Source organism: Xenopus tropicalis, chromosome 1, assembly GCF_000004195.4.
Source record: "Xenopus tropicalis strain Nigerian chromosome 1, UCB_Xtro_10.0, whole genome shotgun sequence".
Taxonomy (NCBI): Eukaryota; Metazoa; Chordata; class Amphibia; order Anura; family Pipidae; genus Xenopus; species Xenopus tropicalis.
Genome location: NC_030677.2, coordinates 142,847,612 through 143,135,969, shown reverse-complemented (window position 1 = coordinate 143,135,969; position 288,358 = coordinate 142,847,612). Strand labels below are relative to the sequence as shown.

At 38.8% G+C, this 288,358-nt stretch overlaps 19 protein-coding genes, 2 long non-coding RNA genes and 1 other non-coding gene across 48 annotated transcripts; 11 read left to right on the top strand and 11 right to left on the bottom strand.

The window, feature by feature from the left end:
* Positions 1-3,571: 3,571 nt before the first annotated feature.
* Positions 3,572-6,092, bottom strand: LOC100488505 (olfactory receptor 2G3-like). The gene is made up of 2 exons (XM_002934317.3): positions 6,082-6,092; positions 3,572-4,520 (listed from the first exon to the last, which is right to left on the bottom strand). The coding sequence occupies exons 1-2, from the start codon at positions 6,090-6,092 to the stop codon at positions 3,572-3,574; spliced, it is 960 nt and encodes a 319-aa protein (XP_002934363.3).
* A 16,867-nt stretch (positions 6,093-22,959) lies between these two features.
* On the top strand, positions 22,960-23,967 carry or11l1 (olfactory receptor family 11 subfamily L member 1). The gene has a single exon (XM_002934318.3). It carries the CDS (start codon positions 22,960-22,962, stop codon positions 23,965-23,967), a length of 1,008 nt encoding a protein of 335 aa, XP_002934364.3.
* A 9,192-nt stretch (positions 23,968-33,159) lies between these two features.
* LOC100488830 (olfactory receptor 6N1-like) lies at positions 33,160-34,101 on the top strand. Its single transcript, XM_002934319.2, has one exon. The coding sequence runs from the start codon at positions 33,160-33,162 to the stop codon at positions 34,099-34,101; it is 942 nt and encodes a 313-aa protein (XP_002934365.2).
* Positions 34,102-40,709: 6,608 nt separating this feature from the next.
* On the bottom strand, positions 40,710-41,669 carry LOC100488993 (olfactory receptor 6B1-like). The gene has a single exon (XM_002934320.5). The coding sequence runs from the start codon at positions 41,667-41,669 to the stop codon at positions 40,710-40,712; it is 960 nt and encodes a 319-aa protein (XP_002934366.4).
* Positions 41,670-51,019: 9,350 nt separating this feature from the next.
* Positions 51,020-51,967, bottom strand: LOC101732927 (olfactory receptor 6M1-like). Its single transcript, XM_004911380.2, has one exon. It carries the CDS (start codon positions 51,965-51,967, stop codon positions 51,020-51,022), a length of 948 nt encoding a protein of 315 aa, XP_004911437.2.
* Positions 51,968-87,204: 35,237 nt separating this feature from the next.
* slc12a3l (solute carrier family 12 member 3 like) lies at positions 87,205-101,679 on the top strand. Its single transcript, XM_002934280.5, has 28 exons — positions 87,205-87,559; positions 88,944-89,070; positions 89,233-89,713; positions 89,866-90,021; positions 90,168-90,243; positions 90,592-90,687; positions 90,977-91,116; positions 92,076-92,186; positions 92,283-92,394; positions 93,246-93,376; positions 93,571-93,655; positions 93,988-94,145; positions 94,660-94,767; positions 94,924-95,047; positions 95,593-95,694; positions 96,053-96,208; positions 96,297-96,396; positions 96,515-96,626; positions 97,234-97,356; positions 97,584-97,690; positions 97,775-97,857; positions 98,187-98,246; positions 98,921-99,025; positions 99,377-99,488; positions 99,673-99,759; positions 99,898-100,021; positions 100,258-100,325; positions 100,901-101,679. Exons 2-28 carry the CDS (start codon positions 88,982-88,984, stop codon positions 101,040-101,042), a joined length of 3,348 nt encoding a protein of 1,115 aa, XP_002934326.2. The 5' UTR covers positions 87,205-87,559; positions 88,944-88,981; the 3' UTR covers positions 101,043-101,679.
* Positions 101,680-102,510: 831 nt separating this feature from the next.
* apex1 (APEX nuclease (multifunctional DNA repair enzyme) 1) lies at positions 102,511-109,160 on the bottom strand. 5 transcript variants are annotated; one of them, XM_012958392.3, is made up of 5 exons: positions 109,052-109,160; positions 108,761-108,888; positions 108,298-108,479; positions 104,661-104,853; positions 102,704-104,127 (listed from the first exon to the last, which is right to left on the bottom strand). In XM_012958392.3, exons 1-5 carry the CDS (start codon positions 109,123-109,125, stop codon positions 103,613-103,615), a joined length of 1,092 nt encoding a protein of 363 aa, XP_012813846.2. In that variant the 5' UTR covers positions 109,126-109,160; the 3' UTR covers positions 102,704-103,612.
* Positions 109,154-130,268, top strand: osgep (O-sialoglycoprotein endopeptidase). Of its 3 annotated transcripts, none has more exons than XM_012961998.3 (12): positions 109,154-109,242; positions 110,508-110,643; positions 112,000-112,119; positions 112,403-112,578; positions 113,704-113,799; positions 116,341-116,390; positions 116,566-116,644; positions 126,962-127,027; positions 127,119-127,209; positions 129,115-129,190; positions 129,751-129,849; positions 129,972-130,268. In XM_012961998.3, exons 2-12 carry the CDS (start codon positions 110,529-110,531, stop codon positions 130,009-130,011), a joined length of 1,008 nt encoding a protein of 335 aa, XP_012817452.2. In that variant the 5' UTR covers positions 109,154-109,242; positions 110,508-110,528; the 3' UTR covers positions 130,012-130,268.
* LOC116406738 lies at positions 121,186-124,396 on the top strand. Its single transcript, XM_031891506.1, has 2 exons — positions 121,186-123,833; positions 123,885-124,396. The coding sequence occupies exons 1-2, from the start codon at positions 122,656-122,658 to the stop codon at positions 124,087-124,089; spliced, it is 1,383 nt and encodes a 460-aa protein (XP_031747366.1). The 5' UTR covers positions 121,186-122,655; the 3' UTR covers positions 124,090-124,396.
* pip4p1 (phosphatidylinositol-4,5-bisphosphate 4-phosphatase 1) lies at positions 130,269-139,033 on the bottom strand. The gene is made up of 7 exons (NM_001130375.1): positions 138,817-139,033; positions 136,670-136,860; positions 136,464-136,570; positions 136,127-136,232; positions 135,114-135,166; positions 134,939-135,029; positions 130,269-134,279 (listed from the first exon to the last, which is right to left on the bottom strand). Exons 1-7 carry the CDS (start codon positions 138,971-138,973, stop codon positions 134,136-134,138), a joined length of 849 nt encoding a protein of 282 aa, NP_001123847.1. The 5' UTR covers positions 138,974-139,033; the 3' UTR covers positions 130,269-134,135.
* Positions 139,034-139,340: 307 nt separating this feature from the next.
* LOC116406741 lies at positions 139,341-140,968 on the top strand. The gene is made up of 2 exons (XR_004219783.1): positions 139,341-140,595; positions 140,715-140,968. It is a non-coding gene; the product is annotated as an uncharacterized LOC116406741 (long non-coding RNA).
* A 4,834-nt stretch (positions 140,969-145,802) lies between these two features.
* On the top strand, positions 145,803-151,435 carry emc4 (ER membrane protein complex subunit 4). 3 transcript variants are annotated; one of them, XM_012958023.3, is made up of 7 exons: positions 145,803-146,052; positions 146,156-146,270; positions 147,185-147,273; positions 148,354-148,465; positions 149,790-149,943; positions 150,983-151,143; positions 151,310-151,435. In XM_012958023.3, the coding sequence occupies exons 3-7, from the start codon at positions 147,194-147,196 to the stop codon at positions 151,343-151,345; spliced, it is 543 nt and encodes a 180-aa protein (XP_012813477.1). In that variant the 5' UTR covers positions 145,803-146,052; positions 146,156-146,270; positions 147,185-147,193; the 3' UTR covers positions 151,346-151,435.
* Positions 151,436-151,480: 45 nt separating this feature from the next.
* Positions 151,481-184,165, bottom strand: slc12a6 (solute carrier family 12 member 6). Of its 14 annotated transcripts, none has more exons than XM_012965504.3 (28): positions 184,046-184,165; positions 182,956-183,064; positions 182,220-182,324; positions 181,450-181,930; positions 177,233-177,277; positions 177,050-177,138; positions 176,823-176,945; positions 169,292-169,438; positions 169,154-169,208; positions 166,186-166,316; positions 164,157-164,398; positions 163,233-163,447; positions 162,996-163,154; positions 162,693-162,791; positions 162,069-162,126; positions 160,470-160,644; positions 160,168-160,286; positions 159,801-159,899; positions 159,553-159,672; positions 159,374-159,478; positions 158,025-158,193; positions 157,733-157,928; positions 157,328-157,497; positions 157,013-157,144; positions 156,824-156,931; positions 156,383-156,567; positions 153,198-153,331; positions 152,413-152,804 (listed from the first exon to the last, which is right to left on the bottom strand). In XM_012965504.3, exons 4-28 carry the CDS (start codon positions 181,682-181,684, stop codon positions 152,713-152,715), a joined length of 3,402 nt encoding a protein of 1,133 aa, XP_012820958.1. In that variant the 5' UTR covers positions 181,685-181,930; positions 182,220-182,324; positions 182,956-183,064; positions 184,046-184,165; the 3' UTR covers positions 152,413-152,712. The 14 variants fall into 14 exon arrangements, with proteins under 14 accessions (NP_001072576.1, XP_031757649.1, XP_012820975.1 ...); XM_012965500.3 differs by having other exon boundaries at positions 182,309-182,324; NM_001079108.1 differs by lacking the exon at positions 184,046-184,165 and having other exon boundaries at positions 151,481-152,804; positions 182,309-182,324; positions 182,956-182,994.
* A 4,779-nt stretch (positions 184,166-188,944) lies between these two features.
* Positions 188,945-192,509, bottom strand: nop10 (NOP10 ribonucleoprotein). Its single transcript, NM_001016163.2, is given in 2 exon segments — positions 188,945-189,380; positions 192,414-192,509. Coding segments are annotated over 2 exon segments (195 nt in total). The 5' UTR covers positions 192,468-192,509; the 3' UTR covers positions 188,945-189,239.
* A 10,863-nt stretch (positions 192,510-203,372) lies between these two features.
* Positions 203,373-228,335, bottom strand: lpcat4 (lysophosphatidylcholine acyltransferase 4). Of its 2 annotated transcripts, NM_001044398.1 has the most exons (14): positions 228,166-228,298; positions 219,594-219,736; positions 219,237-219,454; positions 218,995-219,107; positions 218,799-218,859; positions 218,640-218,698; positions 215,968-216,002; positions 209,655-209,709; positions 209,435-209,517; positions 209,145-209,270; positions 207,083-207,224; positions 206,036-206,134; positions 205,677-205,830; positions 203,407-204,201 (listed from the first exon to the last, which is right to left on the bottom strand). In NM_001044398.1, exons 1-14 carry the CDS (start codon positions 228,283-228,285, stop codon positions 204,041-204,043), a joined length of 1,569 nt encoding a protein of 522 aa, NP_001037863.1. In that variant the 5' UTR covers positions 228,286-228,298; the 3' UTR covers positions 203,407-204,040. The 2 variants fall into 2 exon arrangements, with proteins under 2 accessions (XP_012816973.1, NP_001037863.1); XM_012961519.3 differs by lacking the exon at positions 219,237-219,454 and having other exon boundaries at positions 203,373-204,201; positions 228,166-228,335.
* Positions 228,336-232,737: 4,402 nt separating this feature from the next.
* On the top strand, positions 232,738-236,487 carry LOC100496462 (amphinase-4-like). The gene is made up of 3 exons (XM_031906010.1): positions 232,738-232,788; positions 232,893-233,015; positions 235,182-236,487. The coding sequence occupies exons 1-3, from the start codon at positions 232,738-232,740 to the stop codon at positions 235,689-235,691; spliced, it is 684 nt and encodes a 227-aa protein (XP_031761870.1). The 3' UTR covers positions 235,692-236,487.
* A 4,786-nt stretch (positions 236,488-241,273) lies between these two features.
* On the top strand, positions 241,274-244,675 carry LOC100496615 (sialic acid-binding lectin). The gene is made up of 3 exons (XM_002934282.5): positions 241,274-241,287; positions 242,683-242,794; positions 244,054-244,675. The coding sequence occupies exons 1-3, from the start codon at positions 241,274-241,276 to the stop codon at positions 244,564-244,566; spliced, it is 639 nt and encodes a 212-aa protein (XP_002934328.2). The 3' UTR covers positions 244,567-244,675.
* An 8,695-nt stretch (positions 244,676-253,370) lies between these two features.
* Positions 253,371-262,466, top strand: rnase4 (ribonuclease A family member 4). Its single transcript, XM_031905996.1, has 4 exons — positions 253,371-253,412; positions 253,622-253,886; positions 259,381-259,442; positions 261,939-262,466. Exons 1-4 carry the CDS (start codon positions 253,371-253,373, stop codon positions 262,464-262,466), a joined length of 897 nt encoding a protein of 298 aa, XP_031761856.1.
* Positions 262,467-263,469: 1,003 nt separating this feature from the next.
* ttc5 (tetratricopeptide repeat domain 5) lies at positions 263,470-272,172 on the bottom strand. Its single transcript, NM_001043347.1, is given in 10 exon segments — positions 263,470-264,064; positions 265,637-265,781; positions 267,064-267,251; positions 267,462-267,608; positions 267,791-267,847; positions 267,950-268,041; positions 268,502-268,652; positions 270,320-270,531; positions 270,773-270,905; positions 272,074-272,172. Coding segments are annotated over 10 exon segments (1,296 nt in total). The 5' UTR covers positions 272,125-272,172; the 3' UTR covers positions 263,470-263,944.
* Positions 272,173-272,632: 460 nt separating this feature from the next.
* ccnb1ip1 (cyclin B1 interacting protein 1, E3 ubiquitin protein ligase) lies at positions 272,633-277,202 on the top strand. Of its 2 annotated transcripts, none has more exons than XM_018089685.2 (4): positions 272,633-273,150; positions 275,171-275,486; positions 275,617-275,950; positions 276,958-277,202. In XM_018089685.2, exons 2-4 carry the CDS (start codon positions 275,190-275,192, stop codon positions 277,140-277,142), a joined length of 816 nt encoding a protein of 271 aa, XP_017945174.1. In that variant the 5' UTR covers positions 272,633-273,150; positions 275,171-275,189; the 3' UTR covers positions 277,143-277,202. The 2 variants fall into 2 exon arrangements, with proteins under 2 accessions (XP_017945174.1, XP_031747356.1); XM_031891496.1 differs by lacking the exon at positions 272,633-273,150 and adding an exon at positions 274,230-274,297.
* Positions 277,203-280,254: 3,052 nt separating this feature from the next.
* Positions 280,255-283,844, bottom strand: LOC100496939. Of its 4 annotated transcripts, none has more exons than XR_001923356.2 (5): positions 283,692-283,844; positions 283,013-283,044; positions 282,672-282,739; positions 281,445-281,526; positions 280,255-280,852 (listed from the first exon to the last, which is right to left on the bottom strand). It is a non-coding gene; the product is annotated as an uncharacterized LOC100496939 (long non-coding RNA). The 4 variants fall into 4 exon arrangements; XR_001923355.2 differs by lacking the exon at positions 283,692-283,844 and adding an exon at positions 283,154-283,685; XR_004219777.1 differs by lacking the exon at positions 283,692-283,844 and adding an exon at positions 283,355-283,685.
* On the bottom strand, positions 281,206-281,349 carry LOC116408513. Its single transcript, XR_004221016.1, has one exon. It is a non-coding gene; the product is annotated as a small nucleolar RNA SNORA79 (small nucleolar RNA).
* Positions 283,845-288,358: the final 4,514 nt, after the last annotated feature.

The window sequence follows — 288,358 nt, the reverse complement described above, 5'->3', positions numbered from 1 at the left end:
ATAATTTTTATATAATTTTATATAAATGTCTTTTAGACAAAAAGGTATACTTATAAAGAGGTTCATTTAAACAATATAGGAATCATACTAATTTTAGAGTTTCCTATATTGTTTACTATATACAATATGTAACACCAAATAAAGTTATATGTGTAGAATACATTCAAACATAACAAGATACATCATAATCAAAGTTCAAGCCTTGCGGCTGTCTAGTGTTGAGAAAGAAAATCCACTTTGTTTCTTTTTTTATAAGTGTATTAACAATATTACCTCCTCTGGGGTTTGGGAGGACCCTATCAATACCTATAGCAGAAAAATATTGTAAGGATCTATTAGAGCACTCGTGGAAGTGTCTTGCTACTGGTGTGTGAGATTTAATATCCGTAATGTTCAAAACATGTTCACGGATTCTTTCTTTAAATCTTCTACTCGTCTGTCCTACGTATTGTTTCCCGCGGTTTTTGCAAGTGAGAAGGTACATTTCTTGTGTTGCAATTTATAAAGTGTTTGATTACATAAGTCTTTTTTGTAGTTGTTGAAACAAATGTATCTGTTTTAGTCACAAATTTGCAAGTAATACATCTTTTTGCCCCACAGGTAAAGCATCCTTTTGTGGATAGCCACGTTTTTTCTGGTACGTTATCTTGAATCATGCTAGGTGACAGTCTATTTCCTATTGTTTCATTTCGCCTAGAGATAAATTTTATGCCATCGTTCAAAATAGACCTAAGAATCGGGTCTGTCTTTAATATGGCTAGATTCTTGTCCACAATATTTTTAATCATATTGTATTGTGGACTATATGTAAGTATACATGACAGAGTAGTGAAAGTGTCTTTAGGTTTAATTGAAGTAGATTGTGTAAAATTTACTGAAGGTTTATTACTACTATCAGTAAATTTATATCTATTAAAGAGATGGTTTCTGTTTTTAGAGGCTGCTCTTTTATATGCTGTATTGAGAATAGTAGGGGTATATCCTCTTTCTCTCAATCTTCTAAACAGATCTTTTGATTTTGCTACAAAATCTTCTTCATCCGAGCAAATTCTTTTTAATCTTAAAAATTGGCTATATGGAATATTCCTAATTAAGTGTTTAGGGTGATTAGATTTTGCATTCAAAATAGTGTTAGCTGAACACTGTTTTCGAAAAATAGTGGTAGTGATGTGTTTTTTATCCACAGATAGGTTTATATCTAAATAATTCAAAAAATCTTCATTAAATTCTGAAGTGAATTTCAAGTTATATGTCTTTGTGTTAATAAAGGTGAGAAAGTTCTCAAAGTGACCGATAGTGCCTGACCATATAATAACAATATCATCTATGAAACGTCCATAAAATTGGATGTATTCGTGATACATGTTGTTATTATAAATGTGTGTGTCCTCCCACCAACCTAAAAAAAGGTTCGCGTATGAGGGAGCAAATTTGGCTCCCATTGCCGTGCCTTGGTTCTGTAAATAATATTTCTTATTAAATAGGAAAAAATTGTGTGTCAACAAAAATGTAATAGCTTTTAGAATGAAGATTATTAAGTTTTCATCAAAAGTACTGTAATGAGTGAGTTGATATTTAACAGCCTCTAATCCCAGGGAGTGAGGAATACATGAGTATAATGATACCACATCTATGGAGGCCCATTTATAGATGCCTTGTTCCCATTTGAAATCTTTTAAGGTATGTATTAGATGACTACTATCTTTTAGATAGCTTGGTAGTCTTAAGACTAAAGGTTGTAAATATGAGTCAATATATTCACATAGATTTTCACCCAGGGAGCCTATACCTGCTATGATAGGCCTACCCGGTGGCGGTCTCTCCTTTTTATGTGTTTTTGGTAAGTAGTGAAAGATTGCCACTTGAGGTCTGTCTGGTTTCAAGAAGGAGAATAACTTTTCATCTATGATTTTATAGTGGAGAGCTTCTGAAAGGAGGACATCTAGTTCAATTTCATAATCATTTAAAGGATTTTTTTCTAAAGTGCTATAGGAATCCTTATCAGAAAGTTGTCTATAGGCTTCAATAATCATCTTTATTAAGGATGACTATGAGGCCTCCTTTATCAGCTCTCCTTATCACAATTGTATTGTCTCTCTCCAAATTCTTCAAAGCTTTTATCTCTTTAGATAAAAGATTATTTTTTGAATGTGGGAATGTGTTCTTTTCATTGTTTAAGCTATCATACAGTAAAGTGAGTTCACATTCTACATTCTTTTGAAAAAGATTTATAGTATTATCTCTCAAATGCACTGGGTAATAATTGGATTTAGATTTAAATTTATCTTTTATTTGAATGGGATCGATTCCTACTCTCCCAATCTTAGGATCATTTTCTTTAAGTAGTGATTCTAAATGAAGAACAGAGACCATATCCTTAAAGTTTGACATATGGGATTGTAGGGGAACAGATGTACTCTCAATCATCTCACTTTTCTGTCTATCTATGTCTATAAGATCATCAGAATAATAGTGTTTTTTTAGCAAAAGCTTACATACAAATCGGTTAATGTCCGTTATTGTGTCAAATAAGTCGAAGTTTTTCGTTGGGCAAAAAGTAAGTCCTTTTTCCAATACAGTCTTTTCTTCAGGGGTTAGAGTCCTATACGAGAGGTTCAAAATTTTCTCCTCTCCTTGTTCCTCAGTGGATATTTTGGTGTCCTGGGAGTGAATTCTTCCTCGCCTGACTCGCTTGATCGAAAGTTCTTTTTGTTCTTCCATTTTATTCTGCCATCTTGGTCGTTTTTTGTAGATGAAGAGATTTTCGGTCTGATATCTTCACTCAAGAGAGAATTCTTCGTTCTGAGATCTCTAGTATCCTGAGGAGAAAAAGGAGAGGAGGAGCAGGCACCCGTATCTGATTCGCTGTTGCTGTCTAAGCTGTCTAAATCTGTCCCTGAAAAACTGACTCTTTTTTCTTTAGTAGATTTAAGAATGGACCTATGTTTAACATTTCTATCTTTTCTGGAAAAGGATTTTGTCTGTTTATTGCGGTGTTGTGACCAGTTATATATTAAATTCATATCATAGTCTTTTTTATCTCGTTTAAATTTATTGGTTTTGTTATCCATGATATTTGTCTCAAAGTTCTCTATTTTTTTGTTTAATTTTTCTGACAATTTTATGTAGTCAGAAAGATCTACAAGATGAGTGTGAGTTTGCTTGAGTTCAAGAGTATCCGTCTTAACTTTTTCGTATAATTGTTGTTTTTTATTAATAAGTAGATTCATGAGTCTCAGGGAGCAATCCGACAGAATTCTGTTCCACTGCTCCATGAACTCATTATCATCTGTAAGCGAATTTGGATATTTCTTGATTCTCAAGCCTCTGGGAATCATGTCTAAAGATATGTATTTTTCAAAAGTGGCTATCTCCCACCATAAACGTAATTCTTTAAGTGATAATGTCTCAAGAGATGAGAAGAAATCACGTAAAGTGGAAGTAGATTCAGAACTATCTCGGGAGAAAATTTTTTCAAATTTTTGTTCTATATTGTATGTGGGCTCAGACTTTGCACCAGGGCCAGTAGGCTAGTTACACTAATGACACCTAGGTGTATCTAGAAATATTTCTACATTTGTAAAACTTTGACCACTGCCCTTTGAAACTCATGGTTTCGTAAACTATAAATAATTGGATTAAATAATGGTGTCAATACACTGTAAACTACAGATATCACTTGATTCTGATCAGATAAGGACTGTGAGTTGGGAAGTATGTAGATGAAGATCACAGTGCCAAAGAAAATGCTGACAACCACCAGATGGGAGGCACAGGTAGAGAATGCTTTATGTCTGCCTATTATGCTTGGGATCTTCAGCACTGCAGCAATAATACATGCATACGACACTAAGGTCAGTGTCAGAGAACCAACTGTCATGCTTCCTCCCATAAAAAATATCAGCATTTCGTTAACTTTGGTATCCTTACAGGAAAGTTTCAAAATAGAAGGAATTTCACAGAAATAATGTTTAATTTTACGATCATGACAGAAAGGCAACATGACTGTCAGTACAGTGTGGACAAGTGAATTCAGGAATCCAGTGCTCCAACATATCATTGCCAGACAGTAACAGGCTGATGGTTTCATAATTGTGGTATACCGTAAAGGGTGACATATGGCGACGTATCTGTCATAGGCCATGGTGCCGAGAAGAATGCACTCAGAACCCCCCAAACTAATGAAGATAAACATTTGAGTAAAGCAACCAGCAAATGATATTCTCTTGTTCTTATCTAATAACATCCTTAGTGTAAATGGGATAACTGTGGTGGTATATAAGATTTCCAGGACAGAAAGATTAACTAGAAAGAAGTACATAGGTGTTTGAAGGCGAAAATCCTGGCGGATTATGACAATTACCATAAAGTTGCCAAAAAGAGTCGCAATATAAGCAACAAAAAATAACACAAAAATCAGATTTTGCAGAGCTGGTCTTGCCCCTAGTCCTAAAAGCATAAATCCATCAACACTAGTGTCATTTTCATCAGCCTCAGCACTTTGTGTAAAATCTATGGATCTTGCAAAGAATAAAATGGGGGATAAGGTATAATTAGGAAAGTTTTAACAGTAGTGCACAAGCAGCATCTGGACATCCATGAAATAGTGGGTGTGTTCAAATTTAAGGCTGATGGTTCATGGAGCGAGTATGTTGCCTGCGGTTGCAGAGATCTATTGCGAGCAACTAACTCACTCTGTGGGCCATTAGCCTTGAATTTAAATCGCTCCTAAGTGCCTTTCCACCTGCAACAATAGGAGTCCCCAGTGCAAAGGCCTGCAGGAGGAAACTTAGTGCGACTTTGGAAATCTGAATCAATGCATTGGCTTTTCCCACCAGTGACTCCTGTTATTGCCGGTGGAAAGGCATTTTGAAGCGGTTAGTCGCCTGTGGTAGCAGGGATCTGTCGTGGGCAACTAACTTGCTCCATGGACCATCAGCCAAGCAGACCAGCTAAATATGTTAGTTTCAGTTATTTTACGTAAATTAAATAATAGTATGTGCTGATTCATAGATAGGCCTTAGATGGTCTTTTAAAGCTTGTGTTCCTACAAAATATTCTGCACATATTAACATTCAAATTCCAGAAGTGGTTACAGAAATCTCACAATTTATACCAATAAAACAGAATAAATCCACCAAACTGAATAATTTAACTTAACCTTTGCTCAACACTTTATCAAAGATCTGCAGCTTGTGACCAAAAAGCCATTGCATTGGATCCTTTGCCTCCAATATTTTCGGCAACAGAATACTAGGGATGCACCGAATCCCGAATTCGGCCGAATCCAGGCTTTTTTTTGAGAATGAGGTTTTGGCCGAACCGAATCCAAATCCTAATTAGCATAAATTAGAATATGCTAATTAGAACTCGGAAAGGGTTAAATGGTCGGGAGGGGGCATTTCACCGCACACAGCAATTTTTAACCCCTTACGATCCTAATTTACATATGCTAATTAGGATCCGGATTCGGTTCGGGATTCAACAGAATCCATCAGGGTGGGTTCAGGGGTTCGGCCAAATAAAAAAAAGTGGGTTCGGTGCATCCCTATAGAATACAGAGCATAAAACACCCAATTTTACATTTCTATTGTTGCTTTGCCAGTTAATTTTGCTGATTGTGCTTGAAATTGCATTGTGTTCACTGCACTTGCAGATATATACGAGTCCTTGAGCCTCAAACAGAAAGTTTAAGAAAGCAACTCTCCATGCTGCATTTGTTTTAGCCTGGCCCTACATGGTTACTGTAAATGAACTGTGCAGGTGAATTTATTAATGTGCTCCTATGAGGATATTGTGGGCTTCTCTTAATATTGTCCACATAAAATTATTCAAGATTTCCCTCAGTCATGCAGTGTGCATTGGAACTGATTGATCAATCACATAACATGTGCAAGTCATGTATTGCTAGTACTAAAACAATGAGGTAGCAACTTTGCCAATGTATATTGCAACACCCTCCAATATAGCATTTAAACAGGAACATATACTATGAAGAACTATGTTGAAATCTATTTACTACCTTATCTTTCATTTCTGAGCCAGAAGTGTGCAGGTTTTAAGAGGATAAATAAAACCTACCGGACTTCCATTCTTTTACATCAAAATGTGAGGCACTGCTGTGTTTAGCAATGTGCTTACAGCCCAAGTGTCTATACTGAAATGTCTCTCTATGGTGCCTTTATATGTTTACTAATGTTAAGCGAAGTCTCAGAGAAATCTACAGGGAACCAATCATTTCTAAAGCACTTAGGTTTATTTTTCTTATTTATTTGCTTTACTAATTTGCTTACACTTTTTCAATGTAATGTAGTGTCTGGAAACAATCACAGCCCAAGAAATATTATGTTTCAATTTTGGTGAAATAAGTCAATGATGGGTAAAAAACTGTTAGGACAATTAATATAAAATTGTTAAAAATTATATTTTAAAAAGCTTTGGGCACATTCACTTACCTATACTCAGTGTGCAATTGGGCAATTTGGCATGCAATCGCTCTTGTTTTTCTCTCACAGTGCATCATTTTCCCCACCAGTTCAGAAGAAAGCAAATTATTGGTCAGCCTAGTGTCTCTATTGATAACATGGTAAGGACAAAACTTTGTGAACTGAGGAAACCTCAAATTCCCATTCAATGAAGGTAGATTGTATTTTAGCCAGCATTATTGTGGTGCTTGTTGGATATCATGTTGGGTTAAACAAGTTATTATAAGGTTCTTTTAGGGTCTATAAAAGGAAACTATACTTCCAAACAATGTAGGTCTCTATGTAAAACCGTGCTTCATCTAAATAACCCAATTTCATACTTTTTAGTAGTATGTGCTGTTGGGTAATCCTAAATAGAAAATTGCCATTTTAAGAATTAGGGGCCGCCTCCTGGGATCATAGGATTCACAGTGCACACAATCAAGCCAAGGCACACAAACATGCTAGGCCACATCAGAAAATAAATGGGCAAATTTCTGTCTTTCAAAGTGCTGTTTTCCTGTTACAGTTAGAGCTGCATTATTTCTGGTCATGTGATCTCTGAGGGAGCACCCAGCCCAAGAAGGGAGGTTCCGTTTAAATATACGAAAAGGATTTTTTACTGTGAGAGCTGTGAAGTCGTGGAATTCCCTCCCCGAATCAGTCGTGCTGGCTGATACATTATATAGCTTTAAGAAGGGGCTGGAGGGCTTTTTAGCAAGTGAGGGAATACAGGGTTATGGGAGATAGCTCTTAGTACAAGTGAGGGAATACAGGGTTATGGGAGATAGCTCTCAGTACAAGTGAGGGAATTCAGGGTTATGGGAGATAGCTCTCAGTACAAGTGAGGGAATACAGGGTTATGGGAGATAGCTCTCAGTACAAGTGAGGGAATACAGGGTTATGGGAGATAGCTCTCAGTACAAGTGAGGGAATACAGGGTTATGGGAGATAGCTCTTAGTACAAGTGAGGGAATACAGGGTTAGGGGAGATAGCTCTTAGTACAAGTGAGGGAATACAGGGTTAGGGGAGATAGCTCTCAGTACAAGTGAGGGAATACAGGGTTATGGGAGATAGCTCTCAGTACAAGTGAGGGAATACAGGGTTATGGGAGATAACTCTCAGTACAAGTGAGGGAATACAGGGTTATGGGAGATAGCTCTTAGTACAAGTGAGGGAATACAGGGTTAGGGGAGATAGCTCTTAGTACAAGTGAGGGAATACAGGGTTAGGGGAGATAGCTCTCAGTACAAGTGAGGGAATACAGGGTTATGGGAGATAGCTCTCAGTACAAGTGAGGGAATACAGGGTTATGGGAGATAACTCTCAGTACAAGTGAGGGAATACAGGGTTATGGGAGATAGCTCTTAGTACAAGTGAGGGAATACAGGGTTATGGGAGATAGCTCTCAGTACAAGTGAGGGAATACAGGGTTATGGGAGATAGCTCTCAGTACAAGTGAGGGAATACAGGGTTATGGGAGATAGCTCTCAGTACAAGTGAGGGAATACAGGGTTATGGGAGATAGCTCTTAGTACAAGTTGATCCAGGGACTGGTCCGATTGCCATCTTGGAGTTAGGAAGGAATTTTTTCACCTCTGCGGCAAATTAGAGAGGCTTCAGATGGGGGTTTTTTGATTTCCTCTGGATCAACCAGAAGGTAGGCAAGTTATATATAGGCATTATGGTTGAACGTGATAGACGTACATCTTTTTCCAACCTAACTTACTATGTTACTAAATAGTGGGTCAAGGGAAAGGATGTAAAAGGGTAATATTTACTGATATACAGTATATATTCTAGTTTGAAGAGATTCACTTAACATAATATAAAATATCTGTTGGTTAAGTATTCATTCTGGGGATATAGTTTTCCTTTAACTTTGTTTCTGGATGTGATCCCCACTTGGGACTTGGTGTTCATGGAAAAGTTTTTTATTTGATTCTGTGGTGAATGGTTAATTAATTTATTAGTAAATAGGCTAAATATGATTTGCCTGGGTTTGGACAAACTCATGTGTAGCTCTTTACAAATTCATGACTTTGCTTTCCAAATGATTATATTTTCGTATCTTGCATATTCTAGATTCTTTAAAAGATATTTAAGCTATACTGAGGAAAATATTTACATTCATTAAGCACATTAATTCCTAAGATTCTCATTCCAAGTTATATGCACTTGAGAATTAGGAGGATTAGGAGTGCCAGATACTACTATCAAGCTGCTGCTCAATTAGCTCCTTTAATTCACTTTTATGCTCAACACCCTCAAAATGGGTTTCCATTGATGCATTCTATCCTGACCCCATTCTCTCACAAGCATTACTTTGGGCCTCAATAGTACACAGACCAAATGGTATTAATAATTAGTTAGCCCACTCTTTAGATATATGATATGTAATATCATATATATATATAATTTCACCTTGAACATGCAGTGCAGTTTTAGACTTCAGTCCTTAAAAAGAATATTAATGAGCTGGAGAAAGTATAGAGATGTGCAACTAAACTGGTAAAGGGGACGGAAGGTTTAAACTATGAGGTTAGACTGTCATGGTTTGGTGTTGTTTTCTCTGAAAAAAAAGGCGCTTGCGAGGGGACATGATTACTCTTTACATGTAAATTAGAGGGGATTATAAGCAAATAGGGAGTGTTCTTTATTCCCATAAAGGTCACCCCTTTAGATTAGAGGAAAGGAGCTTCCATTTGAAGCAGCGTAGGTGGTTTTTCACGGTGAGGGCAGTGAGGTTGGGGAATGCCCTTCCTAGTGATGTTGTAATGGCAGATTCTGTTAATGCCTATAAGAGTGGCCTGGATGAGTTCTTGAACAAGCATAGTATCCAAGGCTATTGTGATACTAATATCTACAGTTAGTATTGAGAGAAGTCCCCATTGCTCCGTACAGGAGCAAAATTTTGGTGCGGCGGGGCGGCATACCGTCCCTAAATTTGTGCTGCCCTAGGCCCAGCCCTTTGTGGCCTCGCCACAAATCCAGGCCTGCCTTTAAGAGGGGTTATTGTGATCTTAAGATGTAAAGTTAGTTAACATTGATATAGGTATATAGCTTATATATGAGTGTATAGATAGGCTGGTATGAGTGTGTGCATATGCGCACAGGGGTTCATTTGGAAGGTTTTAATTTGATATACTTTAGTATTTTTTTCAAACCCAACTTTGCAGTATTTCAACCCAACTTAACTATGTAACTATGGGGAGTATTTATTAACACTGGAGACAAACAGCGGTGATGTTGCGCATAGCAACAAATCAGCAATTAGATTTGACCTACAAACTGGAAAGCAAAAGCAAAGATCTCGTTGGTTGCTATGTTCATAAATAGGCCCCTGTGTGTACTCTAATGATGTATACATAATGAGTTCTGCAACTTTGTAAAATAAGTTGCAAGGTGACTTACTTACACACAAGTCTGCCTAACCTCACTCCACAAAAATATATCACAGTATATAATTTGCCTAATTTTTCTCCAAACCTTGTTTCACCAAGTGTGAATTACTAGTGACTGTCAGTAGGTAACCAGAATTGAACCAGAAGTGATTACTCCTTTTATGAATTTATTGTTTGCGCAGTATCTGTATATATGTGTTATGCCCACATAAATTGGAAATTAGATAAAAACCTTACCTCACTAAAGTTAGCAAATGCTGAAAATCATTTTGGGGGGTCAAGTGTTGAGAAAACTTAAAAAAAAACAAAAGTTCATTGTTGGAGCCCTGCAGTAATGGAAATGTCATTAATATAGTGCCATACATTGCAGAAGAAAGGAGTCATTTCTCCTCAACAAAAAAAATGCCGTATGATGGTGCAATGAGGCTCCCTGTCCACCTCTAACCTCAAGAAAAAAAACAATTTTCAAAAGTAAAAGAATTGTGCTTTGACACAAATCAAAATAGGCTGGCACAAAACTGGATTGTAAAACAAAAACGGTGCAGTTAAAACATATTAAGTTTTATTTTAAAAACAAAACACCTCAAACATGGACAGCCTGGCTCGTGAAAATTGTTGCCCATCACTAAGAGAATGAGATGCCCTCTTATGTTATCTTATTTAGCCAATAATAATATTATATTATTATAATAATATTATTTATAACTAATTAGCAGTATCTGCCCCAGTAGCATACAACAGCAAATAAAGCACCAGCTTTGTTCCGTCTGTGCATCTTTCCCACAGTATGTGCTGGGCTTCACAGGTGCAGGTGATTCTATGATTGTTCTGCATGATCCCAAACTAAAGTGGTTCTTTACTCTACACTCCAAATACTAAGTCTGTGTGGGAGATTCTGCAATCTACTTCCGACTGTTATTTATAACCACGGTAATAAGATACACAGTTTTACTTGACATAATTAATAGTAAAAAATAATAGATACCTTTACCTTCTAATCATTATGTCATAACTATTATTAGTTAGTAAAACCAAAAAACAACCCTAGTAAAATACATTTGTGAATGAACCTTGAGTACATACAATGACAATAATACCATTAACACATCCCTGTTTTCAGCTTTTCTATTATATAAATGAATATATAATATAATCTCAGTGGCTAGAAATGGAGAATATATTAAGAGATTCTCTCATCCATAATAATCTAAATGACCTTCATGCAATACTCTGTTCTGTTTTAAATCAGTAACCTTGTGTATGGACAGAATCTCTAACATGTAGGAACATTTTTCCCTCTGTAGCACCCAATTAGACCCCTAATGTGCAAATCTTGCTATATAGAGAAGAACCACTATAATAACTGCCACAGGCCTCCTCTCTGTCCTCTTATGAGCCTCTCTTACAATGAATACAAACGATTCACTTGTGATTAGTCGCCAATTGCTAAGAATGATGACAGACCTTACTGAACCATTGTAATCCTATTGTAGGAAGTAGCACTAAACAAAATATATTTATTGCCGCATTGCATAAGATTAGGTGTGTCTGTAATTCATGTGCCAGAGACACTCTCCTTTCTCTACTTCTCTAATGCAAAGAACTCACTCCCCCCCCCCTTAGGAATGTGTAATCTGAGCCAATCAGCAGTAAGCTGGCTCATAGGGGCCGATTCATTAAAACATGAGTTCGAATCCTGAATGGGAAAAATTCAGATTGGATACGATAATTTCTGAAGATCGCAAATATAACGAAAATGCTTACAAAAAAATCGTATTAGTCACAATAATATCGTATTCGCGATCCGAAATTCAATAAATTTCGTACCGAACAATTGTAAACAGCAGCAAAACGTTTCTGAATTCTTCGCGCAAGTGTATTAAAAGGTGGCACGGGCGTACGAAAAAGTTGCACAAGCGTGAAAAAAAACGGCGAAAATACGCTCGGAGCGTTCGTGTCTTAATAATAATATCTCCCCCATAGTCTTAAACACTGAGCATGTACACCGGCCTTGCTTTTGGTGCAGGAGTGAGGCATTATGGGAACTTTCTTTACACAGCTCAGCATTTTTTCTTCCTGTTTGGCTTCTGATCATCTGAACAGGAGAAATATGGGGAGATTTAAGGGCACTACTGAGACAACTGAAGGTATGTCTGCAGCTTGAGATTAACTCTTTATTAGCCTTTCCTTCTCCTTTAAGGGACCCATTTGCCAGTGGATAAAAGATTGAATACTTTATAGTTTTCATTAGTGTGGGTTAAAAACTGCTAACTGAAAAGGGTTTTATTTTTGAGCCATAAAAACATGTTACCTTTGCTGTTGCAGGTAGGAAAATCCTTTAGGGTATTGGCAGATCTGGTGTTTTCTTACCCCCCACAATATTGGTCTATTTCTATAAGGTGTTTGTTCTACACCGTTGTTCAAACAACTGTAATATGCCTAGCACTCCACCAATACACCAAACAAGATGCATGATGCATTGGTTTCACATAGGGCTAGGGACATTAGCCATACTGTCATGTAATTATAAACAATAAATCCTAAATGTTTTTTGTGTACGTGTAGGGGGTTTCATGAACAAGGTTCCTTAAGCCACATAGTGTGTAGGACATTGTATCACTCATCTTTTTATTATTAACATTTATTTTATTCATTATTAACATTTATTTATAAAGCACCAACATATTCCAAAGCGCTGTACAATAAGTGGGTTTCATACATTGGACATACAGAGTAACATATAAAGCAATAACCGATACAAGAGGTGAAGAGAGCCCTGCCTAAAGAGCTTACAATCTACAAGGAGAAAAGGTTGAGACACAAGGTGTGGGAATGGGCATGACAGAGTTGTGGGAGGTGTGGCACAGGGTATTGCTTTTAGCGGCACACTGAGGTTAACCCCAAGGCACCTGATCTGGGAAGATGGGGTGATGGTAGAATTGTTAACTGTGATAGATACCTCAGGAACAATGTTGGTGTTGGATGGGGGAAAGAGAACCAATTCAGTCTTAGAGAAGTTTAATTTAGGGTAACATTGGGACATCCAAGTAGAGAATAGTGGACAGGCAGGAAGAGACACAAGTTAGGAGCTCAGGGTTTAGATTAGGAGAGGAAAGATAGATCTGAGTATCATCAGCATAGAGGTGGTACTGAAAGCCAACAGAACTGATTAGTTTGCCAAGTGAGGAGGTATAGAGAGAAAACAGTAAGGGACAGAGCCTTGAGGAACACCGACGGAAAGAGGCAGGGGAGAAGACGATGCTCTATTGTAAGATTAATCTGAGAGAGAAGATGAAAACCAGGATAAGGCAGTGTCACGAAGGCTGAGAGAGTGGAGAGACTGGAGGAGAAGAGGGTGATCCACAGTGTCAAAAGCAGCTGTGATATTGAGAAGTATTAGAAGTGAGTAGTGGTTTTTGGCTAGGCGCTCGAGTAGTTTAGAGATAAATGGGAGCAGAGAGATAGGTCGAAGGTAACTAAGATTGGCGAGATTAAGAGAGGGTTTTTTTCAGAATGGGGTTACAAGTGCATGTTTCAGTTGGGAGGGAAAGATTCCAGTAGAGAGCGAGAGATTGAATAGATGAGTTAAGGCTCTGATAAGACAGGGGTTGGCATTGCATAGAAGTTTGGTGGGAATGGGATCAAGCGGGCAGGTAGTAAGGTGAGAGGAAGCCAAAAGTTTTGAGATTTCCTCTTCAGTCACTGGGGAGAAGGAGCCAAGAAGAGACTGGGTAACATGTAGGGAGGGAGGTGAATGGTTATGGGGATTAAATTGTGCAGTGTCACTTTTGATGGTGTCAATTTTGTTTTTAAAGTTGAGCAGTGACCAAAGCACATGGAGGGGGAGGAGAAGAGGACAGCAGAGAGTTAAAGGTAGAGAAGAGTTGTGCAAGTTTTTTAGAGAGGGAGTTAATGAGTGCAGTGGATTTGTTTAGCTTGGTGGAGGGTGGTATTATAGGAGAGTAGAGCAGATTTTTCTCAGCAGCAAGTAACAGGAAAGAGAGGAATGCAAGGTGAGAGCGGGATTTGTGTGTTCTTGTGTTAAGTGAGGAGAAAGAGTTAACTGGAGTTATGGAGCAAAGCACTTTAAAGACTTCATGTGCTGAGAGGGAAGGAGAGGAGAGTAGAGAGGCAGTGATTGCTATACCTTTCTGACTTGATGGAGGAAGTGGCAGGAGATGTTTTAGGAAACATGAAAGTGTGAAGAGGAGGAATGGAGGATAAAATATTTTTGAGGTCGGAAGTAACAAACTACCAGGAACAAACAAAGTTGTTTTCTTGTGATTCCATGTTGTTCAGTTTTGATTGGAGATAATTCAGAGCCTTGTCAATGCTTTGTCCAACTGCCTTGTTTAACTGCATTTTTCCTAGCACTTGTGAAATATTAGCACCAGTTCCTGACATCTAGTGCTATCCCCATGGCTGCGTCTGAATTTATATGCAGCTGATTGGAGAGAGCCAGAGCCTGATTGACTTATTAATCAGTTAATCAGAGATTAAAGTAAGCAGGCTGTGCAGGAAGGGGGAGAGTTTTAGAAGCACCAGAACCAAGTTTTGGGGCTTGTAAAAATATCTCTTGCTCACTGAGGAGTACACTGAGGAGACACAGATACACAAGTACTAAATCAGGGTAGGCCTAACAGAAAAAGTTATTGGCATAGCAGATACAGGCTGAATTACAACTACCATTAATAGGGAGGCTGCAATATAACGGCTTATATAGCAGTATACAGCAGAGGGTTATACAGATGAGAGAATTACCTGTAGAAGTGAGAAGAGATGTTAGTTAGTTCCATGAAACTGCCTTGTTTAACTGCCATTTTCCTAGCGTTTGTGAAACATTAGCCTGCCACCAGTTTTACAAGCACCAGAACCAGGTTTTGGGGCTGTAAAAATATCTGTTGCTCACTGAGGAGTGGACACAGATGTGAGTTTGATACAGCTATGAGTTTGACACAGCTATCACAACTACTAAATCAGGGTAGGCCTAGCAGAAAAAGTTATTGGCATAGCAGATACAGGCTGAATTACAACTACTATTAATAGGAAGGCTGCAATATAAGGGCTTATATAGCAGTAAACAGCAGAAGGTTACACAGATGAGAGAATTACCATTAATAGGAGGGAGGCTGCAATATTATGGCTTATATAGTAGTATACAGCAGAGGCTTATACAGATGAAAGAATTAACACTAATAGGAGGGAGGCTGCAATATAATGGCTTATATAGCAGTATACAGCAGAGGCTTATACAAATGAGAGAATTACCATTAATAGGGAGGCTGCAATATAATGGCTTATATAGCAGTATACGGCAGAAGGTTACACAAATAACAGAATTACCTGTAGAAATGAGAAGAGATGTGACTTAGTTCCATGGAACTGCCTTGTTTAACTGCCATTTTCCTAGCTCTGAAATATTAGCACTTAGGAAATGTTAGCACCAGTACCTGTCCCTGACACCCCTAGTGCCATAAGACAATAACACTAATAATGAATTTACCCCTTACACCAGGGATTCCCAACCTTTTTAACCTGTGAGCCACAATGAAATGTAAAAAAAGAGTTGGGGAGCGACACAAGCATGAACATTGTTTTTGGGTTGCCAAATAAGGGCTGTGATTGGCTATTTAGTAGCCACATATGTGGACTGGCAGCCAACAGGGGGCTCTGTTTGGCAGTACTCCTGGTTTTTATGCAGCCAAAATCTGACTCCGAGCCAGGGATTTAAAAATAAGCACCTCCTTTCAGGCTTCTGGGAGCAAGATTCAAGGGGTTGGTGAGCAACATGTTGCCCCCAAGCCACTGGTTGGGGATCACTGCCTTACACTGTGCTATGGCCACTGGCTTACAGGGATTTTGTCATGGGAAAACATTGATAAAACACATCAATTAATAGCACTGCTCCAGCAGAATTTTGCACTGAAATCCATTTTTCAAAGGAGCAAACAGATTTTTTAATATTTGAAATGTGATGTGAGCAAAGACATATTCTTAGTTTCCCAGGTGCCTTCAGCCATGATAAACTGATAAACTGATAAACTTTTACACTTTACTGCTGTGCTGCAATTTGGTGTGATATCATCCCCCCCCCCCCCAGCAGAACAATGGGAAAGTAGCAAAATAACAGCTCCCTGACACCTGTACTGCTAAAAATATTCCCATCCCATAGATATGAGAAGAGCACTCAATAGTAAAAATCCAAGTCCAGCTCACCTAATTCATGAATCCTCACGTTACATTGAATAGAAGAAACAATAGCTAATCTAAAATCATTTCTATTGTGTAGTGCTGGCTCTTTCTGAAAGCTCAGCGTCAGGCAGCTGGCTGCCTACACTCCAATATAACAACTATTTTTTTTTTGATCCAAGAATAACATTTCATATGGTCAAATGAATTATTTGTAATGTACTGTGTAATTTAGTAATAAAAAGTACATTATAAAAATCATGACATAATCCCTTAAAGTTCCTTCATTGATTCCAGCAGGATGGCTTTTATCTGCTGGTTTCTAAGTGTCCAAATAAAAGGGCTCATAACAGGGGTTATAAAAGTGGTCACAACACTCATCATTTTGTTGATTTCTAGTGACTTACTCTGTGTTGGGGTCACATATATAAATATACTACTTACATAATAAAGTGACATTATAAAAAAATGAGAAGAGCATGTTGAGAAAGCCTTTTTCCTTCCACTGGTGGTGGGAATACGTAACACAACTATTAATATACAAGTATACGTGTAGAAGACTAGAATTAGTGACCCAAGAATTACTAGGGAGAACAAGAAAAAATCAATCAGCTGAATGTGTGTTGTGTCAGCACAAGCTAGCTTCACTAGTGGCACAGCATCACAGAAATAATGGTTAATTATATTGGGGCCACAATATGGAAGCTGAAATTTTAATAATGCAGGCACAATGATGATAAGCAAGCCACCAAGCCAAGATGCTATTACTAAGCAGATGCTTCTTTTCCAGGTCATGATTGTGGAATAATGCAAGGGATTACAAATAGCAACATACCGGTCATATGACATAACAGAGAGGAGGATAAAATCTGAAGTCCCTATTAAGAAATAAAAAACGCTTTGTGTGAAACACCTTCCAAAAGAAATATTTTTTTTTGAAGAAAAAAAGTTTTTCAGTGATTCTGGAAAAACAACATTTGCCATTAATATTTCCATGAAGGAGAACACAGCAAGGAAAAGGTACATTGGCGCATGTAATTGCTTGTGTTTCCAAATTAGCAGAATTACAAGAAGGTTTCCAGATAGTATTAATGTGTAGATCAACAGAAATAGGATGAAAAGTGACATTGTCCCGATCCAATTTACTGAGAAACCGACAAGAATAAATTCAGATACATATGATTTATTTTTCATTTCCAAAAGAAGACGTGTCCTACTTTGTATAGCAAATATGTGCAGGCGATGTCCAAATTTGCTTCATGAGGTTTCAAAAACATTGTGTTCCATGAGTTACAGAATATTTTATTGGGGCCTTGAAACAAGTAATCCTCTGCAACTCCCATATATTTACTTTAATAACAATGCTATACCAGTTTATAGATGGTCTGCATACATACATACATACATACATGCATACTATTTACCCATTGTAAAAAGACATAGGCTGAAGGAGAAATTTTACAGGAGTAGTGGAAGCAGATTGTCTTTTTGGCACACACAAACAATTTAAAATGACAGTATTAGTAACTGAGTGAGAATTTGATTCTTGAAGCAAAACACAGAGCTTTGGCAGTAGTTATTTATGATGGTGTAATATATATCATGAAAAGTATTCCTCTAGGTAAAAACTAATAGGGACTTTTCCTTGTGGGATAAGCTCTAATTTACAGTTAGCAATTAAAAAATTGTCATTCTATTAAATATTACACAGGTATAATTTTCACGTGCTTAAAGGGGACCTGTCCCATAATTTAAATAAAACCTCCAGAAATGTAAACCATATGTGTAAACAATATAAGTAAGACCTTTCGCTACCTCTCTATGTAGTTCCCTTAGTACCCAAACTGCCACTGTATTTTTTGGAGAAGATAAGCATCATAGTGTTCCTCCATCTAAGTTTGCCTAGGAGCAGTAACCCATAGCAACCAATCAGCAGAAAGAACTTACTGATCACCTGTTTAGAAGCAAACATCTTATTGGTTGTTATGGATTACTGCTACTGGGCAAACTTAGTTCCTTCTATCACATATGGGGTATAGACCCCATATGTAATTCTATATAAATTCCACATCTAAACTATGTTTACTCACAGAGACAGTTCTTATATTATAGTACAAAATATGTGTTCAAAAATAAGATAAAGCATTTTTTCTACTTAATACTATAATACTAATACAATTACAATATTTACTTATGTTATTTTCATTTATATAATTATAATTATTAAATATATATATTTACCAATTCTGCATGTATATTATTATTTTTAATTGATAATACAAAATAGCTTTAAAATTAAATTCACAAATCCAAAATAATAAGTCAAAATATTTTTCACTACACAAATGCATGTGTTTGTGCATGTCTATAGATACCTACATACACTGGCATATGCTAGAGGGGCTGCTCTAAGATTACATAGACAGTAACTATTTATTGGGCCTGTGGGTGGGTGGGTGGCTTTTTGGGTCACTTTGTACTTAAAAGACCAGGGCTTGTTTTAAATCCCTGTCCAGACCTGCACACACAAAAACCATCAACTAATAAGTATCCCTGTCTCTTTTCATAACCACATTGAAGTCTTAATAAATAAATTAATTGCATTTAATAGTTTCTTGTTTTTCTTTGGTAACTCACATGACCATTCTAACTAAAAAATACATTTATTTTATGAACTTTTGTTGGTACACCCCATAACATAGTAGGCCAAAATGTTCATATCAATATTTATGTAAAACTTCAGTGAACAAGGAATTGATAGCAAAAAACTTTTGTTGGGGTATAATTATTATGTTTTAAAAGTTCATATCTGACATTCACACTATTGATATACTGGCAATCTGTGGATTCCAGCAAATGCCAGAGGGGCTGCTGTAAGATGCCATAGACAGTCACTATTTATTGGGCTGGTGGGGGCTTCTGTGTACTTGAAATGCCAGGGCCTATTTTGGATCCCAGTTTGGACCTACTTTCCCCTTCTCATTAAAACAGCCCCATGTCACTGGAGTGTATGGTTAACTAAACATGGTAGTACATTTTCAAAAATATGAACCTGTATTTAACAACCTGACACTACGTACAAACTCGACTAAACAAAACAAACAGTAAAGACTTATTACATTGTGACCCAACTACTGGCTTCTATTATATTATTATTAAGATGCATACCTGTACTTTTGTATATAGCTTGCAATTTGAGAATTGTATAAAGTAATTACGCAAGCAATATACCTTGTGATGCTGCTAAGAGATAATCTGTGATAAGATATATAACAGAATGTTTTTCCTTTTTCTGTTTAAAATCAATAAAAACCATTTATATAAAAAAAAAACAGCCCCATGTCAAGTTCTTTCAGTATTTTAATGATGTGCTCTATGCTAGCATTACAACCCAATTCATTCATTCATTTTGAATATCTTGTTAAGACAAAGTTTTTATAAACAAGGTCCCTGAATCCCATAGTGTTTTGGATGTTTTATCACCCAGTTTGTTATAAGAAAATTACACTAACAAGAAAATTTACCCTTTAAACTACGGTGGCCACTGGCTTAAAATTCTTCATTGATTCCAGCAGGACTCCTGTGACCTTCTGGTTTCTAAGGGGCACATTTACTAACTCACGAATGGGCCGAATGCGTCCGATTTTTTGCGTTTTTTTTGTAATGATCGGTAATTTTGCGATTTTTTCGGGGGCTTTTAGGTTTTTTGCGTAAAAACGCGAGTTTTTCGGCGTCTTTACGATTTTTGCGTAAAAACGCGAGTTTTTCGTAGCCATTACGAAAGTTGCACAAAGTCGCGATTTTTTCGTAGCGTTAAAACTTGCGCGAAACGTCGCGCCTTTTAAGTTTTAACGCTACGAAAAAGGCGCGACTTTGCGCGCAAGTGTTAACGCTACAAAAAAATCGCGACTTTGCGCAACTTTCGGAATGGCTACGAAAAACTCGCGTTTTTACGCAAAAATCGTAAAGACACCGAAAAACTCGCGTTTTTACGCAAAAATCGCAAAGACGCCGAAAAAATCGCAAAAAATACGAAAAAGTCGCAAAATGTTCGTTTCCAATCGGAATTTTTCCAATTCGGATTGAAATCGTGTCTTAGTAAATCAGCCCCTAAGTGTCCAAATAAAAGGACTACTTTTATAATCCCTGTTATAACACTCATCATTTTGTTGATTTCTAGTGACTTACTCTGTGTTGGGGTTGCATATATAAATATACTATTTAAATAAGAAAGTGACATTATAAAAAAAAATGAGAAGAGCATGTTGAGAAAGCCTTTTTCCTTCCACTGGTGGTGGGAATATGTTATACAACTATTAATATACAAGTATACGTGTAGAAGACTAGAATTAATGACACAAGAACCACTAGGGAAGACAAGAAAAAATCAAAAGCCAAAACTTTGAAAATGCAGCCACACTGATGAAAAGCCACCAAGCCAAGATGCTATCACTAAGCAGATGCTTCTTTTCCAGGTCATGATAGTGTGATAATGCAAGGTATTGCATATGGGAATTGTGTGTAAATGTGTAAAAATATACCAGGTGTATTCATTATAATTAACTAATATATTTTGTATTTAACCCTTTGGGAATATGGTTATCCAGAGTAAAAATCCAGAATGCTTCACAGACATTAAGTGGGAGTGTCAATTTTTCTTTTCTAAGTGGAGTCTGAACCTGTTCAATTGATTTTACGCTAAGGTCTCCTATACCTTTTTGGAACATGAACTGAAATATCTACCTATAATTATATATTAAATACTTGCTATATCTTTACAAATTTGCACACAATTGCTGTATTTAAGTATTTTGTTTTTTATTGTGAATGAGATAATATTATTTATGTTGTAATTTTCAACATATCCTATGGAGGTCACTGCTCTAATGTTTCGGATTCATCAGAATGTGTACTTTCCAAAAATATATGGTTTTCTGGGGGTCTTTGTACAGTTAGGGGGTCTTACAACACATAATAAACAGTCAGGGGGCTCTATTTGCAGAACCTGAGTTGGCAGGTGAAAAAATGTATCTACATTGTTTTTATTTGGGGTAGTACAAACCACATACTTTAGTATATCTATGAATATTGGGCATCAAACTGTTCAGTAGACTTCCAGCATTCATATTTATGGTGATTTGCCTTTGTATGTTAGAAATTGTGCAAGATTAAATGTGGCAAATTGTAACATTTTCAGGTGATTTTCATAAATGCCACCAAACCACTAAGTATAGGAAAGCTTTGCTGTTTGGTAATTTGAAATAGTAAGAAATATGGACCCATTTTAGATTCATAAGAATTTCTCCTTTACAAAAATATATGTTTTCAGAGGTCCCTGTACTTTTTGCAGATTTTACTGTGCATAAAATGATTATGAATTAGTAAATTTAAGCCATGAAATTAGTATCCACAAGGTATATTTTGGGGTCTCTACATGCTGTTCAGTAGACCCCTGTCATTCATATTGAGGATGTTTTATCTTGGTAGTGGAAATGTGTTGCTTTTGCAGTAGAGGAAATGATAACAATGATAGATCATATGGGGGTATTTTCATAATGGGGCTCCTACATGCCACATACTTAGGTAAACCTGTGCACATTGGGCATCAAACTGTTTACCAGACAATGACCTGCAGAAGATAAGATTCTGTTGACTAGAAGCTTTGAGGTCAATTTTTTTTTTTTAAATCACAATTTTTATAAAAACCGGTAACTTTAGAAAACGATTGCAACCCAGTAGTTTTGAGTAGAAAGGCATATTTACCTATTTTGGATTAGTCAGAATATGTTCTTTCCAAAAACAGTAGAGTTTTCTAGGGTAAATCTACTGCTAATTTGAAGTATGCAGTGAGTTGGAAATTTAGTAGTGTCAGAGTAAGAGTTCACTGTATTGCCAAAGGCAGGTCACACTGTCATTTTGTAGTCTAGAAAAATTTTTTGCACTCATGAAATTAAATTTTTTTTTTTACCATTCTCTGATTTAACTATAAGGTAGGAACAAATTCTTTGTGCAATTGCTTTAGATTGATAGATTTTTCAAGATTAGTTAGTAGGTACCTATGTAATAACTGTATGATTAAGCATTCATATTATATCATGTCTCAGATGTGCAACATCATTAATCAATTCAAAGAATTTCACCCAGTATCATTTGGGACTAGAGAAGGTTAGCGTCTAGGGAATTTTAAAAGGGTATAAATAATTCTTCCACTACAACAAGAAGTGTTTATTTGTCACAGCATACTCCAGTGTCTCCAGGTGATGTTTTATCAGTTACAAGGTGAGAAACAATAAATCCCCAACACACACACATGCTGTATAGGCAAACTAGCAATAAAAGTCACATTTCTTTAGATTTACATTTTCTGTTAGTGCTCTCTTTTACCTTCGTTGGCATTCATTTCAAATGAATTGTAAAAATGAAGAAGTAACTGTGGTAGAATTTCCTGTTTCAGAAACATAACTAGGGGTTATGGAGTAGAGAAGTCAGCTGTAAGCTAATAGGGATAAATTGTTTTTCGAAATAGGTAAAGAATTGTGGGAATTAAGGATTTTAAACCTTTTAGTTTGGCCTTTCTGAAATAAAAAGCTGTCCAACACTATTATACACAATTACTTGGCAACAGTTATATCTGAACAAATCCCAAAGCCTCCTTATAAATCACAGTACATACCTTTGTATAAATAAAATATAACACCTGAATTTTGTATGGCCATATCTATCTACTGTTACTATCTATCTATCTAGTTATCCTTTTTTGGGTTACAAAAGCTTACTGTTGCAATGTATTCAGTCTCAATACAAACAATAGTCACTGAAATTATTTTAATTCTCTCTTCATTTTTCATTCTTAATGCAGATATATTTTGGATGGATAAAGTATTACATTTGCGATAAAACCATGTTATTCACCAATGGAACCCATGCCAATTATTTTATTATTCTGGGACTATTAAATACCACTGAAATGAACATGCCTCTCTTCATTGTATTTTTGTGTATTTTTCTAGTCACCCTTATGGGAAACATCATAATTATAACAGTAGTTTGTCTTGACCGTGCTCTTCAAAACCCAATGTACTTTTTTCTCACCAACCTGTCTTTTCTGGAAATTTGGTACACAGTTACAATTGTCCCCAAATTGTTAGTCAACCTCTTAGTAAAATGCATTTATATTTCCTTTGTTGGCTGTATGACTCAGCTGTTTTTCTTTGTAACATTTGGAGCATGTGAGTGCTACCTGCTATTAGTTATGGCTTATGATCGCTATTTGGCTATTTGTAAACCTCTATATTATTCAACTCTGATGAACACCAAGACATGTTTATATCTCGTTTCTGGTTCCTGGATTATTTCTGTTTTCACAGGCTTGATACCAGTTACTCTTATTTCTCAGCTGGAATTTTGTGGGCCCCGGGAGATCAATCATTTCTTTTGTGACATCCCACCCCTGCTACAGTTATCCTGTGGGGAGATATACAACACGGAAATATCCATTTTTATACTTTCCCTTGTTGTTCTCTTCTTCTCCTTACTTTTGACCCTGGTATCCTATCTTTTTATTGTGGTCTCCGTACTGAGCATCCCATCCTCTAATGGCAGGAGTAGGACTTTCTCCACATGTGGTGCTCACCTCACAGTGGTGCTCATCTATTATGGCACAATGATCTTTATGTATGTCAGGCCTCACTCTGGACACGTCTCAGAAATGACCAAATTTGTGTCTGTCTTTTACACTGTAGTCACTCCAGGCCTGAATCCCATAATTTACAGTCTAAGAAACAAAGAAGTAAAAACGTCAATTAAAAAAATCACTCTTAGATTATTTTCTCCATGCAGATCTTGTTTATTGACCTTAAAAATGCAAAAATGTATCTCATTACATATGGAACCTTTTCATCTTTTTTAGAGCTTTATTTACCCTTGAAAAAGAAACACCTTTGGAAGAATAAAAATAAACCTTGAAATAAGCTGCTAATTTACTAATTAAATAAGCTGTATATCATTGTAAACTTTTTGCAAAATCTTTGCTCCTTAAAAAATGCCACTTAATGTTGTGTAATAAAATGTACCATTTTGTATATTACCTTTTTGGCTTGTTATAAATGTGTATAAATGCTCAGTAACCAAAAACTACAAGCACCCCACTTTAAGCAAAGGTTACACAAAACCATAACATTGGAAAAAGCTGAACACAGCTGGAAGTAACGCACTTTGCACTGTTTTCACTTTTTATTTGTTCACAAATACAAATAAAACTATAATAAAACTGTGTGTGTATAAATAAATCACTCTTTTGCCCAACTTTCATGCTTCTGTAAATGGCTAAAAATCAGTTTTTCTTCTCTAACTCTAACATGCCGCAATAGATCAAACTCAGTATGCAATAATAGCTTTATTTACAGTAAAGTACAACTTTGGTTTAAAATATGTTATTATAATTAAGGTTTTCAGTTTTTTCAGCTGAGAAAAGTTTCCATGTTAAAATTTTTCCATGTTGCAGCATTTGGTGAGGAAAAAGTTAAAAAAGTTGGAGTCGCTTAAAAATATCCTTTGGTAGCCACATTCCGTGCATTTGTCTTTTGCGAAACAGGACAGATTCGCTCATCACTATTGATGAAGGGTTGAAGCCTATTTATTTGACCTCCTAGTTATACCTGGAAGATCATGCATCATTCACATCAATTCCTGCACCAATGGAGCTTAATATCTAAGAAGCATATCATATTAACACACCAGGAGCCAATTAACCTACCTGTTTGTGTGAAGTGTGGTAGGAAACCCAAGTACCCTAAAGAAACCAATTTACGCACAGGGAGAACAGCAGATTTCTTGCAGATATTGGCCTGTCTGTCCCCAGCGCTGCAGGGTTGCAATGCAAACCATCATAGATGTAGTGAATCATGTATGTCTTATAGTAAAATATAAGGATATTATACGTCACTGAGGAGTTCCATGACCATATAAAAGCCCAAGGCAGAAGGCTGAGTATCTTTTTACAGGTCATGAAACTCAGGGTGAACTTTTAATATCCCCATATTTTATAACAGGTGGCACATTTTTTATTATAATACGAGCTTCATTTAGTCGCAGGCAGAAATTATATAACCAAGCACCAATTATAAGTGCTGAGAACACTAAACACCATTTATAAGGAATTCATTTACAGGATATATACAGTATTTATACCTTACATTGATACTGTATGCCTTCTGCACACTTCTTCATTACTTCGAACTGGGTGCTGGTTTGATATGCACCACACACAAGGCTTCAAACTTCCATTCCTTTATTAATAAACATTAAAACATTGTGCACTCCTCATTAATTAAGTCTGGTTCTAGTTTTTTAAGGGGCGGTTCACCTTTCAGTTAAGTTTTAGTATGTTGTAGAATTCTATTCTATTGAATTCTAAGCAACTTTTCAATTGGTCTTCTTTTTTAATTTTTTGAATAATTTGCCTTCCTACTCAGACATTTTCCAATTTTAAATGGGGGTCACTGACCCCAGTAACCAAAAAACTATTGCTCCATGAGACTACAATTTTATTGTTACTTCTTCTAACCTATTTTTCTATTCAGGTCCTCATATAAACATGCCAGTCTCTTATTCAAACTACTGCCTAGTTGCTAAGGTAATTTGAAGCCTAGCAACCAGATAACTGCTGAAATTCCAAGCTGTAGAGTTGCTAAATAATAAAAAACACACAAATAACAAAATGAAGACCAGATGCAAATTGTCTTAAACTATTACTCTTTCCATCATACTAAAACTTGACTCAAAGGTGAACATGGTCCTAGAACAACGCTAAATCATTGATAAGTGCATGGTGTATTAAATGACTGGATGTTTGAAACCTGGTGTGTACTGCATACGAAAGTGGTATATACTGTATATATATATATATATATATATATATATATATATATATATATATATATATATACAGGCTGGACGGCACTCCAGCCTGTATACTTATTTTTTACACAGGCACCCAGGTATCAACACTACCTCATGGTGTGCAGCTCTTCCAGCATTTTTGTATATATATATATATATATATAAAATGCAATGGAACAAGGACAGCCCTCCTAGGATTTAAAGAATTGTGGGCAAAATGTAAATGCAAATATAGAAAGGTTTATTACTCAATAAGTAAGTAAAATGAGTAATAAACCTTTCTATTTTTGCATTTACATTTTGCTCACAATTCTTTAAATCCTAGGAGTGCCATCCTTGTTCCAGTATATATATATTAGCATGATTACTGAGAAGATCATAGAAGGAAGGTATATTCCTCCCAGAATCTTTATGATGAACATGAAAATGAAGATTCTGCTCAGCGTGAGCTTGAAAAGGTAAAATAGTATCTGATCTAAGAGCATGCGCTCTGCCATTTTTTGCTTCCAGACAAAGGTGAGTTCTAGAACGCAGCTCCAGTTACTGTGTTCTGGAACACTGCATGTAACAGAAAACGATTGTTTTTGTTGGACAATTAGTTGCGTTTTTGATAGTAGCTAGCCCATGTTACCAAGGAATTCTGCCTTTTTATGAAGACATTTCCTCAAAAACCACTTCTATCTGAAATCCAGTGTACCTGCCTCTAATCTGTGTAAAAGGGGCTGCAGTTACTACCTTTAGAGTGTCCCCCACAATATATACATAAATAAATGGGAGAAGAGTTTTTGTAGTTTTACTTATGGAGGGATTGAGCATTAGGCCTATGGTACACAGGGTTTATCCAATGCTGTGCAAAGTTCTTGGGCTGGTGCAGTTTAATGGAATCTGTTTGTCACTAGTGGTGTTTACTTTGTGCCATCATATTCTACAGTCAGTGTTTTGCAGAGGTCACCCCTAGGGTTGTCACCTTTCTTTATGTTTAATACCAACCTTCAGGTTTGGGGGGGCAGTAACATCACTTGGGGGCAATGATGTAAGAAAGGGGGTAAATGGGCAGGCTAGGTGGGGAATGGGTGGATGATTCAGAGAAATAGACAGGCTGGGTGGGGGATTGTCCAAGGCAGAGGCAGGCCTCTACTTAAAAGGGGGATAAAAGGGGGCCACAGAGAGTTACAGGGAAGGCATTTATAGATAGGGTTGCCACCCTTGCAAATTTATCAGCAAATATATTAACAGTAAATTTGTAATACTGCCACTGGCCATAGCTGGCTTGACAATCTGTTACACAATTTTTCTGTTCTTCTACTCACAAAATTAAAACCATTATCCAAAATTTGTCTTAAGATGGAATCAGTTTTTAAAATGGTTACAATTTTCTTTATTTCAATGTACTGTGGACTGAAGGTAAGAATCCATGATAAACCTGCAGAGCCATCCTTATTTTCTTTTTCATGACAAGGGCTAACTTTATTTTCTTTTTCTTTTCATCATAAGAAAAAAAGGCTGTATTGACGCTTTCGGTTCTATATTTTTTGAAAAGATTTGACCTTTTTGTGGCTGCTGCTCTTTGAAAAGCTTCATTTAGAACTTTTTCAGCATAACACCTATCTCTAAGTCTATTAAATAGATCTTTTGATTTCTGTAAGAGGATGTTGAGGATCTCATGATTTTTCATTTAGCAATGTGTTGGCAGAACAATCCTTGCACAAAACTGTAGTAGTAATATTTCCATTCTCTGTGGATAATGTGATGTCCAAATAACTAATAAAACTTGCATTAATCTCAAAAGTTAATTTCAAATTGTAATTGTTGATGCTTAAAGCTGTGATAAAATCATTAAACTGGTCAAATGTGCCTGACCATATTAAAATGATATTGTCTATGAAACAACCATAGTCTCGTGCTTCCTGCTCCAAATTTTGTGTAGTTGCACCTATTAACAAGGGAACCCTGGAGCTACCACCACCTCTGAACCAAGTGGGTGAACCAGGGTTCTTTGCTGCAGTTTTTTGTGTGTAAATGTAATCAGACCATGTTATTAAAAAACATACATGATATTTCTATACTAAATGGATTAGGACCTTTTGCTGATATGGTATTATTACGCATAAAGTGTGGGTTAAATACCCATCTAACCTAATCCAATTGTGGTCATAAATGACCCCTTATGCCTCAAAAGCTTCCCCATTGTTGTGAATCCAAACACTGGGTAAGATTCATATCTAACCCACAATTCTGATTAGGACTTTTATGCAGGCAGTTCACAGCACCCTTTAGATGCAGATGGATGAGTTGCAGGCAGCCATTTGGGGAAAACAAAAAGTAAAATACACTGTACTCCACTGAAAATGATCTGGGCAACAGGTGGCCTGGACCACAGGAGTCTGCTGTTTTGTAGTCCCCCCTCCCTGGCCTCTCTTCTAACTTTAACATAGCAGTCTGGGAGGTGCGTTGCAAGTGGGCCAGGAGGGGGGGTTGGGGAGGTAGAACTGTTCAGACCCCCTCAGATTTTTTTTTGCAGGGAGTACTGGTGCACCCAAGTTATTCTAGTGGTAGGAGTTTCCTACAATACCACAATACCTATATCTACCCATAACCCTCAGTCACTGCTCCAATGTTGACGATATTAATATTTGAAGAGAACTACAGACTTTTATAAGAGATGTGACAATCAAGTAATGTGAGCTACCATGCAGATAGGATGTACAAAAAAATCCATTCAGTGTAGAAACCTTATGTATGTCTTTTGCACCAACATGGTCTGATGACATTTACACATACACAAAACTTGGGTATTAAAGCGATTTGATGTCAGAAGCAATTGCTAATAATATCTGAAGAAATGCTTACTGGAAAAGGATTTGTTTTGTTGCTGTTTAACATGGTGTATTGGGTTTGGTTCATAATTTGATAGGACCCTTTGGGGGCTTGGAACATGTTGTGGGACCAGTAAGTTTAATGTAACAAATTCCACTGGTTTGTGGATAAAATCCATTTACTGCATTTTTTTACAGCATGTGATATACGAGATCATCATTATCCCTCCATAAAGGATAGTTAATTGCACTGAGAAAAGAAATCACTGAGAAGTCTCTTGACAATATGTTACATCTAAGGATGTGGAATCCCTGTAGGGTTTGAATTTCTATAAATCCCATTTATTAAAGCAGCAGATCCTGTAACAGCGATACGTCCTTTAAATATAGCTGGATGGAAAAAAATAACTTGGGCACATTATCATGTAGAGGTGAGATTTAAGCAGCCCTCTCCTTTTGTGCATATCAGTCTTAATAATGCAGCAAATTTATGAAGGGTCTCTGTATTTTACAAAACTACTAAAACGTGTAGAATGTCATACAAAAGGTATTTTAGTGATTTGGGGGTTTTCTTTCTTCTGCCGCCTTTAACCCTATTTTTTTTTGCCTCTGCCCCATTGGGGCCAGTCATGCTGCTAAGTGCACATGTATAATTTACATAGCACTGTTGAGCCTTACAGTGTGTGTGTGTGTGTCTCTGGTTTAGTATTGAGGCTGAATCAGTGTGTGTCTGTGTGTATAAGAGAGACTTAGGGGCATATTTACTAATCCACGAACGCTCTTGAATGCTCGATTTTTCAATGCCCGCACGACTTTTTCGTATGCTTGCGCGACTTTTTCGTAGAAAAAAGAAACCTGAAAACAGGTTGTAAATGTATGCAAAAGGTCTGGCTTATACTAACTGCCATTCCTTTTAAAAGGAAAGAATAAAATCTGCACACAAAGAAGTTGCTCTTTAACATCTATTTCTGACTGCTTGTCTACTGACAGTGTGGCTGGGATGTGTGGAGCATTAAACTATGGCCTCATTACTCAGACATATGGTCTTATTTTTGTTTTTTTATCTTGTTTTTCTAAAAAAAAAATGAATGTTTGATTATTTATTAATATGGAAAACTTGTTGGAATAAAAAAAAACTTGAATACCTCGAATCTGCGAGTTTACAAATTCACAAAACTCAAAAATCTCGAATTGAAAATATGGCTTGACTTTGCCTAGGGCAACTCCGACTGACTTTTACAGAAACTCGCAAGCTTTTAGATGCTGAAGTTTTACATCAAAGTTTTCTATTTTTTTGCACTTAATAGATACAGACATTCAAACTTGCATCATGCCCAGAAATGCAGGATTTGATTTAAGGACTACGTCAGCTCACAGCACTCTTTTCTAACACTTCAAAAGCACCAAGCAAATTTCAGAAAGTGATCGGTTGTCAATTTTCACCCTTGTACCTGGCGTTCCTGTGATTCCTGAGCTTCCTGCTTTAGACTTGTGACTGACTTTTGACTTGAACCTTTACTGCCTGTCCTGTCTGAATCCGTTTGACCATTCTTCTGCCTAATCCCCATATTTCGTAACCCAGGTCTCTGGCCTCTCTCCATTGCTGTGCTTCCTGTTCCAAACTCCAGGCAAGCCTCCAGCTAGTGTGAGGTGCTTGTGGGTCTCAACTCATCAGACTTCTGGCTTGACACCTTCCCTATTCCACCCCTTGTGAATACATAACAAATATAGGATGCACTGCAGGGTTGCAGATCTCTGTGTTTCAAAACAGAGCACAGAGACCTGCAGCTATTCAACTTGAGTGGAAGACAATGTGCAAAGTGCAAAAAAATGTCAAATTGAACTTGTTTTGTTGCACTTTGCACTGTGCCTTTTAACCCAAATGTTTGACATCTAATATGGAATAATCCAAAAAAGCTGGAGACCTCCACACTAGATCTTCATTTTAGTGACCAATTAACTATTCATTAAAGCATAACCAGTCATTTTAAGGCATAGAACTGTCTTGCATATACACTTAATACCGAATGCATTATAATGCTACATTTTGTTGTTATAGCACCAATACAATTCATTATTGACTAACTGGGTATAATGTAACTGTCTTGATAAAGCCTAGCCTAGGACTGAGTGCAGGCAGAACTCACTTTTGGAATACTCTGCTATTTATTCAGGGCTGAATGGAAGCAGAGAGGATGAGATTATTCAACACTATTTATGTGAGGTGCTTTCAGCATGTTGTTGTGTCCTTTTCATTCTACTAAACAGGAAGGGGAATGGAACGCTCACTACAATACCTCTGTCCGCATGTTTTGGTGGTGTAACAATACATGTGTTTTGACGATGGAGGTCAAGTCGCCTATTTACTATTTGCACATGTTTATGCTGGCATTTATTTTCATAGGCATGCTGAAACCTTCTTAAAGGATGGTGGCTTAAATGCCAGTTAAATCTACACTGGGTTGCTACCATCCCTTCAGTTCCAGCTGTCAACACAGAGCTCTGACATTCAAGAGATTTGTCATCTGGCTGTTCATACTGGCTAGTTTCTAAAAGCATCATTGAAGACAAGGTACCTAGAACAGTAATTAGTGTGAGTAACTTAATACACTTTGGTTTGTAAAGTATTACCTCGGTAGAATAATGCTAAATCTCTGCATGTAGGCTTTTGAAAAACAAGGTTGTTAACACACAGAGTACTGCACAGGTTGACATAGTCAAACAGTGAGCTGTACCAGTTCCACGGGCTGGACAGTCAGTAACATACCTCCAAGTATATGAAGTTTGACAAGAGGGAAACAATAAACACTTGCATGCTCTTCTGTGCCTACATTTAGATTTTAAGACTGTATAAAGATGACCCTTCATATATTGACTCATTATGTGGCATTGTACAACCCCAGTTGGGTCAGCCATGTTTGAAAATTGAATCTGTCTATGCACCATATCTAACAGTTTGTGTTGCATTGGCAACTCTTTTTTACTTTCTGCGGTTCTGGTAGTTCAAGCAATGTGCTATCTGCCCAAATGATTGGATGAAAAGAAAGGCATTCATGCCACGTATGGCCTTCATACAGTATCTGTCCGCTCTGCCTGCAGTCGTTTGGTCGGATGCCTTTGAGTATCACCTATGCCCCCAGATTACACCTATATCTGCTTCAGTACATTCACCTCCTTCTTGCTAAAGCAGAACACTTGACAGGCAATTACGTTTTGGATGAGGTGGGGCTAACTAATTTAAGAATGTCATTGGTGGGCTGATATAGCTTGCCGCAGGAAGGATTGGGCTTCCTTTGCCTGTGCCAGAATTTAGGATATTTAAAAACATATTCCAGGACTGCAGGAACATCCCCCAAATTCTGGACTGTTCTGCTAGAAGAAGGAAAGAGAAGGCAAGGCAACTATTCCAAAAAGTTACATTGATGGAACACACACATGTTTCTCAATTTTTTACTAGCTCTAGGATTCACTCTAAGAGTATTGTGTGAAAGGGGCAAATTGGAGTAAGCATAGGGGAATCATTGATAATCAGATATTCTAATTTCTCACAGCAAAGTGTTTGCTTTAGGAAGAAGGTGGAATTAAACTGTCAGGGGCAACAACGCAACATCTGGCTATAAACTCTGTGCTGTATGACTGTAATAATCAGCAGGAATGCCACAATGTGCATTGGTATCTCATATGAATGCATCTAAAATAGCCAGCCATCAGCCTTATTGCAATTGGATATTTTATATGTGAAGGGAAGAGAAAGCAACCATGAATATATAGAAGGGGTTTGTCCTCTTATAGCTCTTAGCAAAGTACAAGTACAGTCTTTGTACTGCAGTAAACTTGGAAAGAGAAGGAATGACAATTTGCTTGTCAAAGTGCATTTCTGAAAAAAGCAATGACTGAAAAGCAAAAACTATATCTTTGTTACAGCTGATCTACATATGTATATTTTGCAGTGTGAATATTTTATATACCAGTGATGGTTATAGAAATGCCTGTGGAATACATCTGCTATCTGTCTAACTGGATGGCTTAGGATGCTGGAAAAACCACTATAAAAGAAAAAAAATATATATCCAATCATCTTTTATAAGAAGCTAGACATGTGCTACAAACAGTAGGCAATCAACTTTACCAGACTATTGTGCTGCACAGGTATTGCATATCTCCCCAGAAGAGGACTGTCTCTATAAGAAAGTGTAAGGTTTTCTCTCATATTTTTGCACCACAAGGTATTGGTACAAGCATCAGTATTAGCAAATCTACCTCACGTCTTTCATATTACTACTGATTAAAGAAATTGAAACAACAGTTTTTATCAGAAAGATAAAAAGAAGAGTTTGTATTGGGTAATATATACTCAATTCTATTACCATTTATAGTAGCAAAAAATGAACCATACAAATAACACAGTGGTAAATGAATTCATCCTGTTGGGTTTTCCAAGCCTACAGAAATTCTACCCTGTCCTTTTCTTGGTTTTTCTACTGATATACCTTTTCACAGTCACAGGTAATATCCTAATCTTTTTGACGATAATTCTGAATTGTAATTTGCAGATTCCAATGTTTTTATTTATAAACCATCTCTCTGCAATGGAAATTTTGTACACTTCAGTAATAATTCCCAAAATGCTCTCAACCTTTGTGACATCCAGTAACCGTATTCCGTTCAACAGCTGCATGATTCAGCTTTACCTTTTCAGCTCGCTTGGAGCATCAGAGTGTTACCTTCTCACAGTCATGGCCTACGATCGGTTTCTTGCCATCTGTAAACCATTACATTACTCTGCACTAATGACAAACTTGAAATCTTTCCAGCTGGCCTCTGGGTCTTGGGTGGGTGGCTTCCTTTCTCCAGTCCTGCCTGTAACCTTGATATCTAAGTTGGTATTCTGTGGACCAAATTCAATCAACTACTTCTATTGTGATGCTCAACCTCTTCTCCGACTGTCCTGCAGTAGAACTTATTTGACAGAAGCCACAATAACTATTTTAGCATCTGGCCTAATCTTTAGCTCCTTTCTTCTTACAGTTATTTCATATATATTCATTATTTTGACAATTTTGAGAATACCCACATCCAGTGGGAGAAAAAAGACCTTTTCTACCTGTGCTTCACATCTGATTGTTGTTATTATGTATTATGGAACAATTACTTGTATTTATATGCAGCCCATGTCTAGTTTCCCTTTAGAGATCAACAAAGTTCTTTCTCTGTTATACACAGTAGTGACCCCAATGTTAAATCCCATAATTTACAGCTTAAGAAACAAGGAGATAAAGAAAGCTTTATGGAGGACTCTACAAAGGGTTAAATGTCATACAAGCTGACAGCTACAGTACCTAAATTTCCAACACTCATAGAAAACAACCTCGAAATACAATTACAAAGTAAAACATATTATAACTACCCACTTATTGTACATCGCTTCGGAATATGTTGGCGCTTTATAAATAAATGTTAATAATAATAATAATAATAATAATAACACACAATGGGGGTCATTTATAAAGTTTGCGCAGCACATATTTTTTCACAATAAAAGCTTCAGTTTTGCACTGCTGTGTCTGTTTTTCCTTTTTTTGCACATCGCAGTGAAATTCGAATTGCGCAAATGATATTGCCATCCTCATGAGTATGTGTTTAAAGAAATGACTTGTGAAACGACTTACAGTAGCCACGTCTCAGTTTCTGGTTGGTATACAGATTCCATGTGAAACTATGTACTAACCTTTAACTTTTAGTGTGATGTAGAGAGTAATATTCCAAGACAATTTGCAATTGGTCTTCATTTTTTGTTTGTGTTTTTTTTAATTATTTCACATTTTGTTCAGCTTCTCTTTATAGTTGGCAATTTCAGCAGTTATTTGGTTGCTTGGGTTCAAATTACCTTAGCAACTGGGGAGTGGTTTGAACAAGAGACTGGTATATGACTAGAACAAGGCCTGAATGGAAAAATAAGTAAGAAATAGTAACTGTAACAATAAAATTGTTATAGCGATTAAAGTCACTTGGGGGTGCCTAACATTTTGGCACCCCCAAGTGACTTAGGCTTTCCTTCTGCTTTAAATGAAAGTCTTTTTTATTTCTTAAAGGACATCTTTCATGTGTGGATCTGAATGGTGTGTGGAAATCAATTTTTATGGGATCACAAGGAGTTCATAGATTTGGAATGCAAACTTTTCCATGTTGAGGGGCTTATAACTAATCATTGCAGTCTGTGAACTCCAATAAATATTGCATTAGAAAAAAGGAGAATGAAAATATGGGGGTAAGACATGAGGTCACTGATAAATGTAAAGCACGATTTACCCAAATTATTTTGGCCACAGAGAGTTCAAATGTGCAATAACGTGTCCGGCAGTCACGCCACCCTTTGTCAGATGGGTAAGCCTTGGGACTCATTAACAACACATGCTACAGGGATGAATTTGTATGATTGCTGTCTCACTTGGCGCAAGTATCACTTTTTAAAGAAATTATCTAGTTTCAATGTCACAGATAGTAGAATTAACAATCTATGAATATAGGGAGATTATGAAGAAAGTGTAGTTTCTAGAATTCGCAGAATTAGTCACAGAGTTCTAGTAAAATTCAACCAAGTATGGACAGGAATTTTAGCCCATAAAGCATCACAAGCTATGAGAACTAATGAGGCAATTTATAAATTGGTTACTAGGTGGCACTACACACCAGTCAAACTACATAGAATGTATCCTTATAGCTCTGCCATTTGCTGGCGATGTAATGAAGCTGAAGGTACACACACACACTTTTGGTTTAAATGTCCAGAACTACAAGACTTCTGCAAAAGAGAACTGGAGACAATAAATAAAGTATCCCAGCTTTCCATTCAGATAGAAAATGCTCCCATTATACTATTATATGCTATACTGAAAAAAACAATACTTTGGCAGATTCACTCACCTTACACCACTTGCAGGCCACAAAATCGCTGATTCCTCAGAAGTGGATCGACTCCCCCAATATATAAGGAGTGGTTAACAAAAGTAGAGGAAATAAGAAAACTTGAGGAGATATCCTATTGAATATATAACAAAAGTCAGCTCTATCGACATATCTGGACACCGTGGATAGAGTGTCCGGAAAATGTAGGGCAATAATGTTATAAGATGATTGGTCACCAGCCCAGTAAATACATTAGGACACCCCTTTATACAGACATGAATGTATGCAAGCATGATGTGCCAATACCTATTTATAAGGCTGTAAATGAACAAGACGATGTAATTGAATTCTAATTGAATATGTAATATTTTAAAGTAGCAATAACTTGTTGTCAGCTTATGCACAGATGATTATGATAGTAAAATATACCTGTAACCTCACCCCCCTCTTTCTTTTTGTACCCCTTTTCTCCCCCTACTGTTAAATGCAAAAATAAAGGAGAACAGGTATTCAATAAATGGAACGTATATTTATTTAATTGTGTTAGTTTGTCCATTTGTCTAATATCTTATATGTTTGCCAACCATTCAATATATGTTGGAGCGGAAGTAGACTTCCATTTCCATGGGATCAGTGATTTCGCACACTGAAGGAGGTGGAGAGTAATAGTAATATTTTTTCCTAAAAGGGCATTTAACAAAATTTATACATGGTTGTAAATGTTTATATTGCACTGTGTACCTTTATTTATAGCATCGATTACTTCAGGCCAAAATTGCTTGAGAGCTGGACATGTAATTCAAATGTGAACATGAGTTCCTTCAGAAGTGTTACATCTCCTACATCTGTTGAAACAGTTCGGGTATATCATATTAAGCTTAGCTGGTGTGTAGTGCCACCTTGTGGTCAATTTGTATGTGGCTTCATTTGTCCTGGAGGCTCTAGATGTTACATACATCATTTTAAAAACTCTACTCCACAAGTCTTTAGGTATATTTTTATTCAGTTCTCTTTCCCATGCTTTGCAGAAAGGTTTGACAGGCACAGGTATTACATTCAACAATAGTTTATAAGCTAAAGACAGAGGGTTTTTTTTATATCTGGTAAGTAAGAAATGAAATACTCCTAATGGGAAAGTGGTCTATTCCATTTAATAGATTTTTTAGATTGTATAAAATAGTGAAGCTGATTGTATCGCCATATATCTCGTGTGTGGTATACCCAACATTTTTAAACTTCAGACAATGTGATGATTTTATTATCTTTAATAAAATCGCTAATTCTAGTCCATCTAATATCAGAAATATCCCATCTCATAAAGGAGCCTTTTTCCATACCAGGTGGGAAATTGGGGTTATACATCAAAGGCTGGAGTAAATAGGGAGGACTAGTTAACTTATATAATTCTTTATTTTTATGCCAAACTTTTAAATGGCATTAATCAATGGATGGCTAGAAGCCTCCTTAGGCACAATACCATATTCAGACTACAATGCGTTTTCTAGGGGGAATGAGAGAAATTGTTGTTCTAGCATACACCAATCTTTCTTTTCTTTTGCAGTTACCCATCTCAAAACCCGAACCAAATGAGACGAAATATAATAAAGGTAAGTATCTGGTAGACCACGGCCTCCTACTGCTGGTGCTAATTTATTCTTCTGCTCCTGTTTACTTGTGTCCTGGCATTTAGATCCACCCAGCTCCCATCATCTTGGAGTGCACAACAGCCAACTAATGCTCCAATGGCCCTTCTGCCCAATGTTGGATTACCATAAGGGCAACCCTGGTAGCCTAGGGAGATAAGAGGTCATTCTATCTAAATGCCCCTGGGCACAAGTGCAAGATCACTAAGGGGCACAGGAACGCTGCCCTTAATCCTCATTGTAAGAGTATTTGCACCTAGGGGTGTGCTGCTCTTTGCACAGTGTTCTGGTTTAAAGAGCAACACGAAGATGAAGATGCACCCCAGCCCTGCCCTTTTGGCCTGTCCTAGATGTTCCTACTTGGTTGCACTTGCAGTGTTTTTGATTTCCATTAAAAAAAGAACAGAGGTAATTCCTAAATGCTAGGAGAAATGTGTACCTGTGATCAAAAAAGAAATTCAGCCTAATTTTTATAAAGTAGTTTCAAGCATGCAAACTAATGTATAAGGTCCAGGAGTTACGGCCAAATTATTTTTTTTTTTGCACTAATAAAGGATTTTTTGTTTTTCTTCTAATCCCTGTGAATGCTGTGTCCTTTCGTTGTTTACTGGTCCAACCACAGATACGTTTTCTTCAAAACTACTAACTTTTTTTGGTCCATAGGAACCAACAAGAACTTTGCAGTAGTGTCAAATGCTAATAACATCTTTACTTTGGTAGTATTGTATATATTAAATGTCAGTCTGCCAGTGCCACTGTAGAGATACTTTCTTCTTCCTAATGTTGCAGACAAGCTGTTAGACAGCACTTTTGCCCATTTTTGACTGACTGCTAAAGATGTAGAATATCAAGAAGCTTTCAGAGACAGTGGTGGCGGTGATGCCACTCATGCTTATAAGAAACAAACAAGGATATGCCCGATATAAAAAACCATATGCTTCACTTTAAAAGAGAACATTGTCTTTGCATGCTATTTATTATTTTGCCTTAAAAGTATTTGCCCAATGCTTTTACTTTACCTATCTGATCCCCCATGTTCCTCTGTGAGGGGGCGGCCATATTTGTGCCTTAGAAGCTATAGCTGACAGGTTGAGAAGGGACAGTCAGATTTAGGAACTTCAATTACAAAAGCAGTCCTATCAGTGAAAATGATCAGCGTGACCTATAAGTACATTTTTTATCCATTATTATTTTGAAGAGTAGTTTTTTTTCAGAACAATGGAAGGCCCGAGAGGGCTCAGCCCCTGATAAGAAGGGAAGAAAAGGCAGCCCCTTTACAAACTCTCCATCTCGTTAGTATTAATAAATAAGTGGAACAATGTGGGAGGATTAATCAGCTGCGCAGAAAGCTATATGTTTGCAAGTGCAGAGACACTAAGGGGCTGATTTACTAACCCACGAATCCGAATTGGAAAAATTCTGGTTGGAAACGAATATTTTGCGACTTTTTCGTATTTTTTGCGATTTTTTTAGTAGCCGTTACGACTTTTTTGTGAATTGTTGCAACTTTTTTGTAACCATTACGACTTGCGCGAATTGTCGCGACTTTTTTGTAGCCGTTAAGATTTGCTCGTATCTTGTCGCAACTTTTTCGTATTGAGCGCTCGTAAACTGCGGGCAAAACTTTCAGACTTAGCATGATTTTGGAAGCCTCCCATAGGACTTAATGGCACTCTGCAGCTCCAACCTGGCCCAAGAAAAGTCACGATACCGAAGCTTGAATGAATCCGAAACTTTCGTACTCGGCGTGAAGGCTACGAAAAAGTTGCGACAATTCGCGCAAGTCGTAATGCTACGAAAAAGTCGCAACATTTTGCGAAAAAGTCGTAACGGCTACGAAAAAGTCGCAACAATTTCCGAAAAAATGGCAAAATACCGATCATTACGAAAAAAACACATTCGGACGCTTTTCGGACATTCGTGGATTAGTAAATGTGCCCCTTATTCTTTTGCCTTTTAAGAAAGCTATTTAAGCGAAACATGCGTCAAGGCACCGTGGAGCAGGTTTTTTAACATTTGATGGCCTTTTGATTTTAATATATGAATATTTTTTACTACTGGAATGCCAAATTGATACTAAGGGGTATATTTATCATGCTGTGTAAAAAGTGGAGTAAAGGATTGCCCAGGGCAACCAATCGGCAACTAGATTTCAACAGTTAGAAAACCAAAGCAAAGCATCTGATTGGCTGCTATGAGCAACATCACCGGTGATGTTTTGCTCTCTTTTAAATGGCTGCCCCCATGGCTACACAGCAGCTTCATTTACTGAACTATAGTAATGTTTCTAAAGCAAATACACCAGTTGCACCAGTGCATGGCAACAGTACATTATACTGTAGTTCCTTTTATACACTTTGATTTTTTGCTGTTACTGTTCCTTTAAATATAATTGGGATATCTCCACACCTCCTGAATCTTCCTTTTCTCTCTATATAAACCTAATAAGGTGAATTATCAATCCAATAATTTGTCTGATAGTTTGTTAATTCATTAATTCAATAGTCATTTATTCATTTTTGATCTTTTAATAAGAAAACTATATATATATGGTGATATTTGAATTTGTGGCACTAGCACTTTTCTAATTAATGGTTTTGAAGGAATAGCACATGCATTTGATTGGATGATTTCTAAAGGTCTTTTTTAAGTGAGATTATAAAAAATTGGCACTTTAAATAACTGGCACATTTTTACCTAATTTATTCAGTCACCAATTGATGGTTTTAAAGAGAAACTGTAAGAATGCAAAACTATAGCACATGCACCTTGTTGAATTGAAGTGTTTTTTTAGAAAAAGTGTTTTTAAGTGACAGTATTGAAAAAGCTAGCAATTCTAATAATTGCACTTTTTTTATTTATTTAGCGCAAATCACTTTATTGAATCAGTTAATGAACTCCTGATTGGTATTTTGAGTTGAATCAAACAGTGGGAAGCTATTGGTAAAAGTGTTTTCTAATTACGGGGGTTCTCTTTTTCTTCTTTATTTTATATTTCATAGTCTATTTGGGTAAAACCATAGAATGTAAATATGAATGAAGCATAATTTTAAAAAAAATGTAAACATTTGAGGGCCGTGGTGGACGGGGAGATTAGGTGAACACAACAAACCTCCCTTGTTGCGGGCAACTAATCTTCCCGATATGCCATCCCACCGACTTGAATGTAAATCACCGGTGGGATGGCATATGCGGCGCTGTGATTTCCTGAAATTGTGGAAGTTGCTTTGAGAGGAAACTTCCGCAATTTTGGGAAATTGCAGCGCCGCTTATGCCATCCCACTGCCGATTTACATTCAAGCCGGTGGGATGGCATATCAGGAAGATTAGTCGCCCGAAACAAGGTTGATTTGTCACGGGCAACTAGTCCCCCATCTACCACAGCCCTAAGAGCCAGGAAAAAATTGCCCATGGGCCATATTCTTTGGCTGAAACAACTTAAATATTGCATGTTTTACATCCTTATTTCTCAGACAGTAGATAATAGGATTAAGAAAAGGTGTTATGACTGTATAAATGACAGATACAAACTTGGTATAGTTTAAGGCTTGTGCCCTACTGGGCCTTGCATACATAAAGAGTGTGGCTGTATAAAATATGATAACCACTGTTAGATGTGATGCACATGTAGAAAAGGCCTTATAGCGCCCACTTGAAGTCGGCATTTGTATGATGGTAATCAGAATGCAAACATAGGAAATAACAGTAAGTAATAATGGGAGAAGGAGGATGATTAGGGCTAGAATAAAATCCACAAGCTCAGTGACCTTTATGTCGGTGCAGGACATGTTCAGTAAAGGAGAAATATCACAAAAGAAGTGATTTATGACTCCTGAATGGCAAAATTTAAGACGAGCGATGTAATAAACCTTAATGAAAGATATAAGGAAGCCCGTAAGCCAGGATCCGGAAACCAAAATGAAACAGAGGCGCCACCTCATTATAGTGATGTAATGCATTGGCTTGCATATTGCCACAAAACGGTCAAAAGCCATTACAGCCAACAGGACACATTCTGTGCATACCAGGGAAATAAAGAAGAAAAGTTGTGACATGCAAGCAGGTAATGAAATTTGCCCACTTTCTACCAGGAGAACAGACAGCAGTTTGGGAATAGTCACTGTAGTATACCACAACTCCAGGAAAGACAAATGTCCCAGAAAAAAGTACATTGGTTTATGGAGTCTGGAATTAGTCCAAAGGATGACAATGACGAAAAGGTGTTCCATAATAGTCAAAATATAGGCTAAAAAGAAGATGAAAAAAAGCAGTATTTGTAATGGCCTACAGGAAGGGAATCCTAATAAAATAAAAGTGCCTCTGGTCATATTCCCAGTTTCTTCCATAATCAGCTTCAAATCCTGCTTTGGGGATGAAAATGTTTTAGTATTAAATGAGCCTTTATAAAGCCATAGGAATATATCAGCATTGCTAGAAAAGAACCTTCAGTACATTTTTCCCTAGAACAGTTCCCCCTAAGCCCCCGAGTCCTAGCGGTACCGTGAAGATCAAGACAGGAGTCAGCAAGTGCTCTCCTTTTAGTCACGTGGAGCTGAGTGTGGGTAACCCTGCCATAGGCTGGAGTACAAATGAAAGAAGTACTGTAGCCAACTGAGGGACTGCAGAGCCTCTAGCCCATAGTTTTTGGCGCAGCCATCTCCCTGCTACTGTGAACAATAATTAGTGTCACTTGCAGTAAGTATCTCTAGGCTGGGAGCAATTTAAGGGTATATTTAAAAAATTAAAATAAAATAAAAATCACTCTTTACTTTAAGTAATATTGCAGCACTCCTATAGCTTTTCACAGGAATGTGTGATTATTGCATTAAGTTTAAAATATGCTAAATGTTTAGCCTAAACTCGACCCCAGTGAGAATATTGACTTTGCTCAAGGAAACCATGTTATAATAAACAAAATGCAATGCCACTCATGCACTAGGAGAATCATACACATGACAGCAGATATAAATATATATAGTTATATGTATATATTTATATGTTGTATTAAATGTTTGTATTAAGGTCTAACATTCCATTGCTTGATTAATTTCCTTATTTTTTGAGAATCTTTCCTTGGGTACTTTTGTCTGTTGCTTATGTTCAGTGATTTTATATCCTGTGTCAAACACACTTGTGCTGAAAGAATAGGGTGCAGATGTTACGCACGTGACAAACACCAGAAATTATGTGATAGAATGATTTGTGACTAAGCGTACACACAGTTGCATCCATTTTGACAAATCCGGCACAGATGTGGTAGATGCAGCACTATTGCATTATTGCACTATTGTTTGTGTTCAGGGTCAGACAGGAGGGTGCAAGGCCCACGGGGGCTCCCCCCCTGCAGGTGCCCCCGCCGGCCACGTCCCCTAACCCCCGGCAGGGGCCCCCGCCTGGCGCCCTCCCCTGAGCCCGTGTAAATTTAACGCATCAGGGGAGGAACGGTCGGGGAGGGGAAGTGCAGCAAGGGTCGGATCTAACCCTGTGTGTGTCTGCAATAGCACAGGAATTGTTGGGAGAAAATGGTGCATTGTGGAAAAAAACATGGCCATTGCACTTTGCTCACTGTGTCTCGGTAAGTGAATGGAGGGCAGGAGGGCAGCAGGTATAAGTGAGACATATAAGTCATCACTTGCAATACTGTAAATATTTTTGTAATGTAAAAAGTATTAATATATAGATAAATAATCCAGTATAAATGCCAGCATACCACAAATCATGGACATATTAATATGGGTAGCACTGCTGCCTTTCAGCCCTGGTGTCCAAGGTTTGATTCCAGCCAGGTCACAATTTGCAAGGAATTTGTTTGTTCTGCCAGTGTCTTTCTTCCTTTTTTCTCTTTTTTATTTTTGTTTGCTCTTGCATTTCAAAAGCATACAGGCAGGTTAACTGATAAACTGACTAGAGTGAGTGTGAATGCAGAAGGGGCCATGAATTGTAAGCTCCACTGGGGAAGGGGCTGATATGAATGATGTATAAAGGCTTATTTTAAAATCGGACACCATAATTGCACCAATATACACTATTCATTAATGCTGCTTGTGTCCAAAAAGTGGGTTTTTAACTTTAACATAGTTGCATTCAGCGCTGCTGTGTCTGTTCTGCCTTCTATCTTGAATTGTGTACCCAGTAGAAGCCTGGTGCTACTGTCACCTTAAAACATGCCTGTTGATACTATAGAACCCTGAAGCTACTGCCACCTTTGTGGGGCATATTTTCACCAAAAGAATAGTGTGCAGATCAAATTTTTACACTACAACAAGTATTGCGAATGATGCAATCTCAAAACCCAAAAAAAAATTGAGGGGAATTGCATCCAATTTATGACTAATCACAAGTGCAATTATGCATTTGACAAAATTGCACAAAGCTCAATGCTCCTTGCAGCTGCCATTAGACTGCAAATGTAGGGAAAATTCTACCTTTTGGATGCAAAAGTATTGTGGTTTGCATCCAGAACTGCACATGTAAATTAGTCCTATAATCTCTGTAAAAGGGCATAATATTTTGGCTCTAAATATCTAAAAATGGATAAATGACATTTGCCCTGTACTAGCTCATAAAGATATTAACAAAATTAACAAGATGCTGTCATTTACAAATTATTTTTAAAAAAATTTTTGCAAAGCTTTTTGGACAAATTGCAGAACATTTGAATGTTAGACTTCAGCTAGCATACTGAGCTCTAATTACTAAGAATTACATCTGGCTGCTCAAATCAAACAATTCAGATTTAATTACCAGACACATCAGTCTGCTTTGATAAAAGTGTCAGTTTCCTAAATGTCAGGAAAATGTGAAAACAGTGAAAACATTTTACTTCAGGATTCCTAATTTTTAAAACTGAGGAATTCCCTTGCCCCTAAGTCTCAGGATTCTTAAAACCGGACATGTTTAATTCAAATGCATATTTTAAAGTATTGGTAAAGGTTTTTCTTTACTACAACATTTAGAAATTACCCATAAGGGGCTGCTGGAAACAGATACTGAACCAGATTCCTGATAGTACAAGAAAGGCCAGGTCAGAGAAGCCATGGCTAATTAAATGAGTAGAACCCCTGGTCAGATGGCTCGTGCAGAAATAGAGAGAGGGCTGGAAACATGGTGTAGACTAGACCACACCAACCAGTTGCATAACTAATCTTCACTAGGCACCCCCACTGAAAAATCTTCAGTGGGGCCTGGTGCACAGGGACTCCTACTCAGCCCCAGGCTGCAGGTTCTTGATGGATTACTGGATCACATTCATAGCAGCAACAAGCAATGACAGCCAGCAGTAGTAAAGACCAGCAAGATAATATCCTATATTGAAAAGCTGGTATAATTTCAAGGAGGAGGAGAAGTCAATTCTTCCACTTTACACTACATTGGCAGAACACCATTTATCAAGAGCAGATTTGGTCTCCAGTTCTTTAAGGGCACACTACTGAGAAAAAAGGCTGGGTAACCTGGTGTGCTTAAGGGAGAAAATTACCACTTTGTTATACAATATATATGATGCCTTATTCACTGGTAGATCTTTCAAGGACATGGGGCATCTCTTACATTTAGAACATGAAGTTAAATGTCGGCTATCTTGGTGACCAATCTCCTCGAAATACCAGCAATAAAGTGAATGGCTGGTGGGAAGGCATACGCTGCAATTTGTTTTCCGAACTTGTCTGAAGTTTCCTGCACAGAAAACTTCGGGTTACATTGGTAAATAAAGCGTTGCGTGTTTTTTGCCACTGCCGATTCACTTTATCACTGGAGGCAAAGAAATAGAATTCTCTCCCTGAAGCAAATGTTATAACAGATAAAAAAGATAGCAGGGCCACCGCTTCCTATAAGCAGAGTACTCAGTCTGCATAGGGCACCAACTCCCAGGGGGGCACCATCCCAGCTGCTCAAAAAAAAAACATTTTTATATATTATAACATACCCCCCAACACTGTCCTGCCGGTTTTTATAGTGCATCCCGCTGTCCCGGATAGTTCAATCAATCTATGGGGGCAATTTGGGGCACTTACTATGGGGGCATTGTCTATGGGGGATATTGGGGGTACTGTATTATTTTATTTTTACTTCCGTAATATTTGGGGGAGGGGGCACAAAAGTAAATTTCTGCTTAGGGCACCCATTTGGCCAGCAGCGGCCCTGAAAGATAGTGTCAAGAGTTAAAAAAAAGGTTGGATGTCTTTTAGCAGATGAAACAATACAAGGCTAATTATATTAATACATATTTAGTGACAAGTCTAATTGTTCTTTTAATTATCTGTATTTACTTACCTTGGAGATGCTATTTTGTATGCTCTGTTCTAAAAAAAAATACCTGTCAAAATAAAATCTCACATTCGTAACTGAAGAACACATATTCACATCATTTTTTAAACATATTTTAACATTAATGGGGTTTCAAAGAAGAAAGTCAGTTTGCCATATATATTGGTTATAAGTACATTTTTTAAAGAAATACAAATGAAACAGTGAACAGTTTGAAACAAAATTGTGCCATCAGGAATTATACTAATTACACATATAGTCGTACAAACTGTGGTCAGGTAAGTAAAGTATGGCTTTTGCAACTATCTTGGAGGCACTATTTATCCTCCTATAATAACACTGATGAGAATAACTGTCACTCCCACAGGAGCACCCAGTGGAAAGATACTGAAGAATTAAAAATCCAACCCCACTGCTACACCAAAACAACAAATATGTCCAGAAATTGAAACACAAATGCAAATATGCTGAGTACCTTGTCAGAGTATACAGACTCTTAAAGAATTGCCTCATTTATTAAATAACAGTATAACAAAATAATATTTCAAAGTGCTGGAACCCAAACCTCATAATTGATGTGTTATTGGTTTAGGGTAAAAAATAAAAAATGTTTTTATTTAATGTCCACTTAGTAATGAGGACAAAAGTTCATCTTCAGCTGAATGATGATCCATAGCGACACTGGAGCATCTCAAGAACAAAAAGGCAAAAGTTCTACAATGGACCAATCAAAGTCCATATGTCAATCCACTTAGGAATTTACAGCAATATTTGAAAAATGAACTGTACAAGCATCATCCAGTGTCATTGACTGTAAATAACCTGAGCAAGATTTCTTATTCAGCAAAATAAGAGAATTGGTTAAAGGAGCAGTTCAGTGTAAAAATGAAAATGGGCAAAATAGACTGCGTAAAATAAAAAATGTTTTCAATATAGTTAGTTAGGCAAAAATGTAATCTATAAAGGCTGGGGTGAGCAGATGTCTAACACTACTGTTAGTAACCAATCAGTGACTTGAGGAGGGGGGCACATGGGACATAACTGTTCAGTTAGTTTGCAATTTGAATCTGACCTGCTTGCTCACAAACTAACTGAACAGTTATGTCCCATGTGCCCCTCCCCCCAAAAGTCACTGGCCATTATGTTAGACATCTGCCCACTTCAGCCTTTATAGATTACAATTTTTTATTTTGCGCAGTCTATCCATTTTACCCAGTTTTATTTATACACTGAACTGTTCCTTTAAGGATCTGAATACTAAATATGACTATATAGAGGCCAATAAATATTCTCTTTGTTACTTTTTTTGGCAAGATTTGATGTAATCATTTATTTGGACTATTAATCAATGTTTGAAAAAATGGGTAGATATATTCCATATCTATATATATAGATACATAACAAAAATGTCAGGGTAACACTTTTATATCAGCTAGCCATAGCCATCTATTGGTTCTAATTCTCTAATGGAAGGCAGAAAAGAAACGAATAAGTGACCTGATGTTTGGTCGACAAAAACAGCCATGCCTACTGGTATAAAACACACATATACTGTAACTGAGGATCCCTGTGAAAGGAGAGCACATACAGGGGCTCATTTAATAAACACTGGGTACATTTACACATAAGCAGTAACTCAAAACAACCAGCCAGTAACTCAAAACAACCAGCCAGTAACTCAAAACAACCAGCCAGTAACTCAAAACAACCAGCCAGTAACTCAAAACAACCAGCCAGTAACTCAAAACAACCAGCCAGTAACTCAAAACAACCAGTAACTCAAACCAATCAGCGATTGGCTTTTTTAGGCATCTGCAGTTTGAAGAATGAAAACAAAAATTTGACTGGTTTACATGAGTTACTGTCCAGGGGCCAATCTGGCCAGTGTTTAAAAATGCACCCTAGATTGTCCAAGTCCCTTGTTCGCACCCTCTGTTTTATCATATTCCTATTAATGAGTTTGACCCATACACCAATGTTTCTTGTCCTTCCAGAGCATTAAGGATTAAAGAAGCACTGTTTAAAGACTGTTTAAATCCAGACATTTCTTTTGTTTATAGATTATTATTCAGACAATAAGAGCTGTTTAAACATGGGCTGCACAGCTGGGCCTACATGTTCATTGGGGTGACCATGTCCTCTGTCTTTAGCTGTGGAGACAATGTAGTCAGCATTGTGGTGCTTTACCTCTTCCTATGAGGATTTCCCTCTCCTTCATCCTCCCACACTGGGAGAAATACAACACCAGTTTACTCTTTAATAATATAATATAACTACTGATGCATGGGTATACAAAGGTCCAGGACCAGATGGTAGGTATCCCAGGCAGCGGCGATCCGATGCCACCCCCTCTCTCCCGCTTACAATTTTAACATGGGAGTTGGTCTGGCGGGGCACATTGCCAGCACTCTCTGCACTAGCAGAGCTGAATTTTCATTGAAAAAAATTTAAATTTGGCTTTTAAAGTTACCAGAGGCGGCTTTTTGCCACCCCTAGTAACTGCCTGCTGCCTGAGGCAAGGTTATATTAATTTAAATTACATTCTTTAAACTTTAGCTACTTACATGATGATGCCATTTTGCAGAGTAATTTGACTAAATTAATAAACTGAGCAACAAACTGGAAAATGATGTTCAGTGTTGAAAAGGGCCTGTTTTTTCTCTTGGTAACATAAATGCAACCTATACACTAAATCAGGGATCCCCAACCTTTTTTACCCGTGAGCCACATTCAAATGTAAAAAGCCTTGGGGAGCAACACAAGCATAAAATATGTTCCTTGGGGTGCCAAATAAGGACTGTTATTGGCTATGTGGTAGCCTCTATGTGGACCTGCAGCATACAGGAGACTCTGTTTAGCAGTACATCTGGTTGTACGCAACCAAAATTTAAAGCTAAGAATTTAAAAATAAGCACCTGCTTTGAGGCCACTGGGAGCAACATTAAAGGGGTTGGAGAGAAACATGTTGCTCACGAGCCACTGGTTGGGGATCACTGCACTAAATAATAATTTTGGGGTTATCCTAATTTGAACAAAAATCTGGAGATTTTTATGGATAACAAGATGTGCAACTTTTTAGGCAGTGTCATTTAATGGCACTAAAGCAAATAAAGTGCTGTCTTGCATAAAAAGCGCAATAACGCAAGAGATGTAAACACAGTTTTGCCCCTTTATAGGTCCCTGGTAAGGCCTCACCTTGAGTATGCGGTGCAGTTTTGGGCTCCAGTCCAGATATTAATGAGCTGGAGAGTCATGTAGAGAAACTGGTAAAAGGATAGAGAATTTATATTATGAGGGGTTGGGTTGTTTTCAGTGCAGAAAAGGTGCTCAAGATGGGGAGATGAGGGCTAGACAGATAAAGGGGATCTTTTTCAAATACAAAAGATCAGTTCAACAGAGGCTACCCCTTTAGACTAGAGATACAAAACATTCCTTAAAGAAATGTAGATGGTTCTTCATGGTGAGAACAATAAGGATGTGGAATGCCCTGCCAAGTGATGTTGTAATGGCAGATTCAATTAATGCTTGGCTTGGATGATTTCTTAAACAAACATAATAACCAAGGCTATTGTATATATATATTTCAGTATCTAGTTATCTAGTATAGATATTGGTATATATAGTTTATATACAGTATGTGAATGTATAGATAGGTCAGTTTGAATGTGTGTACATATGTGCACTGGGGTACATTTAGAGGGGTTGAACTTGATGGTCTTTTTTCAACCCAATTTAAGTCAAGTTACCCATGTAACTATGTATAGTAGTCCAACCTTTATAGTACTTTTCCAACAAGCCTTTTAACCACACACACCCTCTAGCACCACCTCCTATCTAGCTCTGTCCCTTCAGACCACACTCATGCTTGTGCTCTTCCAACACCTTGCTCCTTGCATGAGCTGAGGATCCCAGCTTTGATGATGAGTATTAGATAAGGGAAGACTTGATCTCAACACCCAGTGCACTTGCATTGGCTTTGGCTAAAGCATTCAGTATCCGACCAATCACCAGACATAAATGACAGATTGTATGCAATAAGGCATGTGCAAGGCCCCATTCCATTGTTGTTGAACATGCAGTCATAATTGTAGGAATTGAAGTGAAGCTAAGGCTATTGAACCAGTTGAAAAAAGTTTTTCAGACAGGTCCATTAATAATGTACAAAACATTAATAAAAGGGTGAACAACCCCTTTAATCCTCCAGCTGGTGAAGAACTAATAACCCTCACCATGTGTGCCTGTTTTTTAACATTTGCTGAAAAACACCAAAAAAAAGTTGGCTTCATTGTTTTCTTCCTTTTGATCTGTGTTTTACCTCTTTCAAAACTCTATTTTACATCCTGAACAACATTTGAGCCTTTGTATGGCATCCCTCAAAAGCATCAGAAAATCATGGCAGAAATTATTATAATATGTTGAGATCTTCCTTCATATACTGCCCACTGACATAGTAATCACAACTGAATTGCATACAGAAATATTTACTGCTACTACTACTACTTTCTATATCTAGAAGCTCAATATCCAGAAAGCTCTAAAAGCCATCTCCCATGGATTCCATTGTAAGCAAATAATTATAATTTTTCAAAATAATTTCCTTTTAATGGATCTCTTATCTGGAATACCAAGATCCCAAACATTCTGGATAACAGATCCCATACCTTTACACCTACACCTTTTTTTCTAGCACCAAAAACGATTTACCCAGTCAAACCTGCATATTGAAAATTAAGTATTTTGCATTTTATATGATTCCTTTGATGCCTCTTTATGCCTGAGGCAAACAATGTCCATAACATAAGATTTCCATCAGGCATGCCGTAGTGAATTTTTCCCTGGCAAAGGATATATACAATTAATGTTTTGAGAAAGTAATTGTTTTGCATGTGAAAGATAATTTTTATACTGCAAGGAGCTGATTATTATGAATAATAAATTATTATATTATTTTAGCCACAATTCAAATTTTTATGCTCCCAAATTTGGAATAGGGTTTCCAAAACTTGAATGTTCAATGTTTATTAAGGGGAAACTCGATTCTAAAACATCTAAAAGCTTGTGGGTTTATAGACCAATTAAAATTGTTGGGTAGACTGTGAATTTGATGCGTTCATGTCTCTGTTTTTTTTTACCATTTTATTTGATCAATTTCTAAACTTTTGAGTTCATTTGAATTGAAAAAACGCTAAGATTCACACATTTGAATTTTGGCTAATAAGTGTCATGAATAGGGTTATGTAGTTTTGTGTTATTCTATTTCAGCCTTTAGAAGATAAGTCTGACATGCTCAAAGGGGATTATGCATTCTTCCAGTCTTTTTAATTATGCAGTATTTAAAGAAAAACCAGTGATCAACCTGTTTCATTGAAGTACGTAATAAAATCTGTGAAAAGCAGAAAGATTCATTGTGTTTTATTCATCTAGCCAATCCTTATCTAAAATTGCATATCTTGGTGGTTCCCAACTTCTTTTTCATTACTTTCCTTAGAGCCATTTTAACTTCTTTATTTCTCAGACAATAAATGACAGGGTTAAGCAGGGGTGTCACCACAGTGTTGAAAATACCCAGAACCTTGTTGACATCCACTGAATTTGAAACATTTGGCCTTACATAGATAAAAATGACTGTCCCATACAAAATGGAGACAACACTGAAATGGGAAGCACAAGTGGAAAAGGCCTTTTTCCGCCCTTTGTTGGAGGGAATTTTATAGATGGTAGAAATGATGAGAATGTAGGATACAACTGTAAGAAACAGGGAGGTAAGGATAATACTACAAGCAAAAAAGAAAACCATAATATCCTCCAAAAAGGTTTCCGTGCAAGACAGTCTAAGAAGAGGTGGAATATCACAGAAGAAATGGTTAATGATGGTGGGCTGGCAGAAATTTAGCTGCGATATTAAAAACACCAAGAAAAAGACAGAGAAAAAGGCGAGTAACCAGCAAGAGGAAGCTGCAATTATACACACCTGACCATTCATGATAGATGTATAGCGCAAAGGGTTGCATATAGCCAGGTAACGATCTATAGCCATCACGGCCAGCAGAAAAAATTCTGTGGAACCCAATGAGAAGTAGAAATAAGTTTGACTCAGGCAACCAGACAAAGATATATATTTCCAGCCTGCCAAATTGGTCAAGAGTTTAGGGACAATGGTTGATGTGTACCAGATCTCCAGGAAAGACAACTGGCCTAACAAGAAATACATAGGAGTGTGAAGCCTTGAGTCTGACCGGACCAAACTAATTATGGCAACATTGGCAGTCACAGTAAGGAGATAAACGGTAAGAAAAACCACAAATAGAAACAGCTGCAGTTCCACAGAAACAGAGAATCCAGCAAGGAAAAAATATGTCACACTGCTCTTATTTTCCATTTTATTCTTCCTACAGACATTATGGTACCAGTATGGGTGGAGTTCATGCCAGGTTTTTTTACTTTGTAAAAAAATTGTGTATAATGCACTAAAATGTTACGGATAAATGAGAGTAAAATGCAATTATGCTTCTCCCATTCAGATGTGTTTCTTTAAAACAATCCAAGCTTTTTCTTTTTACTGTAGTTCTTCTCTTCCATTCTATAATGCCATACCATTTTTCTGATATCAGAAGGGGTTTTCAGAATCCATCTATTAGAAAGATGTTTTAGCTGGGTCGGAATGCAGTCAGTATTACATGTGTTTCCCATAGCAGTAGTTACTAAATTACACTTTGCACATTAGAACTGCTTTTAGATAACCTATTGTTTCGCCTACTCAGTGTAACCGGAGGAATTATTGGGTGAGCCAAACTTGGATTTTTACTATTAAGTGGGAGTGTTTTTAGCAATAGAAATGTCAGGGAGCTGTAATCTTGCAAACAATAAAATTCATAACTTTCTTCCACTGTCGGAAGTGGTTGCTAAACCATTTCCATGTTTGCAAAGCCCATACTAAATTTACACAAAAGCAAATTTGATCACACAGAGGCATACATTTTTGCATTTCGAATAATTTCAGTGACAAACTTTTATTACATTCCCCCCTTAGGCTCCTTTTACAAACACAGCTTATAGCTCATAGCACAAAGTGCACTTTTTGGACACTGTTCAACATGTTTTTTTTTTGCCCACAATGCAGAATTAGAGTCCCCACATTGCTGTGGGTGCACACTAGGTTGCCCAACCTGTCAAAATTTTCGATGCAACTTTTGACAAATCAGTCACAATTTATGGTGAAAAATCAAGCATATCATTAATGACATGCACCATTTTTAATTACATTAGCATCCTATTCACTGTGCACATGCTATGGATACAACCCTCTAGTAAAACTATGTAATTATAGGCATGTTTAGGGTGGCAGTAATATCAGGATTTGCCAGTATCCATGTGCACCCACACAGGCTAGATGAATAACAAGGCACTAGTCAGTGCTGCAGTAGTCGGTGCATGGAACATGAATGCTTGGAAATACCTTTGTGAATGGCATCAATGCAAGCATAATTTGGGTCTTTTCTAGCAGTAGTCCACTTGTGCTTGTCTTTTTACATGAGCCTTATAGTAGTTAAGGATATAAAATGACATACATTATAAACCTCATGTTTAACATTTACCCAAGTAAATCCCGCCTAGCTTGAAATTTATACAGAAAAATGTTAAAAAAATATTTGAAGTACAGGTATGTCTCAGTCTGAGTCTTGTTAGTATAGGTAGCCTTGCCAATTCTCACTTGCTAGAAGGCATCCAACTCTTCCCTGCTATTTCTGCCAGTATAATCACTTCAGGAAGAAGCATGTCTTCTCAAATGTTAACGAACCCAACTTATATTTGAATGGAGTAATGTTGCTGTATAATTCCACTGGATAATTTTAAAGTTGACCAAAAACAAACTATGTACCAGGAATGAACACAAACCGTTCAGTATTGAAAACCAGCTACACCTGACCAATAAAATGGAAGTGCACAGTATATATTTACCATTATTTTTGTATCTAGTGCCCACCATGCATATAGATGTCCCTTCTGCTACTGACAGATCTCACCTTTCTTACATGATATGAAATAATATGTTTAACATTCCAGCAAAATGTTCCTGCAAGGGAAATCTGGCAGCCAAGTATAGAAGAATTTATAAGGTGAAGCTAACTCTAGGGGAATGGCATATAACAGTACTCTTGGGTTCATCTTGTATTTTCCTATCCTGTTTGTGCAAACAGGAATTAACCATATTCTTAACCCTAAACTGGATACCAATTCCATTTTTACATATACATTAACAACATAAGAAACCTACATGTGTACAATGTTATATGATATGAAAAAACCATAGGAATGTGCCCCTCTCTGTGACCTCTTAGGCTTACAGGTCATCTTAGGCTTATGGGAATCTTGTAGTTTTATACAGATGCAGTGACACCTCAATTTGCCATACCCTAATTTTTTTTTTTAAATTGCTTTTATTATTTTTTGTAACAATCGAATTCCACATTTGTAAAATAATGGCCATTGCAAAAGAAAACAGTATGACAAAGGTTTTGATATGTTTGATATAATAGTATGTAAAGATTGTCTCGTATCTAGTAGTCTTAATATTCAAGGCAGTTGTATTAATAAGCTTATTAATAAGTTAGCGGATGTATGGGCGATAGGGTAATTGACTGTCTCACACTTAGGTGTGCCATATTACCATGTGTGTCATGGTGGAAATCCGACCTATAATTTAATCAAAATAAAATAAAGAATATAATATAAAACTTTCAATGTAACCAGTATAAATTATTTACATTTGAGTTCACCAGTTCTGGACAAAGTTGTTTAAGAAAATACCTGTTTTCTGTTATATTATGGATCCTGGGAGGCAGCGGTGATTTGTTTCATCCTGAGGCCATTGTGGCATGTAGTAGGGGGTTGGTACCTCTGAGACTTGGTCATACCAAGTTGTATATTTAAATGTAGACATAGCCTAATTGTTTTTGTGATGCCACCAATATATAATGCGTAATGTGTTTCCCAGATTTTACACCAATTTTTATAGTCTCCTGATACAACTAAAATAAGGGTTCTACTGTAATAGAAAAACAGAAGGGGGTTCTAAAACAAGTGTTAAGGTTTATATACATAGAGTATAGCTAACCACAGAAGGAAAACTATATGAAAGTATTACACTGAAACAAAAATATACAAAAAGGGGGTTGTGGGAGAATTCCTGAGGCTGAGTTAAAGTATGTACAATAAGTACAACTGATCTGTCCAAATTATCTACAAAGATACAACAGAGGGGGGATTGATCAATGTACATTCCCTGGTCCAGTTTTATTAGTAATTTGTTATCTATGCAAGTGCATTTACATTTAAAAACAGGGTTTTTTAGATACAGTTATGATCATAAACATTCCTTTTTCAGACACCTCAAAACAGCCCACCATGGCCTCAATTTTTGAAGAAGGCAAACCACCTGAAAATTGTAGGATCTTTCTCCATAACTCAGATTTTTTTTACAAAATCCTGGCAAACCATTTTAAACTTGTAATAGAACACCTAGGGGGAGATTTACTAATCCAAGTACACTCCGAGCGTATTTTCCACAACTTTTTTGGCACTTTCACGACTTTTTCGTACTTTGGTCAAAATTTGTGCAACAAAATCGTGTTGTCGCGCCGAGTAAGAAAGTTTCGGATTCATTCAAGCTTCATTATCGTGACTTTCCTTGGGCCAGGTTGGAGCTGCAGAGTGCCATTGAGCCCTATGGGAGACTTTCCTTGGGCCAGGTTGGAGCTGCAGAGTGCCATTGAGCCCTATGGGAGACTTTCCTTGGGCCAGGTTGGAGCTGCAGAGTGCCATTGAGCCCTATGGGAGACTTTCCTTGGGCCGGGTTGGAGCTGCAGAGTGCCATTGAGCCCTATGGGAGACTTCCCTTGGGCCAGGTTGGAGCTGCAGAGTGCCATTGAGCCCTATGGGAGACTTTCCTTGGGCCAGGTTGGAGCTGCAGAGTGCCATTGAGCCCTATGGGAGACTTTCCTTGGGCCAGGTTGGAGCTGCAGAGTGCCATTGAGTCCTATGGGAGACTTCCCTTGGGCCGGGTTGGAGCTGCAGAGTGCCATTGAGTCCTATGGGAGACTTCCCTTGGGCCGGGTTGGAGCTGCAGAGTGCCATTGAGTCCTATGGGAGACTTTCCTTGGGCCGGGTTGGAGCTGCAGAGTGCCATTGAGCCCTATGGGAGACTTCCCTTGGGCCGGGTTGGAGCTGCAGAGTGCCATTGAGTCCTATGGGAGACTTTCCTTGGGCCATGTTGGAGCTGCAGAGTGCCATTGAGTCCTATGGCTGGCTTCCAAAATCATGCACAGAAGGATTAAAGTCGGAAAGGTTTTCCTGCATTTTACGATTGTTCGGTATGAAAATTTTGCCAATGCGATATTATCGTGACTAATACGATTTTTTCGTAAGCATATTCGTGATATTTGTGATCTTAAGAAATTATCGTATCCAATCCGAATTTATCCCATTTGGGATTCAAACTTGTGATTTCATGAATCGCCCACCTAGTGTGCTCGGACTGCACAGGTTTCATGCCCAACAAGGGAACAGACATCAATATCAGGTGCCTACATTTGAACATAACATCCAGACATCAGAATGTTAGGGAGAGAGTGGTAGTGTCCCTGGACACTAAAAAAGCCTTCAATACCATGGAATGGCCCTACAAATCTTAGCCTGCTTTGCTATAGGTAACAATTACATAACATGGGTCAGGGCCCTATATGACTCCCCCAGAACCAGAATACAGGTGAACTCAGGTCTGTCTCAGGAGTTTCCCATTGTGAGAGGGACCAGACATGGGTCTCCACTATCCCCCCCTCCTTTTTGCACTCACAATTAAGCCCTTCACCATAAATATTTGAGCAAATCCCAACACAAAGCACTGCAAATGCAGAGATAGGAGGAAAAAACTTTTGCTATATGTGGATGACATTTGTGCCTACCTAGTAGACCCAAGGGATTCCCTGTCTTTCCCATTAAGCCTGAAGCGCATGTGGATTGTGGCCCACTTCTACATTGGGTGGACTGTTTCAGGTACCTAGGTATTGTAAATCATAGAGACCTTTCAAAATACTTAGACCTTAGCGTCAACTCCAAACTGGACTAGTCTACCCCTGTCTCTACCATGCTGCACTAATATGGTGGAAATTATTTTCCTGCCCAAGTTTCTTTATGCTTTCCATAATTTACCAGTCATATACTGGGATTTGTTTGGGCAGGAATCAAGTGACAGACCCTTTAAGCCCTAGGATATAGAGGGGGCATGGCCTTACTTAACTTTCCATTGTATTTTCATGCCAGTCAACTGGGCTCCACCTGTTGATGTCTGAACCCTAATCCGCACACTCAAGAGGCGGTCCTCAAGGAGGGGGTATTCTCCTTGTTCGTGGCCCTGGCAAACCAGCTGCATAGGGGCCTCTCCTCCATATACCCACATACACCCTGAATGAAAACAGTAGTCATGGTCTTCCAAAGGGCCACAGGGTGAATTAGTGGGTCCTTACTGTAGAGCAATGATACTCTCCCTCACTTTTGGTCACTTCCTGACGCAGCCACTTGGGTCACGCAATTACAGGAAGACTTCGAGCTGCACAAACAAATGCTGTTTAGGTTCTTACAGCTGCCTTAAACACTATCTTCCCAATTCCCAGATGGGGTGCATGAATATAACAGAAACCTTGCTTGAAAGATAGCTGAGGCAACCTGACCTCTCTACATCACTGCAACGGTTTTACACCCTCTTCCTGCAGGATGCTTTTAATCTGCTCAAACACTTCTTCCAGAAGTGGCAAGTAGGTTATCCATCCAAAAAAAACTGTTTTTTTTGCATAATGAAAGAAATATATATTCCACACTATCCAATGTACATTAATTAAAGGTTTACAGTGGTCTTACAGGCATTGATAAATGTAATTGCTATTAAATGCAGTGTTTTTTTCTTTGACCTTAAAACAATGTAACAGGAGTCAGTTCTTTTCTAGGTATTTTAATCAGCTTTAATCGGCTGGCTTGCTACACTGATTTAGGAAACAGAGCCAGGAGGGCAGAGAATGTAAACTGTCAGATATTGCTTTTAGTTACAATTGCAGTTTTGAAAATAATTTAAAACTGTTATATCTGTAGTAATAAGTCAAATCAACTAGACTTGCTGTGTTATCTGACTTGTGTTATTTGGTTTACTCCATTCAGAAATTGAGAAGAAAGTCAAATGACTGGGGAAACTTCTTAAAGAAAACACAGCAAGTTCACTTGATTTATTACTACAGATATACCATGACCTGGATGAATGAGAACCTTTGCTCACATATTAGGGTGTGTTAATTAGATTGGAAATAAATATACCTGGTGATGTTGCCCATAGCAACCAATCAGCAATTTGATTTGAACAGTCACGTGCAAGTTAGAAATGAAAAAAAATCTGATTGGTTGCTATGGGCAACAACACCAGTGATGTTTATCTCCAGTCTAAGTAAACATGCACCCAAAACTCTAAACCAGTATAACTTTATTTTAAAGTAGATTACTTTAGTCCACTGTATTCTGGGCTTTCTAGGATAAAGCACCTCTACGCTAGCAGCCTAGTATTCTTCTGTACTCTATTTTAGTGTTGAACATGCTATAAAGTTGTCGTCAGTAATGGGCCCCTCTGGGCCCTTTATACTCCTGGGCCCTGCCAGCAGTTGCACAGTTGTTTATTCTATATGTGGACATAAACCCATATTGCATATTTAAAACACTATTGCTTAAAGTGATCTCCTGAGTACCGTTTAAATGAAAGGGGATGTAAACCAATATTCCATGTTTGTCTACTTTAAAAAATTGTAATTATAAGAAACTTTTAGTATATATTAATTACACATATTCTGTTGTTTTAATGTTTCGGGGTGCTGATCTGTAGCTGAGGAAGGGAGGCAGGAATGCCCCAAACCTTGCACATATCACACATTGTTTGCACAGTAAATATGTATTTACTAATGCCTACTGTAAATTTGTACGGAACATACATGGGAATGGAAAGCTAATTCTTTTATTAGACTAAATTTGACTTTTGGGTTTACTTTCCCTATCTACCTTTTTCTTTTATAATTTCTTGTGCAGCAGTTTCCACAGGGTTGGACACAGCACATCTTTAGGAGCTGTTATGCTGGTAGATCAGGGCCTTATTTGTAGATGCTGCTGTTTTTATGGGTTTTTATGAATTTAAGCTCCTTTTTAGGACTACAGCATTAGATTATACCCCCTTAAATTATATATAGATGCCCCTATAGAAAATACCACACTGTCTACGAGAGCAAATTAGCATTCTCACCAAACTTCATAACCTAACTGGCTTCAGTCTGCCCTCCCAGCCACTGCTCAACTATGAAAGCAAGCCCACAGTCCCAAAGTGATGAAAATATTTTTTTATGTAAAGCTGCTTTTCATATCATAAGTCTCATAGCTGAGGACAGTAGCAGTTGTGCTTTATTTAATAAGCTGGTCATATAACAAAGGCCTCCTCCTTCTGCCTACAAATCAAAACATATCTGTTTGTCCTTAAACACAGTCTACACTTGGTAACATTATTGTATGTTTCTCACTTGTGCGTTTGCATGCAACATTTATAAGTGGAATTAGTGACACCTAGTGGTGACCAGTATGCTTGCACATACAAAGGTATGTCTAATGTTGCAGACATGAGAAATGTAGAGGCAGAAGGGTGCAACACAAAATGAAAGTGAGATACGCTTGTCCTCTGAGCACAGGTCATGCAGAAGTCCAGGGAAGATGACAGAGGTATAGCAGATGGAAATGAAGGAAAATACACTGATGAATAAATACATTGGGCTATGGAGCGTTAAGTCATTAAAAACTGCAATTATAATGAGAAGGTTGCACACTAAGGGGCACATTTACTAATCCATGAATCCGAATCCCAAATGGGAAAAAATTGGATTGAAAACGAACATTTTGCAACTTCTTCGTATTTTTTGCGATTTTTTTTCGTCGCCGGCGCTACTTTTCCGCGAATTGTCGCGACTTTTTTGTATTGAGCGCTCGTAAACGGCGGGCAAACCTTTCCAACTTTGCATGATTTTGGAAGCCTCCCATAGGACTCTGGCACTCTGCAGCTCCAACCTGGCCCAAGGAAAGTCTCCCATAGGGCTCAATGGCACTCTGCAGCTCCAACCCGGCCCAAGGAAAGTCTCCCATAGGGCTCAATGGCACTCTGCAGCTCCAACCTGGCCCAAGGGAAGTCTCCCATAGGGCTCAATGGCACTCTGCAGCTCCAACCTGGCCCAAGGAAAGTCTCCCATAGGGCTCAATGGCACTCTGCAGCTCCAACCTGGCCCAAGGAAAGTCTCCCATAGGGCTCAATGGCACTCTGCAGCTCCAACCTGGCCCAAGGAAAGTCTCCCATAGGACTCAATGGCACTCTGCAGCTCCAACCTGGCCCAAGGAAAGTCTCCCATAGGGCTCAATGGCACTCTGCAGCTCCAACCTGGCCCAAGGAAAGTCTCCCATAGGGCTCAATGGCACTCTGCAGCTCCAACCTGGCCCAAGGAAAGTCTCCCATAGGGCTCAATGGCACTCTGCAGCTCCAACCCAGCCCAAGGAAAGTCTCCCATAGGGCTCAATGGCACTCTGCAGCTCCAACCCGGCCCAAGGAAAGTCTCCCATAGGGCTCAATGGCACTCTGCAGCTCCAACCTGGCCCAAGGAAAGTCACGATACTGAAGCTTAAATGAATCCGAAACTTTCGTACTCGGCGCGTCAGTAAGATTTTTTCACGACAATGACGAAAAATTTGCTACAATTCACGGAAAAGTCGTGACGGCGAGTAAAAAGTCACGACAATTTGCGAAAAAGTCGCGACGGCGACGGAAAAAAATCGAAAAAAAATACCGATCATTACGGAAAAAAACTTATTCGGACGCTTTTCGGATGTTCGGGGATTAGTAAATCTGCCCCAAGGGTGGTCTGTAAAAAGTGTGTTTCAGATTTGAAAGTTACACTAATAAAAAAAAATATATATATACATCAAAATAGTGTATACATGAAATATCTGTCGGTAATAGGTCAATTATGTGACAAGTTTGATGAAAACATATTTTGCTGTGGAGTTGTTTCTTTTGCCTTTCTATAGTTTATTGTTCTAATCACTGTGCTAATTTACCTGGTTTAACCCTTTAAGTGCCATGGGACGTAGATTCTACGTCCAAGGCACTAAAGGACCAAAGTGCCATGGGACGTAGAATCTACGTCCAATGGCACTGTCGGGTTTACAAGCGCTGTGCTCGCTTTTAAAGCAGCGCAGCGCTTGTAAACCCCTCAGATCCCCCTAGGCAACGAGCAGAGGAAGACATACTCACCGATCCGGTCCCCCAGCGCCGGCGATCGGGTCCTCCATCCAATGACAGCAGTGGGCACGCGTTGATGACGTGTCCACTGCTGTCCCTTTAAATATCGCCGCCTACTGTCGGCTCCCTCACTCCTGCTGCGCACGTTGGACTGGATGGAGCTCCCCTGCTGCCTTCCTGCTGGATTTATCGCCCCTGATCGCCTCTGATCGCCTGCCTGCCTTGGGTAAGCTGAACTACAACTCTCTACCACTGTTTATTTTGCTTATTTCTATCTCAACTGTCTAAAAAAAAATTATTTTTTTTTCCATTTTTTCTTCTATCTTTGTCATTATTTCACTTTTGTACACATACACACTTATTTACAACTTTCCCAAGCACACACAGACACTTACACACACACTTACACTTACACTTTTTTTTTTTTTTTTTTCTTTCTTTCTTTTCTTTTCTTTTCTTTTCTTTCTTTCTTTGCTTTCTCTGGCAGTCTTTTTTTTTTACTAAAACTTTATTTCTGATCTTGCTCTATAATTATCTGATTTATTTGGTTGCATTTTAGTGTTTTTTTGGCATTTTCATAATTGATTTCTGTTTTTGAATTATTCTATTGCACTGTAACTTTTTTATTGCTATTGGGTGCTGAATTTGCAGTGACGTTGGTGGATCCAGGGCTCTGACCACCGATTTCATTGCAATTATTGTTCTTCTGTTGGTTTAGGTGGTTTTATTGGATTTTACTGATTTTATGGTGTTTTATCTTTGCATTGTTCTTTGTGTGTTTAGTGCCCCCAAAAAGGTTGCTTTTGCAGTGACATTGGTGGATCCAGGGCTCTTACCGATTTCATTGCAACTATTGTTCTTTGATTGCTTTTAGTGGTTTTATTCCATTTTAACTTCATTTGATTTCAGTTGTTCTAGAAAGGTCCAGAGGTGCTAAGATTGTTCTGGTAGTTTCTATTGCCAAGGGTTAGGCTGATGCCACACATGGCGTAGGGCTGATTTTTTCAGCAAGTGGAAAAACGCTTGCCGAAAATTCAGCCCTACGCCTGCTACTTGTGCCTGCACCCGAATGAATGGGATACGCTCGGGTGCAGACACATGTAGCCGATATACGCATGAAAACGCGAGACTTTGCATTCTCACGCGTTTTCATGCGTATATCGGCTACATGTGCCTGCACCCGAGCGTATCCCATTCATTCGGGTGCAGGCAAAAAAAAAGGGGTGCATAGAGTGCAGGCCCAATATTATGCATTTTCAGGTTTGGTGGCCATGTACTTATGTGCAACCAGACATAGGTATCGTTTTATTCAGGGGAACTTGCAGATTGATGGTTAGTAAGTTTTTGGTAGTTGCCATGGAGATTTTGGGGAGAAATCTAGGTTTTTTTATCTGGTTTTTCCTTGATTTCTGACCAAAATCTAGGGTTGTATCTGGTTTTTCCTTGATTTCTGACCAAAGCGCTGACTTCTGCAAGGGACTGCGGCCACAATTTTCCATGTAGAAAGAGGAGAGTGGCGTCTCTGAATAGCTGAAGGTGTGCACTTTTCAGAAATATATAGTTTGCGGGGATTATTTCACAGGTATGGGGGTGTTTAGACTAAATAACTGCAGGTAGAGCACATAGAGCACAGCCCCCCCTTATGCATTGCCCCTGTTTGGGGGCATTTGGTGGCCACGTCTTTATGTGTACCCATACATATGGGGTATCGTTTTATTCAGGGGAACTTGCAGATTGAGGTTTAGTAAGTTTTTGGTAGTTGCCATGGAGATTTTGGGGAGAAATCTAGGTTTTTATCTGGTTTTTCCTTGATTTCTGACCAAAATCTAGGGTTGTATCTGGTTTTTCCTTGATTTCTGACCAAAGCGCTGACTTCTGCAAGGGACTGCGGCCACAATTTTCCATGTAGAAAGAGAAGAATGGTGTCTCTGAATAGCTGAAGGTGTGCACTTTTCGTAAATATATAGATTGTGGGGGTTATCTCACAGGTAGGGGGGTTAACACTGAAAAACTGCAGGTAGTGCACATAGAGCGCAGCCCCCAAAATTTTAACTGAAATTGCCCTTATGCATTGCCCCTGTTTTGGGGCATTTGGTGGCCACGTCTTTATGTGTACCCATACATATGGGGTATCATTTTATTCAGGGGAACTTGCAGATTGAGGTTTAGTAAGTTTTTGGTAGTTGCCATGGAGATTTTGGGGAGAAATCTAGGTTTGTATCTGGTTTTTCCTTGATTTCTGACCAAAGCGCTGACTTCTGCAAGGGACTGCGGCCACAATTTTCCATGTAGAAAGAGGAGAGTGGCGTCTCTGAATAGCTGAAGGTGTGCACTTTTCAGAAATATATAGTTTGTGGGGGTTATTTCACAGGTAGGGGGGGTTAACACTGAAAAACTGCAGGAAGTGCACATAGAGCGCAGCCCCCACATTTTTAGCTGTAATTGCCCTTGTGCATTGCCCCTGCTTTGGAGTGTTTGGTGCCCATGTCTTTATGTGCACCCATACATATGGGGCATCATTTTATTCAGGAGAAGTTTGTCTTTCAAATATGCCTTTGTTAGAAAATTTTTATGAGATTTTTTTTTGTCAAATCCACATTTGATCATGCGTCCAAGTTTACGTTTTAGAAAAAAAAAAATGTCATAAAAAGTTCCAAATTTCACAATGCACTGACAAAAGGTATTTGGCTTTTGAGTGAAAACTACATTGCACCTAGAAACCTGAAGGTCTGTAGTTTCTAAAGATACCAAACATGAGGGGATATTTTAGATTTACATATAAGTTATGCTGCATTAACTGTTACAAGCGCTTTTCTGCTTTGTTCTGGTGTGATATTGTACAAAGTATTGCTTTAGTTTGGGGGTTACTTCTGGACAGGAACTGTGGGGTACCACCACATATTTGGTATCGTTGGAATTGGGAGTATCAGGGCTTTTATAAACAATAAAAAAAGTGAGTAAAATTAACTTTTCTATGGAAAAAAACCTCAAAATATACAGAAATTTTTCATAATTTTATTTTTTTTTTTACATATTTCACCCAAAATACACATCATATCTCCAGAAAAGTTATAAAATTTGGTATGTATGTCGAAGCCCAATTAGTGACGAAAAAAACGATATATAATTTCCCTAGTTTCGTGGAGGTTTTCCTACCAAAAAACATTGTTAAAGTGAATGAGTACAAAATGCTTAAAAAACGTCTGGCACTGGGGGGAACCGAAATGACGAATTCGGCTGGCACTTAAAGGGTTAAGTAAACCATTTTACATAACTTCTCTACTCTACAAATACAAAGTATAACTCTGCATACATACATAGTCAGGTATATGCAGGCAGCATCCCTTAGCATCAAATGTATCTCTAAGGAATTCTGGGAAATAATATTTAAATGGAGTTGGAGGGTTCAAGCTAGGCATTCCTGTGACCTATATAAAAAGTTCTGTTTAGTCAGTTTTCCGCAATTACACCCCCTTGGGGCCAATTTAAGCAGCAGTATCTTCCCACAATACCATTGAGATCTTCAGTATCAGTGGGAATTGGTTTAACCCAGTCCAATTAAATTACTTGAGCTGAAAAATCGAAAACTACCATGCATGTGCCCAGGCTCAAACTTTTACTTTGGGATCTGAGCAAGGGTCTTACAGGCTACATTATTGAATCAGCTTTGGTCCCCCACAAGTGAAGCTAAAATGTACAAGGTAATAAAAAAGTCACTAAAATATTGAGAAAGGTAGCTTTTTTATTGGTAGGTCACCCTTCCAAAACAAATTGCTTTCCAATATTACACCTCAAATAAAGATTTTTTTTAAAAATTTGACACCCAAAATAATGCTTATTTTTCAGTAGCTTTCTTTTTTATGCTTTTTAAAATATATGTGATGAATACATTTTTACTTTTTTTATTTTACCTATTTCTCATGTTCCCCAGTAGGAGCTCGGTAGACCTGGTTGCCATCTAAAATGTTACAGTTTGATATATTAGTGTCATTTCTCAGCAGCAGGAAGGGAAAAAGGGAATAAATTAATATTTAAATGGAAATTTTAGAAAAACAGTAAAAAAAAAAATTTAAATTGAAAAGAGTTCAATTTGGTGCACAAACCAATGCATTTTATGAAGATTATCTACCCCCAGTGTTAATAAATATAGGGCATTAAAATAAACCTGATATATATTACAGAAACCATAATACATATAAGCAAAAATTACATTAAGAGTGAAAGAATTCAGATTTTGAGATAATGAAAATTTAATTTTATGCTAAAAAAAAAAAGTACAAAACTGGCATAAAATTAGTGCTATATTCATTAAATTACATATTCCGTATAAATTTTACTGTCAATTTCTACACATTTTTTACACTTAAACAGTGATTTTACTCAATGGCATACCATACCTGGGTCATTTTATAACTTTGCAACAAATGCAATGGCACTCAGAGCTGCAAAAGGGGCAAGCCCTTTAAAAAATCCGCAATAAAGATTTTTTTAAAGGGCTTGCCCCGTTTGCAGCTCTGAGTGCCATTGCATTTGTTGCTAGTTTGGATTTTGGGAGGGTGCCGATCCCTCCAGCAGTGTGCACCAGGTGCCTAATTATTTTGGAGAGCCAAGGGTGTGCGAGGAAGGCCTCTGGTTCATTTTAGAACTTTACCAGTTCTTACATGGCAAACATTAAGGGGCACATTTACTAACCCACGAACGGGCCGAATGCGTCCGATTGCGTTTTTTTCGTAATGATTGGTATTTTGCGATTTTTTTCGGAAAATTGTCGCGACTTTTTCGTTACCAATACGATTTGCGCGAAAAAACGCGAGTTTTTCGTAGCCATTCCGAAAGTTGCGCAAAATCGCGATTTTTTTGTAGCGTTAAAACTTGTGTGAAAAGTCGCGCCTTTTTCGTAGTGTTAAAACTTGCGCGAAAAGTCACGCCTTTTTTCATAGCGTTAACTTAAAAGGCGCAACGTTTCGCGCAAGTTTTAACGCTACAAAAAAATCGCCAGATTTTGTGCAACTTTCGGAATGGCTACGAAAAACTCGCGTTTTTTCGCGCAAATCGTATTGGTAACGAAAAAGTCGCGATAATTTCCGAAAAGTCGTAAAGTCGCCGAGAAAATCGCAAAAATGAAAAAGTCGCAAAATGTTCGTTTTCCAATCGGAATTTTTCCAATTCGGATTCGAATTCGTGTCTTAGTAAATCAGCCCCCAAAAGTAGTGCCAAAAGTACTACACATGACTAACACACCTTATGGATCAGATCTGTCTGTATTGACAATTACCACTGTTTTTTACTTTTGGGACAGGCAGCTTAAAAAGAAGAATATATAGTGGTAAAGCAGAATGTAGCTATAAAACATGCAATGTTTGGTGAGAAGCAAGAGCCATTTACTATTATGTGCTAAACAGTAAGAGAGTTTGCAGATAGCACTGATAGCACTTTTGATCTGATTCTCATGTTTTCCATTGAATGCAATGCTTGAAGTACAGATTCTGCCCACTCAAGGTTTCCCTCCTTTTTCTCGTCTCTATTACATGTTCATGTTGTAAACACAGGGACCAAATAAACTAAGGCTACTGTACACACTGAGACTCATTCTGACCATTGTTGTTAATAGGAGAAGGAACCCAATATATGAGATAAAACCAAAGGGTTAAAGAGAAATTAAAAAAAAGGGAAGTCAGAATGTTTAAACATTTAAAAATGGCAATTACCAATTATGGTATCTCTAGGATCTGCAAGCATAAATAGAAACATATTATTTATATTTTTATATTGGATATGATATCACTGTTCAGTTTCAGTTTATATATTATCGTCTACTTGTGGGTGCAGCACTGCTGTTTATGCATTGAGCATGTTAACTATGTCATGTGATCCTTTGTCTATATGAGGAGTAGTCATAAGGTGGGAGGGAGAGTTTTTTCTGTTTCTATTGCCAGGGTTGGACTGGCACACTGGGCTACCAGGAAAAACAGGGTGGGATCCTGTTATGCTCTGCCCCCACTAAAACGAAGGAATAAATGATAAAAAGTAAATAATGTTAAATGATAAATTAGTTAATTAAGACGCTCTAAGTAATGGGATAGATAGTTAAAGTTATTTGTACCAAGTACCGCATGGAGACCCAGGTGTATATACCCCGAGTCTATCTCCCAATAGGCATCAACCAGACCCCAAAACAGTCAATTCCGCTCTCATCATATAAAGATATGTGCAAAAACACGAAACGCGCCAGGCGTACTGATTTTAAATGGAGCAATAAAGTTTGAGCGAACCTCTTATGTCCAGTGCGTTTGGAGCCTCCTTGCATATATATGCTCTGCCCCCAGCCTTGCCGTGAAAACATAAAGATGGCCATGCTTTCCAAAGTGTAATGTAATTGGCCATCTTTATTTTTTCACAGTATGTAAGAGGGGGAGGCTGAAGCTCGTGGCATAGCAGGGAGAAGCAGTGGGCCCTTGAGTCAGGTACCCAGTGGTCCCTGGACATCCCAGTCCGATTCTGCCTGGTGCAAAAACCTTCATGTCACTGTCACCTAAAATGGAAAATGTTCAGCCTGTTGACCGCATTAGCATAGGTTAAAAGATTTTGATTGGGCGCCATAGAAGGCGCCTGAGCAAAATCTGCCGTCAGGGCTGAATCGGCAGAAGGAGGTAGAAATCCTATTGTTTCTACCTCCTTATCTGCTGTTTCAGCCCTGAAGGTTAGTGGCGGGTCTGACGATCTTTCATGCGACCGATGGTCACACGAAAGATCGCAAATCGCCACGTGTGTGCCCACCTTTAGCAAAGCAAGCATCTTAGGGAGTTACCAATAAGAGCTGTAATTGATTATTCGGTAGCCCAATGTGAACTGGCAGACATAAAAACTTGCCTCTAAGCCATAAATTGAAAAATGAACACTTGCTTTAAGGCAACATCAAAGGGGTTGATGAACAACATGTTTGCTCATGAGCCACTTGTTAGGGATCACTGCAATAGAGCTAAACAACTCAGTTGATGTAGGTTGGCCGAGCCAATTATATTGATCATTACCTTGTCACAGGCCAAGCTTGTAAGAACAGGTCCCTGTGGCAGCAAGTTACAGACAATTTAGTCTTATACATTTCCGACTGTTATCATATAAAATTGCTCAGTGGTGTAACTTAAGACACTTACTTACTTATATTAATACAAATTTAAAGCTATATTAGGGCTACTTCGTGCAGCTGAACATTTATAAAACATGAAGTTTTTTGTAGCTATACAATTATCAGCAGGCCTTCTGTCATCAAGAGTATACTTATAGTCTGTCATTTAGTATAACACAGTCTTTATTGTTGGTATTGAATCTTGTTCTTGGGGGACACATGTAACATAACTTGTATGCTACTGATAGGACCTTGCATTGATTATAACCTTGATTTGTCTCAAGTCCTGTTAAGGGAAAGAACTAAATCCCTCATTATATTTGCATAGAATTCAAGAAATACAACACAAATATTTAAATGTACTGTACATCATAGAAAGACATATGGAAATATATAAATAATGTTTCAGGACTGAATTCACTGATCTGCATTCATTTTTTATGAATTAAAATGACCCAAATATTTCATGATGCTTCCTTTTGCCACTTCACTAATTTGTATCCACCTCAAACGGGTGGAAAGACAGCAAAAGGGGAGAGATTATATTTTTCAGACTTCAAAGCTACTTCAGAGCTTCTAAGCAACTTTCCACTATAACTTATTTATGGTTATTTGTAAATATAATTGCTGTTGAAAGCATTATTGATCTGAACCCTTCTTTGCTTGGATTCATGGCAAAATTTCATGTTTTGCAAACTGGAGATTTTTTTCCAGAAACTGCTTGGAAAAATGTACAACAAAATTTGCACCACAAGAAATGTGAGAAAAAAAAGCTGCAGGGAAATAAAACACCCATTGCCTTGAATCCATTTGGAGCCAGAAGCTGAGAAGTTCCCAAGCTGTGGGGTGGCCCCATTATGCAGCAGACAACAAGGGGGTACGGCAGAATACTACTAAAAGGGGCGTACAGACCAGGGTTGTCCAACTTGCCAGCTGTATCTGCCCTGCACATCCTTACCATGTACAACTTTATTTTTGAGTGTCAAATTTTTTGCAGAATTTCTGACCATTTGTGCATTTATATCAGAGATGCAGAGCTGTGCCAGGACAGGATAAATACACAGCTGTTTTATTCCTCCTTTCTTGTATATTGTCCCTGAGCAGTTCTTCACTGCTCCTCTAAAATGTCACCCTTCTCCCCGTTGCTGGGGTCACTGACCCTATTAACTGATTATATTTAAGAATAAGTAATGAAGTACAGAAATAAGAAAAAAAAGAATGTTAATTTGCAGAATTTCTAGGATTTTTCTTGTCTATGGGTTTAGACAATTTGTCCATTCACATGTTGGCCACATTGTAAAAATATCTAATCCAAAATTCTGAGAGTTAACTCCCGTGCTAAGCATGAATGATTTGTCACCTGCTCTAAGGTGGTGATAGATTGTTTGTTTGTTCATTTTAAACTGAAATTTCATTGTATATTTTATATACCTTGTTCACTTGCTTGCTGTATGTCATGATTTGGCTGTTAGTTTCATTACTTACCAGATAGATATATACCAACCTGGGGTGGAATATAGGTGATCAGGCTTTTTCATTACTTAAAGTAATTAGAAACTCTACATTAAGAACATTACTCCCTCCAGTAAGGTTAATGCGGTCTAAATTTACTAAAGATTTACTGAAAAGTCAGAACTGAAAGTGAAGTACAAGCAGGAAGTACACACAGGAAAAAGTTGCAAAATTTTTTTACAAATTGTCGCACTGAAATCTTTAGAAATCTTTGGAAAGTTTTAGAAGGCGAGTTGTTGGATCTGTTAGCCATTTTGATTAATAAAAGTTGCAAAAAATTTTTGTGACATTTAGCACTAGAAAATATGAATCGAAAAAAAAACAAAAACAAAGTATTAGTAAATGGTCCCCTTAGTTGTAAAGGTATTCAAAGTAACTCACTGTTAGGTGCTCATCACTATTAAATGATGTGACCAAACTGAGTTAGAATATAAACATTAGTGATGAGCGAATCAAATCTGTCCTGGTTAGCTTCGCCGGAAAATTCGCAAAGCTGTGGAAAAAATTGTGAAACGATGAAAAATTTGCAAAATGCAGGTACCTTTTTGCCGGCACCTGAAACTGTTGTGTTGACCTGGGTGGAGGCACAGGCAAAGTAACATAAGAGTTCACATTTCAGAGCTAATATTTGCCATGTGTGCCTGCACCTGGGTTGACACAATGGTTCCTGGTGCAGGCAAGGCAGGAGGCTGATGCCAGCGGAGGGGCTTGGATCCTTGGACCTGTGTTTTTCTGCAAGCTGAGAATCAGCCCCGTGAGGCATAAGCCTTAAAATAGATGCAACTGGAAAACAATCAAATAGCAGATGAACACAATATAGAGGAACACAAACATGCATTGTGTATAGCCTATTAATTGGCACAGTTCTGCACCCACTTTTGCACAATTCTGCACTTATAAGCGGTATTGAACCCATTAAAAATTTGCAAGAATTATTAGTTAAAGGAGAAAAGGGCAAAAAATATTTTGCCTGTAACTTGACTTTTCCTCAATTGGAAAATTGAAGAAACGCCTTTAGCTTGAATTTGCACGTGAAAATGCTACTGAATATTAATGAACCAGACCTTTTATTCATTGCCCTTTTCATTCAGCATATAGATATATTCTCCATAGACACATAAACATATTTTATCATGGATTACATGGTGGACATCCAAAGTGGAGCAATATGGCTAGCTTTATTCAAATTTACTAATGAAGTTGAGAAAGAAGAATCTTTTTTAAAAGTATAAAAAGTACCCATAAATACTCATAAACAGGGGACACGTTTTATTTGTCAAGAAAAATAAAAATTAAAGTTCATACTCTTCCGATAGATTGGACTGCAGCCAAGTTGGTTGGATCATCTTGTGCAGTTTTATGTTGGCAAATGACCCAATATCAGCCCCGCAGTTTGAGAACCACTGGTTTGGTCTGTAGTTGCCTTAATTGTATATTAAATCTATGTACGTGTAATTTATGAATCATTATATCCATCTCATATTTGTTCTGATAAAATACAGGGACACGGTGTATACTTGTATTCTTCATATTAATAATGATCATCTACTGTTGCCATTGTCTCCCTTTATCTTGTTAAACATAATGGTACATAATATGAGATATTCATTGTTTACTCCCACCCCTTTTGCTTTATTTACCCCTATGTTTGCTAATACGAAATTACCTATAAAAAGTGTGTGTGTTTCAAACTTAAGGCATCCTAGAATAGATGTTTCCAATAAATGCGTTACTTTACTATGATCCAAATCCCATTATGGTTTTCCACTTTACTGATTAAAGGAGAACTAAAAGTGTTGGCTAGTGAAACTTCCAATATCTTAGTGACCATTAAAGACAAAACTAATACAAAGAGCACTTTGATTAACTGAAAACACGTCTTTCTAAATACTGCACAACGTTATCCAAACAAAGTCAGTTGTAAAGTAAAAGGAAATTGGTAAGCTCCGTGATTAGAGGCGGGAAGAACAATTTAAATGCTTTTAGCTTGTGTTTGGAAATCGGTATGCTGTTTAATTCAACTTCAGACAAACAAACTCCATTGGGTGTTCTCTCCAGCTCAGCAAACATTGCCCATTCCAGTGAAGGCATATCTAGTGGGGGCATCTAATCTGGGCTTTGAAGGTGATTTGTGAAGGCTGTAGTTTTGTTTACTAAGGTGTTTAAAGACAAAGAAACACCTTGTGAAGATTAGAAATTTGTTTACTTTTTCACAGCAAAAAAGTCAAAACTTCTACCACAAGCAAAGTCATAACTACTTATTGTTTAATTCATGTATAACTAGAAAAGTTAAACTGTCTGGAAGCTTCTCGTTTCCAACATGACTGTAAACTAAGGCGACCTGATCAGACCAAGATGTGTACCTTAAGGGCAATGACATACCAGGAGATCAGTTGCCTGTGCTAAATCTCCTCTACAGGTGGTGACTGATCTCCTTCAAATGCTTTTCCGCCACCTAAAATAAAAATCTCCCATAGGAAAACATACAATGCGCAGTTTTGAAAAGTAGCTGAGCCCCATATGCTTCCTTACTGGCAATTTGCATTTTAGCCGGTGAGAAGGAAACAAGGGATGTTTTGTCACCTGCGATATGAAAGATTTATTATGAGCAACAAAATGCCCCATGTGTTGTTGCCCTAAATTTAGGTTAAAGGTACACAAGCCACATTGCCCCATTAAGCAATTTTTTTTGCTTTCAACTTAAGTGAACAACCAGCATCAGTGTGTTTTAAGTGATATCCCTGTTGATATCCAGGCACAGACTGACAATCTGTAAATTCTGGCAAATGCCAGAGGGGCTGCTGTAAGATGCCATAGACAGTCACTATTTATTGTGCTGGGGGGGGGCTGTTTGGGCCTCTGTGCACTTAAAAAGCAGGGCCTATTTTGAATTTCAGTCAGTCCTAATGATATCCCAAGGGCTCCCTACCTGAAGATTAACACATGTTTGTTTCATTGAGTAATGGCAGAAGGCTCAAGGGTAGTGAAATATATTTTCAAGCTTAAATTTAATTTTATCCTTCATATACCTTGTTCACTTGCTTGCTGTATGTCATGATTTGGCTGGCAGTTTATTACTTACCAGATAGATATAAGCAGTCTAGGGTGGAATAACAGTGATTAGGCTCTTTCATTAAAGTAACTAGAACCTTAGGAACATTAAATTCTCCAATAATGTTAATGTGGCCTAAATAGAGTGAAACTATTTGTCTCTTTAAGTTCTGTAAGTTGTTAAGGTATGCACTTAATGTATAGACATGCAAAGTAACTCTCTGTTAGGTACCCATTATTATTAAATGATAAGGCCAAATTGAGTTAGAATATAAACCTTAAACATCATAAGTGTGAATGCCTTGTTTGGCATAAACAGTAAGTGTTAAGACTCACCAGAGAATTTATATGAGCAGTTGGGCTTTGTTTACCATGCACATATTAAATGGTTCAAGCATTATAGGAAAAATAAAGCTTAACTAAAGAAGCAGGCCCCCAAAGATGCCCCAGTAGCTCCCCATCTTCTTTCTGCTGATTCCCTGCACATGCTCTGTGCTGCTGTCACTTACTGAGCTTAGGGACCGATGCACAATATACAGCAGATTTACTAAAACTCATTTCCACAAATGTCTGATTTATGATTTACTAAGAAAATTCTGAACTGAAAAGGTATGTGTGGGAAAAAGTCACAGAAAACGAAACTTTTTCGAATGTTCACACAGTTTTAAAGAAAAAAAGGATCTTTCAGGGAAGGGAAGGTACATTTGTGGCTAACTACTACTTGATGTCAGCAAGTTTTAGCTGGCGAATTGTCCGATTTGTCGGATTTTTAGCTGTTTTTACATATAGTAAATCTCAAAAAATTTGCATTTTTTTTCTGTGACTTTGAACAGAAAAAAAAATTTAAATTTGAAAAAAAAAAAATCCAAGCTTTAGTAAATGGCCCCCTAAATGTCAAAATACAAGGCTGATTAGTAAATTCATTCAGATTCCCATTACATGGCAGCTCTGAAACAAGTGCAATTAGCATTAGAACTTAATAATCAGACCTGGAGTATCATCTTATATTACATACAACCTTTATTTTCTGCTTGATAATTTGCAACAACCCCTAAGCTTAGTTTTTCAACAGCTGCCCAGAGCCTACTGAGGATGTGCAGCGTCACTGACACTCTAAACAAAATCCAAAACAAAATCCTGTCACTTTAGGAAGGCTTGGATCATTGCTGTTATAGAGGAGCTGAAGCTTTAAACTGGTTCAGTAAATAAATGATGGCATTTTTAGTCATAATGATTTGTAGGGTGTAGTTCTTCTTTAAATATATTATCTCCAGAAAATGCATATTTTAAGAGAAACAAGTACCAAGAAATAAATAATACAACAGAATATATGCTTATTTCTAGTGGTGGCTAATGCAATGGTGCAAAATACAGTATAAGAAAGCCTAGGCTAGCGTATATATTTTGCTTCTAAGGTGCAGTGCATAAGGTATTCATTTTTCTCACTCCCATGTACAGGCTCCTGGAGCTGTGTAGGGGTGGCTTTGGAAGGAAGCAGAAATTAATACTATTTAACTTATTGTAACAGCCCAGAGCTCTCAAAGAGCTTTCAGGGCTGTTGCACTGGGGAGATTAGTCGCCCGCGACAAGGGAGATTTGTCGCGGGTGACTAATCTCCCCGTGTGCCACAGCCCTTAATCTCCCCGATATGACATCCCACCAGCGGGAATGTAAATCGCTGGTGGGATGGCATACGCGCCGACGCGACCGCGGAAGTTGCCTCTCAAGGCATCTTCGACGATTTCGGCAAATTGCCTGCGCCACATATGCCATCCCACCGGCGATTTACATTCCTGTCGGTGGGATGTCATATCGGGGAGATTAGTCGCACGCGACAAGGGACATTTGTCGCGGGCGACTAATCTCCCCGTGTGCCACAGCCCTTAGACATTTGGGAGAGTTTAATATCTCTAGGGAGTTGGCGCTTGGTTAATAAAGTGAACAAGTGTTAGGTGAATAATTAATCCATAGCTCAATAAAGTGATAGTGACTAGAATGTGAAAAATACACAAAAGCACTTATTTTAGAGAGTTTTTCTTTCACTTATTTGTCTCTTTTTTGTTTTAAGCGCGGATAAGTTTTACTATAACATTTGGGAGAGTTTAAGCAATAATAAGTAATCTGTCTTCACTGAGGAATTTAATGATTGGTAGAACCACATCTGTAGCAAGTAGACACATAAGCTGACAGGGAAGTATTCAATGACATGGAAGATTAAAAGAGGTACACTTCACTTTAACAATCCCCTGTGGTGAACTTCTATATGGTTCATATGATGATGAGAAGGAATCCCATTAGTGACAGTGATATAATTTGCAAAAAACAATAGTATATAATTTGGAAGGGAAGCTTCCTGCCAGGCCAATGCTACTGAAGCTATTCTTTGCATAAAAGGTCATTTAAGAGCATTTAAAGGAACCTTATAATTAGATGTACTCCAGGGTGTTAAAATCTCTGCTAATTAACCATATTAAGAACTCTGTATCCTGCAGTTATACAAGCAATTTGTATTTAGCTTCTCCGATCACTGTTGTCTGAATAGTCTGTAATGATGGCAAGTACAATTTCAGCCATAAAGCAAGACAAGACTTTGCCACTTTGTGAGTGAAAAAATGGAAACATATATATATATACAGTATATTTGACTACTTTTGATTATGCATTTACAAAATAGACAATTACATTTTTAAAATGTTACTATTTTCTCCAAAAAAAACTATTCTACTTTACCTATCATTATACAGTACATCAATTTAATTCACGCAAATTGTGTTTTAGATTATAGTATTCATTTAAATGTATATTCTATTAATATGGCAAATCTGTCAAATGTAATGCAAGTAGTCAGTAATGGGACAGTCACACGTTAAGATCTGACATCACTCTATAGGAGGGAAATTAATTAAAGGGGTACTTCACCTTTCAAATCATTTTAATGTGACATAGACAGTAATACTCTGAGACAATAATTGTGTTTTTTTTAAATTATTTAGCTTTTTGTTCAGCAGCTCTCCAGTTTGGAATTTTAGCAGTTATTTTGTTACTAAAGGTCCAATTTACCCTCTCAACCAGGTAGTATTTTGAATGAAACACTGGTAAATGAATAGGAGAGAAACTGAAAAATACAAAAAAATAATTAAAAGAAACAGTAACAATACAATTGAATCCTAACTCATACATTTATAAATCTGCTGCTTAGGGGAAGATGTATTAATCTACTTATTCATGATTTTACCACAATTCATTTTATGTTCCTGGTTATAACATTTCTGTTTTTGGTTATGGCTATGGATATAACCACAACACGTGTTACAGTTGTTTCCCATTGATTTGGGTTTTCACTGATGAGCATCAACAAAAATGGGGCAGTTTAAATCTTGTCTAGTAACCAATAGCAACCAATCAGGGGTCGTATTAACTGGGCAGCTGTATGAAAACAAACATCTCATTGATTGCTATGGCTTACTAGATATGGGCAAATTTCAAAGGATGGGTAAGAAGTAAGAATGAAGAAATTACTATACTATATGTTCTTTGCTGCAGACTGTGGGCCTGCATAGTCACCTGACACACATGTAACCCTAGTAATGGATTTTCTTAAGTATATACATCCTGCTTATGGGCCATAACAATATTTTCTCTGATTACTCTCAGTACCTACCTGCCCAACATCACACTCACCACCCCAGTAACTATCAAGCTCCAAAAACTCCATCCTTAGTGACACTGTCTCACTGATTTTCCTTTCTATTAGTTTAATACTATTTCTCATTGCTTGATTACTATTTGCCTTTCTTTGGCTTTTATCTATACTTTTTTTGTATTTGTAGGATCCCAGTAAAATATTGGAACTGGGTGAACCCTTTGACCAAGGAGGATTTGGCCAGGTTTTTAAGGTAAATTAGCTAAGAGAGAAATAGCCGTTAAATAATGTAAGGAGGCATTTTACTTTACCATTAGCTTTACCTGTGATGTAGACAGTTTTATTTTTTATATTGTTTTATTATTTGTTATTTATTTTTCATTATTATTGTTATTCAATAATTTAATAAGGCAGCTCTTCAGTTTAGAATTTCAACAGCTATCTAGTTGCTTCAGTCCAATTTACCCAGGCAACCAGATTTGTTTAAGATTATTACTGAAATCATGCAACCAGACAGTGGTTTAAATCATAGACTATAAGATGAATAAAAAAACTTCACAAAGCATGTTGTGGTTTGGTTGCCTGAGTCAGTGACCCCCCAACATCCAGATAGCCTTTGATAGTGATAGGAGAGAGTTAAAAATGGACGCAGATAGTGAAATCTAACATTTAAAAAACCCTATTTCCTTTTACAGGGTTGCCATCCTAAAACCCAAGATAAGGTGGCTATTAAAGTCATGGATACCCTAAACAAGGTAATGTTGTTTCTTTTTTAAATAAGTGACATAAATGCATTTGATTTTTTTCAAAGAACTGATACAATTTTCTAAAAATAAAAATAGCACTGGTATTTCTGTTTTCGTAGGGTAATGAAGGGAATATTTCCAAGGAGATTGCAATCCTTAAGGAGGCCTTGCAACATGACAATGTTGTGTCATTCTATGGAGCATTTCAACCACCTGACTCGATAGAGAAGCCTATATGGGTAAGAATATATCTCTATAACAGCAAAAAATTCAGTGAAAATAAAACCACATTTTAATGGCTCAAAGATTTTTTCAAAACATAATACAAATCAAATTCAAATATATACTATACCAAACAGTGACAAGGTGCATCCTAGTGCACCTTCCTAACGCGTTTCGCACAAAGTGCTTCATCACCTCCTCTGATGAAGCACTTTGTGCGAAACGCGTTAGGAGAGGCACTAGGATGCACCTTGTCACTGTTTGGTATAGTATATATTTGAATTTGTTTTGTATTATGTTTTGAAAAAATCTTTGAGCCATTAAAATTTGGTTTTATTTTCACTGAATTTTTTGCTGTTATTTGTATACTGGTTCAGGGCCTATCAGTGAAATATAAAATGTGATTTCCTTTCCTAATTTATATTGTTGTAAGTAAGAATATATCTCTTACAAAGACACTTAGAGCAGATGGAGGTTTACTTCTTTTGTCCTAGAATTCTACCTCAAGTTCAGCTAATAAATTGTCTCAAGTTGGATCAACTTATGAGGATGAGTTGTCCACAGCTGACAACACTGAAGAGTCTGAGGACTCTGGAGAAGAAGTGTGTACAGTCCATGTTCAAGGTTTGGCTCCAGAAATACATGATACAGTCAGTGCACACGAACTTGAGGCTGAAGAAGGTGCCTCAATTGATTTGGCCATTGCTGCACTTTTTTTGCAATTGGTTATTTTCCTTTTATTTGGTCTGGTGATTAATCCTCACAACTGGATACACTGGACCACTAGTCCTCACTGTTGGAACAATGTAGCATAGCTGCAGCTTTAATTTAGCATTTTATTTGATAACTGTTGATATTTTATTCCTATAGGCCTCACTGTTGCAACACTGTAGCCCATTTTGAAAATGTTCCATACACTGGTGAAGTAAGCATAATAGGAGGAAGGAGGCATATTTTACCAGCAGATAAATAAGCTAAAAAGCAGATTTTGCAAGGTGTAAAGTGAGGAGACTTTGAGCCCTATATATACCATTATTTGCAATAAGCTTCCAGAGAATACAGAAACAAGAGATCGTCTGCACTCATTATCCTATGCACCCATTATCAATATATACAGTATAGGACATTAAGACATTCTGTGCATTAATCTACCAAGAAATGCCCTCCCCTTTAAACAAAATAGGGATTGTTTGTCCATATATTGTAAAGTCATCCCCAGTCTGGCCAGTCCTACACTGACTTTCATCTGATTCATTAAGAATTCTACTGCTTCATAATACATTTTACAAAGGGACTAAATTTTACCTGCAACTTGCTTGTTTTCAAAGTTAAACCCTCAATTGGTTGCCCTTTTATTGCCCACTACTGGGATGACCTGACTGTAACTGGGAAGGATGGGAGCTAAAACATGGAGCTGGCCACTGCTTTTGTATAAACTATAGCAAACAAGGGAAAGTTGTTTCTCATCCCCTGAATTTTAAACCATTAGGCAGGTTGCATTGAGGCCATGACGACGAAATTCATATAAACAAAAAAAAAGAGGTCCTCTGCACTCACCTATTATCAATATATATAGGATCTTAAAGGGATACCATCATGATTTTTAAGGTATACTTTTATTTCTAAATTACAATGTTTACATAGCAAATAATTCACTCTACAATTTAAAATGTTATTCTTGAACCAGCAATGTATTTTTTTAGTTGTAATATTGGTGTGTAGGCAGCCATCTCAGTGCATTGTGCCTGAGTCTGAGCTTTCAGAAGGAGCCAGCATCCCATGTAAAATTGCAAAAATAAATTGAAAGAATAATTTAAAAAATCAGTTTTTTAAAAAAAAAAATGATTTACAGGAGAAGGTGTTTTGTTTTTTTTTTAAAAAAGTTTTCCCATGACAGTATTCCTTTAAGACTTTCTTTGCATTAAGCTATCAAGATCTACCCTTCCCTTTAAACAAAACAGGAATAGTTTGTCCATACATTGCAATATACTTGGTCAACTAAGTTAAAGTCATACCCAGTCTTTTACACATAATATTGTTTGTCACAAGGCACATGAATTTACACCCTTCCAGAACTGTAACTTGGTTGGTTTCCTGGTTACTTAATGAAGTCACAAACCCCTAGGACATTTTGTTTCTATTTATTAAAAGTTAAATGTTATTAATCATACCAATCAAATTTCTTATCACATTTTGTTTATTTATACTTATATTTCTATGTTGTGTTATTTATTCATACTGATCAAAGTTCTTATTGATGATTTTCAGGTTTGGTTACAAAGAAGCCACAAATTGCCAATGTACTTTATAATTGTCAGTTTTTAGTTTTTTTGTATTAACATGTATTTATAAAATGGAAAAATATGCCTTAACATTGCACAATAACTGTGTGCATACATTAGGCATGCAAAGAAGATTCAAGTAAGGGGAAGGTCTTTTTAGGTGATTTGCTGCCCACCATTAGTGCAGATTTTCAGCAGGAGACACATTTCCATCTTCGATTGCCCTTATTAGGACTGGTTATTTTTGGACCAAGGGGTTAAACTAAATGGCTCTTATTTGTACATTAGAAATGCAAAACAATTCTAAAACTAGGTGCAGTTTAGGTTAGAATAGGTACCTGCTCAAAGAGTCTACCTTGAACTTAATAACTATTTGCCCAAAAAGTGTTTAGTTTACTGTTTTGGTGCTCCTATCTGTGTGGGCCTTGTATTTATAGGGGGGGGGGGGGGCGAAAATGTTGTTGTGAGGGACTCTGATGGCAGTCCTGTTAGGAATGAGGAAGACTTCAACAGTAGATAAGATTCAGAAGACAAAAAACTGCAGCTTTAATTTTATCTTTTGTTTATCCTTTCCTATAGACCCACTGCTGGAACAGTGTATGATTTTACCAGCAGGTTGGTTTCATACACGTTTGTCGCTGGGCAGGGGGCGAGCTGTGACATCACTGGGCTGGGGAAAGGTTACGCCGCGGCCCCGCCTCTTTCTCGACACATCAAAGGTTTGGGGAACATGACATCACTGGGTGGAACTATGACACAGTGATATGTGATTGGCTGCTCACCGCGTCAATGTCAGTGAGTCCTCTCCAGTTTTCCTAATTTGGAAAACTGAGCAGGAGGTTTTTACCCGGACAGCCCAGTTTTCAAAACCGAACAGGTGACAACCCCATACACTGGTAAAGCAAGCACAAAAGGAAAAAAAAGGCAGAAATCGCTTGCAGATAGGATTCAGTAGATAGAAAGACTGCAGTTTTATCACTTTGTTTATTTAAAATGTTTGGATTTTTTTATCTGTTTATAGACCTTACTGCTGGAACAGTGTAGCCAAGTATAAATATTATCTGTGTACTGGCAAATAAAGCACAAGAATAGCACAGGAATCGTTTTTGGCTGCTGGGGTCAGTGACTTTGTTTGAAAGCTAGCAAGAGACAGTAGAAGAAAGGCAATAATAAAATAATTTAAAAACTTGAAAAGTTGCTAACATACTAATAGTTTCTTTCAATAGATCTTTTCAAATTACTATTATCTGTATACAATCTGAGGTATTACTTATTTCTCAGTTGCTTGTTTTCCTTAAATTATAGCTATATTTAAAAATAACCATTTTTACATACAAATATATTTAGCCAATGTTAAAAGGCTTATCCCTAACTGGGGCAAATTGTTTTTCAAGACCTATTGCCAAGCTTTTCAGCCTATGGCAGGCAGTAAGGACGGGGCTCGGCTGCAACTCCTGTCTCAAATATCCATTAGATTCTTCCCTGAACCCTCCACCTACCACTAATGAAGAAACAGAAACCTGTAAAGATTGTAGAGATAAGAAGAGCAAAGAGACCACTTGGGTTATTGTGTTGTAAAGGGGTTATATGCCCTTAGCTACTCCCTGTCTCACACATATAATTCACAGGGCACTTCAGCTGGCTGTGAACTATAGAATGATAATGATCACCCAAGTTGGGTAGATGCAGGACAAGACAGTAAACCATTCTATGGCATTTTACCTCTTTTTCACACAGGATGAATGAAAATCACTCCATCTTTTCCACTTTAGAAATGAATGGGCTAACCATTCTGTCTGGTGCCCACCTGTTGCACCAATGGTAGTTCCAAGCCTTTCAGTCTTGGAGATAGATCATTTTGAAAGCTTTTGGACACCTAAACAACTGCCAGAGAGTATTGCTTTTCATCAGCATAATGGCAAAGCTTGATAGATTTTGTCCTCAGTACACAGTTTACAGCTGCAGTTTGTTTTTACCCAGACAGACAATGTAAGAGTCTACCTGACCACTAATCCTTTGGGTATTTCTATGCTTCACTGCTCACCAGCTAAGAACGGAATGTTGTTCAAACAGCAAGTAATAAAGGTACAAAGTATGGTGGAGGAAGGGACTTTACCGTGGCCTTCTTACATTTCACCCATAACCGGTACATATATATATATACCGAATCAGACACAACCAGAACCAAGGGTCTTGTGGTTCAAATAAATTTTAGTGTATTATAATTGCATGTACAACCAACATTTCAGTCCCTTTTTTATATATATATATATATATATATATATATTTCTTATCTCAGTATACTAGAACCAGATTTTCATAATGTGCAACAGTCAATAGCACATAGCTAATCTAAAATAAATTACTTCTCAAATGATCACACACATAGCATATAAAAAATTTTCACCCAAATATGTATCGTGAATGTTACTTGTGGACACATCTGCACTAGGGTACTGCTGGCATTCAGTGGGTAGAAATCTGAGTTTTGTTGTAATAAACATAAAGAAAACTAAAGTGCAGTATTAACATATACATGTATGAGAAATGTTAACAAAATAAGACAAAACTAAACACAACAAAACAAAAGTGTGAAACATATACTAATATTAATAATGATCAACAAAGGAAAAGGTAATGCTAGGTATATACTGTAAATCAAGTGGCAAGTCAAATCATACCAAATAATTTAGGATACCCAGGTGTATAGACCCCAGGTCTATTGCTAAGTACCTGTAGATAGAGGGAGTAAAATAGAACCTGTAGATAGAGGGAGTAAAATATAAGACAAGAAGAAGCTTCATGCACACCAGAAGGAGAGAGCCAGAAGGATATCCATTTAAAACGCACACTTAATCATAGGCAAAAATAGGGTAGGCAAATTGAGTTTTAAATGGATATCCTCCGGTGTGCATGAAACTTCCTCTTATATGGGACCTGTTACCCAAAATGCTTGGACCTGGTGTTTCCTGTGTCCGGACAAGAGATTTCTCTGTTATTTGGATCCCAATACTTTAAGTCTACTAAAAAAATCATTTAAACATTAAATACCAAAGAAGATTGTTTTGCCTCCAGTAGGGATTGCGTATATATTAGTTGGGATCAATTACAAGATCCTGTTTTATTATTACAGAGAAAAGGGAAATACAATTGAAAAAATGTATTATTTGACTAAAATGGAGATAATCTTCCCATAATTTGGAGCTTTATGCGTAAGGGGGTCCCATACTTGTACTTTGTCTAAAAGCTTGCAAAGCATCTTGAGCCAAGTGAATTGCTATAGAATTAAAAAAATATTTTTAAAAATTTGCCTACTAGAATATTTGCTCATCACAAACTAGCTTGGCATATAAACACAAGAGATTCAATTAATGACAATGTTTTGTGATATTGTGTCCATAAAATGTGATACAGAAACAAATTGTGTTATGCTACCTAGCACTTAGTGCCAGGATAGTGCGCCTAGTGCAAGCTGTAGAGATAACTATAATAAATCTAGTACTGCACCAGCAACTGATCACCTATTAATGCAGAGTTTTCTTAGCATTCTTTGACTATATAAAAATAACTTTGTGTCCCATGATAGACTGGTAGTGATGGGCAAAGTGTTTAGCCAGGCATGGATTTGCGGCGAATTTCCACATTTCGCCATTGGCAGATTGTTTCGCGAAGCGGATGAAAAAATTCACTGCGTGTCCAAAAAAAGTCGTCCGCATCAAAAGAATAGTCGCACATCAAAAGAATAGTCGCGCATCAAAAGAATAGTCGCGCATCAAAAGAATAGTCGCGCATCAAAAGAATAGTCGCGCATCATTAGAATAGTCGCGCATCAAAAGAATAGCCGCACGACAAAAGAATAGCCGCGGACAACAAAAGAATAGCCGCAGTCGACGAAAGAAAAGCCGCAGGTGACAGTTTTTTTTTGACACGTGACATTTTCCCCATTTCGCAAATCTTTTGAAAGATTCGCAAATTTTCCGGTGAAACGGGACAGATTTGCTCACCACTATAGATTGGATTATGATTCTCAAAGTCCTGTGAGTGCTGGCTTTATTGAGTTTATATTTTGATTTTTCCCAAGCTTCAACCCCTATTGTGTGGTGTGCTATCCTTGCTGGAACTGTATATATATATATATATATAAAATTAGAAAGAATATGCCGCACACTCAGGTCTTAGATGCAAAAAACAAAAAAATTTTTATTTGGATCAAGGACTGACGTTTCGGCCACACAAGCAGCCTTTTCTTCTTGTGTGGCCGAAACGTCAGTCCTTGATCCAAATAAAAATTTTTTTGTTTTTTGCATCTAAGACCTGAGTGTGCGGCATATTCTTTCTAATTTTGTATGCTCACTTTATACTGCACCCAGGCAAATTATTACTTCATTATACGTGAGTGCCTGTTTTCACCTGTTCCTATATATATATATATATATATATATAAATATGCCCTGGCATTTCAAGTACACAGTGGCCCAAACAGTCCCTCACCAGTCCAATACATAGTGACTGCCTATGGCATCTTACAGCAGCCCCTCTGGCAGTCTGGGCCTGAGGGCAAGGTATGTGACTTTTATTTGACAATTCCAGATATGAGTCACGTTTTGTTTAACGTTGGGCTTTCCCCAGTTGTGACTTTAAGACCAGGTTTTTTTACTTCATGAAAGATAGCAAAGACCTGCATTTCTCAAATCTCACTGCCTACATTCTCCCGTATTGCATTGTGAGGAGCAGTCTGGGGGGGCATAATATGGCCATCTGTTTAAATACCCCCTAGTGTCCCTTCACCTTGATTAAAAATCCATGGTCCAGTTTGGGCTTTCCCAACTGCATTGATAACACTCTCTACCCCTGACACACAAACAAACACATTGTACCTTTTGTTCTAGAATTCCAATAAACATCAGCTGTAAGAAGTGAACTCTTTTTGTGAGGTGTCAGAATGAATACAGATTCCCTGAGGTGAATTACAGTTACCTTGGAGCTCCATCAAGAAATGAAATAAATGACATCAATACAGTTGAATGTTCTAGCTCTCCAGTTAGGTACCAAAACTGTATAACATATAAATCTGTAATCTGTCTTGTTTAGCATATAGGGTGTAAGATATCTGCTAAAAAGAATAATAGACAGATTAATCATCATGTGTCTCATTGAGACAAAAAAAAAGTGTTTTCTGATTGCTCAAAGCATATGGAGAATATCTGCTGAAATCAATGGAGGAAGCAAAGAAATACGTTCTTATTATTGAGCCAGATTGTTAATATTTTTTGAATCTGGAAAAGGTCAGGGAATTTTTGAGTGTTGAGGAAAATGTCAATATGCTGAGTACAGTTTTTTAGAACAAAAACTTCCCATGAATGTTAAAATTGCCTTAGTGCCTTATTTTGTTTCCTTATTTAAACCCACAATGCATTGTTTTCCCATAATTCTGGCATCATTGTGCACTCATCAAAATGTAACACTTGCCATTAAGTGAATAATGCATCATCTGGGTGTGGCATGTTCTGCATGTTATTAAGCTAGAGAAAAAGAATTTGTGGGCTTTGAAGACTGAACTTAATGGGTGATCACAGAGGTGTTAAACACATGTGTTTCTTACTGCACTGAGCTTTGTGCCTCTCTTAAAAGTAATGTCACACTGTTATTTCCTATAGTATTTTATACATACTATTGAACATACTTAGCTATTCAAAAAAAAAAATTCCATTCAAAAACAAAACTTTTCACAGTAAAAAGTACAGTCTGAAGTATCAAGCTTGTTTCATCTTTTCCCTATATTATTTATTATCATATATTATACTGTTTAGCATGCTTCACCTATGTATGAAAATATTTCCACTTCAAAAACAAGATTTTTATTCCATGTAATTGAGATTCATTTATTATTATTATTTAATCTAATTTATCACAAGATAAACATCCCCTATTCATTCATGCAATAGAATTTTAAAGACTTTTAACCACAAATTGTTCACCACCTAAAATTGGATAGAAACCATTTCTTTCTATCAATGCTTTCTAAATTTTAGCAGCAATACAATCTACTACCGGACATTTTACATATATAGGTATGGGATCCCTTACCCAGAGACCCATTATCCAAAAAGATCAAAATAACAGAAGAGCCATCTTCCATTGACTCCATTTTAAGCAAATAATTCTAATTTTTAAAAAGGAATGCCTATTTTTCTGTAATAATCAAACAGTACCTTGTACTTGATTCTGAGCTGCATGAATCCATTTTGGTGGCAAAAATATCCTATTGGTATATTTAATGTTTAAATTATTTATAAGTAACCTTAATATGTGGTGATCCAAATCTGTCACTTATCAAAGAAAAAACCCAGGTCCCAAAAATTCTGGATAATAGGTCCTATACCTATACTGTATTTCCAAACAATATTTTTCACTGAAATTTTGCTAAAATGTTTAAGTATGTTGGTTATTTTGCATCTAGATTACACTGGCAGTTTCATTAGTTGCAAAATGCCACACAATGAATTTAAAATGAATAGCATATTTAAAATATTTCATATTTTGCATAAGTGTTCTGGGTTTATTGAGCACAAATGTATCACCTTTTGCAGTTATTGTTCCTGTTTATCTTAATTTGATGCTTAAATTGATGCACCTTTATAATTTGTGTCCAATATCTTACATTTTACACAAACTCAACTACACTCTTGTAGTCATTTGGGATAGAGTAGTGCAAAAACCATCACTGTTCATAATTCTTTGTTTCTGCACATTATATCCATTAGAAAGGCACAGACAGTAACATGGGTATGATTTCTCAACATAACAATTGAGCGGTTGTGTTTCCATAGGAACAACCCCTGCTTCTCCACTTAGAGACTTAGGGCTCTGGCACACGGGGAGGTTAGTCGCCCACGACAAAACTCCCTGTTCGCGGGCAACTAATCTCCCCGGATTGCCATCCCACTGGCGAAAATGTAAATCGCCGGTGGGATGGCATACGCGGCGGCGCGATTTCACTGAAATCGCGCAAGTTTCCTCTCGAGATTTCACTGAAATCACGCCGCCACGTATGCCATCCCACCAGCGATTTACATGTGCCAGAGCCCTTATAAGGAAAAAATTGTGATATATTTCGTCCAGACTCTGTGGCAATAAAGTTGACTGCAGGACTGCCTTATAAGTAACTATATATTTAAAAAAAGCCCAAGATATTAGTCATGAAACTGAGATAAGCCTGTCTCTTAAACTCAGGTTAGCTGTGTAACTTGGTCCATGTATTTACATTTGCTATTTTGTAGCTCTAATAGTCTATAAAGCAAACTGTGATTAAGCTAACTGATAGGCAAGTAACAGTTATGCTTTATTCAGAAAATATTGTAATATTTATATGTGTATTGTATAGCTCTGTTTGTGGATTGTTATGTGGATGAAAGTAATTGTCCTTTAATGACTATCTTGTTTAATTAGCTATTGTATTGTTTTCGGGACTGAAACTTCCATTTTGCACCCCTGGAGTGTTAGCAAATTGTGCACCAGAAACTGAGCAATTTATTCCTTCCTTATTAGTGGCCAGGATGGAAACAATGAACAGGGACCTGTGGATTCAACTTTTAAAGGGACCTACCTTGGACAATCAGGTAGGCTGAACTAGATAATATTATTAAAGTGTACATTTTGAAAATGGGTGAACAGAGATGATGGCATCATTCCTAACCTCAGACAGAAGTGTGCTAAGGGGCTGGGCTATTCTAAATGCATTGTCTTGTCCTTGGATATAAGGAGCAGCAGGTTGCTGGAGACCCCAGTAGACCGTAGAGGGACACATGGTTAGAAGTGCATAGTACATATATGTTTCTTAACTAACTGAAGTAAATATAAAGCCTTAACTAAGCATTACTAGTTTGGCTTTTTGGACTAAAACATGGTGTGGAGAAAATGAAGAGGATTATTTCAAGCTGAACATCTGCATCTATAAAACACAATTATAGACTTCTCTTTGATAGTAATTTGAAGTTTTTTCAAGAAACCAAGGGACAACATCTAATCAAGGTAAATGCTATTTCAATTTATTTCTATTATCTACCCTTTACAATAGTAGTCCCTACGATTTGGAATGTTATCTTTTTCACAAACATTCAGTATGTAGTTAAGTTTATTCTTGTTTTAAAGCTTAAATGTAAGATCTTACATATAGGCTAATTGAGATAACACTATATTCAACACATCTTTCTGCTTCTTTTGTAAATTTAACGTTATAAATGTGTTAATATTATCTGATCATCTAAGTTTTTTACATATTTTGCCTAGATATCTAAATCCTAACAGTATAATCTATCATATTAGTCTAGCAGCATAATGGTACTGACTAATAGATAATAGTCTAATAGATTATTGAATCCTCTTTGCCTTCATACAGTACATGATAATTATTCCTACACTGCACATATACTGCTTTATAAAACTACCTAAGATTTAAAATGGCTATGAATCCTGCAACTCATAAAATTAATTTAAATACAAATGTAAGTTTCGAAAAATAGTTTTCTTGTAATCTAAGCAAAGAGCAAGGCAACAGGTGCCACTCTAGATATTGCATACTCCCAGTATTCCCTGAGAATTTAGCTGGAAGAGGGAGGCTAGCAGGTGTACTTTAAGAGTAAATGTAGTGTAACAGGTTACTGTAATTAATATGCATCTTGATATATGCATACAAAATCATATACAGATTGCACATGTACACTTAAAGTACTGTAGTTAACTAGGTGACAATATCATTGCAATGGAAATGCAATTATCTTACTATTTGTAAGATCTGATAACTGAAAAACATAGTATGTATGTATGTATGTATCCATGTACATATACTGGTATATACTGTATATATAAAAGAATCCGTAGTTAACACCTCTTTCCACTAAAGCTCACTCATAGCTGCCCTTGTGCATGAGAATATACTACTTAAAAAAATAAAACACAGCCAGCACCAAGGGTCTTGTGTCAGTAAATTATATCATATTTGTATGTACAACCAACATTTCAGGCCCCCATTGTACATACAAATGTGATATGATATAATATATTGACTTTGTGATGCACAAGGCCCTTGGTGGTGGTTGTGTTTTTTGTTTTTTTTAAATTATATTTATGGTACATGCCAAATCTAGTTGAGATAGTTGGGTTTAAATTAGTTCTAAAATGAATAATGCACACCAAAAATGCTCTCACAGGACACCAACATACACACACATATATAAATACTAAATATGATTCTTTTTATTCATTAGAATTGTATATTTGCTTGACGTGATCCTTTTTACCAGTAGTAATAATTTGTAAAATAGTTTTATATCTCACTAAGTAAAAAAAATGGAAGGGAATGCGTTTTGATAGGTGTATAGGCTACTATGCACTCTTCATTGTTTCCATTTTATAGATTTTCAGAGGGTATACAGACCCAGCAGACTGGAGCTAATGGATTGCCCAGAAAACCCAGCATTCTCCATTGGAAGATTCACTGTACAGCATGCTGACAGCTTTAGGTCTGATAAAACTCCTTATAGGTAAGTGAATTCTGCAGTAAACACATATTTTAGGGTAGATGGCGCTGAAAACCAATGTAGGCATAAAATAATAAGATAAGATAGTTGATAGGTTAATAAGATGTATGCTAATGGCCATGGGATTATTAATAAAAGCAAAATGTTTGCTTTTTTATCTTATAGGAATGATGGAGATTTAGAAGTCTCAGGAGATATTGAAGAAACACTTGCCAAGGCAGGCAAGTCTGAAAGCATGGAATCCCTTGAATGTTCATCTGGTAGTGATGTGGCTTCATCTGGTTATACTTCTACCACGGATGGACAAGTCTTGGAAATACCAGAAGAAAATGTACAAGAAGCATTGCAGCATCTAAATCAATCTATTGAGGCTTTTAGTCATGGGCTTCATATGTTTCCCTGCTCCACAGATAACAAAAAGCCAGAAGATTGCTTGGACAAAATTGAAGTAGAGTCTTCTCTGTCTTCTGGCATTGCCCTAAATCCTTCAGCCTTGCCCTATTGCCAAAACCTGATCACAAAGAGACAGTTGGCCTATAACACTCTGGATGCCACACCCAGGCATGAATTTTACATAAACTCTGTAGCACCTGGGAGACTGAAAAGGAGTCGTCCATCATTAGATATTCTTCGCAATGCTATATTGGTAAGGGTTAATTCTTACTGTTATACAAACACATCTATAATATGGCTCCACTGTTTTAACTTTCTGGTTTATGCTTTTTTTCATCAATAGGTGGTCATGTGCTTTGTTGCCCTATATTTCCGGTGTGTATATTAATGTTATATTTTATTCAGGATGAAAATGAAACAGTGCCTGTTTCCTTGGACCAAGATCTTGAGACCGGTAACAAAAATGAACCTGAGAACCCTGAAATGGTGAACACAAAAAACAATAAGAAAAAAAAGAAAGAAAGTGGACCTGTTCGTTTTGGATGGGTAAAAGGCGTAATGGTAAGAACCATTCCAAGTTGTACTTTACTTTGTACATTTGTCATTATACTATAAAAGACATGATACACAGTAGGATTATTCAGAAAAAAATCAATGTATAGCAAATACTTTCCAGTCATCTCCATCTCTTTCAATTTTTTCACCAGATCCGATGCATGTTAAACATCTGGGGGGTCATCTTATATCTGCGATTACCATGGATCACAGCGCAGGCTGGAATAGGTATGTTATTAATAAGGCTAGCAATATATTTATGTATTCTATAGTATTTCTAGTTTTACTTTTAAGCAAGCAGAAAAAAACGCTGCCTTACAACAGGGGATGAAATCACTATATCATATGACATTTTACATTTTATTTGCAACTACATTTTGTTTTTTTATTTTTATTTTGGTTTATCCTAGTTTCTTTGACAAAATGTTGTTCCAGTTATATCATTTTGATTATACTGCTCTAATCCTGATAGCAATAAACTCATTGCAGATGTGTGCATGTTCAATGACACCAAATTGCATTTTCAAAAAAAGTGCTTATTCACAATAACTAATTGATCTTCTTTTTATTACGTAGGTCTCACTTGGGTGATCATTCTTATGTCTGTGCTGGTGACTTCTATCACAGGCCTATCCATTTCTGCCATTTCCACCAATGGCAAAGTTAAATCAGGTAAGTTGGCTTGGAAGTGACTAAAAAGACTGCATAAACAGCACACTGCCAAACAACCTGATGTTAACAAAGAACTAAGTAACACTTTCTACCATCTTTATAGCTCCCTTTCCTTCAGATATTGTGAAAGAGTAAATGGAACTTTTGTTATACTGTTTGTCGTATGTCAACAATGTTTGGTATATAATCCCATATAATGGAATCTATCTGACAGAGAGGATAATTGATTGGGGGTGATCATATTTGCAGAAAATAAGAACTCTTCCTGAACTGTGCACTCCTCCTGCAGGTGGGACGTATTTTCTTATCTCTCGTAGCCTGGGACCTGAGCTTGGAGGTTCTATTGGACTCATCTTTGCTTTTGCCAATGCAGTTGCAGTCGCTATGCACACAGTAGGCTTTGCGGAAACTGTTCGTGATCTACTAATTGTAAGTTTTGTTTCTTTGAATGTCAAAAAATGATATTAATTTACTGGAACATTTAATAGATAATATATTTTACATCCAGACTAAATATTTGTCTTAAGGGATAAACTGAGTAATTGGCTAGGTACAATACAGTGCACAAAAATGCTGTGAACATTTTTGTATCATTAATATCTAAATGATACATAGAAAATTACATGAAAAATTCTTAAAATAAGTAAGCTGAAGATTTTGGACACCATTAAAGATTTGGGGACAGGTATATCAAAATGTGAATTTAGGGCTCACCACAGTAAAATTTCCCCACTCTCTATTCATTCCTATGGGAATTTTAGAGGCTTGTTCACCATTTAATAAATGCACCTCTAAAAATCCCGTAGGAATGAGCAGAAAGTGGGGGAATTTTATAGTGGTGATAAATCTGCCTCTTAGAATCAATGAGGCAGATTTATCAAAGTGTGAAATTAGCTCTCACCACAAAAAATTAAAATTAGCCTTTGCCACAGAATAATTCACCCACTGCCTATTGATTCCTATGGGAAGCTTCTAAAAATCCCATAGGAATGAATAGGCAGTGGGTGACTTTTTCTGTGGCAAGGGCTAATTTGAATTTTATGTGGTGAGCTCTTATTTCGCACTTTAAAAGATCTGCCCCAATAAACAGCATAGAAAAGTCAATAAAAATGGATACCAAAAAAAAAAATGTTGAAACGATACCATATGGTTCTTCTTTATGGCACTGTGCCTATTATACAACATATGCAGCCTATATAAGAATTGGCTCTCAAACATCCTCACAATATTTATTTATTCCCCATCCAAAAACAACAGTGAGGTTTTTTGGTTAAAATGAAAAATAGTGGTAAATGGTTTTCATTTTTTTTCCAGTACTCTTATCGGTATGCTGTGCCTTAAGCTATCTCTCTACTTAATATGCATATGCAATATTTCTTTCTTTATAGGAATACAACGCAGTAATTTCAGACCCAGTAAATGACATCAGAATCATTGGAGTGATTACCGTGACAGTTCTCCTTGGTGTCTCATTAGCAGGAATGGAGTGGGAAGCTAAGGTCTGCATTATATCATACTGGTATTAGATTTATTATCTTTATCAGTCTGTTTTTTTAGTGCAACTAATACTTCCTTTTTATTGAATTATCCTCCAGGCTCAGATTGTCTTCTTTTTTGTGATCATGGTGTCCTTTGCAAGTTATTTTGTGGGGACATTAATGCCACCCAGTGAGGAGAAACAAGCCAAGGGGTTCTTTAGCTACCAAGGTATGTAAGCCAAGAATACAGTGGGTTTGTCAATCAAAACCAATGATTGGTGTGGAACATTATAAAATGGCTTTGCCATAATAACAACAAAAATCTATTGATCTACTGAAAATGACTATTTAACTATTTAACTTTTTACTAGTAACACATAGGGGCTGATTTACTAAGACACGATTTCGAATCCGAATTGGAAAAATTCCGATTGGAAACGAACATTTTGCGACTTTTTCGTATTTTTTGCGAATTTTTCGGCGTCTTTACGATTTTTGCGTAAAAACGCGAGTTTTTCGGCGTCTTTACGATTTTTGCATAAAACCCGAGTTTTTCGGCGTCTTTACGATTTTTGCGCAAAGTCGCGATTTTTTCGTAGCGTTAAAACTTGCGCGAAACATCGCGCCTTTTAAGTTTTAACGCTATGAAAAAGCCGCGACTTTGCGCGCAAGTGTTAACGCTACGAAAAAATCGCGACTTTGCGCAACTTTTGTAATGGCTACGAAAAACTCGGGTTTTATGCAAAAATCGTAAATACGCCGAAAAACTCGCGTTTTTACGCAAAAATCGTAAAGACGCCGAAAAAAATCGCAAAATTACCGATCTTTACGAAAAAAACGCAATCGGACGCATTCGGCCCGTTCGTGGGTTAGTAAATGTGCCCCATAGAGTAAATCATAATGTCATACACTCTGGCGGGATTATATCATAATTTATAATTTGCCTTACCACTGACTGCTATAATCAATAATAAATAATAATAATCAATAATAAAAAAATAATATAATAAAGTGAATATTGAGGTGAGCTGTTATTACTTGATGTAGCAAACAACCAACTATAAAGTTCTTATATCTTAGGATCAATATTCGCGGAAAACATTGTTCCAGACTGGAGAGGTGAAACTAGTTCCTTCTTTGCCATGTTTTCCATATTTTTCCCATCTGCTACTGGTATCTTGGCAGGTGCTAACATCTCAGGAGATCTAAAGGTAATGGCATTTGTCTTCTTGTGTTTTAATAAACTCCCATTGTATGCGATGGCCTTGTTTTGTTATAATCAAATGATGGGCCATTTTGTCACTACCAGGGAAAAATCAAAGAAATCAAAAGAGCCCATTGCACAATACCCTATGCTGTAAACAAAAGCCTTCTTTGCTAACCTCGTGTTAAATTTCAATTTCAGGACCCAGCAGTGGCTATACCAAAGGGAACGCTTTTGTCTATATTCTGGACCACCATTTCATACTTGGCTATCTCTGCTACCATCGGTGAGTTAGTATCTGTTAGCTAACATAATCATTTTATGCTACAGGGCTGAATATTAAAATCTGATGTTAGCTGCATTAGTTTCAGAGCTGCCATGTAATAATTATATGTATAAATGACTAATCAGCCTTATATCATGACATTTATATTCTGTATATACAGTATATTGTGAGTCAGTCCCTAAGCTCAGTAATCAACAGCAGCACAGAGTATGTGCATTGGATTAGCAGAAAAGAAGATGGGGAGCTACTGGGGGCATATTTGGGGGCCATGCCATGCTTTTTGCACCATGCTTTCTCTGCTGGTCTCAGTCTATACCCTACTCTGCACTCAGGTTCCTGTGTTCTGCGTGATGCATCTGGCATTTTGAATGACACAATCCCTATAAATGAGACAACAGATTGTGAAGGACTAAGCTGTCAGTTTGGCTGGAATTTCACTTCATGCCGGGAAACAGAAAGTTGCTACTATGGACTAGCTAATCACTATCAGGTGAGATTATCCATTGTTAGATATAACAATGGTAATTTTGTAAGCGCACTTTGTGCAAAATATATATACAGCACTATACTATTTACTCTATTTTATATTATTTTTGCCAGAATGTGCTGTATATATTTCTTCCATTTGGTAAATATGTACACAAATAATAAACAAAAGTAGAGCACTCCGTCAAAATAATTATTTAGATTTCTGGGTGCCAGTAAAATACATCATAAAAATCCCACAAGTACTGCACTCGACAGGTCTTAAAGGAAAAATTTCCCTTGAGAAAGGTCACAGTGATTAAGCAAAACATTGGGTTTGCGAACTAAATAAAAATACTTTGATTTTTTATTGAAAGACCTGTCGATTGCAGTACCTTGTTGTACACACACACTGTGTGTGTGTGCCTTTTCTGTTGTCTTTGTAATTCTTTACAGGAACTGCTTTGAGTGAAGGCCAGTACATCACCATATACAGTGTATTTGTTTAAATGATTGAAATGTTTCTATTTCAATCCCAGGCAATGAGCATGGTATCAGCCTTTAGTCCTCTCATCACTGCCGGCATCTTTGCTGCAACACTTTCCTCTGCTCTGGCCTGTCTTGTTTCTGCTCCCAAGGTCTTCCAGGTAAGATAATTCTTCTGTTTGTTTATTTCTTTGCAATATCCATTTACAGAATTTATCTGTTTCTAATAACATTATTTTCATGATGATTTTCTAATTTTTCTTCTTATGTGAATTAATTGTAACCACATAACTCTCCCTTTCTTTGCCACCTAATAGTGCCTTTGCAAGGACAAACTTTACCCTTTCATTGGATTTTTTGGTAAAGGTTACGGAAAGAACAATGAGCCAATCCGTGGATACATTCTCTCCTTTGCAATTGCTATAGCATTCATACTTATTGGTGAGTGCTCATTAGTTCCAACGCTATTTCAACAAACCTTCTTTTTTTAAATGTAATTTTTATGTGCAAATTTTTTTATTCTCCGTGTTATTTAGCTCTTCAAAAGCAATATATTTCCATGGTTCTCTGAGGCCTTGCTATCGCAACATGCCAGAAATAATCTATGAATTGTGGCCTTGCAAACTGCAGCCTAGGAAAAGGAATTAATGTATCATGCTATTATATTGTTAGCTGCATAATATGTGTCAGATAAGCCTATCCTAAAAGTTTTGAAACCATTAGCTTTTGACCAGCATTTCTCTAATATAAAATCATATAACTATATTTAAGGTTTATGTATTTATTTGAGCCCCTTTTCTTAAAATAAAGGTTACAGTGTTTTTAATCAGATTACCAAATATAAATGACAGAGAAATTTTGATTGTGAGGAATACAATGACATGTAAAGCATGTGACTTTTTTGTTTTTAAGATACCAATATGTGCAGACATATAACAAACCAAATATTTCTTCATGTTTATATAATTTTAATTTCTTTTACACAGCTGAACTAAACACCATTGCTCCGATAATCTCCAACTTCTTCCTATGTTCATATGCTCTTATCAACTTCAGTTGCTTCCATGCCTCAATCACCAATTCTCCAGGTAAAAACAGTTCAAATAGTGGCATGGAATATAAATTTGAACAAATTAATAAATCATAGAAAAAAATCAGCACTGCAAAAAATCTTATTTAATTTCCTATGTCTTCTATGCCCACATGATATAACTCACTCAGGAGTCATGTCTCTCATTATATGTTCCTCCTTGCATTTCTACAATGTGCTACTTCTTTCAATGATTTGCATTTCCATACCTTCAGTCTACTAAACTTTATTTTAGCATTAATTAAACCCAATAGTAGTATTTTGCTTCCAATAAGGATTAATTATATCTTAGCTGGGATCTGAACCCCACTGGTTATAGTGAGCCTGTAATATATTTCTTCTCCTTGGCTCTCCAGGTTGGCGTCCCTCCTTCCGTTACTACAGCAAGTGGACTTCTCTTTTTGGAGCTGTTGTATCTGTGGTCATCATGTTTCTCCTTACATGGTGGGCAGCTATTATTGCTGTGGCCATAATCATAATACTACTGGGTTATGTAACCTACAAGAAGCCAGGTAAGGAAGCCATTCATTTATTTGTTACTTGCTCATCATATATAGAGTACAGCCTGTGTATCTGTGTATTTTTTCTATCCCTCTGCAGAAGTAAATTGGGGCTCTTCAGTGCAGGCTGGTGCATACAATATGGCACTCACATACAGTGTGAACCTAAGTGGAGTTCAGGAACATGTCAAGAACTACAGGTAGTGATTAGTCTGTTTTACTGTTTTATATGTTCTATCCATATTTTGTAAACATTGTATTGTATTCTATATGTATACTTGCTTATCCCTTGTTTTAACCTGTTTTTTCTCTCCTTAGACCTCAATGTCTGGTGCTCACTGGACCCCCTAACTTTCGTCCTGCCCTGGTGGATTTTGTTAGTTCAGTGACAAAGAATACGAGTTTGATGATCTGTGGCAATGTTGCTATTGTAAGTACCACTGGGTAATATTATAAGGGTCTTATCTTTTTTTTCTATAATTATAAGGGTCTCATCTTACCAGTTGATCCTCTAAATTATTTTACATGATCACGATCATGATCTGGAATATAGACACTATATACTTCTTGTACATCAGAACTGAATTCCCTCTATAGTCTTCAAGGCTGCATATATAATATACAGTACATAGTATATGCAATGAAGTTATTGACATTTAAGACCCATTTCCCTAATGGAAGGTACCACTAAGTGAACATGTTTCTATGGAGTGTCGAACTGGGCTTCCTAGGCCCATCAGGAATTGGGTCCATTCTCACTTAGACATATACAGTGAAACCTCCCTCATTTTAGACAGTTTTTTTTGTTTGTTTCCACCAATACATAATGCATTTCCCTGATGTTACATCATTTTTTCTGGTCCCTTGAAAAGCATAAAATGAGGGTTCTTCGGTATAGTGATAAATATTATAGGTGTTTTATAGGCCTCTGTGGAAAATAAGAAAGGGTTGATGGACATTGCCCTTCACTGGGACCCAACTGAGAGATTCTGTGGTACTCTGGAAGGCCAGTAAAACATTTCTCTGTGTTGTTTTAGGATAGTGACAAGATCACAGACTCAGAAGGACAACTGAGATGGCTGAACACAAGAAAAGTAATATCCTTCTATAGTATGATTTATGAAAAAACTTTGAGAGCTGGAGCAAAAAATCTCATGCAGGTACTAATAGAAAGTTGTCTAGAAAATGACTTGTAGTTCATTGTGTTATCATCATACATAAGATGATATATAATTATATGTGTTTGTATCAGGGACGTTCAGAGCATGACTGGAACTTATTTTTACTCTGCTCCATACCTGCAGTGTTGCTCTGAATCCCCTTTTACAAAAACCTTCCTATATCCCTCAAAATATCCAAAACAGTCAACCATTTTTTGCTTTTACAGGTCTCTGGGTTAGGGCGCCTCAAGCCTAATACTCTGGTCCTGGGGTATAAAAGTAACTGGCAGAGTGATTCAGTGCAGAACCTGGAGGAATATGTTGGGATTATACAGTGAGTGGTTACTGCATTTATCTCTCTAACGTCTTGGCTATTTTTTTTTGTTTGCTTTTTCTAATTTCTTTTGCTTTTCAACAGTGATGCATTTGACTGCCAGTTTGCAGTGTGCATTCTGCGTATAAATGATGGGCTTGATGTCTCACAGAAGGTTCAAGGTCAAGGTAAGTGACACAAAGCAAAGCATAGAAAGAGTTGTTCCTTAAAACATTTTATTCTGAAGTATTGACCAGTGTCAAGCTAATGACTATTTTAAGGTGTGACAAGATTAAAGTATTCGGTGCTTAGCTATATAGTTAAAAATGTGCAAACCATTTACTTCCTAAGTACAGTTTCTGAGAAATGAATATTATTAAGATAAAATATATATTTGATAATTATTATGAATGATGACTAGCAGTAGCTGCTGATTCTGCATAGTTGGGGCTTTATCTTGATCATAGTCATACACATATTTATCCTTATACTTAAGCATGTTGCTTTTGTCCAACAGTGAATTTGGCCTTCCAGGATTCTGATAATGAAGCTTTCAGTGATAAAGAGGACGAGAAAGGTATGATATTCACTGCCATGAACTGTATACTGTATATGTACACATGTTTTTTTATAGAATGGGAAAACATACATACCTTAGTTATAGCAGAGCCACAAGTTAAGACCTTTGCACACAATTATATATATACTTACTTGTATATTAAGTCTTATGAATTGTAATAATGCTTTTTAGATAGTATTTATTAATGTTTACATTTTGTTATATGTTTAGGGCTTAGTTGTCTAAAATTAACATGCATTCTCTCCATGGAACAAATCTGGGTCTCAACCCAACATGGGGAGGCCAGAGGGTGGGGGAATCACATGGGTATTTACAGTTGGTTGCTGATTACATTTGTAATATTTCTAACCTGAGAAAGAACTGTGCCCATAAATGGTGTGCATGTGTGTTGTATTGCTCCTGAAATTCTCTCTTTCTTACACAGTGCCTTTTCTGTCTCTTTTTGGACTTCAACATGCATTTGAGCCACATGAGCTTGCAAATGAGATAAAAGACACTGCATTTTCATTTGTGTAAAAGGGCCCTAAAAGTACTCCTGCCAAGAGTGCCACCCTCTGGCCCTTAGTGGCAGTTGTTGCAATATTGTGTATGACCACAACTTGCTATGCTTAAATTATTTACCAGTGTCTACTGCCATGCTACATATGCTTGCCCCTCTTTCTGTCCCCTAGAGCCCCACAGTCCCGTTCCAGAGATTCTGAGTCAAACAAATACTGAGTTCCAGGGCCGCCAAGGAAAAAAGAGTATCCACGTCTACTGGCTGAGTGATGATGGGGGTGAGTGTAACCAAACAATGCAACACTCCAAATACAGAACCAAACTTTAATTTTCTTTAAAGATTCCCAGTTTAAACATATTTTTTTGTATTAAACAATCTGAGATTTTGTTTACGCTAGCCTATTCAAGAACATTTTTAAGTAATAAGCAGATGTACAGAATGATTAGCTGTGTGACACCCATACTAAAATAATGGAACTTCGTCCATTTGCCTGCTGTCCATGGCAGAGCCATCCTAACTTGTACCATATTACATAACTTTGCTTATCCCGTTACTTACTGTTACATTTTAATTTCAAGTAAATTTACCTATGAATTAAACTATTGCTCATTGCCTTAACTGCCCATAGGCTTGACACTTCTCATCCCATATCTGCTAAAACGCAGAAGGCGCTGGAGCCAATGCAAAGTCAAAGTATTTATCAGATGCAGAACAGAAAAAGCAGAGGAGGAGAAAAAAGAGTAAGTAACCAGGTTGGCGGTCAAAGGTAGAACTGAAAATGTCTTCTTTAAAGTTAATAATAAACATGCTGAATAATAAGAAAGCCTAGCATATACAAGAAAACTGTGGGTGGGTAAGAAGCAGGGCAGGACAAAATGTGGTAAACCCCATCCTAAGTGCATCTCTAATAATGTCTCCTTTCAGAATGCAGAGTCTTCTAGAGAAATTCAGACTGGGGTTCCAAGAAGTTGTTGTACTTACTAATGCGGATCAAAAGCCTCATTGCAGAAAGTATGTAATGTGTGGAAAACAAAGTAAAATGAATTAAAAGTTAAAATGTATGAATATAGATACAAGTAGTATAAGTACAAGAGAGTTTAGTACAATATGACCATTTACCCTTTCCACTTCCTCAAAATTCCTATATAGCATGAAGGTGTTTGAGGACCTTATTGCTCCATACAATGTCAGCACAAGGCAAAGAACATCAGAGGAAGCAGAGATCCCATCATGTGGCATCACAGAGAAAGACCTTGTTCATTACATGGCTAAAGTAAGTGGCTAAATTTACCTTGGCAAGCAAGGCTCATGACAAGTGAGGGTTAATGCAAATATGTAATATAAATAATGCAACATATGTTAAATGTTGCTGAATTATGCTTTCCATGTTTGTTCTTTCAAGAAAACCGCTACAATTTGTTGTACTGCTTTTGTATTCTGATTAGTTTTTATCACAGTAAAATTCAACCATTTCCCTGACTTGGCTAATGGTCATTTCTATTGTCTTAGTCCGAGCGCTATGTGAGAATGAATGAGATACTGAAGGAAAATTCCCAGGATGCAGCTCTTATTGCAATGTGAGTATCCCACCACCTACCTAAAGTCACTGACCCTTTTTATATACAATGCTCATCTGGTGTCAATGACTGAATGGTCTGGCCTTCTCTCCTCTGTTAGAGACTTATGTGTGCCCAAATTAGCTGTGGGTGGACATAAATGATCAAGTAGGATGGGGAAGAAAATCATAAATAAATTTGGAAGGAACAAATATGGAGGAGTGACAAAGGTAAAGTCAGAGAGAAAAACAGGAAAAAGAAGAGAAGCACAAAGAAAAGAGCAACAATACTAGAAAAATAATGAAAGAAGTGTACGTAAACAAAAAAATATATATATTTTGGCTATAGGGACTAATATAACCTAGATGTACACATTCCATAATTTGGAATTATACTCCGTTCATTAAAATTTTTATTGGGAGGTAATAAAGTTCAAAGTGTTTGGCATGCTCAGCGTTTCCAGGGCACATCTCCCCAACTCAGGTTCAGATCAAAACCCAATAGTCATTTTTGTCAGTGGATACCATAATCCAAACTGTTCCATTTTGGAGGCAGAATGTCTTTGTATTAACAATTTATATGCTTTCTCACTGCAGAAGCCTGCCTATTGTTTCAAGAGACACCTGTCCAAGTTCTCTGTATATGGCTTGGCTGGCAAGCCTGTCACGTGATCTCAACCCACCAATTGTCTTCATTCGAGGCAACCAACAGGATGCACTCACAGTATACTGCCAGTGAGCCGCTGGAATCAATTCAAACATGGAGAGAATCCATGTTCTATGTGGTGCTATACACAGAACCTGGTGAAGCATCAAAAGGCATCTGGACTGCTACAGAAGACAAAGAATACTTTGCACCAAATGTTATGCTGTAGTTATATGTAAATACCAAGATATGTAACTCAATATCGAAAAAAGTAAATGTCACAGCACTACAATTTAAAATTTCCAGTGGCATACTGGAATTATAGTATATTTGCAGAGCCACAAGTCTGCAGATGCTCTGAGAGAAATTTGTTAGCATTTTCCATGATGACAAATTTTAATTCTATATGTAAATTAACCACTGTGCCTTTATGTACAATAATTACCACTATGCATTTACTTTATACTTAAATTGCCTATTTACCCTTTTAATAGGGGGCATTATCTTATTTTGATTAAGTAGGTTGGAAGGTTTAGAATATATTCTTTTTGTGGTGTTTTGTTAAAAGAATATTTAATATGGAATGGTCTGCAAATGTAACTACATTTTAATAAAAAAATGGCAGCCTCGAGCTGCTGCAGACAGAAGTTAATGTTACAAAATCTAAGCCACACTTTGTAAAATGTATTGTATATAGTACTTTTCATGTAATAAAAGATTCTAGAACACAGGCATATCATTTCATCAATGCAATATAAGCAACGCACCTTATATTCACCCACAGCACCAAAATACACTGAACTAAGGGCGATATGAATAGAAGTCAAAATGGGGTTATTTTATATAGCCATAACACAACTCCATGAAGAAACCACTTTGCCCGTGAATGACCAATTAAAATCTTGTGCAATGTTGCAGTAAAGTCCTTTCCTAAATTGGGCAATTACCTCATACATTTGCTGGAGGGGGGGCAAAATTGCCTTTTTTGTTTCAAATCTGGTGAAGTTTGCAAGTGCAAAATGATTTTTTGAGGGTGCCACACACAAATTGTAACTATCCACAGTGAATGATCAGAATGCTGTTTGTTTAGGGTGGTCAACAAAGGACCCCCATACACAAAATAAATGAAACTGCCAATCTCCTCTTTCCCTGTATATGCATATTAAGGTACAGGTATAGTCCAGAATGTTCAGGACCTGGGGTTTTCTGGATAAGGGATCTTTCTATAATTTGGATTACCAGATCTTGACTCTGCTAAAAAATCATTAAAAACATAAATTAAACCCAATAGGTTTACTCTTTGGAATTAGTTAGGGAGGAGGTAGCAGAGGATGTTAGATATAGCAAAGTCAATTTAACATTTTGGTAATGACACATCAAAACCTTTACAGAGTTGGACCACAGAGAGTTATGCATGCCCGAATAATCTGTAGGGGAACATAAATGAGTAAGTGGTGGGAAGGAAGGAAAAGTATAAATAAAACAGGAAAGAACAATATAGGAGTGAAAACTGGAAAAATCATAAAGAAAAGAACAAGAAAATGAAAAGAAACACCAGAACAACATTTTCCACTATATTGTATTAATATATTGACCCTTACTTCATCAATCCTTGGTTTAAAAATATGCTTATTTTTGTACATCATTGGCACCCCCAGTTATGCAGCTCTCCTCCCATTATTCCCCATAACCGTTTGGTCACAAAAAGAGGAAGGGGGCAGCATGTGTTATGCAGATTAATAAATTAAATGCAGTGGATTATAAAACTTTTTTTTTAATAAATGACAAAAATATGTAACATCTTACAGTGTCAAAGCACATACAGAACTAGCACCTTTCAGTATTTTCTTTTACAACTGCATTGTTTTGTACAGCTGAGAACCCCACATTTTCTTAGTATCACATGAATGTAGCATATGTGCAGCCCCCACGGCATAGATTTTCAACCTCTTTCCAGTTTTTGCTGAACTTCAATACTCATAGTTGAGCAACAGGTGCGAAGTTAGTCTTACAATCACTCCCTTAAAAGATATCAACTGCAAATTTCACATGTTCTTATGACTGGAATACAAGTTCCTAGATTTCATCACTAGGGGCACTTTTTAAGCACTAACCATTGTGTGACTAGGTAGTTATGCCTTTACATTCTCCAGATCCCACATGTGGGCATAAGGTTGTAATGATGGTTAACACCAAAAAAATCCAGTTTTGTCATATAGAGGGGCTGTGTTGAAGAGATGGTGCTCACTACAGTGTATACAGTTTATATAGCCCTTGTATATGGCTATATAGTCTTTAGGTTGAATGATTAAAAATTCTCTAAGACTACAGGAAACATTGCTTCTAGCTAAATGAGGATTTTGCAATATGCATTTCATATGCTTAACAAAATGAAACCTATCTTGAGTCTATGTGCTATGAAGAAGCAGTGGTCTTCCTTAGTACTAGAAACCTTAATGTCACAGAGCAAATTCTTGTTAAGTTTCAGTTCTCTAGTCTGAAAAGCAATGAATAATAAAATTACAAACAGAAAATGCTGATCCAAGATTCCATTTGTGAAGCAGCAAAAGAATCTCAAATATTTCAGATCTAAGCATTTTATGTATATTACAAAATCCTCTTGCATACAGGATCAGCTTGTAGTTTTCCTTTGATCATTTATTTTATATCGCCATAAGGAGTGTTATTGGACAATGGTCACTGCCCATTATTTTGCTCCTGACCTTGCTATCACATAGAGCTGGGCGTAGTGCTTTAGATAGCACAAAATAATCAAGCCTCCAGCCAACATTTTTAGCCCTAGCATTCATCATATATGTCCAGAATGTGTATGCACTTGGCTTATCAGGGTATAGCTCTCGGAAACTGTCCAGGTAGCCCTCAGCCAGCAGTTCTCCAAAGCCTTGGCGTTCCTGTGGGGTGAAACCCGGTGTCTTCTTGTTTGTCTTGGGGTTCTTTAAGTCAATCTCTTGGTGTGCCACATTCAAGTCACCACACAATATTAAGGGCTTTTTGCTGTCTAATCCCTTCAGGTAGGCACGGAAATCCACATCCCAGCGCTGGCGATAATCTAAACGTACTAGCCCACGGCTCGAATTGGGGACATAAGCAGCAATTAAGAAAAAGGAGTCAAACTCCGCTGTTATTACACGACCTTCCTTATCATGTTCTTCAATTCCTACAGGAGTATACAACACAAAATGTGTTAACTGAGAATAGAGTTAATCTAGAACTTGTCTGCTGTCAAAAATGAAGCATTTTAAAGCAACATTGTTGCCAGAATACAAGGTGTTTACTTTTACCTGAAAAAAATGTCAAATTTTGCATGAAGTAATGTTGTTTTGGAAACAAATATTTATTTTACTGCTTGTAAATTTATTGATCCTTTTTTTCAAATCAGTGTGGAAACTGATTTTCTTATACAAACCTGACTATTTCTCTTTCCTTTTTCGCAAATAACAAAGTTATCTTGTACTATGGCAGGGATTTTAATTAAATGGCTCTGTAATAAAATACAATGGTATTCAACAGAGCTTATGTTATCTGTTATGCATAGTAGTCTTTCTGAAGCCCACAATTTTCAGCGTAGGACAACAGTAAGTTATATTTTAAATTAAAAAAAAAAAGGGCACTCAGGTCTTTGCCTTCTTACAGACTAATATTTACAGACTGAAGAAACCAAAATAGAATTATTTGGATATGAATACTTACCAATGCCATATGTTACATTTAACGGCTTGTCCTTGCAGAGCATGGCCACTCCACTGTACCCCTCCTTTTCATCAGGACATGCCCAGTATTTGTGGGGGTATTCTGGCATATCCTTAATTTCTGGAGGCAGCAATTTCTCTGCACATTTTATTTCCTGGAGACACATGATGTGTGGGTCCTCCTCCCGCACCCACTAAATAATTCAAAAACAAACATTTTTGACCAATTCATCTTGTGGATGGGATGTTTTCTAAAGCATGTAAGCCTAATTTTTGTTTAAAAAACTGCAACAAATTAAGCAAGAATTAAAAAAATAGAACAGTGGTGTATTGTTGGGCACACTAATACCAACACTATATCAATTAAACATGCTTGAAGTGCATTTATTGTGTTATTTGGCAATACTCAAAATAGCATGATAAAGAATGTACAAAATGTAAATATAATAACACTAATATCCCAGAGGAAGCTAATACAGCAAAACATACATCAGTTTGTGGCCAAACTAACAGCATAATAAGGGTGCACGTGAGGATCGTGGTAAATTTAATTTGATGTGAGGTACATGCCATGAAAGTGCAAGTATATGACATCAGTACTTATGATATATAAAGTACAGTCTCATTCCTATGGAGAAATTAGTCCAACAGTTGGGGAGAGAGGTGTGAGAGATTGTTATCTAATTATACAACAAACTGACTGAATATTGTGGTTAAGCAGGTCACAGTGAATATGTTACCTAATTGCTATTTAGGCGCATAGTGGGGAATCCTCGCTAGCCCCTCAACGCGCATAAGGGAATAACATCCATCTTTACAACAGAATGTGAAGTTTGGTGAGAGACTAATGTGCTTTATTGGATGATAACAAGAACTTAAAGAGATACTGACACCAGAAATTAAAACATTTTTTACATCCATAATAACATTATCTTTGCATGCTATCTATAATTTTGCCTTAAAAGTATTTGCCCAATGCTTTTACATTGCCTATCTGAACCCCTATGTTCCTCTATGAGGGGGCGGCCATATTTGTGCAGAAGTAGCCGGTTAGCATTAGAAGCTCTAACTGACAGTCTGAGAAGGGACAGTCAGGTTGGCAAAAGTCAGGTTTAGGAACTTCAAGTAACAATTACTTACAAAAGCAGCCCTATTAGTGAAAAAAGTCAGCATGACACATTCATATTTTGAGGAGTAGTTTTTTAGTGTCAGTATCACTTTAATCACACTGTGAGGTGTGTAGTTTAAGCTAAGCACCTCAATATATGCACAATTAAAATATAATCTCCTCTGAACTGAATGAGTGTGCTACTGGTTGAACTAATAACCATCACCAATAACTATGCTAATTGTGCTGACACAAAAATAAATAAAAATCAACCTTTAAAAAAAAAGAATGTGCTGACACCCTTTAGATTTTTAATGCATACTGTTGAACTAGAACTCACCTTATGTTTAAAGGATTATTAACTTGTGTGAAAGATTATGCCTGTGTAGCATGAATTTAAACTATATAAAGGCATACAGGAGGACCTATGAGGAATGTTGAGAACATATTGTTGGTATTATTTTGTGCAATAGTTCACAATCCTTTACTGCACAGTGTTGAACTACAACTCACAAATTGCATGAAAGACCTTCCCCGCACAGCAGGAATTTAAAGCTATATAAAGTTTAGAGGGGGACTCATTTGAGCTCCTGAGGAGTGTTTTGAACACGTTGGCATTATTGTGTAATAGATCACAGTATAAAAGCATGTTAAAACATTGTGATATAGGGTAATCTAACTTATGCCGGATACACATAAGTTACATTGTAATTAAGGGGGACAATCCTAATATTTCAAATTTGTCAATTATAATTATTTTGTACATTCATCATAATGCTATTTTGAGCATTGACAAATAAAGGGACGTCAAATCTGTTTAATAATGATATCATGTGGGTATCCGTGTGCTCAACAATACACCACTGTTGTATTTTTTTAATTATATTTAATCACTGGATGTGAAGCACCCCCATCTTTGCAAATTACTGGGGACCTGTGATTGTACCTGTACCAACTGCCTTAATTATTTGGTGGAACATATTACCATAACATAAACATGACATTACCCTTTTCCTCTCAAATGCACACCTTTACTACGATGATATTCCTATTTAAGCCCCGAGAAAGCATTCTACTGCAATGACTTTACCCCTACTACATTATTTTGCTAAGTTTCTTTTATGTAAATCCTACATTGCTCAGAAATATGCAACTCTGCCAGCAATAATGTCCTTCTATTCCACAGTGATGAGTACACTATCCGTCTAAAAATATTTAAGATCCTGTGGATAACATACCATAATCACATATCAGATGTGAAGTTTGGGCAACTGATATTTAGTATGATAATTGTTAACTAAAAACGGATTAATAATTACTGAAGTAGCCATTTTCTATGCATATACCTTGTAAGGCAAAATGATCAACGCAGACTTCTGCGATAATAAATGCATTCTCATTACATCAAGGGGTAAATGCGGGGATTTCTAATTTGACAACCCAACTGACATTTGTATGCATATAAATTATATAAACTGCAATACATATATATTTTACGAACACCTGCATATACGCATATCGACATGTTTGGTTTAACACAAACAAAAATGACTCATAGTTTTGAATAATATTTCAGTAATGTCTCATAACTATACTAAGTTCTGTCTCTACGAACTTCCACCTTGTGCTGATTTCAAATTGAATCGAGTTTCGGTTTCACAAGCCCCACATCCTGTATGTGCCAGAAGACAGCAGTAGCTTTTACATATGGGTGTGACCAATGTTATAAATATTACTAGAAAGCAAAACTTCAGTTAAAATTATTGTGCCAAACAGGAAGACTATACCGTAAATAGTAAAACTGTTAAAGTCTATTACAGCTCTGGGAGATGGGTAATGTCAGGTAAACTGTACTCACAAACCAACATGAACTGAACAAAACTTATTAGAAAATACGGCATGTGAAGTAATTGCAAGGTATCTGTGTATTATGTGGAAAAACAGTTGACAGTCTGAAATAAGAGTACTTAAAGTGGACCTGTCACCCAGACATAAAAAGCTGAATAATAAAAGTCCTTTTCAAGTTAAACATGAAACCCAAATTCCTTTTTTTAAATAACACATCCATACCCATTATAAAGGCATTTAAAAATCCCAGCTGTCAATCATATATTGCCTGCCCCGCCTGCATAGAGGCGGGCAGACAATACCTTTAGCTTTCCATTCAGCACTAGATGTAACTGCACTTCACACTTTTCCCCCTCCCTCCCCATCACCTAATTATGTAGCCAGTGCATGGGTATGGGCATCTGGTCCTCCAAGAAGATTTTTGTGTGATGCAAAGCTTGCCTTACTAACAGTGTCCACAAAATGGCAGCTGTCTGCTTGCTGTGATTGAATAGTTCCAAGACTGAAGGAACTGTATAGTGTAAATGAAGTTTATTTTGCTCAACTAATATGATAGAAAAGAATTTGGATTTTTTTCTTAGGGTGACAGGTCCCCTTTAATATTTATTATATAAAGGCTAAATATATTTTGTGGTGAGACTTTCTGCCATCATTGGGTTCTTCTACGTTGTATTCTACTTACATTCAATCCCTGCTTTTTGATCCAGGCCCGGATTCCATCTACATTCCAGGAGCTGATCTTCAGTGTGTACTTCTTGCCATCATCTGATGTTAGATTATCTGGGGCATCTTCATACAAAACAACTGGCTCCGGCTCCTTTGCCGCCTTCCCTGCTCCTTTCTTCCCCTTCTTAACTTCTGGCTCTGGAAGATATAATGGGATATTCCGATAAGGCAATGTGTCCCAGACAGTAGCAAAACGTTGTGCCATATTAGCCATAGTTCAACACAGTTTTATATACCTTTAATTGGCTAAACTGGTAGATTATAAATGCAGGCTTTTCAAACAACTTGGGTACCTTAGAGATGTATACCATGTCGGAAGAAGGGACCTACATTTTTTAATCTACTGAGTAAGCCAATAAAAGGCAATCCTTACTCAATATTTCCCTTATATGCAGGCCACTATTGGAGCTAGTGCTTACCATTCCCATCCTCCTGGGGTTCAGCACCACTAACTTCTTCCTTCTTCCCTCTCTTGGGCATTTTCAAGGCTGTATAAATTAACCTCGGGGAGACCAGAGATCGCAGCGTGCTGAACAATGGACCTGCGCTAGAAAGAGAGATAAATCTATTTATTAGTACATATGAATTTAATCTCTTGCTACTAACAATGAAGTTTTAAACACAGCCATTCTATCCCAAGTGACAACACATAAACACATTGTCCAACAGCCCCACTTTTCCTAACAAAGGCAGGAGTCCCTTACACTTACACGTCCCGCAACTCTGTTAATAGAAAGCGCCTTGCCTCCTGTGTTAGAGAAAATCCCGGCGTCACAAGTCTCATCACGCGAGATTTTGGCGTCTCGACTACACGTAAGCGCAGTGACGCGTCACGTATCCGCCTTGGGGGAGTGGCTAGCAGGCATGGGGAAGCTCAGTGTTACTGTACCATAAGCTGCTAGTAAGTCGTGGTAGGTCCTCTCTGAATTTTTATTTCTTTGCTGGCAGTTACTTCTTTTTGTCAGAAAAAAACCCAAAAAGCTTCGTGTTGGTTGGCAGCCATGCCTGCAGCTACGAGAGCCTCGGCTCCCAATATTTCATTAGAAGTCATTTATATTTTTGCGCAGCGCTCAGATTTGTGCCAGGGCTCCAAAAAAGCACTTTTGCCAACAGTACTTATGGCTATCAGAGCATCTTCTCCCAATTCAAAAAGGAAAAAAGTTTTTGTGCAAACCAGGGCCAGGCGAAATTAAAGTGGACCTGTCACACTAAGAAATAATTCCAAATCCTATACTATCATGTTAGCTGTACAACATGAACTGCACTTGCACTGTATAAATTGTATAAAGCTTGTTCTCTTGGCATTCGCAATCACATCAAGTTGGCAGGCACCATTTTGTGGTCACTTATTAAGACAAGTTCGGTATCACCCCAAACACTGTATAATAATCTATAGACTGTGAGAATGGAGGGGGAATGTAAAGAGTGCAGTGAATTCTAGGAAGTGCATAATTGAAAGTGAAAGTAATTGCCTGCCCCAATATGATTGACAGCAGGGGTTTCATGTACAAAAGACTTTTATTATACAGATTGTTATGTTTTGGTGACAGGTCCCCTTTAAAGGGGTTGTCCACCTTTGAGTTAACTTTTAGTATGATGTAGAGAGTGATATTGAGACAGTTTGCAATTGGTCTTCATTTTTTATTATTTGTAGTTTTTCAGTTCAGGAGCTCTCCAGTTTGGAGCTTTAGCAGGTATTTGGTTACTAGGGTCCAAGTTACCTTAGCAACCAGGGAGTGGTTTGAGTGAGAGACTGTTATATGAATAGGAGAGGGCCTGAATAGAAAATAAAGTTACAAAAAGTAATAATAAAACAGTAGTCTCACAGAGCAATAGGTTTTTGGCTGCTGGGGTCAGTGACCCCCATTCAAAAACTGCAAAGAGTAGCATAAAGAAGGCAAATAATTCAAAAACTATAACAAATAAATAATGAAGACCAACTGAAAAGTTGCTTAGAATAGGTCATTCTATAACCTATAAAGCTAAAAGTTAGCTTAAAGGTGAACCATCCCTTTAACTCATCTTTTTAGTTTTTGTACTGGGGTCCCAGTGTTTTTTGTGCAAACAAGGGACAGCTCCAGATGAGGGAGCACATTATTTAGGATATTGTCTAATAATAGAGCTTTTGAGGAAATATTTAGCAAAAAATTGACCATCTGCTTTCAGTTTTTCCCCTCAGACATCACTATGACCATTGTTGTTGGGTTTGAGGGGAGTGCCAACAAGATTGGTGTAGGAATTATCCAAGATGGGAAAGTGCTGAGCAATCCACGAAGAACTTACATCACTCCTCCAGGACAGGGTGAGAGTCATACAATAGCTACTATATCATTAAAGCCTATTACATACATGGCACTTGCAATGTTTTCAAGAAGTTGCTTAGCAGTCATGACTCTCTTCCACTCTTGACTGAGATTGGGAAATGGTCTGCTGGCAACGTCAGCTAGGGACAGGACTGCAAAATTCACAAACTTTCTATTTATTCTTATTGAATTTTTAGAAGCATATTTATTAATGGGTGAAAGTTAGAATTCACCATTTGATAAATACACTTTAAAAAATCCAATAAGAATGAATAGAATGTGTGTGCATGTTTTCTGTGGTGTGCTCTAATCTCACATTTTGAGAACTGTGCCCCTAAAAGAAGTGTTACCAAATGCTTCTGTTACGGCAGGAATTTGCCATAGGCAAAGCATTTCCTTTTTTTTAGTGGGAACTGGTAATGAACAGTAAAAGGTAATTTTGATGAATGCCTTTGCCATAACCCTAAATAGCTGCAGTGGCAATTTTTGCATTCTTACAAAAGCCAGAGGGGCTGCTGTAAGATGCCATAGACAGTAACTAATTATAGGGCTGGTGGGGGGCTGCTTGTGAAATGCCAGGGCCTGTTTTGAATACCAGACCTGCAGTGACATATTCCTGGGCCAGGTCTGAAACTACAACATGAGTTCTGGTTTGTCTTGTTAAATTCAAGGGCACTCAGTAGTGATGTGCAGGCCAGACCGAAACCTGCAGGACTTGTGGGTTTACGCGCATGTTGGGTGGGTTCGGGCTGGCATCCACACAACTTCTGCGGGATGCGGGTGGGTTAGGGCTGAGCTTTACAATGCGCCTAACCCACCCACAACTCTTCTATTCCCCGCTTCTGCCTCCAGAGCTCTGTATTTATAGACTTTGTCTTTGGCAGGTCTTTAAATACAGAGACTCAGTGGGTTAGGGTCAGGTGTGGGTCAACTTCATGTCGACCCGCACCTCACTAGCAGACAGTGTTGCAGCTCTGTACATATTTGTTGGATACAGGTGCAGTATCATTTTGGCTTTATCCACAATGCATGACTTCTATCCTTCTCCTTTATAAGTACACACTATGTTTTGGCATGCTTTTAAAGTGCAATCATATGCAGCCTCCCTAAATGTATGCTACAAATGTACTATATTTTTTATCTGTATGTAGGTTACTTCTACTAAAGAGTAAGCAGACCCAGTGTGCAGCACTGTCTGCAGTGGAAGACAGGCATGCATTTAAATTGAGCCGTATATTGCCTGCCACTAAAATGTGCCAGACCTCGTACTTCCAAGTCTAAACCCCAGTTGTGCTTTTAAGAAGATGTGAGTTTTAAGAGCACAGTGGTAACAATGTTTTTTCCCCTTTTATTAGGCTTCATGCCCAGTGACACTGCACGTCACCATCGTTCCTGTATCCTGGATGTGCTGCAAGAAGCTCTTGAGGAAGCAAAGATAAAGCCACAAGATGTAGATTGTGTGGCCTATACTAAAGGTGCACAGTAAGATGGACTGAGTTAGTGCAGCCATTTTGCGCAGTATGACTAAGAAAGTATATTATTTACAATCTTAAGGAACAAAGATGTTAGTGTCACAGAATATGCGAAGAAAGCAAACTTTTGTAGAGAATATTAACCACTAGGTTATGGGTACACCAGGATTCAGAATATGTACCAACCAGAGACAGTTTTAGTTGCACAGCCAGTGCTAACACTTATATTAGTTGTAGGCTAATATTTTTTTCACTAATTAGTGCTTAATATATCTGTTTTGTACAGGCCCTGGAATGGGAGCCCCTCTGCTATCAGTAGCCATAGTGGCACGGACAGTTGCACAGCTGTGGAAGAAGCCCCTACTGGGTGTTAATCACTGTATTGGGCATATTGAAATGGGACGGCTGATAACTGGTGCAGAAAATCCTTCTGTGCTGTATGTGAGCGGGGGCAACACACAGGTACCAGACACAAAGTAGAATGGACCGTGTTTGTTAATAGCACTGAAAGCTTATGTACTAGCAATCAGAAATGTATGTACATGTGATTGCCTTAATTGAAGATGCTGTCATCCTGCTTGCCCAAAAGACACATTCTATAATGTTATTCTTTTTAAAAAAAAACCTTATTTGAGCCTAACCATTTTTTAAAGGGACAGTTTACCTTTAAATTAACCTTTAGTATAATGTAGAGAGTGATATTCTAATATTAATTAGATTAGCTCTTTCTTTAGAGCTATCTGGATGCTAGTGTCCAAATTACCCTTCAAGGAAGCAGTGGTTTGAATGGGACACTAAAATATCAATAGGAGAGGGCCTGAATAAAAAATGACAATAACAATAACATTTTAGCCTTGCACAGCAGTAGTTTTTTGGCAGATGGGGGGTCAGTGACCCCCATCTGAAAGCTTTGAAGAGTCAGAAGAAGAAGGCAAAGAATTCACAAACTATAACAAATGAAGACCAAGTAAAAAGTTGCTAAGAATTTGACATTCTATAACATATTAAAAGTTAATTTAAAGATGAACTATCCCTTTAATGCATTTTATGATTTCCAGAGATTTATTTCACCTAAATGTTCACCTACCTTATATCTAGTTAGAACATTCTTGCATTCTATCAAAATACTGAAGTCAGTGTCAGTGAAAAACAAGTATTTGTAAATATTTTCGACAGAAAAAAAGATTGGGCATCAGCAAATTGCACAGTTTACATTTACAAACAACAACATGGGAAATATTTTAGGGTATAATAAAATACACTGCGAATAACGAACCAAATCTGAATCCTAATTTGAATATGCAAATTAGGCTACGGAAGGGGTAAAGAGAACTGCGCGCAAACATTTTCAACTTCATGTTTATATAACAAAAAATCACATGATTTTAAGGATTTGGATTCAGTTCGGCCAGAGGCATGGATTCGGCCGAATCCTGCTGAAAAAGGCAGAACCTTGACAGTATCGGTGCATCCCTAGTGTCTAATAATTTATTTTATATTTGATTTGTCCTCTAAGCACAAATGAGAAATATATAATTGAAAATGTTTTGAAAAATCCACGATTTGGATAATGTTTTTTTAACACAGGTTATTGCATATTCAGAGCGAAGCTATCGAATATTTGGGGAAACTATAGATATTGCTGTAGGAAACTGTTTGGACCGCTTTGCCAGAGTGTTAAAGGTGAGTGACAATCTAGGCTTCTTCGAGCAGACATTTGTTTGTGTAGTTGTCCTCAATATTTCTATTTGGTAATAATAATTAATATAGATGGGTTCTGTAAATGGTCAGTTTATGACACAGAACATTTTACCTGGAGGTCCTCTAGATATTGTTGAAATACTACTCTCAGCTACCCTGAACAGCTAGTAAATGCTGCAGTTCCAGAGGCTCTACATCAGGTGTGGCCAGAGGTGCGGCGTGAATGCGGTACGTACACGACACGGCGTATGTACGCATTCACACAGCACTTCCGCATTCCGGGTCTGATCGCAATCCACCGGAGATCTACTGGTAGACCGCGATCGACGTATTGGCCACCTCTGCTTTAAATTGTAAAGTATTATATTGTATCCAGTGTAGCTTTTATGTTACAGATTTTTTGTTTTGTTGTTTCTTTTTCTCCCCTACTTCTTTCCTTTTTATCGTTCTTTTTATATTTCATGTGATTTTACTGCACCACCAACCTTAGCCCATGTCCTGTATAATCAGATTACACAATAAACTATATGATGATCATATGTATATTGTACATTGTATTATCTGTGGTGGAATGTTTGCTATTTTCTATTTGTTATTAACTATAAATCAGTAAAAAATATTGAACCATATATAACCGGATGTATATATTTCCTCAACAATTTGGAACATGGGATCCAGGTGCACAGGCTGTAGTTCATCAGAAAATTAAGTAATTCCTCAACCTCAACCAAAAACAGATTATTTAAAGGGGTTTTATACATTGATTGACCCCCTTTGTCAAAATGGACAAAATAAATACATTGTAATGAAAATCTATTTTCCTGATTCTTTTTATTTAAAAAATCCAATTTTTTTTATTATTATGAAGTACTAACAGACCATTGTTTTTACCCTTACTACCTTCCCCTCTAGCATAAGTTAGATAGATATAATGAACTCTGTTTAAACAATTCTTTCATTTAACCCCTTTGTAGTGTCTATCTCTAGCTTACATATAGAAAAAGTCCATTATCCAGGAAGTTTATTTACCTTCTCCCACACTTGCATTCAAGAATTCAAGAAACTTGCAGCAATTTTAATATGTCTGTTTGGCCTGTCAAGAAATAACAAAACACATTTTTTTTACGCCACTGGCAAATCACAAGTTCAGCAGTCCTATTCAAGTCAACAAAGACGTTTACTGTTACTGTCATTGTGGAAAAGTCATGAAGTTGTAGGACAGTCGGCCCATATACTTAATAATGACTTGCAAGGGTTGCAGAGATAAATAAAATTGCAACACTACATGCAAAGACCATAGTTACATAGTTACATAGGGTTGAAAAAAGACCATTGTCCATCAAGTTCAACCCATCCGAGTAAACCCAGCACACAACCTATACTAACCAATCTATACACTCACATACATAAACTATATATATAAAACCAGTAATACTAACTGTAGATATTAGTATCACAATAGCCTTGGATATTCTGCTTGTTCAAAAACTCACCCAGGCCCCTCTTAAAGGCATTAACAGAGTCTGCCATTACCACATCACTAGGAAGGGCATTCCACTGCCCTCACCATGAAAAACCACCTACGCTGCTTCAAATGGAAGCTCTGTTCCTCTAATCTATAGGGGTGACCTCTGGTGCGCTGATTGTTTTTATGGGAAAAAAGAACATCCCCCAACTGCCTATAATCCCCTCTAATGTACTTGTACAGAGTAATCATGTCCCCTCGCAAGCGCCTCTTTTCCAGAGAAAACAACCCCAACCTCGACAGTCTAACCTCATAGCTTAAATCTTCCATCCCCTTTACCAGTTTAGTTGCACGTCTCTGCACTCTCTCCAGCTCATTAATATCCTTCTTAAGGACTGGAGCCCAAAACTGCACTGCATACTCAAGGAGAGGCCTTACCAGGGACCTATAAAGCGGCAAAAATATGTTCTCATCCCTTGAGTCAATGCCCTTTTTTATACAAGACAGCACTTTATTTGCTGTAGTAGCCACAGAATGACACTGCCTGGAATTGGACAACTTGTGATCTACAAAAACCCCTAGATCCTTCTCCATTAAGGAAACCCCCAACACACTACCATTCAGTAGATAGTTCGCATTTATATTATTCCTACCAAAGTGCATAACTTTGCACTTGTCAACATTGAACCTCATTTTCCAGTTTGCTGCCCAGTTTTCCAATTTTGTCAAATCGCTCTGCAAAGCGGCAGCATCCTGCATGGAACTTAAAGTTTTGCACAATTCAGTGTCATCAGCAAAAATAGAAACAGTACTCTCTATGCCCACCTCCAGGTCATTAATAAACAAGTTAAAAAGCAAAGGACCAAGGACTTATCTTAGCATCAGGACATGCTAAGATAAAATTATGTAATCCACTGCAGCCTGATGAGAGCCAGTCAAGTGATACTTCTCTTTGCATCCTCTTTTCTGAAGCTGTAGAACTTTATTAGGAAGTCTGCAACTAACAGAAAAGTCTAAAATGAATTTCAAAAAAAATATTTTATCATTTTGTTTTTCAGATATCCAATGACCCCAGTCCTGGTTATAATATTGAACAGATGGCAAAGAAGTGAGTATTATCAAATATTTCAGTTTATCCTTTGTGATGCTAATTGTATACCATGTAGTCACATTATATTAGCTAGATCCCCAGCTCAATGCTTGTAATCTTACTCTATCTGAAGTTATGGTTATGTGCAGAAGATTTTTGTATTCTTAGATGTCTGTTTTGGTCTCCCTGCCAGAGGGAAGAAGTTTGTGGAATTGCCATATACAGTGAAAGGGATGGACGTGTCATTCTCTGGAATTCTTTCCTACATTGAGGTAGGAGTAAGAAAAATGGGCAGTGTGTGTGAATGCTGTGAATATAAAGAAGAACATGGACAGCTAAAATCTAGAAAAAATACCCAACAGCTTTAACACTTGCTCAGTCTGCCCTCTGCTCTGTACTTGTAGACTATAGCCTTAACTCCACAGAAGGTTTTGATCAGATTTTGTGGGATAGATTTTATCTGATCCTATAAAATCTGATCTTCACAGCTGTAATGTAAAGTCAGATCAGATAAAGTGGGATGGAGTGTTTTGTTCCTGCATCTCCATCTGACAATCAATGTATTTAAATGAGAAAAAGAGTAAAATTGTACCTCTTTGGATGAAGATGCATCAAACAACGCTCTCTTCCAACAAGCATGTTGTGTTGGATGACGTTTACACATCAGATTTTTGTATCAGTTCCTTTATATTTTAACCCATGCAACTACATCCAACTTGTAGGATGCATTCTATCAATCCAACTCCCGTGGAGTTTAGCCCATTATGATAAAAATCTGCCTTTTGTTGTTTTAATGGTACACTAATGATGTCACAAGCTTTGTTTTTCCACCAGCTTATTTTAGCTTGTACAGAAGCTCAAAAAAACCTTCCCTGCAAACTTCCATTCATACTTCAATGGTATTAGTACTGGCACTTTCTCAGCCTGAAGATGCCAAGGGATCACTATATTTGTATTTGCAGGGTTGTTTGTATTGTGCTGTGTATTTCGACATATAGCTGTATTGGATGTCATATCTGAACATCTGGTTTTATCACTTGATCAGTTTGCAGGTCAGAGCATTGTTCCTCAGGTGGCTGTATTCAGTGACCCACAAATCCCATTCTCAGTTATCTACTAAGTCACTCTCAGTTGTCTTTGGGACACCTGCAAAGGGAGTTTAAATCACACACAGTGTTAGTGTTAACAGAACAATGCTGTTAGTTAATCCTTTAAATAACTTTCAAGGCTGGAGCTACATTTCTAGAGTCCTACATCAAAATCAAAAGTGCAATAACGTCCTGTGAGTTTTAAACAAACATGCAAATACAAATTACAAAGTAGGTAGCACAAAATAAATTGGGCAAAATTTGGTACTAAACAGGTTAAATGCACCTGTTTCTAACCTTTCTTGGTATTTTGCTTAACAGTGGCAGTATACCAAGTTACCAAGTATGTGTCACATTCAGATAATCAACCTGCAAACTCACAGGCTAAAATTTCCTAAAGTAAACATGGAAAACCACCTATTTGGCTTTGCAGACCTGTTTTCCTACAAAAAGGATATGTTGATAACGCTACCACAGTATCTCTACTCTACTCTAATTGTTCTGTTGCTCACACCTGTGTTTGTGTTGTTGTTACTAGTACACAGAGTATTCATTGGGTGAAAGGCCCTTTAGGAATAATAGCTTTGTGTAATCTACCATCACATTTGAGCACACTAGAGAGCAAGGTGGCACAACTCTTCTTGTTTTTTTGTCCAAAATGCACCTTTGCAGTGATTATTATTGCACAGTGCAATTTGCTGTACTGGGAGTATTATTATCATTAACATTTATTCATAAGGCGCTAACATATTCCGCAGCGCTGTACAATAAGTGGGTTTCATACATTGGACATACAGAGTAACATGTAAAGCAATCAATAACTGATACAAGAGGTGGAGAGAGTACAGGACTTCCTTACATTTGTTATCACTGCTTGCTGCAAGAGCATTGAGTATGGGTTCTAAATGACTTTCTCTAACAGGTGTCTGTGGGACACAGGGACCATGGGGTATAGAAGGTACCAGCAGGAGGCAGGACACTAGAAGAGGAAGAAGAGAACTAACCCCTCCTCCCTGCTGCTATACCCCCCAGTACTTCCTGCCTTCACCAGTTTTTTTCTAGTGTCCCACAAGGAGACAGGATCATCACCTCACTCTTCAAGTATTTCTTCGGCCAGACTCATCTGGCAACAGGGGTTGTCCTAGAGATCTCCAACAGGAGACACTCTTTTCAGGCTTCCCCCTACGTGGGAAAAGTAACGGACGCTGGGGCACGTAAGTTTTTACAAAAAAACTAGCCCTGCAGATACCCTGCCTCTGAACACAGAGTGCAGAAGCTGCCCAGCGCTTCCCAGTGCCATGGCCCGGCTTAAAACTGCCTCTAACTCAGTAGCCCTGCTCCCTGCAGGCTACCCAGCCCGACCAACCCCCCCCCCTTTTTTTGTACTACTCTGCCTTCTCCATTGTAGCCATGCTCCCAACACAATCCTTACTTAAACCGCTCCCCAGATCCCCCTTAATCAGTACTGCCTGCCTATTCCCTGCCTCTGCCTCCAGCCCTGCTCTCCTCTTACCATCCATCAATGCGGCTCCTCTGTCCCTTCGATTCCCTTGCGTTCGCCATGCGTTCCACCATGCGTTCCACCATGCGTTCCACCTATGCGTTCCACTTCCTGCTCGGCGCGACGTCAGTAATCTTCGCGCCACTCTTCGCGCGCTTCTCCTACACTGCGCTCTCTCTCTCCTCTTCAGACCACACGGCAATCTCGCTCTCCATCCTGAACAGAGCAAGAAAAAAGGGGCAATTCTCGGCAGAGGCTCTGGCAGTAGGGGATCACAGGGACCACGGTTTACCCTCTTATTTTCCTCTATTGCAGGAGTTAGGCGCTGGCTAGAGGGAGAAAGGCATAGAGGGGGTTGGGCAGTCATTGGGGCTGTGTGTGCGTGTGCATTCTTTATGTCTCTGTCTTGCTGGCTATGCATTCTCAGCATTGAACACTCCTCTCACATGATACTCATACTTCATTTTTCTCATAATATCAAGGGGTTTGTTTTCACTGGCATGTACTGACACCATGTACTAGACCTGTACTGGCACTGCATACTAGCTCTGTACTAGCTCTCTGTACTAGCTCCGTACTAGCTCTCTGCATTAGCTCTGCATTGCAATACTCAGACACGGGTTGTTATTACTGACTTGTACTGACACCTTTTCGGCACAGCACTCATACTGCGATTGTACTATTTTACCGCACAGTACCACGCTACTTGTTCTGTTCTGCATTAACTTTTCCTTCCTGCACTAACTCCGGTACTATGGCAGAGGGCAATTCAGGGGGTCCCTTTTCCAGAGGGGCTTCCAGCTCCTCCAAGGTAAAATTCCTGGCCTGCGCCAGGTGCTGTAAACGCCTACCTTCCGGCAGAAAGGAACCATTATGCTCCTCCTGCTCCAAAACTACGGCTGAACCTGCTTCCCAGGCCCAGGACCCTACTCCACCTGTCCAAGCTGCAGAACCCGGGGATGAGCCTACTCCCGCAGAGACCCAAACAGCACAGACACCTACTGTGGCGCCTATCCAGGATCCTCCGTCCTGGGCAGTCTCTCTCTCCACGGGCATCCCCAAACTAGCCGCATGTCTGGACAAGCTCCTGGATAAGCTGGATCGAGAAGACTCAGACCCTCGTCCAAGGCCCCTTAAACGCCATGTCCCCATACACACTGAGGACTACAGTGACTCCGAATCACCTCAACCTTCAGCCGACTGGGACGGACCATCACTAAGTGAGGGCGAAATATCCGATGACGATGACCCTGCTGACGCCGAAGAACCTTCCAGATCTCCGTCAGAAGCTGTAGACTCTCTCATCGCGGCAGTCATCTCCTGTCTAGATCTCAAGACTCCAGAGTCTCAGACTTCAGCACAATCACTTTTCAAACGCCAGAAAAAGCTACTATCCATGTTTCCTACTCATGAACAGCTAGACAACATTATTCAATTGGAATGGGATCAACCTGAGAAGCGCTTTCAAGCCAATAGGAGGTTCCAGCGCTCCTACCCATTTCCACAAGAATCTCTTCACAAGTGGTCCACGCCACCTTCAGTCGATGCACCTGTCTCGCGCCTTTCCAAGAACACTGCCCTTCCGGTCCCCGATGCTTCCTCATTCAAGGACTCCATGGACAAAAAGACGGAAGGCTTCCTCAGAGCCGCGTTCACAGCGGCCGGAGAAAGTCTAAGACCGGTCCTGGCATCAGCATGGGTATCTCGGGCCATCCAGACCTGGTCCGACTCCCTTATCGAGGGAATCAATTCTGGCGCCCCCAGACAGGAATTGGCGACCCTAGCATCCCAAATCAAGGACGCCAACGAGTACCTCTGCGAAGCATCTCTGGATGCGGCTCAAGCCATTAGCCGCACCTCAGCTCTCTCGGTAGCGGCACGTCGTTCCCTATGGCTTAAACTGTGGTCGGCCGACCTCTCTTCCAAAAAGTCCCTAACTTCCATTCCCTTCAAGGGCAAGCTCCTGTTCGGCCCTGAGCTGGACAAAATCATCAGCCAGGCTACCGGGGGAAAGAGCACACTACTCCCACAGCCAAAGAACCGTACCTCCTTTCGTCGAGGACGCTTTTTTCGGGGAAGGCCATCCAGGCCATCATCTGCATCATCATCCAGGGACTTCCAATCTCAGTCCTCCAACAAGCCTAGATTCCAAGGCCGTCCCAAATTTTCCTGGCAAAATAAGAAACCTCGCGGCAAGCCCTCCGACAGGTCCACCACAGCATGACTACCTCCCACAGGACAACACCCCGGTGGGAGGCAGACTTCGCCTATTCCGAGACGAGTGGCTTCGCCTCACTGCCGACCCCTGGGTACACGACATAATCTCCTCAGGTTATCGGCTCGAGTTTGTGTCCAGACCTCCAAACCGTTTTTTCATGTCAAGACTCCCTCCGGATTCAAACAAACGCAACGCCTTCCTCTCCGTCATCCAGGACCTGCTGGACGAAAGAGTGATCGTTCCCGTCCCTTCGGGAGAAAAATATCAAGGTTTCTACTCCAACCTCTTTATCGTTCCAAAGAAGGACGGATCCTTTCGGCCCGTCCTAGACCTGAAGCACCTCAACGCCCTTATTCGTTTCTCTCGCTTCAAGATGGAGTCTCTCCGGTCAGTCATCTCAGCCATGAATCCAAACGAGTTCCTGGTGGCCCTGGACATAAAAGATGCCTACCTACACGTGCCAATTTTCCCTCCCCATTGGAAGTTCTTGCGGTTTGCACTCAAAAACCAACACTTCCAGTTCACCGCACTCCCCTTCGGCCTCACCTCGGCCCCCCGGATATTTACCAAGATCATGTCGGCGGCCGCAGCCTCACTGAGGTCACGAGGGGTCTCCATCACACCATACTTGGACGACCTACTTCTCAAGGCCCCCTCCTTACCAGCAGCCACATCCCAACTCTCCCTGGTCATGCATTCCCTCACCGTCCTGGGATGGAGGATCAACACGGCAAAGTCCAGACTAACACCTTCCCAACGCATGCCCTTCCTAGGCATGGTATTCGACACGGCGCAGCAGAGAGTGTTTCTCCCACTGGAGAAGATTGCCAGGATCCAGAGCCTTGTCCGTCAGCTCCTACGCAACCCCCAACCCTCTGTCCGCCTGGCCATGCAGGTGCTGGGGTCACTGGTGTCCTCCATAGAAGCAGTTCCCTTTGCCCAATTCCACCTAAGGGCCCTACAATGGAACATCCTGGATCAATGGAACCGCAGCTCTCTTTCCCAGCCGATCAACATTCTGCCCAAGACGAGAGTGGCCCTGACCTGGTGGCTCAACCAAGCCCACCTGGAAAAATGACGCTCCCTACATGAACCCCAGTGGCTCATCCTTACCACGGATGCCAGTCTCCAAGGCTGGGGCGCAGTCCTGGGACACCTTACCGCACAGGGAACCTGGACGGCTGCGGAAGCCCGCCTTCCGATCAATATCTTGGAAATCAGGGCGGTACGCCTAGCTCTCTACCATTGGCAGAACCAACTCACAGGGCGCGACATCAAGGTCCAATCGGACAACGCCACCACCGTCGCTTACCTCAATCACCAAGGGGGCACGAGGAGTCGACAGGCCCTCAAAGAGGTCAGCCGCATTCTAACGTGGGCAGAAGCGAGGGAAGTCCGCCTCTCTGCCATCTACATTCCCGGCCTCGAAAACTGGCAAGCCGACTACCTCAGCCGACAACGGATCGATCCAGGGGAATGGGCTCTGAACCCCGGAATATTCCAAGACATCGTAGATCGCTGGGGCCTTCCAGAGGTGGACCTCATGGCCTCCCGTCACAACCGCAAGGTGACACAATTCATGTCCAGATGCCGAGACCCCCTAGCGTTGGCAGCAGACGCCCTAACGACTACGTGGGACTTCGATCTCGCATATGCCTTTCCGCCTCTCCCTCTTCTTCCAAGGGTCATCAGAAAGATCAGATCAGAGCGATGCACAGTCATCCTGATAGCTCCTCATTGGCCCAGAAGAGCATGGTTCACCGAACTGATGGCTCTCAGCAGATCAGAACCGTGGCCGCTACCTCAGACCCCCGATCTACTCGCTCAGGGACCAATCCTTCATCCCAATCCAGCCTTCCTGAATTTGACGGCGTGGAGATTGAGTCGATAGTCCTCAGACGTAAAGGATTCTCCCGTGACGTCATACGCACCATGATGGCAGCCAGAAAACCCGTCTCTTCCAAGACCTACCACCGAGTATGGAAGACCTACAGAGACTGGTGCGAAAACACTGGCCACTCTTTTCAGGACCTATCGGTCCCTCGCCTCCTGTCCTTCCTACAATCAGGTCTGGACAAAGGTCTGTCGCTAGGCTCCCTCAAATCTCAGATCTCCGCACTCTCTGTGCTCTTCCAACAACGTCTAGCCATCCTACCCGACGTCTCCACATTCATCCAAGGGGTAGCACACATTTGCCCTCCCTTCCGGGAACCTCTGCCCCCATGGGATCTCAATCTGGTCCTTTCTACCCTACAAACTCCTCCATTCGAGCCGCTAGCCACCATTCCCCTAGCCTGGCTATCCTGGAAGACCGTATTCCTTCTGGCCATCGCCTCAGCTCGCAGGGTGTCAGAGATCAGCGCACTGTCCAGTCAACCTCCATACCTTATATTCCACGAGGATCGAGCAGTACTACGGACCATTCCATCCTATGTCCCTAAGGTGGTCTCGGCCTTCCACATCAACCAAGATATCACCGTTCCATCATTCTGTCCTAATCCGGCATCACCCAAGGAGGTAGCGCTACACTCCCTCGACCCAGTGAGGGCCCTTAAATTCTACCTACATCGCACCCGAGACTTTCGAGCCACAACCTCTCTATTCGTCCTCCATTCCGGCCATCGGAAAGGACACCAGGCATCCAAGACCACCATATCTCGCTGGATCCGGGAGACCATACGCAGAGCATACATCGCCCGCGGAAAATCTCCTCCCATTCACATCACAGCTCATTCTACCCGGGGCATAGGATCTTCCTGGGCCTTCAGAAACAGAGCTTCAGCCGATCAGGTCTGTAGGGCCGCCACTTGGTCCTCCATTCACTCTTTCACCAAATTCTACCAATTCGAGATCTTCGCAGCATCTGACGCGCACTTCGGTAGAAAAGTGCTCCAGGCGGCAATAAATTAGTCCTCCTATTGACCTACTATCCGCTTCTCCCACCCTGAGAGCAAGGGACAGCTTTGGTATGTCCCCATGGTCCCTGTGTCCCACAGACACCTGTTAGAGAAAAGGAAATTTTGTGATACTCACCGTTAAATCCTTTTCTCTCAGGGTGTCTGTGGGACACAGGGCTTCCCCCCCTGGAAGCGGATAAACCTTCTGAACTTCCTTCTGCCTACATGTACATAGTTTTCAAGTTGACTGTTACCTTGTGGTTCTTTGTGACAAAACTGGTGAAGGCAGGAAGTACTGGGGGGTATAGCAGCAGGGAGGAGGGGTTAGTTCTCTTCTTCCTCTTCTAGTGTCCTGCCTCCTGCTGGTACCTTCTATACCCCATGGTCCCTGTGTCCCACAGACACCCTGAGAGAAAAGGATTTAACGGTGAGTATCACAAAATTTCCTTTTTCCACTTCTTACCACTTCATTACTTGAACCTCTGTTCATAGTAAATGTACCCTGGTCAGGCACTGCAGAAGATGAATGCTCAGGAGATTAAATTTTCTTCTACTTCAAGTGAATGTGAAACTGGAATATAAATAGCAGAGGTCTAAATAGAAAGATAATAGCAAACAACAATAATAACTCAGTAATAGTTTTCTGTCTGCCAGGGTCTGTAATCCCTATTTGAAAGTTGGGAATAGGCAGGAAAATAATTAAAAAATTATTTTTAAAAATCAAGACCTGTTGAAGAATAGGCCATTTTATAACACACTAAGGGGCGTATATATTTACATTTGAGACCGTCATCACAGGTGATGCTGCCCATAGCAACCAATCAGCAATTACATTTGAATGGTCACCTACAAGTTAGAAAACAAAAGCAAAGATCTGATTGCTTGCTATGGGCAACTACACCTTTAAGACCTATTATGCTACCCTCGGTTGCAATGGGTTACTGCACTTTTGCAAAATTTCTGGCTTTCATTACATATGGAGTTTAGTCTGTTGTTAATTAGCACAATTAATTTTCATGAAGGAGGTTGGTTACAAATACACTTAGGTATCTTCTTTTATTATCCTAACTATTGAAGTTTTGTAAAAGGCGGTTTGTTACTGCACTGGTTACATTTGTATCATTGTGGCCTCATAATTACAAGCAGGAGATTGATTTTCCAGAAAATGTGTATTATTTTCTGTGTGGGTTTACATCCTCTGTAACACTTTACAGTGAGATAAGGAATTTTGTCACAATACTAACAATTGATAGTAAGATTAAAAAAAAAAAAAAAAAATAATTAAAACCATTATTACGCCCCCAAATATATGACAAAAACCTGCCTCTGTTTTTTAACCTATGCGATTATAGTTTTTATACTTTTGCTGCTGCCCTTGTTTTTTCATTTATAGAACTATGGAATAATTCTGAAACTTTATACAATGTATATGGACGTATCTAATTGGGGTTGAGATATACCTTACCTTATGTGGGCTCTGGAAGTACATATATTAACAAGCGTGGACACCAATGATGGGTTGTATTACAACTGAAATTTAAAGATACAAATGGAATATTCTCCTTTACAGAGAATGTTTAAAATACTAGTTGGACTTTCTGAAGTAGGGCTTTAATGCAGTAAAGGACATAGGAATCCCAAATAAATATTTTGTTTCAGTGGCAACTTAATCACCCTTTGCAAGACTCACATCATGAAGACATGGAGAGTTAGTTATTAGGGCAATTCCGAGGGTTCAAAACTCCTATCATTCAGAAGTGGGACTGCAAAGATGCAGTGCTGTTACCTAATGTAACACTGGATGGCAGTGTTGGGTTGTTTTTTTGAGTTGCTTTCACAACCAGTTTTAGGATTTTATTAAATTTGATATTTGAATGCACCTGTAGGAAGGACTAGATTTTCACAGGTACGGTGGGGGGATCACCATGGGCATTAATAGTATTTATGAAATAAACAAAATAGTCCTTCCCTGAAGCACTACAAACCACACTGCCTTTAAGAAGATTAGCCTCTATAAAACTACAGCAGCTTCACTTTTTAATTTTAAAGATCATTCCAAAAATCTTGTCTTAAAGGGTGAGTCCTGAAATATTTAACCCCTATTGAACTGTCTGTACACAGAGTGGTTTCTTGGAATTTACACAGAAAGCACAATTCATTGCATAGTTACTGTCTACAACACTCTGTATGTTAAACAATTTATTTAAGGGTGCGGTGCTGATAGTGGGGTAATAGAGGGGTGGGGAGAAGTAGTGCTTAGTCACTTGGGGTTACCCAGTGCTAAACTGTGCCGCACCTTCATTATATTTTAGTCCAAGCCTTCCTGGCTTCTGACCCTGCCTCAAACCCTCACGTGTTCTTCTACTGAGATTCCTTATCTCTCCTGTGTATGCTGTATCATGGAACTGGGAAGTGCTCACACATGTATTTTTAATTAAATGTTCTATGCAGGAAACCCACAAATATAAACATTAGAGGACATTTGCCATCTCTCTCTCTCTCTCTCTGTATATTGAATTGGAGTGTTAAAGGGAAGTATTTTTTTAAATTTTAATTATTTGCTTAAAATTCTATGGGAAACAGTCTTTTCATATACTGTATCTTTCTGGACAAGGGGTTTTTGGATAATGGATCCCATACCTGAGTTATAAGAATAGTGTTTAACAGGGTCATCGAGCCAAGAGCTCTGTGAAATCCTTTGTATTACATTGTTGTGTTATGACAAATATGGCACCTAAACATGTGGTATAGTGAATGGCTGGCCCTCTACAAGCTGAGAGTTGAACTGCTAACAAATATTGTCCTCCTGCAGGATCTTAATACAGTATGCTATTAGTATTATTCTGTGGGCAAACTGGGACTAAAACTCTCTCACTACATTTTAGGACATGTCTCATAAGATGCTGTCATCTGGAGAATGTACGCCTGAGGATCTCTGCTTCTCTCTACAGGTTAGAGCCCAACACTGCAGACAAATGCTTTGCGTTCTGGCTATGGCAATGTGTTGCATATCTGTACATAACAGTTGTTCATTTTTTGTAGGAGACCCTTTTCTCTATGCTGGTAGAAATTACAGAGCGGGCCATGGCACATTGTGGGTCACAGGAAGTGCTGATAGTGGGAGGCGTTGGATGTAAGTGACATATTTCTGGGGCCTCTTGAATTCATACTAAAATACAAGGGACTGTGGGATATAGCTTCCACCTGTAGGAGGCAGGATCTGAGGAAACAAGAAAATCCCTTCCCTTTCTAGCTATACCCTCAATTAGTGTCAGGAAATTAGGATAAGGGGCAGGTCTTTCCCTGCATCTAGAACTTGTCAGGATTAGCCTGAACACCTGGGTGTTTTGTCCTGGGGCCTACACTGAGCAGGGTGCCTCAGAGGCTACCCCCTGCCTTGGTATTCCCTTTGGGGTCACCTAGACACTTGTGTGGGGGCCACCTAGCAACTCCTGACCTCACTGAGGTTCCAGACTGCTAGGAAGAGCTGGAAGAGCTGCACCACTCAGTTGGAAGCTACAGGGGACTACTGGAAGGAGTGACCTTCCTTATAAGTGTGTTTGAGCTGAGCTCAGGAGAGTTGGTTGGGAGAAAAAAATTGAAGCAGACAGCTAGAGCTGAGTTTCTATGGGAACCAGCAATGCCATCTCTTCACTGGCTGCTAGACTGGAAGGCGTGTTTAGTAATCTGAGCTTAGAACAACTGAGCATGCCCACAAGCCAACAGCCAAAGCAAATTCCTGAGGGAGGGGGCTGAGTGGGTTACAGGAGGAGAAGCAAATCTAAGTGATTAAGGGGATGTTGCAGCCTTACTATTAACCTCTGGACAACCAGAGTGGCAGGTATTGAAAGATTTCAAAGAGGCTGTTCACTGATTACATTTTTGTGTGTGGGGTTTACATGTCCTTTAAGGTGTCCAGACAAGCTATAATTATGATCTTTCCCACAAACACAGAGAATCAGCCAGGCAACTGTGTAAAGCTGCCACTTGGTCCTCCATCCATTTCTTTGTCAGATTCTACAAATTAGGCAGCTTTGATATGTACCCACAGTCCCTGTGTCCCCAAAGCTCTTGTGTGAGGGGACATAAGGACTGTGGGGCATAGTTTCTACCTGTAGGAAGCAGGACACTAGGAAACAGGAAAAAAGCCCCTCCCTCTTTAACTGTACACCCAACTCAGATAACTAAGGAAAAAAAGCAAAACTATGTATGTATGTACAGTTAACCATGCAACTATATAACATGGCAGAACGTAGCAGAGGTTTTCTCTTCTGTGCGAGGGTTATCTCCTTTTTATGGCTGATTCAGTTTTGAAAGTATAACGATTTGGACAAAACTATCTAGTATAGCTATTCCCGTGGATTGCATATTGCAGCAAAGTCTGTTTCCCTTACAAGCTGTAGGACTAGTGTTCATAGTACATTCGCACTGCATAGCATTTAGCTACACAACATACCCCAAACATTAATCAGTCAATATGACGTAGTATGACAAAAAGACTGAACAAAGGTTGCAGTATTCCTTTAGGGCCGTGACAGACGGGGAGATTAGTTGCCGCGCGACAAATTGCGCCACGTATGCCATCCCACCGGCGATTTACATTCTAGCCGGTGGAATGGCATTTCGGGGAGATTAGTCGGCATGCGACTAGTCTGTGACAGCCCTTAGGCTACACATATTTGTCTTTCTGCTTTAGATTTCAGACTATGCTCTGGATAAGTTTCACAGGATTTATTTATTATGACACAAGGATAGTATCGAGCAGTACTGCTGTAGTAGCCTGAGACATAATGTGCAGCTGTGTTTTATTTTCCCAGCTAAACTGAGAACTGTCCACCAAGCACTTAGCCCTCTTTTCAACCAGGAGACACCACTTCTGTTGCACAGTATAAAAACAACCAAGATGGAGAATTTGTAGTGGGGTTGGCAATGTTCATATGAGAACAGTAGGATGCAGAAAGGGTGCACTTTGAAAATATAATATCCCCTGCTGAATGTCATTACTCCTAGCACTTTTTTTAAAAAATGTGTTCTTCAGGTAATGTCCGTTTACAGGAAATGATGGGAGTGATGTGTCAGGAACGTGGAGCTAAGCTTTTTGCAACAGATGAAAGGTAAGTACCCTTATCCCCATCTTAGTAACTAAACTTCATGGTTTTTCCTCATCACTATTTTATAGAAAAGTCACAGAAATAGAACACATGTGGGGCTTATTTGCATTGATAGGCTCAAACATAGGCTCTGAATTGAACCCATTAAAATGACTTTCATAACATACTTGTATTTTTTCCTGTATCTAATTCTCCTTTTGCATCTGTGCCTATTAACTTAATATTGCAGTTAAATCACATGCAGTTGCACATATGTGCAGTTTGAAGACTTGCATTTTAGGTTTAAAAAAAAAAACATGGTAAAGTGTGCTGATAATTATGCATTCTTAGTAAGTGAGCCATAGGGTAGTGTCTCTTTGTAAAGCATTAAACACTCACTTTTTCCCACTAAAACTTATTAAACAGGGGACTCTTTCATTTAAAAGTAAATATACTGTTGTTGGGAGACAAGTCCCTGCTATTTTTATAGCGAACTAGGCTGCCAACAATGGTATAGTTTTCCTTAATGAAGGCTTGTAGGCTTCTTAGTCAACCATTTTAGCATGTGTTTTTTTATCTTGTAGGTTCTGCATAGATAATGGAGCTATGATTGCACAAGCTGGATGGGAGATGTTTCGCTCAGGACAAGTAACCAATCTGCAGGATTCATGGATAACCCAAAGGTTTTTTATTTGAATGACATCTTATTTCACAGCATTGCTCTAACTGCAGTCATTTCCTAGCAGATTGCAGTAGTGCTGAATGTAATACCACTGTGCTTATATCATACTTCTCTTCCCTACAGGTACCGCACTGATGAGGTTGAAGTGACATGGAGAGATTAAGGTTTTCCCCTCTAGGATTCAGAGCACCCTTAACCTGGAGATCACTGGATAGAAAACACTTCTGTGTGATGTACTCTGTTCAGGTGTAAAATCAAACTTACTCTTCTCAAGGACCAACCTGATTAGTAGAGTTCTACAGCACATTCTAATAGTGTTGCACTGAACAGCAAGAAACACTTAAAGTATATCTAAAAACTGCTTTAGCAGAGTTTTTCCACAGGCCAAGTTTATATTAAAGTTTTAAAACAAGAACACAATTTAAGTTTGGAATGAGACTGTTTATTTACATCACATTGATCAAAAATGTATAGAATTGTATTCCCATCTGTGTAACACAGGGCAGTCTGTCGGTTTATAATCACATATCATCACACTTTATCAACCCAGGTGGCATGTGAATCACCCCTTTTGCTGCCAGAGATATTTCTGCTGCTAGGTACCCTGGCAAAAATAACCAGGAGCTTGCTGGGTACTGTCCCTTTGGTTACAGTTGACATCATGAGTTTTGTTACTTGAACCCTTAACATCCTAGGCAAGGGTTTGTAATGGTTTGATAGGAGGTAAGAATATTGATTTGGGTGACAGTGAGGATATTCAACAGCTGATAATAATATGACCAATAATATTATTGGGGTAGGGTGTATGACCCCCCACCACTCATCGGTCATTCCTCCTAGGCATCAAGGCATTAAACAATAATGAGCTGTAATGTAAACTGTTTGCTGACACTCCATGTTACCTACAAAATTATTTACTAACTACCTTTCCAGAACGCATTGCCATTGTGCATATTCCATTATAATACACAAGAGCCATAAATATCTTGTAAATTATATCCATATAAACAGTGCTTAGTGATGCAATTTCTATCACATCATTCACTATAACTCGAAGTACTATAATAAATAATGCACCTCTGTGCCAAAATATGAAGCTATTAGAAGTCACCTCTGAGTTCCATGACTTGTATAAAAATGTTAATATGCTGGTGGAACTCCTTGTTGACTTATAATACCCTTATATTTTACAAGAGGGTACATTATTAACTATATCTTTCCATCACAATCTAGAGGACCATTAATGAGGCCCTCTCAGATGACTCTTGCCCTTCTGATATCATAGCAACAATACTTAACACTGCCCAGTCTTGGGATGTTTCCAACCATTTTTTCACTGAATAGGAAACTGTAGGATTAATAGATACGTTATTCTATTTTATATAAAAGCTTCTTTTAAAGCTGATAAACTGAGTGCACCCTTTATGCAGAGAAATAAATATGGCAGAGAAGGTGATGACTCTCAGAATCAGTCGTATATTTTGACTAGGTTCATTATAAAAGCTAAATGTTAACTTGAACAACAGTTCTTTTTAGTGTTATTTTACCCTTTTATTTTCGATTCCCCGGATAGCAAAATACACACAAATCACTAAATTTGTTCTGAGTGGCTTCATTAGGATCACTATGGAATCTGTAAAAGGGGCATGGGCCTGCGCTATGTGTGTACCGCACTATATATTTACCGACAAAGGAGGCTAGGAACAATGTTTTTGCCAATATTCTGGAAGAAAGCTGGAGGCAAGAAAAATTTTAAAAAGTTTATAATCCACTACAACCAAAGTACAATTTGCAAGAGGCACACCAGCAATCTGGGAGAAAATTCATTAACAATTATATACAACTAATGCAATTCTGTACAGCTGCATACACATAAAAACAGGTTGGACCCAGTTTGCTCCCTGCAGTTAAATAATAGTGTTGACATGAACTCATCCTAGTGAGCAACTGGTACACATACAAATGCTCCATATACATTTAAATACTAATTCTTTTCTGGAAGCATCTCTCTAGCAAAAGGCATACTTCGTATTAAATGGTATAAGGAACAAACATCACACATGTAGTAAGCTCATGTCCTACTGGCATTGTTGCTAATGGGAAGTTTATGGCTCACTGTACTCAAACACAGAATGACTTGAGCATTTTCAAGCAATGGCTGCTCCTGTGAACCACTGAGCACTTCTCTCTGCTGACAATGGAAAAAGATCATCAGTATTCCCTGGTGATGTCTGTGGCCTATGTTTAGCTAGCCATAAATAAACAAGCTTTTATGCACCTTTACAGCTGCTGGCCAAATAAAAATCCCAGCAGCCGCTGCAGATCACACGCAAGCTGAAGGTTTATTCACAAAAGCTGAGCCACAGCTGATGCAACTTGAAATGCACCCCTATAGTTTGTTCAAACTGCTTTAAGTTTCAATAACATTGAGCTGACAGAAGCCCAAGGAAAATAGGGGTATATGTACATACAAAGACACATGTTCAAGATGCAGGCCATTCTTACATGGGCCACATACACCTTGACAGAACAGCTGTAAACATTATGAAGGTGGCCAGCCCAACATATAGAAAACACCAATCTGCTTGAATGTCTTCATAGGACATTCACCCCATTTATTATGTAAGATGTACTGGACAGAAGAATATCTTATCATTGATGCCAAAGTGAAGATAGCGCCAATCCTAAAATGCAACATTTTTCTGTCTTGTAAATCTCTGTAAAATGATGGTCTCTTATATGGGCCACACAGTGGACAAACAAAATAGCAAAATAAAGGTACAATCACCTCTGTGTATGTAACCTAAATAACCAGTAAACCATATTATACCTGTGCTGCTTTTCTACTTGATGGCAGTTAAACACAAAGCAACACTGAAGCCTCAGTTTTTCTGCTGAAGCTTATTTGTGCCTAGTTCATACTAGCAGCATAACTACAAGGCACCGCCCCCCTTGCAAAACAATTCTTTGATGGCCCACTCTCCTGCTCCCCAACCCGGCCCCCCCACTCCCCACCCCGTTCATGTCCTTTGCTAAGTCTTAGGCAGGAGAGTAACAGATTTACAGAAACCAGACCCTATAGTCTGGGACCTTCCCTGTGACCGCAGGATCTGCTTCCTCTATAGTTACATCACTGGTTCATACTAATTTGGGTATCTTTTAAGCTGCAATAAATATGGATAGCGCCCACAATTTAAGCAAAAGCAACATTAACCTCCTACTTCAACAATGCATCTCCATGTAGAGGTTCTGTGGCTCTTCCCTTCTGATAGATATGTAGATATTTTAATGTATACCAAGCCATTTCATTTGAAATTGTTGATCTGAACCTCATCTTTTATGTCTGCAAATTAGCCAGTCACTATGCAATAAAGCAGCAAGTGCTAGGACTGAGGGGGGGGTTAATTCAGGGAGCTTACTAAAAAAAAAAATCATGGCACTGTTCAAGGAGCAAGTTGGCATTACTGTATATTGTCCAAGACATAGCAAACAGAAGGAAAACAATCCACGGGAATATGCAGCCTTTCATTAATATGATTAAAGGAATGTACATTTTAGGGTTATTACCATTGCACTCAAAAATTAAAATGCAACAGGAATCTGAGTTTGGGGTTGGTCAGAAACATCGCTATACCACTTTTCCAGCAGCACCTATATGCAGAACCACATTGCTATACATTTTCAGAGGGTGGGATAATTATTTTACTAACAGGAACAAGAAACAGGCCCCTCTTATGTCAGAAGGAATTTGAGTGCTGTCTCCCCTTGGTCAGGCTGTAGAAGAAAGGCTTTCTTTTTACAGTCACCACAGCAAAGCCTTTATCTCAACCAAAAAAAATAAGGTTAAAAAAAAAACAAAAACAATTTTCATCTTGCCAACCTGCCTGCAAGTCAGCCTTACAGGTAGGTGCTCTGATTTTGAATTAATTCACTAAATTTAGACTCACACTCCCCTATATGAGATTTCTTAAAGTAAACAATGTCTGGGATTTGCTACATAAAGCAAAACACTTTCATTTCTACAAGCTGGTGCTGTAGTGTCTCTACAAGCTTCAGAATTTCAGTAGTGTATACAAGGAAAACCATTTGGCGCTAGAGCCCTGTAGTGGGACAGAACAGAGACGTGGGTGGTTTAGGACTGTGGAACGATAATCATAACTGCTTTAAAATGCAGCAAGGATTTACCCCCCTTGTTGTGAGCAAGTGCTCTCTCTCCATCCTGTGCCTTCAAGCGATTACTTGTTATCCTTGCCATGTTGGGGAAGCTGAATGAGGAAGGTCTTATGTTCATGAGAAGCTTTGGACAGGGTGACTGACTCGCATACAAGCCCAGTAGATACCGCGACCAAGACATGCCAGAGCTAGGAGAAGCACAATTGCCCAGGAGGCATAGATGCCACCATATTTGTATGCCAAAGTCCACGTTCCCCCCTGAGAAATAGAATGAAATATTAGATTATGTGCATACACAATGAGACTGTACACAAGAAAACAACATTCATATTTAGGACAGTATCTCTTAATTCAAAAACAGACCCACTGAAGCTGCCTTCTGAGCTGGGGCATGATGGGGGCCTTGCTTTATACTAAGATTGTCAGATTGTTTGAAAAATGTTGGTGGGATGAAAATATTGCATTTAAATCAAATGCAACCTGTGTCCCTTCTAGCTCAATTCCCTAAAAGTTTTACATGATTACATAGCTCTACACTTGCACACATAGATTACATGGGGTTCACACTTTTAATGATACAAATATCATATATAAAATATCAAATATCAAAATATCACTCTGCTATCTAAATTTAATAAAGAGTTTGCCATTTCTGGGAGTTGATAGTTATTAACTATCATAACACATATAAAAGTGAATTCTTAACTAGAAATAATTAGTTTAAAAACAGTTTGTATTTATGCTTTAATGGAACTATTCTTGCAACAGTTTGGCTGAAAAAAAAAAAAAAAGATCCATTGCTTTTCGCCTTGATTTCTCCTTTTAGATACACAAATTACTTCCCCTACATTTAAGCATTATCTCTGTAATGCAGAAAAATTGCTTTGCCCATACAAGCAAGAAATGGAGAAACTTACAACAAGTCCTGCAGCAGCCAGAGCCAGCAAAACTCCTAACAAGAAACAACAGAAACATCTCTTTCGTGGATACCGCATTCCAATTGATGAACTGAAAAAGAAACAAATAAGATAAAATTTCCCATGGGCTAAACCAGTATGGCTCCAGGTAATCAACCTCCTTCTAGATACTTACACCTTACGGCAGTGTGGGCAGCGAGCTAAGGTTCGATCTGTAAATTCTGTCCACTAAGACAAAAAGAAAAAAATATTGTTTTAATGCAGATAATGGAAAATGTTTTAATCATTTAGAACTTATTTTAAACTTGCAAAATGGATTTAGGGTAGCTAAGAATGTATATGGAACATACAGAGGATATAGGACTATTAGCATTATCTACATGGAATTTAGCAATATAAGCAAAGGCTTTACAAACATGCCTTTATTTATGTGTAAACCTGTTTGATGTGACTAAACCTGCTAGCTGCAGTAAAGTCTTAAAGGAACAGTAACACCAAAAAATGAAAGTGTATAAAACTAACTAAAATATAATGTGCTGCTGCCCGGCACTTGTAAAAGTTGTGTGTTTACTTCAGAAAGTCTACTATAATTTATATAAATAAGCTGCTATGTAGCCATGGGGGCAGCCATTCAAAGGAGAAAAGGCACAGGCACATAGCAGATAACAGATAAAACACTATTGTATTCTACAGAACTTATCTGTTATCTGCTATGTAACCTGTGCCTTTTCTCCTTTTTTCCAGCTTGAATGGCTGCCCCCATGGCTACACAGCAGCTTATTATATAAATTATAGTAGTGTTACTGTAGCAAACACACCAGTTTTACCAGTGCAGGGCAACAGTGCATTATATTTTTATTACTTTAAAGCTCTTTTATTTTTTGGTGTTACTGTTCCTTTAACAATGGATTTCCATTGCCCTTTGTGATACTTCTGGTTACCCAAACAGCATTTCAGCAGAATCAACCAATAATAGAGGATCTGTCAGAAAAGTCATCTACTTTGGATGCTGTAAGGACATCTACAAAATAAGACAGGGCTTTCAATCTAGCTCCACTATCAGGGATACAAGTGTACGTATATAACCATTTATTGATCTAGTGAACAGATCTCAGGTAACAGAGGATGGACAAAGGAAAGTTGACACTAAATTAACTAAATTCAGAAATATATAAATGGCCACAGTACCAGAAAATTGTTCTTGCAATGTCCACAGATGACTCTCACACCAACTGGCTGTGGTTCCGGACTCAGAGGACCAGCGTGTACAGGACCAAGATTTATAATTCTCTTACTGTGAAAAAAAATGTAGCACACAGTCTTACCTATCAATATGCATTTATATGCCCAACCACCAAACAAAAATTTAACCTACTGAAAGAAATTGTCATTCTACAACAACTTTACAATATACACTTATTAAAAGCTCCAAGTGGTTGCAAAGGAATTTGACATTGGAAGCAAAATTGTCTGTATCTTGACTTTCATAAAGCTTCTTCCCTTTCCCATGCTCCTTGGTACCTACCAATAAGGTCTGGGGCAAGCTATCCTCTGGGAAGTCACTTTACAAATCAGAAGACAGTTGCAGGGGCAGCGAACATATTTCTTTCCTTGAGGGGCATTTTTTATTGGCTGCAAAAGACAAAAAAATTAAGCAAGCCATTTATGTCTCTGTGTCTCAATACATCATCTATCCTTTGCACAGTTAACTGTTCACTTGGTTTGCCTTACCGTAGCCTCATTGCAGACCCCACACTTAACCACATGTTGGTGCATTTTTCCTTCCACATTAATAAGTGACTGGCAGACTCTGCAAGTGATCATGGGTGCAGAGCCGCTTTCTGGACTTGTCAAAGGGGAGTATGGAGGAGGGTCTTCTCCTGCAATAACTGAACCATGAGCAGCTGGGAACTCTGGGAAACCTGCATTGGGGAAACAAAAGATTACAAAATAAACAGACGGAACATTCAAAGTAAAATGACAAAAGTAAAATTCTACAACCAAGTTGTATATAAAATAGAAAGCACTGGCCAAACAAGACATTGGAGGAACTTAGTACAAAAATGTATACAGCATTATGTTCCCCTATACAAAACAAAATCCATCTTTTAACCTGAAATGGCCACTAAAACTAACCAGGCCAATGCACAATGGTAATTTCCCCTCCAACATGTTCTTTTTACTCAGCTTTATACATACAATAAATATTGACATGAAATAACACAGAATGACTTTCTCTATCTTTATTTCCATCAGTAGTGGTCAAAGTTCACTGCAAGATAAGCATTTAAAAATATATTTCCGTATTCAGGCAGCCTTCAGTCAAAAGCCTCTTGCTTAAGGTGCCCTTAGTCTCAAAACTGTTTGTTGGGCTGGGCTTTGCTGGGACAAATGCAGCCCAGTGCTGACATAAAGATGGCACAAAGAATTTTGTACATTGTGGGGAAAAAAAAGTACTTTTCACATTGCACCTTGTTGCATGTACAGTACAGTGTCTCTGTCAGATCACTGCCAAGGACATGTTTTAGGAGGTTCAAAATTCAGATTTCATCACCCAAAAGCCCAGCTGTGAGCAGACAGTGGCACAGAGTGTTCCCTATGCCAAAGACCTCTAAGTGGCTTATCATTGCATTATTCACCTCTCTACAGAGTTGCTGAAAATAAAAGTTGCCTTTGGTAAGTTCCTGGTGACTGCTTTCCAACACTATGCTGTAAAGCCCAAGACTCTCAGCTCTATGCACGGTAGGATGCTAGCCACTCAGCAGCTAGGCAGACCTGACAGAGAACTGCAGTTAATATTGCCCTGTATGACTGACCTAGGTCCAAACGAATGAATTTACCAGATATCACCCACTTTAGGTGGGCATTTTGGGAGAAAAGTCCGCTCGTTTGGCGACCTCCCCAAATGAGTGGATCTCAACATGTATGGCCACCTTAAGATCTGTAACCCCTTAGCTACCTTCTTGGACCCCACACCTTAGGATCAGGTTAGTCCACAGAATAAGCTAAGTATTGGAGCCTGATGAGACTGTCTTTCTAAAGGTACACTCTGCAGGACACAACCTTTCATACATTACAAATAACATGTTTGGAAGGCAATTTACAGCCTTCTGTACCTACACCATATATGAACAGATGTATGCTACCTAATGAAAGTATATATCAGAAGTAGGCCATACAAGTTTCTATGCATGCTTGTAAAGCTCCTGGCTTCTGTTATATTGTTTAAAAAGTCAAAACTGCCATGCCACTGAGTAGAAACAGACAGAGGTCCTGCTTTGAATAGGTTTTAAGTAATGAATGTGTACTGGAAAGTTGCTCCGAATGGCATCTTTCATTTGACAAAATACAATTTTAATGTAATCACAAATACAACAGATACTTTATGAGTAAGAGAAACATCATTCCTAAACGAAAAAAAATGCCCTAGCAGCAGATATATTTCCTCTAGAACATGTAAATTATTTCTGTAAAACCACAGCACACAGCCAGGCTCAGCAGCCCGCTACTTCCGATAAAATGCTGATACATTATTATCTCTATTCAGTACACAGACACCTATGTAAGGCACATTTACTGCTCCTGTAGCCTTATGCCGGAGGTAATCAGCTTGAAAAAGGAACTAGAATGTTCTGAAAGCTTGCTATGATTATCTTAGTTAGCCAATAAAGGTATCACCTTTATACCACTTTTGTTATTTTTTATTTCAAAAGGGTTACCCTGTAGCCTTATACCCACATCCCCAGGCCTCCAATCACATTCCACACGCTGTAGCCCCGCCCCCAATAAGGCTGACTCGCCTGCTAAATATGTAATAAAGCTAAGTCAAACATAGGGCTCTGTCTCATGAATAAATGATCACTGGGCGGCGCACCCACCTTGCGGCTTGTTATTAGAGGTGGGGCCAGGGCCACCATACGGAGGAGCAGTAGGGAGCACAGTCCCCGGGGAAGGGGCCCCGGGACCCATCGCTGCTCCAATGCCTCCTCCATCACCAAGGTCCGACAGAAGCGGGGAGCGCTCTCCATCCGCCATATCCAGCGCTCCCGCTGAGCACCGGCGACTCCGATTCTTCTGCTGCTTTCTCCTGTCTGCTGACGCACCTCGCAGTGCGGCTGCGCTACAGGCATGCGCGGGATCCAAGCAAGCCGTACAGGCCGTTCTGAGCATGCGCGATGAGTCAGAATTGCTTACGCGTCATGTGATCCCTATGCTTGCCAACACTCCCCCCTCACGTGAATCGGCGAGTTTGTCGGGTTTCTTGGGAAGAAGCCATGTGATTCGTGAGGGAAGGGAAAACAATGACAGTATGTTAACCCACTCCCTGTATTCGTTCCCCATAAAGTAGCGCGTATAAACAGAAAATCACAGGGACTTCGCACAACTTGCTCTGAGAGTCCTTCATCAGCTTGACTTCATCATGAAATGGGTGGGAAGGTCCTACCTGGGAGGGGGATTAACCAAAACCCATTTATCAACAATGATTTTTTTTTTTTTAATAATTATCGCTCAGAAAAGGCAGGTTCATAGTTTTAATTTGTAGCTTTGTGGGGGTAGTTCACCATTAATGTTATTTGCATGAACTGTCTGGAAATTCATTTAAACAGGTAGTTCATCTTTAAATTGTCTTTATTATGTTATAGAATGTATTTTTCTTAGTCACATTTCAGTTGGTCAATTTTTAATATATTTTTTAATTATTTGCCTTCCTCTTCTGCTTCTTACCAGCTTGCAATTTCAAATGCTATCTAGTTGTTAAGGGTCACTGGAATAAAAAACCCAGTTGCTCTACAAACTACAAATTTGTTAATGTATGTGCTGTGTCCTCACCCCTGTCTGCCTCAGTGTGGTCCTCGGCCCCAGCGCTCTACCACGTGACACTGCCCAACACTAATGATGCTGCGTCGGCCAGTGGACGCGGTGACATGATGCACCGGGGCCGAGGACCACACTGAGGCAGACATGTAGTAGCCAGGGGTAAGGATGCAGCGAGGGCCGGGTAAATGACCTTGGGGGGCCACATCAGGCATGTGGGCTGTAGTTTGAGGACCCCTGCTGAATATGATTCATCTGTATATTTCAGCCCTTTACTATTCATCTTATAGTCTCTCAGCCAAACCTCTCCCTGGTTTCTATAAAAAAAAACTGAACAACAATAACCAGATAATTCCCAGCTGGAGAACTCCTTAATATCAAGTTAAATAATTCAAAAACAAAAAATATTCAAAGAGTAAATTTAAAATACACCTTTAAACGTAAAAGAAAAAAGTTTGGCCCATGGTTCTGTATTTTTTTTGGGGGGGGATGCAAATACGCATTTTGTATGAGAAACTGTACCATGATGATGACCTCATCTGCACATGTATAAGCTCCTTGACCAGTCCTGAATAATATAAAGTTTTGCTTCCATAATGGCATGACTAGCTGGTCTGTTAGTGATGAGCTTTACTGTGACATATATACCAATTTGGGCCCATGGTTTTCTGATTCACAAAAATATTGTTTAACAAGCAGATTTTTATTAGATGGCAAGCCCACCTTCTTATATTGCTGTTCCTCCCCTGTTTAGGCCCATGTCCTTGTGCATTTTGAGACCGCTGGTTCCCCCTGCCTAGGAATTTGAGAAAGGGTGCCTTTGACACTGAACAGAGCCTACAGTGAGAACAATGAAATGTTTTCTAGTAATCTTTCTCCTTGCTTCTTCATAACATCACTCTATGCTGTGGAAAGGGAAGGTGCATTTATATAACAAAAAAATTCACTTTTACCCTTTCAGTGACTGTCGATTTGCCATGATAAGGAGCAACTGCAGTTCAACACTGTTGCTCCTCTTCACTTCCTCATCTTCCAGTGCCCTATACACTGGCTGACTGGTGCATCAGAAGAAGGAATTTTCAAAATATGTCCAATCTTCTGCAATTTTATAGGATCACAAGATGATCTGTCAAAATTGCCCTCCAACCTGGCACACGTGATTAGATGGATGAGCAGTACGAACAAAATAAATTGCACTGCCTGCTCAAATCTAAATCTATGGCCTTTTAAAGAGGGTGTTAACTTTTTAGCATGATGTACAGAGTAATATTCTGAGACAATTTGCAGATGGTCTTCTTTTTTTATTATTTGGTTTTTTTTTTCAATTATTTCACAGCTCTTCAGTCCGGAATTTCAGCAGTCATCTAGTTGCTAGGATTCAAATTACCCTAGCAGCCACTGGTTTGAATGAGAGACTGATATATAAATAGTAGAGAACCCAAAAAAAAAGAGAGAATAAAATTGTAGCCTTTAGAGAGCAATAGTTTTTTTGGCTGCTGAGGTCAGTGACCCTCATTTAAAATTTGAAAAGATGTACAAGAGGAACATAAATAATTAAAAAAATAAATAAATAATGAAGACCAATTGAAAAGTTGCTTCGAATGGGCCATCCTATAACATACCAAGTTAAAGTTGTATCAGAGCACACACTCGATTATTATTTATAAAAAAAAAAAAAAACAGGCCATTTATATTTTTCTTGGAGTTGCAAGGTGATTCCAAAATTCTTTATGTGATGTCACTATAACATTTATTACTTTCTTATTTATGACAAACTGCATAACTGATAAATCAGTATTGTAAGCATTATGGAGTAGAAAATTGAATTATACTGGACGGAGACCTCAGGTAATACAAGTGATATAATATGAAATTAAATATCTGTTATATTGATGCTGTTTTCATGCATCATAGTGTAAGAACCTTAAAATGATCATAAAACAATTTGCCAGAGTGGCCACTAACTAACTCTTTTCCCAATATCCTCACTCTTTACACTATCACTGTTCCCTACCCACCATTTTGTATAAGGGCAACACAATATTATTATAGCCTGTTAATTCTGTGCAAGTACCATCAGGGATCCACTGTCTGAGTGTGCTAAACAGACAATTCCCATTAAAATTCAATATTTGTATCTGTATTTAATTTGTTGGTTTACCTCGTGCTTGGGTAAATAAGACTAGAATAGGTTAATCTACTGTATAAGAGTTTGGATGCTCAATTAAAAAAAAAATCAGAAAATGTTTTTAAAGCACTGTGCACTAGCAGGATCCAACATGGCCACACTTAACAGAACAAGCAATAAAGAATTGAGCACGTAAAGTACTTATCATCTCTGAAGTATTCAGTAAACATGCAGCAAATGAAAACATTTAGGGCCTTCTTGCCAATCAGATCAGTGCTAACCTGTAATTCTGTTATAAGCTGCATGTTCAATGAATAAAGAAGAGGTACTTGATACCTGGTAAGTATTATTTTATTTCTGTGTTAACAGACTTGTTTATGTAAAAGGATTTGACTTACAGTGGTAGTTTTTTTCTTAGGGCAGTGGCACACAAGGCACTTTCTTAGTTTTTTCTTGCTGCGTTTTTACGTGTTAAAAATACAGCAACTACAACCATTCCCAATTTGTATTTTTTTTTTTTTTTTGCATTTCCTATTGTTAGCAATATTATTTGGAAAAAATGGTGGATAACCTCACAAAAATAATCTTGGGGCAGATTTTTCAAAATGTGAGATTAGAGCTCACTACAGAAAACTCACCCACTTTCTATTTATTCCTATGGGATTTTTAGGGCTCTGGTACACGGGGAGATTAGTCGCCCGCGGCAAAACTCCCTGCTCGCGGGCGACTAATCTCTCCGAGTTGCCTTCCCCCTGCCATCCCACCGGCGAACATGTAAGTCGCCGGCGGGATGGCAGACGCGGCGGCGCGATTTCGCGCAAATCGCCGAAAAAGACTCGCGAGGCTTTTTCGGCGATTTCCCGAAATCGCCCCGCCGCGTCTGCCATCCCGCCGGCAACTTACATGTTCGCCGGTGGGATGGCAGGGGGAAGGCAACTCGGGGAGATTAGTCGCCCGCGAGCAGGGAGTTTTGCCGCGGGCGACTAATCTCCCCGTGTACCAGAGCCCTTAGAAGCGTAGTTATCAAATGGTGATCTCTAACTTTCACCCACTGATAAATATATTTTTATAAACCCCATAGGAAAGAATTGAATGTGGGAGAATTAAACAGTTAGTTGCCAATATTATAATAAGTGATGAGAAAATCAAAAATAAAAAGGAGAAAAACAGAAAAAATTAGAATTCTTTACAACCACAATTGAATGTTATGACTAGAATGCAAAACTTTCAGAATGATTTTCTCTCTTGCTGGTTTTATCACAGTCTCTCCGCTGTGTATGAACCAAGTCCAACTTCCCAAATTTAACTAGTGCCAAATGCTAGAGAAAAAACTTTCTATAGTGTAGTATTGTATATATGTAGTACCCCGTGCAGTATAAACTTTATAGATCGTAAAAGGATTAGTCTCATATAAAGAAGGATCCATGTGCTATGGATTAACAGACCACTTTCTTGTGGTTATAACCTTCACCACAAATATCACAAATCTTGATTTATATATTTTATGTAAGCTTATCCTGACTAAAAGCAAGCAATGGGTATATTGTGCAAACTATTGTGATGAATCCTTTTTACAATACAAGGTGCATATGCAGCCGTTGTTTAATATCATGTTGTGTGACAACTCTCAGCAAGTACATCTGCACTCCTCGTTGTTCAAATAACACAGAGCTAAATGCCAAAGCACCCAGGTAGAGAGGGTGCCCAGTGCACATACATAAGGGGTGATACGGTTGTTATTCATTTTTTCAAGATGTGGATTGGTGGAATTTTTTAAATTGATTTTAGTAAAATGTGGGGTGGCAACATTCACAAAACAGCACATTAACTCTAGTTACTGAGAGCAAAACATAAACTCTAACTGCTCTTTAAAGGTCATTTCTGCAGCTGATAGAACATATATCATAAGTGCTTTGAGAGTAACTGATACTTTTTATCTCTCTGGGTCAGAGATGTGTATTATTATTATTATTTTTTTATTATTATTTAATAATACATTTCTTGTCACAATTAGGGGCACATTCATGAAAACAAGAGTTCGAATCCCGAATGGGATAAATTCGGATTGCATACAATAATTTCTTAAGATCACAAATATCACGAATATGCTTACGAAAAAATCGTATTAGTCATGTTAATATCGTATTGGCGATCAGAAAGTCGCAAAATTTTCGTATCCGAATGATCGTAAAATGCAGGAAAACCTTTCCGACTTTGATCCTTCTGTGCATGATTTTGGAAGCCTCCCATAGGAATCAATGGCACTCTGCAGCTCCAACCTGGCCCAAGGAAAGTCTCCCATAGGGCTCAATGGCACTCTGCAGCTCCAACCTGGCCCAAGGAAAGTCTCCCATAGGGCTCAATGGCACTCTGCAGCTCCAACCTGGCCCAAGGAAAGTCACAATAACGAAGCTTGAATGTACTCGGCGCAACAATACGATTTTGTTGCACAAATTTTGTAGCAAATTACGAAAAAATAGCGAAAAATACGCCAAACGAATGCTCCGAGTGTTGGTGGATTAGTAAATCCCCCCCCCTAGTGTTGGCATGTGTACCTGAAAAATGCATGGCTGCACATAGGCAAGTGATGTGGCTGGTACTTTACAGGTCGAGGCATAATTCACACTTTAACAGTGGTAGATTTGTTTTCTCCTTCATTCTTGGAGTGATGAATTGCTGGGGGGACAAAATATTATGTCTCCCCATGTGCCAGTATCCTAAAAGAAGAATGTGGGGTTGGAGCAGGATGTGGCAATAAATATTGCACTTAGGAAGTGGCTGCAGCTGATGTGTATTATGTAGGAATGCTAGGCAAGGGTGGCCATAATCTGGCCAATATAAGATACCAACTAGGTTCTTTAGGCTGAGTTGACAGTTTAGTGGGGGGCATATTGACCTGTTGATTAGGTCCTGATGGGTCTACATTGACCTGCATTATAATTTGATTATATGCTTATATGTAGGGTGCCACCTTTGTTGGGTTATAAACCCGAGCAGAGGGGGCATGTGGTACCGTCATCACTTTGATGAAGTGATCATACCAGGGGCACAGTTATTGGATCCACTGATTTCAGAGGGTTTCTACTCATTTTTATTAATGATGAAAACGAGGCAGAAGGTTTCGACCCAGGCTGCCCCTTGAAATACTAGGTTTTGGCCAAACTGGGAAAAGCTCTTATGGGATAAGGCAGTGCTGTCCAACTGGCGGCCTGCGGGCCGCATGCGGCCCACGACCCCCCTCTGTGTGGCCCCCCACCTGTCTGGCTGCTTTGATGGCTTACTCTTGTGGAAGCTTTATATGGTATCAGTACTGTGATTAACTGGCCCCCTGCATGGTTCACACCTCAGATTCAGGCTCCCCCCTGTACTGTTCACACCTTTCAATCTCTGCATTGTTCACCCCCTGCAGAGTTCACATCTCAGGCTCAGGCTGTAATCAACCCCATTGTTCCCCTGTTCACACCTCAGTAGGAGCAGTAGAAACCCACAAATAATCCCTGCTCACTACAAAAAGAACATATACTGTGGTGGTACTGCAATTGTTCCATACACAAAGGCAGGGTAGGGCAAGCAGAGTATGGCACACACAGGCAGGGTAGGGCAGGCAGAGTATGGCACACACAGGCAGGGTAGGGCAAGCAGAGTATGGCACACACAGGCAGCATAGGGCAGGCAGAGTATGGCACACACAGGCAGGGTATGGCAGGCAGAGTATGGCACGCACAGGCAGTGTAGGGCAGGCAGAGTATGGCACACACAGGCCAAGTATTGCACAAACCAGCCAAGAATGGCACACACAGTCAAAGTATGGCACACACAGGCAGAGTATGGCAGGTTTTTGCTGTACTACAACCATTAATATGGGTATGGTCATGTGATAACACGGGTGTGGTTTCAAGTGGGTGCGGTTTCAGAAAAGGGAGTAGCTTTCATTTTCGGCCCTCCACCACGTAGGTCGGAAAAATTCCGGCCCTCGGTACCACAGAAGTTGGACAGCACTGGGATAAGGCATTGTTAGCAAACAGTATATGTAATCTCTTTATTGCCTGGTTATAATGAATTACTTTACTTAGTACTTTAAATATTTGGGTAGAGACTCTGGTGGTGGCGGGTACTGCAAGTAAGCACCAAGAAAATAAAGTAGAAGCTGCAAGCAGAGAAAATATAAATTGTGCGTATGGACGCCAGTAGCAACACGTGTAACTAGCACCGTACAATTGTACCAGCCTCTGCCCCCTTTCTTCTCAGTCACAAGTTCTACCTCCCTTCCCTAGGTCGGTACGTACAGCGTCACTGAGGTTACGTAAGCGTGAATGTGACGTTAGGTTCTCGCGAGATTAGACTTTGGAAGTCTGATTAGCTCTGGGACTGGAGTCGAGGAAGTGAACGGTAATGGTGTTGCGGGACAATTAAATAGCTATCCGGGACTGTTGGGCGGTATGTAGTAGTGCCCTACAAATGCATTCTTGAAGATACCGGTTGAATATATATATATATTTATTACTCACACGGCATTGTGCATAAACATCACTGTTGTGCAAATTTTCTTTTTTTTTTAAAAAAGAACTGCATTGCTTCATATTAAGCGTTGGGGATATAATTTCTGTCTTTTAGAGACATGTGTTGGTATCACTTTAAAGGGGAACTATGCCTTGTTTATAAGTTGAGCTTACATTCCACGGTTTCTTTCATTATAAACAAAGAGTATTTTTGGGGGCGGAGTGGAGAGGGAGATGTGTAATTCGTATTACATGGGACTGGCCCATCCAACAGTGTCTTTAGTGGTCATAGAGTATTTGTCTCATATAAGCAAATCCATTTTAATTAAATTGTGTCCTGTGTTACATTGTTAAGTTGCAGCGCTACATACAGTGCTAAAATATGTTAGGGCTGTTCTTTTCAAGGGAGACATTTATGAATGCAAATAGTCCCAGGGTTCTAGATACGTTCTAACAATAATATACCTCTGTTACCATAATTGTATGGTATAACTCTCCAGTGCATTTCTGCCCCAGCTTTTGTGAGGCTTCCTTTGGTGTTTAATTGTCTTTATATATTAAACCTGTCAGTACAGATACAAATGACTGACTATTACAGAGAAAAAGTAAATCTGTCAAAACTAAAGTATTGCTCGTTAAGTAGACACAAAGAGAAATGGCACTTCTCTATTTCCGTATACTGATGCTAAATCTGTGTTACACTGGAATGATCTGTTGCAAAAATATATTTGACATGAGAAAAAAGTGAAAAAATAATTTTAAAGCAGGGCTTGTCATTTGTGACCTTTCTCTTGTTTTCCCTAGGGTGCAGCAATGGCAACCCCCTCAAACCTAGTAGCTAACCGTGGCAGGCGCTTCAAGTGGGCCATTGAATTTGGAAGTGGTGGAAGCAGGTAAATTGAACAGGTTTTTATAAAGGTTTTCTAATTTATACTCGGCTAATTTAATTAGTGAATTCAGCCTTTTACCCTTTCTGTGCATTTCGATGTTCTGTTTCTGTTGCTGTTTGTACATTATTGGGGATTATTTGAGCATTTCTTCATTCAATTGTTATGCATTCAGTTTCAGTGAACTAGAAACATGAAACATAAAAACAATCATTGGCATTTGCTAGAGTTGGCTATTCAGTCACATACAATTAAATTATTCATACATATTATTGGGCCTCATGTTTAAGCAATCATTTTATTCAACTTTAACCACAAAAGAAGTATTGTAAAATGCTGACATCAGGCTAAACCTTATATGGTTGTCCAAATTATTAATGGATGGTCATATTTCATGGCCTATTGTCCATCTTTTGATTTCAGTTTATTGGGAAAAGTATTGGTTGTATAGGCTGATCCCCTTGCACCGTTGGCTGGTAATTAGGGGTTGCAGTCTCTAAGACACACATTATAAAAGACATAACATCACTAAATTGCTGCATCTGAATCTTTAGTATTCTTACAAAACACAACTAAACCCTTACATTTATATGACTTTTGGGCCCTGACTAACTGATATATTTTTTTGAGATGTAAACAAATCTTTTTGTGAAGCTACAGATATAGTGCATCTTTAGCTAATACTGTAGTTTGGCCTGCTTCCTGCTGGACAACTCTGCTAAAATACAAAAAAAATGCAAAATGGCTTGTGGAAGAACAGCAAGGCTCTTTCAAATACACTGGTAATAGTACTAGAGTGTCCAATGTGTAGAAACATATAAAACAATGTGTTTTTTTCATATAGGTTGTATTGTGACATTACTAGAAACGGTACAACATACCTCCTTTTATCACGCATGCTCTGAGGCTTTTAATTTTCTTAGTAAGCAAACATCATCTATGCATGACATTTAAGCTTGAAGGTGCTATATGGTATTAATGAACAAAATAATGAAGGCCGAACATTGCTAGGTATGAGGAGTACCTCAACAGTATTGTTAATTCAAATGCCTGGGTCTCACAAAATCATCTTTTCTGTTTGTCTAGGGGTCGTGGTGAAAGAGGGGGATTGCAAGACAGCATGTATCCTGTAGGCTATTCAGACAAACAGGTTCCAGACACTAGTGTGCAAGAGTCTGACCACATCCTGGTGGAAAAGGTAAAAATGAAACTACCTTTACTATAGATAGGTTGGTTAAAGTTGGAAAGTGACAGTGCTCCTTAAACATTAACTTGTCACTTGGCAAATTATATCACTGCCAAGACTCTGCCTCTATATAATACTCACTGAGGCTTATATAATGTATATAGTATCATTTTGTGAGTCTAAGGTCTTATTATTAGAGGTACATTGAACAGTACATTTGGTTGTTTTGTGCTGTCAGCCATGTAGGGTATTATTGATATTCTTTCAGCACAAATTGATACTCTTACCAGGACAAATTGATAACATACAGTGTATAAAGACTGATTTTTTTTTTTGGCATAATAAAACAGTTGCAGAAAACAGTCTGGAGTAATTTCTAAATTGCAGAGTACCCAATGTTCCCAACAGACAATGACTGAGGGAACAGATGTTTGGAAGGGCCAGCGTTTCATCCACGTAAAAAAAAAGCTTGACAGGTTTTTGTTGCTCGACAACAAGCCAAGGTGATCAGATACATGAACCACATGTAAATTTGTGAACTTAGGTGTGGTTTAAGTAACTGATTGCTTGAGTCAGGCTCCATAGTGTATTGCATATAATTGGTAATAACTTTTGTAATAATTTTGCTGTTTAGGCATTCTTCAAAATAGTGTATGCAGAATCTGAATAGCAGTAAATAGAAGTTTTAATGTGCAAGCAGATATGTTTTGCGTGCTTACCCCTTTTTACATGGTTCAGACAACTGTAGAAGGAGCAGCTATTTAGAAAAACTGTTTTATAACTCAGAGATGATAAAACATGGTTTCTTTTTTGCAAGCACCTTAACTCTTGCCTGGAACACATACTAATGTTCTGGCACTAAGAGCTGCACTATAGCCACTGCTTAGAATGACCCCCCTCTCCTTATAAATACTAGGAACCCCAAGAAGGCAAGTGATTACAACCCTTGAGACATTAAAGCACTAGTTTGAGGAAGAATCCTTATTCTTGATGTGCCCTAAGACCTTTACAATTTTAAAATAATAATTTATGGCTTTATTGACCAGAACTACAGTTATTACAGTCTAGTAATGCTTTCTGGGGTGTATGTTACTTCTAGGGTTACAATACTATTTTTTTTATTGAATTGTTTGCTTCTCTAGTACATTACACCAATGTGGGATGTTCTGTTGGCAAAATCTTTTTTTATATAGTCTGTTTCTAAAATATCTAGAAACGTCACACCTTCCTAGTTCTTTATTGCAAGTTTAGGTACATTGCAACCAGTTAGAAAAAGAGAGAACATTAAATGTATCTAAATAACAGAGTATATGTATACATCTGTTTTCTTTTACAGCGATGCTGGGACATTGCTTTGGGGCCACTTAAACAGATTCCCATGAACCTGTTTATCATGTACATGGCAGGAAATACAATCTCCATTTTTCCTATCATGATGGTTTGTATGATGGCATGGAGGCCAATCCAGGCACTACTTGCAACACCAGCCAGTAAGTTATCATTCTTCCACTTTTAGGGGTTTTTTTGCCTATTTTGCTTATCCCTATAGTAACTGCATTTATACAGTAGTGGGCAGGCCAGAGTACTGACCTTCGACTTTGTAAAGGCTTGCAAAATAGTTAGAGGGGTAGTTCACATATAAGTTAACTTTTAATATGTTATTTAATGGCCAATTCTAATCAACTTTTCAGTTGGTCTGTATTTTTTTATCTTTTATAGTTTATTTGTCCCTTCTTTTGCCTCTTTCCAGCTTTCAAATGGGGGTCAGTGACCCCCACAGGCAAAAAACTATTTCTTGTGAAGCCACAATTTTATTGTTATTGTTACTTTTTAGTACTTATCTTTTTATTCAGCCCCTCTACTATTTATATATCAGTCACTCTCTCAAACCACTCCCTGGTTTCTAAGGTAAATTGGACCTTAGCAACCAGATAGCTGCTGAAATTCCAAACTGGAGAGCTGTAGAATAAAAATTAAAATAATTGCAAATTGTCTCAGAATAGCTCTCTCTACATTTTAAGTGTTAACTCACTTAACTGAGTAAAGGTGGCCATACACGTTAAGATCCGCTCGCTTGGCAAGGGCCAAACAATCGAATTAGAACGCCGGTAATAGGCGCAGTCGGTTCGGGGACCGCATCAAGAAGCCGATGCAGTCCCCGTTCTGAATCAATTTTTTAACCTGCCCGATCGATATCTGGCCAGATGTCGGTCGGGCAGGCCCGTCGTTTGTGCCCCTACACGGGAAGATAAGCTACCGAATTGGTCTAAGGGACCGATATCGGCAGCTAGAATTGGCCCGTGTATGGTCACCTTAACTCCAAGGGCAGGTTCTGGGCTGCCGGGGCCCACCGGTATTTTACGATGGGGATGTTTCATCTGTAGTGATCAATGGAAGAATAAATCAAATGAGGATTTGGCAGAGGGTACAGCTGCACTGTAAATGTACCTGTAGATTCATTATTCCTAGACATGTATCACTCTGTATGTTTTATTATTTATTGGTTGTTTGTGTCGTCTTCTTATTTAGCTTTTAAGCTTTTGGAAAGTTCTGGTCAACGTTTCCTCCAGGGTTTGGTGTATCTGATTGGGAACCTCTTAGGTTTGGCATTAGCTGTCTACAAGTGTCAATCAATGGGCCTTTTGCCAACACATGCATCTGATTGGTTAGCCTTTATTGAACCACCAGAGGTGAGTTTTGATGAGAGAAAAGCTTGTAAATTCTCAGTCATTCTACTAAGTGACAATCTTCCTACTGTCGTGTAATTATTTAAACATTACATTATTGTTTTGCCCATTCTGGGTATAATGCATCTTTTTAGTGCAGATAAAGATAAAAACAATGTTTGTTTTGCAGAGAATGGAGTATACAGGAGGAGGACTCCTACTGTGATGGAGTGAAACGTACAACAAGTTGAAACAAAATAACCCTACTGCTGTAAATCCCACTGTTGTCTATTAATAAATTATTATACCTCCCAAAGCTGCCATTTCTTGTTGGACATTCATATAACATAACTGACACATCTGAATTCTTAAAAAACTTTATTCGTTTTTATTTTGAACCCATCCTCCACAAGAAACAGGGTACACAGACATGAACATGAAAGATTTTATTGCCAGCCATAGAACAGGCTAGACAGAAGGCAGCTGCTCTATAGTGCAGCTATTGCTAGTTTCAATACTTTTGGTACCTACTCTATCCAGCAATACAACAAAGAAATCGAGACAGCAGTCATAGAGTGAACAAACACATAGCATGATGCACTGCACAATAAATTAAAACCTGCTCATTTAGCATGTTGCATAAAAAAACATGTAGTGCAAATTTAAATAAAACTAGTGGGTTTTCCCATCCCTTCTGAATATGAAACTGCAATGAATAAAGTTAAGTTACTGCTACTCATGCTAAGTCCATGAGTCCACATCTTTCAAAGTACAATTCTCTGGGCCAAACAAAGATTTTGGTGTAGTAGTCTCGACCAGTAATGCTGTCTGAGGAATTTCCTTATACACAGTTCTAATCATGACAGCATACATTTAAAAAAAAAAAAAAAAGGCTAAGCTTTTACAGGAATGTCATTAGAACACCCAAGGTTTTTGTGGCCGATGTGGTAGATCATTTTTGGTGTTCACTGGGTTATAAAGAGATCTGATAAAGCTGAGTTGTCCAGTCACAATATGCACAAACGCGTGAATTCCCTTAAGCTAGTATTTAGAATCACTTAACTTGCTTAGCATGTACTAGCTCTTTGATCCCATTTGGAACATCTGGATCACGAAAAATGAACTGAGCTATATGCGTACAGTAACTTTGCATATTACTAATGAAGAAGGTGCTAATCTGTTTGTACAAAGATATGTCTTAAATAATCTGGATATCTTCAGCTGAGTAGTACATTAAGCATTACAAATTGAAAAGGCAGGAGCACTGCTGCATAGAGATGAATATTGTCACTGGGTGAGAGCTAGAAGTCTTTTTCCGTATTTTCCAGCCAGAGGTGTTTGGGATAGATTCTTTGGACAGCAAATGCATTCATGGCACTCCCCTTTGGCATTAAACGGTATTTTGGTGACTCCCTTATGAAAACTACAATTTACGGGAAAAGATCTTTAATGCCAACACTTCTGAGAATTTTCACCTTGTTCCATTCAAGGGAGTGGAATAATTTGGCATTAACAAAAGTTCCATCTTTCCACTCTCTCTCAGGTTGGTTCCTGGTTTCCACAATGCCAACCTAAGAAATGCACTGTGCACACCTATGAGTAAATGGTGATCACCTCTGTTCCACCTCCTCTCACTAACAGCACGTGTTCCAAGCCCTCAGTAAGCACCTCTAGAAACTCCATATCTGCAGGAAGGTGTTAAGGACATATAGTTTAATACATAATAAAACAATGACAGCATTAACCATTAAAAATCTCAACTATTCTGCTTAGAACTGAGTGATTCTTTGGGAGACTAAGGAGTATATTTATCATGCTGTGTAAGTGGAGTGAAACCAATGATGTTGCTCATAGCAGCCAATCAGATGCTTTGCTTTGGTTTTCTAACTGTTGAAATCTAATTGCTGATTGGTTGCCCTGGGCAACATCACCGGTAATGCTTCACTCCACTTTTTACACAGCATGGTAAATATACCCCCTAATTGTAGAGTTTGGAATTTCTGTTCATTTCCAGTTCTTGTACTCATAATGCTTATGACTACATTTTTTAAATTAATGTCACCATTTATAAAGGATACAATTCTCATCACCCTGAGGGTTACGAGGGGGTCCTGGCATGTTGAGCAAAACCAATTTGGCATCATGGGATTTATTAACAATGACTTCATTAAGTTTCACAGCTGTGTGCATACGCCGAACATTCGACTGGTCCCTAGAAAGCAGAAAATACAAGCTTTATTAGATTTAAAAAGAAAAAGCATAAGTTTTGTGAAGAGAACATATGTCGAGCAACATATCTGGTAAAGCAGATGTTTGATCAAATGCTACCCTTTAAAATGGTGAGTGTACCCCACTTGCATGAGCTTAATGAATAGGACTTGTGCTAAATGTACTTTTTGCCTGTTTTTTTTTTTAGGCAATATGTTTTTGTAATTTATGGCACTAATCAAGAAAATGGAAAAAAATGTCACTTTAGCACTTCCTGGTTCTGCCAAACAGAAGAGTAGCTGATAAAAATAATTAACAGTCTACTGAGAATACCTCTGATAATGAGCTTGTCAAAGGCTGAAGAGTAAAGGGGAGGGGATTTATTCAAAGGGAGAAAAGAAGCTCTGAACAAATTATACTGCTCATAATTATCCTGCTTATCAGTAAGTTCAGTTAAAAAAGAAATTGGGAGAATATGAATGTACCTTAGAATAGGTAAAATGCATTTATTGTGCTCATTTTTAGCAAAGGTGTTTTAGGTGTGTTTTGTCCCTTAAAATGTCTTGCAACTTCATTAAGCTTGCCTATATCACAATGCGTATAAAAAATGAAGACCTCGCACTACAGTTCAAACTCCAGGGTGCACAGTATGTATGTATTGGGATAAAGTTAATAGTGTTAATGACACAAAAAGAAACTGGCACACCTGCTTGAAATAAAATGTAACCTTTATTTCTCTTAAATAAAAAATAACGTGTCTTTAACACTATTAACTTTATGCCTATATCACAAATGATTTCCCAGGGTCACCTATTAGTCTGCACCTATACATATATATTAAAGTATTCACTACCTTGAAAGTCTTTTTTTTTTGTCATAGAACATGGAATTATAGCCAATTTAATTTTGACTTTCTGACAATGACATGTCAAAGCGAAATCAGATCACTGCAAAGTGATTTCAATGAATTTTAAAAAAATTACCGATTGCTTCATGTACACCCCTTTAATATGGCACACCTAGATTATTACTGGTGCAGCAATATATTTTGCAAGGTTAAATAATTAGTTAAATGGCGATCACCTGTGTTTAGTTAAGGGGTTTCACATGATTGTAGTATTAACATATGTGTATCTGGAAAGCCCATAAAGATAAAACAATCATCCAAGTAACTTTAAAAGGTGACTGAAAAAAGCACAAGTCAGGGGGATTGATACAAGAAAATCTCCAGTGCACTAAATAGACAAAAGGAGGCCATTCACCCAAAGTGAGTGACTGTGCAAGAGAAGGCTAGTAAGAGAGGCTTATGACAACTGTGAAAGAGTCACAAGCTTCAGTGGCTGAGATTGAGACTAGGAATATAACAGCAGTTCTTGAGCCTGATGACGAATTTGATTTATAGGACCATGGAACTATAGTCCAGTTGACTTGACAGTCCCCCTATGTGTATCAACTGTGATTCCATGCTCTATGACAATAAACCATACTTACGAATACTTTTGACAGGCACTGTAAAACCTGTTCTAATATTTAATGTAGATTCGACTGTATCTGGAAAAGTAACACTTTTGCTCAGAAAATGTAGTTTGTAAATTCTAGCAAGACAAAGCAGGTTTTTGAAGGATGTTGCAAATTGAAATTCAGTAACAGATTTAAAATCACAAACTGCAGATTTTGGTGTACAATCACTTTACATTCTACTTAGTATATGGTGTGCAGGACTCATCTACAGCCTGACATTCGCCAAGCATAAGTCTTGTTTAAAAACAAGTGCAGTAAGGCACACTCTGGCACTGAAAAGTGGAAAAGTCTTTGGAAGGACATTAGGAAGTATTATAAGAAATAGTCTTTAGTAACATGGGAGCATTTACAGTCTAATCTTCTTAAGAGAGTTAGGGGATATGCAGACCAGATGGGCTTGTAGGTTTTTATCTGCCGCCATATACTAAGTTACTAATTAGGCAATGGCTGAAAGAGGATTAGAATAAAGCAGGGTGGGGGTCAGTGAAGGAAAAACTGAAAAGAAGGTGGAGAATTTAGTTGACAGTTAATTCTTCAATACTGCGGAATATGCTGGCCCTTTAAAATGGTTATTAAAGGCTATCTCCACCCAAAACCTACAATTGAAAACAGAAGCAGAAGTGAAGAGTATATAACCATAGACAAGTACAGACTTTTGAAACAATTTAGCAGAAGCCAGCTAATTAACAGACCTGAATGTCTGCTAAAGAGTTTTAAGAGAACAGAAAGGAGTGATTCCAATGCTGCTTCAAATTACAAAACCAGTGTTTGAAAAATCGAATTTGCCCACACGTTCCCAAGAGGAAATCTCGCTGAACTTTGCAGGCAATCAGGAATGATACCACATGTTCCACTCCTCAATGGGAGGATCCATCTGTCATAATGTAAAGGGTGAGTAATATACAAATATGAAAAAATCTTAATGAATATCTAACTATTATGTCCCCTAATAGTGGACATTGTTAAATACTACTACAGAAATAATCAGTGACCGCTGTTTGCCAAAGGCCAGACCTTTTTCTTGTTCAGACTCTTTCAAGGAAAAGTAAAGGTAGGGGAAACATTGATAAATCCCTGTGTGCCAGTACCCACATAAAATTGTGACTTTGTCTTTAGAGATTTTAATTGGTTAACAAGATGTTATACTGATGCAAATAAATCATTTGTATTTTTTGAAATTGAAGGCATATGGCTCAAGGAACATTTTCTGGCATTTTGACACAGTAGCTTTAGAAATTTGTACCAGGGCAAAATGGATAGCATAGCTGGGACAGAAGCAGATAATTTCTTTAAAGATCTGTCAGAAAAATGGCAGAAAACGGCATCATAGTAAGTTTTTAAAAGGGCACCTTATGGAAGTGACTGACAAGTAATCCTGCTCAATGACAGATTGCTGCATGTAACTGTACAGCAGTGGCCCAGATATATATTATATATGAGTATGTGGACTAGATGAAACACTCTGCCCTTCTTGGGTGAGGCAAGTCTCCTCCCACACAGTTCCATTAGCAATGACACAATCATTAGGTCTTACGGTCGTATGTTGAGAAGGTCCTGAAAGCTGGGCATTGGTTTGCTTTGGGCAACACGAACTGCATGGTGCTTATCCTTGGTCCAAGTCATGTGCACTCTATCTGGGACAGCCTCTGTATCTTCATCATCATCAGAGCCCACACTGGTTAAACGCAGCATTGAATTCCTGTCCTTCACCAACTGAGCCTAAAAGTAACAAATTACATACTTAACTTAGACCTCCTATATTTTCATCAAAAGGCTGTCCTTTATTCCCATCAATTCACTGCATTTCTTTGTACTACTAAACCATCAGCTAGAAAGTAGCAGTGATTTTAATATACTGCATTAAAATACCAGTTTGGAAGTTTGTTGATAACAGTCCTTTTGTAATTCGTTTGGTTCTTTATTTCGTCAACCCATCTGTTTTGCTAAATATTGCCTTTGAAAGATATTTACTCACCTCCTTTTCCCGATCTGTTTTTGAAAGGCGCATCTGTCTCAGCATTTGTGACCTCTGCTCCATCATGAGTGTGCGTTCATATGTGTATGCAGATATATCGCTGTCATGCTGCACAGAACACAAGGTTATATGAGATTCTCACAATATATTTTGTCTCTATCATATCTTATCTCACAATGCCGTTCTCACCATCTCCACCACTTCAACATCAGCAGCGATACGTAAATGATAAAGGAAGGTAGCCAAGTCCTTTTTCATCTGAATACTATTGTCTTCCATCTGAGCCACAGTGAAAATACGCATCTTACATTTCCGCCACACCTGGGCAGGAAAGATGAAAGTATTGCTGAGTTAGAAATATATTACAAAGAGGTGAAGAGTAGGAAGATAACGCAATGAAAAAGAAACTGGAGCCCAAAATGGAGAGGAAACGCTGGGATAGAACAGAATGTTATCAAGAAGAGTATATAATAGGGAATTCAGCACTGAAGTTTAGTATTTTACCTTGTGTTGTTTAAGGAGGAAGGGCAGAAGCATGAGCATGCCCCCATCATGTACTATCCACCAAACATCAATGTGCCCTTCTGCTAATATTTCACGGGAGCCAGGGAACAGGGATACATTCTTTGCTACCAGAAGTGCTTGGCGGGCAGCTGTGGTTACACGAATGGTAGCTACAAAAAGAAAGGAGTGAGGGTCAATAGTATATGTGGAAAGCAGTGATGAGAAACATTTTGGTGAAGCTAAATGGGACAGTTTCACCCATCACTAGTTGAAAGTTAAAGGCAGAATCTGAATATGAAACACATATTCTTATCAGAAAAACACATTTACCCCATAAAACGGTACAAACAGGAAATGACAGTGGACAAAACTCAGACTACACAAGTCACAGAAAACAGCACTTACTGATGAAGGATTTCCAAGCCCGTGAGTCATCACTCTGTCTCCAGCTACTTGGCCAGCTCATGATCACAGTGTTGTGTCTCATTCCCCCAAGACCACAGGACTGTATAAGGTGGGAAAGACCCTCTTTCAGCTTCTGAGCCACAACCACTTGGCAAAAACCTTTTACTTTTTCTTGCTCCATTAAGTGTTTCAGTGCCTATGGGTGGAAAGGAATGTGTAAGATGCTCTTAAATAGGCAGAGGCTCAGACTGTATGCAGATAAATGGTATGATGTTTTGTGTAGAATGCATACCTGCTCCGCTGCCTGGGCCTCTGCATGATTCTCTAGGTAGTCTCCCAGAAGTACTGAACCCACAATGGTCAGACCTTTACCAGCCTTTAGCTGGGAGGCGAAGGAAAGAAGGCGAGGCTGAGAGACATGGAGATCTGAATCCAATTTCACCAAAACAAGTAGCTGAGGTCTTGTGAAAGAAAGAGTAAGATGACAGTTTTAAAAACCAGAACTGTACATACAGGGATTAATAACTTGAACAATGAAATAAAAAGCTGAATGCATACACTTAATTTTATAAATGGTATATGAAAACATATATTTTGTTTCTATCATAGCTGGCTGTTGAGTTCTGTGAATAATGCAATTGTGGCTATTTTGGCCCAGAGAACACTGTCATTTTAAAAATTTCCACAAAAACTTGTTTAAACTATGTTACAATCACCTCTTGCACTTCAGTGAAATGCATCTTCATATACAAGGTAAGGGTTAATAATGTCAGTTGGTTAAAAAAGAGCACAGGGTGTAAGCCTAACTGGGGGTTTATAATGACGTTTAACTTCATAATGGTGGGTTATTCTCTAGTTTGATGATGGCTTGCATGTTTATGATGGTTAACTTGTTGGCATTATTAATACAATGTTGCAATATAAGATTGAATTGTAACAAACAAAAAGTCAGATTTAGAGGCATGTGCTAGATAGAAAGCAGGGTGCAAACCTAGGCTGCAAGTCCTAATATGAATGATCCTAAACAGTGGAGCAGATCAGTAAAGAGGGCTTGAGGTGCTGAGGCATATGGGCTCTTAAAAGCAATATGTTCTCTTTCAGGGGCCCCAAAATTTCCTACTGCCAGCAACACTATTTGTATATTGATATTTTTTATATAAAAATATATGTAATTTTCCTGGTGGAAGTTTATGAATATCTATTATCTAAGGCTCCACTGGACACAACAGAACAACTGGGATATAGGTTTGGACAACAGATAAAACAATGCTGAACAGAAAGATAGTATAATAAATATAATGCAGCACAAACTGGCTTCTTTAAAGAAAAGTAAAAGAAATATTTAGTATGTCAGTTCAAATTTAAAATTTAGATTTTTGAGGTTATTTATGCTTTAAAGTGTGTATCTGAGGGCGGTGTTAAAGTAGAGATGTTTAGTTTCCACACCCAGGGTGAGACACAATTAGGGTATGTAATTAAAGGCACTAAGTTTGCCCAGGAGCAGCAACCCATAGCAATCAATGAGCAGATAGCATGTACTGGTCACCTGTTTAAAAGCAAACATCTTATTAGTTGCTATGGGTTACTGCTATCTGGCAATCTTAGTGCCTTTTATTACATATAGGAAAATTACTTTCTCACCTCCAGTTCTTAGTGTGAGGTGGACCCTCTTCCAGGCGCAGGAGAGCAAAACGTGCTGCACTCAAGGACAATCCACGGATTCCATCTCCCCATTCTTTTTCGGCCCTGTTTAAGCAAAGAATGTCAGAAATCAAATTACAAATGTACAATGTAATGATCATTTGAAGGTGGCAACTTACCCTTGGTATTCAATGTACTTGTAGATCATTCCAGCAATTACCATGGAAATTAGGGCATAATACCAGGAAGAGATAAACATGAGGGCTAAACACAGTGCCATTCCAAGAAAAGATAAAGTCCTACAAGATGGAAAATAGGTGTAGCAATAAATTAATGCTTTGATGAAGGAGCAGTGGGAAAACATCTGAATTTATCATTTGAAGCAAACCAAAATACACACGACAGATAATCAGTTCTTAAGGCATACCAGTGATAATAATGGAAGCGAGGGCGCCAGTTGGGTGAATGGAGAAGGGTCTGTAATCCACATGCCAAGTTTACAAAAAGGTAACACATTAGAAAGAACCTATAAAGAAACAAAAAGGAGAGGAACGCTGAGAAATAGGAAAACTAGAAGGTTGATAATACAAAAGAAAAAGGAGAAAACCCGTGTCAGGGTTTTCACAAGGAGGTCAATTACATTTTCTGGTCATTTTCACATTAAAAAAGGCAAAATAAAGATTCTAGCAGTTTAACCTACAAAATTAGTAACAAAAGTCATCCATTTTTGTACATAAACTGCTAAAGGTAATGCTACAGGCAGTGTAATAGCTCCAGCAGTAAATTATACTTACATAGATAGGATAGGTGCCACCAAGTCCAGAGAAGCAATAAGGATCCCCAGCTCAGCAATCACTGCCGTTAGAAGAAGAGCCCATGTCGGTTCCCCATTACTCTTTCCGTGTCCGAATACCTACAGACATGACAATATATTAAGTCACAGTAAAATAACCATCTGCCCAACTGTCTCATGTTGTAAACCTTATATACCGTATGTTTATACTTTGTGTATGTCAAAATCAAGGATTGAGATACTGAAATTAGGCACTTACTTTGCGTATATCAATTTCTAGTACATTTTCTTTACCACACTCACCCTCAGAAATGGAATGATTCCATCCTTAGCAATGGCTTGGAGCAGGCGAGGTGCTCCAGTCAAACTTTGAAGTCCAGCTCCACAAGTAGAGAAAAAAGATCCAATCACAATGACCCAAGGAGATGGCCATGAAAGCGCACCAACAACAAGAGTTCCTTTCACTGCATCCCCAAACCTGTAGGCAATGAAATCAACCTTTATCTGCGCTTAATTAATTTTAACTTCTAAGTATAAAATAACGTGCAATTAACAAAAAAACACATAAATACCCAACAATAATGACCATAAATGTGACCTAAACAAAAGTGAATAGCTGCCTACCTCCGGACTAATCCCAAATATAAACTATAAAATTATTACAAAACGGAGTTGGCGCTCAACGAATTAAACCACCCAGTGTAAATATAATAATCAGTTTATTTGAAGTTTTTAATTCATTAAATTAAAAATAATCACACAGAGTTACACATAATTAGTCTTACATATTAAAAAGCGAAGAATAAAAATTACCTATACATGAACTAATAATCATGAATTAAATATAATACCAGAGTAAGAAAAGATTTATCACTTAATAGAGAAATGGAAATGGCATTGTATAATTTCATAAAACAGTGGGAATTAAAAATTGAAGTTACCAAAAAGAATCAGTACATGAAACAAATTATCAGAGATAAAGCAAAATATGTGTATAAACAGAAAAAGCGGATAAATTAAATAACTCTATAGCAGATTGTTGCATTATACACAGGAGGGAGAGGATTATTGCACATATACCCAATAAATAGATGTGAAGTTCATTAATTGAGGCTTCACTAATAACTAATTGCCTATTTCTGCAATTAATTAGGGCAAACTGGCTCCTATAGGGAGATGTCTCTCAGGCAAACACCCTTAGTGCAATCGACTACTAAATGGGATTAGATAGGAGAACGCTCGGTTAACCAACCTAATATAAGGCGTGTAAAATTACAAAAAGCACCAAGGGTTAAAACCGGTTCACAGGCCGGCAATGCATAAAATCTAGAACCAAATTATCCCCAAATAATAAATAGATCCCCCCACACTTGTAGTGTTAGATATATTACCCTCTGTCCCGGCCGGCAATAATCCTCTCCCTCCTGTGTATAATGCAACAATCTGCTATAGAGTTATTTAATTTATCCGCTTTTTCTGTTTATACACATATTTTGCTTTATCTCTGATAATTTGTTTCATGTACTGATTCTTTTTGGTAACTTCAATTTTTAATTCCCACTGTTTTATGAAATTATACAATGCCATTTCCATTTCTCTATTAAGTGATAAATCTTTTCTTACTCTGGTATTATATTTAATTCATGATTATTAGTTCATGTATAGGTAATTTTTATTCTTCGCTTTTTAATATGTAAGACTAATTATGTGTAACTCTGTGTGATTATTTTTAATTTAATGAATTAAAAACTTCAAATAAACTGATTATTATATTTACACTGGGTGGTTTAATTCGTTGAGCGCCAACTCCGTTTTGTAATAAAACCTGTAGGCAATGACATACCAGGTTTATTTTAAAGTACTAATATGTAATGTGCACAGTATTTGAGTCCCTTTACTCACTTGTCTCTGAGCACAACTCCATCTATAGAAGCTCCAAACAGGATGACATTACTGAGGTCTAATAGTGAATGTCAAGGAATGATATCAATCATCTTTCACCTGAAATAACAACCTACACTCCACAAGTACATGAAATATGAGGATTTTTTACCTGTAGTTTCAGTGTCAGTACTATTGTATATCACATGCAGAAAAAAATACAATTACAAAAGAGAGCACCACCACAACCAAGAAAAGGGGCACTTTAACCATCACCACCACCACATTAAAAAAATCATGGGGGTCATTTGTAACGCTGGGCAAATCTGCACCTAGACAGTAAACCATGGCAATGAATTAGAAGCTTGCTGTCATTGTTTTACCTGCAGCTGGTTGGAAAAATCTCATCACAGATCGTTTGCCAATGGGTTACTGCCCAGGTGCAAATTTGCCCAGTGTTTCTAAATGAGCCCCCCTTGCATATTTTTTATCATCCATTTTCCTCTAAACAAGTAGTAAAACTACTATATGTATATATGAATGAGCAGAGCTGCAATATATATTAAAAAATGTATCTATAATTGATAGCTGAGATGTTTTATCTCTGGTTAAGAATAAGTTAATAACACAAAGCAAGCAGGATACAGACTAAGGAGGTTGTAAGAATTGCAAGAATAGTTCCAATTGGAATCGATTTCTGGGCATCCTTGAGGTCTCCAGAGCGATTTGATCCAGCCATAATTCCTGTAGGAAAGCATTTGATAGCACTAAATACAATAGCATGATTAAACAACAAAATGTCACAAAATTACTACAATGAGTTAACTTAACTTTCCATTTATTGTATTCTGAATTTTGTAGGTTTTAGAGGACAATTTTTCTACAACAGTGTTATACAATATACAGTATATTGCTTGAGCAGCACAGATGTAAGATGACAAAAGTTACCTGTTACAGATGGGAAAAATATTCCAACCAACAGGGTAAAAGAAGTCGTAATGTCAGCTAAAACATACTCTTGAGACTGCACAGCCAAATACTCAGTTGATGGCAATGAAGCCTTTTCTATTATGTCTCCCTTTTGAAGGTAATTGCTCCACAGGTTTTCTGAAACAAATAAAAGTAAATAAAAAAGAGAATGGGGGGAAATAATTAAAAAAAAATAGCGTAAGGTTGGTATAATACCAGAGATGATCCCGCTCTTTAAGCCTGGGATTCCCTGGACTAAGGTGACATTATTATGGGCAAAATATTCATCACAAGTTCCATTCAGCTGATCCGATGGGTGGCAGAATAGATTCCACAGATCTGTGACAATGGTCATGTTGTCGCTCTCCACTATCTTGGCACATTCGGTAAAATGATGCTTGGACAGAGTCCGGTTTCCAAGCAAGCAAATCCTGTAAGATTGGAGAGATATATCAAGTGGCACAGACTACAAGCACTTAAGGACAGAGACTTCCGTCCTGTTGTGTCATAAGTGGTTTGTGTAATGACGACTTGGTACGATGCAGTTACATATCATAGTAAATTATCTACTCATGATTTGGCCGATTTCCAAACATATATAAATATATTAATCTTTTGTTTTGTGTTGCATGTTAAACACAGCTTCCAGCAAATGTAGCAGGCTACAGGCAGGAATCACTTGGCAATTCTCTTCAGCAACTGCTATAGGTAGTAGATTTGCTTTTTAAATAAATTGGAAGCAGCTGTAGGAAGACATGGGTGTGCTGACCTCTGTTTGCCAATACCATACAGTCTCATACAGTTTGCCAATACCATTTTTTTTTTTAAATTTCAGCTTGGTACACAACCACTGGTGAATTTATTATAGGTTCCCTGTTTCTGCCCCATGGGAATTGTCTGTTGTCTGACACTGTAGCATGTATTTTTAGATGTTATGTTCAGTCTAACCCTCCTACTTAATAGCCACTAAAAGTAGTTTAACACTGGAAACAAACATAAAGAGAACAGCAATTTTTCCCCACAGTTTCAGCATTCAATAACAATTTTATACCTAGCCCCATCTATACATGCTATAAGTACTTCATCTGATAACCATGTTCCCTTGGCCAGAAGTTTGTATTAAAATTATTCTGTACTCACGGAAAGTCCGGGGGAGAAAATGCAGATTTTAGTGCCCCAGCATAAATTGCCAGAATAGACATGATGACACAGGTCAGGAATACAGAGGCCAACTTGTTTACATATCGCACTCCAACAAACACAATAATAGACATAATAATCAGGAATCCAGTTCCATATACACGCATATTATTCAACATTGCTGCTGATTCCTCTGCCACCCCCTCTCCATGGAATATGACTGCTTGGGGGGAAATGTACACCTAAACAAATGACAAAAAAATTAATTATTGATCTGAATATAAAACATGGACAAATCCAGCAGCATTCAAAGATGGTTACATTTGGGAAGTGCTAATCTTTGCAGAATACACAATGAATAACCTGTAAAATATGTACTGATAAACTGTGCTTAGTAACATCATCAGTTATGATCAGTACTTAGTGGTGTCAATTAATACATTAAAACTTTGTGTAGTATAAAAATAGTGTTCGCCCAACTTGAAATAAGGTGATAGTAGAAGTCTTACATCTTTATATGGTCATAGAAATCCTCAGTGACTCCTAATATATTTATATTATAAATTACATAAGACCTAACCTCTGATAACCAGCAATGCTGTTTCACAAATTATACTTTTTAGGGCTATGACACCTGGTGCTATTTGTCATGGCTTCAAAATGTGGTGGGGCAAAGACACAATAGGCTGTGGAACTGTTTACATTTGTCAATCAGCCTACTGGGATTTATGAAGATGCAGAATCAAAAAAAAAAAATACATTTTATTTACTTCTGAAAAAAGTTGTTTTTGCTTTATGGTACTTATGTGACTGCCTCTAATTCTGATCTGCTGGGATTGTAGTTGTACTTATAGCATTTGTCTTGAAAGACACAGCACGATAAACACCATTTTTCTGAAAAGCTTATTTACATTACAGAGTAGCTCAGTGATTAGCAATGCTGCCTTGCAGTACTGGTGTCTCAAGATAATCTGTGTATTATTTGCAAACATTTCTTGTTTTCTGCATGTCTGTATGGCTTTCATTCTGACACCCCAGCTTCCTCCATCACATTAAATAGAGGCTTTCTGGATTTCTGATGGAAAAGACCCAATGTATGAATGTGACAGAAAACATACTCACTGATGTGAGTGACAATCTCTGTAAAGCATAAGAGTAGGGTGAAGTATAATAATATACAAAAAATTGCAATGCAATTACAAAGTAATGGTGTTGATGAGTCTTGCATAATAGCAATACAATATTACTAAAAGAGTAAAATGTCATACCTGAAAATCTCAAGAGAAACTGTTAGTAACATCATAAATTTAAATAAAACTTCAATAAGCTGTGGATTTCTTAGCTTGTTTAACATTACTGAACTAGTTCAGTAATGCGATAGCTCATCCATGTCTAGAAGCACCACAACAACAGAGATTTTGCTTCTTGTAGCGTCTCTTGTTCAATCAGTCCAACAGATAATCATTGTAATACTATTGGGTCCCCACAGAGACAGAAAACACTGCCCTTTTGTGAATCTCAGAGGCCACCTTTTATTAAGGGATAGAAATCAGTAGGAATACTATTAATCAGCTCAGAAAGGACAAGCGAATGGGGTGGGGAACTGTTTCCCACTGACACAAAGAGAACTGCTCAATACACAGCTCATGCCTGGGAGTTGGGGAAATTGCACACCTCTGTGCTTTGAGAACTCCTACTCTGCATCAGTAATCTCTAATTCTTTCCATACAAAGGAACAGTTATTCACTATACTACAAGTTTACAGAGCTATATTACAAATTATGATATGATCCAAGAAAGTCGGTGTAGAACCTGAGCAGCCTGGGTGACAAAGAAACCTCGTGGTTGGCCCTACCCAGCAGACAGGCCTCTAGTTGGATAGCCCTGCATTATAAGGCAATTGCTTGTAACCAATGTTCCCACTAATTCCGCAAAAAAATTGTTGTCAAGTATCTTGTGGTTATTTGCATCAATCACACAAAATTTCCATAAAGCATAAGACTGCCCAAACTAATGCATGATATCTCACCAGGAATATCTCAATAGCCCCCAGGATGTACATAGCTGTTGCAAAGGTTGTTCCAAGGTAGAAGCACAGGCCTACAGCACCTCCAAACTCTGGACCAAGGGCTCGAGAAATCATGAAATAGGCACCACCAGCTAAAAGAAAAACACAGGTATGCACAATGATTATTAAACTTTGAGGGAAACAATTAATTATAGCGAAAAGGACAAAAACATTTAAAAGTAAGCATAACAGAAAGGAAAGACTGAGATGAGAGAACATAGAATTCTAGTCAAGAGTAAAAAGTATGGGTGTAGGAAAAAGAGAGCAGTTATGGAGAAACAAACATGAAAAACAAAATGTAGATGAGTAAACATGAAAAAAGGAACAAGAGATTGTGTAAGAGGGCATTTAAGATGCAGTAGCAGAACTGGGATTTAAGGTGTTATGAAAATTTCTGTGCCACTGTGAGACTGCGTCAGTGAGAAAAAAATGTGTGAAAGAGCAGATAGTAGCCAAAGACAACAAACAAGTTATACACTACCTGTGAGTGTTGTGGAACATGAATGGTAAAATTATGGCACATACTATTGCAGACAAAGAGTGAAAAAGCAAATATGTGCAAATGGGACAATATGTTCTAAACAGCAAGACAAAGCACTCAACTAAAGAAAATGCATTCAGCTAAAAAACATGCTGAGTGAAATACATAGTTGATAATGTCTAGAGCAGAAGGACAGGGTGTTTTTTTTTTTAGCAAGGCCTCAGAAGCTTATCGTTTTCTTTATATCATCTTATTCTTGCATAGATGATGCATTTCCTGCTATTAATGTGTCAGTCTACTCCCTTCCTTTCTAACAGTGCCACCAGCATAACAACTCAATAAATGCTGTATTCATGTCCTGATATCACAGATTTAGTTTATTTATGAGTGCATATGAAAAAAGGGAGATTTGTGTAATACATATTCTTTAAAAGCCTCAATATGTGAAACACAAGAAAATGTTCCAGACCACATAAAAAAGAGACATAATGTGAGCGAAAAGCTGCATAAACATGAAAACTCGTTATGAAACACAATGAGCATAGCTACATGTGAGATAAAAAATATCTATACAAGTATAGGATTGTATTGCCACCAGTATGGAATAATGCACTACTTATTAAAAAAAGTATTTTTTTTTGTTTAAAATGGACTCTGTGGGAGATTGCCTTCCCATAATTTAAAGCTTCTGGGTAAGGGATCCCATACCTTTAATCCATCTGATTAAATGTGTGCCTATTTGATAAAGGGGTAATTAAGAGGAAAAAAAAACAGTTGTGCCATTTACTATATACTGTTCATTATAATAAAAGAAAAAGTACACATGGGGAAGTCTGTACTTTAAAACAGCATTCTTTAAAGAGGCATCCACCCAAAAACAGTATTTTTTGCATAATGGAAGAAAATGAAAATCTAAGCTATTTTCCAGTATTCAGTAAATATATTCAGTGGTTTTCAAATCATTTTTAAATGTCATTTATATTAAATGCACTGCATTCCTGGGTTCTGACTTCTAAAACCAGTTAGCAGAAGGCAGCTGATTAACAGACTTGGAGGAGAACCCTGGATCCTTTACAATTTGCAAATGCAAGCGGATCTTCTCCATATACTTCGAATTATAATGACTGGAATAGGCGCAGTCGGTTCGATCCGACTGAATTTTTTAACCTGCCTGATTGATATCTGTCCAATTTCAGGCCAGATATCAGTCGATATCTGTCCGATTTCAGGCCAGATAAAGGCACGGGCCCCTTGTAGCTGTCGATATCAGTCCCTTCAACCTTTAGGCTACGGAATGGTTCACGTGACCAAAAGTACCATGATTTGAAAGATTCATATTTGGTTCAGCCAGGCACTTGGATACAGCCGAATCGAAACCTGGTGAAAAGGCTGAATCCAGAACAGAATTCTGGATTCAGCAATTATTTTAGTTTTATTCACAAATAAATGTATTGAAACCATTGAGTGTTTTGGGCTAAAAGTAGAGTGCAATGGTGTATTCTCCAATAAGCAGTGAAAATGCCATATGGTCAATTGCAAAACATGATGGGGCAATGCTGAAATATCTCTCCTGGAGTCTTATTGTTTTTTTTTTTATATGCAGTCTTTCCCTCTTTGGCTTCTAAGCTTACTACAGAGGTGTTTTACTCATTAGAAAAGCAGGTATGGTAGTCCACGTAGCAATGTCAGATTGGGCTCTTTATCACCCGATGAGAAATCTCCTCTCCCGCTGACAGTAGAGTGCCTGACAATACCTTTCCCTTCATTTCCCTTTTAATTGTGCATGTAAAACACATATTTGGTGATCTCTGTTAATCGGCACAAATGCAGTAGGCATTTATTAGCGATTACCCAGGATCACTGCATATGTTTTACTTGCAGTGATTCAAATGGAATTGAAGGGGCAGGTAGTGTCAGGTCCTTTATCGCCCATGGGAATGTGATTTATCACTAGCTGATAAAATCCCCCCCGTGTGACATCACCCTTAAGGAAAACTTAGACCGAGATTAATGAAATAAGAAACTGTGGGAAGCAAAACTTGAGGCACAATATGAGATCGTACGTGTTACAAATGAAGGCAAATGTCCTAAATGATGACATACGATGACTTTCCTACAGAGGACAGATATATATCATCAAAAGGTCCCAAAAGGGACCGAAACGTTGGTTATACATGAAATACACTTGAGATTGTTTTGAACTATAAGACCCTTGGTGCTGGCTGTGTTTTATTTTGTATTTTGTATTCCGTGCAGATGGGCCGTTATTTATTAGCATTTTGGAGTGAGGTGCTGTTGTGAGAACCTTTTTATATATATATATATATATATATATATATATATATATATCATCAAAAGCAGCAAATTATCAAGTGGGAATAGGATTAAAAAAATATACACACAGAAAAAGTCAGATATAAAATATTAAATGCAGCAATCTTCTCTTACCTGGCACCACCCCATTTGTTGCAATGGCGCTCATAGAAATAGCCGTCAGCATGGTCTAGGGGTTGAAGAGAAAAAAAATAATTAGCAATAAAATCTTCCAGTCATGAAAACTCTCAATAGTACCATCTTAATACTTACACAGCAGCAGCAGGCGAATACAATGCAGAAGGCATGCAAGACTCCTGCTGTGCCCACCACCCACGGGAGTCGAAGGAATAAAATGACCCCAAAAATGTTCTGAAGACAAGGGAGGTAAACCCCCATTATCGTGCCCATTCGGGGGGTCTGGAAGAAGAGTAAAATACATTGTCACAATAAAGTAATAGTACAATGTGAGAGATAGAGAGAAAAAATAAAATGGAGAAAGAGAGAGATATATTATGCTGATGGTATAGAGAGAAAAAAAAACCTCATTCAAACTACAGTACTGACCCTTCTCCAATTCTATAATCTAATCAGACAGAACAATCTCAGATCCACTGACCTGGATCAGAATTGCCTCTAGTAATGTTACAGAAGCTTCAGACAGCTTGCGCAGAGCTGTAAGACCAATAGGAGCTTAAAGACATTACAGGATGCAACACTGATCTGGTGGAGTTCACTTTAGCTTACAGACTAGGAACTAAAGGAAATTTGGAAAATATTTGGACAATACATATTAGAGGCCATTTATTTCTGGACCCACAGTGTGCAAAATACAATTTTCCAACACAATTGCCATGGTTTTATTACCCACAATGCAGCTTTTTCCCCACAGATTTCCAGTATTTTTGCACCTGATGTAGTTGTGTCCAATGCATAAAACTGATGCAGTTCCGACACAAATTGGAGGCAATTAAGCTGAAAAGTCACGTTGATGTAATTTCTACCAGTTGGCTTAAGATCTATGCAAGGCCATCGGTGGGAGAGGGGGTATATATGTGCCAGGCCCCATGTGTAAATATTGGTGTTTTAGGTTTATGCTATAAACACATTTATATTAGTTATTATCAAAGGACTAAGATTTAGAACAGGACACAGGCACAGAACAACTGCAATTGTAGGATGATTTTACACATGAAGACCAGAGGTCATTCTGTTTACTTGGGCCTTAGAATGTTTACACAGAACAAAGAATGCATCTGTTGTCTCCTGTCACAAGTATCCCTAGTGCAAGGTTAAAGGTGGCCATACACGTGGCGATCTGACGATGTTTCGTACGACCATCGGTCGCACGAAACATCGTAAGATCCGCCACACACCATTCAGGGCTGAATCGGCAGGTAAGGAGGTAGAAACAATAGGATTTCTACCTCCTTCTGCCGATTCATCTCTGAAGGGAGAATTTTGGTCAGGCGCCTTCTATGGCGCCCGATCAAAATTTTCAAACTGGTCCGATCGGCGAGTCGTCCGATATCAGCAGCTTCCTGCGATATCTGTCGACTCGCCGACATGCCATACACGCACCGATTATCGTACGAAACGAGGTTTCGTACGATAATATCGGTGCGTGTATGGCCACCTTAAGAATGTCACAAATAGTCTCAGAAACACCAACTGCACAAATACCATTTAGGATACTGTGTTGATGTATCTCTTACCAGAGAGATACCTTTCTGGGCTATTGTGCTGAGACAGTGAGAGACTTAAGACTTTCCTAAAGATGGACAGAGAGACACAGTTATGCTAAAACAAGGCTAATGATTGGCTGCCATGGGATCAGCCCCATGTAGGAAGAAATGGTTAAATGGCAACATTTTGTACTTGAATTTGTTCCCTCGCATCCTCACGAGCTCTCAGGACGTATGAGCTATTATTTAATACTCTGTATTGTAATACTCTGTATTAATGTATACCCCTAATAAAGCTGTCTGGTTAATATCCTTTGTGAATCTGAATGGTTCAAGTCAGGCCCAGGGGGAACTTCGGGGCCAGGCTCGATTTGAGTAAGCATTTATTCAAGTCCAAGAGTAACTTACTCATTGTGGGCAAGAATCATATATCCCTAATGAAGGAACATAGGAGTATAGATACGAGACATTTATAGAATTACGACACCGTGAAATCTTCTTCCGTAAGGGGGTCTGCCATAACGTGAAAGTTATGCAAATTTTGTAAGTTACATAAAAATGTGCAATTTACAGAATTTCTGCATCAAGCAAAAGACAAGGCAGAGAAGCTTATCAGAAGCAAGCAGTGGCAAACCACCAATGAATTATTAAAGGTAAATTCCACTGCCCCCAATGAACTGACTGCCTTATTAGCACATTCATTATTCATAGTGTTTATATGATCTGCTTATTATAGAGTAATATCAGCTGTTTATATTGGAAGCTATTTTACTGAATTATATGAGTACGTGTGACATCAGTACGCACGGGGTGCAACTTTATAAAATGGCCTGTCTCGTTTCCCCTGGAGACACAAGTGAAATGGCGTTGTTCGGGGGGAATCTTGTGGAGGAGCCCAAAGTAGTCAGAGCCGCTGCCGCCACAGAAGCCAAAAAAGACTGTCTTCGGGGGGCACTGTGTATGGGGGCAATTAAGGGCACTGTGTATGGGGGGGCCATGTCCAGCATAGCGTTAGGGGGGCACTGTGTTAGGAGGGCCCTGATACTTTTTCTGTGTGTCCTTTGTACTTATGGGAGGGGCCATTGGGGAGGGGGGGTCCAGAAAATTTTGTTGTGAGGGGCCCAGGGATTTCTGATCAACATCACTGGGCCCCTGCACATATGCAATTTACATGACTTGTGCAAAAACTTACATTACTTACAAAAACTTACATAACGTATATAAAAACTCCACTAACCCCAATTTAAAGCTATTGAAGCTAGGAAAACTGTGGGTAGCTACCTGGACCTGCAAACAATTGGACAATGGATAAATTTAATTGTTAACGACAAATTTGCTGTGTGTGTTCCACACTCTGCCTGCCCTACACTGCCTGTGTGTACCAGACTTTACCTGCCCTATGCTGCCTCTGCCTGTGTGTGCCATACTCTGCCTGCTCTGCTCTACCCTTCCGGTGTGTGCCTGCCCTATGTTTTTTGTATGCCCTACTCTGCCTGCATTATGCAGCCTGTGTGTGCCATACTCTGCCTGTCCTATGTTGCCTGTGTGTGCCATACTCTGCCTGCCCTATTCTGCCTGTGAGAGGTGAACCTGGTGGGGGTTTGTTGTGACAGTTTGTTAGCATTTGGAATAGTTTTTAGGGGGTACCTACAATGTTTAATTATGTGATGGGGATTGCTGTGCTATCTTTAGGAGAGGAGGATGCATATGGATTTAAGGATATTTCTTAATATGACATAATGAACATTTTTAGGAAAGAACAGGAGATCCTACCCGCACACCCTTAGCACTCCAAGAAAAATTAGCGCTCGGTGCACACTGCTCGGAGGGATCGGCACCCTCCCAAATTCCAATAGCAACAAAAAAGCACTGGCACTCAAAGCTGCAAAAATGGGACAAGCCCTTTAAAAATCTTTATTGCGGAGGCACCTCCGCAATAAAGATTTTTAAAGGGCTTGTCCCATTTTTGCAGCTTTGAGTGCCAGTGCTTTTTTGTTGATAATGAACATTTTTCACATATGAATGATGGGTCATACACTATCCTTACAGTGAGCAACAACCATTTGTTTTTTTGGTGTGCTACTACCATTAATGTGGGTATGGTCTTAAAAGCTCTTGTGATAAAATGGGTGTGGTTTAAAATAGGTAGTGGTCAAAACTGGCTTCCATTATCGGCCCTCCATCACGTAGGCCAGAAAAATTCCAGCCCCCAGTACCACTATTTATATTGCACATAGGGGTGTGGCCAAAATTTTGGTATTGTGTGCTTGTGTTCATGGGGGCCCCAGATAAATGACTTATACTGGGCCCCAAAGTTTCTGATGGGAGGCTCTGGAGCTATGTGTGCTTCTTTTGGGGTTTCTGCCCTGCACATACTGACACAGGCCACTATAGAAACTCTGGAGCTACCTCCTGGATCTGAGGTAGCAGCATCTCCAATGCTTGTTGGAACAGAAGGAAAGAAGCGGTGCGGAGCACATGTTGCAAACCCTAACAATGCAGTGTGGTAAGTAAATGACCCCTATTACAATATAATGGCATGCATATGGGTAACTAAAAAAAGTCATACAACAATATCATACTTGTTTAGTCTAATATGTTCCACTTAGCACAGCCTAATTTAATACTAAAAACAAGGACACACAAGCACCACTTGATGTGTCACAGACTGTCAGCACATATTATAGGCAGAGTGGCTGAAGTACAGATAGGTTTAGTACCTCTGCCAAGAAACAAATAGTTTGCAATATTTCTGTTTTGCCTTTGGACGGATCTGCTAATGTTGTGTTTTAACTTCTTGAGTTGTATTTTTGTACTTTCTGCAAATGTTGGTCCTCCTCCAATTATGCAATGATTCAGGCTCTGGTTAATGATTATTATCTTTAATTTATATAGAGTTGACATATTTCCAAGTGCTTTACAGAGATTATAAAAGAGATGCAGTAATCAATCAAGTAATTATGATATCATTTAAAAAATGCCCTTTTTGTTGCTAAGGCTAATGTCCCACAGAGCGATTTAGTCATCCATTCAGCTTTCTAAAGTCGTGCAAAGTTGTGTCCTGCAGGCAACTGGTGGAAAGGCACTTCGGAGAGATTAGTTGCTCACGGTAGCAGAGATTTATCGCAGGGGACTAATCTCTGAGGCTGACGTCCCACAGAGTGATTTCGTCACCAGCGATCACCAACGATCTTTGCTACTGTGTGCAATTAATCTCTCTGAAGTGTCTTTCCACCAGCAACAAATGGAATCTACAATGGAAAGGCCTACGCATTACTTCGGTTTTCCAAAGTCACACAAAATTTCCTCCTACAGGCATTCGCCTTTGTTGCCAGTAGAAAGGAATTTCGAAACAATTTAGAAGGGCATGTACTAACCCTAACTAGCAACCTAACTTTAAAAAATATATATTTTGTTATTCTCTGTACTGAAAACAATTCATAAGTGCAGGACGAGCCCAAAGCATAGTTTGTACATTTTGGGTAATAGTCTTTATCAAGTGTAAGATTGTATGATAACTATTGTACATGCCATGTAAAGATTGGGCTCTCTCCCATCTTTAATGTTTTTACAAATATAAAGTAATGCTGCAAATAAGGGAAAATTCAATACCAACTTACTGTAATTTCCTTTTCCTGGCTATCCATGGCAGCATTCACTCATGGGTTATTTCACCTATAAGTGAATGCTGACATGGATGGCCAGAGAAAAGATCATTTTAAGTGGGTCATTAAGTGCATGTTTGTTTCATACCAAGATTTTGTTGGGAAGCTTTGTACTACAGGCATTTTACCTATGCAAATTTTGCATAGCTCCATATGTTTTACATATTTATCTTTTTTTTTTTTTTTTCCTTCATTTAGGCCTCTATTCAGTTTATGCAAAATAAATGAGAGTGTTTAGATATAAATAGGCAGATCATAGACATCTTAGGTTTAATCTGTTCCAGATCTGGTAGCTACCACAGAGAAAATAGGTAGCAGTTTTCTTTAAGGGCTCTGGCACACGAGGGAGATTAGTCGCCCGTGACAAATCTCCCTTGTTGCGGGCGACTAATCTCCCCAATATGACATCCCACCGGCGAAAATGTAAATCGCCGGTGGGATGGCATACGCGGTGCCGTGATTTTCTTTACATTTTCGCCGGTGGGATGTCATATCGGGGAGATTAGTCGCCCGCAACAAGGGAGATTTGTCACGGGCGACTAATCTCCCTCGTGTGCCAGAGCCCTAAGGGTGAAGACACATGGAGCTACATAGTAGTAGTTACTTGTCACAGCTACTAAACACGAGAAAATACCCTGCCATAGACAACACCGATAATTGCCTCTGCTAAAACACATGCAGAGACAATTATCAATAAGAATGTAAATCGCCAGTGGGATGGTATATGCCTCGCAAGGAAACTTCGGGCAACTTCAGAAAACTGAACTGTCGCGTATGCCATCCCCCTGATGTGATTTACATTCTTGCTAGTGGGATGGCATGTCGGGAGATTAGTCGCCCACAATAGCGAAGATTTATCGAGGGCGACTAATCTCCCCGTGTGCCACTGCTCTTAGGTTGAAGACACACAGTGCTACAGTGCATCATGTCTCGATTTACCACTCTTGCCCAAGAAAAGCCACTTCCCATTCACATGGCTGGAAAACATGTTCCCTATAGCTTTCACTATCAAGAAGGGATGGCTTGTGAACAGTCATTTCCATGATTTTTTTAAGCAATCCCGCCCTGTCTACAGTGCCCCCATCAGGACTCTTGATCTCCTCCACTCTGCGTTATACATTAGCAATAAGCAAATAAAGGAATATTTATTTTTGTGTGAGACAAGTTAAAAACAGAACCACCATATATTTGTTTTTGTGTCTTTTACCGTGAAAAACGTGTTTCAAAAATGCATTCTCATAAATGACTTGCATATCCCAAAACCCTTGGAAGACAGACTAAAAGAGATTTCTCCCTCAGTCTTTTTAAAACTAAACTTAAAGACTTCCTTTTGGAGCACTCGCACCGCACCTGATCTGGAAACCAGCACTTATATTGTACTGTCACCCACTGTAACCTACAGCACTTATATTTGCCTACTTGTGTCTGTAAGTTACCCTCCCAAATAGATTGTAAGCTCTACGTGGCAGGGACCTTCATCCTTTTGTGTCTTTGACTCTTATCTTATTGCAACTATATCTTTTATCTATTTGTGTTTATTGTAATACTTTGTATTTATCTATTATCTTAATAACCCCATTGGTATTAATGTATTCTACTGTACAGCGCTGCGTACATAAGTAGCACTTTATAAATAAAGATATACATACATACATTCAGGGGATTAACCCCTGTAAATAAAACACCATACAAACCATTGTTCTGATAAGAAAAAAAACTGGCCTAAGTAATCTGAGACTGGCAAAAGTCCTAGCAATTTCTTTGTAGCTCTAGCAAAATAGTGTAGCAAGAATGGTCAAGAATACAAATATCTGAACACACAACCCTAGATTATGTGACGTAAAAGTTTTGCAGACATGACAAAAGGCCATATACAGTGAGGGGTTTTATAGCAATGACTTTGCAAAAATTAAAAATGAAGACCACAATGTTGATATATATGTTGTTTGACTATAAAAACATTTGCCGTACAACAAAGTAACAACTATGATTTAAAAAGACAACCATATTCACAGCTGCAACTTCAAGGGGCCCTAGTTTGGGGGTAAAAATTTGCAGCAAAGAAACAGTGGCCAACCTTTTCCAATAACCTTTGCCAGCACCTTAACAGAATGAAGAAAAAAAAACTGTACAAAACAATTTATCAGTAAAAGCTAGCCATATGATCGACTGCTATGGATGATTCAACTAGCTGCAAACTTTGCAGCTATTATGACATTACTCTACAGAAGCAATGACAAACAGAGTGGTTGTTTAGTTTGCCCCTCTGTCCCAATGGATAGCAAAAAAAAGCAAATGCTCCATGTGAAAAAGGAAATATGTTCTTTGCAATGCCTACTTGTTGACATATAAAACTGCCACTTCCAGCGATAAGAAGTATAAAAAAATATAGAGAAGTGCTGGGACAATAACCTTCCCTTATTTATAAATAAAAATCCTGCCCACCCCACTCACTTTAGCAGCCTTCTTCTTGCCCTCACTTTCCTCTTCATGTTCTTTTGCTCCCTGAGGCAGATTTGTGTAATTAGCCAAGCGGTTAAGGAGGGATGAAACTTTTGGTCGAGTATCCATTTCTTCCTGCAGGTGAGAGAATGCAAAACAGTACATGTGTGAAAAAGAGAAGTTTGGGTAAAACTATACAACACAGAAACAGCAGAGAGATAGAAAAGTGGGCCCCTTACCTCAAACAGGGCCAGATTTCTGTCATAAGAGTCCCCTTCATCATCGGTGTGATTTTGATAAAGCACTGAACTCTTCCGGCGGTCAATGTCTGGAAAAGAAAAGTTTGTGTTCACAAGGGTTAAAAAAAAAATCAAAACACAAAACCAGCAGATATGTTATTTCCATAACCTAATAAGCTGTACCTAGCAGCTTACTGTTCTCCTCTGTTACTGATGTTTGGCTCCGATCTAAAGGGTAAAAAGAAAACCAAAAATTAACCAAAGGCTCTACAGTTTTGTAGCATAAGGCACACCAAAAATCTCTGCTCTACAGAGCCTATCCAGCAGTAGGTTTATGTTCCAGAAGTCTTCACAACACTAAACATTAACCTCGGGAGCTAAAAACAACACAACACATCCAGCGACTCAGTGTAATTCCAAGGGATAATCCAATCACTGTTTACTGTCTGCTGCGGTCAGTCCTTCAGACTAAAACTGTATCCATACCAGCTTGTGTTCCTAAACGTACTCAGCACTAATCAGGTAGAAGGCAGATGGGAGGTATGAAGCTGAACAGGGAAATCGTGTACACTTACCAGCTCCCCATGAATCCTCCTCACTGTCAGCCCAGCTCGTAGGACTGGAGGTCGCCTCCTCGGTAGCACAGTGAGGGTCAGGTACTTTAGTTACTGTAAAATGTGGCATGGCTCCTTCTGCCTCCTTCCAGTTAGATTTCTTTGTTTCTATTCAGTGTTAATGACGCTATTTTTACCTGCCCTTTTTTTACTATAATCAAACTTTGCCTTACATCCTTCAATTTTTGCTTCTATTTTTGCCTCCCTTCTCTGTATTTTCCCCCTCCCTTATGTCTGGCTTTTCAACCTTTCAGCTTAGTTTAACACTACCCACAGGTCTCCTTATCTCACTCCCGCTCACAGTTTTAGCCTTTCCTGTTTAACCCTTCCTCTACTTCCTCTCTAGTTCACACCTTACTTACTACTAACCTATTCTTTAATCAAACTTTTACTAAACAGTATTGCCTTTAAATCCCTAAGTTAATTTTTTTTACTATTTGCTGGTTTTAAATACTTGTTTCCTCTTTCGATGATCTCTGCTCTCTCTCTCTCACCCTTGCCTGTGCTTCGGGAAGGCAGACTGTCATAGCTTCCCGATCACATGTCCATTTCCCATCCCAGGAGGAGGAACATTATCTTAAAGGTGCAGCTACAAAAAAAAAAGCTCAAGCAAAACCACTCCAGATAAAATGTGATTTCAAATAACTAAAAAGTAATCATTTGGACAGGCAGAGTACATACATTTAAGAGTAACACGATTTACAGATCTACAACTTTAATGCAGTACATAATGAAAAAGAAAGCAATCACTTTGCAGGGCTTCAGCAGACAAAGCAATATGTAACTGTTGCATTTGCACAGACACTTATAATGACAAATAGCTGCCCCCTAAACATGTGAGTGACTGTATTTAACACAAAATATTAAATTGCCTGCTTCAAAAAGTAGATTGCAGTTACATTGTGAAATATTTCTTAACTTAATGGGACTTGCACAGCAAAATATTTATATGCATAATAGTGCAAAAAAAACAGAACAGAAAGCCTTGCACTCAGCTTTGATGGTCTGTTGTGGAGACAAATGTTTGGTTGTGAGTGCTGGAACAAATAAAATACATGTTCTCGCTTTGTAACTGGGTGTGTTGTTCCCTTACCAGTTAAAAAAAATGTACATTTCTATTCACTGGGCAGGTGAGCCATTTACTGAAATGCTAGGGAGGAGTCTGTAGCAGTCAGACAGTTAATAACCTGGTTGCAGGATACCCAAACATGTTCTTTAAATACTTGGCATGGCAACAGATTACTAGTGTTGATAAAGGTAAAACTGTATGTAACATTGTGTTTCTCTCTAATGTAATGTATCTCCTTACTTCCTATTTCAGTCAGAAAGGCACAGAATTGCTGCGATTCCAGACAAGTTGTTGTTGTTGTTTCTCTGGCTACTACATTACTGTGATAGCCCTGCCGCTGCCTTTTTGAATAGCTACTCGGGTAATGTTCCCTTGCAAAGGAAATCAAAGTCTGGAGGTCATTTCCAGAGGCTAAATATCTGAAAATAGCTGCCGCTGCTACTGCTGCCGCTTGTCCATGACTTTGGACAGTTTAGCATAATTGTCACATGGCTGCATTTCAAACTGACAGGCACCTTGCCAATCCTTAGTGGGACCAATATGGGATAATGTAAGTCTAAAGTTTGCCCACATCTAGTAACCCATAGCAACTAGAGGTGTATTTTTAAATAGCAAACCAGTAAATGCTACCTGCTGATTTCAGCAGAATCAGATGAACACTGAATGTGTTCTAAAATCTTTTTTTTTTTTTTGCATATAGCTAAGATCATACCGAGAATCAGTACAAATGTTAAACCATCACCTGGATCAGCAAGGGTTGAGTTTCAGAATTACTTATTTTAATTCCCTTATTTAGCTAGAGAACATGCAGTGCTGACAACAGAATGCCCAGGGGGCAATGACAGCTAAGCACCATCCGTCAGTACAGAGTGCAATAGGTTTAGGATTCCACTGAAGAAATATAATATCCTTGCTCCCCATTATTAAGTGCAAGCTCATATAGTGCCAGAATTCCATGACTCATGGTTCCAAATTATTGGGCTAGAACTATAACTGAGTTTCTATGTAAAGTAGGTGACCACAAGGTATTTTTATCTACATCACAATATTGTGATTGAATTTTGTCAACATTGGAAACCATGGGTCTCTCAAGTAGAGGATCACCAAGTTTTGGACAATGTCATACTGTGAGTTCTGACAGCAGAAAATACTCATTAGCTGCTGATTCAGAAAGGAATAAAGCTTTGCCTGTCTCAACAACTACCAAGAAATGAAGTCACACATACAATCATCAAATAGACTGTAAATGACTTAAATATTAAGAAAATGTAATTTTTCTCTACTTTGTTCAACATTCCACAATGAACAAGGTCAATAGTAGTATTTCCACTTTATGCACAGGAGATAGGGGTACTGTCAGGTTTGCAAATTCCTATGCCATTTAAGCCAGACATATTTGATCATAAAGTTTGCATGTAGTGCCTTCTCTCAATGCTTATCTCATTCTAAAATACTGCATTTTAGTCTGATAGGAAATCCTATCAGTGGACACAGTGACACCCAAGATTGCTGATTAAAGGGATTAATTCCTGATTAATTAATCAGAAAAGTTGTTTAACTGCGTTTCCTAAACTATGTACACAAAATGCAATAGGTTGATCTTGCCAAATCTGTCTGATCAGAGCATTTGGCTCCCGGGCCAAAAATCAGATCATAACAGTGGTCTACACATGCCCATCAGGAGAGGAGAACATCAACACGCCAATGCGTCCCTCATCTGATGGGGTTTTAACCGTACTAGCTATATATCTGGCCAATTTTTAGCCAGATTTCTGTTGGGGAGGCCATCGGAAAAAGATAGTACAAGTGCAGTCTGAAGGGGCTGAAATGGCATCTTAAATTTGCCATTGCACAGCCACCTTTAGGGATTATATGCAGGTCATCACTTTTCAACAAACACTGAAGGCCTGTTTTAGCAAAAAGTTATGAATGGGCGAAGTAGCACATATAATGAGTAGCAACATATTTTTGCTTAGGAGCCCTTTTTATCTCCAACAGTCAACCGATAACCAAGCCATAGTACTAACATTTTTGTAAATCCCTGTACATTTCAGCTTTGTCCACATTATATTCACATTCTCTTGTCTCAGTGAAGCATTCACAGACAAAAGAGGACAATGGAATCAATGATATAGGTCTATGTATAGAAATGCATGTTTCCCCAAGGAGGCAGGCAGATTATTAATCAGCCTCCTCAGACCTATAAAATGTATACCCAATAAAGGCCTACTCAACATTACAACTACATAAATCAGGATAGTGCAACATCAGCCTCAGTGAGTTGGTCTGGGGTTTTTACACATAATTCTAACAAGGCCATTATTGAAATACTAATTACCTCACATGCAGTCATACATGAATATAAGAATATCCTGTAAATGCCTAAGGTTTGGAGTCAGACGGTCCTGTTACACAGCAATAACCTTTTATCTACACTGAAAGGGAAGGGCAAATGAAGGCCTTCATGAAACTTTCGGACAACTCCCCAGACTGCTTTTGGCTGTCAAAGGTGTCAACAGCCTCAAGAGACCCACTGCTTGGCAAAAACAAAACATCCTGAAGCATATGAGAAACTGTGTACCCACTTGCAAAGCACCACATTTTAGTTGGCAGTTTTCTAAACAAAAGTAAAATCATTACAAACATCATATTCATTCTTAAGGCTAAGTTTACCCTTTAATAAAACAATTCCTTACATCATTATCCCACTTTATTACCTTCTCCACTGTCCATAGGGTTGGAGGTCCTTTCACTAGCTTGGTCCACTCCTGTGGTTGCCAGTGAGGTGTCACTGTAAGCCTCACTGCGGCTGGCATCTCTGACACTCTCTCTGGAGCTAAACCGCACACGGGAGGATGAACTGAGATCTGGGCTGGTGTCAGAGATTGCCCCCATTTCGTCCATTTTGGTGGGTGTAACGGTGAACCGTACCGATGCCATTTTGGGTGGCATTGGTGGCAACTCCTCGCTTTGAGCGGCCGTCCTGTCTTCTATGTAAAATCCCAGAAAATATATGTGTATTTAATCCAGCTATACGAAGATGCAGTAAGATAGACCCATGTATTTTTTTAGTTACTCTGAATAACTAACTTTTTTGGTTGGAGAACACAAACAAAATACTTGTGCCACGATGGTTTCTTGTTAAGAAAAATGACTTTGTACATCCTTGTCCATTCCAGTGCAATATATCTTCACATGCTGCAAATTATATTAGAAGAATAAATAGAAAGAAATGTTTTTTTAAAAAAAAAAAAAACAACCAAACAAAAACAACAGCATTCTATATCTACAAAAAGTTCAGAAAGGAAATTGTAGCCATGTAAGACAAAGTGCATTTGCACTTGCCTGAGAAATGTAAATATCCTGTCAGGACTGATCTATATAAAACATTTAATTTACTAAAGAATCTAGATTTCACTCAAAGATGCCCACTTACACCCAAAAGCCCTAGTGAAAAATAACACAAAGAGGAAGATAGTGATATTACCACAGCCTCTCAGAGTAACAGAATAGGAAGTTGTGACACAAAAACTCAGAATTCAAGACAACGGTGAAAGAAAGGCACAGGCAACCCACCGGCTTAGAGTCCAACCTAGAGCAAAAGAAAAGAGCAGTAAATAGAATTAAGCAGGATACAACAATGCAAGCATCTCTACTACCAAATATCCGGGAAATCCCATTCGGGTATAGGGCTATGCCGTGAAAATAAAAAGAATGTGAATCGAATGAGTAAGGCTTTCCATCTCTAAAGGTTAGAGTTAGTGAAGACTGCCCAGATGAATGGAGGAGACGAGGGAATTTCAGGGTTAAATAGATGATGATGACTCAGGGTTTTTAAGGGTTGGAGAGGATATCACTACAGCTAAGGGAAAAAGAAAACCTAAAAAATAATAACCGGATAAGGAAGGAAGAGAGAGCTGCTTGTCTGTATAATAGAGAGCAGCTGCAGCCCCGACGCGTGTATGACAGACAAGGGGGCGCGTTCTCGATCGTTAAAGCGCGCTACCCCCGGCGTTCGTACGGGCAACGGGGACGCGCGTATCTCATCCGTGGGTTGGTGCAGTTCTGCGTGTGTAATGCTTTGGAACATTTACTCGCCCATGCCTAATTGATACACATTAGCTGTGATTATTTTTCCGTGCTGTAACTACAGTCTCCATCATACAATCGCAGGAAGGCTTCCCAGAAAAGCTTTCACCGATAAGCCATTATTAGTAAATTACCTGTTGAGGGGATAATATATCGTCAATCGCGCCACCAACAGCCATACTCTGTGTTGTCAGGCACCCACTGTGTAAAAGCGGCGGAACCCGGCGAAACAAAAGGCGGCCCCTGGGAGACAATGTACAAGGGCTATTAATAGAGGCAGTGTTCGTGCATGTTTGTTGCTATCATGCTGTGTTCTTGTGCCGGTGTTTCAGATAGAGGGACTGTACTGTACTGACAGAGTTATCACGGGTTAGCAGCATTCCAACTCTTACTCATGCACTGCCAGTCTGAAAAGGGCCATTGTAAGTAAAGCAAGATTTACTGAGAGAAATACTTTCCCAAATAACGATTGGTCTGTGTTGGTAAACTTATTTACTGTAACAGAGCTCATTTTATTAAGGGCCAAGCAGGCAGGGAAGCCATTAGGGCAGTGCTACAAAACTATAGTGGGCTGACACCTTAAAAAGTAAATAATAGCCCTTGGGAATGGATTGCGGCTACAGGAAATTGAAGCTGGCCATACACACACCGATATTATAGTCCGAAATCTTGTTTCATATGATATTCGGTGCATGTATGTTGGATCGACAAGACAACCAATCAGGGTTGGACTGGGCCACCGGGACAAATCCCAGTGGGCCCCAGTGGCCCAGACCCGACCCTTACCAGCGTTCCATCTGCCTGACTGTTCCTACCCTGACGCGTTAAATTTATGCATGCTCAGGGGAGGACGTCGGGTGGGGGACCCTGCAGGGGGGCCCTGTGGGGGGAGTCAGGGGAAGCGGCCGGCGGGGGCACCTGCAGGGCTCCTGGGGCTGGAGCCCCAGTGGGCCCTGCACCCCCCAGTCCGACCCTGCAACCAGTATCACAAAAGCTTCAGTATCTGTCGTCTCGTCAATCAGGCAGGACAAGATCTGCGTTTAGGGAAGAATCGTCAGGTGGAGGTAGAATGCCTGTTTCCATATCTGACAATTCAGCCCTGAATGTCAATGGAGGGAACAAATGATCCTTCCTGTGACCAATGGTCGCAGGAAAGATCGTAATTGGTACATGTATGGCCACCTTTAAGGCCAGAGCGTGACAAGATGACTTTATATTACTTACCAATCCTATGTCCTTCAGTTGTTCCAGCTCCATCTGATTGACAGGTTGAACATTGCTAACTTATATAATCAATGGAGCCCTGCAGAGTCTCTTTTGTTCTTGGTTTCACCGCTGATAAAGACAGCCCTGGTGCCTTTCTTGGTGGATTTGTGTTTTAAAATATGCCAAATTCTCTCCTGAAAAACAGCCAATAAGGCTTGGGTTCTCAGATAATTTGCCCATGAAAGAGGTCTACTTAATGTGGGCAAGTTTTAACATGCAAACTATAAGCTTGCTGTGTCTTGTCAAACTGTTAAAAGGGGCTTTTATGGCACAAGGCAAAAAAATGACATTCCTTTCACAATTGCTTATTACACTCAAAGCACAGTAGACACATAAACAAATGACATTTTCAAAGGCTTAAGAATGAAGCTGCCATACACACGGCCTCAGAGTACCTTTCGTCTTTCCAGCCTTCATATATATAATTATGAACATTAGCCTTATCCTTATGTGTTTAGTGCCATCCAGGGGCTCTTAGTCATCTTGATCCTTTGTTTACTCTTTATGTCTGGCTGAAGGTCTGGGGTATGTGCACCTGAACCCACCATTGCAATAGGTAAGCTTATACCCTCTCCATACTATACCAGAATTCTTTGAGATATGACTCTATAACACAGCATCCTTGACATTTGCTGACTGTAAGCACATTTTAACCACATCAGTTCTTTTCTGAATAGAGGAAAAAGCAGATTCAGGACTGGTAAACAGTCATGCAACTCAGATAACACCAATGTCCTAGGAAGCTTAATCATGATTGGCTGCTTGAAAACTATGTTCACCTATTAGGCTTGCTGAACTGGTTGGAATGTCCCAAAGAATGGCAAGTGTCACACACTAATGTTTCAGCTGGCTTGATATGCAGGAATCCTATACTGCAGGATTTATCACTTTTAGTAACTGTCTGTGGTCTTCAAGAGATGCTGATTTCGGGTGGGGAGGGCTGTAAATCCATGGTTTACACATATTTCAGTCGTGCAACGCTAATACACACTATAGTTTTAAGAAACATGGTGGTGAAATGCTGACATGAAATGAAGTAGCTAACCAGACCAGCTCTGCTCTTCAGTAAAAAAAAAAACAAACCAGCCCAAACTCCCAAGTTAATGATTAGATTCCTCGGGGTATAACTAACAAACTGGCACACCCAGGAGAATTTGACTTTCCATTTGACTTTCCTTGTCCTTAAAGCTGCTTTCCAGTTATGACCCTAAACTACCAGATTACATTTCACATTTGAGGCTGTAAAATGGGAAAATAAAAAGTCAAACTGTAAAAAAACACACACACAAAAAGATCAGTTGCATACCACATCAACTGCTGGTATGGCCCTGGGTGGTGCCCCTCCTCTGCTGTGACCCCCGAGCCAAATTAACCATGTCCTGTTTTGCTGGACTTCCTTTGAACTATGGGCTGCAAGTGACTGATCGTATAGGCCCTATGGTAATCCACCACTGAGTTGCACAGTCCAATAAAACACTAACACCATTTGCATAGGGGCGCATTAACAGCTGGTAAACCCCTGGGTTGTGCGCCTCCTCTGCTCTGCCCTCCTGGCCAACTTAGGCCTACTTAGCTTTGTCCTCTTTAGGTGGACTTCCCTTTGATCTATGGCCCACAAGTGACTGCTCGTCATGCATAGTCAAATAACACTGTATCCATCCAGGCTGTCTAACTGGAGAACTGTGGGTCAACTGTTGTCCTTCTAAGGGAGTTTTCATTGGCCCCAGCCTACTTTTTGAGTTCCATAATGTATAACATCACCATTTTATTAAAGAATGTACCTCAAACATGCAGTATGACAAATGATCAGCCTATTATATGTAACAGCAGTCATTAGGAGGACAAGTGGTACAAAGTCACCCTGTTATAAAACAGCATTGTAAACAGGATAGTTCTAGACTGTACTGCTACTTTATCTTTTGTTAGACTGAGCTGCTGTGATAATAATAAGCTTTCACATAATAACACTTTCATTTTTTATTTCCAGTTGCTTATATTTGCCATCTGCTCCTGACTTGATTTGAAGCTCTTTAGCCTACTGCATATTGATTAACCCAGAGACTTCACAGATAAGGAACAGTGTTCCCTCTGTGTATGTATGTGTTTTATTTATTTAGCACTACTTGTACATGCAGCACTATGCATCTGTAAAATGCAGTAAAACTTCAAACAGGGAGAACAAAGAGTGCAATACATATTCAGTTGCGGTCAGCTAAAGCTGATGGCCCATGAAGCAAGTTAGTCGCCTTCTATTGTTGCCGGTAGAAAGGCATTTCAGATTGCTTAGTTACTCAGGGTAGCAGAGATCTATCGCAGGCGACTAACTTGCTCTGTGTGCCATCAGCCTAAGGGACAAAGTGGCTCCTGTCTTACAAAGCTTACACTCTAGAACTCAGCAGCATTTTTAAAACAATGTGCACAGATCAGTCATGAATTGTCAGAGCACAAAAGACTCCAATTCTCACAATGTTTTGCATGCTCCTTCAATGGTTTGTTAAACAGCTCACTTATCACAAATTTTTTGAAAAGAAAAAGCATTGCAGAATATAGAAAGGGACAAATAATGCTTTTAATACCAATTACTTTTACAAATAACTCTAAAACCATCTGATGTGTTTACTTATAATGGAAAGTTGCTTAAAATTATAATTTTTTTCAGTATGCAAAAATTGGGTAGAAATGCTGTCAATCATGTAAAGGTGCCTCCTGCAGAGCTGTAAATTAATCCCACTGTCTCTTTTAAAATAGCACAAAGCACCTGGCACCCAGTCAGCTGGTGACAGCAAAACAAATTCCTGTCTTGATCCAGTACACAAATCCTCTGCTTTTGGTGGACCGGAGGCCTGGGTTATCATACTCTGAGGTAATATACATAGTTCCGATCTGTGCTTTTGCTCCCTGCCCAGACTTATACCCAATCAATTTTTTCCCTGTACTTTGCAGTTTAGTCCCACTCCTGCTGTGACATTAAACCATAATCCAACAACATGGCATGTTGTATGTAAAACATGCATAGAAAAATAACTCCTGCTTGAGGTTATATATTACAAGCAAATTTAAAACTTGCATTACTGTCCAAGACAGCCAAAGGACTTTGCAGCAGAGCAGTAAACAGTGTAGTAAATGTAAGAAAAGATCACAGCTGATGAGCAAGTCGGCAATTGTCACCTTCTACTGTCAGCAGAGGTAAAGGCCTAAAAATGGGTCTCTGGAGCTGCAATTCAACAACACTTGGAACAGTTTTAAGATATTTTAGCTCTCTATTAGACTGACATATGCAAGTGGGCTTGCCAAAGGCCCCAGCTGAAAATCTACAATTATAAACAAGGCTGCAGCAGTTTCTGAACTGCAACTGACAAAAACTCCTATCAATAATGGGGTGCAGGAAGCTGTAGTTCAAACTCAGGGGAAGGATGGCATCTTAGGGCAGAATTAATACTATTAATGTTAACAATGTTAGCAAAGGAAACACAAGAATATTACAGACGACAAGGAAAGGTACAGAGCAAAACATTCAAAACAAATTGACTCCTCTGAAAATAAAACTTTATTAAATGTGGGCTGCAGTTTCAGCAAGGCCTCATTGCATATACTGTATAACATACCACCTGAATGGTAAATGCTGCAACAATTCAACTGTCTGTGCTAAAGGTGCAGTAGAGAACTGGATAGTTGCAGGTGCAGCAGAAATGAAATTAATCTACAATAGATTAAAAATAATATTGTAATATTTTACTTCTGCTGCATTAATTTCTTGCTCATAAAAGCAGAAGCATCTAGTGCAATGTATTTTCCATATCAAGTTTCAAGCAGAGCCTTACCCTCTTAAATAATACTTTTCATTAAATTATTCTACCTCCAAACATACCTATAACTCATGTGGACCGTTTTTTCCAGAAAGCCCCTGTTTTCTAAATAAACGCCTTCTAAGATCCTGGACCCGACAGTGAGACAAACCCGACTGTCTCTGCTAAGCCTATCAGTCAAAGCAGGAGCAGGCTGACATCAGTCTAAAGAATTAAATCCTTGCATCCGTGCGCTTGTTTCTGAGCGTCGACATGTGCGCAATGGCGTCATCGCACACTGAAGCCAGAAGGGCAGCGCAGGTCCCGTCACCGATTGGTCTACAGGTAAGGTTTTTTTTTTTATTGCAGGGCGGCGATCCAGGAGCCAGGAAGAGAAGAAAGAAGATGGCGGCGTTGTGGGACTTAGATTTAAAAGGTGCGGACAGAGGACCAACTGGACCTTCGGATTTTTTTAAATAGCGTTTCAGGTAAGTAAATGACATGGCAAGTTTAAAAAAAAAAAATATTTTGTGCTTATAGAGAAAGTGAAATCTATTATATTTATCAAGCATCAGTGTTTTTAAGGTTATTTGTAAATATAACTGGTACTGAAAGCAGTCTGTTCCATTGCTGGTTTGATTCTTAAAACAATATTGCATTAATCAGCTCTTGTGCTTTTTCTCAGGCCTGTTAATCAGCTGGCTTTTGCTAAAGTTTCCATAGCCAATGATGAAGGTGCATGCAATAGAAATGGTAACAGACTGCTGCCTTTAGTAGCACTTACATCTACAAATAACTTGAAAATGTTTAATTTACATTAGGACATTAAATGTAATTTTTTCAAAGCAGAGTGTCAGAGCTATTTCAATTCTCAAAAATGTATGTTACTAGAGCTATTAGGCCAAGTAGGTTATTCCTAATGATCAGTGCTATTTAAAATGTATTGAAGTCTGTGTATCTCATTTACCAAAACCAGGGCAAATTTGCACCTGAATAATAACACACAGCAACCAATCAGCGATTGAATTAATTCAAACAGCTTCAGGCAGAACAATGAAAGGAAAGGTAAAAGCAAACTGAAAACTTGTTTTTATTATCACACAACTAGGACCAGAAAATCCCATCTGATTAGGAATGAAAACTCAAAAGGTAATAAAAAAAACCGAAATGAATGGTTGTACCACATAGGGATAAGTCCTTTTGGAATTTAATTTACATGTAGTTTCTGAAGCATGCCTTCACACAGAATTAGGATGAAGAAGGTGAATGAATTCTTCCAACACAATGCTGTAATTTGCTGGCCAATGCATAAAGGACAGTTGGCAGACATATTCAATACAAGGAAGCGTAAGTCATCTTTACTTGTCTCATAGCACAGGTCTGGGTTGCTGGGTCAGTAGAAGTCCAAATCTTTTCTTTAGACTGACACGGTGTCGAGAAAACTTATCATCAGGAGAAAAGCGTGCAGGGTGGGCTGAAGTGGTTGGTTGACCATCAGGAGAAACCTTCTGGAAATTGGAAGAAAAACACAAACACGTTCTCCTCTTAGTAAATTCTAAACTAGATCCATCACTTCTTCTAATAATTAAAATGGCCCTACTTTTTGACAGGTGGGCTAAGTATGTTATCTGGATAAACATGAACGCCCATTTGTCCCATGACAGTTTTCAGTCTGCATACAGAAACGTATTGCTATGTTTGCTATGTACATGTGCAGGATTTGAACTTCAAGCACACTAAACATTCATCAGATAGTCAGACCAAAAGAGCAAGGAAATGAATCACTGGTCTCTATAAGCATTCATTATCCAATCAATGTGATTCAATGAATCTGATGGGAAAGATGGACCAAAGCTGTAGCTTTGGTTCCATAGTCAGGAGTCTTATTGCGTAATGTTTTTAAGTCCATCAGATTCACATTTAAAAGTCCCTTTCCTTCTATGTTGCATAGCTTGTTTACTTGCAACTTGCACGATAAGAACAACAATGGAACACTAAGTTAAGGGCAGATTTATAGTACATATAAGGTGGTCAACGATCTTGATCATGATGTGTACTATGACTATTTCTTCACTTAAGCTGGCCATACATGTAAAGAATCCCACCTTGAGGTGGGTGATATTGGTCTGATTCGATTATTTGACCATTGATCACAACACAAGCAGGCTGTTGGAAAGAGGTCTGAGTGATTGCACATGTGCAATAACCTTATATGCAGGATTCTAAGCTGCAATGTGAAAACAGACTGAACATAACTTCATAACTGGGGATTCACACAAGCCCGTTACCAAAATAAATATTCTGACAATAAATATTTCTTCATAAAAAAAATTTCCGCTACACTTTTTAACAAAGTTACCACTTGCAATCAGGTTCTGTGTTGGTTTCAGATTCCCCTTGTGAAGGTTTAACGCAGCGCATATCTTCACTCATTAGCCCTATATGAATCAGACTGGCTGGCAATACAATTTATGCAATACAAGGAGGAAACAAGGCATGCACAGTACTGGAGCTGCTCCTGCTTCTTCCTGTTATGCGCTGCCAACCTCTGTAAAAAGTAGTGGACGTAGGGGCCGGCAAACCCTCCTCCAGTGAGACAGTGCAGGACTCAACATCACATAAGCCCTGACTTCATTGAAAATTTTAAAGGAAACAATTTGTTAAATTCCTATTGGCAAAATATTTTTTTGGCAATAGGGGCTTAAATAAATGTTAACACAAAGTTGGACATAGCCTTTAAAGGAACAGTTCAGTGTAAAAATAAAAGTGGTTAAATAGACAGGCTGTGCAAAATAAAACATTTTCAATATGGTTAGTTAGCCAAAAATGTAATCTATAAAGGCTGGAGTAAACAGATGTTTAACATAACTTCCTCCTTTACAGCTCTCTAAAGGCCCCCATACACGAGCCGATAGAAGCTGCCGATATGGGTCCCTTGGACCGATTCGGCAGCTAATCGGCCCGTGTAGGGGCAGAAACGAGCGGCCTGCCCGACCGATATCTGGCCTGAAATTGGCCAGATATCGATCGGCCAAGTTATAAAATCCAGTCGGATCGGGGACCGCATCGGCTCGTTGATGCAGTCCCCAAACCGACTGCCCCATGGCTGCAAATGTAATCCGATCATTTGGCCCCAGGGCCAAACGATCGATTATTTTTCTTTAAAGCTACTTGCTACCCGATATCGCCCACCCGTAGGTGGGGATATCAGGTGAAAATCTGCTCGCTTGGCGATGTCTTATAGTGTATGGGGACCTTAAGCTGTTACCAGTCAGTGACTTGAGGGGGGTTGGATCTGGGACATAACTGTTCAGTTAGTTTGCTTATGAATCTGACCTGCATGCTCACAAACTAACTGAACAGTTATGTCCCATATCGGACAAGTCACCCCTCAAGTCACTGATTGGTTATTGATGGCTAACAGCTTAGAGAGCAGAAAGTAGTGTTCTGGCTATTATCTTAAGACAGGGGTGTCAAACTCAATCACATAAGGGGGCCGAAATCTAAAAAACAGGTTAAGTCGCATGCCAAATTTTTTATTAATATACTTAGTAAGATACTAAGGGGAATATTTATCACAATGTGTAAAAAGTGGAGTAAGACATTACCAGTGATGTTGCTCATAGCAGCCAATAGATGCTTTGCTACTGTTGAAATCTGATTACTGATTGGATGCCTTGGGCAACATTACTGTTAAGGGCTCTGGCACACGAGGAGATTTGTCACCGGCGATTTTTAAAAGAGCGATTTGGCGACAAGATGAAAGACAAGACGCCAATGCTAAACAAATGGAAATCGCCAGCGTCAAAACATACGAGGCTACTTCAAATCGCCTGCTGTTTCAAATCGTACAGACCCTTTTCTGAGCGACTTGAGTAAACATGAGAGGGGTAACTGTTGAGTGTACCATGGGTAGCAGATCGCCTGGAGCTCAACTCTCATGAAATCTCTTTGTGTATTGTCGTGGCGACTTGTCGCCAAAGCGCCAGGGGGGAAAAAACGCAGGCGACAAATCTCCTCGTGTGCTAGAGCCCTAATACTTCACTCCACACAGCATGATAAATATACCCCTTAGTCTTAGTTACTATGTGAGGAAAATGGAAATTGATCAGGCTGGATGGTCAGACACCCTCACCAAGGGCCACATAAAACAGCCAGGTGGGCCGGATTTGGCCCCCGGGCCTTGGGTTTGACATTTATGTCTTAAGACATCCACTCACTCCAGCCTTTATATATTAGATTTTTGCCTTACTATATTAGAAATATTTTTTATTTCGCACAGCCTACCTATTTACCCAGTTTTATTTTTACACTATACTTTTCCTATAATCCCTATATAAAATGCTTTAATCGTGGCCACCAGATGGACTTAAGCAAACAATTTTCTTTCAATTTAATTGGAACTAAACGCTTAACTTTCTCTATAGGCATTAAAACATGTTGCACTGCCCATTTGTGCGACCCTCCAGGTACTAAGGAATAGTATAGGTCAAAGGAAAATATCAGCCCATCACATGCTGGTTTATAGTTCCATTGCTCACCTTCATTGTGTATACACGCTCCCCCTGCTCGTTTAGATAAAACTGCAGAAACATCCTCTAGCGTCAGGCAGCGACACGCGCAAATCTACAGCGAACAGAAACACACGCAGGTTCCACACTCACCAAGCGCCCCACGTTTTTCTCAACAGGGTGACGATACTACTTCCGCACAACTACTTCCTGTTCCGGTAAAGTTCGTCACTTCAGTAGTTCCTTCTCCACACCCCCTATCCCGCTCTCGTGTTGATATTTCGCCTTATTTTCGAGAGCGAAATTCTCCGTTTGTTATGTAACTACGGGCAGTAACAGCCTACTTGTTTTTGTTTTGTTTTGTTATTCATGCGCCCCAAATCCTTATTTGTGTTGTCTGGCCTTTGTTCTAACTAGTCAGTAAATCTGGGTATCATTCTCAGTCGTTCCTGAGGCAGCTTGAGGGCGCTGACCAATCAGCTCACTTGTGAGTTTAGCGGTTAGAACACGTACCTATGATGCGAGACACTTCTGCAAAGAATAAAAATATCAAAAAAGATTATGACCTACCAGCGTGTTGGAATGGGTGTAAAGGGATTGCAGCAGGAAGGAGGGGATGCTTAGAAGGAGTTAGCATAGAGACGGGATCTGACAGTGTTAGAACATGCAGGCAGGGGAGGTTTGAGGTGGTGTTTACTAGTAGGTTGGTGGGGATGGAGTTAAAATGGTCTAAAAAGAGTAGTAGTTACATGGTGTATCTTTTAGAAAGAGTCTAAAGGTGGCCATGCACGGGCTGATTTTAGCTCATGATATCAGGATTTGGCAGCTCATCTGCCTGTGTATGGGCACGAATGTCGGGCCTCCCCGACCGTCTTCTGATCTCGATTGGGCAGGTTTGGGTTTTCCATTGATCAGAGACCACATTGGCTGGTTGATGTGGCCCCCGAACTGACAGCTTCTATACCCGCCATTTTAATTGGTTTGGCCCAATATCGGCCACCCGTAGGTGGGCATATCGGGAGAAGAGCCACTCCAGTAAGAGGTTGGAGTTAGAAAGTATAGTTGGGGAAAGGGAATACCCAACCTCTTATACCCGTGAGCCACATTCAAATGGAAAAAGTGTTGGGGAGCAACACAAGCATGAAAAAAGTTTCTGGGGTGCCAGTAAGTGCCTCTTGGTAGCCTCCCTGACCAGTTTTCTTCTCGTCTTTTCATCAATTTTGGAGGGACGTCCAGTTCTTGGTAATGTCACTGCTGTGCCAAATTTTCTCCACTTGATGATGACTGTCTTTACTGATATCTTTTAACAATGAGATCCCTCTGATGCTTTGGAAGCTCTCTGGGGACCATGGCTTTTGCTGTGGGATGCGACTAAAAAAATGTCAGGAAAGACCAAGTAGAGCAGCTGAACTTTATTTGGGGTTAATCGGAGGCACTTTAAATGATGGCAGGTGTATGCTGACTATTTAACATGATTTTGAATGTGATTGCTTAATTCTGAACACAGCTACATCCCCAGTTAGAAGAGGGTGTGCACACTTATGCAACCACATTATTTTAGTTTTTTTGGTTTTCTTCCCTTCACCTAAAAGATTACAGTTTGTTTTTCAATTGAGTGGTACAGTTTATAGGTCACATTAAAGGTGGAAAAAGTTCTGAAATGATTTATCTTTGTGTCATTTTTGTACAGCACAGGAACCTGACATTTTACCAGAGGTGTGTAGACTTTTTATATCCACTGTATATGACTTTCTTGCTCTTTGAATCCAGTATGGCATCACTGAAGAATCAGAGCATCTTTGGGAAAATCAGCACAGATTGCACAAGGGGTGGTATTGCTAAGAACTGATTTGACACAGGGGGTATAGTTTCAGAGAACTTTAAACCATCTTGAAAATGTATTTTAGTCACTTAAGAATATCAACCGTCACTGTGGGGGGCAAGAGTTAGGCACCACCATTGATTATATTCCCTTGCCAGATACCCCATGCCTGAGCTTCTATCCGCAGAAAACTGCACCGGCCCGGTGTTCTTCCGGTGAGCACCATGGAGCAAGCCTCTTTCTGCTTCTTTCTTTACATGGGTGTACAATGTGAAAAAGCCAGCTTTTTAACTCTACTACTGCGCATGCCTCAAGCCTATGATTTTGAAGAAAGAAGCAGAAGACAGGATCGCTCTGTGGTACTCGCCACTAAGAAGCCCTGGCTGGGAAGTTTTCTGCTAAAAGGAACACAAGTCCAGGGTATAAGTTAAGTGAATACAATTACAGGGAGGTGCCTAATATTTGGCACCCCCCCCAGTAATTCTGACTTTCCTTCTACTTTAAAAGGTACATTTAGAATTCAGTACAAGACAGGACTGGATTTACATTAATGGGCATATTTATTATAATGTTTCTAGCCAACATCACCAAATGTTGGCCATAGTAACCAATAAGAAATTTGATTTTTACCATCACCTAAGAGAAGTAAAAGCAAAGATCTGATTGGTAATAAACGTTACTCATTGGTTCCAAGTCCAACTTGTTCTCTCCTTTCCTTGCATGACAGGACTGTGGTAACATTTATTTTTATACTTTTTTCATATCAATATACTCCTAGTTGTACATTTGTTTATTTTTTGGATGACTACAGTAGAGCCCTGTAACAAAATCAGGAAACTCCCTAATTTGTTTCTGCCCACAGGGATTCGTGACATGTCGATTTGAGATGAACCCAATATTTCAGTGGAGAAAAGCTTGCATGTGACTTGATGACCCATTATTCCATTCCTCACTAGCAGCCCTTGTTCAAGGATTTTTCTTTTAGAATACAATAAATTATTGGACATCCAGCATAAGTCTAGGCATGTAAGTGTGCCACCCTCTCACTTCCCCTCCTGAAACTCCGAATCAGTCATGTTGATATATATATGTAGTGCTTGTATTTTTGTTTCTATACTTATTTGGTTCAAGAATGATTTACTTCCTTTTGGAAATGTGGAGTAAAATTAGCAGGGACTAAAGGTGGCAATACACAGGCAGATTTAAGCTGCCAATTTAACTCCTTCAAACCAATTCGGCAGCTCATCTGCCTGCGTATAGGGGCCTCTGGCGGGCCTACCTGACCAATATCTGGGCAAAAATTGTTGAGGTGTCAATTGGGCAGGTTGACTTTTGGGGGGGGGGCACATAGTTGATGTGGTCCTTGCACTAATGGCTCCTATACCTGTTGTAATTCTATTGTTTGGCCTTAGGTGGGTATATTGGATGAAATATCCGCCTGTTTGGGTCACCAATCAAGAGGATCTTAACCTGTAGGACCATCTTTAAGGGATTCTTTCATGATTTTTATGGTGTACTTTTTATTTCTTTATTACACTGTTTACATAGCAAATAATTCACTCTATCATTTAAAATATTATTCTTGAACCAACAAATGTATTTTTTTCTAGCTATAATATTGGTGTGTAGGCAGCCATCTCAGTGCATTGTGTCTGAGCTTTCAGAAAGACCCAGTGCTACACATTAGAACTGTACATCTGTACCCCTCAGTACATCTGTTACTAGTCCAAAGGTAAGTGGGCTATGTTATATTACATTGCTGTGTGTGAATGGACTAGACTATATACATAGTGATGGTGTAGTGCAAAGTGGTTCTGTTTTTCCCATTCATTCAAGTGTTAAATTGATAAAACTATATTTGTCTCATACTTATCAGTATCAGACTTGGCCATCCAGCAAATTCGTGGAGAAATAGATTAAGTCACAATGATCTATATTTTCATTAGCTGTAATACGATTATGCCGAGGCGCTCTGTGTAAGGGAATATTATACCTTAGCCATTAGAGCACTTACATATTTCTGGCTCCCAAGAAGGCATAGGAAAATGATAAAATGATTGAGGCAGGGAATTATGAAGACACGGTAATGGGTATAAGCATTCTTTACCCCATTTCCAATAAGTCTAATTTTCCTATTTCATAGAGACATTTGCAAGAGATTTCTTAAGGGTCCCTAAAGAGCTTTTGAGGACGTTACACAAGGGGATTATTATTGTTAATCTATATTATAGAGCTCTTCTAACCATATATTGACTTCCTTGAAGCACATGGAAAGTATGGGACTTGCCTAAAGCCAGAAGTTTTCATCCTGGACTTGCTGCAGCTCCTTTACTGACATAGGCTCTACATTATACCAGTGCAGAAAACCAGAGCCCCAGTCTAAAAAAAGATCATTATGTAAGAAGAAGATGCTTAAGTATCAGGCAGTGCTTAAATGAATACCTGGCAACCAACAAGCTGGTTTGGATGTATACAGTGAGGAACATAAGTATTTGAACACCCTGCGATTTTGCAAGTTCTCCTACTTAGAAATCATGGAGGGGTCTGAAATTCACATTGTAGGTGCATTCCCACTGTGAGAGACAGCATTTTTTTTTAAAAATTCAGGAAATCACATTTAATGATGTTCAAATACCTCACAGTAAGTGTCCCTTCTGCCTCCCTCTGAAATTAATACAAGGTGCTTTCTCTATCAGTGTATTTTCGGCAGTACAGAAACACCCAAAACCACCTGTTCCACCTCTGACTGTAATGCAAACTGCCTGAAAGCACCAGTACTGGATGCTATATTGTGCATTTGTGGCCTGAGAACCATTAGTGCTATTACTTTATGGGTGGTTCTGCACTGACTGAAATACACTGCTCAAGAAAACACCCCGTGTGCCTTTAGGCTAAAAACTTCTTGCCACTTACAGGGTTGAGTTACTGTGTAGAAGGCAAGATGCAACTAGTCTGAGCTGAACCATACAGCCTGCTTGGCTTCTGCACTGTTCTGGTACCTTAAAGGAGAAGGAAAGGCTAAGTCAATTGGGGGTGCCAAAATGTTAGGCACCCCGAAGTGACTTAGATCGCTTACCTATTACCCCGGGCTGGTGCCCCTGTACAAAGAGAACAGCACCAGCCCGGGGTAGCAGCAAGCGCTTCCTACTTCCAATTCGCTTGTGAAAAGCCGAACTTAAACAAGAAAGTCGACTTTTCACTCTACTGCGCATGCATCGGCCCACGGATTTCACCGGCAGAAGAAAAAGGAAGAAGGAAGCGCTTCCTACAGGTACCCTGGGCTGGTGCTTTTTTCTCTTAACAGGGGCACCAGCCCAGGGTACAAGGTAAGCGATCTAAGTCACTTGGTGGTGCCTAACATTTTGGCACCCCCAAGTGACTTAGCCTTTCCTTCTCCTTTAAAGCATTTAAAAAATGCTGTGAATGCCTGAGCAGGAAACCTGCCTCTATTGTAAAATATCTACAATGGAGGCAATAGTGTAATGAACATGCAAAACATAAATACACAGAGATAATAAACAGAATATGTTTTTCAATTTATTTAGGTATTAAACATTATTTCAAAAAATTTATTTTCATTTCATTTAATATTAAATACGATATGCATATATGACAATTTAATTACTATCTTTGCAAAAACCTTGAGTAAAGCTTGAGTTCCCATATATTGTGGTTTTTCTCAACTGTCACAATTTTACACAAAACGTATGGCTCTAATGAATATTCCTTTTTTATATAATCTTGCTTTCCATATTTTTATTGTAGTAGATCTAAGGTTTTGGAGTCACTGTGGTCATTTGTGTCCCTAGCATTTTCTCAAAACCCAGTTTGCTCCCACCTGCCCGCATATTGTGTGTGCACTGTAGGCACAGAAATGGCCTGTCAGCCCACACTGAGATGGATTTCAATGCAGAGATGCTACACTGCATTCTTGCACCACAATATGCCCTATGTACCTTTAAAGACCAATGCTGTGCCTGTCAGTATGCAGACAAGACAAGGAGGGAACCCTGTGTGTGCCACTAGCCTTAAAGGGATACTGACACTAGAAGTTAAACCTTTATTTACATATATATCATAACATTGTCTTGCATGCTATTTATAATTTTTGCCTTAAAAGTATTTGCCCAATACTTTTACATTCCCTATCTGATCCCCCATGTTCCTCTATGAGGGGGCTGCCATGTTTGTGCAGCAGTAGCCTGTTAGCATTAGAAATTCTAACAGACAGCTTGAAAGGGGACAGTCTAGCTGAAAAACAGTCAGGTTTAGGAGCTTCAAGTAATAATTTCAAAAGCAGCCCTTTCAGCGACAAATCACATTGGACTGTGATATATACAGCCTCAATTCTACTTATCCTGCAAGAGACCTCAAATACAAAACTACAAGAATTTTACTATGTGGATTCACAAGAAAAATAAGCAGAAGACATAAGGAATGTTGGAGAGAGAGTACAGATTTAACTGTGAGTGTATCTTGTGCCTGTGTTTTTTATCATAAACAATCTGTGTGCTACTTAGCACTGCTCACGTGTCTTTTTTTCCCTGCTTTCCTAAAACATCATCAAAAATACTTATTGGTTTATGAGAAGTGTGTAAAAGGGTAGTTCACACAAATATAGCTGTCAGTCTGGCATACATAAGCCATAAAAGACTCACCAAAGTGGAAAGGATGATCCAACATCTCATAAAGCCTGGCACATTTTGTGTTCATCTCACACTTAATCATAGGCTCATAATAATAGGGTAGTTCACCTTTAAATCAACTTTGGGTATGATGTAATATTCTAAAACAATTTGCAGTCTTCATTTTTTATGAAGCTTTTTGTCCAGCAGCCACTGTCAGGTTGCTAGAGAGCAATTTACACCAGCAACAGGCAGTGGTTTAAAGGAGAAGGAAAGGTAAAAACTAAGTAAGCAGAAAAATCTATGTAAATACAGCCATAAGCACTCACAGAAACTCTGCACTGACTTCTCTATCAAAAGAAAAAAACATTCTTGTCTTTTTTTTCCCTGTGCCAGAGTCTGCGCAGCTCTCTCCTCTCTCCCTTCCTTCAAGAATGCTAAGAACTCCCCCCCCCCCTTAGGAATGTGTGATCTGAGCCAATCAGCAGGAAGCTTCCTCATAGTCTTACAAACTGCGCATGTACAGCAGTCTGGGTCTTGGTGCAGGAGCGAGGCATTATGGGAATTTTCTTTACAGAACTCAGTGTTTTTTTTCCTATGAGGCTTCTGATCATCTGAACAGGAGAAATATGGGGAGACTTAAGGGCACTATTGAGAGAACTGAAGGTATGCCTGCCGCTTGAGATTAACTCTTTATTAGCCTTTCTTTCTCCTTTAAATATGTGAGTGGAAGATGGAAAGGGCTTGACTAGAAAGATAAGTAACAATAAAATGGCTGTACAGTGAGAGTTGTAGTTCAAACTGAATTTTTAATTTCTGGTGCAGGAAACAGTTACTATTTTTTTTGGGGGGGGGGTCACCAGGGGGAACATAGCTTAAAGGTATTTCAGCTCTTTCAATATAAGATGGGTGCCTGACAAGTTTGTTGGGAACTATCAGTACATATTCAACTGGCAAACAGTAGACCTTGAGCAGAGCATTGTCTGTAAGCAACTCAATGAGACCACAATATTTTCAATTATGCAGATTTTCAAAGTGTATGAGAAAAAAAGGTTTCCCATTGTGTTTTCTTTCTGCTTTTGCCTTCTGATCACCCATTATTTTAATCTTTTCATGGTCACAGATTTTAATCATGCTATCATGTGGATACATTTTGATTGCCCTTGCACAGTGGTTGGAGGTCATGTGTAATTCTGGTGAAAATTCATTAATTAATATTATGTGAGAGCTCTTTCACAGTTGCAATTAGCTTCACAGGCTCAAAACCATTTATGATTCTTTAAATTGCTGCTTTCTTTATTGGATGGTAATGCCACCTAATGGTCAAAGTCAAGTACAGCAATCATTGTAGTAGGCTTTTTAAAGCACTTCTGCAAACATATACTGTAGGTGTGATTCTTAAAGGACGAGTCAACCAAAAAGATCATTTTGTTGCCTAATAAAAGAAAACATAATTTTAAGCAAAGTTTAAAGTTGTTTGTATATAAAATTGCAATTAAAAGCAGTGTTTGTCATTTTCTACTCTCTGCCCTGGGGGCTCTTGCTTTTGAAACAATATAACACAAGGCAGCAGACTGACAGACCTGTCTTTCAAGAGGAGACTGACCTTTGCAACATTGTTTAAATCAGGGGGCCAGTTCACAGTCCCTGAGACTGTGGGGGGGCCGGACTATAGTTAGTCCTCAAACTACGGCCTTGCTGTGTCCTCACCCCTGGCTACTACCTGCCTGCCTCAAAACTACAATTAATAAAAAATGAAGATTGCAAATTGTCTCAGAATATCACTATCTACGTCATACTAAAAGCTAAATCAAAGGGGAACAACCCCTTTAATAAAATGCTGTTTTCAATAGCAACTGCAGTTACATATAACTTTCAAGGAACCAAAAATGTGAAATAAATTAATATAGGAATGTTGCTTAGAATTATGTTTCTTGTATTAGACAAAAAAACATTTTTTTTTGGGTTGACATGTCCCTTTAATATTATAATAAAAAAAATGGGTATTCAGAATGGTTAAAGGGGATGGAAACACTTTTTTTCCATCATACTTTACCCAGATTTTGCTTGACTCCAAAGACCAGCATAATCCATCATATCAATGCATGCTGGAAGCTATAAACCAGCAACACTAAGGGGCACATTTACTAATTCACGAACGCCCAACGGTTTTTTTGTAATGATCGGTATTTTGCGACTTTTTCGAGTGCTCAATACGAAAAAGTTGCGACAATTCGCGAAAGTCGTAATGGCTATGAAAAAGTTGCGACAATTCACGAAAGTCATAATGGCTATGAAAAAGTCGCGACAATTCACGGAATTTGTAATGGCTATAAAAAAGTTGTGACAATTCGCGCAAGTCGTAACGGCTACGAAAAAGTTGCAGAAAATACGAAAAAAAGTCGCAATATGTTCGTTTTCCAATCCGAATTTTTCCCATTCGGATTTGGGGATTATTAAATCAGCCCCTAAATTTGTACTCTTCTCTCAGAAACCTTCATTGCTCAAAAACCTTTTTTTCTGGCTCTTCAGGGCCATTGACCAAATGAATAAAGGAGAGAGTCCTTCCTATTCTGTGTGAATCTGTTTTAATGTGAGGTGAGTTGAAGCATTAAAGGAGCAGTAACACCAAAAAATGAAAGTGTATAAAAGTAACTAAAATATAATGTGCTGCTGCCCTGCACTGGTAAAAGTTGTGTGTTTACTTCAAAAAGTCTACTATAATTTATATAAATAAGCTGCTATGTAGCCATGGAGGCAGCCATTCAAAGGAGAAAAGGCACAGGCACATAGCAGATAACAGATAAAACACTATTGTATTCTACAGAACTTATCTGTTATCTGCTATGTACCCTGTGCCTTTTCTCCTTTTTTCCAGCTTGAATGGCTGCCCCCATGGCTACACAGCAGCTTATTATATAAATTATAGTAGTGTTACTGTAGCAAACACACCAGTTTTACCAGTGCAGGGCAACAGTGCATTATATTTTTATTACTTTAAAGCTCTTTCATTTTTTGGTGTTACTGTTCCTTTAAGTAGAGCTATTCTAACCCACATCTACAATGTAAGCTGGGATCTCCTGACTGGGCTGAGGCTCTGGACTGAAGGGAATGCCATTGTTGCAATGAATTAATATACTGTATATCCACAGGGATACCTGCAGAGTAATTGGGCTAGAATGCAACTTTGCCTGCAGTGGTTAAAGGCTATATATATTGATAGGTAATCGAGCTGGGGAGACAAAAAAGTGGCAATTGTTAATGTGTTTGTTGGGAGGAACTAAGCTATTTTTGTTTCACACAGCTAGACAAACAAGAGTAAGTATGTAAGGACAGGTGGGCTGCAACTGCAGTAGGAAATGACACATTTACAGTACTTTGTTAGGGACATTTACCCACCCACACAAAATTGTGTTCTTCTGATTACTTATATAATTTACCAATCTTTTTCTTTTCATTATATAAGCAGTGTAACACTGCTAACGTCATGAATGCGTAACAGCGGACACCCTGGTGTTTTATCCTGAAAAAAGCCTTAGTTAATGATGCAGAAAGTATTTCCTTTCAGGGTCAGAAGACACTTCTACAGAAACCTGAAGTTTTATTTTGTTTGTACTCCCAGTACAATTGCAGCCCATCTTTACTCATTTGATTAAGATGTGCTGCAATACCCTTTGCCACACAAAAATGTTTGAGGATGTAACTGCATGACAAGGTCTGGAGAAATATTTGGTTCCATACTGTCTTTACTCCATTGATGATAAGATATCTAGACTGATTCATTTATTGGTATTTTATATAAACGGAACCAGTTGGCTTAGAGACCAGCACTCCTAACCTGCAGCCACGTACATTTCTAAAAGTTTAGTCTTCTTGTTATGCCACTAACCTGACAGTTACACATTACACACATACTATACTATCCAAATAATAGTTTTTCAGCACAATCCTTATTAATTAAACAATTGTTGAAAACAGGGTTATAATGCCTCTTTAAACAACTTTAGACATTTAACAAATTATTGTGGAGTCTCATGTGCTACAGAAACAAAAGGCTCAATAGCAAGAGATATCAAGAAAGAGAAATATGCAGTAGCTGAGTGTATATGAGGGCAGAATGTGGCCAGGACTAGACAAGCAGGTCAGAGGCAGCAATGAAAGAAGACAGAGATGGAAGAAACAGGTTGAAGGCTGCATGTAACTGATAAGTGGGAAAACCCAGAATGAGCAGTTACAGGTCCATAGTATAAATCATAATTAAAGCGAGTCCAGGTTGTTATCTTGTTCATTTTGACTTGATGAGCAAGATGGCTTCCCTGTCTTTCATGTATATAGTATTACAAAGCTTGCACCAGATTTGGTAACCCACAGCAACTGCATATTTTCTCTCAAACAGGTGCCCAGTATACTCTTCCTGCCAACTGGCTGCTAGGGTTTACTAGACATGTCCCACTTCTTATCACTCTTGCTCAAGTATTTCTTTTATTGAGGCTGTTACCTTTGTGTTAATACCTTCTAACTGATACAAAAGAAACACAGGAAGCAGATTTTTTTTTTTAATAAAAATAATTATAATATTATCGAGAACCATAACAACAGCTTCCAATACACAGGAACCGTCAGAAAACAAAATGTCCAAATAAGATACAAATGTAAAATTCTCTGGGGGGGAAAGGGAGAATGTTTTCCTGAGAGCTTATATAGTTGAGGTGACACTGCCCTCCCCAACCTGCACCCAATCAGGTAACAAATATACAGAGTATTGCTCCTATACCACATCTTAAGCAGAAATTGCAGAGCAGCCAATCATGCCAACCCCCAAACTGTCACTTGATCACAGGAGCACCGGTTCCTTCAGAAAGCAAGAAATGCCGGCTCCTTCACTACCCAGACCATGTGACCACATGCTGCCAGTACATTTCTTCATTAAAATCTGAAGACCTTCTTTTTAAAAAAATCAATGCCCTTCAAGATGATCTTGAAGAGCATTCACATTAAAACCCTACAAAGCATTTGCTTTATACTTTATTATCTGCCAGACAGGCTTCCCATGCTCTTCTGGCCACACACAGAGAAATACAACTCCAGTCCGTGTTACAGACACAAACAGAGTACATCTCCTTTACTCTCCCTAGTTAAGTAATCTTTAAGTGACCCCCCTCCCTGATCCCACACCACCCCTTTAAAAGATTCTCCCTCCCTCCCTGTTGTCAATCCATTTTGGATTGGTTCCGAGGGTTGTTTTTCCCAGAACAACCCCCATTTTGCTGGATATGAGGTGGCTTTCGGCGACCAGAAGACGGGGGGCGCAGGTAGAAAAGAAACAGGTGACGATAACAAGGATGTCGAATGGCAAAACGCACAAATCCATCTAAAAGAAAAAAGATAAAGTCATTATCTTGATTGTTCTCAGTGCTTTGGTTAAATACGACCTACAAGTGAGTTTAGGTATGTAGGAGTCGGTGTGTAATATTTATATATATATATATATAATATATTATATTATAGCATTAAAGGAAATATAAACCCTCAAACTAATGTAAATTGTCTAGCAATATGGCAATTTAATGTTTTTTCTAGTTATGACAATATTGGCTATTTTTAGACTGCTAATATTATACAAAAGAACACTGCACTTAAAAGTACAGCTTCCGCCTGCATGTAGAGGTCGGCCCGAAAATGGCTGCTTTTGTGTTTTCAGACCAAGCCCGCTGCATGTCCATGCAGGCAAGCGGAAGCTGTAGTTTTGAGTGTAGATCAACTGATCTGGGGAAGGGAGCAGATCTGCTTCTCTTAGCCTGAAAAAAAAGCAGGCTCAAAGCAGCAGAGCCAATGCTCTGTGTGCCCTAGCCCTAAAAGAGTTACCAATATTCAATCACAATCACCTGAATAAGTTCAGTGGAACTTTAAAACTAAACCCTTAAGTCCAGTTGCTTTAGATTTAAAGGATAAGTAAACCTTTCAAATAAACTGATGTAAATTGAGGAGAGTGCTATTCTAAGCACCTTTGCACTTGACACAGATCAGCACAGAGGCTAGAAATTCCTTTTTAACATTAAATGGATTCTGTTGTGATTTTATAATGTAGTTTTTAATAATAGATTACACTCTGTAAATTTTATCACTAAATGTATCTTTATTTGTAATATTGGTGTGTAGGCAGCCATCTTAGTGCATCGTGACTGATTCTGAGCTTTCAGAATTAGCCAGCGCTTCACAATTACTACATTACACGGTTTGCAAATACAGCAATCTACCATTTAAAATTATATTGTTGAACCAGTAAATTTATGTAGACAGATCTCAGTGCATTGTACCCGAGTCTGAGCTATCAGAAAGCACCAGCGCTACACAGCAGAACTGCCTTCAGATTAGCTATTAGTTCTCCTACTCAGAATAACTGTAGGAGTCATGGTTTGACCTAGGTGGGACATGGGACCATTTTTAGCAATACAGGTTTCAGGGAGGTATTATCTTGTTACTTTCCATTGTTCTGCTGATTGGCTACTGAAGGAGAAAGAGAGGGGGCCTGATATCACTCCAACTTGCAGTGCAGCATTAATATACGAGTTGGCCCAGGACCTGCACTTTGGGCAGGTTCGGGCCGACATCCACACACCATTTACGAGTTATGGGTGTGTTCAGGCCAAGCTCTTCCTTCCATAACTTCAGCAAGGTTAAACCCCACCAAGGGCCCAGACAGACAATCTGTGGGTTCTGGTAAATGCCAGAGAGGCTGCTGTAAGAAACCACACTATTTAGTGGGCTTGTGGGGGGCTGTTTGGGCCTCTGTGTACTTGAAATGCCAGGGCCTATTTTGAAACTAAGTGTGGAACTGCAACTTACCCTGAGTCAGGCCATGCAGCTCCGTGTAAGTGCACAACTCTGAGAACACTTTACCACTTTCAGCAGGGGGTGAGCCCACAACCGAACGCAATATGGCTGCAAATCCATCAGCAGAGAGAAGAAAACGGCCATCAGCATCACAGGTAGAAAAGAGCTAAAGAAAGTTGAAAACAAACAAAATATGAGAAAGAAGAAATGCTATATAATATTGTATTAACAGTTAGAGGCATTCATACACTAAAATACTATATATCATGCTCAAGTGCAAATCAGTGGTACCATTTAATATATGATCTGCTGGATGTAAGAATTCTGTTAGCTCTTTGGTGTAGGAAAGTCACAGGCAAAAAGACACTTACATCGAATGCAAGTTTTGCTAGCTCCTCTGCTGAGCGTGTTGCATCCTGGGCAGCCAGCACCAAGGAGACCTCTCGGAAATCAATCATGCCAGAGGCATCCTTATAAAGTACAGCAAAAAAAGTGATTAATCCAAAACCCACTCACAAAGCAATGACATAGAATTCAAACTATTCTTCACAGAACTAAAATGACAGTATATGGGGGGGGGGGGGGGAACCACTGCATGTATGCATAATTATAAGCATTTATAAGTATATTTCTAGATCTACTAATTTCAATGTATCATCTCACTAACTAATCTCTAACTAAATGTAGCTTCTATACCTATGAACCACATCAAATTTAATGGGCCTGCTCACACAATCCTACCTTTCTGCAGCACATTAAAGGTCCTTCTGTAAAAAGGCATCATGTTAGTCAGCAGGTGTTACCTAGGTCAAGATACCATCATTTGTGGACAGACGTCTTCACCTGTCTTTATGCATCTGGCTCCACTTATAAGGACCAAAGCATCAACTCAAATAAAGTACAGAGTTTTAAACATATGAAAGTTGTAAGAGGTGCAGCTAATGGGATGGTTTAATCTTGCTAAAAGTAAAGACACACAGAGCTACTAGTAGCAGCTACTTTTCATGGCTACAAAAATAGCGAATGCTGATCATTTGCTGATAATTGTCTCTATGTGTGTTTTAGCAAAGGCAATTCTTATTATTGTCTATGGCAGGGTATTTTCTGGCGTTTAGTAGCCATGACAAATAGCTGCTACTAAGTAGCTTTGTGTGTCTTCACCCTTAAGGGTGTAGAAAACAAAATCAAAGTTCTAATTGGATGCTATGGGCAACATCACTGGTGATGTTGGCTTACAAACTTTATGAAGTATCTTTTAGGGACATATTAATTATTAATAATATAGTAAACAACCTTTAAAGGCAGACCTACTGTGATCGCTAGACCATCTACTTAAAACATTTTCACAAAAGGGCACTAATACTCTGTCCTCCAGGATACCCTACCAAGTTCTCCTTTGTAGCGCTGGTCTTACCCACCTTGTGGAAATAATTGAAAACTCTGGAGATCACATCGTGCTGCGTCACACCCAGTTTTTCTGCAAGCTCATCTAATCCCACGCGAGAGCACACCCCCTCTAGGCAAAGATCAATCAGACCCTGCACACTATCAAGAGAGAACCTGTAGGGAAAAAGGCTCTTAGTTATAGGATGCCACATGAGTGGCAGGTAATGCGAGAAAGAAATGAGATCAGCAATCCCTTATGTTCATGTACATGCTTATGGGGTGTTGCAATAGAAACAATTGAAGTACATGAAAATAAACAAAACAAGAATAAACAGAATATTATATTTTATGGTCAGTACATCTACTTAGGGGGAGATTCACTAAGACCCGAACGCTCCGAGCGTATTCTCGCCATTTTTTTTCGCACTGCCGCTGTTTACAATGGTCAGTACGAAAATTTTGTGACTTTCGGATCGCCAATACGATATTATCGCGAGCAATACGATTTTGTCGTAAGAATTTTCTGGATATTTGCGATCTTCAGAAATTTTCGTTTCCAATCCAAATTTTTCCCATTCGAATTTGTGGATTAGTAAATCTGCCCCTTAGTGTGAAATACTTAACATAAAAGTTAACAAGGTTAACAAGTCAACAGCAATATTAAAACAATTCTTTCAAATAACATACATATTTCAAAAAAGTTAGAAAAGCAAGAAGAAATAATTGCAAGCCAGCAGTGAAATATGGGTGGTCATTGCTCTTGCATGGTATACTGGCACTCATAAGTGGCAGGTAATTTGGAAAGGACATTCAGTATTAAGAAGAGACAAAACAGAAGCAAAAAGGGCAGTGGAGTGACTATTAGAATATTGATAGCTATAAGCCATTATATAGTACGCAGAATTTAAATCTAATAAATTACACAGGGAATTAAATCAGAACTACGAGGCTCCGAAATATATACTGGGACATAAAATTGCTTTAATTAGGGTAGGCAGATATTTAACTTAAAGGGAATCTGTTATGGAAAAACATGTTTTGCATACAATACATCAGTAAATTGCACTCCTTCAGCAGAATCCTGCATTAAAATCCAAACTAAAAAAAATATATATATATTTTTTTTATATAATTTTGAAATCTGACATGGGCTATACATATTCTTACTTTCCCAGGTGCCCATGGCCATTTGACTTGTGCTCTGATAAACTTCTGTCACTGTTTACTGCTGCGTTGCAAGTGATATCACACCCCCCCTTTCCCCCCAGCTGCCAATCAGCAGAATAATGGGAAGGTAGCATGATAGCAGCTGCCCGACACCTGTTTTGCAAAAATTGCTCCACCAAGTGGAAGATATGAGTATAGCAGTCAATAGTAACACACCCAAGTCCAGCTATGACATCTCCAATAGTTTATCTGAAAGCAGTTCTATTTTGTGTAGTGCAGAATTTACAACAATAAATACAAGAACTGTTTTATAGCTTCATAGCTGGACTTCATACTGCCCAATAAAAACTATACACTACTGCAGTAAATGCATTTAAGCAAATCAGAGAAGGTAGATAATAAGCTTGGGTTTGCGTCAGACATCTTCCTTGGTGGCCTAAAAGTTCAATTTTAGTCTCATCTGACCAGAGCACCTTCCTCCATTCATTTGGGGAGACGCCCACATGCCTTTTGGCAAACTCAAAACATGCCTTATTTTAAACATAAGTAATGGCTTTTTTCTGACCACTCTTTCATAAAACACAGATATTGTACAGCTTATTGTGGTCCTATGGACAGATACTCCAGTCTTTGCTGTGGAACTCTGCAACTCCTTCAGGGTTACCCTTTGAAGAACCAAATCAGGTTTATCTTTGAAATGAAACCGACAAGTGGCTGATACCTCTTGATGTATTCTGTACATTATCTTAATCCTTCTGCCTTACACATATCAGTATATAATAAATAACATACCCCCTACTGTAAAATATAAGGACAGTCCCCAAGGAGCTACACGACCATAAAAAGGCAGAAGGCAGAGTGCTTTTGCACAGGTCATGGAGCCAACAACCAACCATTTATGGAGAACACAACTATTGCCATACTCACCCTGCCTTTTCTAATATGTTCCCAAGTTCCCAAATTTTGGGATCCAGCGCCACTTTCAGGTGCCCGACTGGTGTTACTGGTGTGTCTCCAATTAGCTCAAACTCTGTCGCTGGTTTCGCCAGAGCACTAAAAAAAATGAAAATGTATTTCACTAAATAGATAATTCTGCAAGTTTAAGGGTTTTCTGTTGTTCTATGGCTATCCAAGGGTTCTCAAGCTATCTCAGTACATTTCAAAGACTCGGCTAGTCTTTGATGACCATCCCAGCCTAGTCAGTCCCCATGACTTACTCAGCCATTATCTTCTGCACTTTGGAAGCATAGAGTGTGGGATCAGCCCGCTCCTCAGCAGTAGGGTGATAAACTGGCAGAAACTGCAACATGATGAATAGTTAAATAAATCGAAGGATCCCACATACAACACATATTGCTAAAATAAGAACTGGTGTAGAAAGAATGAGTAAAAAGAATGTATAAGAGGACTTATATAAGGTCAAATGCAGTGTCTCACCTCTATTTCCAGGTTGATATAAAACTGAGACATTGTGAGCCACAGAACCTTAAACCTATGAAAAAAAAAATAAGAAACATAATAATAAATATAGATAATACAGAAAAAGGATAAGACTGAGAATAGAACAAATGTATCAAGAAAGCAAGAATCTGAAATTAAAATACTGAGGGGGGGTTAGAGCATTCATCCTCCTGCCGGCCCTCCTCCAGTCACATCTCCCAATGCCCCTAAACTGCTACTAAGAGTGTAGGGGTGAGAACCCATGAAAAGTTAAATCCAAGTGTCAAATATTATGCCAGTAATATGCAAAAAGCAGAAAATGTGACACAAAAGCAGAAAATATGATAAACGTCTTATACCTAAAAAAATTAAAGGGGTTGTTCATCTTCAATGTCCAAATATAAGCCACCAACAATGCTCTCCATTTTCCATAAAAAAAAAAAGTAAAAAGGCCACTGTAAAAGCTAATTTTATACCAGTTAAATCAGTCCTTCTCCTGTCTCTCTGATCAGTTTTCTGAAGGGATGGGAGTGACCTATTTTGAGCCTGACACACTGAGAACCTCCTATATGCTTACATCATCATGTCCAGGCTTTGCCCTAATTTTTTTCCTATTGGACCAATTCATTGGATGCTTCTGAATTCTAACCAGTTGCATAAATTGAAAGCTCATTGGTTAATGTCTCCCTTGCAATGGCATAGGCAAACAGACTCAGCATATAACAAATCTAAAATACTATTATGTTAGATTTTCAGTGCTCTGTCACAGGCACAGGAAGCATTGTCAGAATGACAGAAGACACAGCCAATAGGAGTTAAATCTGCTGCCAATACGATGTGTTACATCATATAAGGAAGTTAAAAAACAATTCTAGTTCTGAGTAGAAGTGAAGGATGAGTAGAGGGATGATTCTGAGGTGAGTATCTCTTCAGTTGCACATTTTTTGTTAACTATGTATATGGTAAAGACTGTTTTTTTAATGTGAAATGTTAGATTTGTGAATGTTGTACAAAGGCAAACAACCCCTTTAATTGATAAGATCTCATGTATAGTTTCAATAAATCTTGTTTTTTTATTGTGTTAGTCTTGCTTAAAGAAGATGGATTTTCAGTACTGTAAATCAGCTAAAAAATAATTATAAGCGCAGATGTCTCCGTATGTAAAGGACAAAAGTATCCATGACACGCATGTTGCACCAGTATGAACCCTTACAGTATATTGATTTATAAGAAAATAATAAGCAGTTCTAAATTGTAATGCCAGATTGGAGAAAAAGGGAGACCAGGAATTTGTAAACTTATATTTTTTTTACCATTTGCATCAACAAAACTCAAATATGAAAGCTGTGTAGAAGTCATGGTACATGGGCATCATGGAAAACCATTGCTCCACAAGCTGTCAGTGATGACAATGGGCTTGTTAATGATTACTAAGTCTCTTGAGCAGGCATAGTATAATACTGAAACTAAAAAGTATAATGCAGTTAAATCTTCTACAGAACCAAATAGGATGTTGAACACAATACATCTGCTGCCATAGTATATAACTACAGAATCAGAATGTGCACATTATACCTGTAGTTAGGTTTTGTTGCTCTACATAGGGAACAGCATAAAGAAAAGTAATCAGCACTAGACTAATTTTGTTTCTATTGAAAAACCTCTGGAAAAGCAAGAGTCAAACTCAGGGCTCAAAAACCCTGCCTAATATAGTGCAGCAGAACCTCTGGGTCCTGACAGCTTGGCCAACATTGCACCAGAAGGTCTCAGTGAAAATTTTGGAGATGGCATTATAGATTCCGCAGACCATAAGTTATCATCATCCCCACCACCAAGGTCTCTGTGATCTTTTTGTGCCTCTTGTTGACAAGAGCACAACATAAAATAGAAGGGAAATAGAAGATCTTAAGAACTCAACAGTGCACACAACCATTTTCAAATGCCTTAAGGGTGAAGACACACAGAGCTACTTCTAGCAGCTACTTTTTCCCGGCTACTAAATGCCAGAAAACACCCTGCCATAGACAATAATGAGAATTGCCTCAGCTAACGCACACGTAGAGACAATTATCAGTAAATGATCAGCATTGTATATTTTAGTAGCCATGACAAGTAGCTGCTACTAGTAGCTGTGTGTCTTCACCCTTAGGGCTCTGGCACGCGCATGCAATGGGATGGCATTTCGGGGAGATTAGTCGCCCGTGAACAGGGAGACTTGTCGCGGGCGACTAATCACCCCGTGTGCCAGAGCCCTTCCTTATACAGCCTAACCCTCCCATGTATTATTTCAGTACACAATGCCCAGCCAAAGTCTGTTGCAAAAAAAAAAAAAAAAACTATCTGATAAGGGCTGTGGCACACGCTGAGATTAGTCACCAGCGACAAATCTCCCTTGTCGCAGGCAACTAATCTCCCCGATATGACATCCCACCGGCGAGAATGTAAATAGCCGGTGGGATGACATATGGGGAGATTAGTCACTTGCAACAAGGGAGATTTGTCGCGGGCAACTAATCTTATCGTGTGCCACAGCCCTAAGGTTACTATCTCTTAAGAACTGTTTTTGCTTATCACCAGTAACTAGACACAAAAAGACAATTAAAAATGAAAAGCCCCCTTTAGTCCTTCCTGTTGCAATATCTAAAGAGCAAGACTTGTAAGTCTGCACTAAATATTATTCTTTAGCAGGCTGGGGAGATCAATGTGACATTACTGCCTGAAGTGTTTTATCATACTATACTGCAGCCTCCAACCAAGGTTAAAAAAAAAGTTGAATATACAGAATGCTTGTGTGTAAAATAGCACAAGTGCCTTTTCATGTAATTCAAAATATTTGTTCCATAAGTAGATTATTCTCTCAAGCCCTAGTTTGGTGAGGCACACTAAGTACATAGCAGGAAGAATGTGAACAATCTCTTAAAGAATCCTTCTAATGAGAACATGCATCATAAAACACACACACAACAGAACATTTATGGCTAAAAAGCTTTGTGCAATGGTATATAGCAGTGAAGAGTGGTAATATAAGGGGGAAAATATGCAGGGTTAAGAATGTTTTAAGGGTCCAATGCACAGGATTATAAGACTTGATATGTTTTATTATTTATGAATACACAATGACCAGAGGCCCTCTTTTAAATCGAATGACTTTTATCCTAAATTACTGCAAGATGTCACAGTCCCTGACTGCAGGTGCAGTTAAACACCTGTCCGCCTGATATTCATTGCTGCCCGTAGGCATGAATACATCAGACTGTACATTTAGACACTGTTTCCTATGTGACTGAGTGTGTGTCACTAGGACACCCTGTCTGCAGGGCGACTTTAGCAAGGGTCCTTCTTGGCCAGAGCCTTGAATGTCTGTGAATTTTACCTAGACGCAAGATGCGTGGTTAATTTTATGTCAAACAAAAATTACTAAAGAAATTAAATTGTATAAAAAAAGTTTTACCATATGCTGCATTTCTGGCCTTTACTTCACTCTTGTAGTTTGGTTCACATTTGCTTTTATCTTTACTTACATATATATATATATATATATATATATATATATATATATATATATATATATATATACAGAAAAGAACAGAGCACACCCTAATAGTAATCAAATGCCCCAGGTGCTTGCAAAAACCATGTATATAGCAAGACAATGAGCCGCACACGCAGGGACTTTGTTAGAAAACAAAAAATTTCTTTAATGAAAACGATCCAACGTTTCGAGCACCAACTGTGCTCTTCCTCAGGGAAACCCTGAGGAAGAGCACAGTTGGTGCTCGAAACGTTGGATCGTTTTCATTAAAGAAATTTTTTGTTTTCTAACAAAGTCCCTGCGTGTGCGGCTCATTGTCTTGCTATATATATATATATATATATATATATATATATATATATACAGTGGTGTGAAAAACTATTTGCCCCCTTCCTGATTTCTTATTCTTTTGCATGTTTGTCACACAAAATGTTTCTGATCATCAAACACATTTAACTATTAGTCAAAGATAACACAAGTAAACACAAAATGCAGTTTTTAAATGAGGGTTTTTATTATTTAGGGAGAAAAAAAATCCAAACCTACATGGCCCTGTGTGAAAAAGTAATTGCCCCCTGAACCTAATAACTGGTTGGGCCACCCTTTGCAGCAATAACTGCAAGCAAGCGTTTGCGATAACTTGCAACGAGTCTTTTACAGCGCTCTGGAGGAATTTTGGCCCACTCATCTTTGCAGAATTGTTGTAATTCAGCTTTATTTGAGGGTTTTCTAGCATGAACCGCCTTTTTAAGGTCATGCCACAACATCTCAATAGGATTCAGGTCAAGACTTTTACTAGGCCACTCCAAAGTCTTCATTTTGTTTTTCTTCAGCCATTCAGAGGTGGATTTGCTGGTGTGTTTTGGGTCATTGTCCTGCTGCAGCACCCAAGATCGCTTCAGCTTGAGTTGACGAACAGATGGCCGGACATTCTCCTTCAGGATTTTTTGGTAGACAGTAGAATTCATGGTTCCATCTATCACAGCAAGCCTTCCAGGTCCTGAAGCAGCAAAACAACCCCAGACCATCACACTACCACCACCATATTTTACTGTTGGTATGATGTTCTTTTTCTGAAATGCTGTGTTACTTTTACGCCAGATGTAACGGGACACGCACCTTCCAAAAAGTTCAACTTTTGTCTCGTCGGTCCACAAGATATTTTCCCAAAAGTCTTGGCAATCATTGAGATGTTTTTTAGCAAAATTGAGACGAGCCATAATGTTCTTTTTGCTTAAAAGTGGTTTGCGCCTTGGAATTCTGCCATGCAGGCCGTTTTTGCCCAGTCTCTTTCTTATGGTGGAGTCGTGAACACTGACCTTAATTGAGGCAAGTGAGGCCTGCAATTCTTTAGATGTTGTCCTGGGGTCTTTTGTGGCATCTCGGATGAGTTGTCTCTGCGCTCTTGGGGTAATTTTGGTCGGCCGGCCACTCCTGGGAAGGTTCACCACTGTTCCATGTTTTTGCCATTTGTGGATAATGGCTCTCACTGTGGTTCGCTGGAGTCCCAAAGCTTTAGAAATGGCTTTATAACCTTTACCAGACTGATAGATCTCAATTACTTTTGTTCTCATTTGTTCCTGAATTTCTTTGGATCTTGGCATGATGTCTAGCTTTTGAGGTGCTTTTGGTCTACTTCTCTGTGTCAGGTAGCTCCTATTTAAGTGATTTCTTGATTGAAACAGGTGTGGCAGTAATCAGGCCTGGGGGTGACTACAGAAATTGATATTGAAATTGAAAATTGAAATTGATAAACCACAGTTAAGTTATTTTTTAACAAGGGGGGCAATCACTTTTTCACACAGGGCCATGTAGATTTGGAGTTTTTTTTCTCCCTTAATAACGTAAACCTTCATTTAAAAACTGCATTTTGTGTTCAATTATGTTATCTTTGACTAATAGTTAACGGTTTTTGATGAGCAGAAACATTTAAGTGTGACAAACATGCAAAAGAATAAGAAATCAGGAAGGGGGCAAATAGTTTTTCACACCACTGTATATATATATATAGCGTGTATATTTCTCTGTTGTGCAACAGACTGAAATGAATAGGCTTTTATTGCGCATATCTGACATTCTTTAAGTTGCTTACTGACTCGCTTATGCCAGATTTGCCTCTCATCCCAAGCCTACTTATATTCTTAAAGGAACTGTCGGGAAAAACAGAACGGGAAAACATGTTTTATTCAAAAAGCATAAGTTAATAGAGCTTCTTCAGCAGAATCCTGCATTGAAATCCGTTTTTAAAAAACACATATTATATTTAATTTCGACATTTCACATGTGAACCTGTGCTCTGATAAACTTCAGTGACACTTTGCTGTTGCGCTGCAAAGTATTTTAATACAGGATTCTGCCAGAGAAGCGCTATTAGCTGATGTGTTTTGAAAAAAAAAAAAAAAAAAAACATGTTTTCCCATGACAGTATTCCATTAAATGTGAATTACTTGCTATATAAACAGTGTAATTTAGAAATATAAACTACACTATAATGATCATGACAGAATCCCTTTAAAAGTATTATATTATACACTTATATATTAAGTGAAAATCCCTCTTAATTATCTGTTGAATAAAAAAAAAAAAGGATATAAATTGTTTTGTAATGTCACATAGACAATATTACTAATACAGAATTCCAGAGGTTCGTGTGTGTGTGTGTGTGTGTGTGTGTGTTTGTGTGTGTTTGTGGGCAAGTAATAGTGAAACAATGAGATGGAAGATGAAGCAACAGATCAAAACAATTATTTAAAAACGTGCTCATTAGTGATAACTTACACTCCATTCCCTTTCCATGTCCAGATAGTTGCAGGCTGCAGAACATAAAGAAAGACAGCATATCAGTAAAGCCAGTTTTAATGACATTATGATGATTACAAATAAATGAAATATTGGATTCTTATAAGAAGACATCTGACCAGTAGTTTAAGTTAGGAGAGCAAGGGCTGTATACATTATTGAGCCGATCAACGAGATCCATTAAAACCACAAACCAGCAGTAATGAACTAGCCATTTATTGCTTAAATAATAAATAGCCATTTAAATTACAATGACATATTTCATTAATAATTGCTTTGATTACAATTAAGAGCCATGTATTGCTTAAACCCTAGAAAAGATCACCTCAGTGTTTATAAATCATATAATGGCACTGGCCATGGTACCATTTCAGAAAATCAACTGGACTCAGTCGGTGGAAAGATTTATGACAATGACGCACTGCATTAGTCCCTAGCAAAATAATGATTAGTGTTCCATCTCGCTCATTATGTGCATGCATGTGACGTCACACGCTGGAGACTTGCTCATTATGCACATGTATCTGACCAATCATGGCTACCTACACCAGGAGCTACCTCCCAGTGCGGGCAGCACAGGTGCCCTTTATCCTATAATCCTTTGGTCTTAAACAATAATAAGGCAGTAGCTCTATAAGAAAACATTTAACTGAAAGTATAAGCTGATGAGTAAAACCTTTAGTTTACCGTAACAGAGAAGTCATAGAAATAGGACAGCAATCACATCCATAACTAAATTAAAAAAATGAAAAACAATGACATGCTGCTGACCTGTCCAAAACTGCAATTAACAAATGCACAAAATTCTCAGTGAACTATTTATCAAAGGCATTTTCTTGGCAGGTGACATGCATTAGAAAAATTTAATGCAATTTTATGATTATAGGAGTGCCAAAAGATTTTAGTGCACACAAAATTGAGGCCAGTGCACACAACAAATGGTGAAACGGTGTGATACACAAAAAGTTTGGACTTATGTTGACCCACCCTGTGAGCACATTCTTTTTAAAAGTGTGTGCAAAAATACATTTTAGAACATAGTCAATAAGAAATTAGAGGGAACACTGCTTACGTCAAAACTGGCCAAAAATGGGATGTCCTGAAAGCTTAGGGGTTAGTTCTCCTTTAAAGTCAGCTATCATATGTATCCCTATTAATTGTGTACAAAGTGTAGAAATGCTGCTTTTCCCACAATTCGGTTAAATTGTTTGTACACAGAGGCCAGCATGATTGGAAGGTGGTTTGGGCCAAGTCAGAAGATACTGAGGAAGGTAAAGGACGAGCTCTTTTGGCTGAAAATAAGCAGTTTACATAAAAGCGGTTTTACTTGGTTTGCTACGAATTAAGATTTACCAAGCAACATAAATCATTAACACACAAGTTAATTACTAACTTTAGAACTTTCACAGAAGCAGTTCACCTTTGTGCAGGGGTTCCCGACTGTGGCATCAACACTTATTTGCTGTCCTATTACTTTAAACTATGGGGGGGGGGGGGGGCTGACTCAATGTTGTACAATAATGTTTGACTTTAAGTCAAAAATTCACAAAGAACTCAATGTATCAAGTTAAATAGACTGTCATGCCCAAAGATTCATGTTAGACAGCAATCTTCACCTTGTGACTTTCCATGTTGTTGAACCAAGTCTTTCAAAGCCCACCCACATATGTGATACCAACAGTTTCTTGCTTTTGGTAGTCAGTAATACACAGAAACATTAATAAAAGGGGTGGTTCACCTTTATGTTAACTTTTAGTATGTTATAGAATGACCAGTTCTTAGGATCTTTTAACTGGTCTTCAATTTTTATAGTTTTTTTTAATTATTTGCTTCCCTCTTCTGCTTTCAAAAGGGGGTCACTGACCCTGGCAACCAAAAAACCATCACTCTGTGAGGCTACACGTTTCACTGATACTTTTTTTTTTTTTTATTCAGACCCACTACTATTAATATTCCAGTTTTTATTCAAACCACTGACTGGTAGCTAGGGTCATCTGGACCCAAGCAACCACTGCTAAATAAAAAGCTAAATAATTAAAAGAAAAAAAAAAAACATAAATAATAAGAAGAAAATTAAAGGGGACCTGTCACCCTAAAAAATGATTCCAAATCCTTTTCTATCATGTTAGTTTAGCAAAATAAACTTTACTTACACCATATAAACTATTTAAATTTTTTTTCCTTTAGTCTTGGAATTTGCAGTCACAGCCAGCAGGCAGGTGCCATTTTGAAAACACTGTTATTAAGGCAAGCTTTGTATCACTTTGTATCATTATGCATTTGCCATTTAGGTGATATCTAGGAAGTGCTGAATGGAAAGTTAAAGTAATTATAATTAAAAATCTGAGCTGTCAGTCATATATTGCCTGCCCCGCCTCTATTCCTCAGGCATAGAGGCGGGGCATGCAATATATGATTGACAGCTCATATTTTTAAATACATTTAAAATCTGGGTTTTTATGTTTAATTTATAAAGGACTTTAATTATACAGTTTTTTAGGTGTGGGTGACAGGTCCCCTTTAAGGCCAATTGCAAATTATTTCAGAATAGCAACTAATAGCAAATTAAAATTAATTTGAAGGTGAACAATCCCTTTAAGAAATACCACATCATGGTCCTATCTATGGTGTGTATGTCTTGTAGCACTTACCAATTTGTTGGGATACCTCATGAGCACTGGCTGCACTGGGACCCCAGCAACAAAGGCACCTGAGTGGAAGAAGAATGAGTACAAGGAAAAAATAAATTATGCCAAAGTGAAAATACAAAACATGCTGGGTATAATAAGGCCACTGTTTCCATTTCTCACCTGGTTTGAATTTTAGCAAAACTTTGCCATTACCATTAGTTCCCTCTGGAAAAAATAACACCTATATAAATGCAAAAAAAAAAAAAAAGAATTAAGGACTCCAAAATGTAAAATACAAGAGCGGCAAAAAAAATTTACAGCTTGAAGGAAAAGGAGAGCATTTGCACATGATAACCGACTCACATACTGGTCCTACCTGAGGCCAATCTCCATTTGAGGTTGCGCGTTTCTTCACTTCCTCTACTACTTTCTTCCGTGAAGATGGATCTTGCCGGGACACCAAAATGGACTGATTGAAACGGAGCAGTGCTATGGAATAATAAACATAAGGATTTCCATGCTGACACTACAGCAAAACTCACTACATGTAATATTGGAATGAAAACAAAAGTACATAAAATCCTCAGCCGTCAATAAAGAATGAATAAATCTGCTCACCTCCAATCACTGGGATATTGAGATTCTCCACTCGGGATACAACAGATGGAAGGTCACACACCACAGTGACTATGGGATCAAAGAAGGTGGAGTGAGGGGCTACAACCAGAAGTGGGGCCTCAGAAGCAGGGGCGCGACGGCCACGTATGGTGATCCAGTGGAAGCCGCACATGAAGAACATAGTGCGACTCAGGAGATAAATCAGGTGATGGAGAATGCTGTGTATAAGGGGAGGAAACATATGGAATGGGACATGACAGAAAAGGAAGTGGTGGAAGAAATGAAAATGTTTCACTACATAATGATGAAAGTATATTGTGACACCATTTTCGACTACAAATCTAGCAAAACACTTACGTGCGACGGTGCCGTATAGAGCGACTGAGCTCTTCTTCTGTAAGTCCAGCCACTCGAAGGGCAGCAATTGGCCACATAAGGAAGAGGAAGATAGCAGCCAGGAGGAAACGCAGAGGGAACAGGGTAAAACCCAGGATATAGAACTACAAATAGAAGATAGTAAGGAGTATGATTAGGTTTAATTATGGTTTAAATATGGTCTGAAAAAACATGTAAGTCCATGTAATAACAGAAATGCATTATCAGGGCCAAGGGCTACAGCTTGAATCTAATAAGCAATAGTAAATCCAACTAGGGACATCTGCTGCAATTAAAAGGTCAGGTTAATGTTCCTTTCCTATCAGAAACATCTTCAGTCCCAGAACAGCACAGACTGCAGAATAATGGCCTCTCCATGACTGTGCTGATTAGAGTGCAATGCTCCGTACTGGAATTCAAACAAGCACAAGATCAGCTCTGACCTAACAAATTTTCCCATCTTAAGTTTTTTTGTTCAATAGAAGATTTGATCTAGCTGACTAACCCCGGGATATTGAACACAACTGTATATAGAGTGAGACCTGTGGCCCATTTCTTAGAAAATCATACATTAGTGTAAACATCCTATTAACTGGTGACTCAGGCCGTCAGCCAAAATATTTAAGGAAAAAAAAAAAAAACCTCAGACACAAGCCACTTAACACAAACATGCATTCATGTATACGCAATATACAGCCATTAACTGAAGTGTATATTTATATAAGTTTATAATGCAAATTCCTAACAACAATGGTTTGCCTCTCTGGAAAGAAGCCAATTCATACGGAGCCTCGAGACCAAGTAGGTTATTTCTGAACACAATGTAGTACATTTATCAGCTGGAAATTCTGTCAAATTACTTGGCCTACAGCCTTGTGCTGTACTGAATAAACATCTATCTGCAAACAGAAGTCTTATTCTCTAGGCCAGTAACCGTTACCTCTCCAGCTTCAATATTTAGCATTGGTCTGCTCTGAAAGATAGCATCTGGCAAGGTGTATTTGGACTGGATGGAATGCTACATGCCCCGTAATAAATCGTCAGAGATTAATTCAGCTTTAGAACTATCAATTTTGGTCTTGCCATCCTGTATATCCTGGTGACACTTTTGTTTATAGACAACATTCCCGAAATAGAACTGAAAAGTAAGCATTGTGTGGACCCAAAATATGCTCCATGGTTTGTTGGTTTGGGATTTTCTATTCAGATAAAAATGTGGAATACTCACATTTACCGTATAAGCAGAGTTTTTCAGCACCAAAAATGTGCTGAAAAAGTAACCCTCTGCTTATACTCGGCTTATACTCGATTATATGGATTTCAAGATCTAACTTACTGGTATTCATACGTTCATTCATTCGTTGTGCGCGCATTTTTATTCTTGCAGGGTACAGGGCACACATGCACGTCCACGGAGGGGGGGGGGGGTGGTACTCGCATATGAATGCCAGGAAGAAGAACTTTTTTATTCTTGCAGGGTACATCAGCAGGCAAGTTAGGAAACTAGTCCTTGCAGGCTGAATAAGTCTCTATTCATAACTTATAAATAAGGCTCAAAGGCACCTAATGTACGAGACTCTGGCACATACTGACACCTTCTCTCATTGTAAGTAATTGACTTTACAAAGTACTCATCTAATACAGTTGACTAAGATGACCACTAATAGATATATTATGGCCTGGATGAATGAAAACCTTCATAGGGACACTTTGCCCAAAGCATGGCAAATACTTGATACTTAGTATGGCTGCTTCCTTAGCTTTCCCAAACTTGCTTTTGTCTGCTGCTGATGCATTTTTCTTTCTTTTTTCTTTTCTTTTTTTTTATCAGCAGTGTTGTAACTCTTCAAGGCAGGAGGGTGAAAGGGTCCTCCATCCACCTTTCCCTAATCACCTTTCCCTAATCTGCAGCTGCCAACATGTTATATTTATGAAGAGTTCACAGGGGGTCACGTTGAGTGTCCTTTTATTATTTATTTGATTACTGAAACTTAGCAGTAGCTACATTTCCCACCCTAGTCTTATACACGAGTCAATAAGTTTTTCCAGTTTTTTTTAGGTAAAATTAGGTACCTCGGCTTATATTCGGATCGGCTTATACTCAAGTATATACGGTATTTTCTTTTTTGTTTCACACAAGTGGGAGTTTGGGGTTTTAGCAGGAAGGCAGTGCTAATCTACTGAATCCAGTGAAAAAGGGGACTATTCTTCAGAAAAAAAATAAAAGAATGCTTGCTTAGACCATGTCAGCAATTATTTAAAGGCAATCTAAACCCAAAAAATGAATTAATGAACTTCCCCAGAGTGGTTCTCCGAGCACTTCTGAAATTTACATTCCTTTTCAGACTAATATCTCAGAAGACTCGGAGACTACTAATACCAGACTTAGATCAACTTTTGATGCATTTCCTACGTGATTTCTGTATAGTAAACCCTTAGTGACTTTTTAGAGCCGCTGAAGCTAAAAGCTTGGTATTAGCAAGTTTACATCAATTCATTTTTAGCATTTTTTGGGTGGTTTAAAATGCCATTTCAGAATGGATCATCTCTCAAATATAATAATAATAATAATAATAATAATAATAACCGAAAAGCTATAAAAATTACATATTTAGCACAGTGTGTTTTAAACATAATAAACCTTTGAAGGAGTCCAGTAACTGCCACTACTATAAGTAAAGGTTACTGGGCCACACAACCTTTAGATCAGATCACATTTTCATTAAAAAAAAAAAAAAAAAAAAAGGGTAACTAGTTACACATAGGCGTAGACAGCAGGAAATATGTGAACTATGTTTCAGGGCATTCACTATCATAACTCTGGAATTTCTGAGGGTAAAATTAGCAGCTTAAGGTTTGCAAATGATTGTGTTATGAACTACAATAAAACAAACAATGGAATGACATGCAAGAGAGGGTAAACTAGTGGTAAACTTGCAAAAATGGTACATGGTCAGGCTGACATAATTACCTATAGCAGGGGTATTTATTATATATATACCGATAAATGCAGGCTGAGAAATAGCCTGACCGCTTAACTCTGGGTGTAGACACAGGCAGTGGATTTTAGAGCAAAATGGCATTCTCTAGCATACGTACAGGGCTCATTTGCACATGTGCCCCCCAACCCTTATGAATACAGATATGCTAAATGCAAGAAGCACTATATTCATGGGGAAATCATAGGTCTTTCCTCTGACACAGGTGCTGACGGTGGAAAAGTGTACGTAGTTCGAAAAACATGCTGGCTTGCATTTGTTCTTTGCAGGTTGTCTAGCGATTACAGTATATTGCTTCATTAAATAAAAACAATGGTAATTAGTATATGGATTGTTAGGGGTTTTTAAAGAGAAGTGCTACTCTTAGCAAGATGTTTTTACGTATTTTGCAGATTACATGTAAGAAGAGAAGCTTTGTTTGGGAAAAGGCTTATAATATGAACCAACTGAAGGTTTTTTTAAAGGTTTAATAATGCAGGAAAAGGACTGCAAAACACTAGGCAAAAAACACACTCTTCATTAGTAGTCTAATACATCTGGAATCTGCCACAAATTTCACATCCTCACTCATCATTATTTTGGTAGGTACAGATTATTATGGGCCTTTTTATTACTGAATAGATGGCACACATAATTAATGGATGATAGAGTGCAATTTCCGAATGGGTTATTTGCCTGTCTCTGCTCCCATGGATATTATCTATTCAGGAGCTAGGAACTGCTAGTATAACAGCTTTTATCAAAACTTTATGGATCTTCCACAGCAGCCAGTGAAAACGGAAAAGATAACCTTCCAGAGATAACAGTACCTTCTCAAGGAAGGCATCATCCTATACAGCTGATAATAGTAATAAAGCATAATCAGAAAGTCTCACTGGCCTGGGCTGAGGGTGTAATACTCCTATAGGCTTGAGTACAGCTTATATTTGTACTCCAGCTAAAAAGAGGATCTTGTCTCCCCAGCATTTATAACAGGAAATTACTAGGGATGCATCAAATTCGTAACTTTTGGATTTACTTAAATATATAATGCTCTAAAAAAAGTTCAGCTGAAAACCATATCTGAACCTAAACTTGTACATACAATATTGCATACAATCTAACATCTGAAAAACATACATTTGACAAAAGTTACAAGACTTAAAGGTCTTGGATTCGGTGAAAGCTATAAAAAGTGCCCATATTGAGCCAAAACTTACATGCAAAATGCAGACGCAATACAATAATACAATGCCCCATGCATCACAATTAATCAGCCTTGCAATGTAATAAACACTTTAAAAAGATAAAGTGTGCAGGTGAAACAAAAGAGCACATTGCTACTAATGATATTGACATCTAGAACATTTTGTTTCTTTAAAATGCTTCAAAACAGTTGGCCGACTTTTGCAAAGGTATCTTTGATTGTATATGTTTGATATGGGATGCTTTTCAACTACACAGGAGCACAAGAGTTAATCGATTGAGTTCTCCCATATCAGTCTATACCCACAGGAACAGATACCAATACTGAATGCAGAAGATTATGTACAAGACCTATATTTTTCTGCATTCAGCATTGGTCTCTGCTCCTATGGGCACTGACCTACATGGCAGAGTGAAATCACTTAACTCTTGTGTTGCCCTGTGGTGAAAAGCATAAAAATGCAAAACACATTTAAATGCCTGTGGGTACATACCCTAAAGCACTGGCCATTAAACATTCCTCGGTCTATCTAACCTGCTCTACGCACTTTAATACTCATGCATTCCACAGTTCCGCCTGTCATGATGGGCAGCTCAAAGCTAATAACTGACGCATAGTAATGACACACTAATCATTTTCTAATGTTATTAATTATAGTATGTCAAAGGAACTCAGCATTCTCACCTGTAATGTTTTTTTTCATCATAGGGTGCAAATAATTATTAGCTCAATACTGTATATGTAAAGAGATCTTTATAGGAAAGCAACAAACGGCAGCAGTGCTGCCAGGCTACTGCCTCAAGCAAATATTATCCTGTAAATAAATTTAGTTGTAGAAGTAGGCCTAGATCTGTTCAGGTTTCCGTGGTTACTAATTAGCAGTTGAAGTGGTTAGGCCTTAAACATGGGGTAACTACACAGGCACAAGAACATTGCTGTGTTCCTGACAGGAGGCATTTTCACGGGCACAGAGGCCAGTTTCCTGTAACTGTGTTTGACTTGGTCCCTAAATGGCTGCTCCACTTACAGTTTTAAAGGAAGCACAGGGAAATGAGGATACAGAGACAATGAACAAGATACACAAAATTTCTATTGTTACACAGCTATTCCGAGACGTTAGTTATAAGCATTATGAGGCCAAGCAATTTTGCTGATAAATACATTGCAAAATCTCAGTAGCAGCGATATGTACACAGTGTAGCACATAAGCCCATAGTTCTTCCATTCCCCAGTGCATACTATATAGAAATCTTCTGCAAGATGGGATAAAGTGCCATCTAAGGTAAATAAGAATCCACCAAGTGTCTCAGTAACCATATATAGAATTTAGGAGGATGGCAGAGTCGTTTTACATATGTCAAGGAGCTCCAAGGTGACCTCCAACATCCACAGAGATTTTAGTTAAGGAATACAGTTTTCTATACAATACATGAGTTATGGAGTTATGTCCTCTAATTAATGAGGAATTATGTAACCCTTATTGTTAGATATAATGATATTATAAACCATCCAGCAATTCTATGACTAAATAAACATACAAAGCTGCAGGCTAAGCGTGGTTTTTACTATCTGTATATTTTGTGTGCAGGTTTGTATGGGAAAAAAGGTAAAGTGAAAGGAGCAAGAAGAGTGCAGGGCTTAAATTTAAATCTGTCAAATCGTTTCTAGATTTTACGGGAGTTTCCCAGATATATACAGGAATTGGGCAGAGTGGGAGGGGCACAGCAAATGTGCTGCTCCCAAAAATCTCCTAGTAATTAACCCAGAGAGGTTGACATCTCTGTAAACAACCAACCTTTCGCATATAAATGAATGGCAAAGTATTTGCATGTAGAGAATATGTATATTAACTGTGGTGACGCAACAGGACTGTCTATATAGGAAGGTGAAAAAAGTTTCACCAGTGAATTATATTGGATAATATACCCCAGCTATTAAGAGGCTAAAAAAGTCACCTTGGAAACTTCTACATTTTAGTAGATGGTATATAATCTTTTATAATCTACAAGGGTTAATTAATTACGCATTACTAGTTATTGGGGTAAAAAAAGTAACCATTCTGTTATTCAACAATTCAGATACCCTCTCCTATGTCACAACAAATTTCATTGCTTACTCTGTCCCCTCCATAGAGATGTGATTATCTCTCTCTCCAGCACCTTGCATGTCATGCAATAGTACCTGTACCACCCACCCCCTCTCCTACATGTTCCACTGCCCACGTTGCTGCCTCCGTTGATGCCAGACACCAGATCGGCTTCCCCCTCTTGCTCACATCACTACTATGCACAACTCCCTGCAACTTCACATTCTTGCTCAACACCTATTGTTAGGTTCCCACTCCTGTTTCCCACAAATGCCACTGCTCATCGTATTTCATTTAGACATTGGATAAGCCTTACTTGCTGTAATTTCATTGCCATACTCAACATCCAGCACCGCCCCTCCCACCCTTATATTTCACTGCTTGTGCTGCAGCATGTCCAGAGTAGCTACAGGCAGTGCCTGTCAGTGTAGCGTGCATCCCTAACGCAGGGAATAATCCACCCTGACAGAGGCCACAGGCCTTATGCCTTTATACAGGTCATGAAACTTTAAGGGTATTTTTGATGTCTTCATAATTTAGTATTGGATACATTATTTTTATTATACTTGTTCCACTGAGTCATGTGACACAAGTGACATCAGTAAGTACCATTTATAAGGATACTCATGGGTCTTGCCTTTATTATAGCAGTTTATGTAACATACGTACTGCAAAAATGCACAAGTTATTTGTATATATACAGAACTATTAAAAAGGCATCAGTTTAATTTAATTATAGTGAAATAGTAACTTTAATAGTGACCTTTGTCAATATCTCATGGATATCTTTCACATGCCCCTCATGCTAAAGGCAATACTTTAAAAAACAAGGGACTTGGATTATCTCTTATAATGGCTTGGGCACGCAACTGCATCACCTGACATTTCCCATTGCCTAATGCAGCACACACTACCTTAGTCTGTGATGCGTTTACTTTAAATGACGCTCCACCTCGCGTATTGGACAGTACTCTACCCTAGACTGTGCAGCACTCACTCATCATAACATGGGCTAACTTTGTCTACCTGAGGGAAGTGTAGAAGGGGGTCACCTCATGATTAATTTTTAGGTGCATATTTTCAAAACACTTTTTTTTTTTAAGCAAGCATAGTACCACGTTTTAATTAGGCATAAGGACAAAATATCATGATATCAATCCATAGCATTTATTTTCAGGCTATTTGACTATAAGACCCCCTATATAGTCCAACATTTGGTCAACAAGCCCTTACCTCGTAACAACATAATCAATATAAATCTGTCACCTCGCAACAACAGTTCTAAGAAAACCTAGGACAACAAATAAGAGTTGACTCCAAACTATTCTCTAAATACCATTCAAGCTGGGCTTCCAGGCAACTGTGACCCAAGCTTTGCGCTTGTGTATGAACACACCATTATGACAACAGAACACACACAACAAACTGTGAACCACAATGGAAATTGTGTAGGCACATTATTCATTACTTGAAAGAACTCATCAGAAAATCTGAGGGAATTTTGCTTCCACTGATATTTCAAATCTCACTGCTGGTGCTTCAGTTGTATCTAGGTCAGGAAATAACCACTGAATACAACTCTCACCCTAACTGCCATTTAGAGTTCCCCCAATTGACTAGGAACTGGAGACCTAGAGACACTGCATCAGGTATAGGCAATCTTGGACTCTGCAGATCTATTAATAAATATCAGCCTCTTCACTGTTACCAAGCACCACTCAAGAGCCTTAACCATAACATAGGGTTCTGCAGATTTTGTTCCACTATAAACACTGGACCACCCTTCCATAATTTTAGTATTTAGGGTATGATGGTTTGGAAAAATATATGCATTAAAAACAAAATCTCCCCACTGTAGTACTCATTGGGATTCACAGTGGCTGGGTAAATGAAACAGGACACCCATGGTGCAGTACAGAGAGTACAGTCTAGCAGGACCCTGAAAACAAATCCTCAGTACTACTGAGTCACAAGGTGCCCCTTATACTGTACCTCACTAGCAAACACCACTTGCAGGCAGAACGGTGTTCTAGTGATAAACAGAAAGGAGAAAGTATTTCAGCTAGTTGCAGTTAGATTATAGGTGCAAAGTGATTGCAAGCAGTAGGGGCAAGTCTGGGCCACAGTGCAATGATGGCAGTGACAGGGCTCTGCGGTGCTGCTCTCCTTGCGCAGCCGGGCTTTACCCCCACGACATCGGGCTCCTATAAACTGCAGTTTAACCTGCCATTGCAATCTACTCTTCCATCAGCCCTCATATATAGTCCGTCCCTGCACACTCACCCTCGCCTTCTGCCAGAATCCTTCCGGCTCAAACTCATGCAGGAAAGGGTTGAACGGCACGGACTCCTCGCCATCATCTTCAGCGGGGCCCTTCTCGCCTACTGGCTCAGCCTCACTCATGACTGCTGAAAGGGAAACTGACCCGCACGGTTAGAAGCAGGGCCCAGGCGGGGTTAAGATCGGCCCATAGGATGTAGGAGGAGCAAAGTGTCAGCTTTACCTTAACCCTTCCCTGCCTAGAATGACTGCAGTACTGTGCTTGGGTGTCAGCGATCAGATGACGGATCAGAAGCGCCGGGGGCAAGAAAAGCTAGTGTAGTTGTTTTCTACAAAACGGGGTTGCTAGCTCATGCATTTTAAATCAGCCATCTATAAACCGCACACGCTGCAGGGCTGATCAGTAATCGCTTCGGAGGCATTTTGCATTGAACCCTGGAGCTCTACACCAACAGTCTTATTGCCTTACGGGTTAGGCCACACTGACCGGTTTCGCTAGGAGCTCATTCAAAACTATATTATACCAGTGATGTCTTGTATTGATTGTGTGGCCTATCATCTGCCCCTAAACAGTTGAGTTGGTAAAACGGACATATTGTCCCTTCCTATCATGGTCACTTGAACAGCAGGGCAGTTTCCCATCTCCCATGGCTTTCTCCCACGTTCAGATTAACCTAGGTTTACCAGATCACCTGAAAATTCAGGGCAATATCTAATAAATGCACATTGCAGGGCTTTAGTGATTGCATTTACAGTGCAATACCTTCTTGGTGGATTTCCTACATATTTTGTATTTTCAAGCCATCCCATAACCCAGTGTTCCCAACCAGTGGCTCCTAAGCAAAATGGTGCTCACAAACCTCTTGGATGTTGCTCAAAGCAGGTGCTCATTATTGAATTTCTGGTAAGGAGGCAAGTTTTGGCTGCATAAAAACCAAGTATAATGCCAAACAGAGCCTTCTGTAGGCTGCCAGTCCACATAGGGGCTATTAAGTAGCTAATTATAGCTCTTATTTGCACCCCCAGGAACCTTTTTCATGCTTGTGTTGCTCCCCAACACTTTTTCTATTTAAATGTGACTCACGGGTATAAAAGGTTGGGGACCCCTGCCATAGCCCTAACCTGACTCCACCATTGCAAAAGCCTAGACCTTATTTTACTTCCAGTTTTACTTTGAGTGTGATGTGGCTCACGCAGAATTCCCCCCAAGTTGATGCGGCTGCAATTATCTTCCATGGAGCCTGGTGTAGTTGGATGCAAAATGGGGCATGGCCAGGGCACAACTTGACAATAACCAACTACCTTACAGAAATATACTCCAGAAGGCTGACTTCTCTGGCAAAAATGGCAATTGTTATGAGGAAAGATCAGCATAGGAAGACTGGTATTTTTCTTCCTACAGCAACAGCACTACTTAGGGTGAAGACACACAGAGCTACTAGTAGCAGCTACTTGTTGTGGCTACTAAAATAGACAATGCAGATTTTTAACTGATAATTGTCTCTTTGCGTGTTTTAGCAGAGGCAGTTCTTGGTATTGTCTATGGCAGAGTATTTTCTGGTGTTTAGTAGTTGTAAAAAGTAGCTAATCTGTGTCTTCACCCTTTGTGCAGTGGCACATGGTGGGATGGCATATGTGTCAATTCAGTTGCCCACGGTAGCGACGATTTATTGCGGCCGACTAATCTCCCCGAAATGCCATCCCACTTGAAGAATGTAAATCACTGATGAGATGGCATGCACTTCACTTCGGTTTTCCAAAGTCAGCTGAAGTTTCCTTGAGAGGCAACTTGGGGTGACTTCGTGAAACTGAAGCGACGTGTATGCTACCCCACTGGCGATTTACATTCTTGCCAGTGGGATGGCATTTCTGAGAAATTAGTTGCCTGCAATAGTGAAGGTTTATCACGGACGACTAATCTCCCTGTGTTGCACTGCCCTTATACACCTTCAAGCCACTAGCAATGGAGGGCTATGATTAATATGATGGACAATCCTTTATATGCATGTAGGATGCCCACCTTTTCTGGCTGTGTCTGTGCCATGTCATGTGAAATAAAGGCAGTTTTATGAATATGAAATGGGAGTGCTGCAATCAGCTCAATTTTTACCAGACCAGTAATATACCAGCCAAGTGGCAACACTACCTATATAATGGACATAGTTTAATTCAGTGCCTTTATTCCCTTGTGATGGATGTCTTCTGTTTTACTGCAGGGGAAGGCAGGATGAAACACAGCCCTGTATTTCATGTTGAACTTACTAAGATGCATGCAAGTGGCGCACACAGGTGGAACGCAACTTAATGTGTACAACCTAATCTGGAAGAATGTACTGCATTTTGTCCTACGTTCCTCTGCAGAGGAAGGAGAGATCTACACGTGAGGGGAAACACCCATGTGTAAGAGCCATAAAGGTTAAACTATTTTGCAAAATATGTTTATTCCAGTTAAAGCTCTGTTAAAGGGTAAGTGTTGCATATCATCTTGCGAGGGATACGAGGCAATTCATAACCAGGAATGATCCATTTTCCTACAACAGGAAGTTAGTGTCTCTTATGAAATGGGAACCAAACACCATCTATTCTTGGGAAGTGAATATAGATACCCCTTAAAGCGGATGTAAAGGGAAAAATTAATAATCCATTCTTTTTGCCACGTGGAACTATTTTGCATATACTGATACTAAAAAAAAATGCACTGTTCGCACAACTGAAGCACTCAAATTTTGCTTGTCGGGCAAAAATCCTGTTTTTTAAACTCCCTCTGCACCCCCACTCTACTCCCAGTTGCCCAACCTGCCTCTGGATTGGCTGTCACTATGTCCAGACTCCACCACCTCTTGGTGCTTGTAAGCTAGTAATCCCAAACACCAGTCCATCAAACATAGGTCCAATTGACCAACCTTGAATAAGCATTAAACACAGGGACAGAGAAGCCACATTTTGGAGCTACAGGTATGGGATCCCTTATCCGGAAACACGTTATCCATAAAGTTCTGAATTACGGAAAGGCCATATCCCATAGACTCCATTATAAGCAAATAATTCTAATTTTTAAAAATGATTTCCTTTTCCTCTGTAATTATAAAATAATAACATTTAAATGATTTTTAGCAGACAAGTTATGGAGATCCAAATTACAGAAAGGTTCCTTATCCAAAACACCCCGGGTCCCGAGCATTCTGGATAACAGGTCCCATACTGATATTGGGATATTTCCCTGCTGTCTCCCACGTTCTGTGCAAAATAGAGAAAATGTGCAGAATAACCTTGTATTTTTATTACTGAAAGGTGTCAATGCAATTGTTTTTGTATATTACTAGAAACTAGATTTTTGTCTTTTAAACAGAAAATATGAGGGTAAGAATAACTCAGTAAACAGAAACAATTGCATATGCTTTTATTAATCTACACAAATAACATAGGGTCCAACTAAATACACATATTGACACCTGTGAACACTATTGATACTGTACACATTTGAGGATCTGGGCTGTTATCTGTACTTTCAGTATGTATGCTTACTGTTTGTCCCTCTGCATCCTAGCAAAGAGTTCACCAAAGGTGCTCTACAGGTTTGAGCACAATGATTGAATCATGTTTCTTTGTTTCAGGCACCACCACCCTGCACCAATCCAGAAAAACCAGAAAGTGATTGGTAATCTCCTTGGTGAGCTACTGCTTTAAATACTCCCATTTCAGTGGCTTTTTTCACAGATGCGTCCTGCCCTACACCCTATTCTAAACCAGTCACGTCACCGGACCAATTATATCCTCAAATCATAATATTTGACTCTGGCACCAGTTCTCAGCAAAGAAAACCTGTTCTACTTGCACATACAACATATAAAGAGATATTTCAAATGATAACCCACTGTACCCAAAACATTGTGCACCATTATAAAATGCTGTAAATCCTATTTATACAGTGCCTCTTATAAATGTCAGGGCCAATAATATGTCATACAGCATGTTGGAGAACTAGACTAAATTAACATGGTGATGTCTTATAGTGAAGTTTTTGGAGCCTCTGAACTGACTGGGGACCATAAAAATCCTTTGGATGGCAGAACCAGCCCACGGACTTCCAGTTGGATAGCCTTCTATAAGGGATTATCCACTACCTTGGGGATTCATTGGTGGACACACATCAAATGAAATAACTAATAAATACTAAATATCCCTTAGTATTTCACACCTTTTGCAAATGCATGAGAGATGTAGCCAAGTATTAGAAACCCCTTATTTGCGCTCCATTGGGCTCTCTTCTTATGGGCTATTAATACTGTCTACTATCCTCCATGGGGGAAGTCCAAGAGACCTAACGTAGTTTCCTCCTACTCTACCATATGCACCATAATATCCCTGCACCAATCAGAACCTCCCCACCACCTGCAGAGCATGCTTACAGCAGGATGGGGCTACAGATGAACCCTATACCTAAGGGAATTGAAGTGGAAGAGGAAATTATGACCATAGGGAAGACTAAATTCCTACTTCTCTGCAAAACCAAAACTAAGTAAATTCCTTTACGTTTTGTATAAGCACACAAGATGGCCACAAGATGGAGCTAAAATGGCTTTATACAGTGAAGGATATTCCGGAAAGCCTAGATTAGGAATTCCTGTAAGAACATATGTTGTTTGTAAGTAAATGGGAAGAGCCATGTGGATATGGCAGTCAAAGTACAGCAGCCATTACACTGGAGCATGCTCGTAGCTGTATCTTAGGGGGCAGTGACTTTCCTACGTAACATCCCAGACAAAAAAGGCAAAGAACGACAGAACGGAGGGAAGGCAGACGAAGCCCTTATTTTTCTTCATCTTATAAGGAAAACAGAAGACAGTCATCGTGTAAGTTTTACTGTTTCATTGGCATGTATTAATAGCACCAACTTTAAAGTAACAAAAGAGCAATTAAGTACTTCAAATAATACATTTGTTATTATAGCGTATTAAATATAAATATATGACCGTTTGCTTTCATAAGATCTTTCAGGGATATAATAATGTGACACATTTCACTTAAAAGGTGATCAGGAGCAAAAGTAAAAAAGCTGGTCGATTGTGGATTGTTCAAGCGCTCAGCCTGTCAGACCAGATGCATCAATCCTCCAACTGGCTATCCGCAAGCCAAAAAAGCATGAATGAGGAGAGCTGGTACCTTAAAGGGAAAATGTAGGCCCAAAACAATAGGGATTCATTTTGTTTTTAACGTTAAGACAGAGGGGCTCTTGTGCCCACAGCTAATAGCTCTAAGCAGTATACCTTTGAGCCTTCCATTGTTTCACTATGAAAGAGGACGGGATGTACATTTATGGCCCCAGGCAATCAATTTTCACAGCATTGTTTCTCAAACTGTTAGACTCAGTTAAATCTGGTGATTGTTTATAGGGTATCTATAAATAAAAAAAAAAGCATGCTGGTTTTACTACAGTATATTTATGTAATACTGATATCTAGAGAAAAACTAGCTACTTAAATATATTTTTTTTTTGCATTATATTGATTAAAAATGATCTTGCTGTGAGGGCCATCAGGAATCTTTAAAGTAATAGGACTGGACGTACGTATGACTACGTTTTATTTTTAAAGAAGAAGGAATTTCACCCGAGTGCCTATAATTACTATGTCAGATCCCAGGCTGGTGTTTATCTTTACTGAAAAACAAACCATGGTACTATACTAGTAAGTGCAATGGCACCAACTTCTTTCTCTGGGATCATTGCTGCTGCCCTGGCCTGGTGTGTTTGTGCAGAAGAGCAAAATGTCTGCTATTATTCTATTGCGCATATGCACAGCACACAGTAACTATAAGGAATACTTGGAAAGTTAAGAAGAAAATGGCAGTGCAGGGCTCACTAGGATAGTACCAAGGAATGACATGATTTTTTAGTGAAGTGAAGCGATGGCACAGGGTCTGAGATTAGAGATTATAATCACTTGGGCATTTGCACCTGTCCTCCCAGTAATTATGACTTTTCCTTTTCTTTTAAAAATGGTACAAAAAAAATAGTGAATGCATATTGTAAGGGGGTTTGGTTTGCTATGTAACAGCAAAACCAGCATACTGTTGTCTGAATATAGATCTGTTTTAATGTGCTATTATTATTGCATTCAACTTGTTCTAGTAAGCAAGCACTGCTATATAATACACCTTTGGCATGCAATTGTGGATCTGTATTTTCTCTACTTTGTTATTGTTTAGGGTGGGTGAGGGTGATGTAGCTTCCATATCCCCCTTCTTTTATTTTATTGTACAGGTATGGGACCTATTATCCAGAATGCTCGGGACCTGGGGGTTTTCCGGATAAGGGGTCTTTCTGTAATTTGGATCTCCATAACTTAAGTCTGCTAAAAATAATTTAAATATTGAATAAACCCAATAGGCTTGTTTTGCCTCCAATAAGGATTAATTATATCTTAGTTAGGATGAAGTACAAGGTAATGTTTTATTATTACATAGAAAAATGAAATCATTTTTAAAAATTAGAATTGTTTGCTTATAATGGAGAGATGGCCTTTCCGTAATTGAATAATGGGTTTCCGGATAAGGGATCCTATACCTGTATATACGTTCTGCCTGGGATGCTCTTCTAAGTTCTAGGATAATTTATTACCCACACTTTTTATATAAAAAATTAAAAAAAAGGGTAGCAGCAACCCTAGATGATGTGATCATAACAAACTTAAGGCCTGGGTAAAGAAAAAGTATTGAAAAACACCACCCTTTGTTGTGGCATAGGAAGTTGCAGGAAATGTGTACATGCTATGTGATTGGTTCTTCAGAAGGGTGGGACAGGGCGTTTGAGGCCTGTGAGTGCTTGGTGGTGTAATAGGCATGTTTAGCTGTTTGTACAAATTTGCCCTTTGATAGTGGCACTTTTCAGGGTGCATTGCTTGTGAAATTCTTTACATAATCTAAACATAAGATATGTTATAAATGCCAACTGTGTTATTTCACCAAAACTGTCACAGTTCCAAACACATTTTTTAACAGCTCTGTGTCTCTTGTTTCAGATTCCTGCCATTATGGTACGAGTTTCATCTTTCCTGTTGACACTTTGCATTGTCCTCAGCTTTTGTCTCCCATCCAATACCCAGAATATCAATGCCTTTATGGAAAAGCACATTGTTAAGGAGGGAGTTGAAACAAACTGCAACCAAACCATCAAAGATAGAAACATTCGGTTTAAAAATAACTGCAAATTCCACAACACCTTTATTCATGATACCAATGGTAAAAAAGTAAAGGAGATGTGCTCTGGAATTGTTAAATCTACCTTCGTGATCAGTAAGGAACCACTGCCTCTTACCGACTGCTTGTTGATGGGGCGTACAGCAAAACCGCCAAATTGCGCTTATAATAAAACAATAACAACAGGGTTAATTAATATCACTTGTGAAAACAATTACCCTGTGCACTTTGCTGGGTACAAATTAAGCTACTGTGCTTCATATTCTCCATGTGCCTTAACCCTAATAGCTGTTTTCCTACTCAGCCAGTTTCTACTCTCTGCTATGAGGTGATGCCCAGAGCCCAGAGCATCAACAGCTAAAACAAGAGGGACTGATAGTGATGGATGCCTATACCTAAGCCATTTTCACATCTGTACCTGTGTTTACTTCATAACAAAAAAGACATACATAAAATTGAATGAACCTTGCCATGGACTGACTTCTAAATATGAAAAGCAACATTTTCAATTATAGTCAAATCAGGGCTGTCTAGTGGGCCAAGAAAACAATTCACTGCTTGGGGACTCTCTATTTGACTTAAAAGAATCAGTGGGTCTGCAAAGAGTACATTTGTGATATTATGAGGGTTGGTCTGCTCACCCACTATTTTTCCCTGATTTAAAGGAGAAGGAAAGGCATTTTGGCATTTTACTGCCAACAGATTAGCCACATAAGTGCCACCTAGAACACTATATTTATCTGCAGAAAGCTTGATCCCTAGAGCACTAGAAGCTCCCTCTGTTTAAGATAGTATCTGCCATTTTAGCTCTGTCTCAGTTGCTTCTGTGCTGCAGCGCTAGCTGCTGGTAGCTCAGATTACACATTCTGACAGGAGGGGGAGTGAATTCTTATGGGAGGGGGAGCAAAAAAAAAGTTAGAGAGGAGAGAACTGTGCAGACTCCTGCCCCTGCCCTGAAGGAGCCCAGAAGGAGAGGGAGTGTGATACTGAAGAACATGTTTACACAAAAGAAGACAAGAAATCCTGTGTTTATTTGATTAACTCATGTGGCAGTAGCTTTGAGACCACAACAACCTGTCTCATATTTATGCATTATGCAAAGCAATATATTTTCTTTCTGTGATCAAACTTTATTGTTTTACAGATTGATGTGTGTTCTGATTAAAAAAAAAAAGTAAAATAAAAATTGAAGAGAATACATAGTGGGGCTCATTTATTAACACTGGGCAAATTTGCCCATGGGCAGTAACCCATAAGCAACCAATCGGTGATTGCCTTTTTTCAGCCAGCTGCATGTATAACAATGAATGCAACAATTTGATTGGTTGCTATAGGTTACTGCCCATGGGCAAATTTGCCCAGTGTTGATAAATGACCCCAGTATGCCAAAAAAGGGGTTTTCATTTTGGTGGCAACTACCTGTTACCTTGGCAACTTGGCTCCCAAGGCAATTCCCTGTTACCTTGGGCAAGTCACTTGAAGTGACACTATTAGACCATGTTCACTGTTTATATACAGAACTATATCTTGAAGTTAAAGTTACTTGTGCATGCAGTTGGACAGACTAGCGCTAGGGGCACTTCTGCCACAAGGCAAGGTGAAAATCTTACCTCAGGAATCACTTTATCATGGGAGCAAAAACTACCTTAAAGAGCAAAACATCATATTTTTTGTATGAAGTTTAACTCCTTGCACCCTGCACCATGGTGGAAAATGAACCCTGGGTAGTGCCAAGTGCAAGAAAAAAAGCTCAAAATGCCATATTCTGCACTTTGCACCCTGCCCTGTGATGAGCTGCTCCAAGTCCAAGATTGGGGGTAAGAAGCATCTTATATATATAGGCGTCTGCTTATAAGGTCCAAGTCAGACTTTCAGATGTTAAATTTGCATTTACTGAGACTCAAGCAATTGCATTAAAAATGTTTTTTTCTACTATCTGGCTAATATAATGAATTTGGTGATAACAATGCTACCTGCCAGGCATTTTTTCCTACTGTGATACAGTCAGTAAATCATCAGAAGAAAAAAAAGAGAACTGTACTGCTGTTACTCTGTTTAGGAAAAATTTGAGAAACCTTAGATGATTTTCCTCATGTATTTCCAGAACAGAGCAACAGTTGCTAAGTACTCTGAGCAATTTTGCATTCATTTCTTTTAAAGGTTTGTATTTCATTTAAAATGAATATTTTTTTCCCCTGGGAAATTCTATACTTATATAAGCACACAGAGAGCAAACTGTAAGGTCCACTTACATATTTATACCCAACCTCTTCTTCAATTTTCCCAAGCCCAAGTTGGCTAGCCTGTTTTATAATTGAGATTTACAGCTTCTTTATTAATTTAGATGTCCTTCTCGGGAATCTTTGTAATTTCAGAATTGCATAATTTCACATTTACATTCCTTGCTGGTGCTTTATAAAGGTAATACAGGGTCACTGGGTGGTCTACTCGGGGGTGCAAGCACAGGTACAATTGCTTCCCCGGTAATTACACCACTGATTGTACAATATAATCCGCAACCTGCAGTGTATTGCAAGCTGGTCACTTGACCATCTCGCGCTACCTTGCTTCAACATTTTTTATTAGGGTACATGAGCAGAATAGGGTACAAACTGACAGAAGAAACAGACTACAGGTCTTTGTAAATAGTAATAGTGATCAAGGATAAGAAAGTTTAATTGTGGCTGAGGTAAGAAACTTTTATGATGATTCTGTTGCTTCTTTTCACATTTCATTGGTATTTCTTGTAAAAACTACTTTCTATTTAAATTGTGCCATTGCAAAGGGGGAGAGGAGTGTTCCTTGCAGAGCCTTATAGACACCTAAAACAATTTCTGAGGCATGTCCCCCTAACAATTGTTTCATTGAGATATGAATGAATGTTGTTATCTTATAGGATCCAACTGGACTTTGAATACATTTGCATTACCTTTACCTTTTGGTGCAGTTGGGATAAAATGCAAATAAGTCACCTTCTGCAAAGTTGGGCAAGCATTGTGTATAATCCAGACTATTTTTTTCAGCCTATTCCCCTTCCAACCCCCCCACCTCAGCTGCCACTTCTGCCTACTGGTCCCATCAATCAATATTTTAGGCCAGTAAATAAAGTGATGCAATTAGCAAAAATAATTAGGGTAAATTACACTTTTGAGGACAGCAAGTATGTAGTATATAGTCCCAGTATCTTTAGCTAAGTCACCGTGCACATTCTGCATCTTGTTTGTAGTGGCAAGTCCAGTTTGTTGATTGAGAATGCATACATGCATTTTTTTAAAACTTTTTTTTGTTTAAGTATAATTTAAAAGTATAGATAAAGTAATAGAATTAGAAGCCATTTAGAGCCAATCACTGTGTATTGTCCTTAATAAATAACCTACACATTATAGAATGTGAGGACTTTACCTTTGAGACATTCAAAGTGGGCGGGTTGGGTCTATTTAATTTCAATTGTCATACTGTCAGAAGTTACTGGTCCACTGACAAGACCATGCAGCAACATGGCTGAATCAGATTGTGATGGGAGCACCATGATTAATTCAAATACTTGAGGCCTTTAATTGCATTGTTTGAATGATATGAAACCATATGCCCAGTTGCCCCTTACACCTAGTATTCCTATCCTCCTTTGTTGGATTCATGCAGTTTAGTCTTTCAGGAGTCATATAGGAGCAGTGAAAAAAATTTAGTCTGAATAAGTTTGTCTTTTGATGACATGCTTGATGAGACTGGGCAAATTTGCACCTGGGCAGTATGTGAGGAGGTGAAATATAAGTTATTTCAGTGTATATAGTTAGATTATGTTTATTTTGCCCACTAGATCGCACCAACTCATAAGGTTGTCCTGTAGGGAGATTCCCCTTCAAGTGTCTGTATAAGGAGGTTCCTCTTTGGCACTTCCTTTTTGTCATCTACAGGGAGGCAGACAATAACAATACCAGAGCAGGTGTAAAGCTGTACCTTACTAGGACTATATAGAAAGGAGATTGCGGTCAGCTCACTTTAGACTTATGTAACCCCTATTTGGCTGTGAAAACAAGCAATACCAGCTAGATTGGCTTTAGAGCATTGGGTACATAGGTCTCTACACATCAGATGGGCTTTCGCTATGTGGAAATATTCTTTAGTGTTGTAGTTGTGCAACTACAACTCACTTAGGCTGTGCACAAAGTAATTGAAAGAAAAGACGCCTACTTGTTTATTGACAAAGACAATAAGTCCACAGGGTTATTGCATATACTCACACAGAGGAGATAGCAGTTAGAAGCACTAAGGATAGAAAGAGATGGACTCCACCGGCTTATCCCAGAGTCTGGGCAGGGTAAAGACACCAGAACAGCACGGCACCACTGTGGGGAGTAGTCTGGACAAGTACAGTATCTCAGGTCCTCAGGATGTTTACCTTAGCTGTTAAGGATCCCAAACAGCAGACTATGGATCAGGGATAGGAACTAACCTGATTCCTGGATCTAACCGTGGTCCTATGCTAAGGCAACAGTGCCTGTAAGGCCAGCCTTGGCACAACATTTGCAATTTTACACTGCCGGCTTCTAGCATCCAGGTCTCTGATTTATAAGTGTACACCTGCCCTGCCCCTTTTGTGATGTTATTGATAGGCAGGTTGGGTAGGGTTTGGGCTGGGAGTGGGCAGGTTAGTATTTCCTTATGACAGGGGTATTGGACACTTGTACAGAGAGAGAGAGAAGTGGTGGGCATGCTGAAGAGAGAGGATCTTCCAACACCCTACACCCCTTTATTTGTACAGATGGGCGAGGGAGGTCAGTTAGTAATTAGGCATAGTTAATTAGGGCAATGAGCCTTAATGCCTCCTGCTACCTTTTCTTTGTCCCCAAAGCAGAGAATATGTGTTTTTCTCTTCATTGGAGGAAAGGTTCATGACTAGCTGCCTCTCTCAACAGACTTTCCTAAGGCTAAGGTATTCTCTAAAAAAAACAAGTAAAAAAAATCTCTTTAAGCCTTTCAACTAGAAATGGCTGCATACTTGGCCCTTGCATGAGGCACTAACACAAATTATCCTATTGACTCTGTGTAACCTTAGCAGTTGCTTTTGGTTACCTGTCTGTGCAGACACCAGATGCATATAATCATGGGATGCCTGTGGCTGATAGTGTTAGTGTTTTTATAGTAGTGTTTTTGCATATGGTTTGAGTCCTGTTGTCTTTGGGGGGTATAGTTCCCCTTTTTAGGTTGAGGCATTCTTGCTGGAGAGGGCAGAGTCTATTTTTACCAATAGGCCCGTGTCATAAAGATCTGTATTTGTCATACTGAGGACAGTCTTATGGTTTGGGACATTATAGAGAATGTCCATACAGATGTCGGTCACTGGAGGTTTTAGGAGTCGTTCTAGACAAGTTGTGTGCCTAGTATGGTAGAATTATTGGTGTATCAGTATTATTTCTAAAGCTGCTTATTCAGGTTACATTATAGTTATATGTGCGCATACCAGATAAGTAATTGGTTTAAACTTCAGATGATGGAAGCATCTGGTGAGTGGTGACTCTTGCCTCCTTTTAGAATGAAGACAAGATTTTTGTGCATGGACCTGGGCATCTGCCTAGATACTACAGCCTGTCTCCATGGCTCATGTTATTGCCTTTGGAGCATATCTGGGGTTATTTTATTTTGGATCTGAAAACCTTTAGAGGTAACCAGGTAGACCTTTCTCATGAAGTTGCTATGGTCCAACAATGGTTCTTTTTTCATAAGTAGTTGGTCTGGGTGCCACAGGGCTTATCTTCCTGGATATGAAGCTGGTACTAGGGGTTTCCATTGTTAGTTCCCACACACAGTATCCTACACTGTGTAGGTGCTTCTCACCCCAGGTGCCCTTGAACTTGTTCTTTGGGATCAGCTTTTGGTTAGAACAGATCTGATAACTTATCTCATAGTTCTCGGTATGCCTTGTGAAATGTAAAATGTCTATAGGCCAATCCACACTCACCAGCACACCCTGGCCTTTCCACTCTGTTCCACCTGGTGCACAGTATTTAGAGAGACGTCGGCACTCTCCACCACGATCCAAATAGCACAAAATACCGGCACAACAGGATTTGTTTTAGTGGGATAAACCCTGCTGATTTTAATAGTAGCAAACCATGTAACATTTCGGGGGCACGCCCCTTCGTCAGACATAACGACCAGTGCAAATGTCTATAGGGTCATACCTATTCAAGTCAAACAAATAGTTTTGGAGGGCACACCACAACTGCTAAAGCAAAAATAGCCACACCCATTTTTTTCTGACTAAGCCCCCTAAATACCACTCCATTTTACAAAATGTATAGTTTGGACACATTTCTGGGAATTTTTAGGTCTTGTTTTATGTGTTATTGCAGTTTTGCTAATAAAGGTGAAATTGCCCTTTAAGATGCAGTCTCAGTTCCCCCAAGAGATCTTCTTATCTTATTAGTTACAGCTGTATCTAAGTACAGGCGTTGAGTATTCTGGGCTCTCTGCCAAAAGCTACTTATTCAATTAGTATTGAAGTAAAAAGTTTGAGAACCTTTATATTTTTTTAGCATTCAGTGCAGGAGATCAAAGGGAAATGAGGGACCTTTCAATAAGAATCTGGGACTGTGGGCTGAGCTGTTAAAATCAGGACTGTCATGCAAATATCGGGACAGTTGGGAGGTATGCAGTGGGCTCTTGCAGCAAACAAACAGAACTGATTTTATTGTCCAAAACAATCCTCAGGGTTAAATTCTCATGGACACAGAGGCAGTGCAGGCAGATAATGATGGTAGGATCAGTAAAATCATCAGGGACAGCACACTGTGATACCATGTGAAGACAGCTTAGGGAAGTTTAAGGTTTAGCTTCTAGGGTTTCAGTGCCTCATGTGGTCCGGATTCCATACAGCAGACATGGATCAGGGGGATAAACTAAAAAAAAATCGATTGTGGTGTGTCTTTGCCTTAAGACATTGCCTCTCTGAACATTCTGCAAGTTATGGCAGCATGACTCTGGACCATGATATTATGGATTTCTCTGTTTTTTTTATAGGGAAGACTGTCAGCCTATTTAAACTTCTATTCTCCAGTCAGGTGGAACTATAAACTAATGAGAGAAAGAACCCCTTAGAACATATAAGAAGCCCTTTTAATTGCAACAGTGTTGAAAAAGGGGTATACTGTCCCTTTAATGTGCCATTATCAAATACAGTAGTTATGACTTTGTAGAAGCTAATCTTGCAAACTGCAGGCTTGGGGTGTGGTCCATGCATGGACTCATAAAAAAGAGAGAACTGTACTTTGTACTCAGAAATCCAGATAAGTTTGATATTGCATCCTGTATTTGACTTTCCAGGGGTTGTCACGGAGATCTACTGTACCTCCACATTTGTTCATGGATTTTGTGCCTGTTGCATGAGTGCGTGATACAGCCACATCTGATCCTTTTCTTCTTCTTCAGGCCACATGTAAGACTGTATGTTACTGGTAGTGGTTATGGTCTAGGGGTGTAAGCTTTGAGCCCTATTTAATGGTGACCTTGCTGTTAAACAAATATTATATTCTAACTTTGTCCTCTTGCTGGGACATTAGATGATTATGAGAACATGGCTGCTCAGGCACTTTAGATGTCATTGACTCATTATACTGGATATAATCAGCTTGCTCAATACAGGGAGCATTGGTAGATCTGCTTCTATTTATTAGCAAGCACTGCTATGTAATACACTTTGGGCATGTGGATCTGGATTTTCTGCACTTGTTATTAACAATGTTTATCACTTTTTTTACGATCTCATGTTTTATTAACTGCTTATATATTTATGGTATGTTCAAGACTTTATAATGAACGCTAATGTATTCTAATATAGGGGTTTATATTCTAAATTAAATTGCTGCTATATTAGCCCCGGGTTATAACTTGTTTTGCCTATTGACTTTTTGGAACCTATTTGTCCCTTTTAATTCATTTTCAGGTGGGTGAAGATGATGTAGCTCCTATATCCCCTTTCTTTTCTTTTATTTGATAGGGATTTTGGGTGGACTGCTGAGTTCTAGGGTGTTCAGTTACCTACACCTTTTGAGTGTTTCATTCCTTTAAGTATATTTAGAATTGAATTCCTACCTTTTCTTTCCTTGCTTTTGAATTATTGTTAAAATTTACTAAGGGACTCATTTACAAACGATCATTTTTTTTCCCGTGACTAAAACGGGATACATTTTTTCGGTTATAAAAATTAAATTTTTCACCATTCATGTGACAAAACCTCAAAAAACATGAATGTAAAAATGCACCTAAAAGCTGCCACGGTCATGTAGAACTCAGTGGAACTTGTCTGAGGCAAACTGGAAATGTATTTAATTGTGGTTTTAGAGGTTTTCATAGTTTTTTTTAATTTAATTTGTAAGCGCACAAAAGTTCTTACAAACACGAAAAATACAAGGTTTTTCATGTTTTTTTTTCACGTCCGTGTTTTTTTGTCATGGTTTTTAATAAAGGAGTAGACATTTGTGACTTTTTAAAAAGTGAATTTAGTTTTGGTAAAAAAAACCACAAAAACCATACAAATTCGATTTTTGATAAATCTGCCTCTAACTTTTATCCATTGATAAATAAGGCTCTAAAAATCCCATAAAAAGGACTGTGAGAATTAACAATGGCAACTGTGTCATTTCACCACATTAATACACTTTTGCAGTGTTAACAGCTCTGTGTCTCTTGTTTCAGATTCCTGCCATTATGGTACCAGTTTCATCTTTTCTGTTGAGACTTTGCATTGTCCTCAGCTTTTCTCTCCCATCTGATACCCAGAGTTTCAGTGACTTTGAGAATAAGCACATTGTTGGGGAAGGAGCTAAAATAAACTGCAACCAAACCATCAAAGAAAGAAAAATATGGGTTGAAAATAGTCAACAACAAAACAAGATGTTTTGCAAAAGTCATAACACCTTTATCCATGATGGTGGAAATGTGATGAAGCTGTGCGCTGGGATCACTCAATCTACATTTGTTATAAGCAAGGAAGCAATGCCTCTTACTGACTGCTTGTTGATGAAAGACTCGCCGGAACCCCCAAATTGTGCTTATAAACAAATAGGAGAAACTGGGTTCATTAATATCACTTGTGAAAACCATTACCCTGTGCACTTTGCTGGATACACCTTAAACTACTGTGCTTCGTATTCTCCATGTGCCTTAACCCTAATAGCTGTTTTCCTACTCAGCCAGCTTCTGCTATGATATGAGGCCCAGAACTCAGAGAATCAATGGTAAAACTAAAGGAAATGATAGTGATGGATGCCTGTACTTAAAGGAACAGTAACACCAAAAAATGAAAGTGTATAAAAGTAATGACAATATAATGTACTGTTGCTCTGCACTGCTACAACTGGTGTGTTTGCCTCAGAAAGACTACTATAGTTTATATAAATAAGCTGCTGTGTAGCCATGGGGGCAGCCATTCAAAGGAGAAAAGGCACAGGTTACTTAGCAGATAACAGACAAACCCCCATTATATGGGGCTTATCTACTAGTTATCTGCTATGTAACCTGTGCCTTTTCTCCTTTTTTCCAGCTTGAATGGCTGCCCCCGTGGCTACACAGCAGCTTATTTATATAGTAGCTTTTCTGTAGCAAAAACACCAGTTTTTTTTGCAGAGCAACAGCACATTATATTTTAATTACTTTAAAACACTTTAAGTTTTTGATGTTACTGTTCCTTTAAGCCATTAACACACCTGTACCTGTGTTCACTTCAAAACATAGATGACATAAGTATAATTGAACAAACCTTGCTATAGATTGACTTCTAAATCATTTTCTATTTTAGCCAAATCAAGGCCTTTCTTTTGCACTTATGGGGCCCAGATAAAAGATCACTGCTTGGGAATTGCTGTGTGACTTAAAAGAATCAATGGGGCCGATTCACTAAAGGTCGATAACACTTATTGCATATTTTTTTGCGTTAAAAAGCATGCGATAAATAAGTACCGATTCATCAAAGTAATTTCACATGCGTTAACGTGCATATCACGGGCCCGATTCACTAAAGTCCGAAATAAGGAGTGCTATTTATAGCATGCGTTAAAAATCTTATCACTTCTTATTTTTCGCTCGATTCACTAAAAGGACACTTGTCATAATTAAGAAGCGATGTTCTTGGCGTTATTTATCTTGCGACGACATATTTTCAAGCAATATATTACGCAGCGCACAACATATTACGCAGCACGTTGCTTGAAATATGTCGTCGCAAGATAAATAACGCCAAGAACATCGCTTCTTAATTATGACAAGTGTCCTTTTAGTGAATCGAGCGAAAAATAAGAAGTGATAAGATTGTTAACGCATGCTATAAATAGCACTCCTTATTTCGGATTTTAGTGAATCAGGCCCCACATGCGCTAAATAACACATTGAGGTAATTATTGCATAGAAATAATACTAACGCATGATTCACAAACGTATAAGAAGCGTTAAAAGCATAAAATGTGATTACTGTGAAACTTAACGCCTCTCAGGAGTAGGCGTTACTAAACAAAATTGCAGCTGGTGATTGTCTGTGGTGACAAGATGGACTTTGCAGTCGGATTTTTTCAAGTATGTGATCGCCCTAGAGTGATGCATCCTCCAGTTTTCAGGAAAATGGTAATTTTCAGAATGGCAGTTTTCAGAAAGTAATGATTACGTGTGAATATAGCACGCTAATGCGAAAAATACCGCACGCGGTGGAAAATACCGCTTGAAAATTGGTCATCGCTAGGTAAATAACGCCAAGAATATCGCTTCTTAATTATCGCAAGTGTCCTTTTAGTGAATCGAGCGCTAAGTCACAAAAAATAAGAAGTGATAACATTTTTAACACATGCTTTAAATAGCACTCGTTTTATCAACCTTTAGTGAATCGGCCCCAATGAGTCTTGTAAAAGTACTGTACATTGTGATTTCATGAAGGGTGCCTTGCTCACCCAGTAATTTGCTGTGTGAGAACTCTCAGCAACGTTCCCCCGTACCCCTGCAGGGAGAGGGCGCTGCTGTAATGCCACAGCAGGTGACTGAAGTCAATCCATGTGGCAATAGCTTAGAGTCTCACGTTTATGCAAAATGCAAAGCAATACAATTTCTTTCTGTGATCAAACTTTATCGGTTTATAGATTGTTTGTTCTATGTAAGATTAAAAAATAAATAAAATTAACACTGAAGAGAAAACATAGTACGTCAGTGCAAAGCGCAAAAGACAAGCTCAAAGTGTCATATTTTCTGCACTTTGTGGTGTGCACCCGACAGCTCTGCTCTTTGCGCTCCAATAATGGTGTTGAGAAGAATTTGATGTTATAAAGAGATAGAAGCCTGCTTCTAGGCCTGAGTCAGACTTTCAGATTCTCACTCACTTAAATTAGAAATCGTTTAAAGCATGAGGCATTTGGATTATGTTAAAGATTAAGGGCTCTGGCACACGGGGGAGATTAGTCGCCCGCGACAAAACTCCCTGTTCGCGGGCGACTAATCTCCCCGAGTTGCGGGATGGCAGGGGTAGGCAACTCGGGGAGATTAGTCGCCCGCGAACATGGAGTTTTGTCGCGGGCGACTAATCTCCCCCGTGTGCCAGAGCCCTAAACAGTTGGATAGGCCAGTTTCATGGTAGCTATGTTTATTCGTACGAAGAGAGTATACAGACAGTCTAAACAGAACTGTCTCTAAGCTGATACTTTGTATATTGTAACAAGACATGTTAGTCTTATAACTCTGAAACATTCTTATCAGTAGTTAGCTCTGTTATCTCTAAAAACAGAACAGGCAAAGAGGCCCAGTTTGCCAACATGCCCATGGGTCCCCTTTGTCACAAGCTCAATTCTTATACAACGTATTTCAACAGTGCCACCTGCAGGGCAGTTCTTTCAACTGTGATATAGTCAAGAAATCAGACAGAAGAAAAAAAGAGGACTTTCTTGATGTTGCTCTGTTTAGGAAACACATAAGAAACCTCAGACGACTTTCCTTATGTCTTTCCTGAATAGTGAATCAATTGCTAAGCACTCTGAACAAGTATACATTCATTTTTAAAGGTTTACAGTTCATTTAAGATGAATATTTTTTCTCAAATGATGTGTCCCCTGGGACAAACTATACTTAGATAAGCACCCAAATGGGCAAACTGTAAGGCCCACTTATATATTTATACAATCCCAACTTGGCAACCTATCTTAAAACTGAGCTCCTACAGATTCTTTATTAACTTAAGCATACATGTAAAAATCCACTTGTTTCACAAGGTCACCAAATGAGCGGATCATTTACCCACCTTCAGGTGAGTGATATCGAGTTCATCTGATCATGTGGCCCTTCTTAGGAATAGAGATGTAGCGAACTGTTGCGCAAGTCCGCAAATTCGCAAACTTTTGGCGATGTTCGCCATTTTGGGTTCGGCACGGTTTTTTTTGCGCTGCGTTTTTTCGCCTCGGTTTTTTCCGCCGCGTTTTTTTGCTTCGGTTTTTCGCCTTTGCGTATACATAGGAATAGCTTGCGTTTTTTTGGGGGGCGTTATTTTTTGGTGTTTTTTTTTTGCGTTTTTTTTACAAAGTATTTTTCAGAGAAATTTTTGCCCTTGATCCCCCTCCTGCATGCCACTGCCCAGGCCGTGGCACCCTTTAAACAACTTTAAAATCAGTTTTCTGGCCAGAAATGGCTTTTCTAGGTTTTAAAGTTCGCCTTCCCATTGAAGTCTATGGGGTTCGCAAAGTTCGCGAATATTCGCGAGTTTTGGCGAAAGTCCGCGAACGGGTTCACGAACATTTTTGGCGATGTTCGCTACATCCCTACTTAGGAATGTTCCTGAGAGGGGCCATAGAAAATACAGAGAATTGCCTCTGCTAAAACACACGTAGAGACAATTATCAGTAAATGATTAGCATTGTCTGTTTTAGTAGCTGTGACAAGTAGCTGCTAATAGTAGCTCCGTGTGTCTTAAGCTGGCCATACATGCACCGATAATATCATATGAAACCTCGTTTCGTACGATATTCGTTGCGTGTATGGCAAGTCGGTGAGTCGACCGATATCGCTAGGAGGCTGCCAGTTAAAAGATTTTGATCGGGCGCCATAGAAGGCACCTGACCAAAATCTGCCTTCATTGGCAGAAGGAGGTAGAAATCCTATTGTTTCTACCTCCTTATCTGCCGTTTCAGCCCTGAACGGTTTGTGACCGATTGTACGATCTTTCGTGCGACCGATGGTCACATGAAAGATCGCAAATCGCCACCTTTAACCTTGACTCTGCTGGGATCCAGCATGCTGTACTGTATGTCTTTTTCCCTAAGACGCAGTCTGATGTCCTAAAAGTATGTTTTTGTGACATTATGGCAAGGCAAAATAGCTACGTATAAACACAACCTTCCTTGATAGTAGCGATCTGGGGGAACCTAGACTGCAAAAATAGACCATACTACCATCCCTGTGTAACAGGTCTTTGGAAACAGAGTGCTCACTAACTTTTACTGTAGCAGATCTTACCCAGGCTGGCTTTAGGGCAGTGACAACTCCCTGCAACTCTTGGTAGGCACTTGTTATACGGGACTTCACTGACTGTGGATTAAGGGTTAACCACACTGATCCCACACACAAAGCTGACACTAATAATTTGGGCGCCAGGGGTTATTTAAAAACAAATGAAATACTTTATTGATGAACACTTCACAATCTCTCTCTGGTGGGTGTTGAATTAGATCACAATAGATCAATCAGTCAGTAAGTGCTTCCAACAATAATTATCCAGTGGATACTCACAAATTTTCACAACACTTTGCCTGCCTTGGTGTACAATCCCTAGCTCTAGGTGAATCTTAAAGTGGTCTTGCACTCTATCCCTGAGCCTGACCACTCCTGGCAGCCTTGTCACCTCTGTCACCCTCTTGGTCTCCTTGTTGGAGCCTCTGGCTGCTCTGCTAGTCTACGCCAAAAACATTTTGGAACACAGTGTCTACTTGGTTAAACCTTTGGTTAAAGGTTGAGATTTAATTTGAGGAGAAAAAAATTATCTTTTAATTCAGTTCTTGTTTTTTTCCCATAGACTTTAATAAAGTTTTCATGTGATAAACAACGAGAAAAGTTTTTCTCACTGAATTGCATCTGGCTCTATGGGACAATCTGAAACTGGATTAGGAGATAAACTTTTCTCATCTAATTAACTCTGGCCCATTTTTTCTAAAGGTTTATTCTTCTTTGTGTTACAATCCCTGTAAATTGAATTGTTCACCAATATAGATTCATGCAACTTAGTTACCATCAAATACAATATACTATTTACTATTACAGAGAAAAAGGAAATAGTGTAACCCTATCTTGGCCCAGAATACAGTTTCTATCTTAGCTTGGCAGAACTTCAGTTATACTGAACTCTCTTTCTCAGCTGGGCCCCCAGGATACTGAAGGAGAAAGGTGAGGTGTAGGGAACTACATTTTCAGCTTCTGCAATAAGATGTAAGGATGCTAGAGGTTCTTAAACGGGCAAACAAGATTTACGTGAAAACACCACAAGGTTAATACTCACAAGCACTTGAGGTAGAACATTTTTCTCCCAATTCAGCAATTTTTTTCCATAAACTACAATAGCATTTTTATGTGTCATGAAATTGTATCTGGCTCTATGGGAGAATCTGGAATTGAATTAGGAGATAAATGTTCCACATCTAATTGAATCTAACCCAAAGTGTGTAAAACCAGCCACACACTCCAAAGTTTAAACATGAGGGGAACAACAAATATTGTCAGAAATAAATAATCATAATCTTTTTCATTTGATAAATACAAGCACTCATTGCAAAGTCTGGGGCAACAATTGAAAAAAGGACTGAAGCAGAAAAAAAATGAGAGGCAGATAGGGGACCTACAATTTACACTGCTTTTTTAGTAAAAAGCCCAGTCTCATGCAAGTATGCAAACAAGCATACTCAGATAACAGGGCACAGCACTAACTCTTTACAACAGGGCATGGCCCTTTCCTGCTACTGATTATAACACTTAAACACGCACTTCTATGTGCCCATAAATTCTTCATCTGTACTTAAAGGAACAGTAACACCAAAAAATGAAAGAGCTTTAAAGTAATAAAAATATAATGCACTGTTGCCTTGCACTGGTAAAACTGGTGTGTTTGCTACAGTAACACTACTATAATTTATATAATAAGCTGCTGTGTAGCCATGGGGGCAGCCATTCAAGCTGGAAAAAAGGAGAAAAGGCACAGGTTACATAGCAGATAACAGATAAGCTCTGTAGAATACAATAGTGTTTATCTGTTATCTGCTATGTGCCTGTGCCTTTTCTCCTTTGAATGGCTGCCCCCATGGCTACATAGCAGCTTATTTATATAAATTATAGTAGACTTTCTGAAGTAAACACACAACTTTTACCAGTGCAGGGCAGCAGCACATTATATTGTAATTACTTTTATACACTTTTATTTTTTGGCGTTACTGTTCCTATAATGGGGAAATACACACATATAGTCATTGTGAGCTCATAACATGGCTTATGCTGTAAATAGATTACACATAATACATAAGGTGTATGGCATACAGTATATACAGTGGCTTGCAAAAGTATTCGGCCCCCTTGAACTTTTCCACATTTTGTCACATTACAGCCACAAACATGAATCCATTTTATTGGAATTCCACGTGAAAGACCAATACAAAGTGGTGTACACGTGAGAAGTGGAAAGAAAATCAAACATGATTCCAAACATTTTTTACAAATAAATAACTGCAAAGTGGGGTGTGCGTAATTATTCAGCCCCCTGAGACAATACTTTGTAGAACCCCCTTTTGCTGCAATTACAGCTGCCAGGCTTTTAGGGTATGTCTCTACCAGCTTTGCACATCTAGAGACTGAAATCCTTGCCCATTCTTCTTTGCAAAACAGCTCCAGCTCAGTCAGATTAGATGGACAACGTTTGTGAACAGCAGTTTTCAGATCTTGCCACAGATTCTCGATTGGATTTAGATCTGGACTTTGACTGGGCCATTCTAACACATGGATATGTTTTGTTTTAAACCATTCCATTGTTGCCCTGGCTTCATGTTTAGGGTCGTTGTCCTGCTGGAAGGTGAACCTCCGCCCCAGTCTCAAGTCTTTTGCAGACTCCAAGAGGTTTTCTTCCAAGATTGCCCTGTATTTGGCTCCATCCATCTTCCCATCAACTCTGACCAGCTTCCCTGTCCCTGCTGAAGAGAAGCACCCCCAGAGCATGATGCTGCCCCCACCATATTTGACAGTGGGGATGGTGTGTTCAGAGTAATGTGCAGTGTTAGTTTTCCGCCACACATAACGTTTTGCATTTTGGCCAAAAAGTTCCATTTTGGTCTCATCTGACCAGAGCACCTTCTTCCACATGTTTGCTGTGTCCCCCACATGGCTTGTGGCAAACTGCAAACGGGACTTCTTATGGTTTTCTGTTAACAATGGCTTTGGAAATCTTTTTGTAGCCTAAGCCTGCTTTAAATTTCTCAATAACTTTATCCCTGACCTTTCTGGTGTGTTCTTTGGACTTCATGGTGTTGTTGCTCCCAATATTCTCTTAGACAACCTCTGAGGCCGTCACAGAGCAGCTGTATTTGTACTGACATTAGATTGCACAGAGGGGGCTGAATAATTACGCACACCCCACTTTGCAGTTATTTATTTGTAAAAAATGTTTGGAATCATGTATGATTTTCCTTCCACTTCTCACGTGTACACCACTTTGTATTGGTCTTTCACGTGGAATTCCAATAAAATTGATTCATGTTTGTGGCTGTAATGTGATAAAATGTGGAAAAGTTCAACGGGGCTGAATACTTTTGCAAGCCACTGTATATTTTGACCCTGTTCTAGTTATCCAATCAATTTTCATTTAATGATGACCCTACTATAAAATGAATATTGGGCCAAATTCAATTTGATAAGAAAAGCTTATCTCCTAATTCATTTCCAGACTTTCCCATACAGCCAGGTGCAATTCAATGAGAAAAATGTATCTTACTGTTTATTACATGGCAACTACTGTCTATGGGAACAAAACTAGAAATGAACTAGGAGAAAAATGTTTTTTTTTCTCCTCATATTGAACCTCACCCTAAAGTTTTCACATGATAAGCCATAAATTAATCATTTCTTGTGGAATTGAATGTGGCCCATTATTTTTTAACTTTGCTTGTCTTGCTGGGACATGTGATCTGCTTATAAGGACATGATCAGGGACTTTAGATTTCATTGACTCGTTATACTGGATACAGAAAGGTAAGAAAATGGCTCACCCGACATCCAGAAGACATTGGGATGTTATGTGTTGCTGCTCAGTTAAAACTAGGGATGCAATGAATCCACTATTCGGCTGAATACTGGACCAAATTAGCAAATGCAAATAAAATAAAGGAAAGGTTAAAGAAGTGAGTGGTGAAAAATGTTAATCCTACTTGTTTATGTGACAAAGAGTCATGTGATTTTAAGGATTTGGTTCAACCAGGCACCTCATGAGGTATTCCTGTAGATAGATAGATAGATATAGATAGATAGATAGATAAATAGATAGATAATAGATAGATAGATACCTTCCCAGGGTCGGACTGGGGTGTGGAGGGCCCATCGGGGCCCGCGCCCATAGCTTACCCCCCCCACCCCCCGAGGGTTTGGGTTCCTTGTTTTTCACTCATTGTGAAAGTTTCCTCTCTCCCCTTAAGATGACTTTTCTGCACATACAGTACAAGAGGTGGCTGCATAACACATATGGGCCAGTTCTCTGTGTTGTTTTTTTTATAGAAAAGACTCTTCACCCATTCAAAAACAGCTTCTATTCTCTAAGCAGGAAGTAATGTAAAGAACCCCAAACATGCACATATGCACAAAATTCATTGGGAGATTTATTAAAGGATAGCAACCCTAGGTGATGTAATTATGAAAGGTTTGTTGTCCCTGTTGTGGCATAGGGTTCCTTTCCTCCCATTTAACCTGCAGCTTTTTATAGTTGTAATTTGGTAAATTATAATTGGCTTGCAGGAAATGGGTACATGATGTCCATTTGGGGGTTGGTACAGGGAATTAAGGAATATACTGTAAGTGCTTGGTGGGCGTGTTTAATTTTTTGTGCAGATCAGTCTTCTGTTTGCACATTTCAGGGTACATTTCCTGTGAAAGTCTTTACATAGTCTAAACATTAATTATGTTAGCAATGCCAACTGTGTCACTTCTCCAAAACTGCCACAGCTGCAAACAAATGTGTTAATAAATGGTTTAATTTTAACAGCTGTGTCTCTTGTTTCAGATTCCTGCCATTATGGTACCGGTTTTAACTTTTCTGTTGACACTTTGCATCATCCTCGGCTTTTCTCTACCATCCAATACCCAGAAATACAAAGACTTTAAGAAAAAGCACATTCTTCAAATAAACTGCAACCAAATCATCGACCAAAGAAACATTTGGATTAACAATAATAAAAACTGCAAACCTCTCTACACCTTTATCGATGCCAATGTTATCGAAGTGCAGAAGATGTGCCAAGGCATTGTTGAATCTGATCATGTGTTAAGTGAGGGCCCGCTGCATCTCACAGTCTGCTCGTTGATAAAGGAAAAATCAGCAAAGCCCCCAAATTGTTTTTATAATGAAGGACACCAAAATAAGCGCATTAATATCACATGTGAAAATAATCTACCTGTGCACTTTAATAGATGGCTAGAGGAATAATAACATTATGCTTCTGTGCTTCATATCCTCCATGTACCTTTCCTTAACAGCTGTTTTCCTACTTAGCCAGCTTCTGCTCTCTGCTATGAGGTGATGCTCAGAGCCCAGAGCATCAAGAGCTAAAACTAGAGGGACTGATAGTGATGGATGCCTGTAGCTAAGCCATTTACACACCTGTACCTGAGTTTACCTAAAAACAAAGAATATATAAGTATAATTGAATTGCTATGGATTGACTTTTAGATAAGAAAAGCCAGATTTTTATTTTAGCCAAATCAGGGCTCTCTTTAGTACCTATGGGGCCACATAACAAACCACTGATTGCAGACACTCATGACTCACTAGTAAATTCTCCTGGCTAGATCTTTGAGGTGACCATTGTATGTGAATTAAAAGAATCAGTGGGTCTGCTGAGAGTACATTGTGATTTCATGAAGGTTGGTCTGCTCACCCACTATTTTGCTTTGCTTTTAAAGAGACTTTCCTGCAGCACTGACAGCAACTTTCCCCTTGAGGGAGAGGGTGCTGCTGTAATGCCACAGGAGGCTACTGAATTTAACCCAAGTGGCAGTAGCTTAGAGACCACAGCAACCTGTCTGTCTCACAGTTATGCAATATGCAAACAATACATTTTCTTTCTGTGAACTAACTTTATTGGGTTACAGATTGATGTATGCTATATTTATCATAAAAAAATAAAATTCATATTGGAGAGTATAACTAGTATTTAATTGGCTGAGAAGGGTGTTTCCATTTTGGTGTCAACTCCCTGTCACTTAAAGGGCATGTCAACCCCAAAAATAATTTTTTGCATAATGAAAGAAAACATAATTCTAAGCAACTTTCCAATATGAAATAATTAAAAATTTGTAGCGCTTTAAATGTTATTTGTAAATGTAATTGCTATTGAAAGCAGCATTTGCTGAACTCCTGGTCAGGCTGCTGGCTTGTGTTACAATGTTTCAACAGTCTGAGCCACCAGGGCAGAGAATAGAAAAGGACAGGCAAGCACTGCTTCTAATAGCAATTATATATACAAATAACTCAAAAGCCATTTCAAACTTGTAATAAATGTATATTGCAAAGCTGCTTAGAATTTTGGTTTCCAAGCCACATGTCTTTATAGCAGCGGTCCTTAAAGTACGACCCGCAGGCTGGATGCCAGTTACACGGCCCCCTGTCCCCACTCCCTCCTCCCTAGTTAGCTCCTGTGTTGTCGTTCTTCCCCAGCGAGTCACAGCATCGGCGCCTAACGCCGTGTAATGTTACGCGCCATAATATTAGAAGAGTTCTTCAACTCATACACTATTTACATACATCTAAACAGGGGATGTTATTGTCTATCGATTTACATAAAGTATTTGATTTCATCTCTTGGGAATATTTATACTTTGTATTGAACAAATGGCGAATAGGCCCTTATTTTATAATGATAATAAAAGCATTATATTGCTCCAATCTATCCATACCGAAATGGGGATCCTATATGGCAGACCCTATTAAGATAGAGAGGTAATAGACAAGGATGTCCTTTATCACCTATATTATTCAGATTGGCCATTGAACCTCTAGCTGAACTGATAAGACAAAATAATAATCGGGACTGGAGATAAGACAAACAATGCTTGTAAGCAGACAATATTGTTATGACTATAACTAGACTTTTGACGACACTCCCTAACTTAATTCATTTGCTAGACAGTTTTGGAAAAGTTTCTGGACTAACCATTAATCATACCAAATCAAAAGCCTAAAACATAACTTTGCCACAACAAATGGTTAAACTTTTAAAATTGAATTTTGATTACAAATGGCAGTACCCTGTATAAACATAATTATCCGCAACTATGGAAAATGACGACAGAGATGCTACAATCTTGGCCAGATTCCTGCTTTCAAAACGACTCTTTTACCTAAGATGTTATATCTTTTTAGAACGTTGCCCATTCAAATCCCAGACTCATTCCATATCCCAGAACTTACAGCCATACAGAGAAAGGTATTCCAATTTATCTGGGTAAAGAAGCATCCTTGAATTGCTCGACATATTATGTATTGAGTAAAACATTAGGGGGCCTAGGAGTTCCAAACTTACAAAATTATTACATTGCCGCACAATTAGCCCCACTAATACATATGCATGCTACCTTACCACCTAAGTGGGTAAATATATTGTATTTGCAACTATATCCGATTGCTCCCTGTGCATTACTTTGGATTGAACCTTCTCTTCGCCCCGAGAAGCTAGACCCCTTTTTAATTTACTCATTGTCAGTTTGGGACAAGTATAAAACTTCGGCCAAACTGCTTTCAACAATCTTTCTAGCTGTCCCAATCCTTGGTAACCCCCTTTTTGCCCCTTTCGCCTTTCGCTATCAACAGTTATCTCATTTTGTCTATAAATACGACAGCAGCAAGTCAGCAGCAATAAGTCAGCAGCATCTCCAACTTATTTTGAACAGGCTTGTATAAAATACCCCTATTCCAAAGGCCTAATTTCCAATCTTTCTCGCCTCCTTTTGGAAGCAAATCCATGCAAAACATCATATCATATATCTCAGCATGGAATGAGGACCTAAATACCATCATCACAGATGAATCTTGGTCCCAAATTTGGATGCTCCCGAAATGTTTCCCTACTATAAACTTCCTATAAAGTTTTAATGAAGTGGTATATGGTCCCATCTTGCCTACACAAAATAAATCCCCAAATCAATAAGGATTGCTTTAGGCAATGTGGGCAAGAGGTTACCCTGATACATATATGCACAAAGGTTCTGGTCCAGAATTTACAATATAATTTATTCAGCAAGCAAATAAACTTAAGAAAAGATCTGCAAATGCTTTATTGAATGTCAAAATTCCAAATATTAATATGACGTTAATAACATTTATTTTTTTAAACACTAAAATTACTATAGCAACCATTCCCATTTCTCATTTTAAAAATAAAGTAAATTGGATTATGGTAAATGAAAACTAAGGGGCACATTTACTAAGCAATTATGAGATAAATTTGGATTTTTTCTTATTTCCTAACTAAGTCTCATTTGTGGGGTTCCTGCTCCCTGACTTCTCTAGAAGGTTTGTCCCTCTAAAGCAGAACACTTGCTGGACCTTGTTGATCCCAGGCTCCCTGAGCATTTCCAGCTGGGCCACCAACTGAAGGACAAAGAGAGAGATCCACCCCTAACCAAACACTATATGAAAGTGTGCAGGGCCGCTGCTGGCCAAATGGGTGCCCTAAGCAGAAATGTACTTTTGTGCCCCCTCCCCCAAATATTACGGAAGTAAAAATAAAATAATTGCCCCCAATTGCCCCCATAGACAATCCCCCATAGTAAGTGCCCCCAATTGCACCCATAGATTGATTGAACTATCTGGGACAGCGGGATGCACTATAAAAACCGGCAGGACAGTGTTGGGGGGTATGTTATAATATATAAAAATGGGTTTTTTTTGGAGCAGCTGGGATGGTGCCCCCCTGGGAGTTGGTACCCTATGCGTACTATGCTTATAGGGAGCAGCGGCCCTGAAAGTGTGTCAGTAAGTGATCATAATAATAAGTGCCAATAGAGATATGGAAATTAGATAACTAGATACATGGGCTTCTGACCAGCATCTGAGTAATAGGGAAGTGTAAGGATGTAAAGTCATAGGGGCTATTAACCCTATGGGGCTGATTTACTAATCCACGAATCCGAATCCCGAATGGGAAAAAATCGGATTGGAAATGAACATTTTGCGATTTTTCGTAAATTGTCGCGACTTTTTCGTAGCCATTACGACTTGCTCGTAAATTGTTGCGACCTTTTCGTAGCCATTACGACTTGCTCGTAAATTGGCGCGACTTTTTCATAGCCATTACGACTTGCTCATATATTGTCGCGACTTTTTCATTTTGAGCGCTCGTAAACGGCGGGCAAACCTTTGCGACTTTGCATGATTTTGGAAGCCTCCCATAGGACTCAATGGCACTCTGCAGCTCCAACCTGGCCCAAGGAAAGTCTCCCATAGGGCTCAATGGCACTCTGCAGCTCCAACCTGGCCCAAGGAAAGTCTCCCATAGGGCTCAATGGCACTCTGCAGCTCCAACCTGGCCCAAGGAAAGTCTCCCATAGGGCTCAATGGCACTCTGCAGCTCCAACCCGGCCCAAGGAAAGTCTCCCATAGGGCTCAATGGCACTCTGCAGCTCCAACCTGGCCCAAGGAAAGTCTCCCATAGGGCTCAATGGCACTCTGCAGCTCCAACCTGGCCCAAGGAAAGTCTCCCATAGGGCTCAATGGCACTCTGCAGCTCCAACCTGGCCCAAGGAAAGTCTCCCATAGGGCTCAATGGCACTCTGCAGCTCCAACCCGGCCCAAGGAAAGTCTCCCATAGGGCTCAATGGCACTCTGCAGCTCCAACCTGGCCCAAGGAAAGTCTCCCATAGGACTCAATGGCACTCTGCAGCTCCAACCTGGCCCAAGGAAAGTCACGATACTGAAGCTTGAATGAATCCGAAACTTTCGTACTCGGCACGACGGCTACGGAAAAGTCGGTACAATTTACGAGCAAGTAGTAATGGCTACGAAAAAGTCGTGACAATTTACGAGCAAGTCGTAATGGCTACGAAAAAGTCGCGACAATTTACGAAAAAATCGCAAAATACCGATCATTACGAAAAAAACACATTCGGCCGCTTTTCGGACGTTCGTGGATTAGTAAATGTGCCCCTATGTGTCCTTACAAAAGCTATCAGGACATAGCCCAAGCGGAAATAATTACCCACCCTGGTACCCGGATTTAGGAATAATGGGGAATTTTAGGTAGGGGATTTCTAAGCCACCGGAGAAGTAAACCCTATGGATCCCTACAATAGCTGGTTGTGTAGCATTTTCTGTACTGCAGTTAGCTTAGTGTAAAAGTTTCCTAAGTCCCCTGTTCCCTAAGACCTTGCCTCTCTCTGCACATACAAGTTATGGCTGCATGACTCTGGACTATGACATTATGGACCATTTCATTGTTTTTTTTATAGGGAAGACCCTTAGCCCATTCAAACTTCTATTCTCCAGACAGGTGGAACTGTAAACTACTGAGAAGAAGAACCCCTTAGAACCCATAAGAAGCCTTTTTAATTGCACCAATGTTAAAAAAATGGGTATGTTGTCCCTTTAATATACCATTATCAAATAGTTATAAGTTTGTAGAAATTAATCTTGCAAACGGCAGGCTTGGGGTGTGGTTCTTTTATGGTCTGATAATAAAGTTGTGAGAACTGTACATTGTACACAAGACTTGCTAGCAGTTTGTTACGGAGACCTACTGTATATCCATATTTGTTCATGAATTTTGTGCCTGTTGCATGAGTGCGTGATACACCCGCATTTGATCCTTTATTTCTTCTTCAGGCCAAACGTAAGACTGTATGTTGTGTTGCTGGTATCACTAATGATTTAGGGGTGTAAGCTTTATAGGTGAACTTGCTGTAAAACAAATATTATATTTTTAACTTTGTCTTCTTGCTGGGACATTAGATGATTATGAGAACATGGCTGCTCAGGCACTTTAGATTTCATTGACTCATTATACTGGATATAATCAGCTTGTGGGTACTTCCTCTTGCTCCTATTTATAAGCCAGCGCTGCTATATAATACACTTGTGGATCTGGATTATCTCCACTTGTTATTAACAATGTTAATTACTTTTTTGCTGTCTCGTGTTCTATTAACTGCTGTGATATATTTATGGTGTTTTCATGACTTTTTAATGGAAGCTAATGTATTCTAATATAGGGGTTTATATTATCAATTCAAATGCATCTATATAGGCCACAGGGTATAGGGTTAGAGTTTATTTTGTCTATTGACTTTTTGGAACCTATTTGCACTTTTTTTTTTTACTTTAATTTTCGATTTATTAAAGACAAACAAATTCCATGTTCAGAATTCACTTCATTCAGTAACATGACACATTGTCTCATAAGCAATACAAAACAATACTAAAAAAGGGGGGGGGGGGAGAATATAAAAAGGGTAATTTCTTCTTGTCTTCTTTTATAAATATTGTGTTTTTTTGTATATGACTTTTTTCAAGTAGGCCACTTGGAATAGCTAATTCATATTCCAAATTGTTGAGGACTTCTTGTTTCAGTTGAGTGGTGCTTGGTGTATCCTGTTTATTCTAATTTCTTGCAATTAACAGTCTGCATGCATTTAAGATCTGAAAGGTAAGCATTTCCAAAGGTCTTGTTGGTAGCTTATTATGTATATTTAGAAGCATTGCTTCCGGAGACATATTAAATTTATTTTGAGTGAATTTGGAAATTAGTGAAAAGCAGAGTTCCAGAAAACATGTTTTCCCTCACAGTTCCACCATATATGTCTCCCACCTCTTTGCCACACCTCCAACAAAGATTTGGACTATTTGTCCCTTTTAATTCATTTTCAGGTGGGTGACGATGATGTAGTTTCTATATCCCCTTTCTTTTATTTTATATGGATTCTGGCTGGGATGCTGAATTCTAGGGTGTTCTGTTACCCTCACATTTTGAGTTTTGCATTGCTTTAGTTATATTATTAATAGAATTCCTACCTTTGCCCTCCTTGGTTTTGACTCATTGTTAAAGTTTCCTAAGGGGCCCATGTACAAACTGTTCTACCGATTATAAGGACCCCGGGCTCTCTTGTTGGTACACTGTCATGTGATATGGATCCGGGAACTTGCACAGACAAGTAGTGAATCTTCTAACAAATTCAGTTTATTGATGGTTTTGCCATAGATTATATACTCATAGATAAAGACATTCCATTATGCTTACGTAACATGGGTGGGCACATATGCCTCGCAGTTATTAGCAGAAAACAGGAATTCATTAAAGTAGCTGCTGAAGCTTATTTTGGTTTATTAGCCTTGAGCATTTGCTGAGATCATCAAGGACAAAATAACTTGGACAGAGACAGGATGGTCAAGGTAATCATAACAACTGAAGTAGCAATACACAGACCTTTTTAGAATAAAAAAGTGCATACATATGTTAACCCTTCACAAATGTTCATATTTTTTTTCCACAAATTTTTTTTTTGCACTAAAACTCGATTTTTTTTTCTTTAAAAAAGCTGAAATTTTTTTACCAATAATGTGACAAAACCTCGAAAAAGGTAAATGTAAAAATATGCCATCTAAAAGCTGTCGAGGTCATGTAGATGTAAATGGGAGTTGTCATAGGCAAATTGTAACAAGTTTTAGAGAATGTTGTGTTTTTTTGTAAATGTGTGTAAATTTTTACTAACACAAAAAATAATCTACGTTCCTGGAACGTGCTGCTGTCTGACCCTCATTCACAGGGTCTCTGTTCTAGAGACCTGCATTGGGGTGGAATACCTGCAAAGCAGTCAGGTTTTTGACAGGAAGTGCCTTATTCCAAGACAGTGTTGGCAGTCCCACCTGGCTGGGTCTGATCAGATCCGTAAAGGACTCCTGTTCCCCTACTTCTCTAAGAGGTTGGTTGCCTTAGGTATAGATTTCTTTACTGGGGCCTTGTGTAACCCAGGCTTCAGAGGCAATAGCCACCTTGGTCAGAAGATGGGGGTCAAACAGAAATAGCCAAGATGTAACAATCTCTATATTGAAGTGTAACCCTATGTTGGAGGTTTTCATGTTTTTTTTTGTCATGGTTTTAAATAAACAAGTACACATACATGCTTTCTTAAAAACTGAGTTTAGTCATGGTAGAAAAAAACCACAAAAACAACACAAATTTACATTTAGATCAATCTGCCTCTAACTTTCAACCACTTATAAATAAGCCTCTTAAAATTCAATAGAAATAGATAGAAAGAGAATTAGCAAAGCCAACTGTGTCATTTCACCTTGTTTTTAAAAGTTAACAGCTCTGTGTCTCTTGTTTCAGATTCCTGCCATTATGGTACCAGTTTCATCTTTTCTGTTGAGACTTTGCATTGTCCTCAGCTTTTCTCTCCCATCTGATACCCAGAGTTTCAGTGACTTTTTGAAGAAGCACATTGTTAGGGAAGGAGCAAACATCAATTGCGACCAAACCATCAAAGAAAGAGAAATCTGGGGTAATAATAAATGCAAACGTCACAACACCTTTATCCATGATACTGATTGTAGAAAGGTGAGGGAGATGTGCACTGGGATCAGTAAATCTACAACTGTGATAAGCAAGGAAGTGATGCCTCTTACTGACTGCTTGTTGATGGAAGACTCGTCAGCACCCCCAAATTGCCCTTATAAACAAGAAAGTAAAAGTGGGATAATTAAAATCACTTGTGAAAACAATTACCCAGTGCACTTTGCTGGGTACACCTTCAGCTACTGTGCTTCGTATTCTCCATGTGCTTCGTATTCTCCATGTGCCTTAATCATTATAGCTATTTTCATACTCAGCCAGCTTCTGCTCTTTGCTATGATATGAGGCCCAAAACCCAGAGTATCAAGAGCTAAAACTAGAGGGACTGATAGTGATGGATGCCTGTACCTAAGCCATTTACACATCTGTACTTGTGTTTCCTTCATAACATAAAACACATAAGTGTAAATGAATGAACCTTTCCATGGATTGACCTCTAAATCATTTTCTATTTTAGCCAAATCAGGATTCTCTGTGGTAGTTATGGGGCCCAGATAAAACAAATCACTCATAACCCATGTTAGCTTATAGACTACAGCAACCTGTCTGTCTCACATTTATGCAATATGCAAAGCAATACATTTTTTCTGTGATTCTTATTGGTTTACAGATGAATATTTGTTCTATGTATGAATAAAAAAAATAAAATTTACATTGAAGAGTAAATACATAGTCAGTTGCCCGAGAGTGTCATTCTGCATACTTGACCTGGCGCCCCATCAGCCCACCCCATGCAAAAAAAGAAAAAAAAGTAAATTTTTTTGTCTGTTTGTTTTTTGCTTAAAGTGATACTGACATGAAAAAACGACTTTTTAAAATATGAATCTACATAAAAAGTTACCTATAGGTCGTGTTGATAGTTTCTTGCTGATAGAGCTCCTTTTGTAAGTAATTGTTACTTGAAGTCCCTAAACCTGACTTTTTTGCCAGCCTGACTGTCCCTTCTCAGCCTGTCAGTTAGAGCTTCTAATGCCAACGGCCTCCTGCTGCACAAATATGGCTGCCCCCTTTATAGGGGAACATGGGGGATCAGATAGGAAATGTAAAAAAGATTTTATTTCTCTTGTCTGGTATCACTTTAAACTGGACTCTTTAAACTGGACTCTGGACTGGAAGATGTTATTCCCTTTTTTATAAACTTTTTGAAAAACAAGATTCTGATTTTGTCTGAAGCTATCAACTCCAGTTTATTTCCCACATTCTGTTATACTGTAGAATACCATCCGTTCCTTCCTATTCAGTGTTATATCAAACTAAGTGTTGAAAACAAGCACCAGCCACACAGTACCAAGTTATTATTTTTTTTAATTCTTTACACAAAAAATCCCTCTAAACATGAGGGAGATAACAAATATTGGTAAAAATAAATAATCATAATATTATATCAAATTTATAAATACAAGCACTCAATGGAAAGGTGGGGGCAACAAATATTAAAAAAAAGGGATAAGACTGGAAAAAAGTCATTAAGACACAAAGCAGCAAATATTCTAGGGGTGTGTGTGTGTGTGTGTGATAAGGGCACTGCTGGATCAGAAGATTAATTCAGCCATTTTGACGATGGGCGTAATTTACTGCCAAAGCAATCTGTAGCACCAATTAGATAATAAGTGGGCAGATCAGTTCTTATGAGTGTGATGTGACCAAAAATGCTTAGTTCTCATGCAGCTTTTCATTCTGGCTATAAAATGCAACACAAATGGCATATATCCTTCATGTCCCTGCTCTTCACAGCATTGCGAGAAGATCCTGATGTTCTTTCATCACTCACTCTGAGGCCTGTAAGCCACTATTGCACTGGCCTGTGTGCTAGGTCCCTGTGGCTTGCCATTGACTAGTAACTGGACAGGGGAGTCAACACGTATACTTTGAAATGTAAACATCTGCAAAAACATAATAAGCAGAACCATAAAAAATGCAGAAGACAAGGAATACATTTAGGGAACACCTGAATGGTAGAATACAAACCATAAAACATACTAAACCTTTGTGTTATTTTATCTACTGGTTATTTTTAGTTCAACAGTTAGAAAATAAGTTACAATTAAAGTTCAGGCTTCATTTGAACTGTTATGAATCACATCACTAAATGTACATATCTTGTATTTTCATTGTTTTGTTATGCATTATTGTAACTGTCACTATTCCCCTATCCAAGTTTTTAATAAGAGGCAGATAGAGGGCCCTTGATTTAAACTTAAACTTTTCCATACTAAGAAGCTTAGTATCAAGCAGGTATGCAAAAAATCTCATTGACAAACAGGTTGGTAACCTGGCCCATCACTTTCCCGATACTGATTATAACACATGAAAACGTGTCTTTCTAGGTGCAAAAAAATCCTTCATCTGTGAGCAGTCCAAGTGCTTAATGGGAAATTATACACCATCATGTATTCAACATGAACCTAAAAGCATGGCTTTTGTTGTAAACTGATTCTGACTATATTTGTACATTTTTTTTTGTTTTGTTTTCCTAAATCAATACTTTTCATTATAACTTGTTCTAAGCAGTATATAAGACCTAGGGCCCACAAGACATTTTGAACCCGTGTTGGTTATAAAACCAAATAAACAATAAGTCCCAACCTTGAGTAAAAAAAAAAAAAAAAATAAGTAAAAGGGGTTGTTTCCATAAAAAAAGTAAAAAGGCCAATGTAAAAGATACTTTTTATACCAGTTAAATCAGTCCTTCTTCTTCCTCTCTGGTCAGTTTTCTGAAGGGATGGGAGTGGCCTATTTTAAACCTGACACACTGAGAACTTCCTATATGCTTACATTATCATGTCCAGGCTTTGCCCTTACTTCTTTCCTATTGGACCAATTCACTGACTGCTTCTGCACTCTAACAAGTTTCATAAATTGAAAGGCCATTGGTTAATGTCTCCCTTGCAATGGCATAGGCAAACAGACTCAGCATATAACAAATCTAACATACTGTTATGTTATATTTGCAGCACTCTGTCACAGGCAAATTAAGCAGTGTCAGACTGACAGAAGACACAGCTAATAGGAATTAAGTCTGCTGCCAGTACTATGTGTGACATCATATAAGAAAGAAAAATTACAATTGTAGTGTTTATAGGGAACTACTGACGCCCCCCCCCCCCCACACCCCACCCCACCCCCCACCCCCCACCTGAGGTGAATATCTCTTCAGTAGCACATATTTGTTAACTATGTATATGGCAAAGATTGTTCTATTAATGTGAAATGTTAGATTTGTGACTGTTGTACAAAGTGAACAACCATTTTAAGTTAGTCAAGCCACTTGGGTCTAATATTTACAGGTTGGCAGATGAAAGGGCTGACTTGAGGGGGCAGAGTATTCATTGTAAATATGTATTAAAAGATGGTTGTTGTATGGCAGACATACAATCATAATACAGCTGTAAAATGCAGAAAGGAAAAGGAAGGAAGGAAGGAAGGAAGGAAGGAAAGGATTCAGTTGGTCTCACCTGGCCTTTATGCTTTATATTATGTTGCTTCAAGTGAGGTTCAGGAATGGTCACAGAATCTGCAATGAGGACACCCCAACTCTCTACCATGTTATAAACCATTACTGCATAACAGGAGCCCTCTGCATCTACCAGACCGAAAGTGCTGTTAGTAACAAAAAAAAAAAAAAAAAAAAAGAGAATAACCATTAAAAAACTGTATATTAAATATGACAAACTGCTGGCTACAGAGCTTAGCTCTTCCCTCAGCTTTCTCATGTCAGCTGAGAGAGCACAACCACTGTTCTGAGATTAAAGGCTCATGGGTGATGACAGATAAACATTATCTGTGCTTCTAAAAGAAATATCTTTATTCATATTCAATTTATTGAAAAGACAAAGCCACCATTAGGGCAGTGGCACATTGGGAGATTAGTTGCCCCGCGACAAATCTTCGTTGCTGCGGGCAACTTATCTCCCCGCAATGCCATCCCACCGGCAAGAATGTAAATCGCCCGTGGGATGGCATACTCAACGCTACCATTTCCAGAAGTCGCCCGAAGTTGCCTCTCAAAGAAACTTCGGGGCAACTTTGGGAAATCGAGGCAGCTTTATGCTCATTTAAAATAAAAAAAAAAATCACCCTATTTGTATCAACAGATCAAACTTACTAAATAGAAAAAAAATCAGCTACAGTTGTACCCTTAGAGAGATGGAAGCAGTGCTGTGTTGGGCACAAGGCACATAGCACAATACTCATAGGCCCAAGGAGCCCTGTCCTTACTACCTGTCCCGAACTAGCATTAAGTACATGGCTCTTGAGCATATTCTGGCTGTCCTTCTTTCTACCTTCTTCATGAATGTGGAAGGCCCCCTCAGTCAGGAACCCAATCTAACTGGTTTTCTGTTGGACATCCTAGCTTTCACAGTAGTGTTGGTTCACCATGCATTAGATATTCCTCTTGTAAGCACTTACATTTATTTATAGGGTTGTGTTTGATAATTCTTACATGTTTTAGACAGCATTGTGTAAATTGATCAGTACTATTCAACCTGTATGGCTATGTCAAGAGCTGCTCCAACCAGAAAGTACTTGCAAACTGGTGACCATATGGTATGCAGGTAATTGTAAAAAATGGCAGGTAGGATATAATATTGGAGCCCAATCTGTATATTTACAATTTCAGCTTGCAGAGCTTTTATTATCTCTAGTTATTGCCAGTCATTCTGCAACCCACCATGTCTGGGGACCAAATTTATGGTTTGTGTCCAGTGCAACTAGGCAAGAGACTTAAATGCCTACACTCCTACACGCCTACACTCTGTAGTAGTGTATTCAGTGTAATGACCATACATTTTACACACATTTGTCATCAATTCATTTTCACATAAAGAAATATTATTGAAACTCTTTCAATTGTAAATTACATCTGTATCAGATTACTTACAATGGCACTCGTTCCTCTGGCATTAGGCTGAATACAACTCTTCCCAACACTACACAGCCAGGGTTCCTGCCTGGCTGCATAGAACTCAGTGGTTTAAACTCTAATCCTCCAGAGCCACCAAAATGACTAAGAAGAGAAGGACTTAGGCTACTTAACATATTCTGCAGCCTTTTCCCTCGTATCTTGCCCTGTAGAGCCAATAAAAAAAAATTAGTGCCAGGAAGAATAAAAAACTAGAGCATATAAAAGGGGAAAAGGTTAAATAATAATAACCATTTTCAATGAAACCATAAACAAAACTATTTCTTTCACTGCAATGTGAAAAGGGAGGCATACATATTATTTAAAACAGAATAGGAAATAATTTCTAGTATATTTTAACACAGACAGAAGCGTACCTTGTTGGCTAGAAGGCCACACAGTTTGCCCAGGTAATCAAGCAGTTGCTGTTCTCTCATGACTGGTTCAGTCCATGATGGTTCTAGAGAGGCAGCTTGTGAAAAGCCTTCCAGTGCACCTTCATATCTCTCCTCATACTTACACAGCTAGAGAAAATGATAAGTAGTAAAAACTAGCTCCTTTTTCCAATAACTGGATATGGCATAATGGCATAGCAAGCAAGGGAGAAATACGCACGCACACACACAACTGATTTACATTGTGAACTGGTAAAAAATGTGCACACCAAAGAAGAAAGCAGTGTAGCTATCAGCTACCAGTGTCTTACTGTTGCTCGGTTGAGATGCAGATCTGGATTGCTGGATGCAGCCTTGTCAACTCTCTCCTATAGTAAACCAATACAGCATTTTGTGAGGGTAAAAGAAGAAGATGATGTAGAAAGATTGAGCTGATGAGTTATTATAAGGGACAGAGCAAAGATACTCACCGCCTGCACATATGCATTTAAAGCCTGCTGAGATATTTTAGGATTCTGTCCAGTGCAGAAGAACAGCGAGAGATAAGCATTGCCAAGGATGTCTGCAATAGCCAAACAAAAAAGTGGTCAAAAGGGCTAAAGCCCATCATTTCCTATAACGTCTCATATTTGTTTTTGTGCAAATATTAGATTTCCATATGATAACACTGAACAGCAGAGAGCTAAAGTTCTTAATGGACAGCACTGTTTTTTTTACAATGAAAATCCACACTTAAGCAAACAGCATTATAATGTCATAGTATGCGACATACAAGTATCTACTGTAATGCTTTAGACATCTACATTATACCATAATTTTCTAGTCTATAAATAGTAATAGCAACCAGAGGTAAAAACTAGAAACCTGACACGTAGGTGTCCCAATAAAGTACTTCTGATGGTTGTGATGGGAGGAAAAGCACATTTAGGAACAAAAAAGTTTATGTTGAAGGACTAGGTTTCTATAGGTAGGTTTCTACACAAAGTTCTATAAGAAAATAAATTGTTAAATTATTGACTCACACCAGGAAGTCCCATCTCCTGGGTCCATCTGCACAGCCTGCTTGGCTTCCTTCACACTGTCCATTATGTTTTTACTATTCTCCTCCGCATCCTGTGATCGCTGCTGTCGCATCACCATGGACAAGTTACGCAAAGAGACCTTATTTTTGCACTAACAAAAGATAAAAAGCCCGCATTTTTCAAAGGGGAAGTTCAGTTTTTTTAGTATTTAAAAAAAAAAAAAAAAAGATTTATTTTTTTTTAATGGGGGCTTTGCCTATTTTTTAAAGGGGACCTGTCACCTTAAGAAATAATTCCAAATTGTTTTCTATTGTGTTTTTCAAGCAAAATAAACTTTACTTACACTATATAAATTATTTTAATCTTATTTTCTTTGAATTCACAATTGCAGCAAGCAGGCAGGTGACATTTTGTGGACACTGTTATCAAAGCAGGCATTGTATCCTGCCAAAATCTTGTTTCTGTGCCAGTATGGGTGGACCTGATGCCCATGTCCATGCACTGGGTACATAATTACATGGTGAGGAGAAAGGGGGAATGTGAGGGGCACAGCAATATCTAATAAGTTCTGAATTGAAAGTGAAAGTAACTGTCTGCCCCACCTCTATGCCTAAGGCATTGAGGCGGGTCAGGCAATATATGACTGACAGCTGGGATTTTTAAATGCTTTTATAATGGTTATGGATGTGGTAATAAAAAAATTATTTTGGGTTTCATGTTTCATGTTTAATATGAAAAGGGCTTTTATTATACAGCTTTTATATGTCTGTGTGACAGGTCCACTTTAAGGGCACCTGTCACCCCAAAACTGCAGAGGTGCATGTGCATAATAAGCAAAAACTATTCTTAGTGCCACAATAGGGCCGCCACAACAGGAGCTCCCTCCTAGTGTGGATGGCCTAGTGGTTGGGGGGCTGGAATTTGAGTAAAACCCCAAAACTACTGTTTACCCTAACCAGAGTGTGTGCTCTGTTAGCCTGCACCTCTGGTGGCAGAAACAATTTTGTGGTGAAAGGTGCCCTTTAAGGAACTCCTATATAATGCTAGAAAGACAATTTCCAAAATTTAGATTTTGCCTGAATCCCCTACGCCTTGACAGTTGAAGTCAATGACAAATGATTATCTGAACAGTTTTTGTAATATTCTATGGTAGGTGGAAAATGATGTTCCCTGAAATCTGGGTTACTTTGCTATTTTCTATGAGCTCTATTTCATTTTGGTGCCTTTAAACAGTGTGACACTGCTTACACAGAGTTAGATGCATTCTTAATCCATGTTCAGAAACTATTCTGCGCTCTCCCTGGGTTTTTTTTCCTATTGTCTTACTATATAGAAGCCAGTTACTACCTGCAGGGCAGGGTGAAAAGAACAAAGCCATAATTTTTGCACTGTGTGTCCTGTCGTTCTGGTAGAGGAACTACAAAATAATATTATTAGCAACTTTTTAACTAATCTTTATTTTTTACAGTAACTCTTTCCAGCTTTCAAACAGGTGTCACAGACTCCAGCAGCCTAGAGATACCTGAACAGTCTCTCAGACAGCATATGTAGGAGCAGGATAGGAAGATAATGGAGCAGCATTTCTATAGAAAGATCCCCAGACAGATGCATTTTTTTTCTGAAGAGGAGTGCCAGTCTGGGAAAATAGCGTAGCAATTTAACTACTGCAACGTGGGGTGTCTAACATATTGGCAACCCCAATGAATAAACCTTTCTTTGTCCTTTAAAAAAGGATTTAAAGATTCAAGTATAGTTCTATCACTGTGGCATAATATTTTTTGTATCATGCTAACATGAAAAACATTTTCTGGCTCTTACATGATTCAGTGCTCCCAGGAAACATGTTTTAGCAGCCGCCACATCCATTTTCTTCCAATATACTTCTCCCAACTGATTCCAACCTTCTACAAGTCCTGGGTCCAATTTTACTGCCTTAGAAAGGGCATCCTCTGCCTCTTGGCTATAATTCGGTGTGACATTTAAGGCCTTTCCCCGTAGCATTAAAAAGAAAGCTTTGCTCTTCCAGGTATCTAAAAATGTAGAAATAAGATAATGAGAGTCCAAGAGTCAATCTGTGGTTTAGAACAACCGTGGGGCTTTCCAGGATTATGTTGCACTACAATTCCCAGCACCCTCCACCAGTCTCTGGTTGTCAAAGGGGTGACGAGAGTTAGACAACATCTAGAAAGCCATAAGTTGGCCATTGCTACCAAACTCTAACAGAACATAAATGGCAACAGTCACTCTGGATGCAAAAATGTCTTTCATTACCATCAATTTCGTCCATCTGAGAAATGGTTTTCTCCATTTCCTTTTCAACATCATATTGTTTCCTAGCAGCATCTTCCACACTGTGTGTCTCAAAATAGTGGTCCCGGAATGTATACAGACGGTCAACAAGTTCCTGAAGGTGAAAAATAACACTTCATTTTAACTCTCTAACAACATTTTGAGTCCTTTCGGGCCTCCAAAGCTATCTGGAACTGTAGAACGCTGTGCAAAAAGCATTTAAATACTAAATAAAAGTTTAGCAGTTAAACCCCCACTGCAAAGAGTTGAAGCATGCTTCTGCTTGTACAACAGCTCTGAATAAACCAAGTTCCCCCTTCTTACACTAACACATGAAGCCAAGTCCAGACTGGGAATCAAAATAGGCCCTGACATTCTAAGTACACAGAGGCCCAAACAGCCCCCCACCAGCCCAATAAATAGTGACTGTCTATGGCACCTTATAGCAGTCCCTGTGGAATTCGCCAGAATCCACAAACTGTCAGCAAGGGCCTGCATAATGCAAGTTCAGAGGGGAATATTAATTAACACTTAGCTGCTGTCAAAGCAGAAATGGCTATACTTTTAACATAACTATATTTGCATTTTAATCAATGCATAATCATAGACTCTAATATGACTTCAGGGAAATTCAACTTGCAGTACCTGCATTGTAAGTGTATTACTTCCAGCTCCAAGTACATGTTGGGAGGTGCAGCTGAACAATAAACAAAGACTGCAAGTTGGACATGCTGCTATTGTATGTAGTTATAGATGTAATTAAGGTCATAACTTCTTTTTGAAAACAAACTGGCAGCTTTAATACCACTGTCATCTCACTTTTAACTGGTATGAAGTATTGTTTTAACAATGTACTTTAACAAATTCCACAGTTATTAATAAAAATATATTATATTATTTTTGTGCCATTATTATCGGTTGGTAGCTAGAGCTTACTGTAGAGATCAACAGCACACACAAAAGACCAGAGAAACAATGAACAACTGCAGATAAACCCTTTCATGAAGCAGTCCCTGTGTCAGATGCTGCTAGTGGGGTGTAGGAAGTTTATTATTGTATCATCACTAAAAAATAAAAATACAAGACTACTGACACGAACACATCAGATCAGCAGACACAGACATTTCAAATGCACAGAAAGGCACAGCTGTCACCAAGCCATGGCAACAAGATAAAAATCGTAGTACACACTCAGAGGAAAACTCCCTGAATTTCAGCGCAAAAAAAAATGATCAAAATGTAATATCTGACGCAAGCTCTCTGCATCACATACAGATACATACCTGCAACCTCTTCTGGATTTCTGCTTCTGTGTCCGCACTCCCCTCTGCCATAGTTGGTGGCTAGTTGCTAGAACGCAGTGGCTTTCAGGAAGTTGTGATGTCACAGTCATGTGACCAAGATGTAGGCGGGAGAACGTGAAGCCAAATAGGGGCGTGTCTTGGGACCTGCCGATCACAGATAACCATGTGACTGCCTAGTGGCATGGCTGCGGCTGCCCATACAAAGAATTGAGCGGTAGATTTGAAAGTAAAGTTGACATGATGGCAGCGAGTTTGATGTAACACAGAGGGCACCCCTGCAAAATTAAATTTTTTTAAATATACTGTTTGCTAGGGTTAACAGATTACTAAAAAATGCAGGGACAATCCAACCTAGAAGGGTTGCACTGATTGCATTTCAATTTAAATCAGAGCAGTACTGCAACATGTATTTAGGCAGGCTAATTTGCACCTGGGCAGAAACTTGGCAAATGTCAGCCTGCAGCTAGCTGGACAAATCTATCTACTGATTGGTTGCTATTGGTTACTGCCCAGGTGCAAATTTGCCCAGTGTTTATAGATAAGCCCACTGAGCGTTGGCTCCATTTATCTCAGCGTTTTTTGCAGGCTGAGAGAAGCAGATCCACTCCCATATGCACCTCAGTAAAACTGCACTAACAAGTACAGCTTCCATCTCCGCTTGACTTTTTGGGCCGATCTCCAGTTGGCTGCACAAAGCTGAAACTGTATTAGTCATTGCCAGTCATTTTTTTGCAGGCTGAGAGAAGCCTGCAGCAAACACTCCATGTGCCCTCAGCCTTATTTGTGACCCTGAATTCTCAAGTGATTCAGTAACTACCCTGTTACTTCTTGCAGGAATCAGATTGCTTCAAGGAAGGCGGTAAAGGGATTTACTTTCTCTTGTGTAGGCATTTCTCCTACCTGTGTCAGGTGGCAGTGCACCTTATTGCAAGGTGAGGGGTCTGAAGCCCATTCCAACATTGCCCAATGCCCAATAGCTGTGGGAAGATTCTGACTGGAGAAGGAGCTCTGTGCAGCCAGCCACACACTAGGCAAATTTTGTGTTTCCCTCTGAATGTAAGCATCTAGAGATATTATTGTACTACTACTATTTTACGATAATCTTGTGTTTTGTAAAACAAATGAATATTTTCTGCATGATAACTATCAATGTCCTCCAATTCAGTGTAATAAAACAAACAACCTCCTCTCTTTCATCCTTTTCATTATTACTATATGAGTAACCAGCAACCTTCATTAATACTCTCATTGTGTGTTTTTTACCCTTTTTCCCCCGAGATCTTGTGTACAATAAACCAATGTAACAGAATCTAATTCATAGAGATCAGTAGCAGCCAAGGGGCTGGCACTGTGGCTGTGAATTGGTCCTTAATTGCTGGCAAATTCCAAATGGCCATTCCCAGCTCATATATATGTATGTCACATGATACACCTGAGCCAATTGCTATAAAAACTAGGAGTAGCTTTTTTACTTCCTGGTTTTACTTCCTTATAAGTGACATCTAAAAGGTAGTACAGTAGTACAGAACTAAGGGCTGACTGAATTTTAATACATGTTGGCATTACTTATTTATGAACACTTATTACATTGATGTTCAGTCATCACTGTTCTTTCATCTCTAGTTCATAGCAAAATAATATACCATTTCTAGAGAGCAGAAGTTTGTTGTGAGCAATATTCACATATTCACCTTGATACAGGCAGGCCTATCAATGCAAAACTCCTAATAATACGTAGGAATAGATGTAGCCTTTATACATTTCTATGTAGGAACTCCTTAAATATGGTGCTATGTCAAATTATTCAATTTTTGTGCATACTTTTCCTTACCCCAGCATGCGCATATGCACGTGAGCTTAAGCTCAGGGACAAATAGCTGTACTCAGATTTTGTAATTTCTGTCTAATTTAGGAATGGGGTAGGCACGGGACCAAACATATTTGCTTTAAAAAAAATTGGTGTGCGCACCTGATCAGGTAGGACTAAGTAGCAAAAATACAATGTACAGTAATAAATTACAAAATATCAGTTTTAATGTAAATCAGTATTTTCCAGTATAAGCAGGCTGTGGTGCAAAAAAAAAATTCTAATAATTACTCTTTAATCTACTAACCTCTTATGCAACTTGCTTCACAGAGCTGCTTACTTCAGTTTTCAAAGAGTCCATAAAGAGAAAAAAAAATCCTTAAAGGAGAAGGAAAGGTAAAAACTAAGTAAGCTTTATCAGAAAAGGTCTATGTAAATACAGCCATAAGCACACACAGAAGTCCTCAATCAAAAGAAACAAAGGAGTCCATGTCTCCTTTTTTGTAAACATGTTCTGCTGTCAAGTCTGCTGAGTCAGCTCTCTTCCCTCCCCTGCTCTCCCCTCCGTTAGGAATGCGCGATCTGAGCTACCAACAGCTCGCTGCAAGCAGGAAGCTACTTAAAATGGCAGCTGCAGTCTTAAACAAACAGAAAAAGCTTCTAGGGCTGTTATAGTAATGTTCTGCTGAATAAATATAGTGTTCTAGGAGGCACTAATGTGGCAAATCTATTGGCAATAAAATGCCAAAATGACTTTTCTTCTCCTTTAAAGAGCCTCATAGACAATTTGTGCCTTCTTGTTCTTGAAATGCATTAACGTAGTTTGTTGCAGACCAAAATAAATAGGAATTACTATGGCCAATACATTATTTTTTTTCTATTAAACTCAGTAACAAGTCTGGGACTGCTCTGCAAAAAAACAGCTGCTAAACCTAAAATATAATTTAAAGGAGACATATTGTGTGGAAAATCATGCATTATATTTTTTTAAATATAAAAGGAATTTGCTTTAAAAAGTAGTGATTTGGCTTGATTTACTGAGAAATTTCCCCAAAACCCTGCTAGTCCCTATTGCCTCCCTTCCCAGACTGTGCAGGGGAGCCAGTCAGTGGCACTCAGCACACGGCAGAAAAAATCGGCTCCATCTGTATGCAACACAAATGTTATTACTCATCACCTTGTACCCTTCTACTTAGCAAAAAATTGATATAAACTTGCCCTCTCTTTTGTGCACTTTTGCAATTTATGATGTTTATTAATCTCTTTCAGTTTCTTCTGATTTTGAGAGATGTCAGTGTGCGATGATTTATTACTCTGTAACTACCGCAAGTGCCGAGTGAAGTTATCAGGTTATACCTGGGTTACAGCCTGCTCACATATATTCTGTGACCAACATGGTAGTGCGGAGTTAAGTCGGTCACCTGCAGTCTGTCCTGCTTGTAACAGCACCCTTTCTGGTAAGCTTGACATTGTGCGCACTGAGCTAAGCCCTTCAGAAGAATATAAGGCAATGATACTTGCTGGATTGCGTCCTGAAATTGTTCTTGACATTTGTTCCCGAGCATTAGCATTCTGGACATACCAGGTAAGAAGACAATTTTTCTCATTTTAATTGCATGTTAATATCCGGGTTCAGCTAAGGGTTGACAGACTGATTTTTACATTTTTGTAGCTACTTTTGTGTCTTGCTGTTTTAGTCATGACTATATTTTCAGGTGTACCAGGAACGCCTATACCAAGAGTATACTCACAGCAAGGCAGAAGGGCACTTAAAACAGGTCGAGAAATTATACACTCATCAGCTGCAAAGCAAGGATTCAGAACTCACTGCTATGAAAGGAGAGGTGACCTCCCTAAAAAAAATTCTGGAAGAATACAAAAGAAAGTACAGTGACCTTTCGGAAAGATTGATGGAGCGCAATCGTCAGTATCAGAAGTTGCAGGGGATGTATGATTCAATGAGGTTGCGCAACATTACTGTGGTTAACAGGGAGTCCTGTGCAGAGCAATCACAAGAAGACCTTCCTGGAGTATTTGGATTTCCTCCAGGTAACAACAAGAAATCATACATATAAAAATGATGTGCATATGTTTACAGTAGAAGATTGTGACAAAATATAAGAATATATGTCAGTGGGCCCAGGTTACTTCTACTTCTCATTGTTAGGCTTATGGTGCACCAGGCAATGCAGTGGCAGCAGTGTCTCATGGAGAACCGTAGCAGTCAAATTGCCCTTTCCCTTCAGTCACTGTTTCTAATTTAAAATAATGGGAAATGCTTTGCCTGTGGCATGGGATGGCATTGAAAAGGGGGACAACTTAAAAATGCTGGCTTCTGCATTCCTCAGCCTCCAAAGTTGTGGCTGCATTGTCTATGGATTAGGAAGCCCACCATTTTTTTTTAACAGTTTTGCTGCCAGCTAATACAACAATTAATTCAGTTCAGCTAGGCCTCCTGCATCAGATGGGTATTGTAACATGGCTAGGGATATTCTTGATGCAGGGTTCCCCTATTAGGAATTATCCTGAGATTTATGTCAGCATTATTGTATTGATATTTATTGATATCAGCCTGAAACGGAGTCTTTCCCTGGCACTGTGTTATGTCTCTGTCAGACACCAGCAGGTTCATCCCCGACAAGCCTATATTGAATAGAGGTCAACAGTGGAATTAATTGCTTTTCATACTTAATATATATATCTTTTACAGACAGTAGTCCAAGGATGTATTTCTTTTATATAGTTATCCCAGTACAAGCCTTTATGTGAATTATAACTAGTAAGCTCTTGCAAGCAGGGCCTTCTGATCCAATTTCTATTCAGTAACCACTGTTTGTAATAAATTAGTTTAAAGCACTGCATAACTTGCTAGTTAGACTATGTCTGTAGAGGCCTTGTATTAGTATCCAATCATAAAACAGAATTGGAATTTTTAGCATAACTATAACAACAAATATTTCTTTTTTTCTCATTTTTCAATTAGTTACAAAGTAGGCCGATGTCACTTGTGCAAATACACTGAAAACACTAAATGGAACTTTATTCACCACCTGCAGGTAATTCATTTAGATTTCCAACTGTTAGAACTCCACCTGCAAGATGTTTTGATGGCGACTTAAACTCAAGGCCCTTCTTCTGCACAAGACCTTCTGAGGAACCCGGAAACCCCATCTTCTCTTCTCCTGGAAACAATCAGCAAAACCTAGATGCATCCAGAGCATTCAAGACCACAAGGATGTAACACTAGAATATGGCACCGGAACTAGTCTAATATAAAGGGAATAAAGTTAAATGGGATGTATAGTCAGACTATTAAGTTCAGATTAACGGTTCCTGCACTCCAACAGGCAGCCTCAGTCAGCTTTTGCTTCAATTCTGATGTAATCTGCTTGGTCTCCTACTGCACAGTTCTTGTGCAGTAGGAGCCAATCAAAAGCAAGTATGCTCAATGCTGGATGTGTATTCTGTGTTCCAACAGTGTCCGGCCAGTGGCTGCTTAGGTTTTTGAGCAGCTGCCTGTTGGAGCAGAGGAAAGCAGGTACTCTATCTTTGCAAAAGAAAGAAAGAAAAATGTACATATATTGAAAACTTGTTTTTAGTGATTCTAACAGAATCCTTTAACTTAATGGGGTGACTATATATCACCTTTAATGAGAGTAAGCATAACCCTTTATATTAGTTTTCAGAATATATTTTCACCTGTGCTCAATATCCACTGATGCAACAGGGATATGGCTAATGCCACACCATGTGTATGGCATATATTTTCGGCAAACTGAAAAACCCTTGCCAAGAATACGTGCCATACGCTCCCACCTGTGCCTGCACCCGAATGAATGGAATACGCTCGGGTGCAGGCACATGTAGCCGAAATCTGCATAAAAACCGCAAGACTTTGCATTCTCTCGTGTTTTTCTACAGATATCGGCTACATGTGCCTGCACCCGAGCGTATACCATTCATTCGGGTGCAGGCACAGGTGGGAGCGTATGGCGCGTATTCTTGGAAACCAGAAAATATATGCCATACACATGGTGAAGCATTAGCCTAAGGAGTTTTGATGTTAACCTAGTCAAAGTATCTTTTTGCTTCATATTTAAATACCATTTTTGGAAGTAAAGTTAAGTAGGATAGTTATCAGCTTTTATATGTCAAAGCACAAAACCTGTCAGTTTGGAAGATTGCTCTTCTTAACTGCATCCATCAATTAAAATATATGTTACTTATTGCAATTAAACTGCATGAGGTTTATTCAAATTTATACTTCTTTCCAACATGTGTTCATGATGTATACAATTAGGATTCAGAGAAATCTCAGCACATGATGTAATGTTCAGCCAAACCAAATCCTAGGTTTGGAGTGATGAAGGCATTTTGTACACAGAAGATGCATCATTTTTTTTTTTAGTAATCTCAAGTTTTAATATAAATAACTAAACAGGCATAAGCTGTCAGGTGACAACATTGTCTAGTTTTGTAACACCATGGGTCTCTCCACTTTTAGTCTGTCAAAGTAGAAATAGAGAAAAAGAGCAAGATGGCAAGGAAGAGGTAATAGAAATACAGATAAGGTAGAACACTATAATGGAGATAGATGTTAAAGGAACACATTTTTCATAACATTTTACAGCCAAACCCCTTTAATAACTATTCTGCCATACTGCTACTTTTACACTTTAGTCCACTGGACAGCAAATCTATTTGTAAAATAGGTCACGCTGCCTTACAGGAGGTACCAAAATAAGGCAGTCGGGAGACATACTTTTTGTCTTGTGCATTCCAGTTCAGAGCAGCTGTCAGACCAATCATCCAAAAGGGAAGGGTCTGCAATAAGTTTGTCTTAATTTCAGGGGCAGGGGGTGTTAAAGTGTACTGCTTTATTTATACCTCTTATAGAACCGACCACAAGAGTGCTTATTGAAGGTTTCACTTGCCAGAATTGTGTGCCGTCAGGAAAGAGCCTTTGCAGGTCTGAAAATCATAGGACTGCAGACTATCATTATTCAGTATAAACTCTAGTGCAGATAGGAAGCAAGTAAGAGATGGAGAGAATAGTTAAAGTATGGAAGAGGAAGCAAGAGAAAGGGATTGAGAAAAATGGCTCCTTTGTAACAATGGTGCCAACTATAACATACACTAGGGGTTCAGGTGCAAATCAAGTATATCCCAAGACTCAAATATAAAGATCCAAACACAGCTTTGTTCAAGATGCTGTGTGTGATATTCACAAGGCAACAGCAAGCTAGAGAACTGTAAGCAGCCACACTTCACACAAACATTGGTTACATAGTTTTAGTGCAACTAATTATTTTAAGTGTGAACCCTGCCTTTGTATCTATGCAGTATGGCATAGATATCTACTTTGACTACACTTAGGGGCACATTTACTAACCCACGAACGGGCCGAATGCGTCCGATTGCGTTTTTTTCGTAATGATCGGTATTTTGCGATTTTTTTGGAAAATTGTTGCGACTTTCATTAATACGATTTGTGCGAAAAAACGCGAGTTTTTCGTAGCCATTCCGAAAGTTGCGCAAAATCTGGCGATTTTTTCGTAACGTTAAAACTTGTGCGAAACGTCGCACCTTTTAAGTTTTAATGCTACGAAAAAGGCGCAACTTTTAGCGCAAGTTTTAACGCTATGAAAAAAATCGCCAGATTTTGAGCAAATCGTATTGGTAACGAAAAAGTCGCAACAATTTCCGAAAAGTCGTAAAGACGGCGAAAAAAAAAATCGCAAAAAATACGAAAAAGTCGCAAAATGTTAGTTTTCAAATTTTTCCCAATTTGGTTCAGATTCGTGTCTTAGTAAATGTGCCCCGTAGTCTTTTGATTTCCTTTGTCTGATTTTGATTTTTTTTATATAAATATTAGTGTTTGTGAAACAAACTGTTACCAGTGCAGGGCAACAGTAAATTATATTTTGCATTTAAGAAAGCCCCAGATCCTGCTGTGATGCATTTCCCTTAAGCTGGCCATAAACAGATATTATTGCACGAAACCTTGTGACAAGAGATTGATTGAGGGCTATTGAATGAGCCCAAGGAAAATCTAGGACTGAATAGTCAAGCTCATGTATTGTTTCTAGCTCCATATCAGACGATTAAGCCCTGAACATCAGTGAAGGGAAACAAGTGATCTTTTCCGGCTAAAGGGTCGCCAAAAAGATCAAAATTGTAAAGTTTATGGCCACCTTTAGATTTCCACAACTGGTATCTACTTTGCATCTGGAAGTGGAAAAGTACAATTGTGGTGGGATTAGCACATTGTTTTGGAAGTTGGCTTCCACAACAAAATTCCATTTTAGATTTAGACACATTTGCTTTGGATTTAAAAGGCACAGGCAAATAACTTGTGTAAATGAGTTTTATTAGAAACATTACAATTTAGTGACACTTAGTGACAAGTGCAGCATGTTCCAGAAGGCAGAACTGGGCCATACAGACAAAGTCAAACTGTTCACAAAATATTTAATCCAGGTGAAGGTAGAGAGTTTATCCACCATACAGATTTATAAAGCATCTTCTCTATTTACGCGTGCCTGCCTACTAGGGCAGAATGCTATAGAAGTTAGCAGTTTTCCCTACACAGCCAGACAAGGATGTTAAATCAAAATATGTTGGATTGGACTGTAGATCAAATAAGAGTCAAATGCTACTCCTGGTATTCCTTTTTTGATCCAGCTGGGTCTCTGCCTTTGGAAGTTCAACTATCCCTGCACCAGTGTCCAGTCCCTTACATCTCTGATGTAACAGTACTTTAGCTGCAAGCTTTGTTGTGTAGTGCTCAGGAAGACTATTGTCCAGACTAATGCCTTCACAGTTGCCATGTGATGGCAAGGCAAGTTACCCATTATATGCATGTGGGCTCAAAATGGAATACCTATTCACGGTACTACAATGTCTTGATGGATGAACTCTTCAGTACTACAGAATGACAATGTTTAACACCTGAGAGGAAAAAGATTAAAGATTATCAGTACCTGTGTAACTCTAACAAAGAACTACAGCTGCCTTTATTTTAAGCAATAGTATGTGCAATACGAAAAATCAATGCTCAATCAATGTTCAAGGCACTCTCCATACGACGAGAGTTACCAAAATTAAAATAAGTTACAATTTTCTTCTGCCAGTTTGTTATTGGTCACTCCCCCATTAGAGGAATACTGCCATTTTATTTGTGCTGCAGCATTGCTTACAGTGATCTCAATTTCATTAGTAGGTATGGCCAGTTCTAGGTAACCACCACTTTGTGCTGCAAGGTTAAAGTAAACATTCACAGCACTAAAATAGATTTGATATTTATTTGTATGACCCCGCAAAATTCAGAAGGCAAGGACAGGCAGCCAGTTGCCAGAGCATGCCCCCGAGTGAAAAAGGTCAGTTTCTCTTTGACAGCCTAAAATCCCACAGCCCATGTCTTGGAGCAGAGAGAGGAACAGCCGTCAGGATATAAAAAAAACCTAAGAACTGCTTATATATGCCATCACCAAGCAATGTTAATGCACAAGTCATGTCAATACACAAGATACCAGATACTTACCAAGATAATATTCTTGTGCTATGCATCATTAAGCTGGTGAAGCAGCACCCACTTCACTTCCTGCTACGTCTAATTCAGATACCTGAAAGGGAATAAAAAAAGAAGTTTGCGTATAGAACAAATATTTATTCAAGTGAAAACACTGGATTTGCTCTTGCTCCAAAGGTTTAAAATATTTGTCTATTACTCTGATGGTAGGTGGTTTTTTCAAAGCTGCTAGTATTTGGGACACAATGGTCATTTATATTCCCATTATAGCATAGGTTGGTTTTATTTAGAACGCAAGTCCTGTTATTTTCAGTTTACATAGATAATGAGACTGATCAGGGCATGTGCATAATCATAGGATTCTCAGGTGAAACACGGACTATGCAATCTCATCACATCAGGCTCAGTTATACAATACATAAAGCATTTAACTTTCCAATGTTTTGGTTTACCCAAACCGAACCCTGGATTCAGTGCATCCCTAATTAAGTTACCAACACTAGATCCGTTTATTAAGCAGTTGTCACTACGCAGATGGTAGGTGGTTTTTTCAACATTTATTTATAACTAAATAGCTCACCACCCTACAACAAACCAAGGTCTAGCGGTATTAAAGTGATACGGACACCAAAAAGCATCTTATCCAAATATGAATCTACATCCAAAACTACCTATAGGTCAGGTTGACTTTTTCTAAAAGTTCTGTCTCTAAATAAATCCTGTGTAGAAGAGCCCAACTGTAGCTTCTCAATTGGTGTCAAAATAAGCACGTCATAAACTGGGAGAATCCTAACCTTCAGCTTGCCGTTTCCTCCCTCCCCACACAGAACTAGATAGCAAGCAGGCTTTAACTTTCCAATGCCTGCTGCTTCTAAGGGCTTTCCCCCCCTACTCCCCCACCTTACACTTAGTAGATAGCAGGCAGGCCTAACCTTTTTCCATGCCTACCTCCCCTCTTACACACACACACACACACACAGACAGACAACAGCTGAAGCTCCTATGCAGGGAAAGGCAGAAAGGGCACTTAAGGTCCAAAATCATAAGGCACTGCAATTAGACAGATTTAATAACTTTAGGGAGATGTTTACATTCAAGCCTTGGAGAGAAGACCAAACATGGCTGAGTGAATAAACTTTGCAGATTGTTTTATAAAGATATTAAAAGTTGATTACCAGGAAAATACAAGAGCAGGAGCAAGAAAGGGTCAGTATTGCTTTAAGTGTCACAGCTTCATACCTTAGTCTGGTTAGTCACCCCTCAGGCATAGAGAGCCAGCTCAGGATGTAAGCATAGTTCTGAGGCATCTAAAAGATAAAAAAGTAAATAGTCAGATGTTTAGGATTATAAAATAGTTTGCCCAAGATAGAAGCCAAGTAACTAGGGTAAGCTTGTTCAGTGCATTTACATAATCACTGTAATCTCAGGTGAAACACGGACTATGCAATCTCATCATGCCACAAACTGTTACATAATTGTTTAAATATTTAGGAAAGCAAAAAAAACAAAAAAAAAAAAACACACACAATTTAAAAATACAATTGAACCCACTGCTCAGAGATTATTCAGGCGAGTTATACCTTTAAATGTGGCTTCCTGTACAGGCAGATAGCTGCAAAGTAAAGACAAAGCAGTTAAAACTCACATGTATGAATGAATATATTAAATAACCTTTTAATACACAGGTTGTAGACAGCTATATTCTAAAATTTTGGAATTACCTTAAAGCTGGAAGACAATGGCGGGAAGTCACCCTACACCCCAATTACTATGGCAATCATGGTATGTAGGCACGATAGAACTGATACTAACGCATACGCATTAATAGAGCAATGCCATTCCTAGGATATAGGCCAATATACTGACTACTGGAACATACAAATGTACCAGCTTCCAGACAAAGGCACGGTGCATTAGAAGACCTGCAGGTTAGCGCCATAAAGAGAAACATCCTCCATTTACTAAAAGCACTAGGCACTATTGAATATCCCACCAGCCCTGCTCACTACAGAGACTGAAGGGCTCCCTTAACCATCCATTCGTCTACCACGTGTTTCACTAAACCTAAGATGGCCGACAAGTTTAACCCCCTAACTCTAAAAAGACTACGATCTAACGAAAACAAAAAGCAGAGATGGCAGCTACAGTGCAGTATCAGGCTGCTTATACAACAAACCTACCTCCACCCGCATCTTGGAAAAAAACCCTTTACAAACCATTACCAAATCAAACACCACACATACTTACAAACACACTTACCTGCAGCCATAACTACACAACATGCAGAGCTCACGCTTCGCCCTTCCTTATATTGCCTGCCCCACCCACTTCCGATTTGTTCCATACAGCAACGCCCCTTAGTAACTTCATTTGGCAGCAGTGGCTTAGAGGAAGTCCCGGCTTAGTGATGTCACAACATGTGACCACTACGTAGATGGAGAACGTGAAACTAAACTACGGTGTCCATTTTAGTACATTTTACTACAGTATTGCTGCTTTCCTTGTGTTTGAATTACATAGAATGAGAGCAACTTTTTGGCGGGATTTTCTTGAAGAGTTTCCGATTTTTCACATAATCCAAAAACAAAGATAAAATATACAATGTTCTCAGAACTTATTTAGCTTGGACAAAAACGTGCATAAACACTGAACTTTCAGAAATAAATATGAACGTATTGCCTGGGGCGAGCAGCACAAGTAAAATTCATTTTTTGCTCTGTGTGCTGTAGAAGCTGCATTCATTCTGGTATAACTAAGTCAGGCTTATATCCAAAGGCAGACTCATAAGGGTGATGAGTGAAGGGAGGTCTGGACTCCATGCTTCCAAATGTGTGTTCTTAAAGGGGAAGTTAGCCAGTGTATACAAACTTTCAATTGGGCTTATTTTGAATTGCCTTATTTTTCTTTCTCCTTAGTCACTGCTTGGTTGCTAGAGTACTTTGGATCCTAGCAACAAAATATCTTCTGAAATTCCTAACTGGAGAGCTGCTGAACAAAAAAAGCCACAAATGTAAAGGAGACATATTGGATAAATGGGGATAAGCGCTAATTTTGTAGGCAATTATGAATACTATATGGAGCTATAGATCCTATCACTGAAATGGAGAGTGGGCGTGTCCTAACGGTCCCTGCCAGAAGCACAGTAGGAGGGGGAGAACCAATCACAGCCCTGCAGTCACACAAGCACAGACAGACTTCAGTTCCCTATCAGGTCAGCCTAGCTGCTGATTGGTTCCTATCCTACAGTGCAGGGTATGGAGGGCCGCCTGCTCCCCAGCTCATCCAGAGAATTCAGCCAGCAGGAAGTGGAACAGATGGGCGGGGCTAGTGGGATTTTTGTGGAATTTCTCAATAAATCAGTCAGAAACACAACTTTAAGCACAATCCTTCTATATCTAGAGGAGTATAATTCTCTGGTACATTCATCATTTTTATAGGATATGTCTCCTTTAAAAAAAGAAAAGACCAATTGCAAGTTTTTCAGAATATCACTCTCTACGTCATACTAATTTAATTTTAAGGAGAACAGTCCCTTTAATGCACTTGTGCCCCTTTTTGTCATAACTCCCTGCATCCTTTGGCATGCTTTAGTTGGCAGAGGTACAGGGATTTGTTCAACTGCCGGTTAGTCTTTGTCTTTCCAGACTGGGCCCTCAGCTTTTGACATTCCCAGCAGGAGAGCTGAACAAAAAGCTAAACAGTTTAAAAACTACAATTTATTTATTTATTTATTTATTTTTTAAAGACCAATTGCATTTTTTTCAGAATGGTTTCAGAATGTTATTTTTGAATTGGTCAGCAGCTCTCCTCCAGTTGAGAGCCCAGTCTAGAAAGACAAAGATTAATTAGCAACTGAACAACTCCCTGCACCCCTACAAACTAAAGCATGTCAAAGGGTACAGGGAGTTGCTATGCAAAAAAAGAACAGAACTGCATTAAAGGGGCTATTCACCTTAAAATTTAACTTTAAAAAAAATAACTTTTACTATGATGTAGAGTGATATTCTGAAAAACTTGCAATTGGCCTTTTCTATATCACTCTCTAAGACATACTAAGTAAGTTTTACTTTAATTTTAATTTAATAAGGTGGCATAACAATTCCCTGCACCCTTTGGCATGCTTTAGTTGGCCAGTTGCTGCTTAGTCTTTGGGGCACATTTACTAATCCACGAACGCTCCAAATGCGTCTTTTTCGCAATGAGCGTGTTTTTTGCGACAATTTCGTACCTTGCATGACTTTTTCGTATCTATCGCAACTTTTTCGTACTTTGCGACAAAATCGTATTGTCTCGCAGAGTACAAAAGTTTCGGATTCATTCCAACTTTGTTATTGTAACTTTCCTTGGGCCGGGTTGGAGCTGCAGAGTGCCATTGAGCCCTATGGGAGACTTTCCTTGGGCCAGGTTGGAGCTGCAGAGTGCCATTGAGCCCTATGGGAGACTTTCCTTGGGCTGGGTTGGAGCTGCAGAGTGCCATTGAGCCCTATGGGAGACTTTCCTTGGGCCAGGTTGGAGCTGCAGAGTGCCATTGAGCCCTATGGGAGACTTCCCTTGGGCCAGGTTGGAGCTGCAGAGTGCCATTGAGCCCTATGGGAGACTTTCCTTGGGCCAGGTTGGAGCTGCAGAGTGCCATTGAGCCCTATGGGAGACTTTCCTTGGGCCAGGTTGGAGTTGCAGAGTGCCATTGAGCCCTATGGGAGACTTTCCTTGGGCCAGGTTGGAGCTGCAGACTGCCATTGAGCCCTATGGGAGACTTTCCTTGGGCCAGGTTGGAGCTGCAGAGTGCCATTGAGCCCTATGGGAGACTTTCCTTGGGCCAGGTTGGAGCTGCAGAGTGCCATTGAGTCCTATGGGAGGCTTCCAAAATCGTGCACAGAAGGATCAAAGTCGGAAAGGTTTTCCTGCATTTTACGATCGTTCAATATGAAAAATTCGTGATTTTCGGATTGCAAATACGATATTTATGTGGCTAATACAATTTATTCGTAAGCATATTCGTGATATTTGCGATCTTCAGAAATTTCTGTATCCAATCCGAATTTATCCCATTTGGGATTCAAACTCGCGTTTTCATGATTGTGCCCCCTTGTATTTCCAGACTGCATTCTCGGTTCATTGAAGAGCTATGGTAGGTACGGCATAATAGGGGTGGTCACCTTTAAGTAAACTTTTAAAATGTTCTAGAATGTCCTATTCCTACCTACTTTGCAATTGTTTCTCATTATTCTTTATAGGTTTTGAATTATTTGCCTACCCTTTCAAATGGGGGTCATTGACACTGGCAGCTAAAAAAAAAATAAAAAAGTTGCTCTGTGAGGCTACAGCTACAATTTTATTGTTGTTTTTACATTTCATTACTTAAAGGGATACTGTCATGATTTTTATGGTGTACATTTTATTTCTAAATTACACTGTTTACATATCTAATAATTCACTCTACGTTTAAAATTTGTTTCTTGAACCAACAAATGCATTTTCTTTTAGCTGTAATATTGGTGTGTAGGCAGCCATCTCAGTGTGTTGTGTCTGAGTCTGATCTTTCTGATATCTACTGGCAGCTGCTATCTTGCTGCCTTCCCATTGCTCTGCTGCTCGACTGCTGGGGGGAAAGGTGATATCACTCCAACTTGCAGCGCAGCAGTAAAGTGTGGCTGAAGGTTATCAGAGCACAGGTCACATGGCTGTAGCACCCTAAAAAAATTAAGAACAGGGTTAGCCCCCCTGTTTGTGTTTTTGAAAAATGGATTTCAATGCAGGATTCTGAAAAAAAACTTGTTTTCCACATCGTGAATGTAAAATTAAAGATGCCTGTCATTTAGCCTATCCATATACATAATTCTAGATGACAACTGGGACAACTGTAAAGACCTATATCATTACTACAAAAGAGATGCTGAAACTTTTGGCTAGTGTAGTCATTTCCGTATATAAAATGTGGCATTTCTGGCAGTATTCATTTTTAGGGTTTAGTTCTCCTTTAATTGTGGAAAATTAAACCTGAATAAAAACAATGAATCCTACCACTTTTTTGTGGCTGTCCATGCCACATTATGCAAAACATAGCATGTAAAGCAACTGCCTTTGATGCTGAGGATTTTTGTATCAATATCTTTTATTGGTTTGACATATTAACAAAACAAAAACAGGGCCTTGAAGAATTCTGCAATTTTTGTGATACAGGTTATGCTGAAATCGTGAAACATGTCTCCACAAGGTGGCTGAGTCTAGACAAAGCAATTTCTAGAATTTAATATGAACCACTAAAAAAGTTATTTTCTTAGTATTAATGAAAATATTGCAAGATTTTAGAGACTTGTTTTCCATTTACAAAACCCTATGACATAGTTCAGTGCTGTCCAACTGGCGGCCCGCGACCCCCCTCTGTGTGGCCCCCCACCTGTCTGGCTGCTTTGATGGCTTACCTTTGTGTAAGCATTAAATGGTATCAGTACTGAGATTAACTGGCCCCCTGCATGGTTCTCACCTCAGATTCAGGCTGTAATCCCTCTGTATTGTTTAAAAATGTAATCCCCTGTGTTTTTCACACCTTTTAATACATGCATTGTTCACCCCCTGCAGTGTTCACACCTCAGGCTCAGACTGTAATCACCCCCATTGTTCACTTCTTCACACCTCAGACATAGGTACTGTAGGCAGAGTATGGCACATACAGCCAGCATAGGGCAGGTAGAGTATGGCACACACAGGCAGCATAGGTCAGGGAGGGTATGGCACACATAGGAAGGGTAGGGCAGGCAGAGTATGGCACACACAGTCAGGGTAGGGCAGGCAGAGTATGGTACACAGAGGCAGCATAGAGAAGGCAGAGTATGGCACATATAGGCAGGGTAGGACAGGCAGAGTATGGCACACACAGACAGCATAGGACAGGCAGAGTGCTGCCTGTGTGTGCCATACTCTGCTTG

What these genes read in the sequence shown, in the direction of transcription:
- LOC100488830 (XM_002934319.2), top strand. Translation starts at nt 33,160, where the DNA reads ATGAACCATACAAATAACACAGTGGTAAATGAATTCATCCTGTTGGGT.
- rnase4 (XM_031905996.1), top strand. Translation starts at nt 253,371, where the DNA reads ATGTCCATTTGGGGGTTGGTACAGGGAATTAAGGAATATACT. An exon ending in TGAATCTGATCATGTGTTAA is followed by an intron (nt 253,887 to 259,380) that starts GTGAGGGCCCGC and finishes CATGAATTTTGT; the next exon opens with GCCTGTTGCATGAGTGCGTG. An exon ending in ATTTCTTCTTCAGGCCAAAC is followed by an intron (nt 259,443 to 261,938) that starts GTAAGACTGTAT and finishes CTCTTGTTTCAG; the next exon opens with ATTCCTGCCATTATGGTACC.
- ccnb1ip1 (XM_018089685.2), top strand. Translation starts at nt 275,190, where the DNA reads ATGTCAGTGTGCGATGATTTATTACTCTGTAACTACCGCAAGTGCCGA. An exon ending in TAGCATTCTGGACATACCAG is followed by an intron (nt 275,487 to 275,616) that starts GTAAGAAGACAA and finishes CTATATTTTCAG; the next exon opens with GTGTACCAGGAACGCCTATA. An exon ending in AGTATTTGGATTTCCTCCAG is followed by an intron (nt 275,951 to 276,957) that starts GTAACAACAAGA and finishes CACCACCTGCAG; the next exon opens with GTAATTCATTTAGATTTCCA.
- pip4p1 (NM_001130375.1), bottom strand. Translation starts at nt 138,973, where the DNA reads ATGGCGGATGGAGAGCGCTCCCCGCTTCTGTCGGACCTTGGTGATGGA. An exon ending in ATTGCAAGAACAATTTTCTG is followed by an intron (nt 135,167 to 136,126) that starts GTACTGTGGCCA and finishes TTTTTGTCTTAG; the next exon opens with TGGACAGAATTTACAGATCG. An exon ending in TGCCCACACTGCCGTAAGGT is followed by an intron (nt 135,030 to 135,113) that starts GTAAGTATCTAG and finishes TTTCTTTTTCAG; the next exon opens with TTCATCAATTGGAATGCGGT.
- osgep (XM_012961998.3), top strand. Translation starts at nt 110,529, where the DNA reads ATGACCATTGTTGTTGGGTTTGAGGGGAGTGCCAACAAGATTGGTGTA. An exon ending in ATTGAACAGATGGCAAAGAA is followed by an intron (nt 116,391 to 116,565) that starts GTGAGTATTATC and finishes TCTCCCTGCCAG; the next exon opens with AGGGAAGAAGTTTGTGGAAT. An exon ending in GATAGTGGGAGGCGTTGGAT is followed by an intron (nt 127,210 to 129,114) that starts GTAAGTGACATA and finishes TGTGTTCTTCAG; the next exon opens with GTAATGTCCGTTTACAGGAA.
- LOC100496462 (XM_031906010.1), top strand. Translation starts at nt 232,738, where the DNA reads ATGGCTTTATACAGTGAAGGATATTCCGGAAAGCCTAGATTAGGAATT. An exon ending in AGCCTAGATTAGGAATTCCT is followed by an intron (nt 232,789 to 232,892) that starts GTAAGAACATAT and finishes GCTGTATCTTAG; the next exon opens with GGGGCAGTGACTTTCCTACG. An exon ending in AAACAGAAGACAGTCATCGT is followed by an intron (nt 233,016 to 235,181) that starts GTAAGTTTTACT and finishes CTCTTGTTTCAG; the next exon opens with ATTCCTGCCATTATGGTACG.
- LOC100488993 (XM_002934320.5), bottom strand. Translation starts at nt 41,669, where the DNA reads ATGGAAGAAACTGGGAATATGACCAGAGGCACTTTTATTTTATTAGGA.
- lpcat4 (NM_001044398.1), bottom strand. Translation starts at nt 228,285, where the DNA reads ATGAGTGAGGCTGAGCCAGTAGGCGAGAAGGGCCCCGCTGAAGATGAT. An exon ending in TGAGGTATCCCAACAAATTG is followed by an intron (nt 216,003 to 218,639) that starts GTAAGTGCTACA and finishes TATGTTCTGCAG; the next exon opens with CCTGCAACTATCTGGACATG. An exon ending in TTTTCAATTATTTCCACAAG is followed by an intron (nt 206,135 to 207,082) that starts GTGGGTAAGACC and finishes GTACTTTATAAG; the next exon opens with GATGCCTCTGGCATGATTGA.
- slc12a6 (XM_012965504.3), bottom strand. Translation starts at nt 181,684, where the DNA reads ATGCCACCCAAAATGGCATCGGTACGGTTCACCGTTACACCCACCAAA. An exon ending in AGGCCCAGGCAGCGGAGCAG is followed by an intron (nt 157,929 to 158,024) that starts GTATGCATTCTA and finishes TTCCACCCATAG; the next exon opens with GCACTGAAACACTTAATGGA. An exon ending in GACCTTCTCAACATACGACC is followed by an intron (nt 153,332 to 156,382) that starts GTAAGACCTAAT and finishes TCTGCTTTCTAG; the next exon opens with GGACCAGTCGAATGTTCGGC.
- LOC101732927 (XM_004911380.2), bottom strand. Translation starts at nt 51,967, where the DNA reads ATGGAAAATAAGAGCAGTGTGACATATTTTTTCCTTGCTGGATTCTCT.
- apex1 (XM_012958392.3), bottom strand. Translation starts at nt 109,125, where the DNA reads ATGAGACTTGTGACGCCGGGATTTTCTCTAACACAGGAGGCAAGGCGC. An exon ending in TCAAAAAGCAGGGATTGAAT is followed by an intron (nt 104,854 to 108,297) that starts GTAAGTAGAATA and finishes TGAATTATTTAG; the next exon opens with TGGGTGCGGGAGGAGGACCC. An exon ending in AAATGTAACATATGGCATTG is followed by an intron (nt 104,128 to 104,660) that starts GTAAGTATTCAT and finishes ATACTCCTGTAG; the next exon opens with GAATTGAAGAACATGATAAG.
- or11l1 (XM_002934318.3), top strand. Translation starts at nt 22,960, where the DNA reads ATGTTATTCACCAATGGAACCCATGCCAATTATTTTATTATTCTGGGA.
- emc4 (XM_012958023.3), top strand. Translation starts at nt 147,194, where the DNA reads ATGGCAACCCCCTCAAACCTAGTAGCTAACCGTGGCAGGCGCTTCAAG. An exon ending in TTTGGAAGTGGTGGAAGCAG is followed by an intron (nt 147,274 to 148,353) that starts GTAAATTGAACA and finishes CTGTTTGTCTAG; the next exon opens with GGGTCGTGGTGAAAGAGGGG. An exon ending in ACCACATCCTGGTGGAAAAG is followed by an intron (nt 148,466 to 149,789) that starts GTAAAAATGAAA and finishes TTTCTTTTACAG; the next exon opens with CGATGCTGGGACATTGCTTT.
- LOC100496615 (XM_002934282.5), top strand. An exon ending in TCTTCTTCTTCAGGCCACAT is followed by an intron (nt 242,795 to 244,053) that starts GTAAGACTGTAT and finishes CTCTTGTTTCAG; the next exon opens with ATTCCTGCCATTATGGTACC.
- slc12a3l (XM_002934280.5), top strand. Translation starts at nt 88,982, where the DNA reads ATGGATTGCCCAGAAAACCCAGCATTCTCCATTGGAAGATTCACTGTA. An exon ending in GAATGGAGTGGGAAGCTAAG is followed by an intron (nt 92,187 to 92,282) that starts GTCTGCATTATA and finishes ATTATCCTCCAG; the next exon opens with GCTCAGATTGTCTTCTTTTT. An exon ending in CTCAATCACCAATTCTCCAG is followed by an intron (nt 95,695 to 96,052) that starts GTAAAAACAGTT and finishes TTGGCTCTCCAG; the next exon opens with GTTGGCGTCCCTCCTTCCGT.
- LOC116406738 (XM_031891506.1), top strand. Translation starts at nt 122,656, where the DNA reads ATGGGCTCTGAACCCCGGAATATTCCAAGACATCGTAGATCGCTGGGG. An exon ending in CAGGCATCCAAGACCACCAT is followed by an intron (nt 123,834 to 123,884) that starts ATCTCGCTGGAT and finishes CGCCCGCGGAAA; the next exon opens with ATCTCCTCCCATTCACATCA.